This window comes from Notolepis coatsorum (assembly GCF_963971535.1).
Source record: "Notolepis coatsorum genome assembly, chromosome: 19".
Lineage (NCBI taxonomy): Eukaryota > Metazoa > Chordata > Actinopteri > Aulopiformes > Paralepididae > Notolepis > Notolepis coatsorum.
The window spans coordinates 22,232,677-22,521,034 of record NC_140183.1 but is presented as its reverse complement, the minus strand read 5'-3'; the positions used below and the strand labels follow the sequence as shown (position 1 = coordinate 22,521,034).

General features: G+C 43.8%; 4 protein-coding genes across 4 annotated transcripts; 1 reads left to right on the top strand and 3 right to left on the bottom strand.

Moving 5' to 3' along the window:
* Positions 1-25,374: 25,374 nt before the first annotated feature.
* Positions 25,375-30,693, bottom strand: prdm13 (PR domain containing 13; the record flags this gene model as incomplete). The annotated part of the gene is made up of 4 exons (XM_084336296.1): positions 25,375-26,858; positions 28,664-28,784; positions 28,891-29,022; positions 30,514-30,693. 4 exons carry the CDS (start codon positions 30,691-30,693, stop codon positions 25,375-25,377), a joined length of 1,917 nt encoding a protein of 638 aa, XP_084192422.1.
* Positions 30,694-39,455: 8,762 nt separating this feature from the next.
* Positions 39,456-46,000, bottom strand: LOC311246685 (desmin; the record flags this gene model as incomplete). Its single annotated transcript, XM_084336889.1, has 11 exons — positions 39,456-39,524; positions 41,271-41,310; positions 41,546-41,670; positions 41,885-41,995; positions 42,143-42,253; positions 42,366-42,500; positions 42,902-42,997; positions 43,401-43,520; positions 43,944-44,093; positions 44,350-44,509; positions 45,783-46,000. The coding sequence occupies 11 exons, from the start codon at positions 45,998-46,000 to the stop codon at positions 39,516-39,518; spliced, it is 1,275 nt and encodes a 424-aa protein (XP_084193015.1). The 3' UTR covers positions 39,456-39,515.
* A 39,443-nt stretch (positions 46,001-85,443) lies between these two features.
* tstd3 (thiosulfate sulfurtransferase like domain containing 3) lies at positions 85,444-106,018 on the bottom strand. The gene is made up of 4 exons (XM_084336897.1): positions 105,767-106,018; positions 97,554-97,751; positions 95,774-95,933; positions 85,444-95,229 (listed from the first exon to the last, which is right to left on the bottom strand). The coding sequence occupies exons 1-4, from the start codon at positions 105,894-105,896 to the stop codon at positions 95,172-95,174; spliced, it is 546 nt and encodes a 181-aa protein (XP_084193023.1). The 5' UTR covers positions 105,897-106,018; the 3' UTR covers positions 85,444-95,171.
* Positions 106,019-107,739: 1,721 nt separating this feature from the next.
* Positions 107,740-285,377, top strand: usp45 (ubiquitin specific peptidase 45). The gene is made up of 18 exons (XM_084336888.1): positions 107,740-108,011; positions 108,447-108,555; positions 112,074-112,243; positions 118,470-118,570; positions 135,214-135,314; positions 210,728-210,879; positions 215,215-215,310; positions 216,892-217,022; positions 249,688-249,775; positions 253,770-253,851; positions 254,806-254,897; positions 264,477-264,533; positions 265,984-266,115; positions 274,174-274,867; positions 275,337-275,434; positions 276,507-276,593; positions 279,647-279,797; positions 282,580-285,377. Exons 2-18 carry the CDS (start codon positions 108,453-108,455, stop codon positions 282,708-282,710), a joined length of 2,466 nt encoding a protein of 821 aa, XP_084193014.1. The 5' UTR covers positions 107,740-108,011; positions 108,447-108,452; the 3' UTR covers positions 282,711-285,377.
* Positions 285,378-288,358: the final 2,981 nt, after the last annotated feature.

Sequence of the window (288,358 nt, the reverse complement as noted above, 5' to 3'; positions counted from 1 at the left end):
AGTCCACATGGCTTTTTTACATACAGTTACGACTTTGTATGAGATCTCACGGTGTTCCATTACACATACCAATTGAACACCACAGATACCACACATTTTTCTATGAAAGAGATACATTGGGAGGTTTTGTATCAGGTTTTTATTATCAATTACTAACGTCCTCGTATGAAACCCTTCAACTAGACAATGTCTGGAGGAGGGATATACCAGACCTGGAAAATGACTTTGATTGGCAAGGAGCCTGGGCAAATGTCCGACTTACATCAAGGAACCCGGATCATCAACAAATCAATCTGAACTATATTCACAGGACATACTTGACTCCTATAAGGCTGTGCAAAATGGGGCTTATACAAGACTCCAAATGCTCCCAATGTACAAATGGGGACGAAGGAACATTTATGCACATGTATTGGGACTGCCCACCAGTTAAGGCATTCTGGAAAGATGTGTCCCAACAATTATCAATACTCGTATTTTGGAATATACCTGTACACCCCGCGGTATTGCTATTGAATGATGTTTTTGAGTTTGCAGTGAATCCACAACTAAAAAGATTGGTTTTATCGGGTATCACAGTAGCTAAAAAACTGATCGCATCACGTTGGTTTCAACCGGAAAAAATGTGCCGGAAAGTGTGGTTTCTTACATATCTCGATGTGATATATCAAGAAATATCTACAGCAAGAATTCTGGGGCTCAATGAATCCAAAATGTCAATGTGGTTAGAAGTGGTGGAGAGAATAAAAGCTAGCCTATAATGGTAGTGTCTGGTTAGGAGTGAGGGATAATGGAGGTACTATCCAAGAGGGGGTCCGGGAGGGGGGGGGTTGAGCTGGAGCATATGTGTGTAGGGTTTTAGAAAATAGGTATTAGGGGTATATTATATACTAACATTTATATAATTGTAACTTCGCTGGATATACACTGTATACGGTTAAAATGTTATTATTGACTATTTTTGTTTTATCCTGTTTCTGTACTTGCATATATTTTAACCACCTTTACTGAAAGTTTCATTATACATTGTGTGTTGAGTACTGACTTTTAATAAGTTTTGTTTTGCAATAAAAAAAAAAAAAAAAAAAAAATAATAATAATAATAATAATAATAATAATAATAATAATAATAATAATAATAATAATAATAATAATAATAATAATAATAATAATAATAATAATAATAATAATAATAATAATAATAATAATAATAATAATAATAATAGAGGGGTTGGGGGGGGAAACACTGTACAACTGTACAAGCAAAACTGTACATTGGGATATTGACAACCATTCTAGGTAATTTACATTGGAGGGGGTTGGGGGGGGGGGAAACACTGTACAAACAAGCAAAACTGTACATTGGAATATTGACAAAACCATACTAGGTAAATTACTGTACATTGGAGGGGGTTGGGTTAGGACATTTACAGGGGCCAGTTTCGAATTGCAGTCTCCCGTAGGTGTTCCTTGAGAGTGGTTTTGAAAGTGGGTAGTGATTCACATTCCTTTACAGCTTTGGGTAGGGCGTTCCACATTGATGTGGCATAATTGCGAAACATGTTTAGTCCCTTGTTTGAGCCGAATCTGAGTTTAACATGATTTGTGGAGCTCCCTCTGGTGTTGTGATCGTGGTATTCACTGACCTTTGGGAAGTATTTTTACATGTACATGGGTACCTTGGTCGTGTAGTGTATCTGGTAGACCAGGCCCATTGCAAGTTGCTGTACTCTGTCGTCTACTCTAAGCCTGCGGACTAGATTAGCTGCTTCTTTACACCCAGGCCAAGTCAAATCAAGTCAAGAGTCAAGAGTTTTATTTGTCACGGCATACAAGCATACAGTGAAATGTGGGTGGTCATGCCCGCAGCGATTGTGCAATAATACAAGTAATAAGAATAAGACATAACAGGTATAATGTACATAAAGTTTAAAATGCATGGTAAAAGACATGCTAAGGTCCTGCGATAGTGCAATACAGTGTTAAGCTACAGATGAGGCACTGGGTCTTATATACACTACTATACAATACTATACTATACAATATACAGTTATACTATTAATTTCCTTCAGCTTAATGCAAGTAAGACAGAAGCCCTCATTATTGCTCCCGACAACATCATCCCCATTATAAAAAATTCGATTGGACCTTTCAGTGTGTCAAACCTCATGTGAGGAACTTAGGTGTAATTTTTGATGACTCTCTGTCTTTTAACAGCCATGTCAACCAGCTCACACGGTCATGTTTTTATCAGCTCAGAAACATTGCCAAATTAAGATTTGTTGTTTCTAGAGCTGAAATGGAAATGATCATCTGTTACGGGGAGACATGCTATGAGGGTGAAAACGCAATTGCAGAGAGGGAACGGAGGCAGAGACGAGGATCGATGCTTGGAGAAGGGAAGTTTACTGAGAACCAAGAGCAATACAAATAAAATACTGAAACTACTTACAAACACTTCTAAATACAAAACAACAAAGCAGGAAGACGACAGGAGACACGACGGGCAGGGAGACACAGAGGACATGGAGGGAGCAAGGAGGGTACATGAGACAATGACGTCACAAGGAAGTCAGTAACAAGCAGGTCTTAAATACTACCACTAATTGTAATGACTAACAGCTGGCAAGGCCAGGCAATAATACAAACAGGCAACATCTGATAAACACACTAGGAATACACCAAACTAGACACAGAAGACATAATCAAACATAACAACCAGACAGGGAGACGACATCACACACAGACAGGGATGGCCCAAGATAACAAATAATTAGATATTAGTTCTATCACTTGGAACCAAAACAAGATGGCCGCCTGTACCATCAGGCTAGTCTGGCCACTAGAGGGAGGCAGGGAACCAATGTTAGGCAGAGAGCCAATGTTAGGTGGAGGGCACTGCCCAGTGTTAGGTGGAGGGCACTGCCCAATGTTACCATCCTGCCCAGTCCAGCCAGGACAGGGCCTAGGAACGTGACAATCATCCATGCTTTTATTTCATCATGCCTGGACTATTGCAATTACATTTTTACCTGTCTGGATAAATCTGTGCTAAACCGCTTGCAAATCATTCAAAATGCAGCGGCAAGGCTTTTAACTGGGACAAGTAGGCGTGCCCACATCACCCCCATTTTATCCACTCTACATTGGCTCTCCATTAATTATCGTGTCCATTTTAAAATTCTTGTTTTAACTTTTAAAGCCCTCCAAGGTAAATCCCCTGTGTACATTTTTTATTTACTGTGCCCCTACTCCCCCAGTCGTGCACTTAGGTCCTCCCACCAAAATCTCCTGGTTGTCCCACTGTTACGACCCAAGGGCCGGTCCTGCTGACCGGCAGGAGAATAACATTGGACATTGCTCTCCTCCTGACATTGGTCTCCTACCCTCTAGTGGCCAGACTAGCCTATTGGTACAGGTGGCTATTCTACTGTGGTTCCAAGTAATAGACATAGTGTCTAATTGTTTATTATCTTGGGCCACCCCTGTCTATGTGTAATGTTACTCCCCTGTTGTTGTTGTTGTTGTTGTTGTTGTGTGTCATTGCAGTAGTGTCTAGTTGTTGTTTAGTTTGTCATTGCTTTACTGTCATTGTGTATGTTGTGATTCTGTGTTGGCCAGGTGTTGTTGATTATTAATTAGTGTGGGTATTTAGGTGTCTTGTCTGTCTTCCCTTGCTTGTGGCGACATTCCTCCAGTCCCTGTGTTGTTCCCGTATCGTGCCTTTGTCCTATCATGTGAGTTTGTCCAGTCAGTGAGATCGTTCTTCTGTTTGTTTTGTGTTCAGTCCGTGTTTGTTACAGAGCCAGCCCGGCTGTGCCTCCTTTGTTTTGATTGTAGTAAATATCCCTTCTTTAAGCTTCACCCCTCGTCTCTACCTCGTTTATTCTCCCTTGTCTGCTAAACTGTGTTCTCTACTTCAATAGTACACCAAGCGTTACACCCACGGACCCGGTTAATAACAAAAGGTGACCGGTCCGCGTGTAGCCTTTTTACAACGCATCCGCGTTTCCGGCGCTCTGATTGGCCAGGTCATGTGACATGTGCGCCCAATAGCGTGTTTGCCCATTTCCGCATCGAACAGCCTGCAAACTACCTGGCGTTCTATCGCCATGCTCTAAGACAAACTCTAACCTTAACCAACTTCAAAAGAGTGCCTAAGCTTAACCGGCGAAAGAACTTGCCGTCACGCTCTAAGACAAACTCTAACCTTAACCAACTTCGAAGAGTGCCTAAGCTTAACCAGTGTAGAAATTGCCGTCCCACGATTGGCGCTCATGTCACATGACCTGGCCAATCAGAGCGCAAAACGGGAACCCGTAAACGCAGATGCGTTGTAAAAAGGCTTCAAGCGACCGGTCCTTCCAATTTATGGCCCCTACCCTTTGGGACACCCTCCCCCTCTCTATGCGTTCACTTGACTCCCTATCCACTTTTAAGGAACAGTTGAAAACGTTTTTATTCAGACAGGCTTTTAATTAATTCCTGGTTGTATACTTTGTTTATTTATTTATAATTGTTGTTTTGTTTTTAGGACTGACATTTATGTTGCACTCATATTTAGTTATTTAATTTTCTTATGTTATGCCTATGCTTACGATGTGTCAGAATTGTTTTATGTGTAGTGCGTTTATCTCTATGTAACTGTTGCTATGTTTTACCTCTGTGAAGCACTTTGTGATTTGATCTGTGAAAGGTGCTATACAAATAAAGTTTACTTACTATATCCTTATGCTATCTTGCTATATCCATCTATTTCTATACAAGAACCACTCCTGTTCTTTCTTTATTTTTTAATTTTTTTTTATAAAGTAAAGTGACCTGAACTGGAATAATGAAATACCTGTTTATGTCATTACCTGTGGACTAGATTAGCTGCTTCTTTACACCCAGGCCTGAAGTGGAATAATGTAATACCTGTCTATTTCATTACCTGTGGACTAGATTAGCTTATTTACACCCAGGCCTGAAGTGGAATAATGAAATACCTTCTACTTTGTCTAATCATTTCTTTTATTGAACCTTTTATTATTATTTTTACTTCTGTAAAAATAATTATTTTTGTAACCAGCAGCAAGTTGGCTTTTGGCCTTGCAATGAAGGTACAATAGAATGAGTTTAATCGTCTCCTTCCCTTTTCTTACCGTGTCTCAGTAGGCTGCACAGAGCAGGTACTGCCGCAGAATGAGGACAGTGATGAAGAGGGATTCTTCAGTCTATTTGCCACCACGGGGCAACAGTGACTCAGGGGGTAGAGCGGTTGTCTGGTACAGGTGGAAGGTTCCCGGTTTGATTCCGGCTCTTCCCGGCAGCATGTCGACGTGTCCTTGTGTGTGAATGGGTGAATGTGAGGCATACGTTGTAAAGCAATTTGGATAAAAGCACTATTCAATTGCAGTCCATTTACCATTGGCCATGCTATGTTTGAGAAGAGCATTCGCTCAAAACATTACAAACAGTCTGTTAGTCTCTATCATAAAATGTCGACAGACAATGCAGGCTGTGTGTATTCACTGTCATCTAAATAAAATGGAAGGAGCCTCTGTCTGTATGTCTGTCCTTGGATTTCTTTAAGAACCGTTCATCCAATCAACTTCACTCTGTGGGTGCGTTGCTGGAGACCCAAGTAAGTGTGGCGTCGAGGTTGACTGCAGGAGCTTCTTGAGAAACACTGCCAGACCCAACTGCATGTTTTGAATGGGCACTGCACTAGTAGTTATGAGAAAAGGATGGGTCACACCCCCAATGTTCTCACAGAACTTGTTTTTCAAACGTTTCTATGGCAACACTTCCTATAATTCTCGTTCGTTATCTTTCAGTTTGTTGTTGTGTCACACTCCATCCTGATTGGTCCACCACCTGCACTGAATGCAGCTGAAATATAGTCTTGCTGTTCATTTGTTTGGCAACTAGGAACAATAAGAATGGCGTTAAGAAAGGTAGGCTGCTGCGATCTGCTAAAACACACACCGTACACACCTAAAACACACACCATACACCTAAAACACACACCGTATATACCTAAAACACACACCGTATACACCTACACACACCATACACCTAAAACACACACCATACACCTAAAACACACACCATACACCTAAAACACCCACTGTATACACCTACACACATCGTATACACCTAAGACACACACCATACACCTAAAACACACACTGTATACACCTAAAACACACACCGTATACACCTAAAACACACATCGTATACACCTAAAACACACACCATACACCTGAAACACACATCGTATACACCTAAAACACACACAATACACCTAAAACACACACCATATACACATACACCTAAAACACACACCACACCTAAAACACACACTGTATACACCTAAAACACACATCGTATACACCTAAAACACACACAATACACCTAAAACACACACCATATACACACTGCATACACCTAGAACACACACCACACCTAAAACACACACTGTATACACCTAAAACACACACCGTATACACCTAAAACACACACCATACACCTAAAACACACACCGCATACAACTAAAACACACACCATACACCTAAAACACACACCGTATACACACTGTCAGGGACGTGCACAGGAATTTAGAGGGGCAGGTGCTCAAAGGCTGAAAAGGGCACTACACTTGTGTGCATATATTAAGTGAGCGCGCGTAGCGCGCGAGCGCGATTTTTAAGGGCCCTTTTCGGGCGGGGGGGCTCCCTTTTTATGCTTTTTGGGGGGTTTTGGTGATCAAATATTGAATATTGAACTATAATAATCAGTGCAGGAGCTCACTTATCCTTGAAAGACACTTTTATCACTGACTTAAAAGGCCCATACATCTCCATAAATGTTCAGGGGGGAGGGAATAAGTGCTTACCCTACAGACCCCAAGAAGTGCTGTATATTCTGTATTGTTTAATATAAATGCATTTTTTATTCCAATCCCGATTTGTATTTGAGATTCCCAAATCCCATCGGACTTGACTTCTTTGTGTCCCTCAATGAGTGTAATACCAGCATTCAACAGCGGTTTCTATCATGATCATCATCACCACCCACGCTATGCATAAAATATATAGGTCCGCGGAGAAACATGCTGAGGAGGCCGTGCAAACTGCAATGGAATATGGGGCATTTCTCTCTATTTACCTAATATTTTGATTCTATCCTGACATTTTTCAGTTGGAAGGGCAGTCTATATGCGTAACAGTAAAAAAAAAAAAAAAAAAAAATCAAAAAGGGCACTTTTTTGATGAGGCTCAAAAAGGCAGGTGCTCAGGCACCCCTTGGCCTCTATGTGTGCACGTGCCTGCACACTGTATACCCCTAAAACACACACCATACACCTAAAACACACACCGTATATACCTAAAACACACACTGTACACCTAAAACACACACCATACACCTAAAACAAACACTGTATACACCTAAAACACACACCATACACCTAAAACACACACCGCATACAACTAAAACACACACCATATACACCTAAAACACACACCGTATACACACTGTATACACCTAAAACACACACCATACACCTAAAACACACACTGTATATACCTAAAACACACACTGTACACCTAAAACACACACCATACACCTAAAACATACGCTGTATACACCTAAAACACACACCATACACCTAAAACACACACTGCATACAACTAAAACACACACCATATACACCTAAAACACACACCGTATACACACTGTATACACCTAAAACACACACCATACACCTAAAACACACACAATACACCTAAAACACACACCGTATACAACTAAAACACACCATACACCTAAAACACACACTGTATACAACTAAAACACACACCATACACCTAAAACACACACCATACACCTAAAACACACACCATATACCTAAAACACACACCATACACCTAAAACACACACCATATACCTAAAACACCATATATTTTTTTTTATTTGATTTGATATTTTTTATTTTCGTGTCTTACATACAGATGTATGCCCAGCCCATATGGGCTTACAAGACACATAACAATAAGTATATAATAATATACTTTACCAATTACTTAACACTTTGGGTGCCGGGAAACGCCTAAACACGTCATTCCCGGCCATGCTCAAGTTGCCGAAGACGCCTTACAGCGTCTTTAATATCAATATTTCAAAAATCTGGGATCGGATTCATATGTCCCCTCCGCTGGCCTGAGATCCACCAGGAGGACCCACTGAGCTCTCTGGCGGTTCAGGAGCGCCATCTGGTGGCCGATCGGCGCAATAGCTTAACAGGAAGTGCCATAGAGGTTGTGCTGGACGGCCGTATTACTTCCGGGCACTCGCTAATAGGTCCCGGGACTCGATCTCGACACACTACATAGCGATCGATTGCCAATAACTCGATAAACAACATGATTTGGACGTATATACCATTATACAAGCTGGAGATGGACCGGGTAAATCTACATCCCATAATGATAAAATTTCTACTCTACGATGATCGCCCAACGGCACGCGGAGACTGGGGTGAGTTTTAGCGTGTAAAGTTACCGTCTTCGATACTAACTGCTATTATCAACATTTGACCCACATTAGATGATTGGTATAACGCTGCCCACGGAATTATAAACGCCCCCTAGCCCATCCGGTCAACATCAGATGACGTGTAGTAACTTCTAGAAGTATGTCTAGTTGGAATTTTTTATATTGCGCTGATTGCCATAAAACTGTATTGCATCATCAATATAATGTATTTGGGGCTATAGATCACGTTCTGGAGAAAGCTGCAGAAAGAGATGAAAACATACTTATACATTAGACCATACTTTACTATGAATATGTGAATGAAAAAGTTTAACGTTGCTACACAATGAACAATACATATAGGACTTTGAATGGGCCCTAATAATGGCAATGTAGCAATAGAATTTAAAAAGTTATAGCCCTGCAAAGAAGGGGACTTTCTCTATAGACAAATAGAGCCGGCAACCTACGGTTGATAATGAATTTAACGATAGGTTATGTAGATAACCTAGTTATATTAGTATTGGCTAAGCGTCCCGCTCTGAGCCTTACGAGATACTCATATCTCCTGTGATACCTAATGTATCTCCCACGAACAAAAACACATGCACCCCACCTGTATGGGGCCCCGCCCCTTATGGTGGCCACCGCCCATATAACCATGACCCTGGTCATGAAACACCCTTCCTCGCCAAAACCCGTCCCAGGAAAAGATCCCTCAAGAGGGAACTCAGGGCGCGCAGAGCGGGACGCTTAGCCAATACTAATATAACTAGGTTATCTACATAACCTATCGTTATATTTCGTATTGCATCGCGTCCCGCTCTGAGCCTTACGAGATAATGGGGAAGAGCGGGCGCGAGACCCGACAGATGTACCCCCTGAGGACCCGTAAGCCCACATCAAGGGGTGCGGGGAGCCCTGTCACCCCATCCTTCCTAACGAAGGGGGGGCGCAGTCAACTCCACCTGAATGCGAACAAGAGGGAGCCAGAACCCCTTGAACACACCGTACAGGCGGAACCACGTGTGACTCAACACACTGCGGCCCATACCCATACACTCCTGCTACCCGACCAAAGGACGGGAAGCAGGAAAGGCCACAGACCCCAGAACCGCCTGGGAGACAGAACCCCCGGTCATGTCCATGAGGAAAAACCTTACAAAGGAGCCCGGGGAGGACCATGAAGCTGCAGCACAGATGGCCTCCACCGAGGCCCCACCCAGGAGAGCGGCAGAGGCAGCCACCCCACGAGTGGAGTGCGCCCTGACGCCCCCAGGGGGATCCTGCCCAGCCAGCGTGTAGCAGAGGGTAACACCCTCGCACAACCAATGGGACAGGCGCTGCTCCGACAGTGCCTTACCAGCACAAGCCCCACCGTAACAGACAAAAAGCTGGTCGGTAACCCTGAAATCCTGAGTACGGCTGAGGTAAATCCCCAAGCACGGACTGGACATGACAGGTGAAGGCCCGCATCTAACTCACCAGTGTGAGGAGGAGGACGAAACGCCTGAACCACAATATCCCGGGAGCGGAAGGAACTCCGGATATTCTCAGGCACGAAAGCAGGATTAGGTCGCAGAGTGACACCGCAATCGGTCCGAAAAGACAGGCACTCTGGATGTACCGAGAGAGCACAGAGCTCACCTACGCGTTTAGCGGAAGTGACAGCCAGAAGGAACGCGGTCCTGAAGGACAGCTGTCCCAACGGCGCCCGCTCGAGCGGCTCAAATGGGGCCAAGGACAACCGACCGAGGACCAATTGAAGATCCCAAGTCGGAGCCAAGGAGCGTTGCACCGGCTTTACGCGTCGAGCGCCAAGCAGGAAACGCTTCACAAGAGGGTGGCTGAACAAGACATCCCCTCAAACCCCTCATGATAGGAGGATATAGCTGCTGCATATACCCTCACCGTCGAAGCCGACAGTCTATCAAGGAGAGACTGGAGGTAACTAAGGACAGCAACCAGGGGGCAGGAGACTGAGTCCTGGCCCCCCGCCTTACACCACACTTGGAACATACGTCATCTGCCCGCGTAAGCGCGACAGTGGAGGGAGCATGCGCATTCCAGATGGTAACACCATCAGGATCAAGAACCTGCGCCCCTCAACGTACCCGTCCCAACAACTGACCTAACAGATGTATGGGGAAGAATCCCTGGCGGCACGGCATCGGTCCCAGACCTGCCTGGCCATGTCCAGACGCAATCCTCACCCGTCAGGATGAGGGCCGCCCCGCGACAGTACACCTGCACCCACATTCTCCCTGCCGGGGATGTGGGGAGCCCTTAGGCCGCGCAGATGGAGGACGCCCATAGCCAGCCGCCCGCCGCCTGGTGCAGACAGGGGGAGCGTACTCCTCCCTGTCTGTCGATACACGACACTGACGTCGTATCGTCCGTCCTGATCAACACCATTTGTGGACCAGAAGGACCGCTTTCAACACCAACACATTGAACGTAGCGCAGACCGGGCAGCATGGTTTGCCAGCTGCCCCCTACTGCGTTGGCCCGACGCATCACCAGCGAGGGAGGCGTCGGTGAAAACGCGACGTGAGACAGCGCCGTAACCGTCCTAGGACGGAACCTCCCGAGCGTGTTGACAACACGCTCCGAGATGGATGCCCATAGCCCTCCAACCGTTGACTGGGAAGAGGAATACTCTACATCCAGTCTACAGCAACCCCAGGCTGGTAGAGACCTGCCTGGTACGAGACCTGACGATCCACCTTGACCGCGAAGGACCAGAACGTCATCAGGGCAGAACACTCCGTAACCCCGGATGACGCAGAGGCCCCAGTGCGGCCTCCACGCACTTGGTGAAGATGCGGGGAGCCAGAGAAAACCGAACGGCAGCCTCTGGTACTCATACGCTAACCCTGCAAAGGAAGCGTAGGTAAGCCCTAGGATGGAAGATCGGGGATGCGCATACGCATCCTACAGGTCTATGGAGGAGAACCAGACCCCCACCTGACAGTGTTCAACAGGTAGGAGACGATCCAAAAAATGCTGAACCTTCCCATGGGACAGGTCCAGCCTGGGTCTTACACCCCTCCCTCCCGACTTCTCGGGCAGAGAACACCGGGAGGAGAACGCCACGACGATGGCTTGCTTCGTCCACAGAGATTGGATCTCGTCAACCAGAGCTGTCCCTGCTGGAGACCCCGACAACAGGGTCTGTACCAAACCTGAAAACGGGTGGGGTTGTGTAAACACAAGTCCCCGCCTCACCATTCTCTCCATCTACCTCGACATATGGTACTGCTGTAGTCATATGTGACGACACTCCCAACGCACCCGCCGTCACGTGGCGCAGGTCCGCCAGGAACTGTAGATAGTTGGCCCGGTCCCCCCCGCTGTGCGAAGACAACCCTGGAATCGTGCGAGGAGCGCGTTCCGTGTCGGAACACCTGACCCTGACACCACCCACGAGGCAATCGCACCCAAGGGGGAACCCCGACAGAAAAGGGCCTGTCTGATACGGGGGGCTTCCGATCAAAAAAGCCCCCCCACTGAACACCCCTCCAGAACATGCTGAAGGAGTTGTTCTGCAGCCGGACATGCAAGGTGCAAGGCCCCCATGGGTTCCTACACACCGTAGCCCTGCAGTGATATCACTACCACCCCAAACCATGTGAGCTGCGACCACTTGCCAATATTCCAGGAGTGGGAGCACCAACATGATACCTGGCCTGGCGAAGGCGAGGCCGGGGAAGCCCGCACTGTGTGCCTCAAAAGGTTTCGAGCCCCCCTGCTGACAACACTTAAGTTGACAGACGTAACACCAGGCTCAACCAACACAGTTCAAGGTGTGGGAGCCGCTTGACAGCACAACATTCTCACGGACAGACCCAGGCTCAGCCATCAACTGGGTGTCAGCCCCTGTCTCCATGAGAAGCGAAGAATGGGGCCGCATACGCTTCAATGAAGGTTCGCGGCCCGCAGCCAAAGGAGAACGCTCAGAGCCCCGCTTCTGGGGATACCAGAGAGAGGATTGAACGGGGAGCGGGCTGCTCGCGGCAAAATGACGACGGAGTGGTTTACCAACACCGAAATCACCCAAAATGGCCGATCCCTCGGCCGCCAAGACTGTCGGCCTCGCGATACCCTGTCGATTCTCCAACCAGGGCACCACTGGCGGGGGAAACATGGCCGCCTGTCGAGGGCCCCGTCATCGCCGCTGACGAGGCCGTGCTCTCTCTTCTTCTGGCTGCGCGGTGTGAGGCGGTGTAGGGCCTAGGACAATACCGCCCGCGCTCCAGCAGAAGACCAAAATCCCCTGCGGAGAGGGGAACCCTGAGCGGTTATAGCTTGCGGCTGGGTCAAAGCTAATAACGTCAACAACCTTGCGCGATGTGTCGACGTCGGCCGGCCCTCAAGGCCCCTCCACCAGACACCATTTCTTTAATAGAAAAAACACCAATTCGAACACAGTTCTAATCGTTGCCAATTCCATACCGTGGCGGTACAAGCCTTAACAGCCCACCAGCCACTCGCCAGGCCGACCCATGGTGTCGGCCGGGCGGGGCATTGTTTCAATATATCAAAAACAAAGGACTGACGTTAACATGGAGCACCAGTGGTGATTGCAAACAGCACCCTCCACTGTGGTGTGGACCATGAAAAGGTTAAATGAATAAAAGAGCTAAACCACAAAAACTGTAGAATGAGCAAACCCATACACACAAAGTTTAAGGGGAGACGGACCAGACCCGTCTTCATTCAAAATATTCACAACAGAACACCAGCCCTAGTTTAGCCCATTTACCAAAAAAGGTAAACAAAGCCCCCCCCCCCGCACTACTCCCCCAGTATACCGATTGACCGTCAGTATGAATGGTTTGAGAGGAGAGAAAGCTGTAGCAAGACAGACCTTCTCATAGCAGAGTGACAAAATGAAACAATAGCCCCCTACACAGGGCCGCCCAGGAGATGGGGGGCCTCGCGTCTAAAAACGCACAGGGCCTCACATTTCTCCCAAGCGGCCCTGCCCTTATACTACTGCAGCCTAACGCCAGGCAATGTGGAACCCAAGACAACAATTGCCTGTGCACAGACACGCAACATGTTTACCATGTCGGCTGGACCCATAGCCCCACTACCCGACGCCAACCCAGATGGGAACACCGTTCAACAAACCCCGCCGGAACACAAGGTAATACCTGGCTAGAACCTAGCCACGACCTACCCCGTTGTCAACCCATTTACCCGAAAAAGGTAAATAGAACTCAAAACCCCACAACAGCTACCGACTGACCTTCATTGATGAACCGGGCAAGAGGCGGGAGAGTGACAACATCTCACGGCGGAGACATTAAAACAGCATAGCAATTAGCAGTAGTGATAGCATGCGGCAGTAGCGATAGCATGTTAGCATAGCTTTAGATGTTTTAGCAGCACGCCCAAGACAGCTTGGAAACCGTTCCCTGCAGAGAACGTTCACCAAACCATCTTGCCCCTGGCGCCAACACACAACAAGGTTGTGTTAACAACACAAACCAGCATTACTAACACTAATACCCATGCCTGAAGACACAGGGCCTACCTGAGTACAAGCTGGCCCGACAGCCAGCCTTGTACAGCTGAACCTCGATGTGCAGTCATCAAACGAGGAACATCACAGGCCCGTCGTGTCGCCGAAAACATGCGTCGAAGATGCCAGGGGCCAGCAACCTCCGGTAAGCTTCCAACATTATTAATCTTCCTTAATCTTTTCATTCCGCTAGCTCGTATGGTGCACGCATCCAACACGCTGGGACGAAAATAGAGGAAGGGTGTTTCATGACCAGGGTCATGGTTATATGGGCGGTGGCCACCATAAGGGGCGGGGCCCCATACAGGTGGGGTGCATGTGTTTTTGTTCGTGGGAGATACATTAGGTATCACAGGAGATATGAGTATCTCGTAAGGCTCAGAGCGGGACGCGATGCAATACGAAATATAACCCATGGCAGCCAAAGTGTTAACAAATGACATAGACCAAGATGGCCATAAAAAAAGAAAAATACAAGAAAATACAATAAAACGTAATATAACACAAGCTGTACTCAATGTAAATAAACAGAAAAACAGAAAAACAAGGTGAATTCAAATACAATTATATAGGATACAGTGTGTTTTGTCTCAGGTGCCATGCCTTCTCCAAAAATCCTGCAAAACCGAAGATGTCCTCCACAAAAAAACAACTCAACATACAGCTCTCAGACTGCCAAAACAAATCTGGGTTTGCAATTTGAATTTTTTCAAATAAAGCCCTCCTCAAAGTGGTGTACAAAGGGCAATAAAAAACAAAATGATATTCATCCTCCACCACTCCCAGATCACACAGAACACACAACCGCTCCTCCTCGGGTTTACCCTGGAATCTACCCACTTCCACAGCCAATGGCAGGGTGCCAGACCTCAACTGGGCACACAGAGACCTCCGTCTTCTCTTTAAGTTTAACATTACATAAGGTTCAGTAAAATACTCATTTTTAATTGCAATATATTTTCTAAGTTTAGGTTTTTTCAAAATCTCCACCTTCCACTTATCCTGATGGATTGTTGATAATTTTGTTTTAATTATGTGAACCTTACACTGCAAATTGTTCATAAAAATCATACTCAAGTCAGTAGAAGAAAAAATCATATACCTAACCATATACCTAAAACACACACCATACACCTAGAACACACACCACACCTAAAACACACACCGTATACACCTAAAACACACACCATACACCTAAAACACACACTCTCTCTCCCTCTCCGTCTCTCTCTCTCCCTCTCTCTCTCTTCCCTCTCTCTCTCTCTCCCTCTCTCTCCCTATCTCTCTCTCTCCCTCTATCTCCCTCTCTCTCCCTCTCTCTCTCTCTCTTTCTCTTCTGTATGTTATCTATAGGGAGCTTGTAGTGAAACTCCTCGAGAGTTCCGCTCTGGCCTCCTATTGGACAGGAAGTAGTACACAACCCCTTGAGCACAAAGATGCACAGTTCCCATCTCACTGCCTCTCCGCAGGGACTTTATAGTATGTACTGTAGTGATAGGTGCTGCCTCTCCAGTTGCCCTAGAAATGAGACTCCTTAACCTTAAAAAACAGGCGTCGCACAGAATCACTATCAGACTGTACCGTCCATGGAATAGGATCTGAGGAAGATAGGCACACACACACACACATACTACACACACACACACACATACACATACACATACACATACACATACACACACACACACAGATGCCTTAAGACAGCGGTTCTCAACAGGGGTGCCGCGGAGAGCTGCCAGGGGTGCCTTGAGATTAAAAAATAAATAAATAAAAAAGATTTTTTTTTTTGGATTACAGAAAATTATCACTAAAGTGCTATCTGTTGCAGCTGCACTGTTTTCCATGAAAATACCATATTTGGATAAGTTTGACCATTTCTCAAAATCTGAAAATCATTATTTAATAAAACACAGAAAAGGATCACCAAGTTACTCTGGATAAAAAAATACTTTACAGACAACATTGAGACAAAGCTTCCTGACACATCTCCATCCAAACTCTTGGAAGAACTCATTGAAATCTCATCTGATACCACCTGGAGAGCTAGTTTCAGAGTGTGGCGCTGAGTACCAAGTATCTCATGATGCAGCAGTTAAGGTGTTGATACCATTCAGCACCACATATCTGTGTGAAGCTGGCTTTTCATCCATGACAGCTCTGAAAACAAAATATAGGGCCAAGTTGAGCCTTGAGGATGACATGCGTGTTGCCTTGTCAAAGATCTCCCCACGTATTGACCGTATTATTAGCCAGCAGCAGCAGACCTCGCATTGAGCTAGAAATGTCCACTGAGTGAACAAGTGCTTATTTTCTGTATTTATTTATATTTTTTGAGAAAGGCACTATATAAATTTAAGATATTATTATTATTATTAAATGGTAACTTGGTGATCCTGTGTGTGCGTGTGTGTGTGTGTGTGTGTGTGTGTGTGTGTGTGTGTGTGTGTGTGTGTGTGTGTGTGTGTGTGTGTGTGTGTGTGTGTGTGTGTGTGTGTGTGTGTGTGTGTGTGTGTGTGTGTGTGTGTGTGTGTGTGTGTGTGTGTGTGTGTGTGTGTGTGTGTGTGTGTGTGTGTGTGTGTGTGTGTGTGTGTGTGTGTGTGTGTGTGTGTGTGTGTGTGTGTGTGTGTGTGTGCAGACTGTTCTTCCCGAGAGGGCTCAGGTCTTTTTTTTTTTTTTTTACTTAAATTTTTATTTTCATTTTTTCAACAACATACATAGACAACATTCATAGACAATACACAGTACATAAATTAAAACAAATAGACAAAAAATGGGTAAAGAAAAAGTGTGACATGGGTCCTTCGGTCCCTTCTACATTTGCATTATTTATTTACATTTTTATTCATTTCCTTGTATCCTTTTCAAACCTCTGTGATGTCGTTACTTCCCCTCCTGTATTCTTCCCATTTTCCCCATTTCCATTCAAACTTTTCTTCTTGCAGCCTCAGCAGATGTGTGATTCTCTCCATTTCCTGTATCCCCTCTACCAACTCTATCCATTGATCCTTTGTCGGCACTTCTACCTTGTACCACAGTTTAGTTAAAGCTTTCTTGGCTGCCACTATCAATATCTTAATCAAATATTTGTCTTCCCCTTGGATTCCTTCCTGTGACAGATTCCCCAAATACAACACTTGGCCTCCCTGGGGTATTTCGTATCCTATTATTTCATTTATTATCCCTCCTATCTCTTCCCAGTAGTGCCTTATCTTCTGACATCCCCAGAATATGTGTGTATGGTTCGCCCCTTCCTGTCCACACTCCCTCCAACATGTTTTCTTTGCTGGTGTGTAATTGCCCTGTATTTCTGGTGTTATAAAGTATCTAATTATATTTTTCCACCCAAACTCCCTCCATATCCTTGATCCTGTGGTTGTTTGTTGTGTCTTACATGTGTCATACCATTCCTCCTCTGTTATCTCTATTTCCAACTCTCTTTCCCACTTTTCTTTCACATACAATGTTGTATTTCCCTTACTGTCCATTATTGCCTGATATAGTGCTGATATCACCCTCCCCTTCCGTCCTTCGTATGACTTTACCATTATCTTAATTACCCCATTCTGTTCTTTGTCTCTATCTTGCTTTATTTCTTTGTTATAGTAGTCCCTAATCTGTAAATATCTAAAGTGGTCCCTATTCTCTAGTCCGTATCTTTCTTTCAATTTTGGCTCAGGTCTTTTAATGTCTGCAGACTGCAAACTGCTGCAGATGTTCTATGGTTGCTGGTCCATGTTTAGCCACAGACTTATCCCCCCCCGACATACCACAAAGCGCTTCGGGCAGTCCTTTGTGCCGGTGGCAATCAGGCTCCACAATGCAGGCAGGGCCAGGACGGGCCAACTGCCGTGGACTGGAGGAGCTGGGTTGTGGACTGTAACCAATAAATTTTATTATTTAACATCATGATTGGACTTGTTTCTTTTTCTTTTCACCACTTTTAGCTCTATTTTAGCCCTATTTTAGCTCTTTTTATCCCTATGTATTTGTCCATCTTGTTTTTACACATACTAATAAGTGTATGTTATGTATTAACTGTTTCCACTAACTGTTTTTAAATTTCTGTTATGCTGTAATGGACATCTGAATCTCCCCTTGGGGATAAATAAAGGTTTTCAATTCAATTCAATAGCAGATCTTCTACCTCAGACACCACTACAGGTGGCTCAGTATCTGTGGAATCCTGTGTCGGAGCCTCACTTTGTCCCTGACATTGACTGTCCATAGCTGCTTCCTCCTCATCTGTGCTGCTTTCATGGTCCTCAACTTCTTCTTGTACTGGTACTTATCTGCCTCTTCACCTCTGCTCTCCTCGTTGGTTGCCTTGCTCGAGTATCCATAGTGTACATGATTTATAAAATGTCCTATAATAGTAATAACACAGTACAGCTCGAGCTATCTCTTAATTGTTATAATAATAATAATAATTTGTATCGATATTTTCCAATTGCTCAAATCTAGCTATAGCTACTGTAACAACCTCAATTGAATGTGCCAGTGGTCAATGGTATTGCAATTACTGGAAGAACTAGAGTAACTAAATGTGAATATTACCTAAAGTTGTATTCAATGCATGCATGGTAAGCATATTTTAAAATACTTATTCAATTGGTTTGAAATTTGACGGGAGCAGAGTTCAGCATAATTAAAACATTTTACGTCATTTCTGAAATGTAGTAATGGGTACAACACTATGTACCTAATGCCGCCAAAAGCACAATTTCCATCGTACACTACCCAGACTCCAGTGGGTTGGCTGCGTAGTTGAGAGGACAACATTACCAAATCAGAACAACAAATTGGAATCACATGGTTACCTGACTCAGATTGAAATCACATACTCATGGTTACCTGACTCAGATTGGAATCACATACTCATGGTTACCTGACTCAGATTGGAATCACATACTCATGGTTACCTGACTCAGATTGGAATCACATGGTTACCTGACTCAGATTGGAATCACATACTCATGGTTACCTGACTCAGATTGGAATCACATACTCATGGTTACCTGACTCAGATTGGAATCACATACTCATGGTTACCTGACTCAGATTGGAATCACATACTCATGGTTACCTGACTCAGATTGGAATCACATACTCATGGTTACCTGACTCAGATTGGAATCACATACTCATGGTTACCTGACTCAGTTTGGAATCACATGGTTACCTGACTCAGATTGGAATCTACAGATTGGACTCTACAGAGCGTACCTTTCTAGATACTGAAGTTGTCATTAGGAACTTCTTGCATGATTACATGGAAAACTTGCAACCCGTGTTTAGTGGAAGGACCAAGTCTTTGAAGGACTAACAATCTAGTTGTATTTAGAGGACCAAACATCGGCTATAAAAATGGGACTTTTCATGTCCACCTTGTGGAACATTCCTGAGACACAAAGGAGATTTGAAATGGCACAAATCTTTCTATGCAACATTTATTTAATTCCCTATTCATTCTGCATCATCCTTTCTGAAGGGCCATTGAGAGGCTGTATCCTTCCTCGTACAAAGATGTTTCTATTTCATGTGATATTTTAATGCTGATTGATCAACGCTTAGTTTAACAGGAGTGTTCTTCTCTTTGTGGGCTGTTTTTGTTGAAAATTTGCTCATTAGCTAATTCTGGCACATTTACATTGATGTGGAAACTGAAGATGTTGATTAATGTGCACTGTCCCTGGGTAAAAAATATATACATAACTTAACTTAACTTAACTTAACTTAACTTAACTTAACTTAACTTAACTTAACTTAACTTATGAAAGAGAGGTTCCCTTGCAGGATGAACATGTGTAATCAGTGTGTGTACTACATACTTACATGTGTAGTATGTAGTATGTAGTGTGTAGTATGTACTGTAGTAATCTAAGACTACATAAATGTTCTTTATCTGTGGTGGTTGTGGGGGTTTGAACATTTATAGTTGCACACAACTTTCTTTTTACTAATCTCTACTGCACATGAGAGCATGGTAAATGCTGAAATGCACTGCTCAAGGCAAGTGGGCCAATCACAGCGTTTCACACAACGGTCCTCTTCTTATTATTCTAGTTTAGAACATTGGGGCTGTGACGTGACCTATCCTCTTATTATTATTATTCTAGTTTAGAACATTGAGGCTGTGACCTGTTAGCTTATTATTATTCTAGTTTAAAACATTGAGGTTGTGACATGGTCGCTTATTATTATTCTAGTTTAAAACATTGAGGCTGTGACATGGTCGCTTATTATTATTCTAGTTTAAAGCATTGATGCTGTGACCTGGTCGCTTATTATTATTCTAGTTTAAAACATTGAGGCTGTGATCTGTTTGCTTATTATTATTCTAGTTTAGAATGTTGAGGCTGGGACCCAGCCTCTTCTTATTATTCTAGTTTAGAACATTGATGCTGTGATCTATCCTCTTATTATTATTATTATTATAGTTTAGAACGTTGAACGTTGATAAGACCCTCTACTTATAATTCTAGGTTATGGGTGGTTGTTTTTCTCCATTCTCCATGAAACTCTGAAATCAAGGCTGTTCACACCAGGCTTTAGGGGAGCATGGCTGGTCTTGGTCTGGTGTGGTGAGGTTGGCCTGGTGCAGCCAACCGTGGATTGTGGTTTTGGATGAGATTCTAGGCTGGAAGTCAAACTCTCTCAATCAAACTCTTTCTTTCTAACGTTCCACTAATGAACGGCACTAATTGATTGAAAACGCTGGTGGTGAGGGGGTGGGGGGTGGGTGTGTGAGCAGGCTGTTAGTGTGAGAGCTTTAGGAACAGCACAGTTTCTGGAGCTGTTCCAGACTGGTGGAGGGGCCTGCAGCAGAGAGCCCAGAGCTCTGTATTGGCACAGGAAAACATAATTTTGAATATTAATAATAGGTGCCATTTGGTGGATGCATTTATCTAAAGCACCGTACAGCACCAAGAGTGCATCGGTTTATACAATGTGGGCCCACAGGGGGAATTGAGCCCATAACCCATTCTTGTTATATTCGTGTTATATTCGTGTTATATCTAAAACTAAGGAAGCAAACACGGCAGGTTTCCCATCACATTGTCTTGGCTACGATTGGCTCCAGTGGGGTGGGATCTGACTGGTCGTCTAGTGATTGACTGGCTCCTGTGGGGTGGGATCTGATTGGTTGTCTGATTGTCTCTCATGCAGTGGGATCTGATTGGTTATCTAGTGATTGGCTTCCATGGGGTGGGATCTGATTGGTCGTCTAGTGATTGGCTCTCGTGGGGTGGGATCTGATTGCTGATTGTTCATAGTGCACTGGTTCTCAATGTGGGGTCTGAGGAGCTCCAGGGGGCCTTGGCTTGAGGGTTTAGTTTCACTTAAGAAGTTAAGCCCAATGAGACAATAATACACTGTACAGAAATTCTGAGCATTCACTTCCTCCTCATTTCATTTTTCAAACCTCTATTTCAACTCGTAAGACACTATGGTTACCCTCATTTACAGTGCTGATGAGCTTACAAAACAAGGACACAGTTATCAGTAGATTCATACATTATAGGCACAACAAATAGGAATAAACAATAAAAATCAGCTAAGACAGTTACAAGTCGACACACAGTGGTCGGAGATCATACCTTTAAATGCAGCAAGAGAAGGAAGAACCTTCAGCTTCAGAGTCAGTTATAGGGGGCATTCCATGTGTTGGAAGCATCAAAGCAGTTTCACCTAGTTTTGTTTCATCTCCTCAACTATCATGAGGGATTTTCAAATTAATGAATGAATGGATGAATGAATGAATGAATTGAACTAACAACAAAACTCTTCTGTGTTGGAGCCTTTACCCCGAGGGAGTAACTCCACCCCAACAGGAGCAGGACAGAACACACTGTGTCATGATAGGAGATTTAGATATAGAGAGATAGCCATCATAGTGACTGTCACCATGAACAGAGAACAAGGCTACTCTCCTGGCGTGTGTACAATAGCTCACGTGCACACAAACACACACACACACACACACACACACACACACACACACACACACACACACTCATACATACACACACACACACACACACACACACACACACACACACACACACACACACACACACACACACACACACACACACACATGCAGGAATAAAAAAGTAGATATTTCTAAAGACACATGCTCAATGGACACACAAGGACAGAGATGTGCAGGCTTCATGCATGTATTTTAAGACCTGGAAATGCACACACACACACATACAATGCACACACACACACATATACACACACACACACGCACACACACGGGCACACACACACACATACATACACACACACACACACACATACGCGCACACACACACACATACACACACACAAACAAACACAAACACACAAAAACCTGCACACCATGAACAGAAGAGAGGATATACAAAAGCTCCTGACAGTGAGGTTATATTAATTTGGTTGCAACATGGCTAGAGTCCGACACGGGCTGTGTGTGTCGGTTTGAAGTGTTCCTCCCGTGTCACTGTCATGACAACACGTGTCACACTGAGCATTACAACACCGAGGACTGACAGAGGGGACTGAACGTGTCGGTACAATTGTCGGCAGCGCCGGCGTCTAGAACCTCCACCAGCGGCTTCAGCGGCCGGTATCAAGGACATACCAGTCCGCCTTGCCTCTGCAGCAAAGGTGATGGAGCGGGAAACATCTCTTCTTCTGATTCAGCTTCAGCAAACTCCTGCACCTTAACTGCCATCGAATACAAAATACAAGCTAATGTTTTTATTGCATTGAACCTTTATTTAACCTGCAGGCAGATCAAATTCTTATTTTCAACGATTGTCTGGCAAGAGGACAAAGGAGCCTCTCGTAGGGTAACAGGGAAAGGGTCAAACAAATTAATAAAATAGAAAAGAGACAGGGAACAACTTAACAAGGGAAATAATTAAAACACACATCAAACAAACAGCCAAATAAAATTACATAGTATGAAATAGTCTTTTGCATCTTGCTCCAACTGCTGGGAGCAGCAAATTAAACGGAGGGTTGATCAAAGGGAGTGTTAACATGAGGAACAACTAGCGAGATATGGTGAGCAGCTCTGCCCTGGTATTATAGGGAGTATGGCAATTGACAGACCAAACAGGGTTTTGTAAATGAGTGTACACCAATTAATTTATCTTTGAGAATGTAACGATGGCCAATTTACAGATTTGTATAAGTCACTGTGATGTGTTGAAAACTGGGCATTTGTAGCAAACCTTTCTCAAACGTCTATGTGACATTTAGTTGCTTCGGACTGAAGGTTAGGCCTATATCTTGAGTCGCAGCAGCATCATCTAGACGTACATATTTTGATCGTTTTACTTTCAGTTGGCTATTGTTCTTCACCAGATACTTGATATAATTATCAGCAGAGGTTTATGTGTCTGTGAGTTTACATGAGTTAGCATTGCAACTGGGGGTACAGCTCATATATACTGTGCCCCGTGGGTTCAATGCATTCAGGTTTTCCAGAGCAGATTTCAGGGGTAAGCTGAGGGACCAGCGTTGAAGCTTTTCCTCCAATATGACAAGTGTTGGGTGAGATGAATTAACACCAAAGTATCCTTTTAATTTTCTATATTTCCTGATGGTAGCTGTATGGAGCAGATCGCAGGAAGCGTGCGGCTTCAGTAGCTGGCCATGACCGACCATGCGCCGGGTTCATATCATATGTCTCTGAGAGATGGATGGAGTTTGACCAGCCTATGACTGGAGACCCGGCTCTGCCTTAGACCCGGCTCTGCCTTGTATGACATCAGATCAGTTATTCTATGCTGCAAGACACCCAACGATTTAAGTATATAGGCGAGTCATTTGAATAGGCTACATCATTTATACTATATATAGGCATATTCGTTTCGTTTTTATGTTTTATTTTATTTAATTTTATTTTATTTTATTTTATTTTATTTTATTTTATTTTATTTTTATTTTTATTTTATTTTATTTTATTTTATTTTATTTTATTTTATTTTATTTAACAAAACTTTAAAAGTCAGACTATAGCCTTAACAAGGCTATTTCAAGGTCAAGCTGAACTATTACAGTAAACGTTTAAGTTGCAATGTAGCAGTCGTATTAATGTCAAGAAGAAGAAGAAGGTGAAGTCTGACGTTAGTTATGAATATAATGATAATAATAATAAGTAGAAGAAAGAAGAATACCGTTTCTGTAAAAGAAGTCAATTTATCCTTACAAAGCAAACCTGCACTTTCGCATCAGCCCATCGGTCGCTCATGACAGACTAGAGAGCTGCAGCAATTCTCCCTTCATGTCGCTGTGATAAACCAGATAAACCACTTAGCTTCCATGCACCTTCAAATGAAAAAAATAACTCTTCAAAATAGCGGACATTTTAGTTCAGCTCCTCTGGTTTGTTTTCTTAGATCATTGTACTTTTTTTGTTATATATACAGTGTTTACTTCTTGAGATAAACTAAATAAATAGGAGTGACTATAAGAGACTTCAGCTTGTGATTGTGTGTTATGTGACAGCTTGCGTAAACGTATTTTATACTGGACCTGAACGACTTCTTTCTAAATTATTTTATTAGACCTGCATGGTCTAATCTTTAAATGGGCGTAAACATAAGTGGACATCAAATACTTTACGCATCAACAACATCACACCACAATTTGAATGCTTTAAATTACATTTATTCAAAAAGGAACAACTCGATGAACAAGAGGAAAATTGGTCAATATACAATATTCACTTATAAACAAACGTATACAACACTTTTTCTCCACTGAACTGAAATATCGTATACTTTACAATTTACATACTATTTAAAAATGCAATCCGTAATTTGCTAGAACAAGATCCTTAAATAAATGTGGTGCTGCTTGCTGCTTCTTATAGAACAACATGCCTCGGTATTAAAAAAAAGTGCAAATTTAAGTACAGTGTCGTACAGTGGCTTTAAGGGGATTCAGATCAATCCGAACGAAGAAAGCATGGCAATGAATTCGATTACGTCATTATATAACTGAGCTATAAGTGGGTTGTTGGAATATGGCCTCGCTGTTTTTAAAGTGCAACTGACACAGTTTGGATTGTGTTGTCGATTCCTCGTTTTATAGCCAATTTCTTCACAATAAAGGAACGGAAAAAAACATAGACCACGGGCCCTCTGATGAAATCCCAAACAAAAAATTAATTAGACTATTATTTCAGTATAGTTTTATTTTTTTCTTCTTTTTTTTAAATAATAAATATCTTGTTCTGTGGAAAAACGTATATTAAATGTGTTTTACTATTTTTAACCCTTTCACCCAACCCATATCAATGAGCAGTCTGTAAACAAAAAATCTCAATCGTTATTTTTGCTAGACTCGTGGTCGCTCTGGTCGTCGGTGAAGCAGACGTCGACGTCACTGTCATTGTCACTGTTTTTTTGACCGTTGTCCTCGAACGCGTCCCCCGTTTTGTCCTCCCCTGCCTTCTTGATCGTCTGTCCCGGGTGCCTCGACTTGACGTGGCGCTCCAGGTCCCTGCGGCGCACCAGCACCTTGCCGCAGAACTCGCACCTGTACGGTGTGTTGCCCTCGGCGTGCAGCCGGATGTGCTTATTCAGGTTGCTTGGGTCGCCGAACGGCCGGAAGCACACCTTGCACTTCAGGGGCTTGTAGCCTGTGTGAGTTCTCATGTGTATCTTCAGTCCGTATTTCCTCGAGTACAGCTTGCCACAGTACAGACACAAGTGTCCCTTTTTGGGCTTTCCCGACCCCGCGCTGCAGGGGGGCACCGAGTCGAGCCTCGCCCGGTTCTTTTCCACAGCTATCTCGGACAGTTGCCGCGTGTGCATCGCTATCTCCCGGTCGATGTTGGTGATGGAGCCGAGGTCTTGGTTCAGGGTAGGCGCGCCGAAGTAGGACATAGACTCGGGGTATTTCAGCAGGTTGCTGAAGTGGAATTTCAGCGGGTAATAAGGTGAACTGTAGAGGAGCTCTCCGTTGTACACCGTGAAGGGCATGATGGGGATGTTGCAGTCACCGCTGTACGGTTTCACGCCATCAAACTGAGGAAGCGAGAAGCGTTCAAAGTGGAGTCCGGAGGGCATCTGCGGGTAGCGGGACGGAGACAGGCCGTTGTGCAGCCGACTCTCCACCTGCTTGAAGGCCGAAGTCTCCTCGAAGTGCGGCATCAGCGGGAAACCCCGGATGGCGTTCGCGCAGGGCACCACCGAAGACGCGGAGTCCATAGGATGGACGCATTTGGGAGGATGGTTCCCTCCCCCGTTCAGCGACTCGTTCGTCGCGGGTCGCGTGGTTTTCACGTTCCCAACGGGTTTACCGAATCCTATTCCGTTAGGCTTCCCGCTGGGCTGCTCTCTGGAAGGGTCTGCCGCCGGGACCTTGGAGATCCCCATAGGCTTGAAGGCGGAGCGCACGCCTGGATGGAAGCCCATGTTGCTCAGCGCCGATGACGTGGCGCCGAGGCCGAGGAGGTGTCCGTGGTTTCTGACCGAGGTGACGCTCATATCGAGGGCCCTGTCCTGTTCCTCGGCGCTGACCTTCTTTGACAGCCCCGCTTTGATGAGAAACGGCGAGGAGGACACGGCCCGTTTGCTAGAGTCTGAGATGGACGTGTTGTGGCCGCTCCTGGGCGAGGTCGAGGTGTTGGGGATGTCTCCGGTCTTGGGCGACCTGCTGAAGTTCTCCGTACCTCTGGCCTGCTCGTTGTTCACGAACCCCCGCCCATTGCTCAGCGCGCAGTGGAAATGGACGTGTGCTTTGAGCGTGTTGGGGTATTTAAATATCCTCCAGCAGTACCAGCAGATATAACGCTCCTCACCTGGAGAAAGAGCGGGAAACACGACGTTAGTGGTGTGTTCTATTCATATAATCTCGTGAATAAATGCTGGTGACATTTCCTGTGCATAAAATGCAAGGGTACAATTAAAGGTGCACAGAGTATAAATATTTTTTTCAGAGGGTAACCTCTGAAGAATCTAAATAAAGTATGATATAGTATTGAGTAAAACTGTAGAAATTAGATGTGCGTTACTCGCCCACCACCTTTACCACAACGAAGCATAATGATGGTTCACTCTGATTCAAAGCGTAATTTTTGGGGGGCTGATCAATATTGTATCAATATTATAACAATATTCAAGCAGTTGTAACTATTTTTGTAGAGTATTTCTTCTCAAAACAAACTGGTTATCTCTAAACTGGTTATCATCTGAATGAATATGGTCCATATCCTCGTGTAAAGTCCTCAGTGAGAATAAACCGTTATAGGATTGGGCTGCCTGCTCAAAAACACCAGTTGAACAATGTGAGGTTAATATACATGTAATGATTTTGTAATCCTCATACAGACTGTTTATTATCCCCCCCATCAAAAGCGCAAACGCCCCGTCCAATCTGGCGCTCTGAAACCAAGGCATTGAATATGGTACTTTCTCTCCCTGTGCTCTTTCCCGTGGAAGTGACAGCAGCTGTGGCTTGAAATCGCAAGTCGCAGAAACAATGGCGCTGGCCCATCTGTTGACTATAATAATAGGAAGCGTATGTCAAGGACCTCGCGGTGTGTTTGGCCTGAGCGCAACACAACACAGCGCTCCTCCGCAAATCAGGGCAATATACATCCCACATAAAAGTTAGCATTCATTAGGCAACAATACCTTACGCAGCCAGCTAATTTACCGTGAAGCACCTTTTTTGAATTTATTTGCTTTTGAATACATGAATATTAATGACGAGGTGACATTTGTTAACCTCTTGTCCCGCGAGTGAATCACTATCTACGTCGATGAGACACGTACATCTCTGTTTTTATAATTGCTGATTTAATCCAAGCTCCAACTGCTGTAATTAGCGTCTGTTATTATAATGGTACATGTTGAATATTATGAGGCTCTAATGTTTAACCAAGTAATTACAGAGTATCCAAAGGGTTCTGAATCTAAACCACAGCTAATATGTTGATATGAATCTCTTTAAATCGGATTATTCCTATTTAGCGGGTGGCCTGGCAAGATTATAAATTCGATAGACAATAATCCCCAAGCCCTATACCGCCAAATTGTAATTGTTAGCCCAAACAATTCGATTGTTCGAAAACATTATATAGCCACTAGCCACAGCCTGGTGACAAAAAAATGAAGACATATAATAATAGCTAAATAAAGTAGGCTAATAGGTTTTGTAATTCGCAATAAAAGCCCGACATGTCGCCCACTCCAAATAGACTAATCATATAAATAAAATGTTCAAACATCTATTCCAATCACTTTGTTAGCCTATTGCTGTAGTTCATCATGCATATCATAATGATAGTAGCCTAATTAAATAACAATCAAACGAACTTTCCTAACCAACACCATTCATTGTACTGATTTGGGGATTTAAATATTTTTTTATTGATTTCAGTCAGTCAAAGCCAACCGTGGAACATCAGATTATCGACAGCCATTTAAATGTGTGCAGTGATGCACCTCTCAACATGTCGATGGCAGGGAGACATCTGTATAGCCAAAAGGCCCATCATATATCATGTTTTGGATTTATCCCAAAATCTTTTTGTTCTAGAGTTGATCGTTGACTGAACTGAAACCCGACGCTGGATTCATTTTGTGAAGTGTGTTCGCTAACCTTTCTCGTCGTGCGTCGGCGTGGCGGTGGTCGGGATGTCGCACCACTGGGCCAGAGAGGTGGAGTACCACACACTCAGCTCCTCTCCGGCAGGGATCTCCCTCAGTACTCGGTAGAAAATCTAATGGAGAAAACCATTGTGTCATTAACGATTTATTCTTCATTGAAAATAATTTCACATATAGCTAACTAAATCTCTACATATGTTGGAAGGAGTGGAATCTCACCTGCCCACCAGGTAAATCCGACACGGCTTCCAGGTTCTGCTCCTGGCTGTTCCTGGCGGCGCGGATCAGACCGGTCCAGTCTGCCGCCGGGCAGCCCGCTTCATCCACGAACTCTCCCCTCACCACGCGAATCTGCAGGAACACGAAATGGTCATCGATATAGGAATTACAATTATTTTATTTCCGATATCTCAATGGATTAGACACCCCCCCCCCCCATTAAACCCCCATACAAACAACGAACAACCCTATTTCCAAAGATTAACATGACTGCATTTGGATTAAAAAACAATAACAATAATGTGTATGTATTGCACTCATCCAAAACACCCATCAAATGGTCATTCTTTACACGTGAATTAATGTCAGATAGCCTAAATATTGTTCAGTCGTCTGGTTTACCTGGAGCTGTGCAACACAATCACGGCCCCGTTTAGGACGTATTTATCCGCTCTGTTAGGCCGCGGTGATAATTTACCGAGGAGAATGACACATAACCCTAATTGGGTTGATATGGGAAACGAATTTGAGGAGTGTCAAAGCGTTTCTAAACTGTTCGAGCAAATTAAAGACTGAAGCGTGACATTTGACATAGAGATTGCACCTGATGATCGCACATTATAGCCGCGGGCCGTGCGTTTAGACGCAAGCATCAATCACCGCCGTCGACAGCCTGGACAATACGAGGGTGTATTTATAACGCGTTATAGTTACCTCCGATAGCTTATTATACATTAATGTAGGATTAAACTAGATTGATACAAGTGATTCAATAAGGTTGGAAAATATAGGTCACATTGTTTTATTTGCATTAGCCTGCCTAAAAATAATCCTCACATGGACGTTTATTTCGACTAAGGATGTAAACAAGACTTGTCTCAAATATGTTGCTTGATTTTCAGCATTATCACGTTATCTTCCCCCTAGCTCGGGGCTACGGTCGCCATGCACAGTGGCATCTTCCCGTGGCCGGATTACATTACATTTAAATGTCTCATTGGAATAACTAGCCCACTAGGCAGTGAAATGTGAAGCGGTTCGAGGGCATGAATCCCCACCCAGCAGCTCCCAGGTCGCCCATTAGGGCGGTTAAGTAGAGGCTCAGACTGACAAGTCGTCCCACTAATATAACTCAATTATTTCCAACTTGACAGCACAAACCAATTAATAACCACAGGCCCAATGGACTCTGACAGCTCTGCTCTGAAATATAGAAAATATCCACTCTTATTCGGTTTATTTTGTATCCTGCTACAGTAAAAGGAAACGATAAGATCAATCACGCTTATTTTACTATATATGGGGTTATTTTTTACTCGGTTTGTGCAGCTTTTAAATAGCCTACATGGTGGCTATACACAACAATATAGTCATAATGCTCACAAAATCATGTGATTATTTAGCCTAAATGTTTGCTATATCTAAATATTAGCATTCTCAGGTTATGATGAATCGGTAAAAGTGAACATGATGTATTCGGTCTTTATTCGATGCCTCCCCTGAATGGTTGACCAAAGGCCTGTCACACAACAAATTATAATAAAGAAAAGATGTTGTAGATTAAAAAAATAAATAAATAAATAAAAACAAAAAATTATAATAAAAATTAAAGTTTATTCCTACCTTCTTCTTAGCTCCAACTTCTTTGCGGTCCGACAAGTACTTCCCCAGTTTAAAGGCGCCGGGCACCGGTCCTATCCGCAGACCGGCCTGGACGCTGCAGTCCGCGAACACCGCGACGGTGGTGGACGACGCCCGTGTGGCTTGCATGGCTGTCTCTGTGTGCGGCTGGACCAGAACCATGAAGAACCCCAGAAGAAGAGGGTGATGATTGAGACGAGACTAAGTGACTGACTGACTGAGTGAGTGAGTGAGTGGAGAGTCAGGGAGATGAGGACAGGCCAACCTCCGCCCGCCAAGTGACGCGTTGGCCCTGTGTGAGCCTGCTTTTCTAATGGAGCGGATAGGTACCCCCTCGGCACGTTAACGCGCAAGGACGAGCAGAGGGAGTGTGTGTGTGTGTGTGTGTGTGTGTGTGTGTGTGTGTGTGTGTGTGTGTGTGTGTGTGTGTGTGTGTGTGTGTGTGTGTGCGTGCGCGCGCGTGTGTGTGCGTGTGTGCGTGTGTGTGTGTGAGAGAGTTTGGCTCTCTCACCAGCTGTGGGCAGAGTGAACGGGCCGCGGTATGGTCACATGGAGGCTTTCCCTCACCCTCGCACATAATGAATTGCTCCAAAACGGTCAAGAGACAATGGCCAGGCGACCTTCCCATCCCCAAAATCCAATTTGTCAAGGACGGAGAAAAGAGGCTGTAGAATCAAAGGTCTGGAGCGACCATTAATCCTCTGCGCGAGGCTTTGTCCCCGAGACAGTTCCGATATTTTAACTGACAAATCCACTGTATAATTTCTCCATAAATTCTCCCCTTTTTCATTGTTCCCATTCAGATCGTTTTTTTTTTTTTTTTTTTTTTAAATCGGTGACTACTTTAAATCTACTTGGCTTGGCCTTCTTCTGGGGTTTTATGTACTTCAAAGCACTTTTATTCGCTACTCTTTGTCTTCATACTTTGACAAAAGGAGCAGGAATGTTTAGAGGACTTGTTAACTTCTATTGACTCTCGGCGTGTGCCGGGCGGAGACGAGGCAGGTACTCGACGGGAGGAACCACCAGAGGGAGAAAAATAATAATAGCAACAGCTTGGAAATAAACGCCACCGTCTTTTACCGTTTCATGCGCACTTATGTGTTTCTTGTCTTCCCCGACATTTCTGCTATGATGTCACGAGTACATGAAAAATCACCGATTTCAAGGCTCTCTTGTCACCGTGTTTATAAAACAATAGCCTTAATATCTATATGCATAATAGTTATTTAATGTTTATTTAATTTTTGTATTAGCCTAATATAATTGTATATTCTAGGAAAAAGGAAACCACATTAAAACGAACGCGTGAGCTATAGCTGAATTAAAGTGGTGATATTTAATATTATGTTATGTTGTGTTATGTTATGTTGTGTTATGTTATGCTATGTTATGTTATGCTATGTTAAGTTATGCTATGCTATGTAATGGTATGTTGTCATGTTGTAAAAACACGTCATAACGTATAGGTAGACGGTTCCGTTAAGGACCGGTTGGATACAATTAATTCCGGAATTAATTGAGTCGAATATTAATAACTGAATGTTCATTGGTATTCATTCCATAAGCAGCTTGGACCGTGCGGGCCATAAGGGCGGGGTGTCCTATTGTCGTCGCAGGCCAAAGAGGAGTCACGTTGACAGTCGCATTGTGGCCGCAGGTTTTAAAACTGCGTTTGACCCCTTTGATGATCTGACTGGAGGCCTGAACAGACTGAGAACAACAACCTGTGGGCGATAAATTCAGGCCATGAACATGTCTGGCTAACCTCTGCCCTGACTGACTCTCTCTCTCTCTCTCTCTCTCTCTCTCTCTCTCTCTCTCTCTCTCTCTCTCTCTCTCTCTCTCTCTCTCTCTCTCTCTCCCTCTCTCTCTCTCTCTCTCTCTCCCTCTCTCTCTCCCTCTCTCTCTCGCAGTCTCTCTCCCTGCCTCTCTCTCTATCTCTGCACACCCTTTCTCTCTCACTCTCTCCAACTCTCTCCCCCACTCTCTTTCTCTCCCAGAGTCCCTCTTTCCCATCTCTTCTCACCCAATCGTCTCCCCCCTTTCTCTCTCTATCTCTCTATTTCTCTCCATCCCTCCCCTCTCTCTTTCTCTCCCTCCCTCTCACTCTCTCTCTCTACCCCTCTCTCTCTCCATCCCTCCCCTCTCTCTCTCTCTCTCTCTCTCTCTTTCTCTCCCTCCCCTCTCCCTCTCTCTCTCTCTCTAAAGAGGTATCCCACTGGTTTATTCTGCGAGGTTTCTCCGCTCTCTGTTTCACGAGTCAAAGAGCGTGAACGACACGCGAACAATTTCATCAATAGGCGCATGTTAAGGCCGGCTGTGCGGGAAGGTTATTTATTAACGTGTTGCCATTCGTGGCTGGTTCCCATCCACCCGGGAATAACCGGTTCGGCCTCCAAATCGCTCACACCAGCGGACCAGCCCCGGCCCATCCTCAATTCCCATCCTGTGGCTCAAAGTCCTGTAGTTCCCCAAGTGAAATTAATTATTCTCCGAGGGGGGAAAGGGAGACATTTCCTTTCTGTTCGCGAAGCCTCTAAAAGTACCAGGGTGAATCTCGCTCCAATGCGCGCACTGAAGCACGGAGAGCAGTCAAAAGGCTCGGTGTCAAACTGAAACCAGTGTTCGAGGCAAATGGGATGGAAAATTAAATGAAATTAAATAGCTTGACCGGCGGCATTGTCCCGGCCTTTTAAAAAGACACATTAATTACATGGTCGGATCTTTATTCGAGAACAATATTGCGGAGTCAATCACAGCATTCCACAAGTGCTATTCTCTTAAATGAACTTCGCGTCGCTTTAATGAACTTAAATAATGACCATGGAAGAATCGGAGCTTGAGCAGAGGGTGACGTTTTTATCGCGGCTTGGCCCATTTCACTCTGCCCGGTCCCTGCCAGCGCTCCGGCTTCACTGTCCAAATGGTGGGGTCCTGATTTAACTGGTTGGGGCCATTAATGAGCCATGAATATAGAGGAACAACCTGTCTTGCAAAGCGACGCGATAAATACGGGGACCAATGCCCCACCAGGGATCTATATTCATGCGCCCGAACTTGTCCGGAGTACCAGGGGTGCACTGCCGAATTGGTTTCAAAGGACTTTAAAAACCCCTCCGAGCTGCACAAGAAAACACGTTTTTATGTCGAACCATAAAAGAAAAAGAAAAGAAAAGGCAATCGTTGTCTTGCTTATTTCTTCAAAATAAATAAATACAATTAAATAAAATCCCACGTTTTATAAATTGCATTTAGCTATTTCTTTATAAGCTCCAGTCTCTTATAAAGCAGCGAAGGCCGGCAGCTGACCTTTCGGTAACATATTATTATACGCATTCAGTCTGAGCCATTCAGTCTTAAATTTCCGTCTTCAAGCAGTCTGAATTCGTGTATTTTGTTAACAAAATATAAAATAATAATCTTGACACTCTCATGAGTCATGACACCATAAACTGCAAATAGACAGAAGGTTATTTTTTTCCTCTACGCATGTGCAGTCTATCCTGATTTTATTCAATTGAAGATATATGATATTTATTGCGTCTTGTATACGTTCTCGTCTTTTTAAAACTCGGGGAAGATTCAAGCGACACAAAGGCCGGACCAGCTGCGTCGATGCAGGTGGGACATTACATTACTGGCCCGTTTGAATAGTAATTATACTTGTATGGGAGTCCCACCAGATGACATGATTGGGATTTTAACCCAGACTAATATTCAAAATCGCATTAGAGAGTGACGAAATAAGTGGCGACCGATTCAACGCTGTTCATGCATCTCATTCTAAACGCTCTCTTTAAGAAGAAAAAAGTGGGCTGCTCCACTTCAGTATTCAAAGTCTCTCCAAAGTTTGGCTTTTCAGCCGTGATTTCCCTAACTTAAACTCACTCGTTTCGCATGAGGGGACGCGTATAAAGGCGTGTGAAGTTCGCCTGAATTGAAATGTTTCGGTGTACCTTATAAATTCATACCTTTTCTCACTCGACCGCCCCAGAAAGAAACTGTCACTCGATTCGATTCTCTTTGCCCGTCGAGTGCATTTATAGCGCGACGTCTATTTGTGAAGTTCATTCCGAAGCAATGTATGCGAGGAGGGGCAGCGTGTCAGCCGACCCTAATTGGGATTTAGGCACTTAAAGCATAATTATGCAGAAAGTGACAAGAGAGTCACCGGTTTACTTTCAACCAAGTCCAAACGTTTTCTTTGCCGCCTGGAAGTGGATATGGGAATCTTAAAAAAAAAAAAAAAAAAAAAAAAAATACGATGTTCGAATTAAACCGGGTTTTTCTTTTTCCTTTTTGCGGATAGGGCTGGTGACCTAATTTGATATGCAACGTTGTTTCTGCTAAACACACCTCATAGCAGTGAACGCGTATATAAATAGATGCTTAACCTTGATTGAAAAAAATATAAAGGGATATGTTTCATGATTGAAAATAAAGCTATTCCAAATATATGTTTATGCATGCATTTGGCTTGATATATTTCTGTAGTTTTGTATGTGTCTAAGTAGATCAGATCACCGGGTTGAATCAAAAGTAGGCCCATTTATATGCAGTCTAAATTGGAGAATTCCCGTCTTGTCTGAATACCAGTGTGATGTTATAACACGACACTTCTAGAAGAATTCACCCATATAACCAGTTCGTTTTAGTTAATTGTAGTTCCATAAAAAAGAAATGCTGCATGTTCACAAGCTATGGAGTTTGTACTGAACCTTCAGATTATCGAATGTACCAATAATGTGACGTTTTTTTGACCCGCATTCGGTTATTCATTAGGCCCCAATCTCTTCCCATCTCCGCGGTGTTTCAGTGCGTCACTATATTCTGCACGCAGACGCCGGAGTGAACCTGACAGGACCACGGAGAGCTCCCCGTCACCAGAGCGCTCGGTTAGAGCCGAGGCCTTACCCGTGGCTCGCTTGCTGTTAATTATATTGATAATAAAGTCCATCCCATCATATTGATGAGAGAGATTATTATCCCCCAACCCTCGATTTTCGTGATTATGGCCCAGACCTGGCTGGATATCCTTGAGGTCGGATGCACATTAATATATCTGTGGTGAAATGTAATCTGATGATATGACTCGGGCTAAACCGAGTGGAGGGAACGTCTGGCGGATCCTCATTATCGAGCGGCGGGTTGACAGTTAGGTTCAAATCACCGCCGGTGCGTTCCGCCAGAGAGAGAGAGAGAGAGAGAGAGAGAGAGAGAGAGAGAGAGAGAGAGAGAGAGAGAGAGAGAGAGAGAGAGAGAATGAGGGAGAGTCCATGCCTAATAATTGTGCCTGCGTTTTCGGGTGGAATGAGCGTGTGGAAATGACGACCCAGAGAGATATTGATTAATTCAATATAACCTATTAGTGACTCGTCGTCATATTGTTTCGCAATAGGCGTCAAGGACAGACAGTGACCGAGACAATGCCATGCAGCCCGACCTCGCTTGAAATATGTAAATAAAGTACTTATCAACCACAAAACACTTATTGTAAGTTAGGTTATAGCCATAAGTAATATATTGCTGTATTTACGAAAATGTACAATTTATAAATATTACAAATATATATTTACTTATTTATATATTTACAAATAAGTAGGCCTACACATAATATGTGTAGGCCTACTTATTTCATTTTTATTTTTGTATATTATGTAATATTATTACATAATATACAAAAATAAAAAAGTTCAGTTCAGTATACGCGACTATAGCCATTATAACCTGTAATAACCTTTTTTATGATTTTCTCCTATTTATTTAATATATATTATTTTATAAGCATTTCAGTGTGTCATTATGTTATTACAGGTTAGAAGTTAATTTCAGCAAAATTCCTTACATGTTATTTAATACATTTTCTTTCACTTAGCTATATATTCATTGATATTATTTAATTTACATTTACCAACTGAGCTACATTTTCCATCGTTTCTGGTGATTGCTCCTCCAAAATGACCCTTAACTAAACAAACAGCCAACATGTTACTACATGATAATATGCAATAATACATTTACATCTCACACTCAAATGTCTCTTCCTTTGAATATTTATTTCTCTACTTAATTTTATTTTGCAGACATATTTTCAAAAAGGACACATGTCAATCAAAAAATGCATAGACACGCTATGAAATAATTATTCCTCAAATGCACCTATTTTCAACAAGCCAGAATATAACACATCTTCTTCACAGATAACAATATACCACAGATGTATAATAATATATCACACTATCCTGAATCGGACATGTCTCATGCAGCTGCATTTTGGCTCAGTACTGTTGCACGGCCTCCCTCCCCTCCCCCCTCCCCTCCATGTGTCTCCCATCCTCCTTCTCCTCCCTGTGTCTTCCATCCTCCTGTCTTCCATCCTCCTTCTCCTCCCTGTGTCTCCCATCCTCCTTCTCCTCCCTGTGTCTTCCATCCTCCTCCCCTCCCCTTCCCTCCTCCCCCTCCCCTCCCTGTGTCTTCCATCCTCCTTCTCCTCCCTGTGTCTCCCATCCTCCTCTCCCATCCTCCTTCTCCTCCCTGTCTTCATCCTCCTCCCCTCCCCTTCCCTCCTCCCCCTGCCCTCCCTGTGTCTTCCATCCTCCTTCTCCTCCCTGTGTCTTCCATCCTCCCCCTCCCCCTCCCCTCCTCCCCCTCCCCTCCCTGTGTCTCCCATCCTCCTCCTCTTCACTCCTCCCCCTCCCCTCCCTGTGTCTCCCATACTCCCTCTCCTCCCTATGTCTCCCATCCTCCCTCTCATCTTCCCTGTTCCCCCCTCTCTGTGTCTCCCCTCCTCCCCCTCCCATCCCTGTGTCTCCCATCCTCCTTCTCCTCCCTGTGTCTCATCCTCCTCTTCACTCCTCCCCCTCCCCTCTCTGTGTCTCCCATCCTCCCTCTCCTCCCTATGTCTCCCATCCTCCCTCTCCTCCTCCCTGTTCCCTCCTCTCTCTGTGTCTCCCATCCTTCCTCTCCTCTTCCTGTACCCCCCTCTCTGTGTCTCCCATCCTCCCTCTCCTCCCTATGTCTCCCATCCTCCCTCTCCTCCCTATGTCTCCCATCCTCCCTCTCCTCCCTGTGTCTTCCATCCTCCTTCTCCTCCCTGTGTCTCCCATCCTCCTTCTCCTCCCTGTGTCTCCCATCCTCCTCCTCTTCACTCCTCCCCCTCCCCTCTCTGTGTCTCCCATCCTCCCTCTCCTCCCTATGTCTCCCATCCTCCCTCTCCTCCTCCCTGTTCCCTCCTCTCTCTGTGTCTCCCATCCTTCCTCTCCTCCTCCCTGTTCCCCCCTCTCTGTGGCTCCCATCCTCCCTCTCCTCCCTGTCTCCCATACTCCCTCTCCTCCCTGTGTCTTCCATCCTCCCCCTCCCCTCCCTGTGTCTCCCATCCTCCTCCTCTTCACTCCTCCCCCTCCCCTCTCTGTGTCTCCCATCCTCCCTCTCCTCCCTATGTCTCCCATCCTCCCTCTCTTCCCTGTTCCCCCCTCTCTGTGTCTCCCATCCTCCCTCTCCTCCCTATGTCTCCCATCCTTCCTCTCCTCTTCCCTGTTCCCCCCTCTCTGTCTCCCATCCTCCCTCTCCTCCCTATGTCTCCCATCCTCCCTCTCCTCCCTATGTCTCCCATCCTCCCTCCCCTCCCTGTGTCTCCCATCCTCCCTCTCCTCCCTGTGTCTCCCATCCTCCCTCTCCTCCTTGTGTCTCCCATCCCCTCTCCTCCTCCCCCTCTCCTCCTTGTGTCTGTCATTCTCCCTCCCTCTCCCCCCTCTCCTCCTTGTGTCTCCCATCCTCCCTCCCTCTCCTCCTTGTGTCACCCCTCCTCCCTCCCTCCCCTCCCTGTGTCACCCCTCCTCCCCCCCTCCCCTCCCCATGCGTCACCCCCTGCCTCTTCCTACACAGTGCAAGATGCTGAGTGTGTTTAACGTGCGCTGGCGGGATCTGATCGCTCCTGATCAGTGGCGAGAGGAGAAGGTGTGGATCTGGATGGAATGAGGACAGAGAGCGGCTGTGAGCCGTCACTTCGCTGCAGGAGGGGAGGTGACTGACGGGGTCTCCTCGCCCTCAGGAGAGCGCCAGGTTGCCCGACTCCACCCTTAAGGTGACTCCCTCCCTCTCTCTCTCCTACATTCTCCTACTTCAGCTTCCTCTCTTCTTTATCATACCCAGCAGCTTGTGTGTGTGTGTGCGTGCGCGCGTGCGTGTGTGCACGTGTTGTTGTTAAGCCTGTATAGAATAATGTCTCTCCCACCACAGCGAACATACATTTCTGTCATATGTCATCACCTTATTATAGGCTTTGATGAAAGCTTGCTGTGACACATTGTAGGAATACATAGTAACAGAAGAGAGATTTAAGTTTTGTACCAAAGTATCCAGCTGATGTTAAGGATATCATTACCACCTGGACTGCTTGCCGTTGTAATTGTGTATCAGTATGGAGGAATAAACTCCTACAACAAAGCTATAATGGATCTCCTTTTGGCTTTCTGTAACTCAGCTAAGCTAATCCAAGAGTAGATAACAACGAATGTGGTTATAACAGGCATTCAAGTATTATTCTATTGTCTATCTTCATAAGGAACCTTCAAGCAGAACAAAAAACATAAAAGAGATATCAAACAGGACACAGACAAGGTCATTGAATGCTGATAGCTTTATTTGCAGCTTGTAGAAAAAGGGGGAGTGTAAGACACACACAGAAGCATAGAGACCCCGGTGTCGAGGATCCCAAGACACACGGGAGCCCTATGGACGAGGCTGGACTCAGTAGCAAGGGGTCATTATTTGTGGTCATCATGTCCAGGTCAAAGGTTAAAGGTCAGTGCACAGACATGGGGTTGGTCAGTACAAAGCTTGGGGGTGGTGTGGGGTTAATGATGGAAGGAGACCACATGGCCAATCGTGCTTAGTTTTCATCATCGCTGTCTGAATCGCCTGCGCCGGTGACGGTGATCAGCTGCTCATGATGTTCCGTCTCCTCGTTACCGTCCTCGGTTCTAACAGTTCTGAGGGAGAAGCACAGCAGGAACGCAACTTCAAACAACCAGGAGATGTTCATTATATAGCAGAACAACCAGGAGATGTTCATTATAGAGCAGAACAACCAGGAGATGTTCATTTTATAGCAGAACAACCAGGAGATGTTCATTTTATAGCAGAACAACCAGGATATGTTCAATATATAGCAGAATAAGAAGGAGTTGTTCATTATATAGCAGAATAACCAGGAGATGTTCAATATATAGCAGAATAAGAAGGAGATGTTCAATATATAGAAGAATTTGTGGTGTGGATGGATAGATAGCACTATCCAGGCACTACACAGGGGGAAGATTAAACAGTTACTCATTTATCAAACATTACCGTGGCCTCTACAGTTAAAAAAGAAACCCACACACACGTACTGAGGTAAGCGTGCAAAATCAGTGCTTCTTGTGCTGCGGGTCTGGACCTCAAATGAGCTGTCGATTGATTGTGATTCTGTTGGGTCCCCACATGACAAGAGCGTGATTTAATGCGCTTGGGTTCCAGGGAGTCCCTGCTCTAAACAAGAAGACAGATACCCGATGTTACCTTTACCTAATCAGTACCGTTCGTCTCTCCGTCAGTTCCACCGCCTGTCCAGCATAGGTGTCCATGGTGGCGTCATATCCATTGCGACCAGTGGCAATGCCCTTTGCTCCACCAGGACCCATTCCTACAACACTAGAGTCGGCACCACCCATGCCATTTGGACCCATCCTTCCTGTACTGCCGTTTCCTCCGTCACCCCCCACACCACCATCCAGTCCGGCACGGCCTGCTCCTACACCGGTTCCATATCCGCCCATTTCCCCAGTGCCTGCACCTCCAGCCACTTCCTCTCCAGCCACTTCCTCTCTGCCAGCACCACCCATGCCAGATGGGCCATCTAAGCCGCCATCACCCCTGGGACCCATTCCCGCAGCAGCACCATCAGGACCCATTCCTGCAGCAGCACCACCTGCAGCACCACCGCTACCATTTCTACCATTTGCTCCAGCACCAGATCCCCTATTGCCCCCAGCACCAGAGCCCATGGCGTCAGCCCCCATGCCTCCACCTACACCGCCAATGCCCACACCCCCGGCACTAGCTCCCAATCCTTCGTTGCCAAAGCCTCCGCCCACACCACCGGCACCAACTCCACCGGTACCAACTCCACCGGCTCCAACTCCACCGGCTCCAACTCCACCGGCTCCAACTCCACCGGCACCAACTCCACCGGCGCCAACTCCACCGGCCCTACTAATGTCTCCTGCCCCACCGATGCTTCCTACACCACCCAGACCAGCAGTGCTCTTGCCTCCATTAGCACCAGCACCACCCATCCCTCCTGTGCCCGCACCCATGCCTACTCCTCCACCCATTCCTATTCCTCCACCCATGCCATTTGCAATCATACCACCGCCCATGCCGCGAGCACCACCCATACCACCTCCCAGGCCGCCAGCACCACCCATACCACCGCCCACGCTGCCAGCACCACCCATACCACCGCCCAGGCCGCCAGCACCACCCATGCCGCCAGCACCACCCATACCACCGCCCACGCTGCCAGCACCACCCATACCACCGCCCATGCCGCCAGCACCACCCATACCACCGCCCACGCTGCCAGCACCACCCATACCACCGCCCATGCCGCCAGCACCACCCATGCCTCCTCCACCCATACTCATCCCAGAGCTAATTGCGGTCATACTGCCACTGGTAATACACATGGTGCTCACCATGCCAGACAGCCGCAAGTCTTCCCCCTCAATCAGTTTTCTGTAAAAGAAAAGAGGAAAAAATTTAAGCATTATCTCTCCGGTATATTAATGAGCACTTCCTAATACATTTCATTCAGTAGAACTACATACATTTCCTCATCATCAAATTATTTGAATCGCAAACATACATTTTTCTATGTGGAATAAAGAACATGACTTGCGGCTGGTAACATGCTGCACTGGTTTAGCAACAAGGCAGTGAGCCTGATGTCAGCTGGTCGTCCTTGTCTCACCTGTAGGTTGTGATCTCAATCTCCAGAGACATCTTGACGTTGAGGAGGTCCTGGTACTCGCGCAGGTGCAGAGCGATCCTCGCCTTGGTGGATTTCAGCTCCAGCTTCAGGGCCTCGATCCGTGCCTGTTACGTAACATAGACAGAGCCACAGGGGCAAGACTGACATGCTGTGCTGCATGTGCATTGCTTTGAGTCTTTTCAGTCTATGTGTGTGTGTGTGTGTGTGTGTGTGTGTGTGTGTGTGTGTGTGTGTGTGTGTGTGTGTGTGTGTGTGTGTGTGTGTGTGTGTGTGTGTGTGTGTGTGTTTATATTTAAATGTGTGAGCCTGTCCTCCAACCTGTAGGTCTTCTATTTCCTTCTTGTATCTCTGCTGAGTCTCTAGAACCTTGGCCTCTAGAGCATCATTCTTGGTCCTCAGGGAATCCAGCTCTGACTCTCTGCTTTGGATCTTGAGAAACAGTAAAGCATGTTGAAGCACGTTTTTTCTAAAAGCTCTGTGGATGTATTCTTAAAAAGAAAAGAAAAAAGATGACTACATGTATAACATTTTTAGTACTGCATCATTTTCAATATTTCTTTCACATTTAATACTTACATCCTTTTTGGCGCCTGCTATCTCTTCTCTGACGCTACGAACCACGTCGACATGCCTGCCCGTCTTGCTGGTCAGGTCTTGGAACTTGTTCTGATACCATGAATCCATTTCCTAGAAATATATCGAGTGGACGCTTCTTAAGTGTCTCAAAGATTTAATTTAGCTTAAAATCCAATGTTTCCTTTTTATATCTTTAGTTCATGTTAAGTTGGCGTTATTTTACCTGTAGGTTTTTAGCTGCAATGTCGTCATACTGGCTCTGGATCTGTTTGAGCGCGTTGGACAGGTCGGGCAGGACGAACGAGCTCTCGGTGGTTGCGTGAGCTGCGTAGATCTGTTTCATCAGTTCCTCGATCTCCTGAGAGTTGGGGAAATATGACATCATCAGCACAACAGGCACCAACGCATCTAAGCCTCTAAAATGAATTAATTAAAGGTGCTATACATAACATTCAGCCACTAGATGTCACACTAGAGCATCAGCATCTCATGTGCATCCAATCAGGTGCATTCCACATGGGGAAATGGGAAGTAGGGAGGGGATACATGCACAAATAATAACATTCATTTTGATAAATTCATGAATCAATATTTTTTTTGGTGGGGGGGGGAAGCAATACTGCACCTTTCTAAAAGCTCTGTGCATGTATTTCTTATTTTTCAAATTTTTAATGATACTATTTATCTCTTTATCTACTCGTTAGAAAAACTGTATCTACAGCACCTTTAATGAATGAGCCACTGTGTTCTAAAACCCACCTGTACGTGGACCCGTTTCAGGAATTCAATTTCTATTTCCAGCTGCTCCAGCTGTTTCTCCAAGGTTATACGTGAAGAGGTGGCCTTGTCGACGTCCTGAAACAGACACAACCTTTAATAGGGTACCTCTTTTCTTGCCCCTGACACATTCTGACCACATTCCGACCACATTCTGACCACATTCTGATATGTGTGTTTGTGATTATAAGAATTTCATTATGAGAAAATATAAATGGCTAATCCCTTACAAAAAAGCAGCATGGTAGTAATGTTGACCGTGGTACCATAATTTACCATGGTACTGCCATGGTAATAGTCATGCATCACCATGGTACAATCTTTGCACTTACATAATATCACGGTATAATAATCCAATTGAAATGATGATACTGATGGTAATATTATAGTTTCCATGATACATTGGTTGCTACCACCACGCAGAATGATGGAAATACCTTGATACTGTTTCTTAAGGGAACGTATTGGCGCTATAACGTACCGGACGGAAGGCTTCGATGTCCAGCTCCGCCTTCCGCCTGAGCTCCATGGCCTCCTCGTACCGGATCCTGATGGCCTCCAGCTGAAGGCCGGCGGCCCCCTTAGCAGCCAGGGAAATGTCCTGGAGAGACAGAGAGAGACCAACACACACACTCTTCCATCACATGTTTTGTTGGAGGTGTGTGCCAGGGTTTATGCATGAGCCAATACTGTGTGTGTGTGTGTGCGTGTGTGTGTGTGTGTCTGTATCTCATTTCTGTGTAGTGATAGAGCAGGTAAAACATTGGAAAAGCATGATATTACTGTTCCACAACAATAATGAGATGTCAAATTATTACTGTTGTAGCCTACTGTACTTGTGCTGTATAATGACAATGCATTTGAATCTAATCTAATCCATTTATTACATTTCCGTTGACATTTCTCATATATCAACACATAGCTTAGCAACCATTGTTTTGCACATAGCAGCCATTGTGTCATCCAACATGGAGGAAAGCCGGACATTCTAAACACCCAGTGAAAGGCCTCTACTCTGTCTCACCCTCTGGACCCTCATCTGGTCAGCGACCTTCTGCAGCTCCCTCAGCTGCTCCTCGTAGAGGAGGCGCAGGCCGCTGGGCTTCTCGAAGCGGTTCAGGTAGGCCTCGATCTCCAACTCCAGCAGCTTGTTCTGCTGCTCCAGTGAACGCACCTACGAGGAGCAGGAAAGTGGGTTTTTAAAAAGCTCAGTATGTGTCACGACGGTTCAAGTGTGACACCTCCTCCATACGCCTCCTGCCCATGTGCTCACAGGAGTGAGGATAATATGCCCCCGTTTTGCTATGAAAGAGCGGCTTTTCTTTCACACAGCGCTGATCTCTCGTGGCACATGCAGACAGATTCTATGTAATCCCAGCTGAGGAAGAGGCGTGGGGGGTTAGAGTGTCCAGGTTTGAAGGAGGTCGTACCTTCTCGATATAGATAGCCAGTCTATCATTGAGGACGACCATTTCCTGTCTTTCACCGGAGCGGGTGGTGAGGAAGGCCTGGTTCTCGGCAGCGGCCTCGTCCAGGTCCATGACGGGCTCTCCGCCAAACCCCACACAGACCATGGCCCCCGCGCCCACGCTGCAACCACAGACAGACAAAGCTTTGTGACAAACGAGGGTCGCCGGGCATCGAATCGGTATCAGCACATGATTTATCATGACGTTAAGGTTACAGTAACATGAGAGGTTGCGCTCACTCGCATGTCATAAAGCATCATGATGAGCAGTGCCCTGAGTCTCGTACCTCATCATGTCAATACACTTCAGGAGTGACATTCCATTTGCCCCCCCCTGGTTCAAAAGCGCCTATACTATTGTCATGGAGACTATGATATCTTGCAATACAATTCAATCAGTTTATAGATAGATAGATAGATAGATAGATAGATAGATAGATAGATAGATAGATAGATAGATAGATAGATAGATAGATAGATAGATAGATAGATAGATAGATAGATAGATAGATAGATAGATAGATAGATAGATAGATAGTAGGGATGTCCGATATTATCGGCCGACCGATATTATCGGCCGATATCGGCAGTAAAATGTGATATCGGAAAATATCGGTATCGGTAAAAAAAAAAAAAAAAAAAATGTTTAACCTTTATTTACCCAGACAAGCAAGTAAGAACCAATTCTTATTTTATTTATTGTCAAAAGTATGCATGTTGGTTTAATTCAACAACTTGTATGTTAATTTTAACTTTTTTAATGATCATATTTTGCACAGATAATGCTTACATTTAGAAAGCCTTTTGAATGCATCCAGTGAAATTATTAGTTACCTGAAATTATTCCGTTTTTTTTGGGGGAAACCCTGCATATATCGGTATCGGTTGATATCGGTATCGTATCGGTATCGGAAATTAAGAGTTGGACAATATCGGAATATCGGTATCGGTAAAAAAGCCAATATCGAGCATCCCTAATAGATAGATAGATAGATAGATAGATAGATAGATAGATAGATAGATAGATAGATAGATAGATAGATAGATAGATAGATAGATAGATAGATAGATAGATAGATAGATAGATAGATAGATAGATAGATAGATAGATAGATAGATAGATAGATAGATAGATAGATAGATAGATAGATAGATAGATAGATAGATAGATAGATAGATAGATAGATAGATAGATAGATAGATAGATAGATAGATGCTCCTCAAATATGGATATATTAAAGAAATATAATAGATTATAAATTGTTGCTATTTTATTTATACTTCTCTATACTTTGGCTTTTGGGAATCCACCAAGCATCCACAAAATGGAACATGTTAAATAATGTTAAACCAGTGAGCCCTTCAGGCCTCTGTGTGACTGGCTGCGTGGCTCACCTGATTCCCCCCATGCGGGGTTTGCGTGCAGCAGAGACGGTCCTTCGTCCCGTCGTCTCGACACGCATGGCCCCGGCGCCGTGGGACAAGCTGGCCGAGGCGTGGCGGACCTCTTTCCTGGTGGGGGACGGGCTGGACACCCTGACCTGGTAGGACTCGCTGCTGCTGTCCTCAAAGTGACGGCGGTACGATGAGATCCTTTCTGGGCTGTAACTCATGGTGACGGCTGTTGTGTGTCTCCTCTCTGTGTCTCTGGATGGAAGGGTTGGAAGGATACTCTGCTCAGGCCCCGACTTCTTAGATGTGCTTCACTGTTACTCCTTTTGCTGCTGCAGCTCTCGACACTCCCAGCCTGTCTCCCGTCCCAGCTTTTATACTCTCAGAGCCAGTGGCGTCAGCCGGGCCCTGGTTCAGCCCAGGACTGCTGCCCGATACATGAGCCCACGCCTCTGGAATCTCTAGCCTGGGCTTGACCTGCACGTCAGACATCTGTCAGCAGCCTGCGAGGAGCTGAGTGGGATGATGGAACAGAGGAGGTGAATATAATGCTGGAATTGAGACACTATTAGAATCATATATAATAGTTAGGGATGTCCGATATTATCGGCCTACCGATATTACCGGCCGATATCGGCATTAAAATGTGATATCGGAAAATATCGGTATCGGTTTTCAAAAAAAAAAAAAATGTATTTCAATTTTCTTTTTACATTTCTATAACCTTTATTTACCCAGGCAAGCAAGTAAGAACAAATTCTGATTTTATTTATTGTCAAAAGTATGCATAATGTTGTGTTAATTCCACAACAAGAGATATGTAATGTTAATTACCTGAAATTATTTAAAAAATTTGGGGGGGAAACCCTGCATATATCGGTATCGATTGATATCGGTTGATATCGGTATCAGAAATTAAGAGTTGGACAATATCGGTATATCGGTATCGGTAAAAAAGCCAATATCGAGCATCCCTAATAATAGTATAGTATAGTATAGTATAGTATAGTATAGTATAGTATAGTATAGTATAGTATAGTATAATGTATAGTATAGTATATATTACTGTTTACATGCCTGTATGATGGCCATGTACAATAAAACTATAATGGTAAATGGTCTGCATTTATATAGATCTTTTATCCAAAGCACTTTATAACGTATGCCTCACATTCACCCATTCATTCACTCACCAACGGCAAAGGCAACCATGCAACCTGCCGACCTGCTCATTGGGAGCAGACAGCAGAGACAAGTGTCTTGCTCAAGCACACTCTGACACACACCCGGGAAGCCTTAAGGTCCCCCTATAGGGGGACCCTGCTTTTCTTTATCATAAATCGATCAATAGAGACCGTATTAGATCCCCAATTATCATATCATGGGGTATCATTGGAAAGCCACACTCATTGGCTACAACCCTGTGCAAAGATTTTCGAGATCGCCAATTGACGGAGCTAGAGCCCCAGGAGTCGGGGGTGGTAATGTGTACTTTTGCGTACTTTGGGGCACGCCTCACATATCGGCATGTAACTCGAGAACCGCTGAACGGATTTTGTCACCTGAAAGGGCAATCGACAGGCAACAAATAGGGCTTTAATTATATCTATATATTGTATTAAAAGAAATGCACACCCGAGCCACTAGAGGTCGGCAAAGAATCGTCCACATGTGGGTTCTTGGATGTTAAGAGGTCAATGTTTTTAAATATTCTTTTTTTGTAGCCAAGAGTAAAGACCATAACCCTATCAAAAACAGTAGTCAAATGTATGTATCGGAAAATGCTAATTATCGATAAAAACCGCAAGAAATTACTAAATCCAGATTCAACCCTGCCATTGGAAAGAGGAGCATTTTCCCTATCCATAGGTGTATGATTTAGCCATAATAAGGTCAAGGTCAAGTTCAAGGTCAAATATGAATTTATAATTAAAGTCGATTATCATTAATTACTGTATCTACAAATCCTTCTGTTTAATCATCTTCCTGCGGTTCATTTGCTTAGATTTTTTGTACACATGATCTCAATAAGGTGGTGAATGAGCTCAGTGAGCATTTTCTCCTACCCGTATAAATTTTTGATCATCATCATCAAAATCATAATTAATCATAATTAATTTATTCATTACAATTGAATAATTACTAGTAACAGACACAATATTTCTGACACTGGAAATACATACCCCCAGGTCCCTAGATGTTCCTAGATACCAAGAACATGCAAATTGACCTTGCAGAAGTTGAGCAATCTTCCATTTACTTAGGCATGTACCTTTAGGTGAAAACGGTCTACAGATTTTTAATCGAACCGGGAACCGCTCTACCTCCTGAGCCAGTGTATATACCAACCATATATATATTTATCTACAACCATTGGATATACTGAATCTGCATATATCCCTGTTCAAATACCTGTATACATACCTGTCACGATGGGGTTAGGTAGAATGCAATAATACAGAAAGGGAAGGAATGGAGGAGGCAGAGGCGAGGAGTGAAGCTTGGAGAATGATGTTTACTGTAGAATCCAGTGCAATACAAGGAAAAATACAGAAACTAAATAACAAACTTCACAATACAAAACAACAAACACTAAGACTTACTAGAGGGAGAACGGTGCGACACGACGTGGAGGAACAGGGGGTAACTGGAGGAATGTCGCCACAACAAAAGGGAGACAGACAGACACCTAAATAAATACCCCGACTAATTACCAATTAAGAACACCTGGCCAACACAGAATCACAAACAACACCTAGACAATAAGCAAAGCACAACTAAACACAACTAAACACAAAAGCAACTCCTAACAACCCAAAACCGTGTATGACATCACACCAGGGAAGGGAAAGACAATGACAGTACACACCATGACATCACATTAATCAAACTATTAATTATAGTTAACACAGTAGTCAGGATGTCCAGTGTACTGGAGCGCACCGATTGTTTGTCACCACTAGAGGGTGGTAGGGCGCCAATGTCAGGCCGAGGGCCAATGTCAGATCGAGGGCATTGCCCAAAGTTAGGTGGAGGGTACTGCCCAGTGTTACCATCCTGCCCAGTCCAGCCAGGACCGGGCCTAGGATCCTGACAGTACCCCCCCCTCAACGGGTGGCTTCCAGACACCCGAAAACAACGTCCATAAGCAGGTGAGGGAGGAAGCCGGAACCCCGGAGAGGACCCAGGGAGAGGACCCGAAGACGAGGGACCAGGAGGCCGAGCGAAAACCCCAGGAGGGGCATAGCAGCCAGGGGGGTAGAAAACGGGCGCAGATGCCCGGAGAGGGGGGGTGGGGACGGGAGCAGAGGCCCGGGGAGGAGGACTGGACCTGGGAACAGAGGTCCGACGAGGGGGGGTGGGGATGGGCACCGAGACCCGGGGAGGGGGGCAGAACCTGAGAACCGAGGCCCGGCGAGGGGGAGTGGGGACGGGCACCGAGGCCCGACGAGGGGGGGTGGGTACAGGTGTAGAAGCCCGGGAAGGGGAGCTGGACCCTGGAGCAGGATCCCGGGCGAGAGACCCTCCAGCCGCCGGACTCGGGGCCGGTTCAGGAGAGCCGGACCGGACCACGGCGAAGACCCCGGCGAGGACCCCGGCGAGGACCAGGACGCTGATCACGGCGCAGAGCTGGACCAGACGGGGAGCCAGGATCCGTCGAAGAGCCGGGAGCCGGCACGGCAGCCGGACCAGGTGTAGGGGCCGGGCATGGCGTGGAGACCGGATCGGTCTCGGCGGCGAGGCGTGGTGTAGGATCCAGAGATGAGGAGCCAGGATCCGTCGAGGAGACGGGAGCCGGCACGGCAGCCGGACCAGGTGGAGAGGCCGGGCAGGGCGTGGAGACCGGATCGGTCTCGGCGGCGAGGCGTGGTGTAGGATCCGGGGATGAGGAGCCAGGACCCAGAGCAGAGGCTGGACTGGGCGTGGAAGCTGGACCAGCTGTGGAGGCCTTACTAGCCATACTAGCCTCGGGGGCTAGGCTAACTGTGGGCCCTGGACTCACTGTGGGAACTGTGCTAGCTGAGAATGCCTGGCTAGCTGCTGAGGCTAAGCTAACAGTCGGGGAGAGCCTAGCAGCTCCTGTCCTAATAGCCCTCCTAGACCTGCTAGCTGCAGAGACCTGACTAGCTTGGGACATCTGGTCCGTCTCAGCTACCAGGCTCACCCTGAACCTGGAGCCTAGGTTGGCAGTGGGCGTCTGGTTAGCTACTGTAGCGGGGCTAACAGGCGGAGCTAGGTTAGCTGGGAGTGGCTGGTTAGCTATTGACACGAAGCTAACGGGCGGAGCTAGGTTAGCTGGGAGTGGCTGGTTAGCTATTGACACGAAGCTAACGGGCGGAGCTAGGTTAGCTGGGAGTGGCTGGTTAGCTATTGACACAAAGCTAACCGGCGGAGCTATGTTAGCTGGGGATGCCTGGCTAGCTTGGGACATCTGGTCCGTCTCCGGTACTAGGCTCACCCTGAACCTGGAGCCTAGTCTGGCAGTGGAGACTGTGCTAGCTGGAGACATCTGGTCTGTCTCAGATACTAGGCTCACCCTGAACCTGGAGCCTAGTCTGGCAGTGGAGACTGTGCTAGCTTGAAACGGCCGGTTAGCTATTGAAACGAAGCTAACGGGCGGAGCTAGGTTAGCTGGGAGTGGCTGGTTAGCTCTTGACACTAAGCTAACCGGCGGAGCTATGTTAGCTGTGGACGTCTGGTTAGCTGTATGAGCGGAGCTAACGGGTAGAGCTGTACCAACTGGGGACGTCTGGCCATCTATAGTGGCGGAGCTAACAGGCGGAGCTGTGCTAACTGGAGACGACCGGTTAGCTATTGGCACGAAGCTAACCGGCGGAGCTAGGTTAGCTGGGAGTGGCTGGTTAGCTCTTGACACTAAGCTAACCGGCGGAGCTATGTTAGCTGTGGACGTCTGGTTAGCTGTATGAGCGGAGCTAACGGGTAGAGCTGTACCAACTGGGGACGTCTGGCCATCTATAGTGGCGGAGCTAACAGGCGGAGCTGTGCTAACTGGAGACGACCGGTTAGCTATTGGCACGAAGCTAACCGGCGGAGCTAGGTTAGCTGTGGACGTCCGACCGGCGATGGACATCCGAGCAATCTCAGCGGCTGTGGGAGGATCTAGGCTGACCGTAAGCCTGAGAACAGTCGGCAGACTAGCTACCCCAGCCTTCGGCTTATGCTTCTCCATGAGGACAGCAACATGTTCAGCCATCTCCCACATCGCCGTCTGCAGTGTCGGATTCTCAGTGGCGACCTGGTCGATCTTCCGGAGTAGGAACCCCCATTTGGCCAGTGAGTAACTCTTCATGTCACCGGCCATCAGGGCCAGGACAACGGTGATGGTATCGCTCGCCCTTCCTGCTGCATTCGTTAATGTTGGTGGCGACATTCTGTCACGATGGGGTTAGGTAGAATGCAATAATACAGAAAGGGAAGGAATGGAGGAGGCAGAGGCGAGGAGTGAAGCTTGGAGAATGATGTTTACTGTAGAATCCAGTGCAATACAAGGAAAAATACAGAAACTAAATAACAAACTTCACAATACAAAACAACAAACACTAAGACTTACTAGAGGGAGAACGGTGCGACACGACGTGGAGGAACAGGGGGTAACTGGAGGAATGTCGCCACAACGAAAGGGAGACAGACAGACACCTAAATACCCCGACTAATTACCAATTAAGAACACCTGGCCAACACAGAATCACAAACAACACCTAGACAATAAGCAAAGCACAACTAAACACAACTAAACACAAAAGCAACTCCTAACAACCCAAAACCGTGTATGACATCACACCAGGGAAGGGAAAGACAATGACAGTACACACCATGACATCACATTAATCAAACTATTAATTATAGTTAACACAGTAGTCAGGATGTCCAGTGTACTGGAGCGCACCGATTGTTTGTCACCACTAGAGGGTGGTAGGGCGCCAATGTCAGGCCGAGGGCCAATGTCAGATCGAGGGCATTGCCCAAAGTTAGGTGGAGGGTACTGCCCAGTGTTACCATCCTGCCCAGTCCAGCCAGGACCGGGCCTAGGATCCTGACACATACCTGTATATATCCCGGACCCATACCTACTCTTACATTTACATTTAGTCATTTCGCTGACGCTTTTATCCAAAGCGACTTACAAGTTCTGTACGACAAGTGGAAGGGCACAACTCAGCTGAGTAACATCAGTAACATCAGCTGAGTAACAATGTTACTAGTTATACCACTGGCCAGTATGGCTTACCATAGTACATTTATACCTGTATCACTGTATATAATTATACTGTACATACATCAGTTTAGAATATATTACTCAGTAGCTTGTTATATCACATTTAATAACTTGTACATTGTATGCACTTTACTGTTACATTTGCACTCTGGTTAGATGCCAACTTCTTTTCGTTGTACTGTGCTGTATAATGAAAATACAATCTAATCAAATTGAATCAAATCGAATCGAATCTAATGTCAGTGGTGGAAAGTAAAAAAGTACTGTATTTAAGTACAACTTTGAGCTACTTGTACTTTACGTGAGTATTTTCATTTTAGGGAACTTTATACTTTTACTCCACTACATTTCAAAGGAAATATTGCACTTTTTATTCCACTACATTTATCTGAACCAAGAAGACACCAAGATTATATACTTTCACATTTGAAGCTGTCAACTTCAAGAGGATGTAATCAGAGCAGCATAACTGGACCACATACCACTTTAAAGGTCCCATGCATTGCTATTCCTTGCACTATATGGGCAACTTTACACAATTCCTGTGAGTCTATGGAACACATCTGTAAAGTTTTTTTCAAAAGAATTCACTGTTTTATTTTAATCAAGTAGGGGAGAACGGGGGACGTTGTCACACTTTTTACTCTAGTGTGAATTGCTCATCATCAAAACATCTTTCAATAGTCATTCCTACATTAAATTATAGCTTAAGATGTTGGCTTGAAATGTGTATCCCTCGCATTTTCCAACGTATTGTAACAAAGAGTTAATCACCTATCAAAGACACTCTGACACATTGTGACAACCAACCCCATCATGGGGATGGTTGTCACAGACTATGGGGTTGGTTGTCACACCATGTGTTTTAATGGGAAAAATCTTAAAAAGAAGAAAAGAAGGCAGAACTAAATTTTAAAGTTTAATTGCATTGACAAGTTGACAAATACATAACTTAATGCATCTTAACATGATCATAAACAGGAAACACATCTTTAGGCTATCCTATATAACAAAATAAGAACACAATAAATCGGCATAATAATAATAGCGTGCACAGCATGTGACAACCAACCCCAAATAAAATGTGACGACCAACCCCAACTGGAATGTCTTGATAGCATCAAGACTAACAGCCATCTAACAACTAGTTAGCTAGCTAACAACAATCTAAACTATAGCTATCCCTTCACACTTTTTAAGGGTAATAATTGTTTCATTATAAACCAATTGTGTAAAAGCCTAGAAGAAAAATACTGAGGAGCGGAATATTTACAAATGGACATGAAAAACACAAAAAGTCCCCTCACCTCAAATTCAGCTGTTTCACTCCAAAGATGACAATGTAGGTGAACTCTGGACATTTAAATACCATAGTGTGGGAGACAGGACCCTCTGGTAGTAAAATATAATGAATGTGACAACCTACCCGTGTGACAACGTCCCCCGTTCTCCCCTACAAAGCAAACATTTTCAACCTCAGGATTTCATGCTGTTTGTGCTGGGCTCCGCCCATAAGCGCTTTGAGTGACAGTCACCCACACAGTCTGCGACTGGCAGACAGAGAGAGAGATAGAGAGATTGATGGGGATACTAATTAATTTTGCCGCGGAGGGGGCATAATCCCACGGGACAATGCATTGGTAACTTGTTTTAAATGACAATATATACCTCTGTGAATATTATTGCACGGATCGGAATACGGGCGTGCGCGTGGGAGCGTGCGCAAAGATAGGTCCCTCTCTCTCTCTCTCTCTCTCTCTCTCTCTCTCTCTCTCTCTCTACCAGGGAGCAGCCCCGCGCGTCAGGTTGTGTGTAAAATGCATGTGTGTTTGTGTTTCACACACTCCTGCACTGCGGTCCTCTCTCTCTCTCTCTCTCTCTCTCTCTCTCTCTCTCTCTCTCTCTCTCTCTCTCTCTCTCTCTCTACCAGGGAGAAGCCCCGCCCGCAGGTTGTGTGTAAAATAAGTGTGTATTTGTGTTTCACACACTCCTGCGCCGCGCTCCCTCTCTCTCTCTCTCTCTCTCTCTCTCTCTCTCTCTCTCTCTCTCTACCAGGGAGAAGCCCCGCGCATCAGGTTGTGTGTAAAATGCGTGTGTGTTTGTGTTTCCCCGTGCGCGCCGTCAGGTTGGGTGTAAAATGTGTGTGTGTTTGTTTCCCCCGACAGAAGCTCCTCTCTCTCTCTCTCTCTCTCTCTCTCTCTCTCTCTCTCTCTCTCTCTCTCTCTCTCTCTCTCTCTCTCTCCCTCTCTATCTCTCTCTCTCTCCCATTTTCTCTCTCTCTCTCTATCTCTCTCTCTCCCTCTCTCTCGCTCGCTTGTTCTCTGCCTCGCTTCACTTTGAGGAAGTGAAGGTATTTCCACTCGCTCTGCTGTTGAGGGGGCGGAGATATGCAAATCAGTACCTTATTCACGTCTTAATATGTATTTTCATGACACATTGCGTCCTGTGTTTTTGTCATATTTCGTCATTGCATATGTTTGTAATGTCCTTTTCCAATTACATTTGTCACATATAATTGTACTATATTCTATTGTGCTATATTTAATTTAGTTTATATCCCATTTAATTGTATTCAATATCTTTATTAAGTTGTAAAGCCCTGGCCTATATTTGATTTCATAATTATATTCTATTGTGCTTAACTTAGTTCATATTTCATTTTATATTACACCACCTCTTTATTGTGATTATAACCTAACCCTGCAGCATCCAAAGGAGTGAAGGAGAGGAGTTATTTTTCATTTAATAATAATAATAATAATAATAATAATAATAATAATAATAATAATAATAATAATAATAATAATAATAATAATAATAATAATAATAATAATAATAATAATAATAATAATAATAATAATAATAATAATAATAATAATAATAATCATGACGTTGCTTTAGTGCTGATCAGCACGCCTATCAGAAATAAATCTTTACTGTATGATAATCTCAGAACCAAGCATTTGAAATTACCTGGTTTAGTGCTTAGCTTTATTTCTAATAGTGTTCACTGCCAGACTTGGAGCAAATCACGCCACTTTGTTCCCCTGCGGTGGGGGGACATATTAGGGGGCGTGGTCAGTGACGTCGCAGGGGGGGGGTAGGGGGGGGCGCCCCCCCTTCCAATTTATTTTTTTCTAATACCAGGTGTGCAATACGCATTTTCCCAGGCGGTGGCGCCTCTTGTAAGAAGTGGTCATCGTGGAGCCAGGGCTTGTCCAGCTGCACGTTCGCTAATTTAATATAATGATACTAGTGATTTTTTTTTAACTCTGTCAAAATAAACGAGCTGCATAGGCATAATAAACTGTAAGCGACATATACATGTTTGCACTGTCTTTTTTCTATTATAAAGTGCCTCTCGAGACTCGGGTCCATAACACATAACAGATCAGTCATTTGATTGTAATGCAGGTGCTCGCATTATAAATCGAATGTATGCGAGACAAACAATGTAATCGTTTTGATGCATACATCTCTGCCCAGCCTACCCCACCTGTTGCTGTTGCGCCCCCGCACAGATAGACCCATATCCCCGCACCAGAACGCTACGACGGGGACGTCTCTAAATGTCATGCCTTTATTTTTCAATATTCACTAGTATTCGGACAACAGCCGCACACTTAAAGTGATACATCTAAAATCGCTTACCTTACCTGTCGGGGGTCCAGGATGGCTTGTTCGCCATCCGCCAGGAAAACCGCAGATATATTCCCAAAAATTATTCCAGGCCGCCATTTCTTTACCAACGGATTTCCAGTTCCGCGTTGACGCTTCCAACTGGTTCATGCGTCGGCTACACGCTGCTTTAATAATAATTCTGAAATCATGCAGGGGACATTTTCCGGGGACCCCCCCGCAAATTACGCCCTATTACCTCATTTAAATACGCGCCAATTGCACCGGATGCAATGCTGACGGAACGCCTGTGCCACCTAATTTCACCTGTTGCGTGTCCTCTGTGGATACCAAACAGAGTTTCAGAGCGATATGCACCGGCTTTCCATCGGAAAAAGCTGTGCAAACTCTTTGTGGATTCCGCCTTTAGTACATTCAATTGCAAATACTTCTGTACTTTTACTTAAGTAGAATTTCAGTGAGATTCAATCGGCTTGTACAGGCGGGAGGTCGACCCCATTGACTTTGCATTGGCGTGTGGCTAACTATCCGTAGCTAGTGTGAGGAACAGCATGGATTATGCTGAGAAAGAATTCTACCATCATCATCGGTTAGTAAGAAAATAGGGCTAGGGTTCCAAAAAACCTGAACTAGCCCTTTAATTTGTTTTGTGAATATTCAGTACCCACCTCTCAGTAGGCAGGCAGGCAGACTTGCTGCGTCTATACTTTCCGTAGCCGCATTTCTGGCAAGACGCTCTCTGATTGGCCGACGCCTGTTTCTACACTGGTTAAGCTTAGGCACTCTTTCGAAGTTGGTTAAGGTTAGAGTTTGTCTTAGAGCGTGACGGCAAGTTATTTCGACGGTTAAGCTTAGGCACTCTTTCGAAGTTGGTTAAGGTTAGAGTTTGTCTTAGAGCGTGACGGCAAGTTATTTCGACGGTTAAGCTTAGGCACTCTTTTGAAGTTGGTTAAGGTTAGAGTTTGTCTTAGAGCATGGCGATAGAACGCCAGGTAGTTTGCAGGCTGTTCAACGCGGAAATGGGCAAAGACACAGCTCGTCACGCGATTGGGCAACAGTGGCCAATCAGAGAGCGTCTGCCAGAAATGCGGCCACGGAAAGTATAGACGCAGACTTGCTGGGTCCAGTCTGTCATGGCAGCCAGCATTAGGTGCTGACGTGATCCACTCTGATGGGACGAAGGACTTTAATTGCACGCTGAGCTGAGTCTCGGGGATGACCTGATGAGGTCACGCGGCCGCAGACAGAGAAAGGACCCGATTTGACGTAAATTACTACTTATTAGTCTGGTCTGTTTTTAACATAAAAAAGGGATATGCAGGGGGGGGGTTGTGTGCAGGGGGTTAAGTGGTTCCCAGAGAGAATGGAGAGGGGGTTGGAGTCTGGAGTTCATGCTTGACAAGACAGAGATGTGAGGGAGGAAAACTGCGTTGTGGCCCGTGCAGAGAGACTGTCTGTTGACACCTAGAGGGGAAGTCAGAGAGAGACGGTCTGTTGACACCTAGAGGAGCAGTCAGAGAGACGGCCTGTTGACACCTAGAGCAGCAGTCAGAGAGACGGTCTGTTGAGACCTAGAGGAGCAGTCAGAGAGAGACTGTCTGTTGACACCTAGAGGAGCAGTCAGAGAGACGGTCTGTTGAGACCTAGAAGAGCACACACACACACACACACACACACACACACACATACACACACACACACACATACACGCATACATAATAATAATAGATTTCATTCATATAGCACACTTTAAACTCAGTGAGCTCTCAAGGTGCTTCACAGCAGAAGGAAAATAAAATAAAAAATAAAATAAAAGGTTTAAAACAAGAAAACATTCAAATGAATAAAATAAAAAGATAAGAATAAAAAGCTTTAAAACATAAACACATTTAATGAATGAATGAATAAAATTTAATAAAACAAAATAAAAAACAAAACATATGAGCAGATTAAAAAAACAGGCCCTAGTGGAAGGCAGAGTAAAATAAATGGGTTTTAAGGCTGGCCTTGAAGGCAGAAATGGAGACTGAGGCCTTGATGGACCCCGGCAGCTGATTCCACAGGCGCGGCCCCAGTGTGGAAAAAGCACGGTGCCCCATGGTTGACAGCCTAGTGCGTGGGATGGCGAGGAGGTTTTGGCTGCCAGACCTGAGTAACCTGGATGCAGGTTGGCCTTATAGACCAGCAGGAGAACCTTGAAGCTGATCCGCTGGTTAATTGGTAGCCAGTGAAGGGAATGGAGGACTGGTGTGATGTGTTGTGTTTTCCGGGTTTTGGACGTACTGTAACCTCTGGATGGTTTTGGAGGGAAGGCCTGCCAGCAGAGAGTTACAGTAGTCGATGCGGGAACTGACAAATGCACGGACCAGTTTTTCAGCGTCAGACTGGGAGAGTGAGGGTCTGAGTTTGGAGATGTTCCTCAGGTGGTAGAAGGAGGTTCGATAGACTGTTTTTATGTGTGCATCAAATGAAAGTGATGAGTCCAACTTTACACCCAGGCTGGTGACAAGTGAGGAGAGGGGGATGGAGTGATTGTTGATGGTGATATGGGTGATACCGGCCTGGTAGCGGCAACTGGTAGCCCGAGTGAGAGCCAGGTGTGAGTCAGGGGAGGTTTGGAGGTATATTTGGGTGTCATGGCATATGAGTGGAACTCGATGTTGTGGCTTCTTTTTTTAATTTGTATTATTATCTTTTTCCCTCTTCTTTTTACGTTTTTTTCTCCCATCCCAATGTTAGTCGTTATGCCAATTCCCAATCCCCTTCCTGGTCGTTGCGCACTCTACCCCCTACCGTCGGTCTGGGAGGGCGGAGACTATCACATGCTTCCTCCGACACATGTGTAGCCAGCCCACCGCTTCTTTTCACCTGGCAGCGCGGACACTCACTGGGAGAGTGTAACGTGTGGAAGGTCACACTACCTCTCCCAGATCCTTCCCTTGCTGTGCAGGCGCCCCGACCGAACTGTAGGAGTCGCTGTTTTACAACGACCAGGACCCACCCTCGCCGGGTTCCCACCCGCTAACACTGCCAATTGTGTTAGTATTAGGGATGTTCGATATTGGCTTTTTTACCGATACCGATATACCGATATTGTAACTCTTAATTTCCGATACCGATATCAACCGATACCGATATATGCAGGGTTCCCCCCCCCCCCAAAAAACTGAATAATTTCAGGTAATTAACATTACATATCTCTTGTCATGGAATTAACACAACATTATGCATACTTTTGACAATAAATTAAATCAGAATTTGTTCTTACTTGCTTGCCTGGTTAAATAAAGGTTAAATAAATGTAAAACAAAACGATCACATTTTAATGCCAATATAGGTAGGCCGATAATATCGGACATACCTAGTTTGTATGGACGGTCGGCCAAGCCGGAGGCACCACAGCCGGATTCGATCCCACTGGCTCTGTAGTGGTAGACAGACGCTTAGTCCGCTGCGCTACCCGGCCGCCCGATGTTGTGGCTTCTGAGTATGTTGCCAAGGGGGAGCATGTAGATTAAAAAGAGCAGGGGCCCCAGGACTGACACCTGGGGGATGCCGGAGGTAACGCATCTTGTGCTGGAGGTGAGATTCCCCAGCATTACGTATTCCTGCCTCTCCGAGAGGTAGGAGTGGAAGAAGTCGAGAGCCTTCCCTGTAACTCCCACCTCCCGGAGGCGCTGACACAGAGTGCGATGGTCCACCGTGTCAAAAGCAGCACTCGGGTCAAGCAGGATCAGTAAGCTGGGGGAACTGGAGTCAGCCGCCATGAGAAGGTCATTTAGGACCCTGACCAGGGCGCGTGTATCACTTCCGCAACGGATTTAGTTGGATTTCGGTTTCCGGGTTCGCCTGATTGGCCGCGACGGCCACATGACACGCCGTGGCACGCCAGAGGCGGCAGCGGCAAGGCTGTGTTTCACTGCCGCTTTCCCACTTCAACGCCAGAGCAATATTGTCGCGCCATCTTCTGAGTGCAGACACGCTGCTGTTTATGAGAGAGCGTAGATTTCAGTGTGTATCATTTAATCATTTATCATTTAACATTTGAAAGGCATACATTGTTGTCATACAGAAGTACAGAATACTTTTATCCAAAATGCTTCTTACTGTTACTGTTAGAGACTGTGCTAGACAAGATAAGTATGAAATAAAATAGTATAGAGACATATGTACAATGTTCGATGCAGAATAGAAGTAACTGAGTTACCATACAATATACAATATACTATGCAATGTAGCAATATACAATACGCTATAGTGCAACGCAGCAATGGGATGAGGTACAATTTACAGTAAGGTGTACGAGTTGCAGTGCAAATGCTTCTTACTGGCGCGCTCCAGAGACTGTTACCATACAATATACAATATACTATGCAATGTACTAATATACAATACACTATAGTGCAAAGCAGACGCGGGATGAGGTACAATTTACAGTAAGGTGTACGAGTTGCAGTGCAAATGCTTCTTACTGTTGCGCTCCAGAGACTGTTACTGTACCATACAATATACAATATACTATGCAATGTAGCAATATACAATACGCTATAGTGCAACGCAGCAATGGGATGAGGTACAATTTACAGTAAGGTGTACGAGTTGCAGTGCAAATGCTTCTTACTGGCGCGCTCCAGAGACTGTTACCATACAAGTGATTCTTGACAAAAGGGACACGCCAATATTATTAGATGACTGATGACTGCACAGCAGCGTGGCGCGATATTATTAGATGACTGATGACTGCACCGATGTGAAAGGGGAAGTGAACTCCAGCCTCGCGGTCAAGTCCACTCCGCCGCGAGCGTCAACACAGCAGCGCGCTGCCGCGGGGGCGGGCCACGGCGTGTCACGTGGCCGTTGCGGCCAATCAGGCGAACCCGGAAACCGAAATCCAACTAAATCCGTTGCGGAAGTGATACACGCGACCAGGGCAGTCTCTGTGCTGTGGGAGGGTCTGAAGCCAGACTGGAAAACCTCATAGAGGTGGTTATGCAGCTGTAGGGTGACAACCTTTTCCAGCGCCTTTGCCAGGAAGGGACACACACACAAACAAACACACACACACACACACACACACACACACACACACACACGCACGCACGCAGGCAGGCACGCACGCACGCACGCACACACACACACACACACACACACACACACACACACACACACACACACACACACACACACACACACACACACACACACACACACACACACACACACACACACACACACACACACACACACACACACAAAATATACTAAAACTAAAATCAAAAGGACAGAAATAAGGTGCAGTCACTTCTTTCCAGTGAGCTCAGAGCAGTGTGGGGCTGGAGGTGCAGAATGTTTCTGCAGTGCTGACATGGTCTATCTCCGTCCTGGCTCTGTAATCACCCTGTGACATCACTCACATCTGTGACACTTCCTCCATTACAGCAGTCACTCGCATGGTCCTAACGTACTGCTCCTAAACACACCCCAATATCAATATCTTTCTTTTACATTTCAGTTGGACGCATATTTTGTTCCTCATTAGGTCTCCGGCCAACCACGTATATATACGTGTTTGCTCGCCAACCGTTCAGCGCCATAAACGTATATATACGTTTTTTGGATCGTTATTTCTTTTATTAGATTTTGTTATTCATTTCAGGCACACGGACCTCTGGGTTACCATAGGGAATCATTCTGAGATCGCTAGAGTGCAATACCGGCCGCATCCTGCTAGGTGGCAGTATCGCCCACCCTTTGAAACCTTTTTTTCACACCCGGTGTTACATTTAATTCCCTCTGGGCACAGTATTTTGGGTCAGGCGAGTTTAGCAGTTCACCCGATCACATTGAAACGCGTCCAATGCCCCCCATGCATGTGTTGTGCCGGATTATGTTGGGGACACGATGGACACCAATACTGGAAATCGCGATCAGACAATTGGAATATTCTTTTTGGGATACCTCCTAGTAAAGGTAAGGACTATATGACATCAATCCTACTTTGATCCAACCATGATTTCACATCGATCGCAACGATGTAACATACTCCAAAACGTATGCTGTTGGTGACGATCAAAGCATAAAAAACGACCCCCCCCCCCTTTCATGCATTCATGATGAAACATAATACCTATTATATACATTTGATTTGGAAATAGTAGCGTGTCCAGGCAAGAAACGCCAACGCTTATAGCAGAATTCACGTAGCGCCCTATAACTCAGCTTTTCAGGAATTAGCCCGGATCACTCCTAAACGATACAATATTCACCACGGTATAACACACGAACGTATACATGAAAAAATGTATTCTTTTTCACATGTTGAACAATAGATAGTTGATGTCAAATGAGCCATAGTATTGTCTCCATAGCTATAATATAGAATATCATATAGCTCTACAAACACCGCCACGCATCCCTATCTCTTAGAGCGGTGCTGCAGTAGGAACAAGATGGCTAGACCCGCCGGCGCTGAAAGAGTTAATGAGCTTGTCACGTCTGACATTTTTGTTGCAGTTAACAATATTATTATTTTATTATTTATGCTGCTGTTTTAATGCATTCTGTATATTTGCACTCTAAAAATGTATCTCTTCACCTTTTATAAGCCTTTTTATTGATTGTAAATTAGATTTTTTTATTGTTGTTGTTTTATTATCCGCTTTGTTTTTACTCTTTCTTATTCTCTGCACTGCTTTTATTCTGTCTATTTTATGCTCATTTTAAGTATATTTTACTGCTTTGAAAAACCTTGGACTGCAATTCTGGTATGAAAGGTGCTATACAAATAAAGTTTATTATTATTTTATATTAACAAATTTATATTATTAATAATACTGATAATAATACTGATAATAATAATAATAATAATAATAATAATAATAATAATAATAATAATAATAATAATAATAATAATAATAATAATAATAATAATAATAATAATAATAATAATAATAATAATAATAATAATAATAATAATAATAATAATAATAATAATAATAATAATAATAATAATAATAATAATAATAATAATAATAATAATAATAATAGGGTGTGTGTGTATTCTATAACTTTAAGGAAAGTCCACCTTAAAAAACTTGAACCGGACCTGTGATGTAAAGGGGACATTCAGTACGTACATTTTCAACAATTGTAAGACTTCCTTGAATCTGTGGAACACGTTTTTTTTTTCTCGCAAATAAACTCATCTAAATCACATTTTAAGTATTTCCTTCTCTGTCTGGCTACCCCACAGTTACAAACTGGGCAGTCCATTAGGCAGTGTTCCTGGCACAAAAAAAAGCTGTCACGATCGGGGCCTGATGAGGATCAATCAGCACGGCTGCAAGGGATTACCTCACCAAGCAGGCTCTATATCATCTGGCAGAGCCTGTCATCCGGCGTCGCAGTGTTAAACTGCAAACCCAGGACCTCCGCTCCAGCGTCACCCAGGAGTACAAGGTAATGCCTTTTGGGTTGACCAATGCCCCTGCTGTCTTTCAGGCCCTTGTCAATGACGTTCTCCGTGATGTCCTTAACCGCTCTGTCTTTGTTTATCTGGACGACATTCTGATTTTCTCCCGCTCTATGGAAGAGCACATCCAGCATGTCCGCCGGGTCCTCCAACGCCTGCTGGAGAACAAGCTGTTCGTCAAGGCGGAGAAGTGTGAGTTCCACGTCTCCTCCATCGGGTTCCTCGGCTACATCATCAAGGGTGGCAAGATCCGGGCGGATCCCGAGAAGATCAAGGCGGTGACCGACTGGCCCGTCCCACCAACGTCAAGCAGCTCCAACGCTTCCTGGGGTTTGCTAACTTCTACCGGCGTTTCATCAGGGACTACAGCCGGGTCGCTGCACCCCTCACCCAGCTCACCTCGCCCTCCGTGCCCTTTGTCTGGTCAGACAGAGTGGACTCCGCCTTCGCCGAGCTGCGCCGGCGCTTCACCTCCGCGCCCATCCTCACGTCCCGACAGTTCATGGTGGAGGTGGACGCCTCATGTACCGGAGTAGGGGCGGTCCTTTCCCAATGCTCCGCTCTCGACCAGAGACTGCATCCCTGCGCCTTCTTCTCTCGCCGCCTGACCCCAGCGGAGGTCAATTACGATATCGGGAACCTGGAGCTCCTGGCAGTCAAACTGGCCCTGGAGGAATGGAGGCACTGGCTGGAGGGAGCAGAGATACCCTTCCTGGTCTGGACTGACCACAAGAACCTCGCCTACGTCCAGACGGCCAAGCGCCTGAACTCTCGCCAGGCACGCTGGGCACTGTTCTTCGCCAGGTTCAATTTCACCCTGACCTACAGGCCTGGCTCCAAGAATACCAAGCCAGGTGCCCTTTCCAGGCAGTTTGTCCCCGAAGAGGGTTCCGCGCACTCGGACACTATCCTCCCCTCCTCCTGCCTGGTGGCCGCCGCCACCTGGGAGATCCAGTCCGTCGTCCGGGAGGCCCAGCGCGTCCAGCCTGATCCAGGTAACGGCCCACCTAACCGGCTTTTTGTCCCCGACCTTGTCTGCTCCCAGGTGCTCCAGTGGGTCCACGCTTCCCGGTTCGCCTGTCATCCTGGGATCAACCGTACCCTGTCCCTGCTGAAGCGGCACTTCTGGTGGGTCACCATGAGGGAGGACACCCGCGACTTCGTCCTTGCGTGCACCGTCTGTGCTCGTGGGAAGGCTTCCCACCAACCACCTGCCGGGCTCCTCCGGCCGCTCCCTGTTCCCGGTCGGCCCTGGTCGCACGCCGCCCTGGACTTCGTCACCGGTCTGCCTCCCTCACATGGTAACACAGTCATTCTCACTATCGTGGACCGTTTCTCGAAGGCCGTGCATTTTGTTGCTCTCCCCAAACTCCCCTCTGCTTCAGAGACCGCGGACCTGATGGTGCTCCATGTGTTCCGTCTCCACGGGATCCCGGTGGACATCGTCTCCGACAGGGGTCCGCAGTTTATCTCCCAGGTATGGAAGGCCTTCTGCCGGGCCCTGGGGACCACGGTCAGCCTCTCCTCCGGGTTCCACCCGCAGACCAACGGTCAGTCGGAGCGGGCCAACCAGGACTTGGGATCCGCCCTCCGCTGCGTGACGACCCGGGACCCCTCCGACTGGAGTACGTTCCTGCCGTGGATCGAGTACGCCCACAACTCGCTGTCCTCTGCGGCCACAGGTCAGTCTCCCTTTGAGTCCTCCTTGGGCTACCAACCCGCGGTGTTCCCTGCACAGGAGGAGGAGCTCGCCGCTCCTTCGGTGCAGGACCACCTTCGCCGCTGCAGGAGGATATGGGGGGACACGAGGGCCGCGCTGCTCCACACCGCTGAGCAGAACCGCCGGTTCGCCGACCGCCACCGGACCCCGGCTCCCGACTACCAGCCAGGTCAGATGGTTTGGTTCTCGTCCCGAGACCTGCCACTCAAGTCTTTGTCCCGCAAACTCACCCCCCGTTTTGTTGGTCCCTACAAGATCTTGTCCACCATTAACCCCTCGGTCGTTAAACTCCAGCTCCCCGCCATCATGCGCATTCACCCCTCCTTCCATGTCTCTCAGCTGAAGCCGGTGGTCTCCTGTCCCCTGTCTCCTCCTGCTCCGGAGCCTCCTCCTCCGCTGGTCATCGGTGACCACCCGGCCTACATTGTCCGCCAGCTGCTGGACGTGCGTCCTCGTGGCCGTGGGCATCAGTACCTCGTAGACTGGGAGGGCTACGGTCCGGAGGAGCGCAGCTGGGTCTCCCGCGGGATGATCCTGGACCCAGAACTCGTCCGGGACTTCCATCGACGCCACCTGGACAAGCCTTGGGGGCCGCCAGGAGGCGCCCGTCGAGGGGGGGGTCCTGTCACGATCGGGGCCTGAGCCTGCCTGATGAGGATCAATCAGCACGGCTGCAAGGGATTACCTCATCAAGCAGGCTCTATATCATCTGGCAGAGCCTGTCATCCGGCGTCGCAGTGTTAAACTGCAAACCCAGGACCTCCACTCCAGCGTCACCCAGGACCTCCGTTCCAGAATTGCCCGTCTGGACCCCTGGTGCTGACCACGAGGTTCCTGTTCTCCACCCCGACACAGCCGGTGTCTACCATCCTCTCATACTGCACGAGGAGTGCACCTGCTCAAGGACCATCTCGTACTGCACAAGGAGTACACCTGTGCTACCCCCCCAAGAACATTCATCCCCGTCTGTTATCCATTCCTACATGTGATACTTGTCTGTTTGGGGGGAAACTATTAAAACACTTTAAACCGCTCCATTCTCTCCTGTGTTCGCTATTGGGCTCCACAAGAACCCCATCCTCACAAAAGCACAGCTAATTGATTAATCAAAGCTAATTCCTTGCACCCCACTAAATTCCAACCAACACATCAGACCCAACCAAAAGAAAATTAGGGCTGTCAGTTTATCGCGTTAATTAGATTAATTAATTACACAGCAAATTATCGCGTTATGAAAATTAACTCAAAATGTATTACAATTTCTTTTTTTTATAGCATTTTTTTTATCTCATTCATTCCATAAGGACGTAGAATACACATTTACAGACTTTTTTTTATATGGTCCATTTGCATGTTCTTAGTATCTGATTCTAGGGACATCTATGGATCTCAGGGAATGTATTCCCAGTGTCAGAAATACTGTGTCTGTTACTAGGCTTGAGTAAATTGTAATGTACCAAATGAGAATATCAATAAACATTTTTTTTTATCTTTGACTGTGAATAACACTATGCTCAAATTTACCAGACCTGAAAAATCTAAGCAAATTAATAGATGGAAGATGATTAAACAGAAGGTTTTGTAGATACAGTACTGAATTCTGCCATCCGGACACATGCAATTTGAAATATGATTATAGAATATAGAATATCAGGCATAAAATGGTTATGCGATTAAAATGTGATTAATTTGATTAATTAATTGCAAATCCTGTAATTAATTAGATAATTTTTTTTAATCGCCTGACAGCACTAAAAAAAATTAAACAAAGTGCAATACCAAGTGGGGCTCTTTTGCCCAGAGGTCACTGTTTGACAACATTATATATTCTTCCTTTAATAACATCACAAGTTAGTGTCTTGCCTCTTATTTCTAGTTTTTGGAAAGGTCATAGAGGTGTATAGAGTGATATCATAGAGGTGTATAGAGTGATGTCATGGAGATGTATGAGTGCGGTTATGAAAAATCCTGGTCCACATGGACCAACGCCATTTGAGTCAGATTATCTTCTTCTACAGTACACGTAAGTGTGTATACCGCCCCCTAGAGGATCTGATTTATTCTGTAATGATGTTACTGATCCCCATCACTCTTTCCACTAAATGGCAGTTATGTGCGAAATCCAGAGTTCCAACCGCGTGATTACGAAACCTAGCCGCATTTATCGGAGACACTCTCTGATTGGCCGACGCCTGTTTCTACACTGGTTAAGCTTAGGCACCCTTCGAAGTTGGTTAAGGTTAGAGTTTGTCTTAAAGCGTGACGGCAAGTTCTTTCGACGGTTAAGCTTAGGCACTCTTTCGAAGTTGGTTAAGGTTAGAGTTTGTCTTAGAGCATGGCGATAGAACGCCAGGTAGTTTGCAGGCTGTTTGACGTGGAAATGGGCAAAGACACAGCTCGTCACGGATTGGGCAAACGCGTCAGTGGCCAATCAGAGAGCGTCAGTCAGTGCCAATCAGAGAGCATCTCCGAGAAATGCGGCTAGGTTTCGTAATCACGCGTTCCAACCACCACTGAATCTCAAACAAGGAACAATCTCAAATAAGGCGGCACGGTGGTGTAGTGGTTAACACTGTCGCCTCACAGCAAGAAGGTCCAGGGTTCGATTCCCGCTTGGGGACCAGGTTTCCATAATGCCAGGTACCCAGGTGGCGTATCTCCCAGGCCTTTCTGTGTGGAGTTTGCATGTTCTCCCCGTGCTTGCAAGGGTTTCCCCCCCCCGATAAGATAAACCCAATGAAAAAACATGCACAACAACAGATCGCTAACGCTGTGGCGTCCTTGACGAAGACGGACAGGAGCACTTGGATTGGTCCCCTGGCGCGGCTCACGTTGACGCCTATCTGCTCCCGGCTGCCCTTGGGGGGGAAGGACGACGGGATGGGTTAATCGCAGAGACGAATCGCATCGGCGATCCTACAGAGACAATGCATGCGTGTGTGTGTTGAGGATAATTGCATGCCAATTAAAGACCTCTGAGCAGGTCCTGCATTATTATTATTATTATTATTAAGGAAGAAGCAGTGTTGTCTTCTCGGTAGAAAACAGGTGGAGTTCCCTGAATTTGACTCTAATGGGATGAAAGGTAGCTGTGGGAACACTTTGCCTGTACTGTGTAGACAGGAAGTACTTCCTCCAGCTTTAATCTGTTGTACTGTGTAAACAGGAAGTACTTCCTCTAGCTTTAATCTGTTGGACTGTGTAGACAGGAAGTACTTCCTCTAGCTTTAATCTGTTGGACTGTGTAGACAGGAAGTACTTCATCTAGCTTTAATCTGTTGCTGTTTGGTCGCTTTCGTGTGTGCTTAGCAAGGCCTGTGGCCGATACTAATCGAGAATTATGTATTCTCTCATTATGAAAAACGGCGTTCCTCTGTAGAGTGTTTTTGCCATTTTTTGTAGGTGATGATGGGTTGTGTGTGTCATGTGACCTACAACTGGGTTGGACTGGCCACAGAAGCACATGTGTAAGTTTGGACCGGGGCTCTTAGAGAGCCCTCTCTATTCTGTGTTTTTTCCTTAGTAAAAATCAGATAGCAGGTTAGCTCATGCGCTGTGTGAAGCTGTCAGACGCTTCATAGAGCTGACTATGACTGTGTCATACTCTCTTTTTGTCATTACATCGTATCATGGGTGTGGGGTCGTAAAGGGGTGAACTGGTAACCTTTCCTCTCCCCCTTTTTTCTGTTGGTCAGGGGTACACCCCCTGTCCTTCAAGGTTCCTGTCACGTTGCGGTCCCGCACGTTACGGGGTGAGGGGGGGGGGGGGAGGGAGTTTCATGGTCCCACGGCCTGGAATATTGGGCGTGTGCACCGCAGAAATTCCCCCGCCATAGAGTACGTCACCGTGCGCGTCTCTGTTGGTAGGACTTCTGTGTGCTGTTCAGGTCCATGTGATGGATCTGTTTCGGGGGGTGGTCAGGGCTCCTCCTCACCAAGCTCCTATTCGGGCCTTCTGTGAGTCGGGACTCCTCCTTCCATGTGAGGGAGCCTCCTTCAGAGTACAGAGCCTCCTCCTCAGATTGTCAAGGTGAGTGGACCCTCTAGAAGGAGTCCTACTCTATTGTGTATGTATTCGATTCAATTTGATTATTGAGTGTGTATGGGTTCAGTGCCTCCTCCCCGGAGAGCCCTAAATCCAATTTTTTACATGGCTCAAGGTGCAATATATTCTTTTCAATCTGTACAGCTCGCATGGGAAGTCTCTCTGGGGATTCCCGTCTCTTTCCTATGGGAGGGTGGTGGGATGTAAAAATGTGAAAAAAATTTACCCCCGGCTGTGTAGACTGGGATACATACTGTTGGTGCTTTCTTCTTTTCTACTAAAAAGAGTTGGAGTTAGGAAGTGTCACACCCCTCTTGTCGTTCCCCATGGCGCCTTGGGGATTCAATGACAGGTCTAAATAGCCTGTTCATTGATGTGGGTGTGTCCCGACGCACGTATAGTGCTAGCTCGGGGTGTTCTGTAAACAGGCGACTGACTGGCACGCCTTGGTTGCTTGAGGTTAAAACGGCGTTTTTATAAAGCAACTGGGATGGAGGTTTTTCCTCTTCCGACGACCAAATCCAACGACCTGGTTTTTTGTCATCGACGGATTCTCGTTCATGTCTGGGGGATGATGACGGAATGAATCTGAACATATGTAGAGGGGTCTCACGCCCTGGGGGTGGGCCACCGGGCGCGGTTCGCCCGAACGTCTGGGTGGCGCCTTCTTTTCATGTTTAAGATCAACACGCATATCTGCCCCTTCTCCTGGAGTAGGCATGTCGGCGTGGTTAGGGCACGGGACTGGTTCTGGTCACGCTGGTCCGGATCAGTTGAACCCGTTGTCCGCCGGGGATGCAGATCTGCTGTTCTGGTACCCTGAGGGACTTGGGCTTTTTTCAGGGGGAAAAATGCCAGGTTGGTCCGGGTGTCACAGGGTTAAGCACTATGGAGACCCTGGTTGGGTACGTTTTTTACTCAGCACTGTCGTAATGGCTTACGGCAATGCCAACCTGTACACGCTCGATCTCGTCAGATCTCGGCCGCTACACAGGTTGGTCCTGGTTAGTACTTGGTTGGGAGTAGGGATGGGAATCAAAAACCGGTTCCGGTTGGGAACCGGTTCCTAATTGGCCGATGCCTGGAACCGTGTGGCTCCCGTGACTTTCGATTCCCTTATCGCTGCCAGGTTTTTCCTAGTTGCGCAATAATGTTAGCGTTAGCATGTAGCCATGGCAGACTCTATTTGATTCATTAAGGGCTCGAAATTGCCTGGGTTTTGGTAATATGCTCCCGAAATGCTCCCGCTGTTTGGCTACATCTATGTGCAGTGAAAACTACTTGAATGCTTTAGAACCTAGTCATTGATTTAGTTTAGGGTGAGCTAAAATTAGCCGCGGAGCTATCGCTAGCTAACGTGAGCTAACGCTATTTAATCAAGCTCACAAAGAGAGATAAACAGCTGACAGCGGATAGTACAGGTACAAATACAATAAAACAGCGGGTGGGGACTGTTGTGTAAACCTTGTACTCTTTAGTTCACATATAATAAGAGACTGAGTGTTTGTTTACTTAGGCGTCGGTTACACCTTTCGTATCATTTTCGTATCGTCGTCATATGCGTTTCGCCGCGACGTCGTGCGCCTCGAGTCACACTTTCGTTTTTGTCACCCGAGCACACTGATGTAGTACACTGCCAAAGCAGTAGGTGGCAGTAGGTGGCAAACATGAAGGCAATTTCAACCAATCAGAACTTGAATGTGCCTGCAAAGCAAATGTCAACAAGGCGGCCACCATCTTTTGCCTAGTTACCCAATGCAGCAATTCTTTTTCAGCAAAGCCTAATAAAAGTGCAATAAACAAAACGGATACATTCACTGTGTGTGCTGCCTGTCATTTGTTGATGAAACAAAACTAACATCAACACAAGTGACCACCAAGAGCGGATAGTTTAGTCTAAAAAAAGATCGGCAGCATTGTTAGCTGCATGCTAACGTCAATGGAGTATGCCATTATAACAATATAGCATTGTGGCTAGAAGCTAACGTTAGCTCACGCTACTTAGCCAGCACCAAACTGATGATATCGCGAGCTATCAGTAGTTAGATAACATTAGAGACAACGCTGTGTGTATTAAACAAAGGTGAATAGATGACTGGGCCATTTTGTTTAATGCTTGTTAAGTTGAAAGAGGAGCTCTGAGCTAACAGGGTCTGAATCCTGATAGCTCACGTTAGCCAGCTGCTCATGCAATCGGTAATGCTAGCAGAATGAATGGATGTAAACTTTATTTAACATATTGCATATGGGTACAATACAATACGGCTCAATACAAACAATTGTTAAGGGAATGCAGACTGTTGTAGCTTGGACTGGGGTCCTTATAACAATAACTTGACAACACATGGTAGCTGAAGCTATTTGGGACACGGAGCTATGTCCCAAACACACACACTGTTGTCACCGGAAGGGCACGCAGATGGTATCTACTGCGCATGGGCGTTTTCGCAACAACGGCTCCGTGCAGACTACACGCTGTTGTCGGCGCGTTTTTTAGCGTATCTCCAAAACGCAAACACAATTTTGCGTTTCAGCCGTATCCACAAAAAAACGCCAAAAAACGCATTTCTGTGTAATAGGGACATGAAACGTATTCAAAAACGTATAAAAAAACGCCAGGAATACACTAGTCTAACCATGGCCTAAGTCTCTACTCTGAGTCTGTCAGACAGGAAGTACCATGGTGCAACATACAAATGTGTCCGTGTAGCAACACAAGCCAATACCTTACAGGACAGGGGCCCGGGGAGGGAGCTCTGTGTGTGTGTGTGTGTGTGTGTGTGTGTGTGTGTGTGTGTGTGTGTGAGACAGAAGTCAGAGGAATAACGACCTGTTATTCAATAGATTAAATTAGTTTAAGAATAAAAAAATAAATACATTTTAAGAGAATCTCAAATACATTATTTTATTTAAGTGTAGGCTATAGTTAATGTTTTATTTTTTACAGTTTTTGTATTTTTCTGACATGGTAAATGGCTGCTTTTTTATATAGCGCTTTTATCCAAAGCGCTTTACAATTTGTTCCTTACATTTTACCCAATCACTCACACATTCACACAACAACGGCGGAGGCAACCATGCAAGGTGCCAACCTGCTCATCGGGAGCAGTTAGGGGTTAAGTGTCTTGCTCAAGGACACATCGACACGCTGCCCGGGAGGAGCGGGAATCGAACCGGGAACCTCCGGATTGCCAGACGACTGCTCTACCTCCCGAGCCACTGTCGCCCCTGACATGGGGGCTCAACAATAAATGACAATCAGAAATGTCAAGTTGCATGTTGTTATTCTAACCAGCTTAGTTCTGTTGCATTTCCAATTTATTTATTTAAATTATAAATTGATCAGGTATCGATAAGAGAATCGATAAAGAATCGAATCGATAAGCAGAATCGATAATGGAATCGTATCGATAAAATCCGATCAATTCCCATCCCTAGTTGGGAGACCGCCTGGGAATACCAAGTACGGTGTGCTTAGGGGCTGGTTCTCCATTCTTTTTCGCTCCTCTCTCACGCATGGCGAAGAGGGGCCTGTTGGGGTGGTCTTTGACCTCCTCTGGTGACCCTGTGCTTCCCGTATCGCCGGGCCCAGTCCGAAGTAATGTTTCGTCGACCCGTAGGCCTGGGTTAACCCTTTTTTGAAAAACTGAAACACTTGTACTGCGGTATAGCCGGTGTATACCCGCAGGTGTGTTTTGGAGTTTTTTCTTGAGGGGTTATAGGAACAACCACCGCATTGGGTAACACCAAGGTGGTTGATTCCCTGGTGTGTTGGAGCAGTGTCAACTCCCGGGTTCACCGTTTGAGGGTGCCCCTGCACGTTCATGACGTCTGCCAATCGTGTCAGCCTTCTCTGCCTCAACCCCTCTGGGTGGGGGTTTTTTAAATGGAGGCTTGTTCATGCAACACCGCCAGCTTACGCTCCTTCCGCCGGGGCGGCTGTGTTCAGCTGTCCCCTCTGGCGCCTGTCTCGTCCGCAGTCTCCAGGCTCGGGTTAATAGCCTGTTGCCTGGTTTTTTCCCCGGTGCGCTGCCTGCTTCCGTTGGTTAACCTTTTTTGTGTGCTTACGGCCATGCTTACTGCCTGTTCTGCAGGGTCAGTGTGCCAGGCGGTGTACTATTGGGGGGACAGGGCCCGCTCGGCTGAGGGGCCTTTGTCCGAATACGCTGGCGATGTGGGGGGCGGGGTCACTAAGTGCCCACCTGGTGGGGTCTTGATGCTGGCATCATGGACTTCTCCGGGCCCCCGTTCCAGGGGGTCCAGTCCCTTTGGTGGGTCTGGGTCTTCCTTCGCGCTCCGCTGCTACGGCCTTGCCACGGGGTTGGGTTTGCCCTTGACCCCGTGATTCTGGGGGCAGTAACGAGGTTGTTTCCTCCGTTCGTTCCCGGGTGGCATGCGGGTTGTGCGTGTGTGTAGTCGTGGGGTCAAGCCACGGCTGCTCACCCTGTGCGTTGAGTTGCTTGAGTGCCTCTTCGCACGGTCGGGTCCGTCGCCCTCCCGTGAAGCCCCCAATAGGGGGGGTGCCCTCCATTAGGGTGGGTCGGGGGGGCTCGGCCCTCCCTGTTCTGATGGTTGTGGGGGGCTTTCAGCGGGGTGTATTTGTCGGCCGATGGCTCTCGCTCGGCCTCCCTTGTGCAGAGAGTGACGCCGAGCGAGAGCTATACGATACAGAACGTTAGGTTATGACTATAACCAAGTTCTGTTAGTATAGCGACGCTCGGCGTCCGACGCCGCTGCAGCCCTTGATCTCGCCTTGTGGTGAAAGCTTGGGAAGGAGGCGAGTGGGTGGCCCCACCCCTGCTTATATGGGTAAGCTGATAGGGGTGTGGTCAGACAAATATTGGGATTAAAGGTACATTGTGGTCTTTATTCAGTGCGTGTGCACGTGTGCGAGGACAGTGCAGAGAGTGACGCCGAGCGTCGCTATACTAACAGAACTTGGTTATAGTCATAACCTAACGTTTCGAATTGCAGTCTCCCGTAGTTGTTCTTTGAGAGTGTTTTTGAAAGTGGGTAGTGATTCACATTCCTTTACAGCTTTGGGTAGGGCGTTCCACATTGATGTGGCATAATTGCGAAACGTGTTTAGTCCCTTGTTTGAGCCGAATCTGGGTTTAACATGATTTGTGGAGCTCCCTCTGGTGTTGTGATCGTGGTATTCACTGACCTTTGGGAAGTATTTTGACAAGTACATGGGTACCTTGGTCATGTAGTGTATCTTGTAGACCAGGCACATTGCAAGTTGCTGTACTCTGTCGTCTACTCTAAGCCATCCTAGGTAGTCAAAGTGGGCAGGGGTGAGGTGGGTTCTAGGAGTCAGGTCAAGCAGTAGTCTGACCAGTTTGTTTTGAGATGTTTCTAATTTTGTTTTTAGTGCCTTTGAGGTGCTTTGGTACCATGAGGTGCAAGCATAGTCGTAGTACCCTTGAATGAGTGCTCCTGCCAGAGTCTTCAGGGTATTCTTGTTTACCAGAGAGAAGATCCGGTACAAGAATCGAGTTCGTTGGTTGACTTTTTTTTATTACATTGGATGCCATTTTGTCACAGGAAAGATTAGCCTCTAGGATGGAACCCAGGTAGGTAATTTCATCTTTCCTTGTGACAATATTGTCACCCACTGTAACTGAGAAGCCATCGGTCTTGCTGAGTTTGTTATTTGAACCGAAGAGAATGGACTCTGTTTTGCCCATGTGTAATGATAGTTTGTTAGCGGCGAGCCATATGCAGATTTTGCCTAGTTCCGAGCTGAGGGTTTTTTCAACCTGTAACTTGTTCTTGTCAGAAACCAGCAGGGCTGAGTCGTCCGCAAACAGGAACAAGTTGCAGTCACAAGCTGACGACATGTCATTTGCATAAATTAGGAACAGTAGCGGTCCTAGTATGCTTCCTTGTGGAACACCACAGCTCACTGGGAGGGGGGGGGGGGATAGGGTACCGTTTACCTCCACCATCTGTTCTCTCCCCTCCAGGTAGGATTGTATCCAGCTCACTGATAGACTATCAATAGACAAAACCAATTGCTTTTAGCTTGTCAATCAGAATGGTGTGATTGACAGTGTCGAAGGCCTTTTGTAGGTCCAGCATGACCATGCCGCAGTATTTGCCTGCGTCCACCTCTTGTTTGATGTGGTCGTTCAAATAGAGAAGGCATGTGTCAGTGGAGTGGGATGTTCTGAAGCCAGATTGGAATTCGTAGATTCGATTTTTTTCCGCGAGGTACTTTTCGACCTGTTCGTATACTATTTTTTCCATGACTTTCGAGATGGAGGTAAGGATAGAAACAGGGCGGTAGTTGCCTGGGTCTAATTTATTGCCCTTTTTGTGCAGGGGTGTTACTCTCGCAATTTTGAAGTCCATTAAAAAGAACAGTCATTTATAGAGCTATAACATACTGGAACAAGCTTACACAAAATCTCACAACATCAAGTAAATACAGATTTAAGAAGTACATCAAGGAAAATAATAAACAGATTTTATACTGATTTTAACACAGATTTTTTGTATACTGATTTGAATTCTGGGATATGTAATTTAGTATTTTATAATATGAACTTTGTAATGGTGTATTTTGCAATATGTGTAATATTGTATCTTATAATACTGTGGATGTTAAGGGTATTGAGATTTTTTTTATACAGTTTTATGTAATGCCTTTTAGATATTTGTGTGCTGGATAATGTTTTTAATGTTATATATGTCTGGACCCCAGGAAGAGTAGTCTTCACCATGGTGAAGACTAATGAGGATCCAAAAACAATAAACAATAGTAGGTAGTAATATATATAAGATTATTTAGTGGACTGTTAGTTTCATTATGCATTGTGTGTTGAGTACTGACTTTTAATAATTTCTGTTTTGCAATAATAAAAAAAAAAAAAAAAATATTATTTAGTGGAAAAGTCAATGATAGTAAACGACAGTACGAAGGTTATTTTTAATTTTTTTCTCTCCTCATTTCAGATATTGGCAAGGGCCTCTCTTTGATGAACCCCCCAGAGCTTGGATAGGAGTGGGTCTGAGGCGGCCAGAAGATGTAGAGTGGAGGGGTCTTGAGCAAGTGTAGTTAGAGACCATTGACCGAAGGTAGGTGGGAGCTGTTCCCTTCGCTGCACTATATGCCAGTATAGTATAGACTGTAGTATAGACCCCCCGCATTTCACTGTATACTTGTATGCCATGACAAATAAAACTCTTGACTTGACTTGACTTGACAGTAGTCGAGGCGAGACATGACTGTTGATTGCACAAGGAGTTGAGTGGCTTCTTTTGTCAGGAAGGGGCGGATCCTTCTGACGTTGCTCAGGAGGAATCTGCAGGTTCTGGTTGTTGCTGCGATGTGAGCGGAGAAGTTCAGCCGGTCGTCACGGACTACACCTAGGTTCTTGGCGGTCGGGGACGAAGCCACGGCTACATTTACGGTATACAGTAGCGCCTTTCAAGAAACCCAAGGACACTTTACAAAGCAGCAAAAAAGACACATAAGACATATGCAAAATAAGTAATAATAACAATGAAGGACAGAGAGACGACTAGAGGCCATAGGCCTTTGTGATCAGGTGGGTTTTCAGGGCCGTCTTAAACAGTATTCCCAAAATGCTACTGAGTGAATGATGGCATTTATATACAATGTAGAGCCGGGGTTTGCTTCACATGTGCAGCACCCAACCTGGTCTTCTTGGGCTCAATGCGTGCCATACAACACAGAATGGCTGAAAAACTCAGGAGACAAAGAACTCTCTCCCAGCTGAGATCTGCTCTGCCACATCCTTGGACTCTTTTAACCCTTTCACTGCCGCACTACCAAACGGTTAACCCTTTCACTCTAACAATACACAGAAGGTTAACCCTTTCACTGCCACACAACAGCCGGTTAACCCTTTCGGCGACCGTCGGTTGTGTGATAGTAAAGGGTTAACCTTCTGTCGTGTGGCAGTGAAAGGGTTATGGGTGGATTTGGTGTGCGATATCAACAGCATATATTCCTGTTGACATACCTGTATACATACCCACTCTGTGCACTGTACACACTGCATACACTATATCTATATCTGTATACATATAATCCATACCTACTTTTATTAGTTATACCACTGGCTTACTACCGTAGTGTATTTATACTTGTATCACTGTACATAATAACACTGTACATAGTACATCAGATTCAAATATTTATTCAGTAGCTTTGTTATATACTGTATATCACATTTAATCACTTGTTACACTGTATATCGCTATTCACTTTACTGTTACATTTGCACTCTTGCATTATTTTCTTTGTACTGTACTTGTGCTGTATAATGACAATACATTTGAATCTAATCTAAAAGGTTCCCATACCATGGGGAAGATATTGTACCATGATGAGCACACAGGGAAGGCTGTGTGTGATAATAGACCTGTCACCACGGAGGCCTGATGAACCTGCTAATGTCCTCTGGAGGCTCAGTGACACATTCATATAGTACTGAGATGCAGAGGCTATCAAATGCTTATTGAATGCAATAAATCATCCCTGGCCACGCCTTTTGTCATTTACATAAGGAAAGCACTTTGAAATTCCTTTAGAAATGACACATTAAACATACTCACTGTCTTTAGAAATGACACATTATTTTACAAAGACCAAAACAGATCGGGGCATGGGACTGCCTAACTTTCAGTATTATTATTGGGCCTGTAATGTTCGAGCGCACTCTTTCTGGGGTCAGAACCAAGTGATACACCTGCCTGGTTGCAGATTGAGCAGGCCTCATGCCACCCTACCTCTCCTGGTGCACTGTTATTCTCTTCCCTCCCTGTGCCATTGGATTTGCTAAAACTATTTTGACAAATTCACAACTATTAGATCCAATAAGATCCAATACAACTTTCCTTGTCTTGTCGTTCCTTGTCTCTCATTGTCTTTAGAAATAAACATACTCAGTCTTTAGAAATGACACATTAAATATACTCACTGTCTTTACAAATGACACATTAAACATAATCAGTCTTTAGAAATGACAGTGTGGAGGCAGTGTGGATGGACAGTGTGGAGGCAGTGAACCAGGAAGTGCAACAGACCAGTAAGGAGGAAGTGAGGGCAGCTTTGAAGAGGATGAAGAGTGGGAAGGCGGTCGGCCCAGATGACATACCAGCGGAGGCCTGGAGATGCCTAGGCGAGATGGCAGTGGTTTTTCTAACAAGATTGTTCAACAACATCTTGGAAAACGAGAAAATGCCAGAGGAGTGGAGGCAAAGTGTGCTAGTGCCGATTTTTAAGAATAAGGGAGACGCACAGAGTTGCAGCAACTACAGGGGAATAAAGCTGATCAGCCACAGCATGAAGCTATGGGAAAGGATAGTGGAGGCTAGGTTAAGAGGAGAGGTGAGGATTAGTGAGCAGCAGTATGGGTTCATGCCAGGGAAAAGCACGACAGACGCATTGTTCGCCCTTAGAATGTTAATGAGTATATGTTAAAGTATAGAGAAGGCCAGAAGGAGCTGCATTGCGTCTTTGTAGACCTAGAGAAGGCGTATGACAGGGTACCAAGAGAGGAGGTGTGGTACTGTATGAGAAAGTCAGGAGTAGCTGAAAAGTTTGTGAGGGTAGTACAGGACATGTATGAGGGAAGTGCGACTGTGGTGAGGTGTGCAGTGGGAGTGACTGAAGGGTTCAAGGTCGGGGTAGGATTGCACCAAGGGTCGGCCCTCAGTCCTTTCTTATTTGCAGTAGTAAGTAAGTAAGTAAGTAAGTAAGTAAGTAAGTAAGTAAGTAAGTAAGTAAGTAAGTAAGTAAGTAAGTAAGTAAGTAAGTAAGTAAGTAAGTAAGTAAGTAAGTAAGTAAGTAATTATTTATAAAGCACCTTTCATACATGTTATGTAGCTCAAAGTGCTGTACACAAACATAGGCATATATAACGATAAAAGCAATAAAGTCACAGTGATCAGTTATGATCAATGTTAAAAAAAAAAAAAAATAATAATAATAATAATAATAATAATAATAATAATAATAATAATAATAATAATAATAATAATAATAATAATAATAATAATAATAATAATAATAAAAAAAAAAAAAAAACATCACATTAGTAAGACAACAGTAATAAAAGTACGGCAATAGGCAAAGTACAGTAAAATAACATTTCAGTAAAAGATCAGTACATAAAAAATAAAAACATAATAAAAACATTTCAATAAGATACTCGCTTTCCCTAAGGCATGGTACACTATTTGTAAGCTAGACTGTATAGGTACGTTTTTAGTTTTCCTTTAAAAATGTGTATGGAGCTGACGTTTCTGATGTGTGTTGGTAGTGTGTTCCATAGTTTTGGGGCATAGTTGGCAAATGCCATACTTCCTATCCTCTTTTGGTTTCTGGGTGTGTCTAGTAAACCTGTAGTGCAGGGGTCAGGAACCTTTTTGACTGGGAGAGCCATAAAAGCCAAATATTTCTAAATATATTTCATTGAGAGCCATATAGTATTTTTAACGTATAATAAATTAAATATGTCTTACTTTTAATGCGACTTCTGGTGCTGCATGGTTTTGCTGATGGCCTTGTAATCTGGTTCATACGTGCTGAGGTTGAGCTTCATGCAGGCGTTGAGGCTTCCATCAGTTAAACGTGAGCGTAGGTTGGTCTTAATGTTCCTCATATGCGAGAATGACTGCCCATATGCATATGTAGAGCCAAACATGGTCAATACGGCAATACTCACGCTGCATTGTGTGGTATGTCACAGGAAGCTCGTTCCAAGTTTTAAGAATCAGCTGGTCTTCAGGTTGAAGATTTTTAATTTCTGTCCACTTGTGTTCCCTCGCCAGCTCTGCTCGCTATATCTTCAGCTACAGATACTATTAGCTGTATCTTCAAAACTAATTTCTGTTTACTTTAAAATGACACAGTATTATTAAGAAATATCACAAGTATTAAAAAAAAAAAAAAAAAAAAAAAAAAAAAAAAAATGTTACTCAAAAAATTCTGGGAGCCATATGCTGTCACCAGAAGAGCCATATATGGCTTGCGAGCCATAGGTTCCCGACCCCTGCTGTAGTGGATGACCGTAGCGTTCTTGAGGGCAGATAACTAACTAGGGAATTTGCTATGTATTTTGGGCCTTGCTCATTAAGAGCTTTATATGTCAGGAAAAGGACCTTAAAATCAATTCTATGAGTTATTGGAAGCCAGTGCAGAGTGGCTAGGACTGGAGTGATATGTTCTCTTCTCTTTGTATGAGTTAGTAATCGAGCTGCAGAGTTTTGGATAAGCTGAAGCTTCCCAATGGTTGCTTTGGGAAGACCAGTGAACAGTGCATTACAATAGTCAAGCCGGCTTGAGACAAAAGCATGAATCAGTGTCTCGGCATCCTTTTTATTTACGATTTACGATTTTCGCTATGTTTCTTAGGTGAAAGAATGACGTTTTCATGGCTTTATTAATATGAGACTTAAAGGTCAGGTCTGAGTCCAAGATGACACCTAGGCTTGTAACCTCAGTCTTTACATAGGATGACAGACTCCCCAGGTTTTCACACAGCACTTCCCTTTTCGCTTTTGGGCCGATCAATAGGATTTCGGTCTTGCTTTGGTTTAATTTTAGGAAGTTATTGTTCATCCACTTGTTTATTGCTAAAAGACAGTTTGGAATGGACTGTATGGCTGTAGTGTTATTTGGTTCTGCAGAGATATATAGTTGTGTATCATCAGCATAACTATGGAAGCATACATTGTGGTCTCGAATGATGTCCCTGAGGGGCAGCATATATAGTGAGAAGAGTAATGGACCAAGGCAGCTTCCTTGTGCAACTCCAAAGTTGCTGTCATGTTTCTCGGATACATTGTCTCCAAGCTTAACATAGAACTTTCTCCCCTTAATGTATGTTATGAGCCAATTTAGTACATGATCGGAAAAGCCAACCAGTCTTTCAAGACGACTGATCAGGATATTATGGTCAATCGTATCGAATGCTGCACTAAGGTCCAATAGGACAAGAATTGAGACTTTGCCAGCATCGGAGTTTAGCCTGAAGTCGCTAACTATTTTAGTAAGGGCAGTTTCAGTGCTGTGATTTGTTCTGAAACCTGATTGTAATTCCTCCATGATGTTATTATCTTTAAGATAATCACTATTAGTTTTGTTTGTACAGTTGTACAGTGTCCACCACCCACCCCTCCTACCCAATCTCCCCCCCCCACCCAACCACCTCCAATGTACAGTCCCCCCCACCTACCCAATCCAATGTACAGTTTCTACGTCAAATGTATATACTCTTTTTTTTCTGGACTATTTTTTGTATCTCTTTTTTGTATCACAAACAGTACTGTATTTGCAAATCTGGTATTTCATAAATGTATAGATGTAGCAGTACTGTCTATCTGTATGTCATGTATGTCATATATGTTACGATGAATTGAAAATGGGGGACCCTGATGTAAACAAGACGAAAGTCTTTCTCTGGTCTGCATCCCCTTAACAATTGTATGTATTGAGCTGTACTGTACTGTACCCATTCTGCAATCTGTTAATAAAGTTTTCAATCAATCAATCAAGAAAGGAGTTTATTTGTACTGAGACTATCTTTTCTAATATCTTGCTGATAAATGGAAGGTTAGATATTGGCCTATAGCTTTTTAGTTCGTTTACATCTAAGTTTGTTTTCTTTAGTAGTGGTTTTACTACAGCCGTTTTAAATGCATCTGGAAAAGTGCCTGTTTGAAGCGACATATTTATGATTTCAAGGACATGATTTGAGACACTATCGAACACCCGCTTGAGAAATGCTGTTGGTATAGGATCAAGGCAGGAGGTGGCGGAATTACACTCAAAGACAATCTTACAGAGGTCAGGTAATGTAATACATGTGAATTCCCCCATAGTTATCTCAGGTGGGTTTCCACTCACAGCCAGATCTATATCAGAGGCAATGCTTGCTCTAATCAAAGATATCTTTTCATTAAAGAAAACTGCGAACTCTTCACATTTTGTGGCTGATTGCTGCTGTATATGGGGGGTGGCATGTTAATCAGCCGGTCGATGGTGGAAAAAAGTACCCTGGAGTTACCCATATTTTCTGAGATCATTTTGGAAAAATATTCCTTTCTCGCAAGTTGTATTGCCTTATTGCAGTGCTTCTCAAACTTTTTCTGTCAGGCCCCCCTTTGGCGGACCAAAATATCTTGGGCCCCCCCTCCCCCTCGCCCCAACAAAATAGTCATGAAATGGGCCATGTTTAAATTTATTGAAATAACACCAATATCGTGACCTTTCAAATTGACAACACCTTCCCTCGCGAGAGCCACCTTGCCTCGCTGTACAACAGCACTGCAGAATGGTCAGCTCCCATCTCCTCACACAGCGCAGAGAACAGGCGCGCTTTCAGGGGTCGGGTTTTGATGAAATGTACCACGTTTATAACTTCTGTCAAAACCTCATTCAGCTCAGGGCTAAGCTGTCTTGAGTCTTGACGCTGGCGCCTCTCTGTGAATTTACAGTGCGTCCATTTGGCGAGACCCCCTTGATGAGCGCCTGTAGCCCCCTCCTTTTCCCTGCCATGGCCTGCGCACCGTCAGAGCAAAAGCCCACACAGTTCTCCCATTTCAGTCCATGTTCTGTCAGGTAACTGTCAATAATTTTGAAGAGCTCATCAGCTGTCGCTCTGTTTTTGACATATTTGCAAAACAGCAGATCTTCACTCAGTGACTGGGAATTTACAAAGCGAACATAGGAAATAAGCAAACAGTCTTTATTGCTGTCAGTCTTTGACAAGGCAACACGCATGTCATCCTCAAGGTGGCCCTATATTTTGTTTTCAGAGCTGTCATGGATGAAAAGCCAGCTTCACACAGATATGTGGTGCTGAATGGTATCAACACCTTAACTGCTGCATCATGAGATACTTGGTACTCAGCACCACACTCTGAAACTAGCTCTCCAGGTGGTATCAGATGAGATTTCAATGAGTTCTTCCAAGAGTTTGGATGGAGATGTGTCAGGAAGCTTTGTCTCAATGTTGTCTGTAAAGTTTTTTTTTATCGAGAGTAACTTGGTGATCCTTTTCTGTGTTTTATTAAATAATGATTTTCAGATTTTGAGAAATGGTCAAACTTATCCAAATATGGTATTTTCATGGAGAACAGTGCAGCTGCAACAGATAGCACTTTAGTTATAATTTTCTGTAATAAAAAAGAAAAAAAAGGCCCCCCGTCATGCCTCTGCGCCCCCCACTTTGAGAAACACTGCCTTATTGTATTGCATGGCGTCTTTGTATAAATTAAAGTGAGCTGTGAGTTTGAATTTCCTCCATTTTCGCTCGGCTTTCCTACATTTTCTCTTGTTATCTTTAACATTGGTTTTATTTAACCATGGAGAGATTCTATCAGTTTTTACCTTTTTAACCTTCAGAGGGGCGACAGTATCTAACACTGTTGACAAGGTGCTGTGGAAGTTTTGCACTATCTGATTTAAGGAGGAGGATTCACTGCATTGGTCATATAATTGCATCATACTAGAGCATTTTGCTTCAGCTCTAGCGTCCAGAAGCCTTCTGTGAACTAGGAATTCGCTTCTGGTCCTATGTAATATTAGGCTTGTACCATAGAACACACAATAATGGTCAGAAATTGGAATTTGTTTTACTGATACATTCTCAATGTTTAGCCCTGTTGTTATTAGTATGTCCAGAGTGTTGCCATGTTGGTGGGTGGCCTCGTGAACATGTTGCATCAGTCCAAAACTGTCCAGTAGGTTCAGAAACTCGCAACCCCTGGGGTCATCCTTTTTGTTGATATGAATGTTTAGATCTCCATTAAGAATGATTCTATCATACCTGGTAATGCAGATCGATATGAGTTCTAAAGATTCCTGTATGAAGAGTGGCGAGTACCTTGGTGGTCGATACAATGTCACACATACTACTGGCAGTTGTTTTCAATACAATAGCACGGTATTCAAATGATAAAAATGTTCCCAGGTCAATATCACTGCACACAAATTGAGTGGAGATGATGGCTGCTATTCCTCCTCCCCTCCCACTCTGTCGGTTTGATTGATAGAATTTAAAATTGGAAGGGCAGGTTTCAATCAGTGTTGCTACACCAGTGATGTTGTCTAATGTCTCTACTAAAAACATACAATGTACACCATGTTTTACTATGAGTTCATTTATCAGAAATTATTTTTGTTTCAGCGCTCTAACGTTGAACAGTGCTAGTTTTAGCTGTACGGGTTCTGTAGTGGGGCGTGAGACAGTCTGTGGTTGAACACTGATATTGATGAGGTTCGATTTAATAGTGATGGACAGGCTGACAGACGAGGTCAGGCAGGAGTCCCCGTGGACCATGATGTTCGCAGATGACATCGCAATCTGTAGTGAGAGCAGGGAGCAGGTGGAAGAGAACCTGGAGAAGTGGAGGCATGCACTGGAGAGAAGGGGGATGAGGGTGAGCAGAAGCAAGACCGAGTATATGTGTGTGAATGGGAAGGAAGACGGAGGGGTGGTGATGATGCAAGGAGTAGAGGTACCAAAAGTGGACAAGTTTAAGTACTTGGGGTCAACAGTCCAAAGTAATGGGGACTGTGGTAGGGAGGTGAAGAAGAGAGTGCAGGCCGGGTGGTGCGGGTGGAGAAGGATGACAGGGGTGATCTGCAATAGAAGGGTACCAGCAAGAGTAAAGGGAAAGGTCTACAGCACGGTAGTGAGACCAGCTATGCTGTATGGTCTAGAAACAGTGGCGCTGACCAACAAGCAGGTGGCGGAGCTGGCGGTGGCAGAGATGAAGATGTTAAGGTTCTCTCTGGGAGTAACAAGGTTGGACAAAATCGAAAATGTCTAAATCAGAGGAACGGCCCATGTTGAGCAGTTCGGGCAGAAAGTGAGAGAAGCAAGACTGAGATGGTTTGGACATGTGCGGAGGAGGGAGGTGGGGTACATCGGGAGGAGGATGCTGGAGATGGAGCTGCCAGGAAAGAGGAGGAGGGGAAGGCCCAAGAGGGGGTTTATGGACACAGTGAAGGAGGACATGCAGGCAGTGGGAGTGACGGAGGACGACGCAGATGACAGAAACAGATGGAAACGGATGATCCGCTGTGGCGACCCCTGACGGGAAAACCCGAAAGAAAAAGAAGAAGTCTTTAGAAATGACACATTAAACATACTCACTGTCATTAGAAATGCCACATTAAACATACTCACTGTCATTAGAAATGACACATTAAACATACTCACTGTTATTAGAAATGACACATTAAACGTACTCACTAATAGTGTTTATCAAATATATGTACAGTGATACAGGTATAAAGACACTATGGTAGTAAGTCGTACTGGCCAGTGGTATAATTCCTATAACACACTCCTGCGCGTGATGTAATGCTTAAAGAGTAGGTAAGGTACAGTATATGTAGATATAGATATAGTATCTAGATATGTAAAAATTATATGCAGGTACAGTATATAGTACAGACAGATGTGGATAAATATATATATACGGTAAACATAAGAAACTACCAACCACTGCCCTCAGAAAATGCCACACAATAAAAACGCACTGTTAATCAAAAAGGTTATGTTCTTTATTTAATGAAGTTGGCAACTACAATGATCTGTGCAAGAATGAATATAGCACTGAATATTTACAATACATCAACCTGAAATGTCTGTTGTATTTTTCACATCAAGACTGAATTAAACACAGTTTAAAGTAATTTGCATAGATTGTCTGGAAAGAAAAGAAACCAGGAGTAAGATACTGAGGAAGGAAATATTCTACTGTGTTAGAGCTGAACAATATAGACAAAATATCATATTGTGATTGTTTTATCAGATGTTGTGATTGGAATATGACTTGGGTATTGTGTTAAAATCTACATCTCCTCTTCATGTCTTTTAAAACTCCCCAGTAGCGTATTGTAGGAATGCATTTAGCTGCTATGTAAGAGTTACCCTATAGCATTTTTCACATCAATATAAATTTGATATATTGTTCAACCCTACATTGTCTCCGCCGTCAACTATCGGTATCACAGTACATGTTAGTAGGGGCTAAAGTCTCCATTGATTACATACCTACAATACAATACCCATGTGTAGGATCTGTAAAGGGTTTCTAAATAGCTCCTGAGACATACATTTGAAAATGAACAAGAGAAGAGACCGCTCTTAGTGGCGACGCCGGGAGCAGCAGCAGCAGCAGAGTGATGACGAGTGGTAAGAGGTATACTGTGGTGTAACAGTCCATCTGGTACCACGTATCTTTGGGATTCACTGAGTAAGAAATGGCTGCTTAGAATTGTGACTCATGGAAATCATAGGAAAAGAGTGAAACAGCATCTAATCTAGAAAGGTGCGCTAGATGGAGAGCAGATCTCCGCCTGCCTGCTATTGGAAATGCAAGTTGAGGCCACGATGAGACAGAGGCTAAGTTCAGACTGCAAATGACAGTGTGAACAACACAAATTACATGGAATCTGATCTTTTTCATTCTGAATTCAACACTGGAATATGATATTGGCCACATTTAAAAAATTATGTGAACAGCCAAACAAAATACATCATAGATCTGAGCAATAAATCTGAATTGAGCACTAAGGCTGGCAGTGTGAACGTAGCCAAAAAGGTCTCAATCAGGCGCTCCAGTGAGTTAACGCGAAGGACAATTTCCGATCAGGACATTTCTGATCAGATCGATGTTCCGTGCAGACTCTTTTGCTATGTTGGTCCATACAATGCAATAATAATAATAATAATAATGACTTGGATTTATATAGCGCTCTTCATGGCACCCAGAGCGCTTCACAGAGTCCATTATTCGTTCATACACAGTCATACCGGTGGTGGTAAGCTACAATTGCAGCCAGAGCTGCCCTGAGGCAGACTCACGGAAGCGTGGCGAATAATCAACGCCTACGCAACTCACACGAGTCCATGTGACTGGTGCAGACACTACCAATGCAAATGTGCTCTGAAATACGTTATGGAACATTAACTCATTCAGTGCCAGTCACGATGATAGTCGGGTTAACTCGCCATTGCTTGAGCGCCAATCACGAGTATAGTCGGGTTTTAATCGTTATTTCTTCTATTAGCGATATCCATTCATTTTCATCCATCCAGCCTGATGTTATCGTTGGGAATGGGTCTGAGCTCGCAAAAGGGCAAATACCGCCGCCTACGTTTATTTTCTGGGACGATCCGAGCCGTGCGGGTGGGGTTTAAATACTCAGGCAAGGTAGGCCTCAACAACGATGGCATTGAACAGTAACCCCGCCCGCCCGTCATTGTGTAACGGTCGGTAATGTGGTACGGACCTCCGCGAGCAGTATTTGGAATGGCGATCAGATAATTGGATTATTTCTTTTGCATTACATCAGATACAAGGTAAGAACACTATATATAAATTTGATTGTTGATCTGATATTTATTTCTACCCCGATCAACGCTGTCTCTGTGTGTGTATGTGTGGCTGTGTGCCGTTGGTGGCAGGAGGGGGGGGGGGGGGGGGGAGCCCCGCGGTCCAGGGCTCTTTTCCATCTTGCACGAGGAAGGATAATAATGATGATCTAGCGTTGATTTCAGGAAGATTCGATAATCAGGCGAAAAATGACGTGTTTTGTGTATTCCACTAAAGGGCTATTATCACGTCTTTTCCTGGGATTACTAGAAATCACCAAAACTATACTCGTATTCAAAATGGTATAAAACAATCCGTTTTGTACATGTTGACTGGAAGCAACTCACTGATAATCGACGGGTGTATTAGACCCATAGCTATAATTTAAGATATATTTTAAGCACTCGCAAATCTCGCAGTCCCCCCATTGATTAAAGTGGTGGCGTTCTAGCGCCATCTCGTGGATTAAGCTCCGGCGCTGAATGAGTTAACAGGAGACATGACAATGGACCACAGTGGGAGAGAGCATTAACCCTTTCCCCGCCAATAACGTCGTACAACGGGTTTCAAGTTCATGCGAATTCTGCTAATAACGGCGTACGACGTGATTCTGATCATAATTTCATATTTTCGCCATGGTATTCATATTTCACTCACGGAGCCTTGTCGGATGCTGTGTGAGCCAGCACAACTCTGCAACGCTTCAATACTGCCACCTGGTGGCTGATCGGCGAGTTGCAACCGGAAGTGGATCTCTTGTGATCCCGGTGCGTCTCCCTATTGCGTCCGGCCACTTGTTTATCGTCGCGGGACTCAATACACACACCGTGGATATGGATCTTTGCCATAACTCAATAATCTATATGATTTGGGCGTGTATTAGTAATATACAAACCGGAAATGGATCGCCTCAATCCCCACCACATAACTGGGATCTGTTTGCTCAACTCTCATCGCCCAACGGTACGAGGAGACTGACATGAGTTTCAGCGTTTTTGTGTATCATTTTCGATACAAACTGCTCTGATCAATATATCACCCATACTACATGAAGCATCTAACGACTATCACGGAATTATAAACGACCCCCCCCCCCCCCCTCCGTTCACCCGCGCATGATCAGTCATACCGTTTAGGACCATGTACAGTTGAAATTATTAATATAGCGTCGATCGGTATCAAACTGAATTTGATGATCTAATATATGCATTTGTGCCTATATCTCACGTTCTGGGAAATACTGCAGAAAACGATAAAAACATATTTATACTCTAGACGGTATTTTCGTATGAATGTGTGAATGAAAAAGTAAAACGTTCCTACATCCTGAACGATAGATAACCGATGTTGAATGGGCCATAGTAATGTCAATTTAGCAATACAATTTAAAAAGTTATAGCCCTGCAAAGAAGGTGAACATCTCCATAGACTTACAGTGCTGGCAGAGATCAAACAGCGATGGATATAAGCGTGGCAGAGAATGGGTTAAAAGTGGGAATTATTTTCCTCGTCTACATTTGAAAGCCAGGGCAGCAGTGGAAATCCTGCTCTCTATTTAAATGGACTGTTCATCAGAGTCTAGTGGGCCCGGCTGCTAATGTTATGTCACCAGTCTCACCTGGGAGTGATGATCTCTGACCAGAGTAGTCGTCTTGTTTCACCAATAGTGAACATACAAGACAGTGGGTCTCATTATCCAACGGATTTACATCAAGAAATTTGGTCTCGGGCTCATTTGAGACATATTAGGGCCAGTAGAGAGATTCCCCAAACGTCCCTAAGATTGGATTCGGCCGTGGCTGAGAGCAGGATTTACGAGTGCTGAGGGGCACACTTAACTTGACAGACTGTGTGCTCCGTGTTCTTAATGGCTTTATTTGGGAGGAATCATAATGATTCCTTCATGTCAACCCTACAGGCCTCCTTTGATGTCGGAAAAATAAATAATATGGATTCATCTGATCACAGGGCAGCTGGATGGATTAACCATATCTGAACCAGCTATTTTGGACAAATGTATAATTACTTTAATTACTCAGATATTCAAACACAATTATGCAATTATTGTGAAATGATTGAAAATAATAATTATTTAATGCCTTCTGTGGAATTTGAATTTCTTATTTGTTACATATCTGTTTTATTGATTAATTATACATTTGAAAGAATGCCGGTTATAGCCAACATGCAATATATCCCATTGATTGGTACAATGGGACAGACATTTGTTTGATATAGCTATAACCTGCATTCCTTCAAATATATCATTAATCAATAAAACAGATATTGAAATATACTATGTAGCCTACTACACCAACACTGCAAATGACAGTGGATAAATAAATAAGAACTAAAGCTAATCGCGTGGAAATACTGCATTAATATTCCATAAGTCTTGTTGTGTGCGCCACACACACGCACAGTATAGCCTACGTGTCTAATGAATGAACAGTAGGCTTATATTATTCTAATTACTTGTTTCATTAGGATTTAGTATACTATATATATGCTCTGCCCTATACATGTGTACAGTACACATATTAAGGCCGCCAGAGTCTGGCGTACCATGAGCGGACTGCATGGTGGACTACTGTACTACGGGCAGCACAGTATCTGTGATCGGTCACAAAGCGTTTCCGCATATCGGCCACCATTTTCACACGGTTGCATCATCAGTTGCATTCTAATGAGCTGGACAGCTCTCTCTTTTGAGCCACTTAAGACATCTTCCCCATTGTTGGGGAATCAGAGTGAACTTGTCGTCGATTCTGTCTCAGTCGGTTCCAAGATGATATAGAGATTCACCTATAACCACAACCCTGCTTAGTTTACAGAATGTTGTTGTAACCAAGAGATTCACCTATAATCACAACCCTGCTCAGCTACACAATGGGCCTCATTCACGAAGCAATATAAGAACAGATTTCGTTCTTAACTAGCATTTCTTCTTATTTTGTTCTTACCTGGGATTCAGCAATGTTTTCTTATTTTTGCTTTTCTCTTAGGCAAGACGAAATTCTAAGAGTGGTCAAGAGCACTCTTACCCAGATAAGAAACTCTTACCCAGATGAGGAAAAAATAAATAAAAAAGCCTACCATTGGTCAACTGCCCCCAAATATGACTTTAAACATCCAGAAATGTTCAATAATAATTATTATTATTAATTTATTATTATTATAAGTTATTGCGTGCGTTCTGCTTCTGAAGGATTATATATTGCTGTTAGAACAGTTAGATGCTCTGGCCGCCCAGGCCGTACGCATATTTAGAGATCGTCTAGATCAGTGATTCCCAATCTGGGGTCCGCCAGACCACAGATGATTTGATTTTTTTTTTTTTTTTTTTTTTTTCAGGGAAATATTTAATTAGCATATTTTTATCATCAGAAGCATGAATAGTCTCTCCACTACAATAAAAAATAAAGATAAATAAATAAACATCTAGACATGATTTTTGAACGTTAACAGTAGGCTACCGGGTAGCCGCTAAAACGCGAATCAGTTGACTGCATCACTTTCTGTAGCTAGCCTAGCACGCTAGTTAACTTTCTCGGCTCGTCTGCAGTCAGCCGCCAGAGGCAAAAATGTGTGACAAACGAAAAGGAGATGACGGCAGCTCATCTGCAAAAGAAGTTAGGACCTACAGCAATCGCGAAAATTACATCACCATGGGCTTCACTGAGGGACCAGACAAACGACCTGAGTGTGTGATTTGTGGAGAAAAGTTGGCAAACTCGAGCCTGAAGCCCAGCAAGCTGAAGAGACATCAGGCGTCTAAGCACCCAGAAACCGTTGGGAAGGATCCGGACTTTTTCCGGAGGAAAGAACAGTCTCTCAAGGCGAACAAGCCTGTTGATGTTAGAGTAGCATGGAGCAGGGGTGGCAGTGATTTACAGAAGGCTACCGAAGCCTCCTTTGAGTGTTCGCTTTTAATTGCAAAAGCAAAGAAACCGCACAATATTGGCGAGCAGCTCATCAAACCAGCCTGCATCAAAATGGTTTAGAAACTGTGCGGCCCACAGGTGGCGGATAAACTAAAATCAGTACCACTCTCGAACAATGTAGTGAAAGACCGAATTGATAAGATGTCAAGTGATTGCGAGCAGCAGCTGTCAGAAAAGCTTAGAAAGGGTCCATTTGCCATACAACTTGATGAAACTACAACTGTCGCAGACGAGGCTGTGCTCATCGTTTATGTGCAATATATCGAAAATGAGGATCTGAAGCAGGACATTCTCATGTCAGTCAACCTTACTACCACCACTCGAGGTGAGGATATTTTTACTGCAGTGGATTCTTACTTCATTCAACATAAATGCAAACCGTTCACCATTAGGGCCTGATTTGAGAGGATGAATACAGGATTTGAATATTGGCCAAAATTTTGAAATACATATGGTGCAAGATGAGATTTGTTGATTGAAGGCACAAGTCAAAGAAGCATAGTGGGTCTAATTATGGTGCATATGCCTGTGTATAAGCAGTTTGTTATTAAAATGACAAAAAAAAGTATTAAAATGACAAAAAAAGTATTTTATGGTATTTTATTAGGAGGGGGGTCCAGGAATTTCATCAGAGATGTTTGGGGGTCCCTGGGGGAAAAAAGGTTGGGAACCCCTGGTCTAGATCAGTGGTTCCCAAACTTCTTGTTTATGCAGACCACTAGATTGTTATCAAGAACATTTGCGGACCACCTCGTATGCAAACAGTAAAAATAAATAAATAAACAACTGACTTTGATCCATGTTCCATTGTCGCAGAATGGATTTGTTAGAGAGAGAGAAGCAGGGGTTAGTGAGAAATACACAAGAGAGAAATAATGAAAAAATGGAGGGGGGATAACAAAAAGAGGGGAGAGAGAGAAATGGGAGGCGCTCAATTTGCCATCACGGGTGCAGTAGAGCAGAAAGTATCCGCGATAGACTGTGTGCGTGCGCATGCATGGTCTGTGTGTGTGTTTAACAAGGGAGAAAAGACAACTCATTTGAATGTGAGATACTGTAGGGGGGGAGCGTGGTGTGCGGGAGAGGGGGGTAAAGGAGGGAATGAGAGATTGAAGGAGGGATGGAGAGGGAGGGAGGGAGAGACCGTTATGCACCATTCAGGTCCGGTAAGAGAGTATTGTTGAATGAACAATACAATACAATGTTGCTGTAACTAATGGCGCTTTTCCACTGCATGGTACCTACTCGACTCTACTCTACCTTTTCGGCTTTCCATTGGCGAAATTTGCAGATGGTACCTGGTACCGGGTACTTTTTTTTTAATACCTGCTTTGTCAAGGTTCCAAGCGGGTAGAAGAGGTACCAAAGAGTGACGTGAAACACTGCAGACCACTGATTGGTCAGAAGAGAGAATCATCACTACGCCATCATTGCGCTACACGGGGGACGTCCTGCACAAAAACACAAACCGCCATATTTAAATAGCCTCGCGACTACTAAACATTAGCATTCATTCTTTGTTTGCAGCGAGAACAAAGTGCAATAAACAAAAAAAGATACATTCAGTGTATTCTGCCTCATTTATTGATGAAACAAAACCAACAGCAACACAATTTACCACCAAGAACAAAGAGTTTAATCTCACAAAAAGATCGCAAATTTAGTTAGTTTATGTGACTGGGATTTCCCATTTTAACCGTTAGCATTGCGGCTAGCGTACATTAGCTAACAAGGAACTGGTTTCATAGCTTCATAGCTAGCTTCGATGTGTGTGTGTGTGTGTGTTGCGTTGAAGAGGATGTCACGGCGCCCTCGCTATGACGACCATCTACACTGACGGGGGGGGGTTCTACCTGCAGTGGAAAATGAAGTACCAGGTACCAAAAGCGAGTAGAGTCGAGTAGTCGAGTCGAGTAGGTACTAGGGCTGTCACAAAAAATCTAATTCTAAATTCGTTGCAGATTTGTAGTTCGAATTCGAATTTCAGTAAAAAAAAGTTTAAAACCGTGGTATGTTTGGTATCATTTTCAGCAAAGTCTACTGTTTTTTTTAAATACAATTAAAAAATGTTTAATGTTTAATATTATTATTATTATTATAATACTTTTTTTTCCGAATTTCTCCCTTCAAGTACGAATCTTGTGTTTTTATGTAAATTCGAAATTCGAAAATAATGTGACAGCCCTAGTAGGTACCATGCAGTGGAAAAGCGGCATGAGAGATACATAAGCACAACCCTGCTCAGCTACACAATGTTGTTGTAACTAAGAGATTCACCTATAACCACAAACAACCCTGCTTAGTTCACCTTAACACATTGGCGGCCATTGGGATGCGTCTAATATCACTCTAGACGACCAGCATATGTAAACAGACTTGCACAGTCCGTGGGGCTGTTTGTAGAGCTAAATCTATACTTTATAGTATTGCTATCTGTCCATTCTCATTGTCAATTGAGACCATAAACCGTCCCTTCAAAATGGCTTAAAGAAATAATTTTTTCATCAATACGTTCTCATTTTATAGCGCCGTGAATATAAGCGTTATACGGGATTCCGGCTAGGATATTTCCTGGAAGGCTAGATAAAGGGCTAATAGCTACTAACGTTATATCCAATGGCATTTCCGTTATACATAAGCTACAGTTAAAACTCAAACTGCATATGATCGGCACGATCCTCAAGCATGTATGCATGAAAGGGGGGGGGGGGGGGGCGGGGGACGTTGTTTCTTATTATTGATTACCAATAACCGTGTTCGTCTAAGTAGCCACATAGGCTGATCGGCTGGTTGAGTATCATAACAAGGCCCGATCGGGTTGTAATTTACATGAAAAAGATCTTACCATGAGCCGGTTGGATCCGTCAGACCATTTCCCAGTTATCGATCACCATCTGGTAGATCGATATGTCCATTGGCTGATGATAAATTCCTTTACTGCACACTGAAATCCGCGATCCAAAACGTATTCCAAGCTACAGGCTGCACATCCAGAATCCAGCTAACTGGAAACTCCATTGAAAGTAAAAAAAAATACTGCACCGTTCAGCCACAGGGCACACTGCATTATCGCGACAGCGCCCCTAAGAGGATCTGGCCGGTAATGCACTTTTTCGAATTCAAAGAGTAGGGTAGATCTGCAGTGCAGCTCGGCGACCTTGAATAGGTTATTAAAATGGAATAAAAGCCAAAACAACTTGCCACGGATATATCCGTCCTTCGGTCCTTTAAACATGGATTCGAAACACGGATATATCCGTTCTTGGGCGGGATTGTGTTAATGTTGTTCAGGGTGCCAGCCCTTTATTCATTATTGTTAATGTTTGCTTTTGACTCCTGTTATCTAGAGGTTAGTTAATTTGTACTTAAATTAATAAAACACAACATAAATAAATAAATAAAAGAAAACGTTTTTGGTGCATAGATCACTTCTATATTAGGTTACACGCAAGCATTTCCTGGTTGATAAAATGATGATGGTCGCCTAGGCAATAGCGAACATTAAAAACTGAACCTGCAAACCTGCTCAGCGACAATATGTTCACTATGGCATGTTGTACACAGGTGCCAGGGAGCTGGGTAGTATTGCGCTCACTTTATAGTGAATGTAATATGGACAATGATGGAAATTAATTCAAATAAAATACTTGTCGTTGCCCGATATTCAAGGATTTAGGTCCTGCTGTCAGCCTATGTGCCACGTTTTGACACCGGAGTGAGATTTTTTTTCTTTTTACAAATAGGCTTAATTGATCAGAAGAATGATCAGATCCGTGACTCTTGTGAGTTCTGTGATCTGGTACACTCCTACTATAAACCCTTAACAAGACCCTTTGTTAAGACCCTTTGTTAAGAGGTTAGAGCTCAGAGTAAAGTAAAACCACTCCCGAAAAGGACTGATCTGGCTTGATGTCATCTATATGAGATCTTTAAAAATGGCTCTTCTGTTGAGTCGTCCCTGGATCAGTTTAGCTGTTCATTTTTTGCCCAGTCTTGCCACCCACCAGCGTAATGCTGAACACTGAAATAGAGAAGGAGAGAAAGACAGAATATGAGTAGGTAATATATGATATCTGGTTAACTATGGTATCAAGACTTAATTAGTAGAGAGGTAAATATCTGAGGTTATGGCTTAGTAAATTAATTAAAGTTACATTTTGGAGCATTTAACTCAGATCAGATGAATATGAGTGTGTGGCAGTTCTACAATGAGCTTGGCATTCTGGGAAGGCATGGTTGTGTAATAAAGGGTCATTGACGCATGATTGCATAACACAATCATAACGTCAGAAACAACAAACGTTAAGTTATTTATATCAATATTCAGTCTGTATTTCTAAGCAAGACATCTTGCAGCTTCAATTTGATCTCAAAACAACAGCAATTTTGAGTATTGGAGCAGCTCTCTGGTATGTTGTTGTTAACCCAATGCCATTATTACCAGAATCAGACATGTTCCCTCTCAAAAGTGTTTCTATATAAGTCATTCTGCAACGTGTGTGTGGTCACAGCTCGTACAAAACAACACTGGTGCAATAATAGTATGTATAGTCAGTCATTCTCACTCTCTGTAACCCAGAGAGGCGGCTGTGTCCAGTGCTTTCTTGCTGCGAATCCCGGCCAGGCAGGAGAAGACAACGTTATCAGCCTGGTGAGGCATGTCCCCTCCGTACTTCTCTTTGAAGTCCTCAGGGTCTAACTGGAGGGCAACGTTCACCTGTCCCACTGCAGAGGTAATGAAACATGGCTGTTGCTGAAACTGTAACAGTAGTAGTAGTAGCAGTAGTAGCAGCAGTAGTAGTAGTAGTAGTAGTAGTAGTAGTAGTAGTAGTAGTAGTAGTAGTAGTAGTAGTAGTAGTTGTAGTAGTAGTAGCAGAAGTAGTAGTAGTAGTAGTAGTAGTAGTAGTAGTAGTAGTAGTAGTAGTAGTAGTAGTAGTAGTAGTAGTAGTAACAGTAGTAATATTAGCAGTAGTAGTAGTAGTAACATTAGTAATAATAGTAGTAGTAATAATAATTGTAGTATTTGTAGTAGTACTACTAGCAGCAATAGTAGTAGTTAGTAGTAGTATTATTAATAACAATATGAATAGTAATAGTAGTAATAGTAGAAGTAGTAGCAGCAGCAATAGTAGTAGTTAGTAGTAGTAGTAATATTAATAATAATAGCAATAGTAGTAGTAATAGTAGTAGTAGGAATAGTAGTAGTAGTAATACTAGTAGTAGTAATAGTAGTACTATAATAGTAGTAGTAGTAGTAGTAGTAGTAGTAGTAGTAGTGGTAGTAGTAGTAGTAGTAGTAGTAGTAGTAGTAGTAGTAGTAGTAGTAGTAGTAGTAGTAGGTGTAGTAATAGTAGCAATAGTAGTAGTGGTAGTAATAGTAGTAGTAGTAGTAGTAGTAGTAGTAGTAGTAGTAGTAGTAGTAGTAGTCGTAGTAGTAGTAGTAGTAGTAGTAGTAGTAGTAGTAGTAATAATAGTAGTATTAGTAGTAGTAGTTAGTAGTATAGTAGTACTAGTAGCAGCAATAGTATAGTTAGTAGTAGTAATAATAATTGTAATAGTAGTAGTAGTAATAATAATAGTAGTGGTATTGTAGTAGTAATAGTAGTAGTAGTACTAGTAGTAATAGTAGAAGTAGTAGCAGCAGAAATAGTAGTACTTAGTAGTAGTAGTAGGCATAATAATAATAGCAATAGTAGTAGTAATAATACTAGTAGTAGTAGTAATATAATAGTAGTAGTAATAGTAGTAGTTAGCAGTAGTAGTCATAGTAGGTGTAGTAATAGTAAGGGTGGCACGGTAGCATGTAACATGGAGGTCCTACTACTATTAGTAGTAGTATAATAGTAGTAGTAGTTAGTAGTAATAAGAATAGTAGTAGTTAGAAGTAGTAATAGTAGTAGTAATACTAATAATAGTAGTAGTAATAGTAGTAGTAGTAGTAGTAGTAGTAGTAGTAGTAGTAGTAGTAGTAGTAGTAGTAGTAGTAGTAGTAGTAGTAGTAGTAGTAGTAAGAGTAGTAGTCATAGTAGTAGTAGTAATACTAGTAGTAGTAATATGGGCTGGTTTGTGTTGTAAATACCAGACCCAGAGACCCTTATCTGTGGCCATGATGTTTACAACAGCTTATCAACATCATCTATTCTAGGAATGTTAGGAGTCAGTCTATTTAGTCAAAAGCCTGCATGGCCTGTGGTATCTTATAGAATGAGAATTTACTAGTATGTCCAGTCCAACATAGAAAAACAGAATAGGTTTCCCTCTCCCTCTCTCTCTCTCTCTCTCTCTCTCTCTCAAACAATGATGTTTATGACAGCTGATCTGTGAATGATCATAATAATAACTCACAGGGAACGTTGATGGACCCTGGGATGCTCCCGTACTCTCTAAGTTCCCAGGGCTCCCTGACATCTATAACCACAGCCGCCTGTCCGGCCAAGAGCTGCTTCAGCTGCTCATATGTCACATCATCTGGATTTGTTGTTGGCGATGAGCTCAAATTGCGCAACAACAAGAATTTTGACTTTGTCGTGGTGGTGAGGGCATCTGGAAGAAAAGAATACGATGCAAAAATAAGAGTCAATCTCAATGCCATGATGGACAAACTTGTATAGTATAGTCTAAGTCTACATTGTAGTGATTGTAATGGTTTAATTCACCCACGTTCCGCCCGAACATTCTGGAACATTTGTGATGATGTCATAGCCGAACATTCTGGAACATTTGTGGTGATGTCATAGCCGAACGTTCTAGAACATGAGTGATGTCACCGTATGATGTCATGACCAATGTTCTAGAACATTTGTGTATGTATATGTATTCTGCAATTCTCGCAGAGGATATGATGTTTGTATTGTGATTGTATGACAAGAGGAGCAGAGAAGAAGGAGACAGAGACGAGAGAAATGTGTTTTGAAGATGAGAAGAAGAAGAGGAGTGTAAACTTTCTCAAGTGTGGGCGAAGCAAGAATTGTGGAGGGCAGTAATACGCCACGATGCGTCTACACTGCCGGAAATTCAAATAAGAAGAAGAAGAAGAGTCAGGCAGTCGACTGCAAGCAACGTATAGCAGTGCATGTTGTATGCCCCATCACGTTTTTTGCCACCGATACCGATCACCGATCGTCTTGAGCCATATCGGCCGATACTGATCCGATATCGATCGTTTTTGATTAAAAAATTAATAAAATATTTTATATATATATATATTTTTATAAAATATATATATTATATAATTATACTTGTAGTTGTATTATCTGCGAGACATCGCCACCACGCAACAAGTCAAAATGCTCGCTATCTCCACTGTCTGTGTGTATACTCTGCTTTGATCAAATCACATTCAGCATGCCCTCAGCAGGGTATATCTGCGGCTCTGCAGATATACCCTACTCCCTCAGCTAGCCCCGTTTGTGACTGCGATGCAAGCCGGGGCTCGAATACGCATCGAGTCAATGTTATAAGACATTGATATCAGGAGCTATCTGTAGCTACTGCTAGCAGGCTAGATAACGTTAAGACAACGCTTCAGTGAACTATTTAGTTGAATGGGACATTTCGTTTTGAACAGTGAGCTAACGTGAGCTAACGTGAGCTAACGGAGGTATCATACACTAGTATTAGACTATTGCTGGAGTATTTGTTGATATCAGGAGCTATCAGTAGCTAGCCGGCTATATACCGTTAGACAATGCCTCATCATGTATTAAACTAAAAGTGAATAGTTGACTGGGTCATTTTGTAATGGTAGCTAACGTTAGCTCACGGAGGTCGCATGCAGGTTAGAGCAGACTATTGCCCAAGCTTGTTTACATGGGTGCGGGAGGGGCTGGAGGAGGAGGAGGAGCAGACGCCGCAGCTCTCAGACAGAACTCAGCGAGTGAGAACTCCGCTAAGAATTGGATCATGTTTTTCGATCGGTTTTGACGATCGGCGAAAATAAAGCATTATCATCACCGATCACAGATCGCATATTTATACTGATTATCGGCCGATAGCGATCGGTGGCCGATCGATCGGGGCATCCCTAATTTCTGTGCTTAATAAATGTTGTTCGCTCTGCCTCGAGCCACCGTCTCCGACTCTCATCTCTCGGCACTACAACATCTAATTTAATTTCAAACCTTTGTTTCAACTTGTGAGACACTGAGGTTACCCTAATTTACAGCGATGACGACTAGAGGAACCCTAAGAACCAACCAGTCATTTGAACGTGTAGAATATGTTCCAAGATTGAATTCCAACAGTAAGGGCTTTAAAAATAAACAAATACCAATACTTATATGCCTTTCAACCAGAGAAGGCCATCAAACCTTTTCATAAAAGGACACAGTGGTGGGTATCATATCTGTCACCAGTAATAAATCTGCGGGCAGAATGATAGACTGAGTCCAGAGGTTTAAGAGTTGAAACCGCAGCATGCCTAATTGCCTATAAATCGATCTCGATGCCATGATGGGCAAACTCAAACAGTCCTGTAGCCTAAGACATAAGACATATCAAATACGTCAGAACACACAACACACTATATATATCTATATATATATTTATTCTTACCGTATACATATTTATTCACATCTGTCTGTACATAACGATAGGTTATAACTATAACCAAGTTCTGTGAGTAATGGTGATGCTCAGCGTCACTACTGCACTGTACTTCACTTCGTGCACGTGCACTGAATAAAACATTCCACATGTACCTTTATATCCCAACATTCGTCTGGCCACACCCCCATCCGCTTACCTTCATAAGCAGGGGTGTGGTCACCTACTCACCTCCTTCCCAAGCTTTCACCACAAGGTGAGATCAAGTGCCGCAGCGGCGTCTGACGCTGAGCGTCACCATTACTCAAAGAACTTGGTTATAGTTATAACCTATCGTTCTGTTTCGTATGGTTCTCGCTCAGCGTCACTACTGCACAAGGGAGGCTGAGCAAGAGCCATAGCCCGACAAATGTACCCAGCTGAGGCCCCCCACAACCATCAGATCGGGGAGGACCGAGCCCCCCCGACCCTCCCTAATGGAGGATACCCCCCCTATTGGAGGGTCACGGGAGGGCGACGGACCCGACCGTGCGAAGAGGCACTCAAGCAACTCAATGCACAGGGTGAGCAGACCGTGGCTTGACCCCACGACTACACACACGCACAACCCGCATGCCACCCGGGAACGAACGGAAGGAACAATTTTGTTACTGCCCCCAGATATCACGGGGTCAAGAGCAAACCCAACCCCGTGGCAAGGCCGTAGCAGCGGAGCGCGAAGGAAGACCCAGACCCACTAAGGACTGGATCCCCTGGAAAACGGGGGCCCGGAGAGGTCAATGACGCCAGGCATCAAGACCCCACCAGGTGGTCACTTAGTGACACCGCCCCCCACATCGCCAGCGTATTCGGATAAGGCCCCTCCAAGAGCGGGCCCTTTCCCCCCAATAGCACACCGCCTGGCACACTGACCCTGCAGAACAGGCAGTCAGCATGGCCGTAAGCACACAAAAAAGGTTAACCAACGGAAGCAGGCAGCGCACCGGGGAAAACCAGGCAACAGGCTGTAACCTGAGCCTGGAGCACTGCGGACGAGACAGGCGCCAAAGGAGTCAGCTGAAAACAGCCGCCCCTGCGGAAGGGGCGTATGCTGGCGTTGTTGATCACCATGACAAAGCCTCCATTAAAAAAATCCCACCAAGAGGGGTAGAGGCAGAGAAGGCTGACATGATTGGCAGACGTCATGAACGTGCAGGGGCACACTCATGACTCTGCTCCAACACACCAGGGAACCAACCACCCTGTCGTTACCATATGCGTTGGTTGTTCCTATAACCCCTCAAGAAAAAACTCCAAAACACACCTGCGGGCATACACTGGCTATACCGCAGTACAAATGTTTCAGTTTTCAAAAAAGGGTTATCCCAGGCCTACGGTATCAACAAAACTTTACTTCGGACCGGGCCCGGCGGCACGGGAAGCACAGGGTTACCAGAGGAGGTCCAAGACCACCCCAACAGCCCCCTCTTCGCCATGCGTGAGAGAGGAGCGAAGAAAAGAGAACCAGCCCTAAGCACACCGCACTTGGTATTCCCAGGCGGTCTCCCAACCTAGTACTAACCAGGACCGAACCTGCATAGCGTCCGAGATCGAACGAGATCGGGCGTGTACAGGTTGGCATGGCCGTAAGCCATTACGATAGTGCAGAGTACAACATGTACCCAACAAAGGGTCTCCATAGCGCCTAACCCTGTGACACCCGGACCGACCTGGCATTTTCCCCCCCGAAAAAAGCACAAGTCCCTCAGGGTACCAGAACAGCAGATCTGCATCCCTGGTGGACAACGGGTTAACTGACCTGGACCAGCGTGACCAGACCAGTCCCACGTCCTAACCACGTCGACATGCCCACTCCAGGAGAGGGGGTAGGTATGCGTGTCGAACTAAAACATGAAAAGAGGGCGCCACCCAGACGGTCCCCATTTAGACCGTGCTCAGTGGCCCACCCCAAGGGCGTGAGACCCCTCTACCTATGTTCAGATCTATTCCGTTAACATCCCCCAGATATGAACGAGAATTCATCGAGAGAAACCTAGTAAACTGGAAGAGACAAAACTCTATCCCAGTTGCCCTATAAAAATGCTGTTTTAACAAGCAACCAAGGCGCACTTAGCCCCTGTGTGATTCTGTCACAGAAACACACCTGAGCCAGCACTATGTATGCGTCGAGACCCAAACACATCAATGGATAGTCTAGCAAGACACCAAACATTGTTCCTCCAAGTCGCCTGGGAGAACGACACGGAGCCGTCGTGCTTCATGTACCTTCCTCTTTTTATTCAAAAAAGAAAGAACACAGACCGACATGAATCCCTCGTGACGCCGTTGAGGGTAAAAATTGTTTATATTTTTACATCCCACCACCCTCCCATAGGGAGGAGACGGAAATCCCCAGAGAGACTTCCCACGCGAGCTGTATAGATTGAAAAGAATATATTGCAACATTGAGCCATGTAAAAATTTGGGTTAGGGCTCTCCGAGGAGGAGGCACTGACTGAACCAATACACACTCAATAATCGCATTGAATCGAATACACACACAATAGAGCAGGACCCATTTTTGAAGTTCTACTCACCTTGACAATCTGAGGAGGAGGCTCTGCACTCTGAGGAGGCTCCCTCACAGGGAAGGAGAGTCCTAACTCACAGAAGGCCCGAGTAGGAGCTTCGTGAGGAGGAGCCCTGACCACTCCCTGAAACAGATCCATCATATGGACCTGAACAGCTCACGGAAGTCTTACCAACAGAGACGCGCACAGTGACGTACTCTATGGCGGGGGAATTTCTGCGGTGCACACGCCCAATTTTCCAGGGCGTGGGACCAGGAAACTCCCCCCCCCCCTTACCCTGTAACGTGCCGAACAGCAACGTGACAGGAACCTTGAAGGACAGGAGGTTGTAACCCCTGCCCATCAAAAGGGGAGGAAAGGATTACCAGTTCACCCCTTTACGACCCCACACCCATGATATGATGTAATGACAAAAAAGAGCATGACACAGTCATAGTCAGCTACTACAAGTGTCTAACAGCTTCACACAGCTCATGTGCTAACCTGCTATCTGATTTTTACTAAGGAAAAAACACAGAATAGAGAGGGCCCCCTTAAGACCCCCGGTACCAGACTTACACATGTGCTTCTGTGGCCAACCTAACCCAGTTGTAGATCACAAGACACACACAACCCTTTATCACCACAAAAAATGGCAAATACACTCTACAGAGGAACGCCGTTTTTCATAATGAGAGAATACATAATTCTCGATTAGTATCCGCCACAGGCCTTGCTAAGCACACACGAAAAGTGACCAAACAATCTTTTCTTTAGGAAAATATAGTTTCTCAAGCGGTTTTAGCACAACCCCAGCAACCAAGCTAAGGGTTACATCGTATCCCACAACACAGTGACACAATATATTGTAAACAACATGTCTGAGAGGAGGGTGGGGAAGCCCCAGGGAACCGGGGGGAACACCCCTCCTACCTTACCCTTAATACGGCCAGTTGAACAGGTAAACCTGTTAATATGTGAACACACTGTTCATTGTCATTACAGGCTGAGAAAAGAATTCATTCTTCACTCATATGTCACTAAGCATAGCTTTATAGGTTAATTTAACCCCCTTAGTTGTGAGTACACGGTACATGAACACACATGATGTTTCTCAACACAACAAACCAGATCATTTTTACATCTGTAACAAACAACCCGATTTGCATGGAGAAGCTAATACCAGTGACAAGACAATTCACACACAACTCGCGTCGTATCCTAAATGTATTGCAGCAACACCCGTTTTGGAAAACATCGTTATTACAAAACATTAGAAGGGAAGGAAGAAGACGCGTTTTAAGGTCTGGTCAGGACCTTTCCTACCGTGAGCGCAGATCAAGCAAACTGCAGTCTGCTAACAGGGCACTGATAGTAAACACAGCATCCTGTGTTGACGACACGGGCAGCGTCGCTGCTCCACCCCGCCGCTACCGTTCGCCTTGTTGACGCAGTCCTCGCCGGCCGGGCTCCCGGTAGGTTCGACTAACATCCTCTGTCAAAGATGACGTCGTAGTCAGAGTGTTTAAAGCATGTTATAGTCTCAGAACGTTCAACAGTGTAGCATTAAGCTAACAGCCGATCGGCTGATAGCCACAAGCTAACGTATACCAGCCTGGTAAACACAGCGAGCTAACGCCGCAGCTAACAGCTGCGCGGCTAACAGCTGACTGGCAGTAGGCCATAACTAGCATGCAAGCTAACCAGCCAACACCTGAACTGTATACAATGACATAACAAGCTACACTGCCGACAGGCCGCTGTCCCAATCCCTTCCCTAACAGGGAAAAGAAAAAGAGATGTCAGAACACAGTTTCAACGGTGATCCAGACACACACGGGGCCCTTTGAGCATGGAACTTCCGATAAAGAAGATCTTATGCCCACATTTCCTCGTTAGGGTAAACTTTCATTTGTATATGAAAGATGGGGCCTACACGGGACAGAGAAGCATCCGCTCTAGAATCCTGGGATCACCAGAACCTAGCGCGGGCCACTAGATTAGTCATCATGGGCATCAGGCCAAGATCCTCCGACCACCGTTTTAAGCCGAGCAGAGGACCTTAGCCTGGGGTCGGCGTTTCGTAAATTGTTAGCTAACCCCCATAGCATCAACAACAACCAGAGCTCGCAATCAAAACAGTACCCAACCTGGAACCCACCGCTTCTCACAACAGTCGGTGTGTCCTACAGTCCAGCTGTGTTGCTGGAGGGTCTTACCCCATCCAGCCGCAGCAAGCAGGATTGTAGTTGGGAAGCATGTCAGCGGCGTGAGCTCCTAATACGAAAAAACCGGTGGAGGTGTAGAATGATCATCATCTTCCAGACACTCCAGTAACGAAGACAATATCGCCGTATTTTCTCGAAAATAGTGAGAGAGAAAATAAAGATATGATGTCAACGTATCTCTTGTTTTCCAACTTTCTTCTACTAACAACCTCGTCAAGTGGGGATCTACCGAAGGCACTTCCTTGTGGTGAAAGCGAAGAAGGAGGTGAGTAGGTGACTGACCACACCCCTGCTTATGAAGGTAAGCGGATGGGGGGGGTGGACAGACGAATGTTGGGATATAAAGGTACATGTGGAATGTTTTATTCAGTGCACGTGCACGAAGTGAAGTACAGTGCAGTAGTGACGCTGAGCGAGAACCATACGAAACAGAACTGCATATAATCCTTTTTACATATCTGTAGCTATATCTATATCTCTGTACATATTCCTTATCTATACTTTTACTAGTTACGCTGCTGGTCAGTACAACATACAACCATGTATACCTGTATCACTACATAATAATACTACAACTCTGTACATACATTTGATTAACACTATTACTCATCTATATATTTTATATCCAGTTTAATCACCTGTAGTACATTGTATATTACTACTGCACTTTACTACGTCAAATACTCTCTTTTTTAGACTCTTTTTGTATCACAAACAGTACTGTATTTGTAAATCTGGTATGTCATAAATGTATATTGATTGATTGATTGATTGATTGATTGATTGAAAAGTTTATTAACAGATTGCAGAATGGGTACAGTACAGTACAGCTCAATACATACAATTGTTAAGGGGATGCAGACCAGAGAAGGGTAGGGGGTGGATGGGGGACACTACACTGTACATTGAAATAGATGTAGCAGTACTGTCTATCTGTATGTCGTGTATGTCATTATGATGAATTGAAAATGGGGGACCCTGATGTAAACAAGACAAAAGTCTTTCCCTGGTCTGCATCCCCTTAACAATTGTGTGTATTGAGCCGTACTGTATTGTACCCATTCTGCAATCTGTTAATAAAGTTTTCAATCAATCAATCAAAACTCTTACATTTGCACTCTATTTGGTTGCCAAACTTATTTTCGTTGTACTGTACTTGTGTTGTATAATGACAATACATTTAAATCTAATAATCTTCTAATGTAATAAATCACTAGTTCTACCCTTCAAAACTTACATGCACAGCGGGAGATCGTGGTGAGGCTGGACAGTGCTTGTTTTGGGACACAGGACACAGCCTCAGGTCGGACACTGAACAGGACCCTGGGAATCCCACCCACAGACCTGCAACACCTCCTTAGAGCCATCGCATCAATTCCACTAAATATAACGACTTCTCAACCGAACAAATACAATCTATACATCCATATTTGGCGACTGGTAGAACAGCTGAGTAGCTCGCCAGTAGCACTGCTTACAAGGCACAACAACCACTGACCGATACAGCGACATGCGCATGCGTGGAAGTACGGGTCACACCAAGGACCCAACAGTGCCGCGTGATTACCAAACCAAGCCGCATTTCTCGGCGACGCTCTCTGATTGGCCGACGCCTGTTTCTACACTGGAGTGCTTTCGAAGTTGGTTAAGGTTAAGGTGCTCCCATAGTCGAGCAGACTGTACACAGAGCAGACTCCGCGGAGGTCCGCGCGGCTATTTGAGCTTTGATCTCAGCGGACAGCAGACCCACAGGTGCGAAGCTCCTATTTCCTGACGCGGGGACGCGCGGACATCCGCGCCGCTGACTTGGTGTCACACAAAACGCTGCTCGGCGTTTTGGTTGACATAGCCGCATTTCTCGGAGACGCTCTCTGATTGGCACTGACTGACGCTCTCTGATTGGCCACTGACGCGTTTGCCCAATCCGTGACGAGCTGTGTTTTTGCCCATTTTCACGTCAAACAGCCTGCAAACTACCTGGCGTTCTATCGCCATGCTCTAAGACAAACTCTAACCTTAACCAACTTCGAGTGCCTAAGCTTAACCGTCGAAAGAACTTGCCGTCACGCTCGTCTAATACAAACTCTAACTAGGTTAAGGTTAGAGTTTGTCTTAGAGCATGGCGATAGAACGCCAGGTAGTTTGCAGGCTGTTTGACGTGAAAATGGGCATTCTGCAATCTGTTAATAAAGTTTTCAATCAATCAAATCTGTTAATACAATTTTCAATCAATCAATCATTGATTGATTGATTGATTGATTGAAAAGTTTATTAACAGATTGCAGAATGGGTACAGTACAGTACAGCTCAATACATACAATTGTTAAGGGGATGCAGACCAGAGAAAGACTTTCATCTTGTTTACATCAGGGTCCCCCATTTTCAATTCATCATAACATATATGACATACATGACATACAGATAGACAGTACTGCTACATCTATGCATTTATGACATATCAGATTTGCAAATACAGTACTGTTTGTGATACAAAAAGTGTCCAGAAAAAGAGTGTATATACATTTGACGTAGAAACTGTACATTGGAGGAGGTTGGGTGGGTGGGGTGGGGTTGGTGGGTGGGGGCTGTACATTGGAGGGGGGGGGGGGGGTTGGGGTGGGGGGGGACACTGTACACTGTACATTGGAATACTGACAAAGCCATACTTGGTAATTTACTGTACAACTGGGTTAAGACATTTGTAGGGGCCAGTTTCGAATTGCAGTCTCCCGTAGGTGTTCTTTGAGAGTGTTTTTGAAAGTGGGTAGTGATTATTCCTTTACAGCTTTGGGTAGGGTGTTCCACATTGATGTGGCATAATTGCGAAACGTGTTTAGTCCCTTGTTTGAGCCGAATCTGGGTTTAACATGATTTGTGGAGCTCCCTCTGGTGTTGTGATCGTGGTATTCACTGACCTTTGGGAAGTATTTTGACATGTACATGGGTACCTCAATCATTTAGATTTGTGTTTATGAAACGTACCAAGCAGAAGCATGATATTTAACATAACATTCAATGAGTTAACATTGCTTTCAAAATAAACTATAACATATTTAAGATGTAACTTAATACAGAGTGATTAAGTTACATATAAGTGAATATATTTAACGAGCGCTTATTTTATTCGCCGTGGGCCACCGTAGTGCGTCACATGTTGACTGTTGGTTGACCACGTGACTCTTCCTGATGGTTTCTCAGATGCTATCGACATGTCCCTGGCACTTATTTTTTTAGAAAGTCAAGATTCATATCGAAAGTGTTTTCTTCCGGGTTTATTTTTTTTACCGCTGTTAAGAGTATTAAACGCCTAATGAAACTGTAACATTATCGGCGTTATTGATTTTAGCAGACACGCCTGTCTCAAAACACCCATATCTGACTTAGCTCATTTGGCTAGCTTTGATAGCTAGCTTAGAAAGTGGTGACAGCTGAACTTGGCTCACATTGTCTGACAACATTAACACAGGGACACAAGTAAAGAGGTAAGTTGACAGTTTGTGTTAGCTGAAACGTATATGGTGGAGGGTATAAATACTGTTATGGTGGTAGAATTCCATCAAGGCCTTTGCTGCTCTTTTGAATTAGGCTAGGGCTAACGTTAACTGAGGCCTCTCTTTCCTTCTATCTGACGGCTAATCTAGCTAGGTATCACTCCTTGTTGTTAACATCTCACGTGTACCTGGTTGACTATGCCCCCACACTGATCTCAGAGTAGCTTGCTTTTATACTTTTCAATTAATTGTTATTCCAAATCTGCTTACTCCAGTGTGTGAAATAAAGCTGATTGTATTTATGTATGATAAAGAGAGAATGATTATTACTTTACTATATTCATTCAAGGTCCTTGTTTATGCCTGGTCTATCTGAGGTGCAGGTTTTTTCTCTGCTGTGTTGTAACCTCTTGTCATCTTTCACAGCTACAGATGCGGCTCAAGGACCCCTTCTCTTTGAAAGCCGCCGACATGACCAAGCGGTCTAGCAAGCCGAGGAAACCTCGAGACGAGGAGTCGTCGGATGAAGTCAGCGGTAAGATGCTCACCTGCTGATACTGTTTTAAAATGAACATTCTTTGATTCTTTTTTGCTCCTGTCAACCAGGGATGCTCTGATACCGCCACTGGTTAGGGCTGGGCGATGAATCAAGTTACAATTTCAATTATGATTTTGGCTTCCCACGATCATGAAAACAAGATAATCAATATTAAATTAGTTGTGCCGCGTTGCTCTCATTTGGTGTTGTAAATGCAGCACACCCTTTCAATTTACACTTTGACTATGTTGGCTACCTCTGCTTTAGAGGGTTAACATCTTGCTATTCTCTTTAACATCTTATTACTCTTTAACATCTTGCTACTCTTTAACATCTTGCTACTCTTAATATGTGTCTACTTTAACATCTTGCTATTCTCCTTAACACCTCGCTTTAAATTGTTGCGGAATCTGGAGATTCTCAACTTTCCGCCTGACATGAAAGTGTGTTGCCCACAGCCAGAGTACCGGAGTGCGGAAGTTCGACATAGAATCTACAAAAATCTTCAAACATCTGGATTGGCCGTTTTTTGTCTTGCCAATCCAGACCAGTAAATCCTTCCCAGGTTTTTTCCCATTTCTTTTATTATGTCAAATATTGCCAGCTCACACAAAGGTAATGTATGATGGTGACGTGAATCAGAAATGAAGGGTAGGTATAACACTTGATACTGACTCAAAAAATAAGCTCAGAAATGGCTAAAATACAACACACTTCGCAGATGACACCACAGTCATCAGACTGATAAAGAACAATGATGAGATGGAGTACAGAGATGACCTAGTCCAGCTGACGCGTTGGTGCAGGACAACAGCCTTGCAAGACTTAGGAGCTCATCGTGGACTTCAGGAGACATCAGGGCATGGATGGGATACCAGTGGAGGTCGTCAACTGCTTCCGGTTCCTAGGACTCCAGATCTCTGATGACCTAAGGTGGACCTACAACACGGAGGTCATGCTCAAGAAGGCCCACCAATGCCTCTACCCCCTGCGGTGCCTCAGTAAGTGTGGCATAAGCACGCAATGACTTGTGAACTTCTACCGAGGCACCGCAGAGAGTGTACTGACGAGCTGTATCATCGTGTGGTATGGCAACACCACCACTCAGGATAAGAAAGCCATCCAGAGGGTCCTGAGGACGGCAGAAAAGATCACCGGGTGTTCACTGCCATCCATCGAGGAGATTCATGAGTCCAGGTGTCGGAACAAAGTCATCTCCATCATCCAGGACCACAACCACCTGAGACACCAGCTGTTCTCCCCCCTGTGATCCGGTCGCCGGTACCGCAGCATAGAACTGTTCGCTGTATACGTCAGACTCGGTGGAGGAAGGAACGTAATCCTGGTCAGAACAAAGGGGCAGACTACAATATATTTGTTAGCCATGCTAGCAATCTAAACAATCAATCCATGCCAAAGCTAGATGTGTAAAAGGTGAAAGACTCATGCCATGCTGATTTGGCAAAATTACATCCAGCCGTTTTTATTTGAAACAACTTTTATTCAGGGGACTGCCATGGTTTCTCCATAGAGCCCTGTTGTACATATTTTAGCACACACGCAGGTAGTGGGCAACTTAGTCACGTCACGTGACTCGGTTTGTATTGCTGATTGGCTCGAACACGTTATGTTTGTAAACGGCTAACGGGTCTATACAAACGAATGCAATACCGGTACAAGAACAGTTTCTACCCACATGCAGTATGCCTGATGAACAGTTAATCTGCTCATTACTGAATGCAAATGCTGCTACAATGCTCAGCCACTTTACTGCACACTCATGCATCAATATAATGTGCAATTATTTGAGCTTGTCTGTGTACTTTTTAAATTTCTTTTAATTTAAATTTCTTATACTTAGTTGTACTTGTTTTTATTGCACATACCGCAGACAGTTGATTGTTTATTGTACATAAATACCTGCTTTTATTCTGTAAATTGTTGCTTTTCTATTCCTTGATGCTGTGGAGCAAACGGAGAGTAAGAATTCCATTGTACTTGTTGCATATGTCAAATAAAACTATCTGAATCTGAACTATTCAAAAACAGGTTAATACCTCAATGTTCTCTGTTGCCTTTGATTTAACTGTAGTTATTTAGTAGGGGTGTAACGATGCATCGATTAATAGAAATGCATTGATTCTAATGTGACGATTCAACTGCATCGATTTGAAAATGTTAGAATAGATTATAATCAAAATTAATAAAAAAAAAATTGTGTATTGTTTTTATTGACCTATAGTCCATTCATGCTGAGTCAGTTCCCCCAGTCACATTTGTGTATTCAAAATCTTTTGGGGAATTAACTGATAGAAAATGTATAAAAAAATTAATCGAATCGAATCATGGTCAAATGAAGAGATTTCATGATGCATTGAATCGTTGCCTGAATAATTGTAATAGAAATTAATCGTTGTGAGGTTGCATCGTTACACCCCTATTATTTAGTCATTGTGCGGCCCACTGGAAATTACACACTGGCTTTTTATTCTTTTTACACTCTTGTATTTGTTTATTTGTATCTACTTTAGCCTCTATTGTATGAAATGTGCTATACTGTAAAACATGCCTTGCCTATACTATATCTATATCTGTACATATCCTACTCTTACTAGTTACGCTGCTGGCCAGTATGACTACGACCACACTGTCCTCCTTCAAAACCGCTCTCAAAGAGCACCTACGGGTGGCTGCAATTAGAAACTGGCCCGGTAAATGTCCAAACCCCACCCACCCAACCCCCTCCAATGTACAGTTTCTTCCCCTTCGAATGTATATATTTTTCTTTTAACATCTCTTGTGTATATGTCATAAATGTCTTTATGAAACAGTAATGTATATCTGTATGTCATAAATGTCTTGATGAATTGAAAATGGGGGACCCTGATGTAAACAAGACGTAAGTCTTTCTCTGGTCTGCATCCTCTTAATTGTTTGTATTGAGCCGTACTGTATTGTACCCATTCTGCAATCTGTTAATAAAGTTTTCAATCAATCAATCATGTCCAGGCAAACCTTTGTCTATGTAGGCTTGAGAGGGTTAACATCTTTCTACTTTAACATCTTGCTAATTTAACATCTTGTTACTTTAACATTTTTCTACTTTAACATCTTGCTAATTTAACATCTTGTTTAATTAGCCCCCCCCGGAGCAGGCACTACACTAGTGATTCAAATCAGAATCATAAATTCACTTGGCCTGACTTTCAACCCTCTGAAACCTACTGATTGGCCAGTGGATCATCTGACATTTAACATCTCTGTCTTTTGAAGGCCGTACTGGCTAGCATGAAGCCAGTGTTATCATATGGATGTCTTACTAGCTTACCAGGAAAGTGGCTAAATATCGCTTCCAAATTCAAACTTTCTTTATAGTCCGTGCAGGTTTTGGTGGTTAAGAGTCGGACACACTTACAGTACCTAATAGTCTAATTCCTAATATCCTGAAAAAGTCTGAACTTAGTCACTAATTCCTTACTAATAGTCGGGACCTCTTTCGGACGTGTCTTCTCCAGGGTTGACGTGCCAGCATGTGAGCAGAGCGGTGGACCTGAGCTCTGTGAAGAAGTCTGTGAGCTCCAACCTGTGGTCTGTGTGCTCAGACTGCCTGAGAGAGAGGACCATGATCGATGGAGAGCCCACAGCCTCCCACGACATCCTCGTCTGCCTCAAGTGTGGTTTCCAGGTCAGCTTTATTATTATTTATATATATACATATATATTATTTGTTCAGAAATGGTGTGGTGGTTAAGATGTCCCGGAAACCAGTATCTACTCTGCCTACTCTCTCAATGCAGAAAGAGGATTGTTGACGCAGTCTTTGTCACTGATTTTGGTGATGTTGTTTATAGAAACGCTGCCTTGTCCACTCTTTTACCCCTAGACACCGTCTATCACTCTGCTCTTAGATTCATAACTGCTGATACTCATCATTGCCTCCTGTGTGATGAGGTGGGTTGGTCTTCTCTATCAGAGAGATGAAATAGACTTATTTGTTTATCCATTGATGGAAAATTGCCACCATGTATCACAATGATGCTAGATTGGAATGATGGTTATCTGACCCGCTCACGATGGGCTCACACTTGGTTCCCTTACGGTCCTTATCTGACCTGCTCACGATGTCTCACACTTGGGTCCAACGAGTTCAGTCTGAACTTTTGTACTTCTGCCTTTTGTTTTGATGCACCAGCTTCCTGGAATGATATTCAACTCACACTAAAACCAATACCCCACCATCCTATTGGACAATTTAAGAACATGATCACAAACCTCCCTACCTTAGTCTGCAACTGTTAATATAACTTGGTTCTTGTTTTGTCCTATTTATGCAAATACATTTTCCCCTTTTTTAAATTTATTTATTTATTTATTTTTTAATCTTCTTTTTCTCTGTTTTCTCCCCGTCCCAATTTAGTCGTTGTGCCAATTCCCCCCTCCCCTACCTGGTTGTTGTGCGCATGTTCTCCTACTGGTCGGTACAAGGGAACCCTGAAGTCATCCGCATGCTTCCTCCGACACGCGTGGCGACAGCCAGTGACTCTTTTTTTCACCTGGCAGCGAGGACTCTCATTGGTGAAGTGTAACGCGTGGGAGGTCACGCTGCCTTCATCAAATCCTGCCTCCGCTGAGCAAGCGCCCAGACCTGACCTGTAGGCGTCGCTGTCCACAACACCAGATTCCCACCCATGACTTGCTCTCCCCCTAACCCAGCCAAACGGGTTAGTATAGCGATCAGCCCAAGCCCCAAGCAATGCTGACTCCGGGAGTCGAGACCGCAGCCTCTTGCATTGGTGACAAGCGCAATCTCCGCTATGCCACCTGACCGCCCCACATTTTCCCCTTTTTTATATGTACTTGAATTGTTGAACTTGTAATCTCGACAATGTTGTAAATGATGGTTCAGTGTTCATTTAAAGAATAAATAAACGTTTCAATCAATAAAAATGAGAAATGTAAAGGGGGTAAATCACAAAAAAAAAAAAAGTTTACAAAAACAAAAGAATATGAAACAAAAAGGAATGCCGGAGATGATTTCTTGGCAGAATAGTGGAGAGATTTGTTTGTTCCTTCCAGTATGGATGCCTGTAACCATGAGTTGATTTGAGTTGTGCCCTTCCTTCCTTCCTTTTTTTTTTTTTTTTCTTTTTTCTTTTTTCTTTTCTTTTTTCCCGGCCCTTTTTTGAGGGCACTCCATCCACCCCCCCCTCTTCGGGGGACAACTTTATTATTTATTATACGTTTTAATTATTTACAGTACAAAATTAAATAAGTGTAGTAAAATAAGAAAAATATTAAAAATATATATATTTCATTGCCCTCTCGGAGGGGGGGAACTCAGACTAGATATTGACAAACAAATTACAACTAAGGACAATGAAGGACAACAACGAATACACATGACAAGGGAAAGGGGGGGGGGGGCAGAGAGGGGAGTAAGTAAAGTAGAGGGGGATTGAGAGAAGGGTGGGTTATGGAGTGGATCTCCTATGATTGGGAGCTTAGATTATCCACAAGCAATTTCCAGATGTTATTAAATTGTGAGACTTCGATGTGATCCACGGTTGAGATTGTTTCCTGTGATATGTAATTTGAGAGAAGGCCTAACCATTGGAGTTGTGCCCTTCCTGATGACTTGTTGTACAGAACTTGTAAGTCGCTTTGCATAAAAGCGTCAGCTAAATGACTAACCACTTTCCAAAGATAACGCCTCATCTCTGTCTAGTGCAGGGGTCAGCAACCTTTACTATCAAAAGAGCCACTTTCCCCCCCACCACAAAATAAAATGCTCAGGGAGCCGCACAACCTATTTACCCTTAAAATGAAGATAACAGTGTATAACGTTTTATATATCCCCAAGCATACCCCACATTTATCATAAAACGCCTGACAATTGCATACCCAAAGTAATTTGCCATTTATTATACTTTATACTTATAGCACACAGTTTGTTGCATTAATGGAATTATAAAGCAACAAAAAGAAAAATGTTGACTTTTTATTGCTGTTTTTACCTGTTATAACAAAGGAAAACCTCAAACTCTTATGAAGAGGAGGAAAAAAACTGGCTGTGTAGACCTATTTTTAAATAAAACACAGAAGAGGAGACAAAACACTGGTGTCTGTAGACCGACTTTGAAATAAAACCCTGAACTATTCAGGTATATTTGAGTCCTTCCCTTATTTGTGGAACATTTATAAAATAAAAAGTAGTCAACTTTGAAAAAAAGACTACCATGTGTAGACCTACTTTGAAATAAAACACAAAAGGAGAAAAAAACACTGGCATCTGTAGACCTACTTTGAAATAAAACCCTGAACTAGGCCTATGCAACTCTATTTGAGTCCTTCCCTTATTTGTGGAAAATATAAAATAAAAAGTGAATTTTTCTTTGTTCGCAAATTTCAAACCACATATCAGGCATACAGGTAAGCCTGCATCGTTAGTCGTGAAAGCAAATTAATCTGTCCACGCTGAATTAAACCCTCTATTTTCCTCAGACTTTACTTTTTTTTTTTTTTATCCATGGTTAGCTTACTGGCGGTTCGGAAACTCAAGATTAGCCACTTGCAGACGGCAGGGAGAGGCGCGGGGTGTGACGTACTGTATATTTTAGTTGATGAAATTTTTTTGTTGACTAAATATTTTAGTTGATATTTTTTTTCATTTCAGTGTCACAGTATGACATCGATCTCCAAAATAAGAGAAAAAAAATAAATGTAAAAATAAAAGTAAAACAAATATTTTCTTTCTTTTTTTTTGGGCCAGGGAGCCGCAGCTGATTGGCTAAAGAGCCGCAGGTTGCCGACCCCTGGTCTAGTGGTAGAGTAGGTGAAACACGGATCAGAAAATCACCAGTTTAGTGGCAGAATGTCCAGAACAACGTGTTCAATGTGTGAGAGACGATCCACTATTGACCCTGGCGCAGTAAGCCTTGTGTAGCCCACTTGGTTTGTCTCCCTTTGAAATGTCTCTGATCAGACTTTTCAACCCAGTCAGTCTCTAGTCACTTGTTTGCCTCTCGACTCTGGCCACTTCCATCACTCAAGGTTGCTGGGCAAGGCATTTTGGGTAGTGTAGTAGTTCAATAGATTCCAGTTATAACCTGGAAAGATAGCTCCTTGGTTAAACAACCCCCCCCCCCATTTAGGGATGCACCGATCTGACTTTTTCAGTCCCGATACTGATACCTGGGCTTTGAGTATCGACCGATACCGAGTACCGATTTGATCCATTACTTTTAATCAACAGTATACAGACTTGGTCATTTTGGGGTCATTGGACAAAAATTATTGAGATATAATACATTTCTCTCCATTAGAGAAAGTTAACATGTCAAAAATGCAACAAGTCACTTTGCTTTGATTTCTGGCACATTATACATGTTTCTTGGTATAAGAGTTTTGTATTGGTGCATCTCTAATTTTATCGCTCCCAGAGGACATATCTGTGGATCCTCAGAGGTTGAATAGTCAATAACAAAACATGCCTTTGAGCAGTGGTTCTCAACGTGGGGTCCTGGGACATACAGGGGACCTTGAGGGTGTTCCAGCAAAAGGATAAATATTGAAATGTTACTATTCTTTAATTCGCTAGACATTATGCATACCTCATATCTTACAACAAAAACACACTCTGGTGGAGGTCCCCGGAACTTCACCCAATGTGTATCCATACGGGGGTCCTCAACGTCAAAAGGTCTGAGAACATACGTGTAATGAAACACAAATAAGTACATGCAATAGCAACTGGGGTACATAAGAACATTTTGAAAGATTGAAAATAGAGCTGATGACGGATCCATTTGAGGTATGGGGGTGGCATAGAGACTCACAGGGAGATGGGGACGCGTGAATATTAAAGGCAACCAACTTGTGTTCAGCTTTTCGTTCAACGTTTCTCTGATTGGCCACACGGCCAATCAATCAATCCACTAGCACACGCCCTTGCGGCGCGGCAGAAGCGCTGGTCGAACCAGCGGTGTTCTGTTGTGTGACTGTACTACAGCGGTGTTCTGTTGTGTGACTGTACTAAACTCTTCCACCACATGACCGACATTTGACATACAGTACACCTCCTATCTATGTTGGGATTATGTTTGGTCATGACAAAACAATAAAAATCGCTACTGTTAGTAATGCTGCCACCACCCACTTCAATGACAGAGCTCTCATATTTGCGAATGCATAAACTATATCTTAAATTATGGCGATGTGTGTAATATGGCTGTCGCGAAGTCATTGATAAGCGACAGCCATATTAGACACATAGCCATAATTTAAGATATAGTTTATGCATTCGCAAAATATGAGAGCGCGCCGCTGTCATTGAAGGGCTTCCTACAACAGAGCACCGCCGCTGCTGCTGCTGAAGCTGTATCAAGCCGGCGGCGGCGCACGAAAGCCGGGGATAAACCACCGCGTCGCCCCGCTGGCGCTTCAGGCTCAGCAGCCTCCACGGGCGAAATAACATATAACGTTACAGTTCCACACTGATGTACAGTGAGTGTCTAATATGGCTGTCGCGAAGTCATTGATAAGCGACAGCCATATTAGACACATAGCCATAATTTAAGATATAGTTTATGCATTCGCAAAATATGAGAGCGCGCCGCTGTCATTGAAGGGCTTCCTACAACAGAGCACCGCCGCTGCTGCTGCTGAAGCTGTATCAAGCCGGCGGCGGCGCACGAAAGCCGGGGATAAACCACCGCGTCGCCCCGCTGGCGCTTCAGGCTCAGCAGCCTCCACGGGCGAAATAACATATAACGTTACAGTTCCACACTGATGTACAGTGAGTGTCTAATATGGCTGTCGCGAAGTCATGCCTCTCCCTCTGACAATATCATAATGATGTGTTTTCTATATTATATCCACAATCATTCATCTAAAAAATTGTATGGGCTACAGTACACCTACTGTAAACTTACTGTACCTCTGCTTCCTACAGCACAGCAGGTAATGGCGTTAATCAATGGAACGCGAAACATAATAACGTTACGCTTTCTAGTTCAGCGCATTTCATAACTGTATGGGCTTTGTTTATACACGAGTGAATCTGGTAGTTGGTTGTGCGCTGCCGCTCGCGCGCGCTCCTTGGATTTCATTTGGGACGTGGGACGACTGCGCTTGCCTGCGCGTGGGGGCGCGGCCAATCAGAGAAAAGCCGAACACAAGTTGGTTGCCTTTAATATTCACGCGATGGGCGTAGGCGTTAGACAGTTTGCATGTTTGTGATGGGCGGACATAGCAATAGATACATGTAGTAGGCATATATGTGAATCGAATAGATACATGTAGTAAGCATATTATGTGAATAGAATAGAAGTACTTAACCCTGCAATGAGTTAGAATAGGCATGGTTTAGACGTTGTAGGTCGGACAGAAGGCGGTATGAAGCTGATCCATAACCTCAAGGGTGCACATAACCAATGTGGGGGTAGAACAGTCACTGCAATCTTGGCCATGACACCGAGACATCCACCACGTGGGTCTTCAACGTCAAAAAGTCTGAGAACCATTTTGAACTACGGACGTACGGATACTGGTATGGGATATCTGTCCAATACCTGGCTAAAATAGATGGGTATCGGAGTATTTCCCAATACTAAAATCTGATGCCAAGAAATGCGTCTAACCTGCCAGAAATGAAAGCAAAGTGACTTGATTTGCTGCATTTCTGACACTTTTTAACTCTCTGTAATGGAGAAACATGTATTATAATAAAATATTTTCTGTCCAATTACCCCAAAATGACCACGTCTATACTGTTCATAAAAAATAATGCATGATCAGATCGGTACTCTGTATCGATACTCAAAGCCCAGGTATCACATGGGGACTGAAAAGGTTGGATCGGTGTGTCCCTACTTTAAACATCGGTAGTAATCTGTGTGTCGTTTGTCCTACAGGGCTGTAACCAGTCAGAGGTCCAGCATTCTGTCAAGCACCACCAGGCTCTCCATCCAGAATCTCACTGCATCACCATCAGCCTCAGCACCTGGAAGGCCTGGTGAGCAGCCCTATAGGACCACAGCATGGGATGAACAAGGACACGCAGTGTCATAGATCTGAAGCCTTCTAGCATGGATTGAACAAAGTGCCATGCCTGCCACTTGGGACAGTGTGTGAGACGGAGACAGACATTTCTATTGTCTATTTTTGTCGATTGATTGATGATTGTTTGCTGGTTATAGGGGTGCTTTGCTTCTAGAAGTCGTTCTTCTCACTTTGTAAATTATTCCACGGTGTCTGTTAACCTCTTAACACTTTCAGTGCCGGCCTCCATTTCCTATTTACCCCCTTGAATGCCGCCACCCACTTCAATGATAGAGCTCTCATATTTGCGAACGCATAAACTATATCTTAAATTATGGCTGTGTCTAATCTGGCCGTCGCTTATCAATGACTTGTTTGCAGTCAACATTGTCGAAACGGATTGTTTTTTAATCGGTTCATTTCCATTTTATACCATTTTGAAAAACGCTAGTTTCTTGAAACTTCCAGAAGATTTCAGAAGATTCTGTGATAAACGCCCTTTACTGTAATACACAAAACACGTTGTCATTTTTCGGCCTATTTATGAATCGTTTTCAAATAAACGCTGGATTATCGATAGTATATGTGTACTTATGCACGCTATAGAAGCGGGCTGAAAAATTGATTCTCTTATTTCCTGATCGCACACACACGCATACACACATGGCACACGCATAGGTGAAAATAGCTCTGATTATCCCAATACTGGTCAAATAGATTCCTTACCTCAGATCAGATGTTCTCCAAAAGGATTATTCCAATTCCTGATCGTCATTCCAAATATCGATCGCATTTATTGATCCAACGCTGGGTACTGTAAACGCACATTCTCCGCTGTTCTGAGGCTCCACAATGAGTCCGATCTGCTCGGGTTACTTGCCTGAGAAGTAAAATGTGGATTCCGGAATTTTCTTTTCTCATCCATTTTCATTGAGTCCATTCCAATGCGTGCATTACCATCCGGGAGACGATAGGGGGCGGTATTTTCCCTATTCGAGTTCAGACAGATCCCCACTGGTAACGTGAGGCTAGATTGATGAAATATGAATGGAAATCGCTAATAAAAAAAATAACGATTAAAAAAAACGGCATATCTCGTTCCTGGCACTCAAAGTGTTAACGTGCAGTGGGTCGTATACGTCCCGTTTCGCATGTCGCGGCACTTTGCTCTCGTCTGCCGGCTCAGGGCTGCATAAAAAAAAGTATTTTAAAATTTTATTTTTTAATGTTGTGGGACTTGTGCAGCACTTTGTTCAACTTTGTCAGTGCTGTAAAGTTTAAACCTTTTTAAATCTTAGACAAACGAAACACTTTCATGAAATATTGTAAGCCATCATTTGAGGCTTTATAAAAGCAGCACAATGAACACAAATCTGTCAGTGCCGAGTCCGACCTCATCTTAAATAACAAACGGCATTGCTTGTTGTAGTTAACAAGGAGAGGCCGAGTTGATTTAGCAAAAAAAATAAAAATAATAATTTCATATTTATTTTAATTTTTTTAAGAATCTAATTTTATTTTCATATTCGAATCCCATTCCCATCGAACGAAGCTTCGAAGTATTTAAGACAGCCCTACAGGCGTGCGTCTTTTTACAGGTCACGCGTCAAATGACCACGTCTGACTGTATACGCTCTCGAACTGACCAATCACCGCTGATGGCGAAAATGATTGGTCAGCGTTGTAGCCGGCGGGCGTCCACTTCCAATCGGGGGGGGGGGGTGTGCGAGCGGGGGAAGTAGGTGAAAGTTGACGAGCGGAAATTTGTTGTGACTGAAGCTCCAGAACGCACGGAGGTCGATAGCCATTTTGGATTTTCACTAATTTCTTTTTGGTACACAGTTTACTAAAACCTCTTTTTTGAATGGATTTAAAAAAAAAATTGGCCCTGTTCCTCGTACCTGGCTAACTGAGTTAGCTGGATAATTTTCAGGATAACTTGACTTAAGCTAAACCTTTCGGTTCCCAGGGTTTAGTTCAGTTAGCTCGATAACCTGCATGGCCACGCCCTCGCAAAGAAATGCCAGCTCCCTTCCTGAAATAATTCTCAGTCTAGATCCCATTATCCATTCTGAATTATGTTTTTGTGCTTCGTTTTTCTAGAGGGGGCTTTTGAAATGTCAAATAATATACCTAAAATGCTGATAATAAATTTATTTTGTCCTAAATAATGCACGTCATATATACGGCGCTCGCGAGGTGCGATATACACACTATGTGGTTATTTTAATAATGTCGGAGCATTGCAAATGTGAATCCCGCGGGGATGTTTTTAATGAATGACGTTCATTAATGAATCGGGCGTTTGGCTCTGATTAGTTTCATATTCTCGGCTGTGGATGTATTTGCGCCTGGATTGTGTTTCATTCAAGCATAAATGTAAGCGTCTCATGCGTGGATTGTGGATATGAATTACGACGAATCTGAATATGTGGATTGTTGAATTATTTGTATCACTGTCACTCGCACGTTATTGTGATATTGTAACTGGGATTAAAATGTCTGAGATGCGCTGTTTGACGGATTTGTTGACGTGGACGTGACTTGAGAAAATGAATGAGCAATTGCGTTTTGATTAATGAACTTGAGAAAATGCATTTATCTGTTCAAGCACTGTTATCTGATGATTAACATGACTGGTGTCACTGGTATAAACCAAAGGTTAATCAATTCAATGCATGTATGGATGATGTCCGAAACAGATTAAAACCTGATTAATAGTGCAACTGTATAGCCTCCAACTCCCTCTCTGACACGTTATTTCGGGGGTCACGCCTTGAAAACTTTGGGAACCATGTATTTATATAGTACATGATACCTAAGCACATACAGTACAGATATCCTCATAATTATCTATTAATTCGTATCAATTAGATACTCTTTGGGCTTGTTTTTGTCTACTTATTCTGAAAGAGTTTAACTAATTATTTTCGCTAGCAAGATCTCATTCGATTATTCATTCCATTAAACCTACTGCCAGCAGGCACATTTAAAGAAATATAATCTGATTGTTTGGGGTAATGAGGGATTTAAAATTAGCCTATAGATTATGCATTTAACTTGTCGGCGAGGCTATTGAGCCGCACTGTATTGTACCCATTCTGCAATCTGTTAATAAAGTTTTCAATCAATCAATGCCGTTAGAAAATCAGGATTTCTGCGATCGACACCTGCTGCCTTTTTAGGTGAGGCGGCCGCGCGCAATTATCCTGAGTATCAAGTCTGGTTCGAATGAACGAGACTGAATCAGAGTTCGAGGAACAGGGAAAGCCTGGATTCAAACATCGGGTTAATTGAATCTGGACTTTTGATCAACTTGGTTGAACCATGTACGGGGGAATAGGGCTCTGTACTACATACAGCTATGGAACCGGAGTGTTTTCCAGCTCATACCTCTATGCTGGAACTTAAAAACAGGAATCTGGCAACCACTAAAGAGAAATGAGAGTACACAAGTTCAAGTTCAAACCTCTGTTACTCTATTTCATTAGCACTAAAAGTGATTATCCATTTTTGCTTTAGTAACTTCAGAATGTTACCTTTCAAAAGAGACCAGGCTAAAAAAAAGTATGCAGTCCTCAAAAACAAAAATGGCCACATTTTGGCCCACCTGTTAACACTTTGATTGCCTAAGGTTAAATTCATGATATACCATCCGTTGCCAGCTCTATTTAACATGGAGAAGTTCCCCTTCTTTGCAGGGCTATAACTTTTTTAATTCTATTGCTAGATTGCCATTATTAGGGCCCATTCAAGGTCCTATATGTATTGTTCATGGTGTAGCAACGTTAAACTTTTTCATTCACATATTCATACTAAAATATGATCTAAAGTATAAGTATGTTTTCATCTCTTTCTGCAGCTTTCTCCAGAACGTGATTTATAGCCCCAAATACATTATATTGATGTTGAAATACAGTTTGGTAGGAATCTGTGCGAGATCAAAAATTTCAATTGGACGTACTTCTAGATGTTTCTTCGTATCATCTGATATTGACCGGATGGGCGGGGGATCGTTTATAATTCCGTGGGCAACGTTTTACCATTCATCTAATGTGGGTCAAATGTTCATCATAGCAGTTAGTGTCGAACACGGTAATATTACACGCTAAAACTCACCCCAGTCTCCGCGGGCCGTTGGGCGATCAGCGTGGGGTAGACAGTTTTCCATTATGGGATGTTGAAATACCCGGTCCATTTCCAGGTTGTATAATAATATATACGTCCAAATCATGTTGTTTTTTTGAGTTATTTGCAGCGATCGATGTTCACTGTGTGAAGACTGAGTCTTTCTAACATTAGCGAGTGCCCGGACCACATATGGAGTGAGTCCTGCCGGGTTAAAGGTAACATCCGTTTTTTCGATCTGCCGATCGGCCACCAGATGGCGGTCTTGAACCGCTAGAGGATTGAGAGGAGATCACACTTGTGTCTCAGGGCCCCGGAAAGGAAATATGATTCCGATCACAGATTTTTGAAATATTGATATCAAAGACGAGTTACGGCGTCTTCGGCAACTTGAGCATGGCGGGGAAGGACGCCTAAACTCGTCCTTTGGCAACTAAAGTGTTAAGAGGTTAACTATCATCACATGTGGTGTTTCAATCAGAGCAAACAGTGTGAATTTAGGGCCCAGGCTGAATTTAGGGACTATATTATGTATGGGTATGGAAAATCACAATTGTTGTGAAGGGCCAGATTAAACCGAATATATATATTTATTATATATATATATTTAATTGTATTTGTATATTCTCTAATATTCCCTGATATCCATTGTATATTCCTTGTACAATATGCATTGAATATCCATTCTAGCCTACTGAACATCCCATAATAGTCTCCATTCTACTATTGGTCGAGACCTTGGTGCCAGGCTGCCATACCCCCCAGACCCAGTTCAAACGTACCGCTCAACATGTACGAACAAGTCCTAGTTCCGCGTAGGAATCTGGCTACCGCACCACTAACGGTACTATTTGTTCATAGTGCGTATATATACTGCGCTATTAAAGTAGGACTTCCTTTTTAGTCCAGTTTCTTACCCTCCAATAGAGTGACAGACGTAAAGCCTCCCCGCGACGCCACGTGTGGGAGTAAGGCCAAGTTCGGCCTACCATCGGTATTGAGACATCGTGTATATTAATATTTGAATAGTCATATTTGGCACTATATCGTCGAGTTGGACGTAGTCTATTAAGCTAATAATAGTCTATTCATATGTAGTGCTTCGTGCGGTGAGAATACTATCGTAGTCAGTACCCCATCGTTTCGGGCAGAGAACTGGCTGCTTATCCAGGGTGGCCGACACCATGTGAGGCTGCACCCGAGGAGCCCCAGAGCCGACGAGCGAGTGGACCTGCATACCGGATTATTCTACCGACGACAGCCCGCCTTCCCAGGCACGGATTATGCTTTGTATACAGTGATTATTCTATGGATAAAGACCAACACTGCCGTGTGTTTGAAACCCCCCCCCCGGAGAGGACGACAGGTGAGGAGACGCTCTACACGACGAGGTCGCTTCACGTCTCTCCATCGTGGACCGAAGGAAGCCGGCCCACAGAGAGTCCAACTGCTTTCATCTGTGGATCGAGGATCGCTGAGGCACCGAGCCGCACAACCGTGGGTTCTCCCAGGATACCCTCGGCCAGACGGATACAGCCAGACTCTACCCCCCCCCCCCCTTCTCCAGTTGTCTTACAAGCGACCGGAATTCCCCCCTAGTGTATCCAGTTCTATAATCATTAAAGTATCATTGCTATTATTCCTTAACTATTCCAGGTCGTATATGTACCACCTGCGCCTTCAGAGATTGGACATTCTCTATTGATATACCGACGAATACTCTTGCCATAAAAGTGCATACTAATTCCCATTCATAAATGTGATTGATTTGATTAAGTGCTTGCTCTACACACCATCGCTGTGTAGAAATAAAGACCTATTTCTAATTCGTACATTTGTGTTGGATCCGTTTCATCTACGTGACAGTGTTCATCATAATATATTTATGCCGAGTACTGGGTGGCCGAATATTAAGTACAAAGGTAGTGGTAGTAAGTATCATATCTAGTAATACAGTCAGGGAATTGTACCCCTCAGTTACAATTGGTCCTTCGAGCCGGAGGGTAATTAGTGTAATATTAATATAGTGTTATTAATATTGAAATGGCCTATGATGAACACTCCACGAAACGATCCTCCTAACCAACGCCCGCAGCGCGAACGACGGCTCCCTCAGTACTTAGAGGCTTACGCTGTCAGTCAACAACCTAGTCTTCTACTAACAGTAAACGCGGTAAAACTAGAAAGTAAAAGTATGTCTAACCCCAACGCCCAGACTACCCCGACCATAGAGGCCCCTACGGGTTCTAATGTAACTGACCAAGTTCACGGTGGGGACCAGTGGGAACCAGACATGACTTCACACCCCGCCAGTACTGAAGAAGTAGTCCCCGATGAGTCCCGGGAGGAATACAACGCTACCGAGAGAGAACTCGGCACGGAAGAAGACGGGGAGAGCACCGTGGAGATAGAGCTCCAAGGCTCCGCAAGGAGTACCCCGAGGGAAGGCTCCCCTATACAACCGCCTTCTCCCAGCGAGGCAGAGAGGACCCTACAGCAGGCCTTCCTCATCAGCCTGAACGCCGCTGCTGAACGCGACCGACTGCAGATCCAGCAGCGGAGCGAAGAAGAGCATATACGTCTAGAAATAAGACGCATTCAGAGGGAAGAGAATGTGGCCCGAGACCGAGCAGACAGCCAGCGAGCAGCTGCTGGTGCTCTACGGGACGCAGAGCGCGACAGACAGCAAGCGCAACTAATAGAACAGCTGATCAGACGGACAACACCCTCTCCCTCCGCCAGAGGCTCCAGGAACTCGTCTAGACACACCTCCAGGGCGGCATCCCCTAGCCGAGTAAACAACCCTGAACTTGACCAACAGACGAGGTCTATACCCCCCACAGATCACCTCCCCCCACCGGTCCAAGCGAGACCTAGCAACCGGGAAGGAGCAGCATATCCTGTGGAGAGGCTAAACCAGAGACTACAAGCACTGGATGACCTAACTGAAGACGAAGAGGAAGAGGAGGAGAACCACGCCCGACGACAGCACAGTACTCTACCGGACCAGGAGGTCAGGTACAGCCCAGGCTATACTCCCGCGGAGCTGCGCTACAGACGCACGACCCGCACCGAGGAACAGCACCTGGACAAGCGGGCCATGGTACACTGCCGGTACCAGCCCATACCAAGGAGCGGGAGGAGACTCGCCTAGGAGGCCTCTCCCCCAACGCTCGCCGATGTATCCACAGTCAGCGTCATACATCGGCACGCCTATGGTACCCGACTTCACCCAAGAGAACCGGGCCCAGTATACAGAACTCCGCATGTGTCTGGAGACCATGTTGGTGGATGTATTGGATGAACGCCATAAATACGCCATCCTACTGAAGCACTTAAAGGTACCCCGCGCACATAATATAGCGCTCGCCTACGCGACTTCCACCACCCCATACACAGCAGCGCTGGTAGCATTGGACCAGAGGTATGGGCGCATATGGGATTACGTGATCCAGGAGATCCGACACATCGACCGCTTACCCCCAGCAATAGACAATCGAGCACTGGACGACATGTCCATCAGAGTGCAGTCCCTGGTAGGGATGTTGGGAGCGCAGAGAGAGAAGGGGAGGCATGAACTTTACGCCAACTCAAATGTGGAAAGGATCTTGGAGAAGCTGCCGCCCGCTCGACAGGAGCGTTTTAGGCGGCAGAGAGACCACCGAGACCCGAATGGCCCCGAACCGAACCTCCTCGATCTAGCAGACTTCCTGGCGAGAGAAGTCAGCAGCCTACGGCTAGATACATTCGGACGGAGCACCCCTGGCTCCAGAGAAGGAACCAGACGACTAAATGATGGAAGAAGATCGGTGACTGTGATGCACCAATCGGAGTCAGTACCGAGCAGCAGGAGCCACAGTACCCCCTCCAGAACGGAGAAGTGGAAGATAGTGTGCCCCTACTGTGAGAAAGAACACTGGCTAGCGCAATGTGACTCCTTCCCCAAGCTGAACGCGGAGGAAGCAAGTCAATGGATAAAGTCCAACAAGCGCTGTTTTCGCTGTGCGCGCTCACACATGGCAGCCGAATGCCGCTTAAAGAAAAGGTGCACCAAGTGCGATGGAGCCCATCTGGACATACTTCACGACAGTAACAGACGGCGCCCTTCACCCGCACCATCCAGCAGCAAAGCGAGCGTCATGTACATCGATCCCGCCAGCAGCAGTGGAGCCCGAGTACTCCTAAAAGTAGTGCGTGTGACACTAAGCTACCAGAATAAAGTCCTGGACACTTACGCCGTCCTCGATGACGGGTCAGAGAAGACCCTTCTGCTCGCCTCCGCTGCGGCCCAGCTAGGGCTGCGGGGAAGCGAAACCCAAATGACAATTCGGACAATAAGACGAGATTTGAAGACGATAAAGGGCGAGAATGTCTCATTCTCTATCGCAGCAAGCGGCCAGCCTGAGCGACGGTACCAGATTACAGACGCTTTCACCAGCCAAGAAATAGGACTGTCGCGGTACACATACCCCGTCGCCAAGCTGATGGAGAAACATGCACATCTGCGCAAGTTACCGATCCCGCTCATAGACAATGCTATGCCGACCCTGTTGATAGGCTCCGACCATGCAGACCTCATTGTCCCGATAGACCGGGTTCATACCGGACCCCGAGGCTGTCCTGCAGCAGTCGAGACCCGTTTGGGATGGACTCTCCAAGGCCCGCTCGCCAAATCTCTCAACCGAAGTACAGCCACTAGATGTCTCCACTCCCGAGTCACAGAGGGAGAAACCGCACTCCTGCAACACGTAGAGCGGCTATGGACCTTGGAACAAATGCCCTTTAAGAACGGAAAGAAAGACATTCGCTCTAAAGATGACATTTACGCCATTCACCTCCTCGAGACAGGGACCAAGAGAGTCCCGGTCAACGGCGTGTTGAGATACGCCACGCCACTCCTGCGGCGAGAAGGAATGCCTACTTTCCACGCCAAGACAGACGCCACAGAACGGTACCTGCTGAACACGGAGCGGCGCTTAGCCAAGAACCCCGCCCAAGAGAGTGTATACCGCGCTGAGATTGAGAAGCTCATCACAGCGGGACACGTCACAAAGATGGACATTAAAGAGGCTGACCAGACCACTGAATCGTGGTACGTGCCTCACCACAAGGTCCATCACAACGGTAAAGACCGCATAGTATTTAACTGCAGCTACCAGATCGGATCCCAAAATCTGAATAAAGAGTTACTGCCCGGTCCCACACTCGGCCCCTCCCTACTCGGCATTCTACTCCGCTTCCGCCAGGAAAAGGTGGCCATCAGCGGGGACATTAAAGGAATGTTCCTGCAGGTGAGATTAGTAGAGGAGGACAAGCCCCTGTTACGGTTCCTATGGAGAGAGAAGCCAGGAGATGAGCACCCAGCCATCTACCAATGGGAAGTCCTCCCCTTCGGAACGACGTGCAGCCCCTGCTGTGCTACATTTGCACTACAGAAACATGTAGCAGAGGACCCAGCAGCGGACGAAGAGGTCCGACACAGCGTAAAGAACAGCTTCTACGTAGACAACTGTCTACAAAGCCTTTCAACCCAGGAAGAAGCCGAGGCTCTCCTGATTAAACTCCGCGCCTCATTGATCAAAGGCGGCTTTGATCTCAGGCAGTGGGCCAGCAGCGATCCGCAAGTACTGCGCAGCCTCTCCTCCGAGGACAAGGCAGCCAGCAGCGAGACCTGGATGGCTACAATCCCGGGAGAAGCCCAGGAGATGACCCTGGGATTGGTGTGGCGATTCAAAACAGATTCGCTTCACTACAGACACAAGCCCCTGACTACGGAGCAGGGAAGGCCGGCGGCGGCGCCGACCACCAGACGGAGTGTGTACACAACACTCGCCCGACAATATGACCCGCTAGGATGTATTCTACCGTACACCACCAGGGCAAAAATGATTGTACGAGCATTGTGGGACAAGGACCAGGGCTGGGACGACCCCATTCCCGCACACCTTGCATCCACCTGGAGAGAGTGGGAGATGGAGCTCCACTCACTCCCAGGCGTTAATATGCGCCGAAGCTACTTCCCACCCACGGTGAGGCCAGAGACATGTAAAATGGACTTACACGTCTTCAGTGACGCCTCAGAGGTCTCATACGGATCAGTAGCCTACTTGCGGGCCCAAGAAGAGGGGGGAGAGATCTACACAGCATTTGTCCTCGCCCGCTCGAGAATAGCCCCACGCAAGCAACAATCTATCCCACGCCTAGAGCTCTGCGCAGCCCTAGCCGGAGCGCACCTAGCCACGCTCATCCAACGTGAGCTCACCATACCGGTGTCTAGAACAATCCTGTGGTCAGATTCCACGACAGTACTCGCCTGGATCAAATCGGACTCATGCAAGTACAAAGTCTTCGTGGGAGTCAGAGTCACCGAGATTCAAGACTTAACCGAAGAGTTAACCGGAGAAACAGAGTGGCGCTACGTTGATACAAAACAGAACCCAGCTGACGTCATCACCCGGGGAATGCCCCTAGATGACCTCACCCGTCGCAATGTCTACAGTGACGGCCCAGCATTCCTAAAGCTCCCGGAAGGAGAGTGGCCCACGCCTATCCCGAGGGAAGCCAGTCAGGAGGAGGCTGAGAATAAGAAGCCTGTGTTCTGTGGATTGAGCACTGTTATCTCCGCAGACCCCAACATAGATGATTGCACTACCATAGAGAGTGCACAACAAAGGACATTCCTACTGCACTACCTACCGTCTCTACAGACCCGCCAGAAGTGGGTAAAGGAGAGAGACAATTTGACAGAAGGAACAGTCGTCATGATTATTGATCAATCACTGCCCAGAGCTATGTGGCCGGCCGGCCGCGTAAGCAAAGTGATCACCGGTGCCGACGGCAAGGTCCGAGCAGCTGAAGTGCTTGTCCAGGGTCGCACTTACACCCGTCCCGTGGCGAGGCTCATAGAACTGCCCCGACTCCCAGACACAATCGATGATGACCATGACCCTATAACCCTATGACTTTGTGAAGTTGACTGACCCCTACAGCAAACCCTTATGTGTAAATAGACAACGCGATTAATCTGTCTCTGCTTAACTGATTAGGTCTGGGACCAATCAGGGGGTGGCTGTTGTGAAGGGCCAGATTAAACCGAATATATATATTTATTATATATATATATTTAATTGTATTTGTATATTCTCTAATATTCCCTGATATCCCTTGTATATTCCTTGTACAATATGCATTGAATATCCATTCTAGCCTACTGAACATCCCATAATAGTCTCCATTCTACTATTGGTCGAGACCTTGGTGCCAGGCTGCCATACCCCCCAGACCCAGTTCAAACGTACCGCTCAACATGTACGAACAAGTCCTAGTTCCGCGTAGGAATCTGGCTACCGCACCACTAACGGTACTATTTGTTCATAGTGCGTATATATACAAGTTCAAGTTCAAGTTCTTTAATAGTTGTCATACAGAAGTACAGAATACTTTCATACAAAATGCTTCTTACTGTTACGCTCCAGAGACTGTGCTAGACAAGATAGTATCAAATAACATAATAACATAATATAGCATGAATTTAGAAGAAAATGAGGTCACAGTGTTCGGTATAGACATATGTACAATGTTCTGAGTTACCATATAATATACAATACACAATACTATGCAGTGTACTAATGTACAGTACTATCTAGTGCAAAGCAGAAATGGGATGAGGTACAATTTTAGGTACAATTTACAGTAAGGTGTACGAGTTGTAGTGCAATCCTTCATCCATAAATATAAAGTGTGGGGAGTGGGTGCTACAGTGTGTTTGTTTAAAGTGGGTGTGTGCTATAAAGTGTGTGGAGTGGGTGCTACAGTGTGTTTGTTTAAAGTGGGTGTGTGCGTGTGGATGTGTGTGCTATGTGCGTTTGGTGGTTGTTGTTGTGTAGTGTTCATTCATTGTTCGTTTAGCAGCCTGATGGCCTGGGGATAGAAGCTACTTCTGAGTCTTTCTGTGCTCGCCTTGAGACTCCTGTATCGCTTGCCTGACCGCAGCAGTTCGAAGAGGCAGTTGTTCGGGTGACTGGAGTCTTTAATGATTCTCTTAGCCTTGCCCTTGCAACGCTTGTAGTAAATGTTCTGGAGGGTGGGGAGCCCCCCTCCAATTGTGCGTTCGGCTGAACGTGTCACTCTTTGTAGTCTGCTTTGGTCTTTTGCAGTGCTATTCCCAAACCAGGAGGTGATGTTGCCGGTCAAGATGCTCTCTATTGTACATGAGTAGAAGTTCTTAAGGATCTTCTGGCTGACTTGGAACTTCCTTAGGCGCCTGAGGAAGTAGAGGCGTTGTCGTGCCTTCTTCACCACACTGTTAATGTGTGTGGTCCATGTCAAGTCCTCGGATATGTAGGCTCCGAGGTACTTGAAGCTGTTGACTCTCTCAACCGGTGCCCCGTCGATGCTGAGGGGGCTGTAGTCCTTGACCCCCGACCTCCTGAAGTCCACAATCATCTCCTTTGTTTTGCTGACGTTCAGGGAGAGGCTGTTTTCCTGGCACCATCCCGCCAGGACCTTGACCTCTTCCAGGTAGGCCCTCTCGTCGTTGGCAGAGATCAGGCCCACCACCACTGTGTCGTCAGCAAATTTGACGATTGTATTGCTACTCCGCTGAGCCACACAGTCGTGTGTGTACAGGGAGTAGAGGAGGGGACTCAGAACACAGCCCTGGGGGGCCCCTATGTTGAGGGTGATGGATGAGGAGGTGCAGTTGCCTGCTCTCACCACCTGGGGTCTGCCAGTCAGGAAGTCCAAGACCCACTGGCAGAGGTCATAGCCCAAGCCCAGGTCCCTGAGCTTGGCTATGAGTATGGAGGGGACTATGGTATTGAATGCCGAGCTGTAGTCGATGAATAGCATTCTCACATAGTTCCCCTGCCTCTTGTCCAGGTGTGATGCTGCTGTGTGCAGCACATGGGATATGGCGTCCTCCGTGGACCTGTTGGGGCGGTATGCAAATTGCAGGGGGTCCATGTTGATGGGGAGGGAGGAGCAGATGTAGCCCTTTACTAGCTTCTCAAAGCACTTCATGGCTATGGAGGTGAGAGCTACAGGGCGGTAGTCGTTGAGGCAAGCAGGCTTGGATTTTTTGGGTACAGGGATAATAGTGGACTTCTTCAGGCAGGTGGGGATGACAGCCTGTTCTAAGGACAGGTTAAATATGTCAGTGAATACTGGGGCCAGTTGGTCGGCACAGACTTTTAGGACGCGGCCGGGGATGCCGTCCGGACCTGCTGCCTTCCTGATATTCACTTTTTTAAAGGTCCGCCTCACCTCATGCTCTGTTACCCTGAACACTGCGCCTCCATCAGCAGCCGACCCCCCCCCCCCCATTGCCGAGGCTTGTGAGCTGGTGTTGTTATTACCAGCATCAAACCTCGCATAGAAGGTATTGAGGTCGTTTGCTAAGGAGATGTCACTGTTCAGTTTGAGGGAGGCGCCTTTGTAGTCTGTCATCGTTTTGAGCCCCTGCCACATAGCTCTAGAGTCAGCTTGTTCAAACTGGAGTTCAATTTTATCCCTGTAGCGCCGTTTGGCCTCTGACACTGTCCTCCTTACGTTGTGTCGCGCCACCTTGTGGTCATTCATGTTGCCTGCCACTAGGCCGTCATTGTATGCTTTGGTGCGCTCTCTCAGAGCTTCACGGACGGATTTGTCTACCCAGGGTTTTTGATTTGGGTAAACTTTCATTTTGGTAGTGGGGATTGTTTCTTTCACCCTAGTACAGACATAGTCCAGCACTGTCTCCGTGTAGGCATTAATGTTATCTGTGTCGCGGAACACAATCCAGTCTGTGTGGTGAAACACTGACCGGATCGTCTCTTCTGACGTCAGATCCCATTTCTGCACCTCTCGCGAGACTACGGGAGTACTTTTAATTCTCTGTCTGTACTTTGGTGAAAGGAAAATGGATGCGTGATCTGACTTGCCAAAGCCACTATCAGAATGAGCCTTGTAGCCACCTTTAAATTGCGTGTAACAGTGATCTAGGATGTTACCGCCTCTGGTGTTGCAAGTCACATGCTGATAGAAGTCGGGCAATACCTTTCTCAGATTGGCGCTATTGAAATCTCCCAGTACTAAAATGGCGGCGTTAACGTTAGCCACTTGTATTCTATTTACCTCGTCGTGTAGTCTGGAGAGCGCAACCTTGTTGCTGGCTTGCGGTGGAATATACACTCCGACCAGGACGATCGCCGTTAACTCCCTCGGGAGGAAGAAAGGACGACACTTGATGGTTATATATTCCAGTTCTGGGGAGCAGTGGTTGCGCTACTAAAGTAGGACTTCCTTTTTAGTCCAGTTTCTTACCCTCCAATAGAGTGACAGACGTAAAGCCTCCCCGCGACGCCACGTGTGGGAGTAAGGCCAAGTTCGGCCTACCATCGGTATTGAGACATCGTGTATATTAATATTTGAATAGTCATATTTGGCACTATATCGTCGAGTTGGACGTAGTCTATTAAGCTAATAATAGTCTATTCATATGTAGTGCTTCGTGCGGTGAGAATACTATCGTAGTCAGTACCCCATCGTTTCGGGCAGAGAACTGGCTGCTTATCCAGGGTGGCCGACCCCATGTGAGGCTGCACCCGATGAGCCCCAGAGCCGACGAGCGAGTGGACCTGCATACCGGATTATTCTACCGACGACAGCCCGCCTTCCCAGGCACGGATTATGCTTTGTATACAGTGAGTATTCTATGGATAAAGACCAACACTGCCGTGTGTTGGAAACCCCCCCCCCGGAGAGGACGACAGGTGAGGAGACGCTCTACACGACGAGGTCGCTTCACGTCTCTCCATCGTGGACCGAAGGAAGCCGGCCCACAGAGAGTCCAACTGCTTTCATCTGTGGATCGAGGATCGCTGAGGCACCGAGCCGCACAACCGTGGGTTCTCCCAGGATACCCTCGGCCAGACGGATACAGCCAGACTCTACCCCCCCCCCCCCCCCCTTCTCCAGTTGTCTTACAAGCGACCGGAATTCCCCCCTAGTGTATCCAGTTCTATAATCATTAAAGTATCATTGCTATTATTCCTTAACTATTCCAGGTCGTATATGTACCACCTGCGCCTTCAGAGATTGGACATTCTCTATTGATATACCGACGAATACTCTTGCCATAAAAGTGCATACTAATTCCCATTCATAAATGTGATTGATTTGATTAAGTGCTTGCTCTACACACCATCGCTGTGTAGAAATAAAGACCTATTTCTAATTCGTACATTTGTGTTGGATCCGTTTCATCTACGTGACAGTGTTCATCATAATATATTTATGCCGAGTACTGGGTGGCCGAATATTAAGTACAAAGGTAGTGGTAGTAAGTATCATATCTAGTAATACAGTCAGGGAATTGTACCCCTCAGTTACAACAATATAGGATATATATTATATATATATACTATGTATACAATGTATATATATATATGGAAAGAAAACAACAATGCAGTAAAGGATCAATATTAATATACTGCCCCTGCTCTAGTTGCAGGCAAACAACCTTACCTTGAAGTCTAAAGTGTGTTTCAACAGTGTGGTTCTCGTTAGTTCATGCCATGCGTTCAGTGCCACTGACGAGAAATCTCGTTTTTTAATCGTTATTTCTTTTATTAGCGATTTCCATACATTGGGACTGGCTCTGAGCTCGAACAGGCTCGAAAATACCGCCCCCTATCGTCTCCCGGATGATAATGCATGCATTGGATTGGACTGAATGAAAATGCATGGAGGGAAAAAAATCCGGAATCCACATTTTACATCAGGCATGTAGCCCGAGCCATTGCATTCATTGCCGACCCTCAGAACAGCATGGAATATGTGTTTCGAGTACCCAGCGTTGGATCAATAAACGTGATTGATATTTGGAATGGCGATCAGGAATTTGAATACTCTTTTTGCAGAACATCTGATATGAGGTAAGGAATCTATTTTACCAGTCTTGGGGTAATCGGAGTTTTTTTTTCACATATCTCAACGTGTCCCCTATCTGTGTGTGTGTGTGTGTGTGTGTGTGTGTGTGTGTGCTGACCAGAAAATAGATAATCAATTTTTCAGCCCGCTTCTCTAGCGTGCATAAGAACACATATACTATCGATAATCTAGCGTTTATTTGAAAACGATTCATAAATAGGCTGAAAAATGACAACGTGTTTTGTGTATTCCACTAAAGGCCGTTTATCACAGAATATTTTTTTATTTTCTGGACATTTTCAAAAACAAGCGTTTTTCCAAAATGGTATAAAACGGAAATGTACTGATGAAAAAACAATCCGTTTTGTACATGTTGACTGCAAGCAAGTCATTGATAAGCGACGGGCGTATTAGACACATAGCCATAATATAGAATATGGAAATAGCTCTGTGAAAATCATGAAATATTGGAAAATCAGTCTAAAAAGGCTGGCATTCTAGCGATAAATCATGCGCCCCCCTGCTGGCACTCAAGTGTTAATACCATGTGTTTTCCGCTCTTTCCCGTCTTCGCAACAGGTGTTTTGAATGTAATGAAGAGCTCTCCACTCACTGTAACAAGAAGGCTCTGGCTCAGTCCCTGGACTTCCTACAGAAGCACTCTGTCAAGGCGGCATCAGGTAGGTTCTGGTTGTGCGTCCTGCTTCTGTTACATCAATTATTATTATGATTTACCATATTCAGAAGGGCTTCTTTTAATTATCGCTATATATCACCATATCTGCTTGGTTATGGAAAATTAACAGGTTGGGTAATCCGATTAATGTTCTGTCATATTGGACTGCATAGTAATTGGAAGTACAATGGTTGGTATTGGTACAATAAACTCAAATGATCTGGGATCTTTGGTGAGAAAGCTGACTTATTATTTGCTTTTTAGTATATATTAGTATATATATATAGTATATATTTTAGCAACAGAATTCACAATCTGAAAACAAATCTTCAATAACAGTTATCACCATATTCAATACTTCTCAATATGTTGCCCAGCCCTAATTGCACACACACGACACACCACACCACACACACACACACACATACACACACACGTTTTGTCTTCTCACACGTGTGTTGCATCACCTCACACAAGCCCAAGTCTTCCATAGTACTGTGCCAGGTTATGCAAAACATGAACATCTTGTGGCAACATAAAACATTTCTGTAAAATAGAAGAGAATACAAAAATCTAAGTAAGGAAACACGAGGCGCGGCAGTGGCTCAGGAGGTAGAGCGGTCGTCTGGTAATCGGAAGGTGTCAAAGTGTCCTTGAGCGAGACACTTGACCCCTAATGCCTCCCGATGAGCAGGTTGGGCACCTTGCATGGTCGCCTTCACAGTCGGTGTCTGTGTGTGTGTGTGAATAGATGAATGTGAGGCATAAGTTGTAAAACGCTTTGGATAAAAGCTGCTATATAAAATGCAGTCCATTTACCAAGGAAGCATAAGGTCAAATACTGAAATTCTCTCCACCAAGGATGTTGAAATGTTGTGCGGTCAGTGTAAGGTCATCTGCCGCGGTCACAGAGGTGCAGTGGGGAGCTAAGGCTGTCCCCGAAGCCTGTTTTTGGGATTCGAACTTCGTCAGCGTTTTTCGAACAGTCGTTTTTTAATAAATAATTTTTTTTATTATCTTTTTTTTATATCCTCAACTAAATCCTCAATTTGAATACAGTGATTAATCTGATTAAATTAGTCTTTTTTTCTTTTATTAAATCAACTTTCCAGACCCAGCCCAGGGAGAAGCCCCAGCCCAACTAAATCAACTTTCTAATGAATATAACTCATCAGTTTCTTCTACTATAATATTAGTGTAGCCTAATCTTTATCTGCAATTGTGAACCCATTGGTTTGAATGGAATGAATAGAAAAAAATATATATATATATTTTTTTTTTAATTAAACATTTTAAATTCAAATGTTGATTTAGAATTCGAATGCCAACGTAACGAACGAAGGTTTGAACGTTTGCGCTCAGCCCTATGGGGAGCCTCTGTCCTAAAGGTTCAGGGTGAGCAGGGTGAGCTTCTGTCCTAAAGGTACTTCAGAGTGAGCAGGGTGATTCAGATTCAGACAACTTTATTGATCCCGCGTGGGGCAATTCATATTTGCAGCTTCATACGCAACAAGCAACAAAGACAAACAAACAACAAAACAAAACATCTCAACGACAGCACGACAAAAAAAAACACTCCATGTGATACACAATCCAGCAAAGTAAAAGTAAAAACAGACAACCAAGTGGAAAAGTCTACTTAAAATGACTACTGTCTGTGTTTAAAAGTATGATGGCAGGGTGAGCTTCTGTCCTAAAGGTACTTCAGAGTGAGCAGGGTGAGCTTCTGTCTTAAAGGGTCAGAGTGAGCAGAGTGAGCTTCTGTCTTAAAGGGTCAGAGTGAGCAGAGTGAGCTTCTGTCTTAAAGGGTCAGAGTGAGCAGAGTGAGCTTCTGTCTTAAAGGGTCAGTGAGCAGAGTGAGCTTCTGTCTTAAAGGGTCAGAGTGAGCACAGTGAGCTTCTGTCTTAAAGGGTCAGAGTGAGCACAGTGAGCTTCTGTCCTAAAGATACTCCAGAGTGAGCAGGGTGAGCTTCTGTCCTAAAGGTTCAGAGTGAGCAGGGTGAGCTTCTGTCCTAAAGGTACTTCAGAGTGAGCAGGGTGAGCTTCTGTCCTAAAGGGTCAGAGTGAGCAGGGTGAGCTTCTGTCCTAAAGGGTCAGAGTGAGCAGGGTGAGCTTCTGTCCTAAAGGTACTTCAGAGTGAGCTTTTGTCCTAAAGGTACTTCAGAGTGAGCAGGGTGAGCTTCTGTCCTAAAGGGTCAGAGTGAGCAGGGTGAGCTTCTGTCCTAAAGGGTCAGAGTGAGCAGGGTGAGCTTCTGTCCTAAAGGGTCAGAGTGAGCAGGGTGAGCTTCTGTCCTAAAGGGTCAGAGTGAGCAGGGTGAGCTTCTGTCCTAAAGGGTCAGAGTGAGCAGGGTGAGCTTCTGACGGTCAGGCAGAGGTCCACCTGGAAGACTGGGCTTGACTGCAGCTCACCGACTCCCCCTGCTGGCAAAGCACGTCTGGAGAGCCCTTCAGTTTACCTGCATAATGAACCCCAGCGTTGAGGAGGTGGTAGAACGGCCACTGCACTCAGACTATTCAGCGTGTTGTTGTCCAGTTGTAATGGTGTAGTGATATGGTCACGGAGGCACCGGAGAAATCAATGAACACTAATGACGGAGGCAACAAAGAAATGATTCACAGCCCAGAGGCTGAAGGTCTATCATGGTGGTGCTGCTGGGCAGACACTACTCACAGCCCAGAGGCTGAAGGTCTATCATGGTGGTGCTGCTGGGCAGACACTACTCACAGCCCAGAGGCTGAAGGTCTATCATGGTGGTGCTGCTGGGCAGACACTACTCACAGCCCAGAGGCTGAAGTTCTATCATGGTGGTGCTGCTGGGCAGACACTACTCACAGCCCAGAGGCTGAAGGTCTATCGTGGTGCTGCTGGGCAGACACTACTCACAGCTCAGAGGCTGAAGGTCTATCATGGTGGTGCTGCTGGGCAGACACTACTCACAGCCCAGAGGCTGAAGGTCTATCGTGGTGCTGCTGGGCAGATACTACTCACAGCCCAGAGGCTGAAGGTCTATCGTGGTGCTGCTGGGCAGATACTACTCACAGCCCAGAGGCTGAAGGTCTATCATGGTGGTGCTGCTGGGCAGATACTACTCACAGCCCAGAGGCTGAAGGTCTATCGTGGTGCTGCTGGGCAGACACAAGAGCTGTGAATCTTCACTGGCCTCACGATTCAATTAGATTACGATTCAGCTGTCCACGATTCGATTCCATTCTACGATGCATCTCAATAATATATTACATCCTCAATTTTATAATCTATTCTATATTACTGCACATGGCTACTTTTTCATCAATTAATACAAGCAGTCGGATAAATTAACTTTTATTTAGAAAGTTCTTAAATCAGAATGTCAAAATAAATGTCTTTACTAGATACCCAGCTGTTAAAAACGGTTCAATACTCTTTTTATTAGTATCAGTATTAGTATCAATACTTTTAGAATAGCCAGCTGCTGTATTTTCTATGAGTTGAGTGGATGCATGACCAGAGCGCTACATTGAAAGAGAACATAAAAGCTAGCAAGAGAGTACAAAAAAAAAGTTTATTTTAATCTATTATGTTCTGTCACTGCATCGATGCAGAATCGTCCGCATCGCGATGCATCTTAGAATCGAGAAATCTCCACACCCCTAGCAGACACTACTCACAGCCCAGTTATTTTCTATCATGGGAATAAACTCAAGTATTCAAGCAATCGAGCAATAATCCTCTTCATAGGGCGACAGCCCATCTTTCCAAGTGTGATGAGCCTAGGGCTGGGCGATATGGCCTAAATATGATATCACGATATTTTCTGACCTTTCGGCGATACACGATACACATCACGATGTTTTTCTTTTTTACCCCAAACAATTCATTATGAGGCTTACCAAGACAGTATTTGAGTTTGCAAGCTAACATTAAAGACAAAATAAAATACCCATGCATTTAGCATTTTTATATTAGATTTAGATTATTAGATTATATATTGCATATGAGATATTATATGATTTAGATATGAAATATGATGAATTGAAAATGGGGGACCCTGATGTAAACAAGACTAAAGTCTTTCTCTGGTCTGCATCCCCTTAACAATTGTATGTATTGAGCTGTACTGTACCCATTCTGCAATATGTTAAAGTTTTAAATCAATCAATCAATAAATAAATAGCATTTTAGCATTTTTATGAAACTACTGTATATATGTATGTCTCTAAATGTTTTGATGAATTGAAAATGGAGGACCCTTATGTAAAAAAGCCGAAAGTCTTTTTCTGGTCTTCATCCTCCTGTACTGTATTGTACCCATTCTGCAACCTTTTAATACAGTTTTCATTCATTCATTCTGACGGAAACATAATCATTTTGATTGACAGTCGAGTCTGCCAATGACGTCACACCGCTTGCACCCGCCCTGCTGTTCTTAGCACCAATCGGCAAGCGTTATTAGTTTTTGACTTCCTGAATGTCCCGTGTGCTGAACATCAACAAAGCTACTAACGTTAGCTCCCCGCGGCCGTCGAGTAGGAGACCAGTGCTTCACAGGATGACTAAATGAGGCATAATGATTTTACTACAACGAATGTTATAATAAAAGCCTTTCCATACATCTGTCTGATTGAAAACTTTATTAACAGACCGCGGAATGGGCATATCTCAGCACAGGCTGAGATATGAACGAGTAACGTGTGGACAGATTGACGCGACACAATCCTCTTGGGCAAAACATCACGATATCCACGATACGTTGAAAAAGTGTATCGTTAATGAACTGTACCTGATATTTATATAATATCGTCATATCGCCCAGCCCTACTCTCAACCCCAAGGCTATGTCCTCTCACCCCCAAGGCTATGTCCTCTCACCCCCAGGGCTATCTCTCTCACCCCCAGGGCTATGTCCTCTCACCCCCAGGGCTATGTCCTCTCACCCCCAGGGCTATGTCCTCTCACCCCCAGGGCTATGTCCTCTCACCCCCAGGGCTATGTCCTCTCTCACCCCCAGGGCTATGTCCTCTCACACTTATCTGTTCAGCTTTTTTCAGCCTATGCTTCCTAACATGCTTCCTATGTTTTCTATGACCTGTTGTATGCTTCCTAACATGCTTCCTATCACCTTTCCTATGCTTCCCAACGGCCTTCCTACACTTCTAAACCTGCACATTTAGCTTTGCGGCTATAGTAGTCATTACTGTTGGACATTTGACCATTTTACTCTGCTACATGGTCTCTGTAGTGTACTGTCTCTGCTACATGGTCTCTGTAGTCTATCATGTACTGTCTCTGCTACATGGTCTCTGTAGTCTATCATGTACTGTGTACTGGACTACTGTACTATTACAGGTATTGAAATGAACAATGCAACTTCCTTATAAAAAAAAAAAAAAAATGAATAATTAAATATCAATATTGCGGGAAATGAGTATTGAAACCGTTTTAAATATTCAGAATCTATATGTATCGAAAAATCGATATTTTTGACAACACTACCTCAGAGATGGCAGTGGACATGTATGACAGGACAAAGGCCATATGCAATGGCCTTGGGATTGAGGAACATACTACCAGCCAAAGGAGGAAGCAGAAAAGGATGGATGAGTATGTAGTTGAGTCATCTTGTGGCACAAGCTCAGACCTCAGCTGAGACAGAGACTGTTCTATCCAGTCCTCGACAGAATGCTGCAAGAGCTTGAGAGCAGGTTCTCATGAGTTGGAGAACAACTTATGAGAGGCATACAGGCATGTTATCCAGCCTCAGACCAGTTTCTCTCAGTGGAATTTCTGCAACCCCTCGCCACACATTATAATATCCAACTACTGCCAGAGGAGATCACAGTTGCAAAGTGTTTCCTGGCCAGGAGAGGCAGAGATGCAGTCCCTACTATCCAAAACTGTCTTTTCCCTCCTGGATGATAATAATAATAATAATGCATTTTATTTATAAGGCGCCTTTCAGGACACTAAAAAAAAGTCCACAAATCGGACAAAAATGGATGTTTAAAAGTACAAAAAACCAACAAAAAAGATCAAACACTAACAAACATTCAGCACAGACAATGGGGATGCTGTCATCTTAAAAAAAAAAGCTCCGGGGCTCTAGGGGGCCAAATGTGGAGGCGGGCCGTAGTTTGGGGACCACTGCTGTAAAGGAAGCCAAGAGTAAATTTCAGTTTCTTAGTTAGGGCTTCATGAATGAATGAAAACTTTATTTAACAGATTGCAGAATGGGTACAATACCGTACGGCTCAATACATACAATTGTTAACGGGACGCAGACCAGAGAAAGACGTTTGTCTTGTTTACATCAGGGTCCCCCATTTTCAATTCATAGTGGCATTTATGACATACACAACATACATGACATTTATGGCATAGGGACATACATGACATACAGGTACTGTGTGACATATATGAATATACAGTACTGTTACCCATATATATCGACAAACTCAACAGACACCAAGGGTGTCAATGGAGAGGCAAGAGGACACATACATATTCCTGCTCTGCATATGAAGATGCATGTAATGAATACCGTATCTGGACGAAGATCTTAACCAGGATATTAGCTAGAATATTATCCGAATATTAATGTAAATTTTAAATGCACTGATTTTGCCGAACTCAGGCCACCTGAGCCCTCTTGCCCCAATCACAACCAACCATATAAATGCCCCCTACGCCCCCACCTTGTCCCTCTCCGCCCCAGTTCTGTTTCCCTGCTGCCCTCGACCCAAGCTGCAACCCCGCCCCCCACCCCCACAACCATAATCCTTCCTGCCCCGTGGCAGCATGTGGACTCTCTGGTCCATTGCCGGCCCTCAGTGATCTTGTGTCTCTCCCTGTTCCTCGCTACCGTCCCGCCTGCCTGTGTCCAGCCCGCTGCCCAGTACCCACCCAGGCCAGGCCGGGTCTCAGTCAGGCTGGTCACCCCCTCAGTCTCTATCTGAGTCAGACTGCCCCCCCCCCCCCCCCCCGCCCCACACACACACACACACACACACACCGCATGGCTGAGCACATTAGAGGAATTAGGCGCTTGAGTGATGCTTCCCGCCCGGGTTCCCTGAAGAACCACAACAGCTGTGTGGCTCCAGCAGCTTCTGTTCTGTCGCTCGCTCGCTCTCTCTCTCTCTCTCCCTGTCTCCTTCTTCTCCTATCTCCATGTATCTCTATTTCTGTCTGTCTGTCTCTCTCTCTCTCTCTCTCTCTCTCTCTCTCTCTCTCTCTCTCTCTCTCTCTCTCTCTCTCTCTCTCTCTCTCTCTCTCTCTCTGCGCTTCACCTCCGGTGTGCCTGTGGGCTTCACTTGTGGGATCCAGGCTCCTCGGCGAGTCCAAGGCACTGGAGCCCAGCAGCTGGATGCCACAAACTCTCCCTGGACTTGAACACGCACTCGCACGCACGCTGGCAACTAGTTTTGGATTTGAATAAGGAATCTAACGGATTTCATACACAAGAAATCATTCACTGTGTAAACAAATGCTCCATGTTTACTTGCACCTGTACACATTTTCTGATAGAATTTGTCTTCTATGACCTTGGTTGATATAATAAACTTAGATTCCCTGATGACCACCTGTTTCTGTGGTGCTAGAGATGGCATTCCTTTAAAAAATAGTTTATATAAAAAGATAGAATTCAGTCAATACATCCCCTTTTGAATTGACATGGTTGTGTCCAGGGTTGTGACCTCTAAGCTACGCATGTCTTGTTTTGTGCACTTGTTTCACTTGTTTTGTGCCCACATTCAGTATTGGGTATCGACCAGTGTGCATTTTTATTGATTTAATAGACAAATCTGTAAAATTGCGTTTCTACCAGAGATGTAATGGACTAGAGGGCGTTGTCCTACGGTCAACAAAAACACATGACTAAGACCAAACCTACTGAATGGACTAGAGTGCGTTGTCCTACGGTCAACACATGACTAAGACCTAACCTACTGAATAATGGACAAGAGGGCGTTGTCCTACGGTCAACACATGACTAAGACCTAACCTACTGAATAATGGACTAGAGTGCGTTGTCCTACGGTCAACACATGACTAAGACCTAACCTACTGAATAATGGACTAGAGTGCCTTGTCCTACGGTCAACACATGACTAAGACCTAACCTACTGAATAATGGACAAGAGGGCGTTGTCCTACGGTCAACACATGACTAAGACCTAACTTACTGAATAATGGACAAGAGGGCGTTGTCCTACGGTCAACACATGACTAAGACCTAACTTACTGAATAATGGACTAGAGTGCGTTGTCCTACGGTCAACACATGACTAAGACCTAACCTACTGAATAATGGACAAGAGGGCGTTGTCCTACGGTCAACACATGACTAAGACCTAACCTACTGAATAATGGACAAGAGGGCGTTGTCCTACGGTCAACACATGACTAAGACCTAACTTACTGAATAATGGACTAGAGTGCGTTGTCCTACGGTCAACACATGACTAAGACCTAACCTACTGAATAATGGACAAGAGGGCGTTGTCCTACGGTCAACACATGACTAAGACCAAACCTACTGAATAATGGACTAGAGGGCATTGTCCTACAGTCAACAAAAACAAAACTGTGCATCCCTGGCTCTCCTCTGTCTCTTAGACAAGAATGTGGGTGACACAAATCTAGATGTTTTGAGCTGTCATTAGGTGGGGACCAAATGTTGGCAAGGGGACCGGGTGACACACATCCTTCCCCTCTGCCTCTTTAAATTACCTGTCACCTTTCCTGCCACCCGATTGTTCCACCACCGGCTGGCTAAATAGGTAAAGAAGCAGGCGGCCATTGTCACGACGGAATGGACTGGCACGGTCTGCTGGGAGCTTGTGAAATTGGGTTTGAGCTTGAAGGCCAGGTTTTTAGACGGTCTGCCGTTGTGTTCTTGCTTCCCCATAGACCCCTGGCACAAAGGAGTCCCGGCAAGGAATTTTTTCCGAATCCATAATAGTTTAGTACAACAACAGCGCCGTGAAGAAAGGGAAATCTATTAACTGTGCTCTCTCACCATCAAGGCCTTCAGCTCAAGTACCAGAGTCCTAGGAGAAAGCAACTTGACCTCAGTGAGCCGGGCTTCAGCTTGTATCACAGCTGGGGTGTCTTTGTGGAGCAAATTGAAATGTTGCTTCTGAATAGGCATCAGAGCGCACCACGCTGTCCATTCCACCTTTATTTCCTGCTATTGATTTGTATCAATCCTTGATATTTTCTATCTCTGTGTATATATTGTCGCATGCATGTTTGAACAGCTTCGTATTTCATACAGGACTGTTTATTTATGTATTACAAAGTTTTTGGTGCCTGGAGCATCGTTTTGAGCAATACCTTTAGCCTCTTTAAGTGTCACTGCATGCTGCAAAACTGCCTTTAGCTTTTTGTGTTTTTGGATAATTGGATTTCCAGCATTTTGTTATAAGGGAACATTCGTTTGTTTTCGTTACTCAAGAATCTGTACCGTAGAAATCTGTTCTCATAAGGGTGAGACCTGGTCTGACTTGTAGTGTATTTCTATAAACTACTAAACCTCTCTCTTGGATTTCCAATTTATTTTCTTATGTGTTTTGCATCAATTTACAAGCAGATTTCAAAAGGTTCAATATTTCTTTGAAGACTATAGGAGATGAATTTGACAAAAGGAGGCCTGTAGTCGTCATTCATGTATCAGTAAACGGTCAGTTTCCCTCAAGTTGAGGATGTACTGGGTGGCACAGCGTGTGAAAGTTTCACAGTTATGTATATACGTATATATATATATATTAGGGGTGTAACGGTACACACAAACCACGGTTCGGTACGTACCTCGGTTTTAAAGTCAAGGTTCGGTACGGGTTTTCGGTACAGTAGGGGAAAGTTTGGCTTTCCATGTTCCACTCAGGGGTGATGTAGTGTGCAGTAACTAATTGTACTTGTAGGGCTGTCAACGAATATTCTATATTGAAATTAATAATCGACTTGTACAAAAATAAATAATAATTATAATTATTATATTAGATTGTGAAAAAAAAACAGCCCCCGGTGGGCAGTCGTTAGTGGTTAACATACCGTTGTATTCGTTCGGTACACCGCCGTTCTGTACGGTACGGTACACACTGAAACTGTTCGGTACAGATTAGGACTGGGCGATAAAACGATAACGATAATTATCGCAATATATTTTAATAATCGATATCGATTGATAATAAAAAAATAAATAAAAAATCTAACAGTGACCTGCAACAGGGCAGTTTTAAAACCAGAGACAGTGGACAGACTTGTCTTTCTTGCCTGCAACTTAAAGTAATGGCTTTGCTTGTCCAAATGACAATACTGACCAAATTTATTTAGTTTGCTTTCTAATTTAAAATACAGTTTGAAACCGTCTGTACACAGTAGGCTATGTGTGCTAGCAGAGCTAGTCTCCAGTCGAGAGTCATGGTGCACATGTGTGGTGGTTTGTCCACCAAAAAAGCGCCAAAAGATAGAAAAGAAACTAGCAGAGCCAGATCTATTCAACTCCCCTGGAGCCACAGCCAGCAGAGAAGCTTGTTCACTTTCGCTTTCAAACCAGCTGCAGCCTGAGAACTGGAGTGTGAGGGGCTGTAACACTAAAGATGGCGGCAACGACAAAGAATTGCTGCAAAATAAACATATATCTGTTGTTTAAAAAAAACTTTTTTTTATTACTTATAACAATATCGATAATTATCGATATCGAGTGATATGATAACATTATCATATCGTTATCGTGATATCATTTTTGGCCATATCGCCCAGCCCTAGTATGGATATGTGTACCTTTACATATATATATATACATAACAGTATCTTCCAGAGAGAGAGGGAAATGGCTTATAGCAGACTTAATGATTTTTTTATATTTCCGCTAATTAACAAGTACTAGTGTAGACTACTGTAGTTGTGTATTTAATGTCTGGTTGTTGCTTTTGAACGTACTGTTTGAATAGGCCGTCTTGTGTCAGACTGACATCGTCCGTCAGCCAGTCAGGCCTATGTCCTCTCAACCCCAAGGCTATGTCCTCTCACCCCCAAGGCTATGTCCTCTCACCCCCAGGGCTATCTCTCTCACCACCAGGGCTATGTCCTCTCACCCCCAGGGCTATGTCCTCTCACCCCCAGGGCTATGTCCTCTCTCACCCCCAGGGCTATGTCCTCTCACACTTATCTGTTCAGCTTTTTTCAGCCTATGCTTCCTAACATGCTTCCTATGTTTTCTATGACCTGTTGTATGCTTCCTAACATGCTTCCTATCACCTTTCCTATGCTTCCCAACGGCCTTCCTACACTTCTAAACCTGCACATTTAGCTTTGCGGCTATAGTAGTCATTACTGTTGGACATTTGACCATTTTACTCTGCTACATGGTCTCTGTAGTGTACTGTCTCTGCTACATGGTCTCTGTAGTCTATCATGTACTGTCTCTGCTACATGGTCTCTGTAGTCTTATCATGTACTGTCTCTGTTATATGGTCTCTACTCTCTAGTCTATCATGTTCCGTCTCTGCTACATGGTCTCTGTAGTCTATCATGTACTGTCTCTGCTACATGGTCTCTGTAGTCTATCATGTACTGTCTCTGCTACATGGTCTCTGTAGTCTTATCATGTACTGTCTCTGCTACATGGTCTCTGTAGTCTTATCATGTACTGTCTCTGCTACATGGTCTCTGTAGTGTACTGTCTCTGCTACATGGTCTCTGTAGTCTATCATGTACTGTCTCTGCTACATGGTCTCTGTAGTGTACTGTCTCTGCTACATGGTCTCTGTAGTCTATCATGTACTGTCTCTGCTACATGGTCTCTGTAGTCTTATCATGTACTGTCTCTGCTACATGGTCTCTGTAGTCTTATCATGTACTGTCTCTGCTACATGGTCTGTAGTCTATCATGTACTGTCTCTGCTACATGGTCTCTGTAGTCTATCATGTACTGTCTCTGCTACATGGTCTCTGTAGTCTATCATGTACTGTCTCTGCTACATGGTCTCTGTAGTCTTATCATGTACTGTCTCTGTTACATGGTCTCTACTCTCTAGTCTATCATGTTCCGTCTCTGCTACATGGTCTCTGTAGTCTATCATGTACTGTCTCAGACTCTGTTACATGGTCTCTACTCTCTAGTTTATCATGTACTGTCTCTGTTACATGGTCTCTACTCTAGTCTATCATGTTCTGTCTCTGCTACATGGTCTCTGTAGTCTATCATGTACTGTCTGCTACATGGTCTCTGTAGTCTTATCATGTACTGTCTCTGTTACATGGTCTCTACTCTAGTCTATCATGTTCTGTCTCTGCTACATGGTCTCTACTCTAGTCTATCATGTTCTGTCTCTGCTACATGGTCTCTGTAGTCTATCATGTACTGTCTCTGCTACATGGTCTCTGTAGTCTTATCATGTACTGTCTCTGTTACATGGTCTCTACTCTAGTCTATCATGTTCTGTCTCTGCTACATGGTCTCTGTAGTCTATCATGTTCTGTCTCTGCTACATGGTCTCTGTATATCATGTACTGTCTCTGCTACATGGTCTCTGTATATCATGTTCTGTCTCTGCTACATGGTCTCTGTATATCATGTACTGTCTCTGCTACATGGTCTCTGTAGTCTATCATGTACTGTCTCTGCTACATGGTCTCTGTAGTCTATCATGTACTGTCTCTGTTACATGGTCTCTACTCTCTAGTCTATCATGTTCTGTCTCTGCTACATGGTCTCTGTAGTCTATCATGTACTGTCTCTGCTACATGGTCTCTGTAGTCTATCATGTTCTGTCTCTGCTACATGGTCTCTGTAGTCTATCATGTTCCGTCTCTGCTACATGGTCTCTGTATATCATGTTCTGTCTCTGCTACATGGTCTCTGTATATCATGTACTGTCTCTGCTACATGGTCTCTGTATATCATGTACTGTCTCTGCTACATGGTCTCTGTATATCATGTACTGTTTCTGCTACATGGTCTCTGTAGTCTATCAAGTTCTGTCTCTGCTACATGCAGGGGGCGAAATTAAAGCCTGCCGCCCGCCAGGGGCGCTCAGTTTTTACCTTTGGCGCTTGCCACTGAGAGCCCTGCCCGCCGTGTGAATGAATGAATGAATGAAAACTTTATTTAACAGATTGCAGAATGGGTACAATACAGTACGGCTCAATACATACAATTGTTAAGGGGATGCAGACCTGAGAAAGACGTTTGTCTTGTTTCCATCAGGGTCCCCCATTTGGAAACAAGACAAACGTCTTTCTCAGGTCTGCATCCCCTTAACAATTGTATGTATTGAGCCGTACTGTATTGTACCCATTCTGCAATCTGTTAAATAAAGTTTTCATTCATTCATTCATTCACACGGCGGGCAGGGCTCTCAGTGGCAAGCGCCAAAGGTAAAAACTGAGCGCCCCTGGCGGGCGGCAGGCTTTAATTTCGTGGCGTGGCGTGTGGACGTGTACTTCATAACGATACTCTTATTTTGAAAATCTGTGCGGGTCTCATTTCCGGCCCAAGCGCAGCTAGAGTCATAATATCGATGGCTCCGGCAGTTAGCAGCATTCGGTTCGTATGATATTCTTATTTTGAAAAAAAACGTGGCAACGAGTCATATCCGCCCAGCCGGGCCAGCCTTCAGCGGGATACTATTGGCTTCTGCTCGTATCAACACAGAGCGGCCCGCAGCTCTAGTGCCACTGCTAACGTTAAGCTCTCAGAATGATAGCAGCTCGCCCGCAGCTCTAGTGCTAACGTTAAGCTCTCAGAATGGTAGCAGCTCGCCCGCAGCTCTAGTGCTAACGTTAAGCTCTCAGAATGGTAGCAGCTCGCCCGCAGCATCTAGTGCTAACGTTAAGCTCTCAGAATGGTAGCAGCTCGCCCGCAGCTCTAGTGCTAACGTTAAGCTCTCAGAATGGTAGCAGTCTGCTCTAGTCTAGATCGGACCTCCATGAGCTGCATAATACCTCCGTTCCCTCGTTAGCTAGCTCGCGTTAGCTAGCTCACGTTAGATCGATCTGTCCCAGTAAACTAAATTGTCTTAACGTTATCTACCGGGCTAGCAGTAGCTACAGATAGCTCCTGATATCAATGTCTTATAACATTGATTGAATGCGTATTCTAGCTGAGGGCATGTTGAATGTGATTTGACAAAATAACCGTAACGTTATAAATAGGGTCCAGCTGCATCGCCGGAGAATCCTTGCATGCTGAATGTAGGGTCTAGCTGAATATAGGGTCTAGCTGCAGGGCCGGAGAATCCTTGCTGGAGCTGGAGGCTACTCAAGTATACACACAGACAGTGGAGCTGTTTGCAGATAGCAAGCATTTTGACTTATTGCGTGGTGGCGATGTCTCGCAGATAATACAACTACAAGTATGATTATATAATATATATTTTATTTAAATTTTTTTTTTTATATAATATATATATATATTTTTAATCAAAACAAATTTGGCAGGTAAGAAATATGCTTGGCGGGTAGACTCTTCCCATCTACCCGCCACTGGCCGGTGAGTCAAAAAGTAAATTTCGCTCCCTGGCTACATGGTCTCTGTAGTCTATCATGTACTGTCTCTGCTACATGGTCTCTGTACTGTAGTCTATCAAGTTCTGTCTCTGCTACATGGTCTCTGTATATCATGTACTGTCTCTGCTACATGGTCTCTGTATATCATGTTCTGTCTCTGCTACATGGTCTCTGTATATCATGTACTGTCTCTGCTACGGTCTCTGTATATCATGTACTGTCTCTGCTACATGGTCTCTGTATATTATGTTGACATGTTCTGTCTGCTACATGGTCTCTGTATATCATGTACTGTCTCTGCTACATGGTCTCTGTAGTCTATCATGTTCTGTCTCTGCTACATGGTCTCTGTATATCATGTACTGTCTCTGCTACATGGTCTCTGTAGTCTAACATGTTCTGTCTCTACTACATGGTCTCTGTAGTCTATCATGTTCTGTCTCTGCTACATGGTCTCTGTAGTCTAACATGTTCTGTCTCTGCTACATGGTCTCTGTATATCATGTACTGTCTCTGCTACATGGTCTCTGTAGTCTATCATGTTCTGTCTCTGCTACATGGTCTCTGTAGTCTATCATGTTCTGTCTCTGCTACATGGTCTCTGTAGTCTAACATGTTCTGTCTCTGCTACATGGTCTCTGTATATCATGTACTGTCTCTGCTACATGGTCTCTGTAGTCTATCATGTTCTGTCTCTGCTACATGGTCTCTGTAGTCTATCATGTTCTGTCTCTGCTACATGGTCTCTGTAGTCCAGTGGTTCCCAAACCTTTTGTTTATGCGGACCACTAATTGTTATAAAAAAAAAATCGCGGACCACCTCGTATGCAAACAGTAAAAATAAATAAACATCAAACGTGTATATATATAGTAAAGACTGGAGATGGGACATGCGCTCGAGCACACACGCACACACGCATGTTTACGCTTATAGCAGACGGTACCGGTACCTGTGAATCGATACCGGTACCCAACGGTACCTTTTTTCTGTACTTTAGTCTCTAAAAATGTAATAACAAATTCAAATAACCACACTTTCGACCGTTTTCGGCTTGCCATTGCCCCAACTGCTTTGTTGTTGAATCAAGTCAAATCCTAGGTAAGCGTATATTGTGTGTGTGAACGTTGATGTGAGAAAGAAAAGGTAAAAAAATAAATATATATACGTATATATATATTTTTTTTTTATAGTAGCGAAATCTGGCACAGACGGATCTCACGTGAATCAGTACTCGGTAGTACCGACGTGATTCAGTAGGTACCTTTTTAAAAGTACCTAATTCGGTACCCATCCCTAGTCATCACGCACAAGCGCCACTATTTATTTACCCATAATGATTAGCCTAATTTGAGAGAATAACAAACTATAATACCATGTTTTATATTACACAACAGTTAAAAAAAAAATATATATATACAGTATATATATCTATTTTCTTTAGCTTTTTTTCCACGGACCACCTGCAATACCTGTGCGTGTGTGTAGTGTACAGGCATGTCTTGCGTGTGTGTGTAGTAACAGGATACAGGCCTCTCTCGCTCTTGGCCTCAGATGGCAGGGAAACAGGCTTTTCATGCCCCACAGTCACAACAAATGAACAGATTATTAAGACATTTGGTGTTCCAGGTCAGTGCTGCATGATGGGAGCTGTCAGTGAGTCAACATCCAACTGGCCACATAATACTAGTGTCTGTCAGATGAACAGGTGCAGAAAACACCCGGTTTCTCTTTTCCTCCATCTCTCCTTGTCTTGTTTATGACTGCCTGCATCACATGGATGTATTTTGGTGTATTTTGCCCACAGTTGGTGTGTGTCTACTCACTGCACTCTCTAAAGACCTATGTATCTGAAAACCGCCTGTGAACGTTTACAAAGTGTCATTGTTTGTTTGTTAGGTCTTGATCTACTAAGTAAGAAATGCTAAGAGATTTCGCCATGACGATCTGTTTTCTGTTGCTCTGTTCCTAGAGGTAGTTGAGGTTTGTTTGGCCTTGGTGAATCCTTGGTGAATTCTTTTACTATTTTAATCCAAATTCATATTGTTGGTTGTATCTTGAGGTATTTTCTTTACCAAAAGAAAACGAGTCCTGTCTTTTTTTTCTTCCCTTTAATCGCCAAGGACACCGTAACACGTCATTGCTCGCCATGCTTAATCTGCCAATGACGCCGTAACACGTCATTGAGATCAATATTTCAAAAATCTGTGATGGCAATCATATTTCTCCCGTGGAGACTTGAGATCTACTGTTGATCTCTTCTCAACTCTCCAACGGTTCAAGCGCGCCATCTGGTGGCCGATCGGCGGATCGCCCAAACAGCAAACCGGAAACGGAAACTGGTGCTCATCCAAATTCGGTCCGACCACTCGCTATAGCTCCCGGGACTCCATCTTGACCAGTGATGCCGGTAACGCGTTACTAAGTAACGCGTTATTGTAATCTGATTACTTTCCCCCGAAAATAGTAATCTAACGCGTTAATCTTTAAAAGCCAGTAATCTGATTGCAGTTACTTGTCCAAGTGGCTGTGCATTACTATTTCGTTACTATCTCATCATAAATTCATAATGCAGGCGGAATGCAGTATTTTATTTCGTTTTCGACAGTCAAAAATATATTTTGAGCTGTTTTTCTTTTGGGAGTGACGTAGTGTGGCAGTGAAAGGGTTACACAAGAATGTGTCCCGCGGGCCGCGGCGTGACTGGACACTCTGTCTGTGAGTGACTCTGCTTTGGTACAATCACATTCCCCATCCACAGTCTGCGAATCAGAGGCAGAGTAGGGCGGGTCTTCACAGCACGTCATGTGACATGCGCCAATCGTGTGACAGCAGGGCTCCGTCGTCGGAGAATTCCACCCCAAAACGCTTGGCAAAATTAAAAGTTCGTTTCTGTTCAGACTTCCATCCCAAAACGCTCGTCAGTCACTACTTCACGTTCATATGCGGAGGAAACAAAATACTGTCTACCGCTAAAAACAGCACATCCAATTGCATTGAAAGCATCTGGAATCACAACACTAGCCGACGCTTCGACTAGTAGGTACAGGAGGACTCGGAGGCCAGCCAAACAGCAAAAGAGAGAGATTGTTTCTTTCCCTTTTGATTAATGTATATTTGATGGTGGCAGAGCAAAAGCTCTTATTTGCCAGATTTACAGTTAATTTACATGTTAAAGAGAGACTGATTGTATGTTTATAGAGAGACATTTATAAAAACAATTTAATAGTTACAGTTGATATAATTGAATAGTTCAGCCTGCATTTGTTAGATGTGAATGGATACACTGGTTTTGTAAAACCACTGGCTGGCTGCTCTAATGCTGTGAGCATCATAGACTGTTGCTTTACCATACTTGATGGTACAAAAGCTGAAGCACTAGTTTAACAATTTACGTTATGTGCAGAGAAACAAGTTAAAAACAATTTATGCACTTTCAATAAAGCGTTTAAAAAAAACGGTTGGGGGAACGACGACGACTTCGTAACCTAGTTACTTTCAAAGTAACTAAGTTACTCTGATAATCAAGTAATCAGTAAAGTAACTTGGATTACTTTTTAAAGGAGTAATCAATAATCAGTAATCGGATTACTTTTACAAGTAATCTGTGGCATCACTGATCTTGACACACTGGATAATCTATCACTCACCCTAACTCAATAAACAACATGACGTATATACTATTATACAACCTGGAGATGGATCGCATATTTCAACATCCCATAATAGCAATCTTTTTGCTCATCGCCCAACGGCCTGAGGAGACTGGGGTAAGTTTCAGTGTTTATTTTTACCGTGTTCGATACAAACTGCTCTGACGATCATATCACCCACACTACATGAATCATCTAACGTTGGCCACGGAATTATAAACGACCCCCCCCCCCCCCCCATCCGGTCAACATCAGATGATAAGTAGTAACTTCTAAAAGCACGTACATTTGAAATTTATCTGGCGCCGATCGCTATCAAACTGTATTTGATCATCAATATAATGCATTTAGGGCTATAAATCACGTTCTGCAGAATGCTGCAGAAAACGATAAAAACATATTTATACTTTAGACCGTATTTTAGTATGAATGAAAAAGTAGAACGTTGCTACATCCAAAACGATAGATAATTGACGTTGAATGGGCCATAGTAATGTCAATTTAGCAATACAATTTAAAAAGTTATAGCCCTGCAAAGAAGGGGAACTTCTCCATAGACAAATAGAGCTGGCAGAGGATGGTATAAGGATGTACATAAGCGTGGCAGAGAGAGGGTTAAAAAGAGTGCATTATGTGTGTGTAGGTTTGTTATGTGTGTGTGTATGTAGGTTGGTTGTGTGTGTGTGCATAATTGCGCATGTAGGTTTGTTGTGTTGTGTGTGTATATGTAGATTTGTTGTGTGTGTGTCTATGTGTACAGTATGCAGGTTTGTTGAATGTGTGTGTGTGTATGTAGGTTTGTTGTATGTGCGTGTGTGTATGTAGGTTTGTATGTGTATGTAGGTTTGTTGTGTGTGTGAGTGTGTATGTAGGTTTGTTGTGTGCGTGCGTGTGTATGTAGGATTGTTGTTTGTTGTATGTGTGCAGTGTGCTAGGGCTGGGCGATTCTTGAAAAAATGTGAATCACGATTTTTCTCTAAGAATTGAGATCACGATTCTCTCACACGATTCTTATTTTTTCAATAAAATCATTTATTGCACTCGTTCTTAAACAGACGACATAACATATATCAAAGTGCTTGACTTAAACTTAAACATAACATATATGAAAGTGCTTGACTTAAACTTAAAAGTATTGTAACATACAAAATAACTCGTCAGAATCGTCATCATTTAAAAAAAGTAAAGTAAAATAAATAAAAAATAAATTAGAAATGAGATTGCATAGGTCTATGAATCGAGATCGCGATTTCTTTTCGATTAATTGCCCAGCCCTAATGTGTGCGTGTAGGTTTGTTGTGTGTGTGTGTGCGTGTGTATGTATGTTTGTTGTGTGTGTTTGCGCGTGCTGTTTGCCCTGCCTGGGGACAGGCTCCAGAGTGTCACTGCTGGCCATACTGGGTGGCTGGCGAGGAGAGCCAGGTGGTGGTGAGAGCAGCACAGTCAAGCGTGGACACAGCGCATGCTGCCTCCCCGACTGCTGCAGGGAGAGGAAAAATCTGCTTTTCCATATGCTTGTGCTCGTTGCAAATCCCCCCACCCACCTCTCTCCTCTCTCCCTGCTCCCTCCCATCTCCTCCTCTCCCCCCAGTCCCTACCAGATGGCTCCCTGCACATTGTTTACCTTGGGTGACGTCCCAGATGCAGAGTGTGTCCATAGGCATGTCCATTCACCCAGTTAGCTCCCCCATTTCTCTGCTCCTCCTTAGCTGATGTCTAGCCCTGCTATAGTTGCGTCTCTACTTTCCGTAGCTGCATTTCTGCAGACCCCTCTCTGATTGGTTGAGCCCATTTCTGCAGACCCCTCTCTGATTGGTTGAGCGAAGCCCCTCTCTGATTGGTAGAGCACAGACCCTCGCTATAGTTTCCCAACAGGAGTAAAGTCCGTAGCAATCAGCAATCCGAAGTGACATTGACCACCAGACTCTTTCTCTTAAAGGGGAACTCCAACATTTTGGGAAATTAACTTATTTAACATCTTCCCTGGAGTTAGACAAGAAGATACATACCTTTTTTGTCTCTGTGCGTGCATTTTAGCTTTGGGAATAGACACTCCGTTAGCATAGCTTAGCTTCATCACTGGAAGTGAGGCAGGACAGTAGCCTTACAGTGCCTTACAGTGTATTGCAAGGTCTGACATTGACCAAACTTGATATGCATGACCTTGGTGGGCTCTAGGTCAACTCCTGAAAAGGGGGTCAATGTCAGACTTTGCAATCAAAAGTTAGGGGGCTAATAACCCTTGCCATAATTTCAGTGCGCCCCCTAACTTTTGATTGCAAGGTCTGACATTGACCCCCTTTTCAGGAGTTGACCTAGAGCCCACCAAGGTCATGCATATCAAATTTGGTCAATGTCAGACCTTGCAATACACTGTAAGGCACTGTAAGGCTACTGTCCTGCCTCACTTCCAGTGATGAAGCTAAGCTATGCTAACGGAGCGTCTATTCCCAAAGCTAAAATGCACGCACAGAGACAAAAAAGGTATGTATCTTCTTGTCTAACTCCAGGGAAGATGTTAAATAAGCTAATTTCCCAAAATGTTGGAGTTCCCCTTTAAGGCATTGAGGCATTAACTGGGTTAATTAATATAAATGTTATATTGTAACTGTCTAGTTACACATTTGAATCTGAGAGTGCTGGCTTCCTGCTTTCTTCTAACTGTCTAGTTAGGCATTAACTGTGTTAATCTAAATGTTACATTGTAACTGTCTAGTTAAGGCATTAACTGGGTTAATCTAAATGTTAGGTATTGTCACACCAGGATCAGTTGGTATGATGAAACACATGTTATTATATGTTTGATTGAAATGTTGTGTCTTACTAATAATAACTAATTCCTTGGTCAATAGAAGACATCTGTGAGTCTTTGGGAACATCAAATGGGCAGGGTTATAATAAGAAGAAAGACAGTGTAAACAATATAATTAACTCTGAATATAATGAGGAAAAAGAAACAGGATACACAACAAGGTGCATGAGATGAGGTTATATGTAGAACATGGTACAGTTACAGTAAGTGGGGAGTGCGTCATGGTACAGTTACAGTAAGTGGGAAACACTAAACTGATTCAAACCCCCTTAATGTACAGTTTCTGACAGCTGGGCTGTGTTGAACTTGTCACGTGAAATAACGTGTTGTCACATGAAATGTGAATAACGTTATGAATAAACCGTGAAATAACAACGTTATGTTATATACACGCGAAATGTGCATAACGTTATGAATAAACCGCGAAATAACAACGTTATGTTATATAATGTTACAATGTACAGTTTCTGACAGCTGGCTGTGTTGTGAAATGTGCATAACGTTATGAATAAACCGCAAAGTCACGCGAAATAACGTTATACGCGAATCTGGTAGTACATTTCTTTTTATCTTCTTGATATGATAACATTACGTCCGCCTTTCGCTCAACCAATCAGAGAGGGGCTTCGCTCAACCAATCAGAGAGGGGTCTGCAGAAATGCAGCTACGGAAAGTAGAGACGCGCTATAGTTAGGCTGCACCACCAGCCTCCTATAAGATTTAATCATACTATAGATACACCACCAGCCTCTTATAAGATAATCATACTGTAGATACACCACCAGCCTCCTATAGGATGTAACCATACTGATACACCACCAGCCTCCTATAGGATGTAACCATACTGATACACCACCAGCCTCCTATAGGATGTAACCATACTGATACACCACCAGCCTCCTATAGGATGTAACCATACTGATACACCACCAGCCTCCTATAGTATGTAACCAGGGGAGGAAACTAACTTTTTGGCTTACCAGCCAACTGGCGAGTATCTGATTTTTTTTACCAGACAAACTAATTTTTTACCAGCCAAAAAAAATCGCTAATTGTGATAATTACTTCTTTGTATGTCTTCGTCTAAATTGATTTTCAATCATAGTAATAATCACACCGTGTCTCTACTCTTTAAAATATTTATTAGCATAAAACATTAATAACAGTCTCTACTCTTCACAATATTAGCATAACACATATTAACATGAAAGAGGGATCTATTCTGGACTGGGTTGGGCTGAACTGGGCAGTGAAAGATGCTGGGTTGGACTGGGTTGGGCAGTGAAAGAAAAAAACCGAAGTATGTTGTGAAGTGTATAGATAGATAGATGTGAAATCTATAGATGTAGCAGTACCTCTTCACCAAGGCTTTCCCCATCAGTTAGTTTTAGATTAAATTAGGTCCATTATCCCCTACTTTCCCTCATCCCCTCTTCCCCCTCCCCCCCCTACTTTCCTTGCCCTATTTTTTGTCCTGATTGTAAAGCGACCTTGGGTTCTATGAAAGGCGCTATATAAATTTGATTTATTATTATTATTATTATTATTACTGTCTATCTGTATGTCGTGTATGTCATATGTTATGATGAATTGAAAATGGGGGACCCTGATGTAAACAAGACGAAAGTCTTTCTCTGGTCTGCATCCCCTTAACAATTGTGTGTATTGAGCCGTACTGTATTGTACCCATTCTGCAATCTGTTAATAAAGTTTTCAATCAGTCAATCAAGTTAACTTTGAACCTCTGTTGTCAAGCCACGTCAATGTTGTGTATGCATCCGAGTGTTCACTGTGACTTTAAGACGGCACGGTGGCCTTACGACAGTGCTGTCAAGTGTTGTGGTAACGTCAGTTGGGTTGGTCTGCTGTTGTGCACTGGTTGAGCTAGCCCCTTTCGTGACTGCGACGCCGATGTGCAAGCCAGGGGCTTTTGAGCATGAAATAAAATGTCTAACCTTACGTCGTAGTCCGGTGCGCAATAGACTAACATACACCTCTGTAATTTAAATGTGTCCTTGCCTTGGACTCGAGAGTTGTACTAGGGTTGGATGCAGTTCCCCGTTGCTCAGTCTGTCTGTTTTCCATCTTCTGTGTTTAACGTTATCTGTTTGCGAGTGCTTCCTTGACTGATGGCTAGTACCACGGGACTTTTATTCAACATTCTATATTTCCGCGGGTTGGCCAGTACTGCAGGAACTTTTATTAAACATTATATATGTCCGCGGGTTGGCCAGTACTGCGGGAACTTTTATTAAACATTATATATGTCCGCGGGTTGGCCAGTACTGCGGGAACTTTTATTAAACATTATATATGTCCGCGGGTTGGCCAGTACTGCGGGAACGTTTATTAAACATTATATATGTCCGCGGGTCTTGTGCAGTGCTCTCGTGGCACTGTCAACTCGCCAGACTGGCGAGTGGTCTTCATGAATCACTCGCCAAACGTAAAAAATACTCGCATTTGGCGAGTAAAGTGGCCTAATTTCCTCCCCTGTATGTAACCATACTGTATACACCACCAGCCTTCTATAGGATACACCACCAGCCCAGCCTCCTATATGTAACCATACTGTATACCACAAGCCTCCTATAAGATGTCTGTTAGATTGTTAAACTACTAGTGTTTTATTCAATGTGCATTACAATTTTTGTTATGTACTTCAGGGGGCTTTAGCTTCATATAATACTTCCAGAGAATAATTTGAGGACTGCTTTTAATCTTCCCAAGAGCTACACGTGGGTCCCACTCCCGAGCCACACTTTGAAAAACTGGGTTTTATATGGTTCTCTCTCATTTCACAAACTGAAACTTTGCTGTACAATAGAAATAGCAGTTAGATAAGAGTTCATTATATTTTAAGGTCGACTTTGCATTTAAATGCTGCAGTAGGCAACTTCTGAGAAATAAGCAATATTTTACCTGCCCAGCAGACATAGAGCAAGCTCTGCATCACTTGGTTGCGCGTGCATGAGCTTGAGAAGTGATTAGCTCTCTCTATATATATATATATATATATATATATATATATATATATATCCTCTTCTCAGTTACTCATAATTGCATAAATGTATCTCGCACCTTCCTAATCTCACACCAAAGCCAAAAATACTCTGGTATGTTTTTCCCCCCTGGACTGGGTTTGGTTAAAGGGGTCCCTTGGGTTAAAGGGGTCCCCTGTCTTGGCTTGTTATCCGTGCGCTGTATGTGTGTTGACATATGGGGCCTCCCTTATGGCTGAGGACCAGAGGTACAGACAGGCCTCCAGATGTTGTCATGTGTGGAGGGACGGATGCTTTTGGCTCCACTGACAGCCAGCCATCCCGCAAAGCTGAACCCCTCACCCCTCCACATGGCGCTGATCTCTGACGCAACCACAGGATGAGCTACAACACATCCAGGCCTTATCTCAGGAGTTAAAGGAATAATACACTCATTTTTAAAAGGCCTGAAATCAAACGGAGTAATTTCAAGTAGAAGTTGTTAGCATTTTCTAAGCAATGACACAGTGCAAGTCAAGTCATGAATGACCAACCCACTGGTACAAGGGCTTCTCAGATGGACTGAACCTTAGAAACCAACCCACTGGTACAAGGGCTTCTCAGATGGACCGAACCTTAGAAACCAAGCCACTGGTACACAGGCTTTTCAGATGGACCGAACCTTAGAAACCAAGGCACTGGTACACAGGCTTTTCAGATGGACCGAACCTTTGAAACTGGCACAAGAGCTTTTCAGATGGATGGTGTGGGATATTTGTGGATATCCTGAAGAAGAATGTTCTCAGTCAACCGAGGTTTGGATAATAACAAAGGTTTATTAACCAAACAGATAGAAATATACAAATAGTAGTTGGAGAGAATGGCTGAGGCTCTCGCCCCAGGTGATCAGCTGAAATGACCCAGGTAAAGAGACCTGGAATGTTGTTGGGAGGAGCATTATATAGTTAAAAGGGGGGGGAGGTGGTCCCATTTGATAGGTCAAATGGGGGGGGGGGGGAGATACAGGATTGGGGAGAGGGGGGGGGGGACACAGGATTGGGGAGAAAGGGGAGGGGAATGTCTTTACATGAGGGAGTTGGGGAATCATTATATTATTCCACAGTTACTCACTTTTCTCTTCATAATGTGGGTGAGATTACTGTATAATATCAGGGGAGGGGGATGTCTTTACATGAGAGAGTTGGGGAATCATTATATTATTCCACAGTTACTCACTTTTCTCTTCATTATGTGGGTGAGATTAACACTTTGGTTGCCTAAGGTTAAATTAATGATATACCATAGATTGCCAGCGCTATTTGTCTATGGAGAAAGTCCCCTTCTTTGCAGGGCTATAACTTTTTAAATTCTATTGCTACATTGCCATTATTAGGGCCCATTCAAAGTCCTATATGTATTGTTCATTGTGTAGCAACGTTAAACTTTTTCATTCACATATTCATAGTAAAGTATGGTCTAATGTATAAGTATGTTTTCATCTCTTTCTGCAGCTTTCTCCAGAACGTGATATATAGCCCCAAATGCATTATATTGATGATGAAATACAGTTTGATGGCAATCAGCGCGATATAAAAAATTCCAACTAGACGTACTTCTAGAAGTTACTACACGTCATCTGATGTTGACCGGATGGGCGAGGGGGCGTTTATAATTCCGTGGGCAGCGTTATACCAATCATCTAATGTGGGTCAAATGTTGATAATATCAGTTATTATCGAAGACGGTAACGTTACACGCTGAAACTCACCCCAGTCTCCGCGCGCCGTTGGGCGATCATCGTCGAGTAGAAATTTTATCATTATGGGATATATTATTACCCGGTCCATCTCCAGCTTGTATAATGGTATATACGTCCAAATCATGTTGTTTATCGAGTTATTGGCAATCGATCGCTATGTAGTGTGACGAGCTAGAGTGCCGGAACCTATCCCGAGTGGCCGGAAGCAATACGGACATCTAGCACAACCTCTACTGCGCTTCCTGTTAAGCGGTTGCGCGATCGGCCACCAGATGGCGCTCCTGAACCGCCAGAGAGCTCAGTGGGTCCTGCTGGTGTATCTCAGGCCAGCGGAGGGACATTATGAATCCGATCGCAGATTTTTGAAATATTGATATAAAGACGACGTACAGCGTCCCCCGGCAACTTTAGCATGGCCAGCAAAGACGTCTAAAGACGGCTCCCGGCAGTCAAAGTGTTAATGTATAATACACCAGGATTATTTGGAACAGGTAAGAGTGAATAGATATGGTAAAAGAATGGGACAGATGTAATCCATCGGTTATCAGATAATGAATAAAATAGAAAACAATTAAAATAAATGAAAATTTTGGCCAATGTGATCTGTTGGTTGGCATAACAGTTTAAAATAGAAATATTTACATACGTGATTCATGACATGATTGACTGGACTAAAGTCTGTGTTATTTTGATATCAGAGATGTGGGATGTGGGAATATCACCCTTTTCTTTTATTAATAATGGTCTGATTTAGCCACTCAAATACCTATATCAATGAGTGGTCCTCAACTCTGATATCAAACACCAAATAACATAATCATTAGAAGCTCTGGTTGTGCCTATCTTGGCTTGGCTCCAGTCGCTCACGTCGTGACTCAGACATTTAAGTGGTAACTATGTGTCTTCATGATAATATCTATGGGAGCTAAGATCATGGTTGTACATACAGACATAGTAATAACCCAATTAAATACATGTGAACACTGTCTCTGTGTGGTCAGAGTGCACAGGGTGAAAACACAAAATCGTGTGCATAATTATCAGGAATAGGATTTACAAATAGGCATTAACCTAGTGGCTAATGTATAAAAAAAAACATTTAAAAACCGTTAACCTAGTGGTTTGTATAAAAAACTGATATAAAAGGTGATTATGATAATCGTTATGCATTGTTCTAGTATTTTGCTGTGGTGCATACTATCAATGGTGAAAACAAAACTTGGTGTCTTGGAACAAACCAACTGGTTCTGCCCTGTTTAACAATATAATTTGCAATGTGACTCTGTGATCATTCCTTATTGTTATTATAAAATTGGTTAATGCAATCTTACTGATTGTATTTCATCATATTCTTAGTTAATAATTTTCCAGATACATATGAACTTTGTGAAACAGTTCTTGTTTGTGAATCTGACAGTTGTCGCTTCGCTGTTGACCAGCTGTTCTCTGCCAGGGGTGCGTCCTTCTGTGGTGGTCTTGATGTGTGTTGAATGTATCGTACATTCAGTTGATGTTTCTGTGAGTCTGTCGTGTGGCAGCGCCAGACAGTAAGACAGTAATCTAAAAAAAATAACAATGTGAACAATATGTGCTAGGCCTGTTTTACTGCAAGTGTTAGGCGTTTCTCGTGTGTTCAGGTCCCCATCCACATCCAATCTCGTCAAAGGTCACAGGGTTATTGGGAGTGGTGGGGTGGTCGTCCACGGGGACGCTGTAGATTCCCCTCCCGGAGCCTGTGTTGCTCTTCATCTGTTGCTGTGCTCACGCTTGGCCTTTATCAGGCCCAGAGACATGGCAATAGGGTGGTCTTGAACGTGCTGTGTGGTGGTTGGTCCCCCGCTCCCTGTCATCGCGGTACCAGAGGGGCGAGGGTTTGCTGGTGTAGCGGCTAGTCAGTAGGACGCTCTCTCTCACACGGATGGTGGAGATACACATGGCCTTGGTCTGTTGTAGGCTGCCGGGGTGGCGTAGCATGTCGTCCTTTTTGTGTCTGCTCCCCTTCCTTTGGGGACGTCTGTGTCGTGTGGGTTGGGTTGGATGGCGGCTCTCACGGTTGCTGTCGTTGCCCTGGTTGTGTCCACAGCTCCTTGGCGGTGTCCTTCGTGGTCCTCTGCTGTTGTGGGTCGCTCAGGTCTCTGGGTTGTGTTCCTCTCTGCCTGGTCCCATTGTCGTTCGTGGTTCAGGTCACGCGTCGTCTCACTCATCCTGTCCTCTCACCAATATATGATCTGAGGATGATAAAAACCTGCCTTAGACAACTCCTTATATACATGATTCAACACCTTTATGTTAAAGAGGAAAATCATTTAGGGTTAATTCAATTCATTGTGTAATACCATCATGCATTTGATATCGTTTGGATCCGATCTTTGCATGGAATCAGAAAAATTTCTTTTTATCTTTATAATCTGTGATGTTAAATTGAAGTTGATCTTACCTCAGGATGCGTGCGATGGGTGTACTTCAGGATACTTACCCTCTAGTGTGGCTCATGTGACATGATATTAGCATAGAGAAAAACACAACAAAAACCTCTAGGCAGCCAGGCAGTTATTTTTGCATGAAATACATCCATTCATTTTCTCGTATACTCTTAACCCTTTAATCGCCGTTGACGCTGAAACACGTCATTCCCCGCCATGCTTATTCTGCCGATGACGCTGGACAGCGTCTTTGATATCAATATTTCAAAAATCTGTGATCGAAATCATATTTCTCCCCCGGAGACATTATATGTACTGGTGAGCCCCTGTCAACTCTCTAACGGTTCAAGAGCGCCATCTGGTGGCCGATCGGCAGATCGCCCAGGGAAGAAACAGGGAAGTGGAAGCTGGTGCTCATTTCAATTTGGTCCGATCACTCTCTATAGGTCCCGGGACTCGAGCTCGACACAATGGATATCGATCCGTTGCCAATAACTCGATAAACAACATGATTTGGACGTATATACTATTATACAACCTGGAAATGGATCGGGTATTTCTATATCCCATAATAGAAAAAATTCTGTTCCACGCTCATCTCCCAACGGCGAGAGGAAGCTACGGTGAGTTTCAGCGTTATTTTGTAATGTCTTCTATACTAACTGCTCCAATGATCATATCACCCACACTAGATGAATGATATAACGTTGCCCACGGAATTATAAACGACCCCCCACCCATCCGGTCATCATCAGATCATACGTAGTAACTTCTAGAAGTACGTCCATTTGAAATTTTTTATCTTGCGCCGATTGCTATCAAGCTGTATACAATCATCAATATAATGCATTTAGGGCTATAAATCACGTTCTGGAGAAAGCTGCAGAAAACGATAAACATACTTATACTTTAGACCGTATTTTAGTATGAATATGTGAATGAAAAAGTATAACGTTGCTACACCCTGAACAATAGATATAGGACTTTGAATGGGCCATGGTAATGTCAATTTAGCAATACAATTTAAAAAGTTATAGCCCTGCAAAGAAGGGGAACTTCTCCATGTTAAATAGGGCTGGCGAGGGATGGTAAATTATGAATTTAACCCCGGCGATCAAAGGGTTAAGTAGCATTATTACATGGCGTTTTCACATTCGCCGAAATGCTTGCTTGTGATTGGTCAATAGCCCCCCGACTGCGGTCATTATTTTTCAATAATGACCGCTGTTTTTTCAATAATGACCGCTGTGCGCAGCTGTTCGCAATCAAGCCCACTGACACACTGTTTCAGTGCAATTAGACACTGCCGTGCCGGCGTTCTGCTGCCAGCGCTGACAGGGGGCGGAGCGACGAGCGGAGCCAGAACACAGCGGAGCCAGAACAGAGGCTGCCCGCGATAATAATAATCACTTTATTTGGGCTGACAGAGCCACAGAACAACTGCGATTTGTCAAATGAATTAGGTATATTGTTAGTAAGTTAGCCATGTAATAAGCGGGATAATGTATAGCTTTACTCTGTCATTGTCGCAAAATAATTGACCTTCACTGACGTTTAAAACACCTCGCCGAAGCGGCTCGGTATTTTAAACTACGTGTCGGTCAATTATTTTGCGACAATGACCTCGTAGCTATACATTATCCCTTACTTAATTCAATTACCTCTAATACATCTTGTGCATTTTGATAATCATTGTGTAACTGATTATCTGCTTCCACTGATACAAATAAATCTAACCCTACTTACTGTCATGCACTTGTCCTAATAAACTAACCTACACTGTAGTACTCAATACTTTGATGGACGTTGTTACTAAGCTGATAGAGTTGTGTCTTCCTGATGACCTGTCGCACAGAACTTGTAGGTCGCTTTGGATAAAAGTGTCAGTTAAATGACCAATGTAAATGTACACCTTGTACATGTTGATAATTGTGCTCCAATTGGTGGTTTTGATATTTGCAGTCATGGAAAGTACTTGAAATAGCAAGGGTTTAGTGCAGGGGAGGAAATTAGGCCACTTTACTCGCCAAATGCGAGTATTTTTTAGGTTTGGCGAGTGATTCATGAAGACCACTCGCCAGTCTGGCGACTAGTAAACAAAACAAAAAAAAACATTCTGCAATCACGGTCACGTCTCCTGAGTGCTCGCTTTAGTTGACAGTGCCACGAGAGCACTGCACAAGACCCGCAGACATATAGAATGTTTAACCTGTTCCCCCCCACGGGGTCGGTACCGACCCCTTTTTGACATTATTATCATATATTAATATTTTTATGAGTGATGCAATAAATTTGCGTTTTTTAAAATCAAACGTTTTCAAGTATTATTATCACTACTATGTCACAAATACATGTAGAATGTAAAACGTTAGGTTGGCAATAGTTTAGCAATAGGTTAAAAGTGAGTTTTTATCATTTTAAGTTTTTTTTTCAACTCGCGTTTCTTGACCCGGAAGCGGAAATGAAAATGTTGAACGATCAGAATTGGAATCTTTTTGCGGCCATTTTCAAGAGGACCTCGCTAGCTATCTGGCAGTGTTGAAATTTCACCAAACTACACTTCCTGTGGTCCGCTATGGTCATTCAAAGTTCGGCGTTCTGAAGCAATCATATCAATAATTCTTATGATTCGCGATAATAAGCTACAAAAGGTAACGTTTTTGACAAATATTGAAACGCAGTCAGTTTCTCCACACTATTGTAATCATGTAGGAAGAATCAGATCTGAAATTAGTTACAGAATGATTACACTGTGGGAGAAATAAAAAAGTACAGTCGATTACATTAAATAACTGTATATGTTATTACGCATGCCTGGTGATACTATATCCAAATTGAACTCGGCCATTTGAAAGATACTATATGTATATATATATAAATGTGCGAATTGGCTATAATAAGGTAATTTATAAGCATATATTCTATATTCTATAATAATATTTCAAATTGCATTGGTCCGGATGGGAGAATTCAGTACTGTATATACAAAACCTTCAATTTTATCATCTTCCCTTTATTAATTTCCTTAGATCTTTTGTACACATGATCTCAAGAGGGTACTGAATTAGCCCAGTGGCAGTTTTTTAAGTTTGGTCATTATTATCATGGTTTTATTCACTGTCAAAGATGAAAAGAAAAATCATAATTCATATTTTCCTTTGTTTCATCAGAATTTAAGCAAGCCTAGTAATAGACACAATATTTCTGACACTGAGAATACATTCATTGAGGTCCATAGATGTTCCTAGATACCAAGAATATGCAAATAGCCCTTGTAGAAGTGGAGCAATATTCCATTTACCTAGGTATACATTTTATGCAGATTTTCACCTGGGGTGGAACAGGTTAATAAAAGTTCCCGCAGTACTGGCCAACCCGCAGACATATATAATGTTTAATAAAAGTTCCCGCAGTAGGCTACTGGCCAACCCGCGGCGGACATATATAATGTTGAATAAAAGTCCCGCGGAACGTTAAACACAGCAGAAGATGGAAAACAGACAGACTGACCAACGGGGAACTGCATCCAACCCTAGTACAACCCTCGAGTCTAAGGCAAGGACACATTTAAATCACAGAGGTGTATGTTAGTCTATTGGAACTGTATACAGTAGTTAGCTTCTAGTTAGCGTTTTAGCTATATAGCTGCTTGCTAGCTAACGTTAGTGTGTGTGTGCTCAAAGCAGCCAGCCCCATGTTAGCCGTGTATCTGTTATGACTATAATGTTTCCAAAAACGCACCGGACTACGACGTAAGGTTATATGTTTTATTGCATGCTCAACCAGTGCACAACAACACACCAACCGAACTGACGATACCACAACACTGAGGGTATTTCACAGCCCTGTCGTCCAGCCCGAGATGCATCCAGCTGCAGGACCGCAGAACCCATACAAGGCTCCTATTGTCCAGCCCACCGTGCTGTCTTAAAGGCACAGTGAACACAGTTGTGATGCCTACCCACCCAGATGCATACACAACATTGACGCGGCTTGACAACCGAGGTTCAAAGTTAACTTGATTGATTGATTGATTGAAAACTTTATTAACAGATTGCAGAATGTGTACAATACAGTACGGCTCAATACACATAATTGTTAAGGGGATGCAGACCAGAGAAAGACTTTCGTCTTGTTTACATCAGGGTCCCCCATTTTCAATTCATCATAACATATGACATACACGACATACAGATGGACAGTACTGCTACATCTATACATTTCACATCTATCTATACACTTCACAACATACTTCGGTTTTTTTCTTTCACTGCCCAACCCAGTCCAACCCAGCATCTTTCACTGCCCAGTTCACCCCAACCCAGTCCAGAATAGATCCCTCTTTCATGTTAATATGTTTTATGCTAATATTGTGAAGAGTAGAGACACTGTTATTAATGTTTTATGCTAATAAATATTTTAAAGAGTAGAGACACAGTGTGATTATTACTATGATTGAAAATCAATTGAGACGAAGACATACAAAGAAGTAATTATCACAATTAGCAATTTTTTTTTGGCTGGTAAAAAATCTGTTTGGCTGGTAAAAAAAATCAGCTACTCGCCAGTTGGCTGGTAAGCCAAAAAGTTAGTTTCCTCCCCTGGTTTAGTGGTTATAAGCAGAGGACAGGAGGAGATAGTATGCAAGTTATGTTATTTTCATCATTAATCTTTCATTTTGGGCATTTCTACTTTGTCTGATTTTATTCAGAAATCATATCTCTAATTCGTGTGCCTTCTTGAAAAGAGAGAGATGAAAACAACTGGTTAGTTATTCTGTTAGTATGGAAAATATGGTAGCCTTTCATGACTGCAAATTCATCACCTGTGTCTAATTCATGTTAATTAAATGAAGGGGGCATGTTCGTTTTAAAAGCATTGCATTCAATGCATTTTGTGGTTCCTTGTTGTTATCCATTGTCAGGTGAGTCTCGGTGGTAACAACGAGAACATCTGCATCTAAAGCGATACTTCCTACTATACTAAGTATAGTGGAGATACTAAGTTGAGTCCCTAGGTGTGGTCAGGGTCCTCTCTAGTAGGGGTGGACGGTATGGTCTAAAATTTATATCACGGTATAATTTGAAGCATAGACGTAACGGTATATATCACGTATCAGTGTTTCCGTTAGAATACATTTTTTTGCCTGATAGGCAGGCTATATAAAGAATGACATCCTCAAGGCATGTAGATTTATAATATTTTAACTTAAAACTAGGCTACTTTTGCGTATAAAGTCGTTATATTCCAAATAAAATAAGTCCCGAGTCGAGACTCCGTGCTGCTCCCATTGCAAACAGCGGGGCTGGATGCTGGATTTTGCTAGAAGCATATGTAGCTGCAGAGCCAGGGGCGCTTTCAGGTCTGGTCACGGGCCCGCTCAACAGCGCCCCCCCACCCAATGGCTGAATTGCCAATGGCTGAATTGGAGTATTGCACTGTGCAATACTCCAATTCAGCCATTGGCAATTCAGCCGTTGGGTGGGGGGGGCGCTGTTGAGCGGGCCTGTGACCAGACCTGAAAGCGCCCCTGGCTCTGCGGCTCTGCAGCTGCATGCTATTCGCAAATCCACTGCTGCAGCCATCCTCCCGCTGCAGCCTTCGTTATCATAACACTACACACATATCATAATGTTTACAGCAAATTGTAGTTGATCACCAGGTATGTTTTATTAACGTAGAATAATTCATATAAGAAAAACGATGGGGAAATCTCTTGCCTTTCTCCACTGGTTAAAAATGCCAGGAACTGAAATTGAAACTTGCTGTGCGCCGCGGTGATATGTGTTTATTATGAAATGACAATTGCGTGTTGACACGCCCACTACGCGAAGCCTCCTAAATAACTTTTTCCAGTTTGCACATATCTATTATCTATGACTAATTCTATCTATTTTTAGGGGCAAATGCGATTGAAATAGTCGCGCTGTGGTTACATGACGTCATTGCTATTTTAGAGCTGCTCTACCGGTTACACGGTATAGTCAAAATCCATACCGTAGAGCAAATTCATACCGTTTATACCGTATACCGTTTATACCGTCCACCTCTACTCTCTAGCTATTTGCATTGTCTTTCAGCTCCACATCGTCCTCAGCTGATTTTCGTGTTCAAATGTAGATTATTTTGGGGTCTCAATTTACATGATTGTAGCTGGTCTCACTTTGTGTCTTGTCTGTTCAGATGCAAATCATTTGAGTTTCCGTATTTTGTGATACAATTTGGGTGTCTGCATTACTCTGCTTCTCGCCTCAGGGCCAGATCTGTCTGTCTCTTGGGGGGCTGGTTTACTCTATAGTTTGTGTCAAAGTAATCTAAGGTTATAACGTCTAATCCAGGGGTTCCCAAACTTTTCAGGCCGGGGCCCAGAAAATAAGGCGTCAGAGAGCCGCGGCCCAATGCACATCGTCTGGCCTTTTTTTTTATTTTTTTTGCCAGGCGACCGATTTTTTAAGCCAAATATCACTTCAATCCTATTAAGTTAGTTCAAGTTAGTTATTCATTTATATGTGCTATTTATGAGAGGGCTAACTTGTTGCAAAATAATAATGATAATAATAATAGCCTCATTAAAATACTATTGTTGCTTCGGTTGTTTTCAGCGTTTTATGTGCATAATCTGTTATTTAGTTTGAAATGTTCGTTGAAATAAGTAGATTTTTCGTTTTTGTTTATTTATTAAGTTAATATAAAACCATATAGTCACATTTTAGAATAGAATAGAATTTTAGAATACAACTAGAAACACTGTCCTGGCCTGCTTCTAAGTTCAGTGACCTGACAAAAAATATTAAAAAATAAATAAAAATAAAAATAAAAAATAAAAAAAATGTTTTTTTTTTTTTTTTTTTTTTTTTTTAATCATCTCGCGGCCCATCTTTGGGTCGCGACCCCGACTTTGGGAACCACTGGTCTAATCTACTGTTGCAGAATACGTTATATTTGATGCATGCTTCTCTATGGTACCTCGTATCAAAAATATGTGGGAGTTAAACCATACACTGTTTTAAACTAGAATTGATTTGTTTGATAGTTGTAATTCACAGTAACTGATATTAGATGTGTCATGCATCATCAAGGTTTGTTTCATACTCACCGGACAGCTGTTGTGCTGACGTCGTCCTCATAGTTGTGTTCAGTTATTGAATAACCATATTAACTTACCCCCTTTTATGAATTAAACGCGATTTTGTGTTTATGTGTATCTTCAATCGAATAGTGGTCCTTGAGGCTGTAACACGCTACATGTCGTCAATGCAATGCTCGGCTTGTTTCTCCGGTGGTCTGGGATAATGCAACTTTGGAAAAACTCTTTTGCATCTCGCTACAGTAACACAACGTTCTAATAGCAGCGCGTATATACACATACAAATAAAACAGATGCTACACGTGGATTTCATATACCCTCGGCCTCGGGCATATTAAACTTTACGTTCGCCCATGGATAGTTTCATATCAAAATCATAACTTCATGGCGCACATCGTATGACGTCATCACTCCAAGCGACGTTCACGCGTTCTCATTCACCTCGGAAATAACGCTTTGAAATCCATGCAGTACTTTTCCGCGGGCTCTCAATAGCCTGGAATTCACCTAAAACCAGCGTTTTGTAACCGAATGAACGAGCCTGTGCATATGTGAAACGTAAACAAACAGAAACGATAAAACTACAATTCCCAACCGGAAGTCACTTTCCTAGCATGTCGCGAGAGTTGCACCCCAATGTTATTCCCTGTATAACGTTAACTCGTTTCCCAATGCTCGGCGCGATATCAGCCGGTTCTTAACTCAATAAAGCACCGCGGCGGGTTCTAATACTGTGCACATACAAACGAAACGTAGACAGACAAACAAACAATAATACATATAAGATAACGTGTGTGTATACCTGGTCTGTATCGGATCGCTGTTCGTTTTTATCGACCAGCTTCTGCTGCGATAAGGCTTGATTACCCTCAGTTTAACTATACATCGTTATTAAGGCATAACGACCGACCCTGAACTTCTAAATTTAACAGCGCTATATTAGATTTGAATATACTGTTTAATCACACTCACGGCCCCTTCAACCCGTGACTAATGTCCCGTTTAATGTACATTCACATTAGGGGTGGACGGTATGGTCTAAAATTTATATCGCGGTATAATTTGAAGCATAGACGGTAACGGTATATATCACGGTATCATCGTTTTTGATAAAAAAAATTTTTTTATTTTATATATATATATATATATATTTTTATAAAATATATATATTATATAATTAGACTTGTACTTGTATTATCTGCGAGACATCGCCACCACGCAACAAGCTCCACTGTCTGTGTGTACTCTAGTAGCCTCCAGCTACTCGAGTAGCCTCGAGCAGAGCTACGGCCAGGATTCTCCGGCGCTGCACCTGGACCCTATTGGCATAACGTTACTTAACTGTGCTCATCAAGCCCTCAGCTCGAATACGCATCGAATCAGTGTTATAAGACATTGATATCAGGAGCTATCTGTAGCTACTGCTAGCCGGATATATAACGTTAATACAACGCCTCAGTGAATTATTTAGTTCAATGGGACATTTCGTTTTGAACGGTGAACTTACTTGCGTTAACGTGAGCTAACGGCTAACGGAGCTATCATACACGTCTACTCTACTAGACTTGATGGAGCGTTTGTTGATGTCAGGAGCTATCGGTAGCTGGCCGACTAGATACCGTTCGGTTAGACAATGCCTCATCATGTATTAAACTAAAAGTGAATAGTTGACTGGGTCATTTTGTAACGGTAGCTAAGCTAACGTTAGCTCAGGGAGACGTCCCGTCCCACTAGACTACTAGTAGACCCGTGTTTACATGCGTGCGGGAGGGGCTGGCACGCCCACTGCGCGAAGCCTCCTAAATAACTTTTTCCAGTTCGCACATATCTATTATCTATGACTAATTCTATCTATTTTTAGGGGCAAATGCGAGTGAAATAGTCGCGCAGTGGTTACATGACGTCATTGCTATTTTAGAGCTGCACTACCGGTTACACGGTATAGGCAAAATCCATACCGTAGAGCAAATTCATACCGTTTATACCGTATACCGTTTATACCGTCCACCCCTAATTCACATACTACCGGGACGTCCCGTTGTCAGCTTCCCGCTATCTGTAGTGATCAATTGGTTCACCTAATCCGAATACATCGTTTTCAGGAATGGAAGAGGTCGTGGGCTTAGTTTGAGGTTGAAACTATGAATATTATGACGTTACTCTGGTAAATCTAATTATGATTATATCAGCTCTCGGTCCTACTTCCCGCCTTTTTGCAGAAGAATCACAGAACGTTTCTAACAGAGTAGCGTTTTCCAAGGATATCACGTCTAATAAGCCCACGTATCTTACTTTGTTGCCTATATTTCAGTCTGCATCAGCTAGACTAGGGATAGCAATCCAACAACCTTATGGTGTGCCCTAACTTTCGGTTGGCAACAGCTCAATCCGGGAATAGCACTACAACCCATCCTCTCAGAACCGCCTGATAAGGACCCGGGTACACGCGTTTCCCCGGTAACGATTCTCAATACAGATCAGATATATTAATACACGCTATTCTTACTCAGCCATGATCTCAATATTTGACAACATTCCGTAACATTCACCTGGCACAGAGAAAAGCGGGAAGGTTTTAATTCCTTGCCATACATTTTGGTCGACCATTCTATTATACTCACTTTTCTCTTCATAATGTGGGTGAGATTACTGTATAATATCAGGGGATGGGGATGTCTTTACATGAGAGAGTTGGGGAATCATATTATTCCACAATGGAAATGCACTATATATCAGTTAGTAACTGATCAGTAGGGATTATCAGCAACCATATTGGTATCAGTTGATTTGCATTGTTCCCATGAGCAGAGCTGGGCAGGTGAACAATTGATGACCATTCTGTCCAGCTGTGCAGGTCTTTGTGATTTTAGCTGCGACCATGTATAAATATTTTTTTTGAGAATAGCCGACCAAACTCGGATAGAGTTTTCCACCTGGCAGCTGTGTGTATTTGCCATGTATCGCCCCTACATCAATGAAGGCCGACACACAGTATTCCAATACACATCTCACTACATCCTGTGCATGTAATCGTGGAGGCCACGTCTGGTCTTTTGTGAGTCAATGGGCCTCATTCAACAATACTCTCTTATTATTTTTCTTATATTCTTGCTTACCTGTCTGTTAAGAGAACAATAAGAAAAGCCACCGCCACATTCATCAAGCCATTCTTAATGTCGAAATCTGTGCTTACCCAGGAGATTTGCATGATAATTCCCACTCATTCTTAAACTCAAAAGCGCGTTCGCGCTAAATTAATTTGCATACAGACACGCCCACCATCTCCTTATAAAGCGAATGAGGTGTGTGTAAAACAGCCGTGGTTCGGCATCTGATCCCTGTCTGATATCAACAGGAAGCGATTTGCGAGTTGTGACTGATCTCAAAATGACACACACACACACGTCTCACGACTTGCGACTCGGTGCGTGTGTGTGTTCCTGTGGGTCCCTCATCGCATGTGTGTGTGTGTTAATCTGATGACAAATAAGGACTTATACTTGTACTATACGTACTGTATAGTGCGAAATAAATCATTCCAGCAAAGTAGGCTTTGTCAATACTGAACCCCCCCCCCCCCTTGATGGAACATTCAAAATTCATTTGTGCGTCATCTCGCGCCGGTCAGACTCCGTTGGCAATCTGTGCATGCGTATAGGGAATAGGTGCTAAAAAAGGGACTTTAGCTCGGCCGATTTAGTTCTGATCGATTTGGAATTGGTCGCGCCGTGTTCAGGAGACTCGGGCGCATAAAAGTCTATTCGATCATGTCTCTAGCACCCCCACAGCCGTAGCTGCAACCACTTACATCAAGGCTCTCATCCACATTCATTAATTTGCTCTCCTCCCTGATTTCAATGTAACGCGGAAGTGCAGTGGTCTATTGTAACCTGGACACTCGCAATGGATACGTTTGTTGAAGTGGTGCCGGTTGGCCGTGTGTTCCAAATTACAACGGCACTTGGAAACTAGACATGCTGAATTTAAAACGGAACCGCTAGCTTTCTTTCAGAAAGAAATAACTATTTTGGAGCAGAGAAAACTGCTGGAAAACGGTCAATGAAAAAGGACTACATGCTTTGTTTATTATTATTATTATTATTATTATTATTATTATTATTATTATTATTATTATTATTATCTAGCCGACGTCTTTGACCGACTCAATGCGTTGAATCTGGGACTACAAGGTCGTGACACAGACCTGTTTGGAGTTTTGGACTGACAGCTCAAATTGAGAGCTGGATTAAGAACATCAGCGGAGATTTGGGGGTATTACTCTGCTTGATGGCTTTTTGGAGGAACCGAATGTTGCAAATTTTTTTTTGAAGCCCATCATCTGTAGTCACATAGAAGGGCTCATTCAGCAATTTTGGAACTATTTTCCTGAACAATTTGGACAACTTGATCCAAGATCCGTTCATTACGCATGACGCAAGATGCTGTCAGACATACACTGTCTGAGCAAAAGGTGCTCATTGATCTTTCGTGTGACGAGCTACTGAAAGTCAAGTTCACTGGACAGGCCCTCGCAAAGTTCTGGTTATCAGTCTGGAACGAGTAAGCTACCCAGTGTTGTGTAATGCTGCGCTGAGAAAGCTTGCCACGTATCATGGAACTGTTCAAATGTACAAGCACACCCTTCCCATTAAGTCTTGTTTTTTTTATATTCTTGAAAAGCGCATGTGAACACATTTTCTTTTCTTTTTTATGTTCTGGCAACATATTTTGGCTAAATATGCCTCACTTTATAAATGTGTATACAGAAGCAATTCCGTTGCTTTTGTTGTTAATATTCATTCATTTAATTGATAACATAGTGCTGTAATTTCATTTTCTAATAATTATGCATGATGAAGTTCAACAACGTGTGGTTTTATTTTGATATTCCTTATTTCCACGTTGAAATTACACAATACATTATCTGTGGGGTCGCCAAAAAATTCCTAAATAAAATGGGGTCATGGTATAAAAATGTTTGAGAACCCCTGTTTTAAACGATGGTCTGGAGCTCGGTCCTGATGGGAAGTAAGAGGTTGGCTTTTGCAGACCTGAGGTGAGGTGTGGTGTGGAGGTGTGGTGATGGACTAGGTCAGAGAGGTAGAGGTGGTGGAGGAGGTCAGAGAGGTAGAGGTGTTGGGATGGAGGAGGTCAGAGAGGTAGAGGTGGTGGAGGAGGTCAGAGAGGTAGAGGTGGTGGAGGAGGAGGTCAGAGAGGTAGAGGTGATGGACGAGGTCAGAGAGGTAGAGGTGGTGGAGGAGGTCCGATAGGTAGAGGTGGTGGAGGAGGTCAGAGAGGTAGAGGTGTGGGGATGGAGGAGGTCAGAGGTAGAGGTAGTGGAGGAGGTCGTAGAGGTGGTGGAGGAGGTCAGAGGTAGAGGCTGATTTGTTAGCCTAGCTTAGCATCATTCACTGGAAGTAGGTGTGCCAGTGTAGCCTAGTTCCCAACAGTCACAAAATACACTCCAAATACAACTCCAAAACTTTCCTGTAAACATGTTGTGACCTGTGTATTTACCACATGGAGAAAAAAATAATATTTGATATTTTTGTTTTCTAAGCAGATATTATATACTCAGAAATGTTTGCCGAACCACTGCTGCCTGGGCGCAGTGATTTCATCACCTCAAAAGCCCAGTTTTTCAAAGAGCAACATGACTTTTGAGGTGATGAAATCACTGCGCCCAGGCAGCAGTGGTTCGGCAAAAAAGGTTTTGGAGTGTATTCCATGACTGTTGGGAACTAGGCGCCACTGGCACACCTACTTCCAGTGAATGACGCTAAGCTAGGCTAACAGTGCGGCTGTTCCCTAAGCCTAATGCATGCACAGAGAAGAAAAGGGTACCGTCACGGTGACCAATCGCGGCCACTCTTATTGTCTGGGACCAAATACGGCCACGCCCCACTCCCAGCAAAAAGTGGGAATCTCTAGAATGGGTTTCGGGCGTCGCTGTATACGGAAGTAGCTCTCAAGGTGACGATTAGACAACACTTTTTTGTTGTTAGTAGATGGCAGCATTGGTTTAAAATTAAAGGCTGAAAATGTTGAGAACTACAACACTGCATTTCCCAAGAGCGTTAGCACAGGTCGCAGGTCACTGGGATGTGTCTATATTCTCCGACGTGATCTGAACAGCGTTAAACGATACTGCGACCTCGGTATAGCGACCGATAATGGCCAACTAATTATCTTAACAAAAGTGCGCTGGTAGCGTTACATATGTTGTCTAAAGGGGGACATATGGTACAATTTAAGATTCTAATGATAATCGGCATATAAAGGACAACACAAAGCATCATTAATTTGTAAGAAACCTCAATGAAAACGGCGCAGGGTGCTATTGTTATGAAAATGTGATAGAATCCTATACAAATGTGGACGCATTTGGCCTACGTTCCGTTATGTATCTGCTTGTCTAACTCCAGGGTAGATGGCAAATAAGCGAATTTCCCAAAAAGTGGCCGTGTTCCTTTAACACATTGACGACCGGCCCTAGCCATCTAATATGTGGCTGGAGGACCACGCTTTGTAAACAAACCGATGTACTTTTGGATAGCTATATATATACTTTATATTATTGCTATCTGTCCATTCTCATTGTCACTTGAGTGCATACACCGTGCCTTCATAATGGCTTAAAGAAAATAAAAATCCATCAGTTGGTTGTCATTTTATAGCGTCATGAATATAAGCTTTATCGCAGTTTTCGTCTCGTATTTTTTCTGGAAAGCTATTTATAGGGCTAAAGGCTAGTCACGTTATATCGAACAGCATTTCTGTTGTATATATACGAATGAAATAAAACAAACTGCTTAGCATCCGGACTATTACAGAGCATCTATGGATGAAATGGGGGCGGCGGGGAACGCCGATTAGTATTATTGATTAGCAATACAGTGTGCATTCAAGTAGCCACATTCACTGATCGATCGCTTGCGTTTTACAACAATGTCTGATCCGGCTGTAATTTGGGTTAATAATGTCTTACCGTCAGCCCATGTGATAGCCGGCAGCATTTCCCCATTATTCATCGGCATCTGGTAGATCGATATGTCCATTGGATGATCATAAATCCCATTATTCCAGGCTGAAATCTGCGCTTCGAAACGTGATCAACGGTGGAGGATGTTCGCTTGGGATCCAGGTTCATATGAAACGCCCATAGACGGTAAAAAAAAAATTATCCACTCGCCCACAATGATACTGCAGTGGAGCGATAGCGCCCCTAAGAGGATCTGGCCGGTATTGCATGTTGCCGATTTCAAGGAGGCAGGTAAATCTGCAGAGTCGATCGGGGATCTTGATCCGTTTATTAATATGGAATAAAACAATAACAACTTGCGACGAGTTAACTCGTGGCTCTGGTCCTCAGCGCATGGCACCGAAACCCGAGTTAACTCGTGGTTGGGCGGCAAAGTGTTAAGGGGTAACAGTTTGCCAATTTCTTTAAATTTTTTTCTCATGTTATTGTAACAGGATATCCGCAGGGTATTAAGTCTTCAAATGTTTTATTTCTCCCAGATTCTGGAGACGAGACGCCTACATAACTAAATCTGGCCTTGTTGATCAAAAACAAGATTTCAAGCAGTCAATCAGGCCCAGAACCACTCCTTTGTCATCATGTCCGTCGAAAGCAACAACAAAACAACGAAGAGCAAATGGACCACGTCTGTTTCTGGGTGGGTGACCGCATTCTATCCCGCTACTTGGGGTCTCAATTCATGGGCCATGTGGTGGATCTGCTCCGAGAAGTCAAAGTAAGAGATGTTACGTTATCATAACATTTATTGACTGATAACGTCGCATAATATGTAGCAGTGTCCCTAAAACTGTAACGTTACAGGCAGAAAGATGAAGCTCTCTATCGCTCATCTTCCACAAGAGTGACGTTAATGTTATCTATCGGTAGTTTGAGTCAACCGTCGGAGATAAGAGATGGAATTCTAGCTAACGTTAACTAACGTTATGTGCAGGCAAAACGAGTGATCTTTAAGTATAATGCAGTTGGTTGATTGAGATGACACAGATATTTGAGACCACAAATATAGCAAAAATGAAATGTCTCAGGTTGTATCATTTAAAAAGATTTAAGTACCCGGATGGCCCTGTATATCTATTATCTCACAAGTCAAGTCAAGTCGAGAGTTTTATTTGTCACGGCATACAAGTATACAATGAAATGCGGGTGGTCTTGCCCGCAACGAATGTGCAATACTGTAGTAACAACATATAATATAATCCAATAAAACAACATTGTGCAATAAACAAGTAACATAGTAGGGCATATCGGTATTTGTACATAAGTTATTTACAGAGCATGGAGGACATGCTGGGTCCTTTGGTAGTGCAATACACTGTTAGCTACGGATGAGGCACTGGGTCTTTCTGTACATGCTATTTTATACAATCTCAGGTTATACTATACTATTTTTAAAGTGACCTTTCCTTAGTGGCCATAAGTGTGGGCGTGTGCAGCATGAGTGTGTGCTTGCTCATGTTAAAGTGGCTGCTAGTGTGTGAGCGTGTACAGTGTGTGTGTGCTCATGTGTGCTTGTGTATGGAGAGTTCAGTGTTCAAGGCTCTGATGGCCTGGGGGAAGAAGCTGGTCACCAACCTTTTTGACCTTTTTGTACAGTACAGCTCAATACATACAATTGTTAAGGGGATGTAGACCAGAGAAAGACTTTCGTCTTGTTTACATCAGGGTCCCCCATTTTCAATTCATCATAACATATATGACACACATGACATACAGATAGACAGTACTGCTACATCTATACATTTATGCCATACCAGATTTGCAAATACAGTACTGTTTGTGATACAAAAAGTGTCCAGAAAAAGAGTGTATATACATTTGACGTAGAAACTGTACATTGGAGGAGGTTGGGTAGGTGGGGTGGGGGGGGGGGGGGGGGGGTGCTGTACATTGGAGGTGGGGGGGGGGGGTTGGTAGGGGGGGGGACACTACACTGTACATTGGAATACTGACAAAGCCATACTTGGTCATTTACTGTACAACTGGGTTAGGACATTTGTAGGGGCCAGTTTCAAAATGCAGTCTCCCGTAGGTGTTCTTTGAGTGTTTTTGAAAGTGGGTAGTGATTCACATTCCTTTACAGCTTTGGGTAGGGCGTTCCACATTGATGTGGCATAATTGCGAAACGTGTTTAGTCCTTTGTTTGAGCCGAATCTGGGTTTAACATGATTTGTGGAGCTCCCTCTGGTGTTGTGATCGTGGTATTCACTGACCTTTGGGAAGTATTTTGACATGTACATGGGTACCTTGGTCGTGTAGTGTATCTTGTAGACCAGGCCCATTGCAAGTTGCTGTACTCTGTGGTTTACTCTAAGCCATCCTAGGTTGTCAAAGTGGGCAGGGGTGAGGTGGGTTCTAGGAGTCAGGTCAAGCAGTAGTCTGACTAGTTTGTTTTGAGATGTTTGTAATTTGGTTTTTAGTGCCTTTGAGGTGCTTTGGTACCATGAGGTGCAAGCATAGTCGTAGTACCCTTGAATGAGTGCTCCTGCCAGAGTCTTCAGGGTATTCTTGTTTACCAGAGAGGAGATCCGGTACAAGAATCGAGTTTGTTGGTTAACTTTTTTAATTACATTGGATGCCATTTTGTCACAGGAAAGATTAGCCTCTAGGATGGAACCCAGGTAGGTAATTTCATCTTTCCTTGTGACAATATTGTCACCCACTGTAACTGAGAAGCCGTCGGTCTTGCTGAGTTTGTTATTTGAACCGAAGAGAATGGACTCTGTTTTGCCCATGTGTAATGATAGTTTGTTGTCGGCGAGCCATATGCAGATTTTGCCTAGTTCCGAGCTGAGGGTTTTTTCAACCTGTAACTTGTTCTTGTCAGAGACCAGCAGGGCTGAGTCGTCCGCAAACAGGAACAAGTTGCAGTCACAAGCTGACGACATGTCATTTGCATAAATTAGGAACAGTAGCGGTCCTAGTATGCTTCCTTGTGGAACACCACAGCTCACTGTGAGGGGGGGGATAGGGTACCGTTTACCTCCACCATCTGTTCTCTCCCCTCCAGGTAGGATTGTATCCAGCTCACTGATAGACTATCAAAACCAATTGCTTTTAGCTTGTCAATCAGAATGGTGTGATTGACAGTGTCGAAGGCCTTTTGTAGGTCCAGCATGACCATGCCGCAGTATTTGCCCGCGTCCACCTCTTGCTTGATGTGGTCGTTCAAATAGAGAAGGCATGTGTCAGTGGAGTGGGATGTTCTGAAGCCAGATTGGAATTCGTAGATTAGATTTTTTTCCGCAAGGTACTTTTCGACCTGTTCGTATACAATTTTTTTCCATGACTTTCGAGATGGATGTAAGGATAGAAACACGGCGGTAGTTACCTGGTTATAATTTGCTGCCCTTTTTGTGCAGGGGTGTTACTCTCGCAATTTTGAAGTCCTTGGGGACGTGTCCCTGTTTTATGGAGAGGTTTATTATGTGTGTGATGACTGGGGTGATGGCGGCTGCTGAGTCTCTGAGGAATTTGGAGGGGATGTTGTCATGGCCAGTGGCCTTGTTCGGTTGGAGGGCGCTCAGTTTTTTGAGTACCTCATCTGTAGTTACCATTACCAGTTTGAAGTAGTCTTTGTGGAAGCCTAGGTTCTTGTAGTATGCTACTATGTGTTCTACCCCATACTGCCCTGAGTGGGAGGGTAGTTTGTTTACCGGTGTTGTGGCTATGTTTGTGAAGAAAGTGTTTAAGTAATTTGCTACATCCAGCTTGTCTGTGATGAGCGTGTTGTCCGTCTTTATGTTTATGTTTGAGAATTTGGTTTTAAGTTTTTTACTGCAGCCTAGTTGATTTAGTAATTTCCAAAGTTCACGTGGTTTATTTTTGTTTTCCTCAGTATTGTCATTGATGAAATTTTTTTAGCCGTTTTTATCATGGAGTTTATGTCATTTTTTAGTCTGTTTCTTTCTAGTTTGAGTTCAGTCACGTGGGCTTGGAGTTCACTGCTCGTGCTTTTGATTAAGCTTTGACTGACTTTTTACGAAACTCAGAGAATTTTTTGTCTCTGGCATTCATAGCGGTCAGTATTTCAGTGTGCATCCACGGCTCAGCGCGATTTTTTATCCTGGTGGTTCTTAGGGGGGCCATGTTGTTTAGTATTGTTGAGAATTTGGTTTTGAAGCCAAGCCAGGTTTCTTCAACCAGTGTACCATTGAGCTCATCTGACCAGTCCAGGCTCTCCAGTTCAAGGTTAAAGGCCTCGCTAGAGTAGGTTTTGAGGTCTCTAGATGTGACTGTTTTGTGACAGCCAGCCTTTTGCTTTAGCTTTTTGCGGGTACAGAATATCATATAATGATCACTTAACCCGCATGCTATAACCCCTTTATTGGAGATCTTGGACTTGTCAGAGGTCAGGATGAGGTCAATGGTAGTCTGAGTTGATTCACATACCCTTGTGGGTTGGGTGATTAGCTGGCTGAGGCCGTGCAGATCACAAAACCTACTGAAGGCCTTGAAGACGGGTGCTGCTTTACGTAGCATGTCCGTGTTCCAGTTAGTGCACTGCAACCTTGCCCAGGCCCGACGGTCGTGCCCTTCTAGACATGCAGTTTAGAATAGTTTTAGAAACGTTTTTATCCATCTGGCTGATGGGGGAACTACTCTTTCAACTCTCGAGCGGACAACAGCTGACCGGAGCGTCCTTTGTTTACACGAGAGATCAGCTGTTGTCGCTATGCAACCAGCCGGCGCGCTGAAACCAGCTAACCAACCCGGAGTTAACAAACATATTCCCGGAGGAGATACTAAGGACTAACGGTGGCTTTCGGGGATGTCGAGGAAGAGGGCGACGTGCGAGACAGAAGAGGGCTGAAGCGAGGAGAGAGAGAAGGAGATTTAAACCATATCTCCCCTCCGTCGTCATGGGTAACGTGAGGTCTCTGGCAAACAAGATGGATGAGCTGGCCGTGCTTACCGGCAGTCAGAAGGAATACCGTGAGTGTAGCATTATGTGTTTCTCTGAGACATGGTTGCACACAGATATTCCCGATAGCAATGTCTCTATAGACAGGGTTTCAGATTGTGCGCTCTGATCGCAACCGCGGGAGCGGCAAGCGGAAAGGAGGGGGGCTTGCTTTATTTATTAATAAGAGATGGTGTAACCCCAGCCATATTACGATCAAAGAGCGACACTGTGACCCGGATATAGAGATGTTAGCTGTAGGACTCAGACCATATTATTTGCCAAGAGAAATCCCTCACGTTATCATGATGGCCGTTTACATCCCCCCCTCGGCAAACCCGACGGCCCCGTGTGACGTCATTCACGGCGCAATTGCACGTCTTCAGACGAAACACCCGAAGGCTTTAATCCTCATCTCAGGGGATTTTAACCATGTAAAACTGGACAAATCACTACCAAACTTTAAACAATATGTCAGCTGCCACACCAGGGAGAACAGGACCCTGGACTTGTTTTATGCCAACATCAAGGAGGCATACAGCTCCTCACCACTACCACAGCTGGGCCGGTCGGACCACAACCTGGTTCACCTCAACCCCTGTTATGTGCCTCTGGTCAGAAGACAGCCTGCAACCAAAATAACAGTGAGAAGGTGGTCGAAGGAGGCCCAAGAGTCACTACAGGGCTGCTTTGAGGTCACAGACTGGCAGGCACTCTGTGAGCCCCACGGAGAGGACATCGATGGGCTCACAGAGTGCATCACAGACTACATCAACTTTTGTGTGGACTCCAATATCCCATCTAGGACTGTTACCTGCTACCCTAACAATAAACCATGGGTCACTAAGGACATCAAAGCCCTTCTGAACGAGAAGAAGAGGGCTTTCAACGCAGGAAACAGGGAGGAGGTCAAACGAGTTCAGGGGCGTCTGAGAATTAAACTCAGTGAGGGCAAAGATAATTACAGGAGGAAGTTGGAAGGGCAGCTGGAAAACAACAACATCAGACAAGTGTGGACTGGTATGCAGACAATAACCGGCATCAAACCGGCGGGGGGAAGGGGAGTGGATGGAGATGTGGCCCGGGCTAATCCTGTTTTACAACAGGTTTGACACAGCGGCCCCGGTGAGTTTGCCCCCCCCCCCCCCCCCCCCCCCGACACTTCAGTTGCCCTGCACACCCCCACACCTCTCAGCCCTTCAACACGAGCAACCCCCCCCCCCCCTCCATCCCCCCAACTGCCCACGCCCCCCCACCTCTGGTGCAGCCTGTCTGCCCCCTGCGGCTTGAAGACCCGCCCCCCCCCAACACCCGAAACCCCCACAGTATGGCTCTCTGCAGACCAGGTGAGTACACAGCTGAGCAAGTTACACGCAGGCAAGGCTGCGTGTCCAGATGGGGTGAGCCCAAAGGTACTCAAAACCTGTGCCTCTCAGCTGTGTGATGTGCTCCAGTTCATATTCAATATGAGCCTGAGGCTGCAGAGAGTCCCGACACTGTGGAAAACCTCCTGTGTGGTCCCTGTACCCAAGTGCCCGCGTCCCAGCACGTCCAAGGACTACAGGCCGGTGGCTCTAACCTCTCATACAATGAAGACCATGGAGAGGTTAGTCCTGGAGCAACTCCGCCCGGTGACCAAACCCCACCTAGACCCACTCCAGTTCGCCTACCAGCCCCGACTGGGGGTAGAGGATGCTGTCATCTACCTGCTGAACCGAGCCTACACTCACCTAGACAAGCCGGGGAGCACTGTGAGAATCATGTTCTTTGACTTCTCCAGTGCTTTCGATAACATAAGGCCTGGGCTACTGGGTGAGAAGTTGGAGGCGATGCAAGTAGAGGCCCCCCTGGTGTCCTGGGTTGTGGACTATCTGACGGGAAGACCACAGTACGTGCGCCTACGGAGCTGTGTGTCAGACAGACTGGTCAGCAACACCGGGGCCCCGCAGGGGACAGTCCTCTCTCCCTTCCTCTTCACTGTCTACACCAACGACTTCCACTATCGGTCAGAGTCCTGCCACCTTCAGAAGTTTTCTGATGACTCTGCGATAGTGGGATGTATAAAGGACGGTGACGAGAGAGAATACCGGGAACTGGTAGTGGACTTTGTCACATGGTGCGACAAAAACCACCTGCAGCTAAATGTGGCGAAGACCAAGGAACTGGTGGTGGAGCTAGGGAGGAGGAGGAGTGCACCCATGACCCCCGTTTCCATCAGGGGAGTTGATGTGGACATGGTTGAGGTGTACAAATACCTCGGTGTGCACATCGACAACAAACTGAACGGGTCAAAACATGCAGAAGCACTATACAAGATGGGCCAGAGCCGACTCTACTTCCTCAGAAGGCTGAGATCCTTCAATGTCTGTACAAGGATGTTGAGGATGTTTTATGAGTCGGTGGTGGCGGGCGCCTTCTTGTACGCTGTGACCTGCTGGGGCAGCGGACTGAGAGCAGTGGACACAACCAGGCTGGATAAGCTGGTCAGGAAGGCCAGCAGCGTGGTTGGGGTTGAGCTGGACTCTCTAGCGAGGGTGGCGGAGAGGAGGAGCCTCGCTAAGCTCCAGGCCATCAGGGAAAACCCCACCCATCCACTATACACAGACTTGGCTGACAGGAGGAGCATGTTCAGTGCTAGGCTCACACTACCCAAATGCAGCACTGAACGGCACAGGAAGTCCTTCATTCCAACAGCCATCAGACTATATAATGCATCACTGTGCCTCACTGCATCACTGAGCACAGAGCGGCAGCTCAATAGTGGCAGGAGGACGCGACTAGCGGCCTCCAGGCTCCACAACAGGGGGCAGCGACGGCTGCCAGATATTGATCTAAGTCTTATTGGAACCCAAGGAGGACAATACACTACCTAAAGCATACTGCACCTAGTTACACTGAATACTGGAATATATAGTTCATATTTCATTTAGTTAGATTTAGATTTAAATTATAATAATAATTATATTGACCAAATTGTTTACCCCATGCTCAGTATGCTCAGTATATTCTTACTGTATTTATTTCTGTATATATTATTTCATTTCATTTTATCCTATTTTATTTTTCTCTACTCTTATCCTAGGCAACTTGATTTGATTTGTGTTATTATTCTAATTTGTGACCTGTCCTGTCTAAATGTTTAAATGTTGAGCGATTTGCAGTGTCTAATTTCCCACGGGATAATAAAAGTATTTCTATTCTATTCTATTCTATAGGATAACCTTCGTTTTCCTTAAGATTAATTTTCTCTTTTGCGCCAGAGAAACATTTGGATGTAATTACCGCAGGGAGAACTCAGGGGACAAGTTCAACTCGATTGGTTGTGTTGGAATATAGCCAGTTGGCGAACGTTTTAATTTGTTCTTGGGATGTATGTAGCCGGTTGGTGAAGTTTTGTTAACGGTGTTCAACGCGTTGCTGACGTCGTGGTGAGTGATGTTTATTATTTGCTGGGTCGCACTCGCTACCTGTTTTGTTGTGCTTTTCATTATGTTGCGCTCTGCTCGAAATCTGATTTCCGTTTTCTGTTTGTAGGCTATTGTGTGTCGTGTGTGTGTGTGTCAAAGAAGATTCTATAGCCTTCAATACGTTTTACGAGGCTGATGTGTGAGTCAGTCTATAAGCGAGCACTGGGAGAGACGGCATTCTAATAAGAGAGAAACAGGCTATGTAAATGCTTCTTAGTTTTGTTTATTTATTACGTTCATATAAAACCGTGTTTCGAATATTTAAAACAAATACAAAAAAAAATTATATTTTAATAATAATAATAATACTTTTTTTCAGGTTTTCACGCGGGCTAGGGCTTAAAATATTATTTACAGTCGGGCTTATTTTCGGGCAGGGCCTGAAGTTCACGGGCTCGGCAGGGCTCAGGCTTTATTTCAAGGCCCTTGCAGACCACTAGTTCCAGTCCCCAATAAGTATTTTTTCTACTCCGTCCACCCCAGCTAAACACCCATCAAGTGAGTCATAGAAGCCACTGTGTTCTGGCGGTCTATATCTAACTAATGGCAAGCTGTAACATAACATTGGCAACTCATTAGATATAATATTGCACAATAGACCTATCTCAAACCCTGCCCTCTTTTCTTGATCCTCCAATCACAACGGTCTCTTGCTTCGGACAAGCTTTGTTTGTCCGAGGCAAGCGACAGTTGTGAATGGAGGAACAAGAAAAGAGGGCAGGGTTTGAGATAGGTCTATTGAGCCTGCAGAGTTGAAGGATGTAGCTGTGGACACTCACTCACTCACTCACTCACTCACTCACTCACACACCAGCCTAAAACATCCTAGGAGTGTAATAAGTGTATGCATGTCGCTGTGTTTTTTCTTTTGCTAGTATGGTTGTGAAATTCTTATTACATTTTAAGTGGTATTAAATAGGTATTTTATTTAACGTGTTGAAACCTGCAGATACCCTGTGTAAGTATTGATTGTTGTAATTGACAGACCATCTATATCTATTTATTTATTTATTTATTTAATGTTTTGAATAAAGGCGAGATAAGATTTTCTTCTCCCTACTCCTCTTCTCATGGAATGTGCAAATTGAGATGTGATTATTGAGATGTGATTATTGATTTGATTTGATTATTAAATACGTTTTTATGATGTATTTTATGGAACTGTGCATTACCACGAATGGAACAAATGAAAATTAATTTAATTAAATATAATAACGCAGGAACCTTGAATGAAGTGTGTGGTTGTGGTATGCGTTTGGTTGTGTACACGAATGTGTGGATTTTTCTTCTGAATCCATTCAATATAATTTTTCTTTTCTGAGGCTCCTGTGGGCAAATGGAACTATACAGCCTGCATGCTCGATGTAAAGTGCTGGGCCACGGTTCAGGACGTGGCTGCTGCGCTGGTCGGGGCCCTCGTGTCAAGGTCCTCAGCGTGTCGGAAGAAAAGCTCTGTGGCTCAGGGGCCAGTAGGGGCCGCCTGCTGCAGCAGCATGAATAGCTGTTTCAGGAGAGATGTTGCACAAGGAGTGGTGAATGAATCAAAGAGGACACAGAGGGGCAAGGCTGCGTGTGTGTCGGGGGGAGCGGTGGTGAGAGCAGAAGGGGCTGGTTGTCATAAGGATGATCAGGGTGGTTGTTGGGCTGACTTCCCCTCACTGGGCGATGAAGAGGTTCAAGCCGGAGCCTGCTCTCTTGACTTGGTTAATTTCGATGAAGTGTTTTGGGCCAAAACCTTTTACACCCTTGCACGCCGGAGACAGCCGTGAAGAGTTGGAGCTAATTGTCAGGATGCTACATCGGTACCGGTGACGCCCGACTCCTGGCTACGGACAGGGCTGGTGTAGGAGAAACAACAGCCACACTGCCGGCCAGCTATCAGGAAATGTTGTGAAAAATGGTACCACATGTTTATTGTTTTCAACATGACTTTATTGACAAATCGAGATGAATCTTTTTATATTTTTTTTTATTTCTTTTTTTTTTACATATAAAGATATCTGCACAGGCAGTAGTACTTATTAAAAAATATAATTGGCCTTTAAATTCAAAAGAGGCTATACAATTGTTATTAAAATAAAGTGATCATATAAAGCCTGAGAATGATATCCCTCTCAAAAAATGTCCAGTTCCTGGAAAATTCAATTGAGCAATACGGATGCTTAAGGGCTGACCCCTATTAGTCGAATAATCGATCAAAAGGAGCCGTAGTCGACTGCCAACCTCTTAGTCGAATGCCAAAAAATATTATCTTTTTTTTTATATATATATATTTTTTTATCATTCTTTCCAAAAGAAAAGAGGCCTAGAAGCATGGCTAACGCTAATGGCACGCATACCAGAGGCTAAATGCCTAAGAAAACAGGCACAGAGGCACTGAAAGAGGATTTCACCCATCTAATGAACACTAGACTAGACAAATATCAAGATGTATCCATCAGTGGACCAATTGCATGCTTTTGCAGAGGACAAGAAGCCTTCCGTTGACTCCTTCAGACATTAAGCACCCTCACAGCCCAAATGGAATGATAAAAAAAATATATTATACTTTTGTTTTTTTCAACAACAAAAAAATCATAGTCGACTAATAGTCTACTATCGGCTAATTTCGGCCAATCAAAGTCGACTATCCAAATCCTTAGTCAGGGACAGTCATGCTATAAATACAAAATACAACAACAAAATAACTATGACGTGTGTAGGAAAATTTAAAACTGATAAAAAAATTACCAAAAAAAAAACATGAATGTTTTGGTACACAGAGCACCCTTGGCATCTCGTTATCGATATGAAGGGATTTTCTCAGTGCAGTCTTGTCTTCTGTCCTCACCCATCTGATCCATCTTATACTAAATATTACGCTAAGATCACAGTCTGTTTATATTGGACGCCTCCATTAAATAAAGGCAACAAAACCAATAATACTTATACAATTTCTAGCTATTAGTTATACTTGTGACATTTTAATAATCATATATTTCAAGGCATCTACCTGTGTAGCCAATACATAGCCGGCATCAAGTTCTGATGCAGGAGGTGTGCATGTGTGTGTATGTGCACGCACGCATGTGCTGCTGTTAAGCAGCTTGCAGTCTCTTGGAGCGTGAAAGAGGGTTTAAATAGTGTAAATTGTGTTAAACATGAGTTATGTGTTGGAGGGGTGGGGGGCAGGGGTGCCTTCTCTTGCCACTCTTCTTCTCCACAGCCCTTGGTCCTCTCACTTGCTTTGCTCATTAAAGCCTAATGTGACGGAACACCACTCCTCTCTCCCTTCACTACACACGCTGATGACGATTTAATGTGAACTGATGAGCCAGGGGAACTGCTAATTGTTGATTTGCTTGTCCCAGTCGAGACCCCTGCTAGCGTGTGAAGCTCCAGTGTGTAAGCTAACTATGAGAACTGCACAGTGTGCTTGTGGTTTGCTAGTTATGTATAAGACCACATTTATTTTAGATGGTTATGAATCGCCTAGTTGTAGGCTACTATACTTCATAGAGTACTAGTGATCAAGTATGAGGACGAGTGCCTGTCATAAAAGAGGACTAGCAGTGTCCTTCGCTGGCCACCATCGGTTCAATGACTCTTATCGAGTATGATTTGTTGAATAGAGGCCTTTCAATGGAGTGAGAATACCCATTTGTCCTCCACGTTAGAAGAAACAATGGTTGCTACACTGCAGTATGTGCAAAACTGGTTGCTATGTGTTGAAATGAGAAATTTATTATCAATACAAATGTAACTAGAATGGGTGCTCGCGTTGCTATAGTTGGTAATAAATATGTCCCCCCCCCCCCCCCCCCCCCCCCCAATGATTTCGGTATCATTCAGTATCTCTGTGTTTCTGACCATCTCTAGCTAAATGTCTTGTTTTTGGTAGTTTTCTATGGCGGTTAGGAGTAACAGCTGGGTCTGGAGAGATCTCCCTCCCTCTCACACTAACCAGTGGAAACTTCTCCAGCCGTGTCTGCTCTCACAGACGACCCAGCTCTCCTTCTAGCTGCCGCCCAAGCTCCCAGGCCCAAGCACCCAGCTCCAAGACCCAAGCCAGGTTTCCAAGCCCCAACTACCAGGCTCAAGCCCAGTCCCAAGCACCCAGCTCCCAGGCCCAAGCACCCAGCTCCCAGACCCAAGCACCAAGCTTCCAAGCCCCCAAGCCCCAGCTCCCAGGCCCAAGCACCCAGCTCCCAGACCCAAGCCAAGCTTCCAAGCGCCCCAGCTCCCAGACCCAAGCCAAGCTTCCAAGCGCCCCAGCTCCCAGGCCCAAGAACCCAGCTCACAGGCCCAAGAACCCAGCTCCCAAGCCAAGCTTCCAAGCCCCAGCTCCCAGGCTCAAGCCCAGCTCCCAGGCCTAAGCCCAGTCACTGGCCAGCCCCTATCTCAGCTGAAGCTCCAGGCCCAAGTCACCATTAGAGATGCACTAACACAGTCCTTATCTCAGATATTGGGTTGATAACAGGTTGATAACAGGCTAAACCAGGGTATCGGTATCAGATAATTTATTAAAAAATAAAATCTGACACCAAGAGCCACGTGTCAGAAATCAAAACAAAGTGCCAGGATTTCTGCCACATGGAAGCATTCAGATTAGATGTTCTACATCTCAGTCATTTATGTCCAACTAGCCCAGAGTCTGTATTGTTCAGTAGGAGTAATGGAACGGATCACTACTAGGTATTGGGTACTAGGTAATGGGTAATGTTATTGGGTGATGGTTAAAGCTTGCATAACAGACTGTATCGGCAGTGAAAAATTTACAAATGGCAAGTTCCGCCCTCTCATATAGCTTGACCTTGGAAAGCAACGTATATGAATGGAGGGTCAAGAAAAGAGGGCTACGGTTGGGATTGGTCAATAGAAGCCTTTCACGGAATGTCTAGAATGTAATTTGTTCTCCACATTGAAAGAAACAAAGGTTTCTATGTGCAAAGCAATGGTTGCTATGGGCCAATACATGAGAAATACATCAACAGTAATGTAATAAATGTATGCTTTATTACTCTATCTTGTAAACAAGTCACAGTAATTTCATGTTTTTCTAATGCTTTACCTACTCTACCACTGCACATACATGTGGCCTTTATGCTGGAAGAAAGACCTTCTGTGAAAGGTTTCTGTTGGTATGGCTGCATCCTAATCACCACCTGCCCCTCATCTCTGCCATAGTTTCAGCCCGAGTCTCAGCTGACTCTTATTCCAACTTCTATTCCTGGAAGTCCCATCCTGAGCTGCAACATTAAGAGTCTTGCATGGGCTGGCAACAGTAAACTACCATCCTATATCTCATATATAATGTGCTGGAATACTGGTGCATGTGTAACACGTGTGACGCACCTTGTGCTCGGACTGAGCATGGAAAGACTGCTTTGTGTGGTGATGCAGTGGCATCATGGAGTCGCTTGCAACTTGGACCTAAGATTCAGTTCCCTTGTCTCTCTTGGATGTTTTTTATAATTTTTTATTATCAATGGCCGTCCACTGTCGACTTGTAGTTGCTTTGCTTGATTCTGTTACTATTGCACAATGCTGCTAGTACGGTATTTATATTTTCTTCGGCTGCATAACTTAAAGGCCAACTTGCAGGTTAAACCCTACTCTTCAATTATGGGTAGTTTACATCATTGGTATCTAATTTCATTATTTATTTGTTTCCATTTGACGCCGGAAATGCCACTCAGAAAGGGTTAAAAAGGTCCACGCACGAATAACATGCATGGAGCAAATGAAAAAGCTTATCAGACGCTAGCAGGGCCGTGACGTCACTCCAGGCAACTTATGCCCGTCCGGGTCATAGACAGTACTACTGGCTATATGGCTCTGGCTAACGTTACTCCGCTAACGTTAGCATTATGGCTACTGTCGTGAACCATTTTAAATCGGGCATGTAAAAGAGTTTTGGAAACGAGTAAAATGTGCAGGTCCTCTTCTCAGACCTGTGGGGCAAAGCACTGCACGCATCATGCCGGCTAGCAAGCTACACGTCACGGCATGTTGATACGATAGCAGCCCCTCAGATAGCACTCGGTGCATCAGTCACGAAACTGGCTACCACGATAGCTATTAGCTAACTAACGTTAACGTTACAAGCTCAAACACCTTATAACTACTACTATTGTCGTGTCCATAAGCTCCCTGGCAGAACACTTGTGAGGACAAAGGTATACAAAGAGAATGCTGGCTACCAAGCTAGCTAACTTAGCTACTAACGTTATATACACACAATTAGGGCTGTCTTAAATACTTCGAAGCTTCGAAGCTTCGTTCGATGGCACAAGCTTCGAACATTAAAAAAAAATCGAAGTTTAAAAAAAAATATATATATATATATATTTTTTTTCAAAAAAATATTTTAAATTTTTATTTATTTTTTATTATTTTTACTTCGGTGTGTGTGTGTGTGTGCATGGGGCCATTGGGTGGGGCCGGGGGACAAATACACTGGAGGAAAGTAACTCAGCTCAGCACTGCCCAAATTATATCATCACTATTGCCTGTTTGAAGGATATCATCCTCAAACACATATACACCACCTACACGCCTATTCTCAGTCCTTGCCCCACAATGGTGGAATGAACTACCCACCCCAGTTAGGACAGCCGAATCCCGTCCAATCTTTCGCCGTCGACTAAAGACGCACTTCTTCAACCATTATCTGAAATAAAATTTAAAAAATAAAATTTAAAAAATCTAACCCTAACTAACCTTACTGTCATGCACTTGTCCTAATAAACTAACCTACACTGTAACACGCAACACTTTGATGAATATTGTTACTCAGCTGATGGAGTTGTATCCTTCCTGATGACCTGTCGTACAGAACTTGTAAGTCGCTTTGGATAAAAGCGTCAGCTAAATGACTAAATGTAAATGTGAATGTAAATGCCTTGTAGAATTCCACACATAAGAAAGAAAGATACTGGGATGAATAAACAAAATAGGAAATAAAATGTAGAAATGCATGCAATACATAAATAAATATGAATCTCCGTATATGAAATAGAACATTTAGATAAGGTGCTACTGAGATGTTTTGGTGAGTTCTTTGTTTTTTTGTGGAAGTAGCCCTTCTTAAAAATGCATGAACATTCACTGATAATTGGTCTGTAGTGGAGTCTACAAGGTCTACATTGCCGGACCTTGTAGACTGACATAATTCTGTGCATAGTTTAGTCTACACAGGCCATATTTCAAATAATCAAAATCTTACTTCATTCATCTTAAACATTCTTGATTTGGGGGATTGGTAGTTCCCATGAAATCTGAAGTTGTTCAAACGACAACAGCGATCCACCTTGAATTAAATCACACAGCCGTGTTGGCTGCGTCAGTCACGAAAGGGGCTACTTAATTCATTAATCCAATCCACTTTATTTATAGAGCACATTTAAAAACAACAAAGTTTACCAAAGTGCTGTACAAGTCCCACAACATAAGATAAATATATATATATATATATATATATATATATATATATATATATATATATATATATATATATAAAAAAATCGAAGCTTCGAATTAAAATCGAAGCTCGGCCCAGAAGCTTCGATTGCCAAAAAAAATTCAAAGGTCAGCCCTACACACAATATGTACAACGACGACACAATTATTACAAATATGGTAACGTGGTTGTGGCTTGGTTAGCTTTAGAGATGAATGGCTATGATCACGGAGAAATAAGTGTTGGGTGAAACATTTTCATTCATTCACTCCTCGGCTAGTAGTAGCAAGGCTCTCTGCTTCCTGCCACTAGCTGCCTGTGACTATCAGAGCCCCTGCTGCCCTGTACCTGACGTGACGTCAGCATTAAGATGACACACGCACGTTATGAACCATGGATTAAAATATGCATGTGCGTGGAGGTTGTGGTTTGGTCGACAAAATGTTTGATAAAAACGCTAAAACTGGGTCAATTTCGATAATTTTTTCAAACTTGACAGTCTTCCCTCCTGTTTTATACCCACTTTGACCCTTTGAACCTCCCACCCAGGGCAAACTCCCTCTCAGGGTGCAGTTCCCCCTCTCAGGGTGCAGTTCTAGGCCTGGGTCCTACACAGTTTTAAAGCCTGACAGTCTCTTGTTTGATACCCACACAGTTTAATACCTGACAGTTTTGAACTTGTAATAAAAAGCAATAGACAGAGTAAAATAATACAGTGCAATAATATAATAGTAGAATAGATAGTAAAATTATGCAATAGAATGGACAGTAAAATAGTGCTACAGTACAATCAACAGTGGGGTGTATGTGTGTAGAAGGCTATGGTGAAGAGGTACGTTTTTAGCTTATTTTGAAAATATTAAGAGATCTAGCTTCCCTAATGTCCATAGGTAGTGTGTTCCATAACTTTGGTGCATAGTTTGCAAAGGCTGCATCCCCGATTTTTCTTAGACTGTGGCTTGGAACCTTCAATAGACCAGTAGTACTTACTTACTTTACTTACGCCTTTTACCCAAGCATCTCGATCCCAAGCCAACCTCTCAAGCTGGCCCCAGGTGTGTCCCATCTTCTTGGCATCATCTTCAAGTCTCGGCGCCAGGTGTTTCGTGGTCGGCCTCTCTTTCTTTTCCCTTGGGAGTTCCACCTGAGAGATTGTCTTGTGATGCTCAGGGATGGTTTAGGGAGTGTTTGGCCAATCCATCTCCAACGCCGTTGGAGAATCTCTTTCTCTGCTTGTGTTTGTTGCCACAGGTCTTTTTTGCTGATGGTGTTAGGCCAGCGAATCTGGAGGATACGGCGCAGACAGGTGTTTAGGAAAACTTGTAGTTTATTGGTTGTGGTGACAGTGGTCCTCCAGGTCTCAGCGCCATAGAGTAGGACTGACTTCACGTTGGTGTTAAAGATCCTGATCTTGGTTGTGATGGAAATGTCTCTTGAGCTCCAGATGTTTTTTAGTTGGAGAAAGGCTCCTCTGGCTTTGCCAATCCTGGCTCTCACATCAGCATCTGTTCCACCTTGCTTGTTAACCATGCTGCCCAGGTAGGTGAAATTGTCTACCTCTTCCAACGCCTCCCCTTCCAGAATGATGGGTGATGTGTTGTCGGCATTGATTCTCATGACCTTGCTCTTCCCTCTGTGGATTGTTAAAGGGGCTATGCACTGCTATTCCTAGCACTATTTGGGCAACTTTACACAATTCCTGTTAGTCTATTGAAGACATTTGTAATTAAAAAAAAAATATATTCATTGTTTTATATTTCTAATCAAGTACTCGAAACCATCATTTTTCAGCCTCAAGAAATCAGGCTGTTATGGCCTGGCTCCGCCCATAAGCACTTTGAGTGACAGTCAGACCACAGTCTGCACTGGTAGAGGGAGGGAGGGAGGGGGGGGAGAGAGAGAGAGTTCAGTTCAGTTCAGAGTTTTTATTTGCCACATGGAATAATACAATCATAGGTCGGCGTATAACCTTATTTACACAAATAATCATTTAGAGAGAGAGAGAGAGAGAGAGAGAGAGAGAGAGAGAGAGAGAGAGAGAGAGAGAGAGAGAGAGAGAGAGAGAGAGAGAGGAGAGAGAGAGAGAGAGAGAGAGAGAGAGAGAGAGAGAGAGAGAGAGAGAGAGAGAGAGAGATTTTTCTTTCTATCACTCTCCCGTTCGTAGGTGTGTGTCGCGCGGACCTCCGTGCGGCAGGTCCCCCCCCCCAAGTGCCCCCTCTCTCTCCCTCCCCTCTCTTCTCTTCCTTTCTCTCGCTGATGAGACGGGGCAACTTTTTTTCTTTTCTTTCTTTCAATCTCCCGTGTGGCGCGCGGCCGGCAGGTACCCCCCCCCCCCCCCAAGTGCCCCCCTCTCTCTCCCTCCTTCCTTCTCTCCCTTTATCTCCTTTCTCTCCCACTCGGCTCTCGCTGATGAGACGGGGCAACTTTTTCTTTTCTTTCTTTCAATCTCCCGTGTGGCGCGCGGCCGGCAGGTACCCCCCCCCAAGTTCCCCCTCTCTCTCCCTCCCTCCCTCTCTCTTCCTTTCTCTCCTTTCTCTCCCTCTCGGCTCCTCTCTCTCCCTCCAAAGCGCACGGCCCGCAGCTTCACTCGCTGTCTAGTCTAGGTAGAATGGGGGCGGGCATTAGCTCCAACCACAGAGCCAATCGCATCACTGTGCACTATCCACAGCGCCCAGTGACGTGACTCGGGACTTCAAATCAAAATGACCCGATTTACTAGAGGCACAGAGGGGCTGGGCTGAAACGGAGCAATTCGCCAATATGGTATTTAGACCCTAAAACACATTGATACGAACTCCTATTACTATAATACAATGCTAGAGACTGAAAAATGACATTTATAATGCATGGGACCTTTAAGCCCAAGCCGAGTAGAGTTGTCAGTAGGGATGCCCCGATCACGTTTTTTGCCACCGATACCGATCGTCGTGAGCCATATCGGCCGATACCGATCCGATACCGATTGTTTTTGATTAAAAAGAAATTAAAGATTATTTTATATAAAAGTTTTTTTTTTTTTTTTTTTTTATAAAATATATATATTATATAATTAGACTTGTACTTGTATTATCTGCGAGACATCGCCACCACGCAACAAGTCAAAATGCTCGCTATCTGCAAACAGCTCCACTGTCTGTGTACTCTAGTAGCCTCCAGCTCCAAAAAGGATTCTCCGGCGCTGCAGCTGGACCCTATTGGTAACGTTACGGTTATTTGGTCATTTCACATTCAGCAAGCCCTCAGCTCCAATACGCATTGAATCAATGTTATAAGACATTGATATCAAGAGCTATCTATAGCTACTGCTAGCCGGCTAGATGACGTTAAGACAGAACTTTAGTTCAATGGGACATTTCGTTTTGAACAGAGAACTAACATCAGCTAACGCAAGCTAACGTAAGCTAACGGAGATATCAACATGGACTACTAGACTTCCTGGGGCATTTGTTGATATCCGGAGCTATCAGTAGCTAGCCGGCTAAATACCGTTAGACAATGCCTACTAAAAGTGAATAGTTGACTGGGTCATTTTGTTTAAACAGTAACGATAGCTAGGTAGCTAACGTTAGCTCAGGTCGAATGCAGACAAACAAACAAACCCTCAAATCAAACGGATGCGGGCGGGGCTAGGGAGCAGCGGCAGTTTGCAGGTCCTGTGCGTCTGAGACAGACAGCGAATGAGAAGTCCACTTGATCAGTTTCCGCGATCGGCGAATATGAGTCATTATCGGAATTCCCCGATCGCATATTTATACTGATTATCGGCTGATACCGATCGCTGGCCGATCGATCGGGGCATCCCTAGTTGTCAGCGATGGTACATCTGCAAAGTCGAGGGCTTCTAACTGCGTCCATAATGTCCATTGTATGCCATTTAGTTTATCTGCCGTGGATTGCTTCATGACCCAGTCTATTGCCAGCAGGAACAGAAATGGTGACAACAAACAGCCCTGTCTCACTCCAGTTTTTACCTGGAAGGCGTTGGTCGGTGGGTTGACCGCCATGAATCACCCTGCAGGTCATCCCCTCATAGGAGTTCCTGATGATATTTCTGTACTTCTCTGGCACTCCGTAGTGTCTGAGTAGCTTCCAGAGGGTCTCTCTATTCACGCTGTCGAAAGCCTTTTCGTAGTCAATGAAATGAATGAATAGGGGTGAATTCCACTCTAATGACTGCTCCAGTATTATCCGCAGTGTTGCAATCTGGTCAGTGTAGGATCTGTTTTTGCGGAAGCCCGCCTGGTGGTCTCGTAGCTGTGGGTCGACGGCATCCTTCATCCTGTCCAGTAGGGGCGTAACAGTACACAAAAACCACGGTACGGTACGTACCTCGGTTTTGAAGTCAAGGTTCGGTACGGGTTTTCGGTACAGTGGGGGAAAGTTTGGCTTTCCATGTTCCACTCAGGGGCGATGTAGTGTGCAGTAACTAATTGTACTTGTAGGGCTGTCAATGAATATTCTATATTAAAATTAATAATAGACTTGAAAAAAAGAATAATAATTATATTAGATTGTGAAAAAAACTGCTGCCGGTGGGCGGCCGTTAGTGGTTAACATACCGTTGTATTAGTTCGGTACACAGCTGTTCGGTACGGTACATTACACACTGAAACGGTTCGGTACGGATACGTGTACCTTTACACCCCTACTGTCCAGTATAATCCTGTTGAATACTTTTCCTGGGATGGAGAGTAGCGTGATCCCTCTATAGTTTGCACATTTGCTCATATCTCCTTTCTTTGGTATTTTGACGAGGTAGCCCTCCTTCCATTCTGATGGGATGTGTTCTTCTTCCCATATCTTCTTAAAGAGAGGATGGAGCATCTCTTCCATCATCTCTATATCGGCCTTCAGTGTTTCTGCCGGAATACCGTTGGGTCTTGCCGTTCCTCAGCTTCTTGATGGCTTTGCGGATCTCTTCCTTTGTTGGCACGCTGCAGTCTATCAGCAGATCCATGTCAGCTTGCTGGATGTCTCGTGGGTCCTGTGGTGCTGGTCTGTTTAGCAGTTCCTCAAAATGTTATACCCATCTTTCCTCTCCGATGATTGGCTGTCCATCTTTGTCCTTAACTGGTCTGTCTGGTTTACTAAACTTTCCTGACAGCTTCTTGGTGGTGTTATAAGTCTTTCAAATGTCCATGTCTAGCTGCTTCTTCAGCCTCTGCCGCAATACTCTCTATATCAGACCTGGGCATTGTACGGCCCGCGGGATGATTCTGACCGGCCCGCGAAAGATTATATGATAAAAAAAATTATTTTATTTTTTATATACATTTTTTATTTTTTTACTTTTTTTTTTCATGTCAACGTTCACACGCACAATATACGCTTACCTAGGATTTGACTTGATTCAACAACAAAGCAGTCGGGGCAAGCCGAAAACGGTCGAAAGTAGGGATGCTCGATATTGGCTTTTTTACCGATACCGATATTCCGATATTGTCCAAGTCTTAATTTCCGATACCGATATCAACCGATATCAACCGATACCGATATATGCAGGGTTTCCCACCCCAAAAAACGGAATAATTTCAGGTAACTAATAATTTCACTGGATATATATATAACAAATATTGTTATTGTTTTTTTTTTTTTTTTTAACTGATACCGATATTTTCCGATATCACATTTTACTGCCGATATCGGCCGATAATATCGGACATCCCTAGTCGAAAGTGTGGTTATTTGAAGTTTGGATTTCTTTTTTCACAACTGAGGTAGGTAGATTAAATTTTGAGACTAAAGTACAGAAAAAAGGTACCGTTGGGTACCGGTATCGATTCACAGGTACCCGTACCGTATCGGTTCAAATGTGAACGGTACCCATCCCTACTGAACACACAACTGCAGGGCAAGGGCATTTTTGCTTATGAAATGCATAGCCATGTGAAAGCCTTCATGACAAAGTTGCAATTAATTTCAAGGCAACTAGGCAGCAACAATCTCAAACACATGAAAACCCTGAAAGAAGTCAAACCATCAGCTGATCACCGGCACAGGTACTCATCCATGTTGGGAGCACTGCATGATGAATTTTCAAGGCGTTTGAAGATTTCAAAAAGGTTGAGGATGAAATGCAGCTGGTTTCCTCTCCCTTTACCTGCAGTGTTGATAGTGCACCCACTGATGTTCAGCTTGAACTCATTGATCTGCAGTCTGATTCACTACTGAAAGAGCACTTTAAGTCAGCATCACTGCTAGAGTTCTACTCTGCTCTCAAGGAGGAGAACTTTCCAAACATGAGGAGACATGCTCAGAAGATGTTGGTTCTCTTTGGATCCACCTATATGTGAACAGACATTCTCAGTCATGACGTTTACCAAGTCCAGGTACAGATCCTCTCTCACTGATGAACATCTGGCAGTTGTGCTTCGCATCTCCACCTCAGACATGCAACCTGACTTTGATGGACTTGTTAAAGCTCAACAGAGACTGGATTTATCACACTGAATGAAAAAAAAGAGAGCTGAAGAACACTAAAATGTGGAAATATAACAAGTGAAATGGGACATTTGATATTTTTTTTTCTTTTTTTTCACAGTTCTGAAAAAATGCTACTGGGACACTTTTCTTTACACAGTTCAGTGACATGTCTTGTTTATTTTGGCTATAAGATGATGTGATGTCTTTAGAAAGCTAAGAAAATCCTTGTTTCAATAGTATATGAAACTCAAAATAATAACTTTATTTGTATAGCACTTTTTCATACATGCCCTTTGTTATTAATGTTTCACATTTTGTTTATCATTTTGGAAATAAATTCTATTTGAATAAATTATATTTTTGAAAGCTAACCTCACCTTTTAATTGCCAAATAATAACATACACTCTTACCAGGGGTCAAAACAATGCCATTTACTGCTTTTTATATAGAAATAAAATGTATATTATGCATAATTGAGTTTGGAATTTTGGCCCGGTCCTCCAACATATTTTCAGTTGCTCATTTGGCCCCCGGGAAAAATAATTGCCCACCCCTGCTCTATATCGTCCTTCTTGTCTGCATTGATGCTTTTCTTAACCCTTTTTGTGGCTTCTGTGTACTGGTTTTGTGCTTTGACCTTTTCGGCTCTTGTGCGACTGTTGTTGATTAGTGCCTTTTTCACTTTCCTCTCTATCTTCCTCAATGACTGTGCTGATATCCACTCCTCATGGTTGTGTTTTTTCGGGCCCAGTACTTCTTTGCACGTTGTACTTACTGCTTCCTTCACAGACTTCCACTTCTTGTCAATGTTTTCCTCCTCTTCCATCAACTCTTGCAGGGCTTGAAACTTGTTCCTAAGTCTGAGTTTGTATTCTTCTAACTTGGTTGGGTCTCTCAGAAGTGCTGTGTTGAATGTTTGTCTCCGATTCTTCTCCCCTGTCCAGTTTTTCTTTAATTTCAGCTTCAGCCGGGCAACCAGGAGGTGGTGGTCTGAGGCAACATCAGCTCCTCTCCTAACACATACATCTTGAAGGGACCTCTTGAACTTCTTCGTGATGCACACATGGTCTATCTGGTTTTCGGTGTTGAGGTCCGGTGAGATCCAAGTAGCTTTGTGTATCCTTTTGTGAGGGAAAATGCTTCCGCCGATGACCAGGTTGTTAGTGGCGCATAGGTTTGCGAATCTCTCCCCGTTGTCGTTCATCTCTCCTATACCTTGCTTTCCCATTGTCTCCTCGTAGCCTCTGTTGTCAGTTCCTACCTTGGCATTGAAGTCTCCCATTATGATGTTGATGTCTCTGTCTGGGTATTTCTGAATGATGTCCTGTAGTCTGCTGTAGTATTCTTCTTTTCTCTCTTCATTGCTGTCATTTGTAGGGGCATAGCACTGGATAATCATGTTTATTTTTGCCTTCATAGTTCTAAAGGAAGCTGCAATGATCCTAGGACCATGTGCCTCCCATCCAATAAGTGCTTTCTGGGCAGCCTTGGACAGCATCAAGGCCATTCCCTGGGTATGGTGTGCATCGTCCTCTTCATGGCCTGAGTACAGTGTCATCTCGCCTGTGGCGAGCCTCTTCTGGCCGGATCCGATCCACCTTGATTCACTGATTCCGAGTATGGCAAGATTGTTATTCCTCATCTCGGCAGCCACCTGCGCAGTCTTTCCGGCTTCATACATGGTCCTTACATTCCATGTTCCGATGGTGGTAATGGCCCTGCTTGAGAGAATGGTGGTCGGCAGGGTAGCTTCCGGATGTTTCCGGCTTTCACCACACTGCGTCATACTTCCTACCTGAGGTCCATCCTCTCTCAGGGCCGGAGATTCTTGGTTTTTCTTTGTTGACGTTTTTGTAGCAATGGGGTTTTTACAGGATGGGGTCGCTAGCCCCAAGCCCAACCTTCCACCATTTCTGGCTTCTGGTGTTTTGGAGTTTGTTTCTTAGTCCCCTCCCCTGACCTATTGTCTTCCAGGTAATGGATTGCAGCCTCATACCACGTGAGGCCAGACAGGTTTCGGGTTGTGTACAAGCTGTCTCGGCACGTCAAGCCCAACCAACTCCCGCTACTGTGTAACGAAAGCTGCAACCAAACAAGCATTTTCGTCCCAGCAGCACAAGACAGAAGTAGACCAGTAGTAGATGATCGCAATGTTCTAGGAGGCACATAGTTGACTAGAGAATTTGCAATGTAGCTTGGTCCGGTTCCATTTAGTGCTTTGTATATAAGGAGGACCACCTTGAAATAAATTCTAAATGTTACCGGAAGCCAGTGTAGGTTAGCTAATACAGGACTGATGTGGTCTCTCCTCTTGGTTCTAGTTAGTAGCCTAGCTGCCGAGTTTTGAAAGAGTTGGAGTCGTTCTGTGTTTTTTTTGGGAGGCCAGTGAGGAATGCATTACAGTAGTCAAGTCGGCTTGAGATAAAGGATCAGTTTGTCAGCGTCTTTTTTATTTATAAACGGCCATACCTTAGTCAAGTCAAGTCAAGAGTTTTATTTGTCACGGCATACAAGTATACAATGAAATGCGGGGGGTCTTGCCCGCAACGATGTGCAATACAGTGGTACAACATGTAATAGAATCTAATAAAAAACAACATTGTGCAATAAACAGGTAACAGGTAACGGGTAGCATGGTGGGACATCTCGGTATCTGTACATAGTTATTTACAGGGCATATAGGACATGCTACTGTTATTATACTAATTTAAAGTGACCTTTCCTTTTTGGCCATAAGTGTGGGCGTGTGCGGCATGAGTGTGTGTCTGCTCATGTTAAAGTGTTAAAGTGGCTGCTAGTGTGTGAGCGTGCACACCGTGCGTGTCGTGTGTGTGCTTGTGTGTGGATAGATCAGTGTTCTGTGGCACTCAGTGTTCATTGTTCAAGGCTCTGATGGCCTGGGGGAAGAAGCTGAGCCTAAGCCTCTCTGTCCTAGTAGCTGGGGTTCGCAGGCGTCTGCCTGACCTCAGCAGCTGGAACAGGCTGTTATTGGGGTGATGGGGGTCTTTCATTATTCTGCAGGCTCTGGATTTGCACCTCTTGTTGTATAGAACCTGCAGGGGAGGTAGTGCAATACCCGTGGTACGCTCGGCTGAGCGCACCACTCTCTGTAGGGCCTTCTTGTCCTGTGCCGTGCTGTTTCCATACCAGGCAGTGATGTTTCCAGTCAAGATGCTCTCTACAGCTCCTGAGTAGAAGGACTGGAGTATCTTCCCCGATACTCTGAACTTCCTTAACTGTCTCAGGTGGTAGAGGCGCTGCTTCGCCTTTTTTACGACTGTCTATGTGTGTTGACCATGTCAGATCCTCTGAGATGTGGACCCCCAGGTACTTAAAGCTGCTCACCCTGTCCACGGTAGCCCCGTTTATCATCAGTGGTGTGTGTGTCTCCTGCTGTCCTCTCCTATAATCCACGATCAGCTCCTTGGTTTTACCAATGTTCAGGAGCAGGCTGTTGTCCTGGCACCAGCGTTCCAGTACCTCAACCTCCTCCCGGTAGGCCTTCTCGTGGTTGTCCGAGATCAGCCCCACCACCACTGTGTCGTCTGCGAACTTCACTATGGAGTTGGAGCTGAACTTGGCCACACAATCGTGTGTGTAGAGTGAGTACAGCAGGGGGCTCAGAACACAGCCCTGGGGGGACCCGATGCTCAGGGTGATGGTGTTGGAGGTCTGACCCCCCACCCTGACCGCCTGGGGTCTTTCACTCAGAAAGTCCAGTACCCAGGCTCTCAGACCCAGCTCGATCAGCTTGTCCACCAGTCTGGTGGGGACTATGGTGTTGAACGCTGAGCTGTAGTCAATGAACAGTCTCACATAGCCCCCCTTCTGACGGTCAAGGTGAGAGAGGGTGCTGTGCAGTACCTGGGAGACCGCGTCGTCAGTGGACCTGTTTGTCCTGTATGCAAATTGCATAGGGTCCATATCACTGGGGAGGGAGGCACAAATGTGGTCCTTGACCAGCCTCTCGAAACATTTCATGACCACAGAGGTGAGTGCTATACCATCTGGGCCTGCCGCTTTCCTGGTGTTCACCTGCATAAATGCTCTTCTCACACTGTGTTCCGACAACGAGAGAGCGTCCCCGCCTCCATGTTCCTTAGCTATGTTTCTAAGGTGGAAAAATGATGTTTTTGTCACCTTGTTGTGATTTAAAGCTTAGGTCTGAGTCTATTATAACACCAAGACTTGTAACTTGACAAGCACAGAGACTCAGAAGAAGCTTCTATCCTCAGGCCATCAGAATGCTAAATGACAATAACACTATGTAACAACCATCAAATGCACGCACAGCACACACATCCACACGCACGCACACACTCACTTAAACAAACAACTCACTGCAGCACCCACTTTACCCACTTTAGAACACCTAAACACACTTTATATTTATTGGTAAAGAATTTGCACTACAAGTCTACAACCCATACCTCATTACACCTTACTGTAAATTGTATCTAAATTGTACCTCATCCCATTTCTGCTTTGCACTGTATAGTATATTGTATTATACTCAGTTACTTCTACTCTGTATTGTACATTGTATATATGTATATACTGAACACTTTTGTCCACGTACTTGACTTCCATTTTATACTTGCTATACTTATTTTATACTTATCTATTTTTGTCTAGCACAGGGGCGACAATGGCTCGGGAGGTAGAGCAGTCGTCTGGCAATCCGGAGGTTCCCGGTTCGATTCCCACTCCTCCCGGGCAGCGTGTCGATGTGTCCTTGAGCAAGACACTTAACCCCTAATTGCTCCCGATGAGCAGGTTGGCACCTTGTATGGTTGCCTCCGCCGTTGGTATGTGTGAGTGAATGTGTGAGTGAATGGGTAAAGTGTGTGGATAAAAGCGCTATATAAAAAAGCAGCCATTTACCATTTACAGTCTCTGGAGCGTAACAGAAAGAAGCATAAAAGTATTCTGTACTTCTGTATGACAACCAATAAAGAAACTTGAACTTGAAACTTGAACTTCGGGTTTGATCCAAGGAGCATAGCTGTCAACATTGGGATTTGAAAAAAACTGGATATTTCGCCCCGCCCCCTTCCCCCCAGCTATAAAGGGCACATTGTGGTGTATCATAATTAATTTGCTGAATACAATAGGATTTTTATAACGTTGACACAAATTAAAGAATATTTACACTAAGTTCTCTTTGACCTCTTATTTAATTCATTCATTCATTTAATTGTAGGCACTGTTTATATTGTACATAGTCCTGTGTGTTGTATATTGTGTCCTATGCTACTTTTGTGTTTATTGTCTCTTTCTATATACACCTTGGGAAGGGGGGCACGTAATTGAATTTTTCTGTATGTCTTGCACAAATTGGAAAATGACAAAGTTGACTTTGACTTTTAACATGTGTCTATAGTGTCAGACACTAATTGTAATGTTAAAAACGGATACTGCTGTAATATAAAGTGAAATTCTACCATGCCTCAATGTATCAACTTTAAACATACACTAAATGTTAATGTTAGAAATGTTCATTTCCATTATTTCCACCATGTGCAACATTTCCTAGGAACAGCAATGTCCATTCTATCAACTCCAAATCTGTGCTATGAGCTCAATTCTCCCGGTGCATGCAGAAGTAGAATTGCTGTTTTGTTTTGGATGAATGAGTAGAAATGAAAAACAGAAATCTTCTTTTATTAAAGTAGTTTTGACATGTGATATAGATACAAATATTGTTTCATTGTGTATTGATTAACTTATTTGCTCTTCATTACTGCACTTCATCAAAAGTTATGCAATGGATTATGGGTAAATGCAACGTTAAAGCAGTGCCAATGTAAGACTGACTTTACATTAAACAAATGACAATAATATAGTATAAAGTAGGGTATTATTTGGACTAAAGAAGTTGTTGAGGGAGAGCACCATACATTATACACTGAGAAACCACGGCCGAGAGTGAGCTCTCCGGGAACAACCCCACTTTGCTGGTATCTCTGTGTGATCATTTGGTTCAGCGGAGATGTACAATTCTGTGTCATCTGCGTAACTATGGAAACATACATTGTGCTTTCTAATGATGTCTCCGAGTGGCAGCATGTATAGTGAGAATAATAATGGACCAAGGCAGCTCCCCTGTGGAACTCCGAAGTAGGTGTCATGTTTCTCAGAAGAATGATCTCCAAGCCTGACGTAATATTTTCTCCCTTTGATATATGTTCTGAACCAGTTTAATACATAGTCAGAAAGACCAACTAACTTTTCTAGACGATTTATTAGGATATCATGGTTGATCGTGTCAAACGCTGCGCTTAGATCTAATAGGATGAGAATTGAGACTTTTTTTGCATCAGAGTTTATTCTGAGGTCACTAATTCTTTTTGTAAGCAGTTTCAGTACTATGGTGCATTCTGAAGCCTGATTGAAATTCCTCCATGATTGTTGTTTTCTTTGAGAAAGGAGTTTATTTGTATTGAGACAATTTTTTCAAGTATCTTTCTGATGAATGGGAGGTTGGATATTGGCCTATAGTTGGTTAGTACATTACTGTCTAGTTTGGGTTTCTTTAGTAAGGGTCTTATGACAGCTGTTTTGAATGCGTCTGACCTTTCCATCACAGTCGAGAATGCAGCTGTGACCGCGTCCCCGACCGCCAAGAACCTTGGTGTTGTCCTCGACGACCAGTTGAACTTCTCTGCAGCGACAACCAGAACCTGCAGATTCCTCCTGAGCAACGTCAGAAGGATCCGCCCCTTCCTGACAAAAGCCACCAAACTCCTTGTCCAATCAACAGTCATCTCCCGCCTCGACTACTGCAACGCACTGCTTGCTGGCCTCCCGGCCACTGCCACCAAGCCTCTTCAACTCATTCAGAACGCAGCGGCCCGCCTGATCTCAAACCTACCGAAGTCGGCCCATGTCACCCCACTTCTTAGGGACCTGCACTGGCTCCCCATTGCTGCACGAATCCGTTTCAAGGCCCTCGACCTGGCATACCTGGCATACAAAGGGAACCGCTCCCGCCTACCTCCGGTCAATGGTCTCTGACTACACACCCTCAAGACCACTATGCTCTGCATCTTCTGGCCGCCTCAGACCTACTCCTATCCAAGCTCCGGGAGGGTCATCGAAGAGAAGTCGCCTATTCTCAGTCCTTGCCCCACAATGGTGGAATGAACTACCCACCCCAGTTAGGACAGCCGAAATCCGTCCAATCTTTCGCCGTCGACTAAAGACGCACTTCAACCATTATCTGAAATAATAAAAAATCAAAATAATAAAAAATCTAACTAACCTTACTGTCATGCACTTGTCCTAATAAACTAACCTACACTGTAGCATGCAACACTTTGATGAACATTGTTACTCAGCTGATAGAGTTGTGCCCTTCCTGATGACTTGTCGTACAGAACTTGTAAGTTGCTTTGGATAAAAGCGTCAGCTAAATGACCAAATGTAAATGTAAGAGGGAGGGGCGAGGAGGAGAGTGACACAAGGGAGGAAAGATGGGGGGGCTGGGGGGGAGGGGCGCCCTGCGTCCCAGTGTCGTGATGGGGAGGGGGATCCCCGATCAAGAGGGAGGGGGGAGGAGGAGAGTGACACGGGGGGGGGAGGGGCGACGGTGAACGCCGATATACTGCCTTGACGTCGATACGGGGGAGCTGGGGGGGAGCCCTGTTAGTTCTGCTGTAATCCTGTGGATGTCCTCCGCGATCCGATCCAGTCGTTCCGACCCCTCAGCAATCAGCTTGCTCTGTATGTCCTCCGATAGTGATTCTATCGTCTTGACGTCATCAGAGTTAGGTTGTGTTATTGTACTGTCCGTCTTAGAGCTTGTTGCAAGGCTGTTGTCGATGGAGTAGAAAATGTGGGAAGTGAACATTTTTCCTCCATATCTGTTCAGAGAAAATCCATTCCTTTGGAACAACTGTTCACGTCTCCAGAACATGTCAATGTTTGCAATGTAATTGACATTGTGTAGCACACAAGCAGTTGAGAGCCATTTGTTTAGCTGCTGAATCTTTCAGTCAATTTAGAGACTGTTGGCAAGGGGCCACTGATCTGCGATTCAATGTTTGTGGAATCCAGCATTTTCAGCAATTCAATAAAATCACATTTCAGATTTTCAGACTGTCGATTTGAGATGTCATTTGCTCCTACGTGGATGATTAATTTCCTGGCTGTTGTGTTTTCCGATAGAATCTTTGGAATGTGCTTTGTTATTTCACAAACAGTTCCATCAGGGTAGCAGTATATCTTTGTATTTCTCTTTTTGTTGATATAGCCTACAGCATAATCACCTATTATCAGCGTTGTTGGTACAATGTTTTGTACCAGGGCGTTTCCTACCGTTAGCTTGTTGTTCATTAGCTTCGGTGTCTTAATCATTAGCCAGTAGCTGTGGTGGCTTGTCCACTGTTCCACGGCGCCTCGTTCTTCCCGAGCGGTGTGGGGTTGATGGCCGGGGGGTCAGGTCCTCAGATGATAATCCTGGTTCATGCAGTAGTGGTAGGTCACTTTGACCCTTCGAACCTCCCTCTCTCAGGGCAAACCTCCCTCTCTCAGGGCTAGGTTCCAAACCTTCCTCTCTCAGGGCAAACCTCCCTCTCAGGGCTAGGTTCCAAACCTCCCTCTATCAGGGAGAGGTTCCCTCTCTTAGGGCACAGTTCAAGGCCTGGGTCCCTTTCCACTATTTTTGCATTAGCATTAGCTACATTAGCCATTTTAGCTGGTTGGCTTGTTGATAAAGAGGGCCAGCCAGTTGCTGAGTTTATTTCTGGGCGCTTGATATTTGCCGTTTCAGGCATCGTAATTCTGCCAGGGATAGATTAATTTTTCGGCTTTGCCCCATGCCTATTCCAGAGGGCATTTTCATTACCGACAGTGTCACTTAGCTGGTGGGGTTTGTTGTCCTTCGCTGGTAGCTTCACAACCGGAGTCCATTAGATTGTCGAGTCAGAACTCTGGAAGCGTATACTCATTTCTAGCAGTGCAATCTTCTTTAGGTGCCCACAGCAGTCTCGGCATGGAGAAATACTGTGTGTGTTCGGCTCGGCTAGGCTAGGCTAGGCTAAACACTTAGCTGGTGATGGTGGGCCTTGTTGTCCTTCGCTTCACAACCGGGGTCTAGGGTACTGTCTCTTTATGAAATATCCTCGCCTTCAGCAGTGCAATCCTCTCTCCAGGTGCAGACACAATCTTTTGTGTTTAGACAAGACAGAGACTCCCTTCACCTCCCTTCGCCCACGGAGAGATCCTGTTACGCTAGTCTTTTCGACGATGCACTATGGTCATAAATCGGAGTAATATAGATTAAAAGTTCAGAGAAGTACCATCATAGGAACTGGAAGTTAACATACTGAGTATTTAGAGTTGAAGGGTTATAATTAGGGATGTCCGATATTATCGGCCTACCGATATTGGCATTAAAATGTGATATCGGAAATTATCAGTATCTGTTAAAAAAATATCTTTTTAACCTTTATTTACGCAGGCAAGCAAGTAAGCACACATTCTGATTTTTTTATTGTCAAAAGTATGCATAATGTTGTGTTAATTCTACGACAAGAGATATGTAATGTTAATTACCTGAAATTATTCAGTTTTTTGGGGGGGGGGGGGAACCCTGCATATATCGGTATCGGTTGATATCGGTATCGGAAATGAAGAGTTGGACAATATCGGTATATCGGTATCGGTAAAAAAGCCAATATCGAGCATCCCTAGTTATAATCAATCATTAATTATAACATTAAGGTAGCGATAGGGCAGAGCGACAGAAAAAAGCGTCCGACAGCAGGAAAGCAGGAAGCAGTACTACTGAGTAATAGTGCTAATCAAATGTATGCACTGTGATACAGGTATAAAGACACTATGGTAGTAAGTCCTACTGGCCAGCGGTATAACTAGTTAGAGTAGGTAAGGGATATGTACAGATATATATATATATATATATATTAAATATTAGTATCTACAGATATGTCAAAAGGATTATATGCAGTTGTATACAGACGGCTGTGGATAAATATATATATGTAAATATAAAAATATATATACAGTAGTAATGAACATGCTATCATAGATCAAGGGATCTTATTAATACAATTTATGATAGAATATATTCGACAACCATTTTTTACGTGCACTTCTATACTGCAACTTGAGTGAAGGTATATAACTAGGAACATTAGATTGTATGAATATTTCAATGACAATAAAACACAAAACTGGCTATCTAATTTCTGACTGCAAGTAGACATTTTAGTCCAAAGAAAGAAGACTAAAAATAAAGAAACACAATAAATGGTAAATGAACTGCATTTAAATAACATCTTTTTATCCAAAACACTTTACAATTGATGCTTCACATTCACCCATTCACTCACACATTCACACACCGACGGTGGAGGCAACCATGCAAGATGCCAACCTGCTCATCGGGAGCAGTTAGGAGTTAAGTGTCTTGCTCAAGGACACTTTGACGTGCTGCCGGGAGGTGCCGGAATCGAACCGGGGACCTTGAGATTACCAGACAACTGCTCTACCTCCTGAGCCATTACAATACCTCAACCGCATTTACACTCATTACCACAATGTGCACATTTACATTTACATTTAGTCATTTAGCTGACGCTTTTATCCAAAGCGACTTACAAGTTCTGTGCGACAAGACAGCAAGAAGGGTATAACTCTATCAGCTGAGTAACAATGTTCATCAAAGTGTTGCGTGTTACAGTGTAGGTTAGTTTATTAGGACAAGTGCATGACATTAAGGTTAGTCGGGGTTAGTTTTTTTTTTTTTTTTTTTTTTGTAGATGTGTAGAATTCCATACCACAACAACCCTGGTCTCATATTACCCATGTATGTTATATAAAATTCTATTCTAAGGTGAAGTTCACAGGTAAAGTGCAGACTACTAATGCAACCCCTGGGCACATCTGACCTCATGACCCTTTTCTATTCCAGGAACGTCATCCAAGATCATCAAGTTGCGAGAGGAACCGTCGGACTACGTGGACCCGTCCAGAGGGAAGAGTCCGGTCAACAACAGCACACTGGTCCCCGTCAAGGGCATCAACAACCTGGGCAACACCTGTTTCTTCAACGCTGTCATGCAGGTTGGTGTCGTGTCAATGAAATTATCTATTCATCTAATAATCGCAATAATCAATACTCAATACTCAAGTCCAGTTCAACTACCCTCCCCACCCAAGATATCCCATCCCCCAATCCCAGGGTACTCACCTCACACCTTCAAAACATGAAGATAAATTATATCTAGCACAAAATAATTATAAATCAATAAATATGACTGCATTGAGCATTAGAGGGGCACTCTAAACAGTTTAGTACACATTAATTTAGTTTGAGAGTAAATTAGTTTGAATATGATCACCAGTGATGTCATCAGGGACATTGAATCCTTGTGTTGTGTTAACTACAGCACCATGCAGTTATGTAGATGAAAAGATGGCAATACCTTGTCTTATAGGGACTGCTATCTTATCATTTCATTGAGCTGTAAATAAAACAACACATGGTCCCCGATGACCTCACTGGTGGCCATATTCAAACTCACCAGTACAGCTGGTATGGTTATATACAAGGCAGATACCAGTACAGCTGGTATGGTTACAGGGCAGATACCAGTACACCTGGTATGGTTATATACAAGGCAGATACCAGTACAGCTGTTATGGTTATATACAGGGCAGATACCAGTACAGCTGGTATGGTTATATACAAGGCAGATACCATTACAGCTGTTATGGTTATATACAGGGCAGATACCAGTACACCTGGTATGGTTATATACAAGGCAGATACCAGTACAGCTGTTATGGTTATATACAGGGCAGATACCATTACAGCTGGTATGGTTATATACAGGGCAGATACCAGTACAGCTGGTATGGTTATATACAAGGTAGATACCTGTACAGCTGGCAAATGTGGGTTCAGGAGGTAGAGCAGTCATCTGGTGATCGGAAGGTTCCGGGTTCGATTCCCGTGTCGAAGTGTCCTTGAGCAAGACACTTAACCCCTAACTGCTCCCGATGAGCAGGTTGGCACCTTGCATGGTTGCCTTCGCCGTCGGTGTGTGAATGTGAGTGAAAGGGTGAATGTGGGGAACAAAATTGTAAAGCACTTTGGATAAAAGCACTATAAATGCACAACTTACTATTTACCAAATGTTATGCTTACGACCAATCCTCATGTACTGTATTCCATTATCCAAAGTACATACATTGTAGTGGAGGTATAATCATCAATCAATTAATCTGTTTTGAGATGCAGAGCACATCTATATGACCAGTGATGTTTATTTTCTTTTATTTTTTTAAACTTTTTCTGTATTTTTGTTCCCATCCCAATTTAGTCGTTATGCCAATTCCCTTCCTGGTTTTTGCGCGCATTGCCCTACTGTCGGCCTAGGGAGGGTGTAGAACTACCACATGCCTCCTCCGATACATGTGGAGTCAGCCCGCCGCTTCTTTTCACCTGACAGCGAGGACTCTCACTGGGGGAATGTAACGCGTGCAGAGGTTCACGCTATTTCCCCCCGATCCCCTCCCTGCTGAACAGGTGCCCCGACCGACCAGTAGGAACCGCAGTTTACAATGACCAGGACACATACCCCGCCGGCTTCCCACCCGCTAACACTACCAATTATGTTAGTAGGGACGACTGACCAAGCCGGAGGTACCGCTGACAGCTGGATTCGATCCCAGAGTCTCTGCGGTGGTAGGCAAGTGCATTCTCCACTGCGCTACCCAGCCGCTCCTTGGTGATGTTTCTAGTGACCAGTGATGTTTCTAACTCACCAATTCAGTAAGTCAATAGTTCACTCGCTCGCGGTTAATTGCTCTGCCCCTAATGGCCCCTAGTGCGATTCCTCATCTATGGATACTTTATGTCCTTGTTATCGTGTTCCTTGAAAGGATTATACAACGTAAACTAGGATCAAGTAAGAGAAGATGTTTTCATAAACGAGGCCCCAGAGCCATTGATGGCAACCCGCGGCCTCTTCCTGAAGGTGAAACACTGTCAGCATCTCTGGAATACGTCACACTCTAGTCTGCTATTGTTGTGAAGCCGTTGGTAATGAAAAGCCATACTGGTGAGGTCTTTGCAGGAGCACAAGTTCAATATGAGGCAAGGTCAGTGAAGTGGGTCTCTTCCTTCAAAACACCCTGCATCTTCCACCGCCCTCGTCGGACAATGGAGTCTTGCCGTGGCGATGGCGAGCCCGTCTGTAGGCCTGCGAAGGACGAGACCTTTGCTTCAAGTGGTGCTTAAATGTCCACAACTCGCCGGATAAGAGCGGAAGGATGAAAGCAGAACGTAAAACGGCTCAGCTGTAACACATTTAGATCTAGGTAATTTTGAAGCATACTCCATGTATCGCTGAGCGTGTGGATTCTAGGCTCTGTCTCGGTACACCTGCCCGCTTGGTTGGTACATAGCATGTCCTCCACACTGCAAGGCTTCAGAAATTAGAGCAACACAGCATGCGGCACAATAATCGTTTTATCTTGCTTTCATGATTGTTGGGAGGCCAAAATCATAAAACTCTGAACAATCGCCCAGTCCTACCATGTTGTTATTCACCCTCGGGGCCTCCTTGTTGATTGAAATGTGACTGAGCGTGTTTTACATGCCCCCCACACCACCCACGCTGTTTTTCTGTCCATTTGTATCGTCTCCTTGAAAATGCCAGTGTTGCTGGTGAAAACACAGACTTGTTAAGAGGATGAGCTGTGCGTTTTCCCCACAATGCCGGCTCCATTGTGTTCTTTCCATAGAAACTGTCTTCATTGCCAGGATGTGACTAAACAAATCTTTTGTTTTTTTCTTCCAATGTTCCGGTACATTAAAGAGTAATGTCTAGTATCTTCACTATGTCTGAACACCTTGTCGTTTCATGAGATACAGGATCTAATCACTGCTCCCTGTTTAGCAAAACAAATCATCTTACGTCTCAAGGAAACGGCATTAAGAACATGTTCGTCTTCCGTGATCTGACCTGTCGCCAAGTGAAACGGCGGGGAAACGATCTGGGTGGGACTTAATGATGCGCAGAGCTTGATTATAATATTAACCAATGACTACGGAAAAGCAGCATCTGCAAGGAAGAGGGATTGTGGGGGAAGTGGGGTTGTTTTTAAATTGCTCACGTTTTATTGAAGGGAATTTTTAATTTTTTTTTACAGTATGTACGCCCCCCGAATGCAGGAGGGGTCAGTGACATCATTTATCATCTCTGGAGGATCTCTGATGTCAATTTGAAATTGCTAAAACTTCAAAATGTTGGAAAAGGATGGAGAAGAGGAAGGGATGGGAGAAAAAGATTGAGAAGAGAAAAGGATGGAGAAGAGAAAAGGATGGAGAAGAGAGGGATGGGAGAAAAGGATGGAGAAGAGAAAAGGATGGAGAAGAGAGAGGGATGGGAGAAAAGGATGGAGAAGAGCATTATGGAGAAGAGAAAGGGATGTTTCATTATGGGAAATGCACTTGCCGTCTTCTCCAGTGTCGGACAAGAAGGAAGATACCAGTTTCCTCTCTGTTCAGTAGAAAGCTATCCGGCTGAAAGCTAGCCTAGCCTAGCACAAATCAATGGAAGCGCATACGGACCACTAGCCTAGATTCAAACTCGGAGAGAGGTGCTTTTGGCCGACGGCTAGGCTAGCTGGTCCTTATCCGCTTCCTTTTATTTGTGCTAAGCTAGGCTAGCATGCAGCCGGATCTATCTATCTTCTTGTCTCTGGAGAAGACGATAAGTCCATTGTTGGCGTGTTCCTTTAACCTAAACATCTGTCAACACACAGTGGGGTGATCCTCTACATGTGGCTTTAATAATAATAATGGATTGGATTTATATAGCGCTCTTCTCTGACTGACTGTTGCTCTGACTCAGAGCGCTTCACAGAGTCCATTATTCGTTCATACACAGTCATAAGTAAGCTACAATTGCAGCCAGAGCTGCCCTGAGGCAGACTCACGGAAGCGTGGCGAATAATCAACGCCTACGGCCCCTCCGACCACCACCAACATTCATTCACATGCATACACATTCATACGAGGCAAGTAGGTTAAGTGTCTTGCCCAAGGACACAACGGCAATGGGATGGACATGGGCTTGAGCAGGATTCGAACCACCAACCCTTCGATCATTGGACGCCCCGCTCTACCCCTGAGCCACGCCGCCCCACAGCGTTTAGTCCTCAAGCCCGATTGCCACTTCACACAAACAAAGAATAATGGAATTTGGATGTAAAAAATAAATATATATATATATATATATATATATATATACAGTATATATATATACAGTATATGCAATTTGTTTTTTGGCATGTGGTCACAAGATGAAACAGTAATTTTACACTTGCACTTAAAATGGTTATTATGATAATATGAATGATGATGATTTTATTCTGTCGACAATATAGAACCTGTCCCAGACACACATGCTAAACGATCTCATCCAAGAAGTGAAGGAGAAGGGACATAAACTGAGGATCTGCCCCCCTTTGGAGTCCAACCTGGTATGTCTACTGTCTATATACCCCCCCCCAAACACACGCGCGCGCACACACACACACACACACACACACACACACACACACATGGAATAGTCCATTCCATTTTTCTGTGAAATAACCTCTTTCTCATACTTTGGTCCCCTATTAATTTACAAATTACTTTATTTTTTGAAGGAATTTCTTAAATACTCAGTCTGAACTGGAACTTGGAAGAGTTCACTCTGTGTGGCTCCTTTTTATGAACGGTGGCCCAGACAAGGACTCGCTACGAACACTTGACAAAGAATAATACAAAAAAGAATAGTCCTTATTTTGGTGCATTTCTGCTCAGTTCTCATAGTTCAGTTCATAGTTCAAACCCAATGTTCTGGAAAGAAGAAAATAAATTGGTAGAATCTCGCACCTTAGAATTGTCACTATATGGGCGTCTAGGTGGCGCAGTGGGCAAGGCGCTCGCCACCAACGCAGGAGATGCTGGGTTCGAGCCCAGCTCTCGGCGTTGCTACCAGCTTGGCTGGTCGTTCATACTAATACAATTGGCAGTATTAGGGGGTGGGAAGCTGGTGGGTGGGAATCGGACGTTGTGGACAGCGACTCCTACAGGTCGGTTGGTGCGCCTGCGCAGTAGAATCAGGAAGCAACGGGGGCGGCGTGTCCCTCCCATGCAGACCCTCGCCGCTGAGAGATCGCACTGTGCAGGTGAAAAGATGCGACGGCTGCCTCCTCGTGTACCGTGTGGGAGGCATGGCCTAACAACGTTCGAGACAGGGGAGGGTAGAATTGGACAATACGAAATTGGGGAAGGGAGAAAACTAGAAAATGGGGAGAAAAAGTAGATAAAAAAAGAAAAAAAAGAAAATGCACTATTATAATAATAATAATAAACGTTATTTTATATAGCACCTTTCATATAAGAAATGCAGCCCATAGTGCTACACAGCAGTAAAATAAACATAAAATGAGCATAAAATAACTCATTTACAGTACAATAATCAGTGTCATTCCCGCATTTCACTGTATACCTGTATGCCGTGACAAATAAAACTCTTGTACAGTATCTTGTATCTTGTGTGTATGTAATAAGTGGCAGAATGTATTAAAATGCTTAGGTGAAGAGATACATTTTAGCATTAAGATTTCGTTTTTTCTTTTTTTTTAATACATGAAAGAAAATATGATTTGAGAGACATTTGTAAATGTACTATTCAAAAAGGGGATTCAAATTAGATGTATTTATTTATATGATTGTGGTTAACTTGTGGAACAATTGTGATATACATTTAAGAATGAGTAATTCCCTAATATTTTTTTTGAAGATTACAAATGTGAATAGTTATTTTTATAATTTTTTTATATCCTTTTTTTTACTACTGTTTTGGAGTCTTAATTTTGTTCAGAATATAGGACAGGCATGGATAAGAATTATGCTTCAGCCTGTACATTTTCAGTTTTGATTAAAAATCAAAGGTTGTTGAATGATTGTGCATATTGTATTGTGTGTGATGACTGAATAAAACTACTACTACTACTAACTTACGTTTCTATCTTGGTTGTGATGCTTGACTGTTTCTCTTTGTCTTCCAGGGTCCGCTGACTGTGGCGTTGCCCAGCCCCGAGCCTCTGACCTCAGCCATGTTCCTCTTCCTCCACAGCATGAAGGAGCCGGGGAAGAGCCCCGTCAACCCCAAGATCCTCTTCAACCAGCTCTGCCAGAAGTAACTATCTTCCTCATCATACCATGTCCCATTTCTCAAACTAGTGGGATTAGAAAATGGAGCCAGAGTCCGATATTACATTTTATGGGGGTTAAATAATACAGATGTTGAGAGAAGGGGGGGAACACCCGAACAACTGCCTCTTTGAACTGCTGCGGTCAGGCAAGCGATACCGGAGTCTCAAGGCGAGCACAGAAAGACTCAGAAGAAGCTTCTATCCCCAGGCCATCAGGCTGCTAAACGAACAATGAATGAACACTACACAACAACAAGCACACACATCCACACGCACACACTCACTTTAAACAAACACACTGTAGCACCCACTCCACACACTTTATAGCACACACCCACTTTAAACAAACACACTGTAGCACCCACTCCCTACACTTTATATTTATTGATGAAGGATTGCACTACAACTCGTACACCTTACTGTAAATTGTACCTAAATTGTACCTCATCCCATTTCTGCTTTGCACTATATAGTACTGTACATTAGTACACTGCATAGTATTGTATATTATATGGTAACTCAGAACATTGTACATATGTCTATACCGAACACTGTGACCTCATTTTCTTCTTCTAAAATTACATGCTATACTATGTTATTTGATACTATCTTGTCTAGCACAGTCTCTGGAGCGTAACAGTAAGAAGCATTTTGTATGAAAGTATTCTGTACTTCTGTATGACAACTATTAAAGAAACTTGAAAATTATATACGGATATATTGGCCAATATTTACACAATATTTTCTTTTAGCAAGGATCCCTCAAATCAAAAAGACAAATTGTGTGACAAATATTGTCTGGAGCCGGGATATTTTATTTGAACCAACTTTTTGATAGTGTGTGTGTGTATATACATATATTATGGGTGGGGAAAAATGTATACAGCAATATATCACAATATTTTGCGTGCCAAATTATATTGATACAGTGACACCAAGTATCGATATAAAAAGCATTTGTATATATACTGTATATATATATCATTTTTTTTTAATTATATCATGATAATATTGTGTCGTGGGACCTCTGGGTGATTCCCACCCCTATATATATATATATATATATATATATATATATATATATATATATATATATATATATATATATATTAGGGCTGACCCATATTAGTCGACTAATCGGTCGAAAGGAGCCGTAGTCGACTGCCAACCTCTTAGTCTAATACAAAAAAATATATATAATATTTATATATATATGTATATATATATATATTTTTTTTTATCATTCTTTCCAAAAGAAAAGAGGCATAGAAGTGTGGCTAATGCTAATGGCACGCATACCAGAGGCTAACTGCCTACGAAAACAGGCACAGAGGCACTGAAAGAGGATTTCACCCATCTAATGAACACACTAGACTAGACAAATATCAAGATGTATCCATCAGTGGACCAATTGCATGCTTTTGCAGAGGACAAGAAGCCTTCAGTCGACTCCTTCAGACATTAAGCACCCCCCACAGCACAAATGGAATGATAAAAAAAATAAAAAAATATTATACTTTTTTATATATATTTTAGTCGACCAACGGAACATTTTGGCCAATCATAGTCGACCATCCAAATCCTTAGTCGGGGACAGCCCTAATATACCGGTATATATATTAGAGCTGGGCCGTTAACGGCATTAACGTGCTGCGTTAACGCGATACTAGTATCGCGCGATAATATAATTGACGCAGTTAATCTAAAAAAAATATATATATACCGTAATTCCTCTAATAGTAACCCCGGCTTGTATTTGTTTCAACTGTAGCGGGTACCAGGCTTGTATTAGGAGGAGGCCTGTATAAGAGGGAGGCCTATATTTCAAATGTTCAAACGGATCATAATGAATAAATCAACATTTTGTGTCAGTTTGAACCCAGTAAAATGTACTGGGTTCATTTATTGAAACCAAGTACTGTATGAAATAGTAAACAGTGCAATTACAGGTGGTCACTGGTCATTTCAACGTTTTCAAAGTGAAATCAAGTAACTAGCTCAGTATGCAGCTCAGTATATTAGTAACCCGGCTTGTATTAGGAGGCCGGCTTATAATTGCTTAGCTCAAGAGCGCACCCGGCCATTAATAGAGACCCGGCTTGTATTTGAGACCCGGTTACTATTAGAGGAATTACGGTATATATATATTTTTTTTTTATATATATATATATATATATATATATATATATAATATATATATATATTTTTTTACCTTTATTTACCCAGGGTAGGTTCGCTGAGCACAGCTCTTTTTTGTGGTTGTACTGGGCAGCTCCCAGGTGTGAATGGAACTGTGTGAATGTGAAGCAGGGCGTTCCTGAAAAAGAGCATCTGTGCTCAGCGAACCTACCCTGGGTAAATAAAGGTAAAAAAAAAGATATATATATATATAATTTTTTTTTTTTTTTTTTTAGATTAACTGCGTCAATTATATTATCGCGCGATACTAGTATCGCGTTAACGCGATACTAGTATCGCGCGATAATATAATTGACGCAGTTAATCTAAAAAAATATATATATATATATTTTTTTTATATGTATATATATATTTTTTTGTACCTTTATTTACCCAGGGTAGGTTCGCTGAGCACAGATGCTCTTTTTCAGGAACGCCCTGCTTCACATTCACACAATTCCATTCACACCTGGGAGCTGCCCAGTACAACCACAGTTGACACCATTGGCCACTGAGCAACTCCACTGGAGCAGTTGATTTGCATTGGCAGGGTTTGGCCCTGTCTGGCACCCAACGGGACAAATATTATAGGCACTATAAGTAGACACCGCTACATAAAACAAGCTGGTCTGCCTGAGTGGTGGAAGAAGGAGAAATAGAGATTGGACTGATTGAGTCAAGCCATGTCACATAGTTCAAGTTTGAAATGCTTCTTTCTGTTTAGCTCCTGAGAGTGTGCTAGATACTGTACTGGTAATATTATTTATTTGTGTTAACTTCTGAATAAAACAACTTATTAAACACAAGTACATCTTATTGAACATTATTTTGATATTTCATTACCAATTATCATAGCAAAACAGCTTTTTCAAACGGTCTGTAATGCATTTTGGAAACGGGAGATGGGCTCATGGTGTAATGGGCCACCTGGCCTGAGAAACATAAGGACGTAAAAATGAAAACAGTCATTTGCGGACCAGTTTGGGAGAACAGGTCCGCACAAACATGTCCGTTCAGTAGCAACCGGAATTAGGAAATGCACTAAACCAATGCACTTGTACAGTAGGTAGCAATGTTAACTCTCATAACGTTAGTATAGTTACGTTTTTATTAGTGGTCGCGTATTGTATGTACCCGTTTCCTCATCTAAAGAGTTGGGTCCATAAGGCTTTTCCAAGCCATAGCGTCTTTGTATTATGTCTCATAACGTTAGCCAGTTAACGTTAGTATAGTTACGTTTTTATTAGTGGTCGCGTATTATATGTACCCGTTCCCTCATCTAAAGAGTTGGGTCCATAAGGCTTTTCCAAACCATAGCGTCTTTGTGTTATGTCTCATAACGTTAGCCAGTTAGGAAGTAGTAAATGCACTAAACCAATGCACTTGTACTTGTTTAGCAGCAACTGGAAGTAGGAAGTGCACTAAACCAATATCTAGTAGGTAGCAACGTTAGCTCTCATAACGTTAGCCAGTTAGGAAGTAGGAAATGCACTAAACCAATATCTAGTAGGTAGCAACGTTAGCTCTCATAACGTTAGCCAGTTAGGAAGTAGGAAATGCACTAAACCAATGCACTTGTACTTGTTTAGCAGCAACTGGAAGTAGGAAGTGCACTAGACCAATAACTAGTAGGTAGCAACGTTAGCTCTCATAACGTGCACTAAACCAATGCTAACCAATATCTAGTAAATAAATGTTTTATTTTTATGACGTCATATACTATAATACTATAATATTAGTGTAGCCTAATCTGTATCTGCAACTGTGAAGAAAAACCCCATTGGTTTAAACAGAATGAATAGACACATACAAATATATATATAAAAAATAAAAATACATTTATTAAAAATTAAAAATTAAAATGTTGATTTAGAATTCGAACGCCAACGTAACCTACGAAGGTTCGAACGTTTGGGCTCAGCCCTATTTGAGTCATCAGGGTTCGTTGGTATCACCAGTTTAAGTCATCAGGGTTCGTTGGTATCACCAGTTTGAGTCATCAGGGTTTGTTGGTATCACCAGTTTGAGTCATCAGGGTTTGTTGGTATCACCAGTTTGAGTCATCAGGGTTTGTTGGTATCACCAGTTTGAGTCATCAGGGTTCGTTGGTATCACCAGTTTGAGTCATCAGGGTTCGTTGGTATCACCAGTTTGAGTCATCAGGGTTTGTTGGTATCACCAGTTTGAGTCATCAGGGTTTGTTGGTATCACCAGTTTGAGTCATCAGGGTTTGTTGGTATCACCAGTTTGAGTCATCAGGGTTCGTTGGTATCACCAGTTTGAGTCATCAGGGTTCGTTGGTATCACCAGTTTGAGTTGAGAATGTTTTGTGTCTGTGGGCTGGAAGGAGGAATATTTTCACCTTGGTCAATATGATCAACACAGAACCTGTGAATATTCCTCCTCACTAAGGACTATAAGCCACTCATTGCTTTATAGTTCTAGTACTGCCTGAACATGCTCTGTAACCCCTGGCATCATGTGTGGGCAAGCTGCTTAGGCCCGCAGGGTCAACGAGGTCATCAACACACGCCACAACTGTTGGCTGGGCGACGTGCCATACGCCAAGGCAGCAGTTTACCAAGCAGGGGCCACAGCTTTCACCTGCTTCAGTCCGCTTGCTGCCAGGGAGACCACCTCAGCGAGAGCTTTGATCCAACCAGCCGGACCCAGCTAGCACCTGGTCTAGCTAGCTCCACCTGGTCCTTGCTCAACCCACTTTAAACACTCAACTAAACACACGCGCCCACCCGACCAACCGGCCGGCCGACCGACCGACCGCAGTGTACCATACCAAACGAGCGAGAGCAGCCAGCTATATTTTCTCTGCTTCCTTTCAGCCACTGTTGCACCACCTGCGTCGTGACTGATCCTGAGCAGGGTCTAACTGGCTGTGTGAGGCGGCGCCACGTGGTGACTCCTCTTTGAACGTGCTGAACGCTCAGTTAGCTCTCTGTGAACAAACAGGCCGGATGGTTGGTTGGCTCTCTGTATGAACAAACGGGCTGGAAGGTTGGTTGGTTGGGTTCTTGTTGTTGGAACATGGTACAGTGCTGGTAGGACTGTGCGTCTGTGTGTTAGGGCTGTCACACTTTCCCCAAATCACATTTGAACAAATCCAAAGTGAAAGAGAATACACAACCTTCATCAGACAGGCCTGTGTGTGTGTGTGTGTGTGTGTGTGTGTGCGTGTGTGTGTGTGTGTGCGTGTGAGCGAGCGTGTGCATGCAGCCACCTCACCTGGTACCACCTCAGCCTACAGCATATGCAGTCAGTGGTGCATTCAAACAGACAAGCATCTCACACACACACACAGCTTTGCACATTCAGACAGACCTAATTTCATGTTCTCCCATTCCGCTGACTTGCATTTGAATAGAAACTTTATTGAAGCCTAAGCACTCGTTGTAAATATGCCACACACACATTTTTCCTGTGCATTCATAGAGTTTATTCAAGTATGAACGCCTTAATGTCCATGTTAATTGCATACAGTTACTGCAAAGGCTTGGAAACAGGACGATGCTAAAAGGAATGAAGATTAAAAATGGAAATGAATGGAATCTTATTATATGAAAGATAGTGGTGGGACTAAATTTTTTTTTTATCAAATTCATTTGAGACTTTATAGTTAATTAATCGAAATTAATAGAATTTTAAATGCATATCCATATTTGATGCGAAAAGCGAAATTGTTCAATTCAAATGGATTTTGGTATACGAGTGAATCAATGAATATACATTATACATACGTCAAGCAGCAAAATCTTGTTTATTATTATTACCATCCTGACTATTGATGAAACACTGCTCTACATGTAACCATCCTGACTATGTAGGAGCAGTGGGCAGCCACAGTCCTGTCCTGTGCCTGGGGACCAGCTCCAGGTCTAATACCAGGTCCTTGGTCAGTGGCAGGAGTCTGTACCCGGCATACATGGCTTTTATGGTGTGGGAGGAAACCGGAGTAACCAGTGGAAACCCAACACGGGGAGAAGATGCAAACCCCACACAGAAAGGCCCCCTCCCCCACCGCGGTTTGAACCCATGACCTTCTGTGAGGCAGCAGTGCTAAGCACTCTTTTTTTGTTTGATCCACTTTTTCTCTTTTTATTTTTTCTCTCCCATCCCAATTTTCGCTGTGCCAATTCTCCCCTCCCCTGTCTTAAACGTTGCTTGCATATGCCCCCCACTTGCCGGTTGTAGGGAGGATAGAAGCCTTGCATCACGTGTCCCCTCCGATACACGAGGAGGCAGCCTGTCACATCTTTTCACCTGCCAGCGCGGACTCTCATTGGTGAGGTGTAACGTGTGGAAGGCTCACACTACCCCCGCCATTTCCTGTCTCTGCTGTGCAGGCGTCCCCCAACCGACCTGTAGGAGTCGCTGTCCACCACGTCCAGATTACCACCCATCGACTTCCACCCGCTAAGGGCCCGCGTCCACCTAGCGCATATTTCTCCGTGAAACATGCTGGGAGTGCGCCGGCAGCGCTGGCATGAAGCGCATCTTGTAGATGACAGAAATAAATCTACAGCCATGCCGCGGTTTTGCACATATTATAGCATATTTGAATAATTTTATTGTATATTAATTATATATATAGTTATTGCCTGACACCACAGTTCGCCCTTTGCTTTTTATTAGCTTTTTAGTAGTGTATTCGTGTAGTTATTATTATTAGTTTTGTCGCGAATCTCAATGGTCTGTGGGAGACAGCCAGACAGGCAGGCAGCTCCGGTGTCAGGTTACAAACAGAGTGTAGATATGAATGGCTGTGATTGGTTGTCTGAAAATGAGCTCCAGCGCATCGCTCTGAAAGTTGAGAAAGTTTCAACTTTCGGCCGCACAAAAAAGCTGAGAAAAGAAGCCGACGGCAGCGCACTTCCTAGATGCGGCCGCATGCGCTCCCTCCCCATTGTAATACATTGAAAACAGACGCGTGCAGTCCTAAATATGCGCTAGGTGGACGCGAGCCCTAACTCTGCCAATTGAGTTAGTATGACGGCCGGCCCAAGCCGGAGGCAACGCCGACAGCCGGATACGAGTGCTAAGCACTCTTAAAAATTGGGCTTGTGGGCTAATCAAAGTTTGGACTTAATTTAGTGTGACTTGTAGGCCAATCACAGTTTGGACTTCATGTAGTGTGACTTGTAGGCTAATCAAAGTTTGAGGCATGACTGTGACTATACAGATGGTTATTCATCGTTAACTCCTCTTGGAGGCATGACTGTGACTATACAGATGGTTATTCATGGTTAACTCCTCTTGGAGGCATGACTGACTATACAGATGGTTATTCATGTTAACTCCTCTTGGAGGCATGACTGACTATACAGGTTGTTATTTATCGTTAACTCCTCTTGGAGGCATGACTGTGACTATACAGATGGTTATTCATGGTTAACTCCTCTTGGAGGCATGACTGACTATACAGATGGTTATTCATGGTTAACTTCTCTTGGAGGCATGACTGTAACTATACAGATGGTTATTCATGGTTAACTCCTCTTTGAGGCATGACTGTGACTATACAGATGGTTATTCATGGTTACTCCTCTTTGAGGCATGACTGACTATACAGATGGTTATTCATGGTTAACTTTGAGGCATGACTGTGACTATACAGATGGTTATTCATGGTTAACTCCTCTTCTAAACGCAGTGAAGGTCAATTATTTTGCGACAATGACAGAGTATAGCTATACATTATCCCGCTTATTACATGGCTAACTTACTAACAAAAAAAATTAACAGCGTGGTCTCATTTCTGGTAATTTATTTGGACATTTCCATTTATGGTGAAATTGGACCAGTTGAGGGGGGCGTTGAGTCGGGACATTCATGTTAAAATCCTCAACACTGTAACTGTAGGCCATTGTGGATGTAACTTATGCAGTCGTTTTGAAAAGTAGGCTATACAAACAACAGGCCTCTGTGGTTAATTGCCTCATGGGTCGGCAGGTGTGTCAGTGGGCTTGATTGCTCCGGCTGCGAGCAGCGGTCATTATTGCAGCAGCGGTGAATTATCGAGAAATAATTGGCCGCTGCTATGGGCAACCGAGCGCTATTGACCAATCACAATCAAGCATTTTGGCGAATGTTAAAACGCCATGTAATAATCATGGTTAACTCCTCTTGGAGGCATGACTGACTATACAGATGGTTATTCATGTTACTCCTCTTGGAGGCATGACTGTGACTATACAGATGGTTATTCATGTTACTCCTCTTGGAGGCATGACTGTGACTATACAGATGGTTATTCATGTTACTCCTCTTGGAGGCATGACTGTGACTATACAGATGGTTATTCATGTTACTCCTCTTGGAGGCATGACTGTGACTATACAGATGGTTATTCATGTTACTCCTCTTGGAGGCATGACTGACTATACAGATGGTTATTCATGGTTACTCCTCTTGGAGGCATGACTGTGACTATACAGATGGTTATTCATGGTTAACTCCTCTAGGAGGCATGACTGTGACTATACAGATGGTTATTCATAGTTATTACATGGCGTTTTAACATTCGCGAAAATGCTTGATTGTGATTGGTCAATAGTGCTCGGTTGCCCATAGCAGCGGTCAGTTATTTTTCGATAACTGACCGCTGTCAGGGGCAACCGAGCAATAATGACCGCTGTTCGCAGCCGGAGCAATCAAGCATTTAGATCGCAGTCATGAAAGCTGCTCAGCATATGCACAGCTGCACTGCGCGGCGATGACAGCGCGGAGCCACAGAACAGAACAGAACTGCGTCTGCATTTGATCTCGTCTTGTCGATGGTGTAAAATGAATTAGGTATATTGTTAGTAAGTTAGCCATGTAATAAGCGGGATAATGTATAGCTATACTCGGTCATTGTCGCAAAATAATTGACCTTCACTGCGTTTAGAACACCTCGGCGAGGCGCCTTGGTATTCTAAACTCTGTCGGTCAATTATTTTGCGACAATGACCTCGTAGCTATACATTATCCCTTACTTAACTCCTCTTGGAGGCATGCTTTTGACTATAAAAGATAAGATAAGATAATCCTTTATTGATCCCCTTGGGGAAATTCGGGTGTCAAAGCAGCAGGGGAGGGTACAGGGTGGGGGATGCATAGCTTCACAGTAAAAATACAATATAGTAATATAAAAAGTAATATGTATGTATGTTTACATACATTTCTTACAGCTTGTGTTATATTACGTTTTATTGTATTTTATTTTTCTTGTGGCCATCTTGGTCTATGTCATTTGTCAAGTAATTTGTCAAGTATACTATTATATACTTATTGTTTGTGTCTTGTAAGCCCATATGGGCTGGGCATACACCTGTATGTAAGACAAGAAAATAAAAAACATAAAAAAAAAATATATATATATAATAGTAATATAAAAGTACAAACACAAAATAGTCCAGTGGTGAGACTCCATTGTGGTATGAGTCTCTAGTGCAAAGAATCAAGACAGTCGGTGATGTGAGTCTCCAGTTCTCAAGTCCTGCGTTGTGACAGCGACAGCTCTGGCAGCAGATTCATGGTTAACTCCTCTTGGAGGCATGACTTTAATATACAGATTGTTATTTATGGTTAACTCCTCTTGGAGGCATGACTTTGACTATACAGATAGTTATTTATGCAGAACTTGTCACCAGAGCACCTTTTTCACATTCTTCCCCTGGAGAGGGAGAACTTCTCTGTACTTCCCTGACATCTGAGTTGCATGTGTGACGTCACTAATAGGTTGGTGTCCAATATGTGGTAACCTGATACCTTTTTAACTTCAGCTACACAGAAAGCGGAGTAGGTATCGACATATCTTGAAAGAATATAAGCTGTCTACTTGGAATTCCCGGTAAATATCAATGAGCCAGTTTGCATATTGCATAGGTCCTCGCATTCGCAATGAGGGTAAAGGTGTAGAGATGCTGCCATTTTCAGTCGTTGTTAAACAATTTGGCGAGAGGGAAAAACATTCATACAAAAAGAGAAATTCAAATACACCTGGAGGGGGTCTCTAAACTCGATGGACATAAAAACCTAAAAGAAAATAATGTCAACAGCAGAAACACACAAAGAAGCATTGTCCTTGACACGTGTTTGATTGAGGGCATCAGCAGCTCAGGCTCGTGCCATTGACTCCTTGTTAACGGTGTCACCTCTGGATAAAGAAACGTATCTGGAGTGAATTGGGAGAGCGGAGGCATTACCGCCACACGTGTGTTGAGGACAAAAGCCCTTGGTATTATTAATTTAGCTTTAAACCCCCTCTCTATAGCCCGTTGCCTTTTGACTCCCATGCAGATAATTGCCGTTGCATTCCGCCACAGTGTAAGCGACCTCCGTCGCTTCCCGACCAGACCCCTGGCATACAGCAGCTCCTCTTCATTCAGACGAGGTGTGTAGGGTTCAGCTGGGGGAGCACGGTCAAGAGGCGTTCCTGCTTACAAGGGAGGGTGACCTTCAGTTTGGCTAAAGCACGTTCTCTGGATGTTCCCCTATCCAGTACCTGTGACTGCAGGCTCTTGTAGGTCCTGAAAGGCTTGGAGCTGCCCTTGCCGCAGCCTCCCACTCTATTGTGCCCTTTTCCTTTTCTGCTCAATCTTCCGCTCTCGTTCCTGGTATGTTTGTGTTAATGGGAAGGTCAATAGAGGCTCAGACCAGGCTCAGTGTGAGTGTTTACTTGCCGTGTTGGAGGCCTATTCAAACGTGCTTGTGTGCAAACATGTGTGTGTGTGTGTTCACTCGTGTGTATGTGTGTGTGGGGGGGGGGGGGGTATGGACGCTTGTGTGTATGTGCTGCACACTTGCACCCAGATGGTCATGGGTGAAAGCCTGCCTGCCACCGTGTGTCCATGCCAGGTCAGGCCAGGCCTTCCCCTCCTTGCCAGCTGGACGGGCCTGATGGAGGCTCAGACCAGTGCCAAGCCCAGCGCTTTGGACGGTCGGCACCACACACATGCAATCTGGTGCAGGGAGAGGGTCCCCTCTTGTGCCCTGACCAGTCTTACAAGGGCAGTAAGTGCTAGCTGTGGATGCGCCAATTAGTGACGCCTGTCGTTTGACATTCTTTGATATCGGTGCCAATACCGATTATCTGGGATTTGATACCTATTCTAGGGTTGCCGCGGTAATGTGAAAATTCCTATGATTAATAAATTCACGACAACACCGGTATTACCGGTGACAAGCGGACATGTTACAAAATGCTCCTTCTGTAGAGCACTTACTTTGATCGTTAACGTTATGCAGCTACATTGATCTGCTGTGTCTGTCCGTCTGTCTGTTTTTAATACATTTTCAATAATCTTTAATATATTTTTCATGATCAGTGTTTCCCGCAGGATTTTGTGAGACTGTGGGGGGTGAACCTCGGGCCCTCTAGGGAGGTCCGGGGGCATGCCCCCTCGGATTTTATTTTTTTATATTTTAAAGTTAAATGCATCAATCTGGTGCACTTTGAGAGCAAAATAAAGAGGCTAGATCTATGATGAACTTTGTGCTCAAAACACAAAATCGACTAGACTAGCGGTTCCCAATCCTCTCCTCGAAGCACCCCAGCCGTTCAATGTATTTGTTAAATTCCACCACAATTTAACAAATACATGGAACGGCTGGGGTGTCTCGAGGAGAGGATTGGGAACCACTGGACTAGTCACTAGAGCATACATGTGTTGAACTGGTTTATTTTTTAGAAAATAAAAAAATATACTGGATTACTATTACGACTACTACCACTGCCAATACTACTGATACATCCCTATTGGCAAACTTTATATATTAAAAAAATAGTAAAAATATATATATATATATATATATATATATATATATATATATATATGTCTTTTTTTGTAATAAATCTTTTTGGTTCATTATACAACTGTGGCGGGACTAATTAGACTGTGGCGGCCCGCCACTGTATAGGTAATTAATGGGAAACACTGCATGATTATATTATCTCTACATAATGGCCCATCAGGTATATCATGATTATATTATCTCTACATAATGGTCAGTCAGGTATATCATTATTATAATTATATCATTCAATTCAACCACAGCTAAATTCTTAAACATTCTATAAATCGAATTTATTTTTGTATTTATTTATTTGTATTAGTTAGTTTTCTAAATCCAATTACTAGTTATTGTTGTTATTTCCATCATTAGCCTATTGGAATGTGTCCTTGGCAGTAAACGATTTACTGATGTCCTGCATAAGGAGAGACTACCAGGTTTAAATCTTCACTTCAATCAGTGTGGACTCTTTAACAGTAAGTACCGTACTTTCTTTTCTCTTCCTTTCATTCATTCATCACACACACAAACACGCCTTTCGTGGGTATTTGCCAGATTCCTATCGAGAGATGGCAATGTACAACAATGCACACAAAGCGCCACAGACTACTCTGCACAGCGAGAGATAATCGTCTTCTCCGCCCCTACAGAAGGCACATATGTCGGGTGAAGGTCTCTCGGCTGGTTTCAGCACATGCAGTAAGGGAACGTACACGCGTCTCCGTCTGCGTGGTACAGCTGCTGCTCTGTGTATACCAGTACAGGCCATTCATTCATTCATTCATTCAGGGCTGTACTCACTCTACACACACGATTGTGTGGCCAAGTTCAGCTCCAACTCCATAGTGAAGTTCGCAGACGACACGGTGGTGGTGGGGCTGATCTCGGACAACGACGAGAAGGCCTACCGGGAGGAGGTTGAGGTACTGGAACGTTGGTGCCAGGACAACAGCCTGCTCCTGAACATTGGTAAAACCAAGGAGCTGATCGTGGATTATAGGAGAGGACAGCAGGAGACACACACACCACTGATGATTAACGGGGCTACCGTGGACAGGGTGAGCAGCTTCAAGTACCTGGGGGTCCACATCTCAGAGGATCTGACATGGTCAACACACATAGACACAGTAGTAAAGAAAGCGAAGCAGCGCCTCTACCACCTGAGACAGTTAAGGAAGTTCAGAGTATCGGGGAAGATACTCCAGTCCTTCTACTCAGGAGCTGTAGAGAGCATCTTGACCGGAAACATCACTGCCTGGTATGGGAACAGCACGGCACAGGACAAGAAGGCCCTACAGAGAGTGGTGCGCTCAGCCGAGCGTACCACGGGTATTGCGCTACCTCCCCTGCAGGCTCTATACAACAAGAGGTGCAAATCCAGAGCCTGCAGGATAATGAAAGACCCCCACCACCCCAATAACAGCCTGTTCCAGCTGCTGAGGTCAGGCAGACGCCTGCGAACCCCAGCTACTAGGACGGAGAGGCTTAGGCTAAGCTTCTTCCCCCAGGCCATCAGAGCCTTGAACAATGAACATTGAGAGACACAGAAACTGAACTATCCACACACAAGCACACACAAGCACACACACGACACGCACGCTGAGCACGCTCACACACTAGCAGCCACTTTAACACTCATGCCGCACACACGCACACTTATGGCCAGAGGAAAGGCCACTTTAAATTAGTAAAACAACAGGAACAGTGTATTGCACTACTAAAGCTACCTAGCATGTCCTATATGCTCTGTAAATACTATGTACAGATACCGAGATGGCACACCATGTTACCTGTTTATTGCACTGTTGTTTTTATTGGATTCTATTATATGTTGTACCACTATTTTTATTGGATTCTATTATATGTTGTACCACTGTATTGCACATCGTCGCGGGCAAGACCAGCCGCATTTCATTGTATACCTGTATGCCGTGACAATTAAAACTCTTGACTTGACTTGACTTGACTTGACTTATACATTTCCTCCTTGCATTTTTTCTCTTCCCTGTGGCGACAAGTGTTTATACCTGAATGTGAAGAACCTACCTACACACACAAACTGTAGGAAAGTGAGCCGTATGTATGCCTGAGTATTGTCTGTACCTGAAGAGTGAATGGACGACGTTGATGGTTGACCATGAGCTTCTGTTGACCCTTTGACAGTTATTGTGAGTAACTGCTTGTGGCACTCTGGTGGTTAGCCCTTTCAGTCCGAGGATTTACTTCACTCTGGTGGTGTCTCAGCTAGGCTTGGGCGGTATAATTTTTTCCTTACCGTCATACCTTTCTGACATCACACCCCGGTATACGGTATATGACGGTATGACTTTCATCGGAGGGTGGGGGGGGGTTGCTAAGTTAACAATATACTCGTTATCACCATACATAAAGATTTTCCGGGAGTAAATACTTGATATCTTAATCATAACCATAGTTGCAATTAGGGCTGGGCGATATGGCCAAAAACGTTATCGTGATAAAATAATACAATTATTTTCATATAACTCGATATCGATAATTATCGTCGATATACATTTCTGTCAAGTTTAATTACCTTCTTATGGCCGGCGCCGACGGGCTATTCATAGACTCACTTGTTTTGCTGCGATAGAACCAACGAAGAGTCGAAGACGTCATTACGAGACGAGTTGGAGCTGTCGCGTGTCGAGCCAACCCTTTGAGAAGCGTTGTGGTCCCGGCTTGAATTCTCCATGAATGTGTCCAAGTCCATAATCGATATAAATCCATTTTGTTATATCCAACACAGTCTGAATGAATGTTTCTTGTTATTATGCCGCGTGATTTCAAACCACCAAAACAACTGAATGTCTCGAGTTGATGTCGTCATCAGTCCGCGCACATTCTTCTACGCAGTAATCACGGCCCAGTGCATAGATTATTATATTCCACCAGGGGGCAACCTACCGCCACTGGATCATATTTATGCATGTTGTTTGGTCCAAGCTTGGAAAATCGATATATCGAAACTTTGCGACCACGTTTCATGTTTATTTCGAGGAAATAATTTATCGCGATGATTATCGTTATAGTTTTATCGCCCAGCCCTAGTTGCAATACGTTATAATGAAAAGGTCTCGTTATCTTATGCATTGTTTATACATAAGCAAGCACTCATTAATTTACATCCACAACATAACTGTGGTATCATCGCCTCAAACCTATTGTTTCCCTTATACACGAGTAATCGCGATGGCGATGGGATCACTGGGGATTATTCTTTTTGGAGTACCTTCTGGCTAAGGTAAGGTCCATTCTATGTCTATTTTACCGAACCTGAAACAGGTTTTTGTACCGATCAGTGTCGTATTTTACCGGACCTAAAACGTGCTTTTGGTAACGATCGCAGTTTTGATTAAGAATGATGCAATATGCTTATATTGAAACTAGGGATGCTCGATATTGGCTTTTTTACCGATACCGATATACCAATATTGTCCAACTCTTAATTTACGATACCGATATCAACCGATACCGATATATGCAGGGTTTCCCCCCCCCAAAAAATGGAATAATTTCAGCTAATTAACATTACATATTTCTTGTTGTGGAATTAACACAACATTATGCATACTTTTGACAATAAATAAAATCAGAATTTGTTCTTACTTGCTTACCTGGGTAAATAAAGGTTATAGAAATGTAAAAAAATTAAACCGATACCGATATTTTCCGATATCACATTTTAATGCCGATATCGGCCGATAATATCGGTAGGCCGATAATATCGGACATCCCTAATTGAAACGCTTTGACATTAGGGATCAACCTAAACGTGCACTTTCTTCAACCTCAAACCTAAATTCCTTAGCGACCCGTGTTACCAACATAAACAAACTGCACAGTGCGCACATACGAGACACAAAGATATGAAACGATATACAGAACAAATGACGTATAACGGAGGCTGAAATGAGACCAATGCACAAACTCACGACAGTACACATACAGACGCACAAAATTTTATCTGCATTGATTAACTGATAATCAAAACCCAGCTGAAGCCGTTAAACCCCTGTAGCGAATCACCGAAGCCAATACGCACACACAATCAGTCGAACTGGAAGGGTTTACCAACCATACACTCCTGGCATTCATAACTCAGACGATTATCCATACCAACGTCCCGTGTTCTAAGAAAAGATATCTGGACCCTCGTACGTTCATCTTCCATACGCTTAACCATAACATAACTTACTTACCCAAACAACATGTTCCCGAGTCCATATTCACGCACAAATCCGTACTCTCAAAACGTTAGAAAAACGCTCCGATACCCGAATCCACAATCATCCGATGTCTGGAAGTGGACCCGTGGTCCATTCGACCTTAACACTTTCTTTGCCACGCTTATGTACATCCTTATACCATCCTCTGCCAGCTCTATTTGTCTATGGAGAAGTTCCCCTTCTTTGCAGGGCTATAACTTTTTAAATTGTATTGCTAAATTGACATTACTATGGCCCATTCAACATCAATTATCTATCGTTCAGGATGTAGGAACGTTATACTTTTTCATTCACATATTCATACTAAAATACGGTCTAAAGTATAAATATGTTTTTATCGTTTTCTGCAGCATTCTGCAGAACGTGATTTATAGCCCTAAATGCATTATATTGATGATCAAATACAGTTTGATAGCGATCGGTGCCAGATAAAAAAATTCAAATGGACGTGCTTTTAGAAGTTACTACTTATCATCTGATGTTGACCGGATGGGGGGGGGGGGTCGTTTATAATTCTGTGGCCAACGTTAGATGATTCATGTAATGTGGGTGATATGATCATTAGAGCAGTTTGTATCGAACACGGTAAAAATAAACGCTGAAACTTACCCCAGTCTCCTCGGGCCGTTGGGCGATGAGCGTGGAGCAAAAATATTCCTATTATGGGATGTTGAAATATGCGATCCATCTCCAGGTTGTATAATAGTATATACGTCCAAATCATGTTGTTTATCGAGTTATTGGTAACGGATCGCTATCCATTGTGTCAAGCTCGAGTCCCGGGACCTATAGCGAGTGCCCGGAAGTAATATGGGTGATCACCACTTCATCCACATGACTTCCTGTTTGGCGCTTCTGCCGATCGGCCACCAGATGGCGCTCTTGAACCGCTAGAGGATTGAGAGGAGCTCAGAACTGTGTGTGAAGGCTGCAGAGGGACGATTTAATTTTTAGAAAAGCGGATAAGGGTGCAGGAATAGTTCTCCAAAATAAGAGTACGTATGTGACTGAGATTATGAGACAATTGAATGACATGGAGGTGTATACCCAGTTAAATTCAGATCCAGTCTTCCGATTTTCTACGGAAATTAAAACAGTCCTAAAAAGCCTCAGATTAGCTGAGGTAATCACTGAAAATGAATTTAAATTTATGTTTGTAGAGCACCCAATTACGCCTATCATTTACACCTTACCCAAGATCCATAAAGATCTAGTTAACCCTCCAGGTAGACCTATAGTCTCTGGCATAGGCTCTGCCACAGAGAAAATATCGCAATATATAGACGCACATATTAAGGATTTGGCCTCTTCACAACGCGGGTATTTAAAAGACACTACTTCCTTCCTGAGTGGGCTTCTAGTCTGTAATATTAGTCCCACAGACTTTCTAGTTACAATGGATGTAGTCAGCCTGTACCCTAGCATTCCACATGCTGACGCGTTAGACGCATTGAGTTTTTATTTAAACTCGAGAGCAGAATTACTCCCCTCCACAGACGCGCTAGTTAGACTAGCCGATCTTGTGCTTACGAGGAACTACTTTAGATTTCAAGATATATATTATTTGCAGAACAGAGGACTCAGCATGGGCTCGCCAGCTGCAGTGAACCTTGCTAATCTTTTTATGTCGAAATTTGAATTAGAACATGTTTTTAATAATAACCCGTTTGAGAAACATGTCAAATCCTACATGCGCTATATAGATGACCTATTCTTTATTTGGTCAGGTACATCGTCTGAGCTCCATGACTTCCTTGAATATCTCAACTCTTGCAGAGTAACGATAAAATTTACTTTGAAGTTTGACTTACAAACGCTACCCTTTTTGGACGTTTTAATCAACAAAGCCCCAGGTGGGACTTCATTACATACAGAGGTCTTCAAAAAAGAGACAGACAGAAATTCGTTCCTACATTTTTCTAGCTACCATACCCCGGCTTTAAAAAATAGTCTTCCTTTCAGCCAAATACTCAGGTATAAGAGAATCTGTGACACGGAGGTCAGATTCAAGGCCCAAGCCGAAACCCTACGGGAGAACTTTCATGACAGAGGATACAGTGCTATATTAACAGCTAAGGCCCTGCACAAAACTCAGCAGATTGACAGATCCTTGTTACTAGCCCCTAAGAAGAAAAAGGTACACTCTGACAAAGTGGCCTTTGTGTCTACTTACAGCCCGATTACTAGAGACATACGTACCATTGTCAATAAATACTGGCATATTTTACAGTCAGATCCTATAGTTGGAGCGGCGTTTCAGCATTCGCCCAATTACTATTACAAAAGACAAGCGAATCTCTCAAATCTGCTGGTGAAAACGGATTTTCCCAAGGTACAATCTACTCACTTTATGTCTTAACATCCCAGATGGGAACTTTCCCTGTCAATCTTGTGTACATTGCCAAGGGATGATCAAAGACAAAAGTTATACACACCCAAAAACGGGCAAACGGTTATCGGTCAAAGGGCGTATTACCTGCAACTCCTCCAACATAGTGTACCTGCTGAAATGCCCTTGTGATTTTTCATATGTGGGCAAAACAACGAGACCATTCAAATTAAGAATCAGTGAACATAAGTGTTCAATCAGAAATGCAGACGTCAAATCGGCGGTAGCTAGACACTTTAATTCTTGCAAGCATGCTGTCAAAGATCTCCGTTACATGGGTCTAGAATTGGTACATAGGCCCGCCAGGGGAGGTGACAGACATAAGCTACTTTTGCAAAGGGAATGTTATTTTATTCACCTCTTTAATTGTATAGAACCAAGAGGTATGAATGAAGAGAACTTGTTGACCTGCTTCCTTTAAAGGGTTTCAAGTTTACTTTTGATTGTTTATGGTTTATTTATAAAAAAAATGAATAAGGTATTAGAGTGTATCTAGCTAGCCATACATAATGGCGGACGTATTTACCCAAGGGTTTTTATGGTTTATTGTTTATTTATATAAAATGAATTAGCCATTAGAGTGTATCTAGCCATACACAATGGCGGACTTATTTACCCAAGGGTCTCTGGTTTACTTTTTATTGTTTATTGTTTATTTATAAATGAATAAGGCATTAGAGTGTATCTATCTAGCCATATATAAATACAGACTTATTTACCCAATGGGTTTCCTGTTTAGTTTTTGTTTTTGTTGTTTATGGCTTATATAAAATGAATAAGGCATTGTAGTGTATCTATCTAGCTAGACATACTAGATATTTTTGCTACTTTGATTTAAGTTTTTTGTTTCCTGCACAATAATTTTAATTTTAATTTTAATCTTATACCTACATTTACCATCTGTATATTGTGGTAATTTTGACTTTAGTTTTTTCATCTGGTTTCCTCTTTATTACGAGGCTCAAAAAAAGAGTTTGACTGTAAGCCAAAGGGCGGACTTATTTACCCTAGGGTTCTGGTCTATGGTTTATATTGAAAATGAATAAGGCATTAGAATGTACCTATATCTAGCCATACATATTAGATGTCAATTTTGGTTTTGTTTCTAGTATAACAATGTTATGTTTTTGTATCTATTATCTACATTTTGTATTTGTATATTTAGGTAATTTTGACTTAAGAATGGACTCTTGACTTCAAAGTACTTCCTGGGTCAAACTAGACCTTATAGTAATTCAACACACCTGTGGATGATGTCACTTCCTGCTGTTCTTGATATAAAAACAATATTGTCTGTGAGAACATTTGCTAGCCATCAACACTGAAGAAGGAACATTACAGTTCCGAAACATGTTTGTTTCAGGCTGCGATTAAATCTACCAAAATCTGAGAGTGCTGGTCCAAGCGTATTGCTTTCTTTCTATTATACTCGACGGGATTTCAGCACCCAGTGTTATAATTTGTGAGCGCAGTCTATCTTGACTTAAGGCTGCAGAGGGGAAATATGATTCCGATCACAGATTTTTGAAATATTGATATTAAAGACGAGTTAGGGCGTCCTCGGCAACTTTAGCATGGCTAGGAAAGACGCCTAAACACGTTTTCGGCACTTAAAGTGTTAAGATAGCGATACATAAACATATATGCACATACACACACACCTACAACTGAATGATAGCAGAATGATAACAAATGGGCAGCACATCCTGCAAACTGGGGAGGGTGCAACATTGACTATTGGTCTGTTATTTCTTAAAGTTCGCTCTTAAAACTCAGAGCAGAGGGTACCTGCCAATGTACAGTTTCCTCCCCCTCAAATGTATGTATTCTCCTGTATGTCATAAATGTATGGTTGCCACAGCACTATATATCTGCATGTAACAAATGTTATGAATTAAGATTGAAAATGAAAAGAAAAAAGGGGGGGGCCCTGATGTAAACAAGACCACAGTCTCTCTCTGGTCTGCATCCCCTCAACAACCATTGAGCCATACTGCATTGTACCCACTCTGCAATCCGCCAGCAAAACGTCCAACCAACCAATGAAACCTTTGCCTGCAGCTTGGGGGTAGTGCAATTAGTCTGCCGCACCGGGTGGGGGCGATGTGCATGAGTTCGTCCGCCATCCCAGCGAGTTCAGAGTTCAACATGTAGATGAGCAGATAGTGACGCGTCTGGTTGCCGACGCAGCCAGGTGCTGGGCGTGACGTTTAACTATAGTGAAAGAGCATGGCCAATGAAATTACAAGACCCCCATTCATGAAATAAGTAAGCAGAAGCAACTCGGCTGCGGTCATAAACATAGATATATATATTCCTCCATGATAAACAAGACGATAAATCCGCGTCACGCACAGGAGCAATACAAAATAGAAATCATATCGATAAGCATAGCTTAGAGTAAACAAAATGCACGATTTGCTTGGAGACGGCGACCATAGCGTCAGCACCCCGATAAACAGTGGAAACTATCTAAATAACAAAAAAAAGTAAATAAGGGGCGATATTCCAGAGCGACACACAATGTCCCAACATCACCCATCTAAGCACGGAGATAGACAGACAGTCGTGATGTTTAGTGTGTTACTCAAAGTAGACATGGATATAGGATAAACAGTGTGTGTTTTTAGATCGTTTTTGAATTTTTTTCCATTTTAATATCCTATACAATCTCACAGACCTCGTGTTACCATTGGAACTCATTCTGAGACCCCGAGAGTGCAATACAGGCCAAATCCTGCTAGGTGGCAGTATCGCCTACTCTTTGAAACCTTATTTCACACTGTGTGTTACATCTTATGATCCGGGCGGATAATTGGGCTTCGGGCATGTGAAACGGTTCATTCAAGCAACTTGGAACGCTTGGAACACACTTGATTCATATTTTGTGCCAATGCATGTCAGGGACCCGATGGACATCAATACTGGAAATCGCGATCAGACAATTGGAATATTCTTTTTGGAATAACCCCCCATCAAAGGTAAGGACTATCTGACGTCAATTCCACCTTGATCCTACAATGATTTCACATGGATCCAGCCGATCAACGTATGTAGTATTCAAAACGAATGCCAATGCTGGCGATCAGAGCATAAAAAAACGGGCACCGTGAATCCATCCATCCAATACTTGCCTGCTGGTATAGCTATGTCTGTCTGTAGTGTATGCGTTTACAGGAGAATAAGAATACAAGTGCATTGTGTGGCCAGAGTGTGTACGTATGAGTGTTCTACATCTGGGTTTATTCTGTCGCTGGTGTGTATACATGGTTTGTGTGTGTGTATGTGTCTGTCTGTGTGTCTTTACATGTATGTGGTTGTGATATTTGTCAGCCTTGGTCATGTCCATAGACTTGCAGTTAGTGATCTTCCTGCAGGCCTGTTCGGGAGCAGGCCCAGGCCCCCGTCGCTAGGGATGGCCTCCTGATCCCAGTCATTCAGCGTCGAGTTGCAATCCCATATTTTCCAAGATAATACAGCTGCACACTGCAAGTACATTACAGTTAGTATTTAGCTAGATAATACAGCTGCACTGTGCAAGTACATTACAGTTAGTATTTAGCTAGATAATACAGCTGCACAGTACATTACAGTTAGTATTTAGCTAGATAATACAGCTGCACACTTCATGTGTCAAGCGCAGAGACTCAATCGCATCGGCGACCCAAAAAATAATGCATGTGTGTGCCGCCCATCGCAAGTGTGTCGTTGCATGCCGAATAAAGACTTCTAAAAGTCCTGCATTATTATTATTATTATTATTATTATATTCAAGTACTATACATTACAGTTAGTATTTAGCTAGATAATACAGCTGCACACTTCAAGTACATTACTGTCTAATGTCATGTACAGACAGCATGTCTAATAGCCTACATCACAGCATTCTCTTAATGGGTTTAATTTTTCTTAACAAAAAAGGATCGGAATTTGATCAGGCTTAATATAGCCGATAACTGCTGGGATATCCCTGGCAGGATTTAGGTGACTCTCTGCTGCAGTAGGTAGCCAGGCAGAGAGAGACCCGTGTTTTCTATACCCGTCATCATCAATTCTACATGCTTTCGAGGAACGTCTTATAAGATTTCCTTGACAGCATATTGAACCTCTTGTTAATATTTGAATCACACTGTATGCGAGTTATACCGCATGATCTGTAGATTCTAAATCAAGTCTTTAAAATGTGTGCGTGTGTCTGCCTGTCGTGGTGCTGTGTGCCGGGGTTTGCCTTGTGTCTGGTACTAACTCATCCGGTTATTAATTGTGTTAGCACCGCAGCTGTTTGCGTTGGCTGGCGCCAGATTGGGAGCAGTGCTGCAGGGCCCTTCTGCCTCCCCCTCCCACCTCTGCCCCCCCCTCCTGTCTCCCTCTGCCTCCTCTGCCCTCCCTCTGTCTCCCTCTGCCTCCTCTGCCCTCCCTCTGTCTCCCTCTGCCTCCCTCTGCCTCCTCTGCCACCCCTGTCCCCCCTCTGTCACCCCCGCCTCTCTCTGTCACACTCTGCCTCATCAGCCTCCCTCTGCCACCCCTGCCCCCCCCCCCTCTGCCTCCTCAGCCTCCCCCACCTCCCTCTGCCTCCTCAGCCTCCCCCACCTCCCTCTGCCACCCCTGCCCCCCCCCTCTGCCTCCTCAGCCTCCCCCACCTCCCTCTGCCGCCACCCCTGCCCCCCCCCCTCTGCCTCCTCAGCCTCCCCCACCTCCCTCTGCCACACCTGCCCCCCCGCCCCCTCTGCCTCCTCAGCCTCCCCCACCTCCCTCTGCCTCCTCAGCCTCCCCCACCTCCCTCTGCCTCCTCAGCCTCCCCCACCTCCCTCTGCCATCCCTGCCCCCCCCCCTCTGCCTCCTCAGCTTCCCCCACCTCCCTCTGCCACCTCAGCCCCCCCCCACCTCCCTCTGCCACCCCTGCCCCCCCCCTCTGCCTCCTCAGCCTCCCCCACCTCCCTCTGCCTCCTCAGCCTCCCCCACCTCCCTCTGCCTCCTCAGCCTCCCCCACCTCCCTCTGCCACCCCTGCCCCCCCCCTCTGCCTCCTCAGCCTCCCCCACCTCCCTCTGCCACCCCTGCCCCCCCCCTCTGCCTCCTCAGCCTCCCCCACCTCCCTCTGCCTCCTCAGCCTCCCCCACCTCCCTCTGCCACCCCTGCCCCCCCCCCTCTGCCTCCTCAGCCTCCCCCCACCTCCCTCTGCCTCCTCTGCCTTATCTGCCTCCTTAGCCTCCCTTTGCTTACCTCCCCCTGCCCCCCCCCTCTGCCTCCCCTCTGCTTCCTCTGTCCCCCCCTCTGCCTCCCTTGCCCCCCCCCCACTCTGCCTCCCCTGCCCCCCCCCCCCCACTCTGCCTCCCCTGCCCCCCCCCCCCCCACTCTGCCTCACCTGCCCCCCCTTTGCCTCCTCTGCCCCCCCTTTGCCTCCTCTGCCTCCCCTGTCCCCCCCCCTCTGCCTCCCCCCCCCCACTTCCCCCTGCCTCCCCCTGGCCTCCTCTGCCTGATGGGGATGATGTGCTAAACCATAAAATTATAGATATTTGCAAGCATGAGATTGAATATGTCCTTCACAGGCCTGCCTCTATAATAAAGGCTACCAAATAAATCACACATGTGCCCCCCCTGCTCCCCACTCCTCTCTGTGTGTCAAAACACAGAGCGCAGAGACCGGACAGGGAGGTGTGTCCGTTGTGTTTGGAGGCAGATGGTTCCACCAAGCCACAGTTAGCCAGTCCAGGACTAAAATGTCAATGTATTACCAGCACATGACAGAGATGATCCAGTCCAGGACTAAATGTCAGAATATAGCAGCACACAGCAGAGATGATCCAGTCTAGGACTAAATGTCAGAATATAGCAGCACACAGCAGAGATGATCCAGTCTAGGACTAAATGTCAGAATATAGCAGTAGACAGTAGAGATGATCTAGTCCAGGACTAAATGTCAGAATATAGTAGTAGACAGTAGAGATGATCTAGTCCAGGACTAAATGTCAGAATATAGCAGTAGACAGTAGAGATGACCTTCGAGCAACATTGTACTATTGTACTTATTTTATGCCTATTCTTAAGTCTGCACGTTTACATTGCACTACTTTTATTGTCTTTTATCCCTATTCTTATGATTGCAATTTATGCATTGTTTTTTTTATTCTGTCAATTTGATCCCTATATTCATTTTATACTAATTGCCGTGGTGCACTCTGGACTGCGGCCCATGTGTGAAAAGTACTATATAGATAGTTATTAATATTTATTATTGTTATATTGTAGTGTGCATTGAAATGTCTAAAGTCTCGACGACATTGAAAAGGAGGGTGACCTCAATTGTCTTTTCGAGAATAAATAAAGGTTTGAATGAATAGTCCAGGACTCAATGTCAGAATATAGCAGTAGACACTGACAGTAGAGATGATCTAATGCAGTGTTTCTCAAACTCTTTGCTCTCAAGAGACCCATGATTTTTTTTGTCTTTGGGGACAAACAAGCACTTGTTTGTTGTTTATTGAAGCAGCTGAAAACACTAGTCTGCTAACATTAGTCTTCTCGAGGTCCACATATAACACGTCAACGATTAAGGCTTTAATACTATGAAACAGTATATTTCTACACCATACAGTTAGACCAAGAACCACCTAGCAACAACCCCAGGACCGGCACTGGTCCCCAGATCTGGGTCTGAGAAACACTGAGTTAGTATGCGCCCATTATCACATTCATCCATCCACAGAGTAGGAATATATGTGAGGACACTAAGGATTCCCAGAACATCCCATTCATCCGTCCACGGAATAGGAATATGTGAGTGCAATACTGCCCTACGAAGGCAAATGACAGTAACTGTATTTAGTGACAAAGAGAAAGAAATTACTATATATTATAAAATGTATCTTCTGTCCCACCAAAACTATTGTTGGCACAAAGGTAGTTGTTACCATGTACTATGTGTTAATTTGATAAATGTTGTAAATACAGGAATCTGAGTGATCTAACCTCATTGGACCCAATGGCCCCACTTCATCACCCATTGGACGTGGTACATAACGCGGTACATGCCGCGGTACATGACACGGTACATGACGCGGTACATGAACAATTGATCAGAATTTTATCAACATCGTAATATGACTCAATAGTGCAATATACAAAATCGCAAAGACTATACTATTTCAATATTTGTTAAAGGTGAAATCCATTCTGAATTGAGTATTGTGGTGCTGGGATCAGACTGCACGAATACAGCCAGATTGTTACAGGATACCGTCGGGGGCGACATGTTTCCAGTGCAGCCATCAGGAATGATGATATTTACCTCTTGTACCATCTGGTACCAAAAGTCTACCATTGTCTAGTCTGATGACAATTCCTGCGACGTGTTCCTTGGGAGTTCATTTTATGCTCATTTCAAATTCCTTTATCATTTATGAACATAAATGTGTTATACCTGCCAAGAGACCTATGCATCCCAGACAACACATGTCTTTCACCCATATTTACTCACTCCCCATGCTTCTCAGAATGTACTGTTGCCTCAATGAAAATAAGGATGGTCACCGGCCAAATAACTGCATTAAAAATTATTTGGTCATTTGGACACTGCTGCCATGACAGCATGTAGTCCAATAATTTCCCCTTCCATGCAAAACATCCCATGGTTTTCATGTTTATTCATAATTCTTATGTATGAGGAGGATAATAGACTTTAGATACTAAATCTGGAATATGGGCTAATTTTAATTTGTATGAGAAACGTGAGCATTTGTTTAAGATTAGCCTAGTTTTCAGGGGCCATGCGAGGACACACACCATGTAATCAAACCATGCGTTCAATCCACAAGACCTTTGTTGCATCTTGCGCATGTCATCCCCTTCTCTCTACCCCTGATCCTGTCACTAACTGTGCTATCCAATAATGCAGAAATGCCATAAGGAATGGGGGGAAAGAAACTAGTATGAATAAACAATAGAATAAACTAAATAACGTGAACAATTATTACCAGTGATGTCACAAAAATACATTTAGTTTGGGGTAGCCGCACAGATGGAAGCCGCAACGGGTTGATGTCCAAACCATTCATTAAAATTAAGTCTTTATTGCCATATTGATTGTAATGTATAATATAAGCGATGGGGCATACAGACCCTCACCTGCACCTTTGTTTTTATATTCAAAGTTATGACACTATTATACAAGGGCACCGTCGCTGCATCCCGAGTTTGGCGTGATTGTGGTTGGTTTAAAGCAGCAGTTCTCAAACTATGGGTCGCGGGTAGGTGACAGCGCATTGGCAAGATATTTTATTTAAATTTTCTAATTTAAATTTTCTTTATTTTTTGGCAACATATTTAGGCTAATATGCCTTGTTTTATAAATGTGTATTCAGATTCAGATTTCTTTATTCACCATATTGTACAGGTACAAATGGAACGTGATTTGACATTTCAGTGCATGATTGATTTGTTCACAAATAGGAACAACATAATAATAATAATGATAAATAAATAAGTGCAAAACAGGACAGAACAGTGAGACAACAATAAGACAGTAAAGTGCAGTGGTAGGTGATAACATAGTACTGTAATAAAATGTTCGAATAAATGTGCATGATCAAGTTCAACAACGTGTGCTTTTCATTTGATATTCCTTAATTCCACGTTGAAATTCCGCAATACATTAAGTGTGGGGTCGTGGTTTGAGAACCCCTGTTTTAAAGAAATACAATTAAGCCAGAGTGTTTTTTTCCCCCTATAGTGGAATGATAATCAGCCAGACCTCTTTCCGGCACTGGCGCACAGCGCTAACCTAGTGTGGAGAGAGGTCTGGCTACACGAGACTATGACACAGCAGGATATGATGCTGTGATAACCTAATCTGACATGGTGACCATCGTGAAAGACGATGTGTAGTCTGAACCAAGTGTTAGGAAAACATGTACAGGGGGTGCAGATCCCCACAAAAATCATACATGATCATTTTAACATGTTTTCCAATGAAGATTTTAGTGATCGACACAAAAATGATCATTCCCTCTAATATTGTGAATCATATCACAATTGCAATATCAGTCAAATGAATTGCAATTGGATATTTTTTCCCAGTGAACAGTCCTCTCAGTATACTGTATTCAGCGGCTGTGTGGCGCTGTGCAACAGGTTGCAGGAGCTCTGACCCTGGCCATCCATCTGCCTCCAACATCTGTCTCCTACATCTGCCTTGGCCAGAGACAGCCAGGGACAGACTCAAGGAGAGCCTCTGCCCTCTGATCAGTCAGCCGTTAAGGGCCAGGATGTAACCACTGGCACCGTCTCTCACCCTGACGCGTTTTACACCTCGTTGGCTTGTTCATTAGTGGGGGCCGCTGATGTGCCCAGTGATGTGGTGGTTAAAGAGTAACTAAACACATGGCCATTATGCTGCCCCCTGGTGGCTCTGCCCCACCCGTCTGTGATGTGCCTCTTTTCTTTCCTAGACGGACTTTGAGAGTATCTCTAAAGAGGTGCTCTGACATCACAGATCGGTGTGTGTGCAGCATGGTGAAAATATCAACCACAAGGGCAGCAGAATGACAGTAAATCTACCATGTGTTTAGTTACTCTACTATACCAGTCTTTTTTTGACATGTGGATTCTTCCAAACCCTTCCTTTTTTATAATTCTTTATGGTTACTGATTTTTTTTTGTTTGTTGATTCACGACTGCCATATGCTTTGATTGTGTCTGAAACACCACACACTGTAAACCCATGAAATACCCATAGAATTAACATCTGACTAAATGCCATGCTTAACATCTGACTAAATGTCATGCTTAACATCTGATTAAAATACCTAACATCTGACTAAATGCCATGCTTAACATCTGACTAAATGCCATGCTTAACATCTGACTAAATGCCATGCTTAACATCTGACTAAAATGCTTAACATTGACTAAAATGCTTAACATCTGACTAAAATGCCATGCTTAACATCTGACTAAAATGCTTAACATCTGACTAAAATGCTTAACATCTGACTAAATGCCATGCTTAACATCTGACTAAAATGCTTAACATCTGACTAATGCCATGCTTAACATCTGACTAAAATGCCATGCTTAACACTTTGAATGCCCATCACGAGATATCTCTGGTTATCAGCCCGCCCCCTGAATGCCCATCACGAGAATTCTCGTGAATTTCTTTTTATTAGCGATCTGAATTCATATTTTATCAACGAGTCTACCGTTGGTAAACCAGCCTCATCAGGCGCTCAGATGTGGAAAAAAGCGCCCCCTATCGTCTCCCAGATGGTAATGCACCCTTTTGGATTGGACTCAATGAAAATGGATGAGAAAAAAAAACTCCGGAATCCACAATTTACTTCTCACGCATGTAACCGGAGCCGATCAGATTCATTGTGGACCCTCAGTACAGCGTGTAATATGCGTTTTACAATATACACGTTGGATCAATAAAATTATTGATTTTTGGAATGGCGATCAGGAATTGGAATAATCCATTTGGATACCATCTGATCTCAGGTAAGGAATCTATTTGACCAGTCTTAGGATAATCAGACCTGTTTTCACGGAGATATAAGCTTTTCCCCTATGTGATATGGCTGTTTGACTGTGCGAGCGATCAGGAACTAAGAATTGATTTTCAGGTCGCGGCACCAGCGTGCATACGTACACATATACTATCGATAATCTAGCGTTTATTTGAAAACGATTCATAAATAGGCCGAAAAATGACAACGTTCTAGAATATTACATTACAGGGTGTTTTTTCCCTTGAAAACGAGGGCTTTTCAAAATGCTATAAAACGGAAATGAACAGATAAAAAAACAATCCGCTTCGACAATGTTGACTGGAAAATGAGTCATTGATAAGCGACGGGCAGATTAGACGCATAGCCATAATTTAAAACATAGATTAGGCGATATTAATGCTAACATTGAAGTGGATGGTGGGCATTCAAGCACTAAATGTGCGCCCCGTGCTGGGCACTGAAAGTGTTAAAGGCCCACTTGCAGGTTAAACCCTACTCTTCAATTATGGGTAGTTTACATCATTGGTATCTAATTTCATTATTTATTTTTTTCCATTTGACGCCGGAAATTCCACTTAGAAAGGGTTAAAAATGTCCACGCATGAATAACATGTATGGAGCCAATCAAAAAGCTTATCAGACGCTATCAGTGCCGTGACGTCACTGAAGGTAACTTTCCCCTACTTCTCATCCACTACAATGGAGTTTGACGAGTGCAGAAAGCCATTTCCTTGATCCAAATGGACGCCTTACAAGACGCAAATGCGTTTAATCGTCAGAGAGACTTTGATGGACCAGCTACAACTGCATTTTTGGTTGAAACAAGGTAGTTATAAGGGTTTTAATGTCGTAAAAAAATAACTACATGTACCACTAGGCAGCCTGTTGTTCAGTATAGCAGCGCTATTGGTCTGTTAGGCTGTCGCCTTATGCCCGTCACGGGTCATAGTACCAAGCTGGCTATATGGCTCTGGCTAACGTTACCCCGCTAACGTTAGCATTATGTCTACTGTCGTGAACCATTTTAAATCGGGGCATGTAAAAGGGTTTCGGGAACGAGTAAAATGTGCAGGTCCTCTTCTCAGACCTGTGGGGCAAAGCGCTGCACGCATCATGCTGGCTAGCAAGCTACACGTCACGGCATGTTGATAGCACGATAGTAGCCCCTTTCATGATTGATGCACTCGGTCACGAAACGCGCTACCACGATAGCTAACTAACGTTAATGTTACGAGCTCAAACACCTTATAACTACTACTACTGTCGTGTCCATAAGTTCCCTGGCAGAATACTTTGTTTGTGAGGACAAAGGTATACAAAGAGGAGAGAACCATTTTAAATCGGGGCATGTTAGGATTTTCGAGAATGCTGGCTAGCAAGCTAGCTAACTTAGCTACTAACGTTATATACACAATATGTACAACGACACAATGATTTACATTAGTATATTTACAAATATGGTAACGTGGTTGTGGCTTTTACAAATAGTGGTTAGCTTTAGAGATAAATGGCTATGATCACGGAGCAATAGTGTTAGGTGAAACAGATACTAGCTCCTCGGCTAGCCTAGTAGTAACAAGAAGGCTCTCTGCTTCCTGCCACTACCTGCCTGTGATTCTCAGCGCCCCCTGCTGCCCTGTACCTTGTGTGATGTCATCATTAAGATGACACGCGCACGTTATGAACCATGGATTAAAATATCCATGTGCGTGGTGATTGTGGTTGGGCGGACACATTTTTTGATAAAAACGCTAAAACTGGGTCAATTTCGAAAAAAAAATTCCCCTCTTCATGAAAGTCACCGTTGGCCTAGTCACATTGTTTATTGAACAAAAATACAACATGCAAGTGGGCCTTTAACATCTGACTAAAATGCTTAACATCTGACTAAAATGCCATGCTTAACATCTGACTATAAGGCCTAACATCTGACTAAATGCCATGCTTAACATCTGACTAAAAGGCCTAACATCTGACTAAATTCCATGCTTAACTCATTGACCGCCATGCATTAGCCTCATCCTGTAGGAGCTACCGCCAGCGCTGTAAACGGTGGGAGTCACCTTGTTTGCAGGGCTATAACTATTTAAATATTATAGCTATATATGCAATACTATGGCCCATTTGACATAGAGTATCTATCCCGAAGGCGATTCAATGCGATCAGGTGAATATCTTGATCTACATTACAAGTAAACTCCGCCCGGATGACTTTCAATGACGCACACCACATACACAGAGTCAGAAAGCAAGTGCGACATCGGCCGCATACCACCAGGCGGCGGTATCAGACTGTTGCGATTTCAGACACATTGCCACACAGTACCACAGCATACCTCGATGATTTATGAATGGAAATAGCGAATAAAAGAAATAACGATCCAACATTGTGGACAGCAACGCCTACAGGTCAGGTCTGGGCGCTTGCTCAGCGGAGGCAGGACTTGAGGAAGGCAGCGTGACCTCCCACGCGCTACACTTTACCAATGAGAGCCCTCGCTGCCAGGTGAGAAGAGAGCCACTGGCTGTCGCCGCACGTGTCGGAGGAAGCGTGCGGTTACTTCAGGGTTCCCTTGTACCGACCAGTAGGAGAACATGCGCACAACAACCAGGTAGGGGAGGGGGGGGAATTGGCACAACGACTCAAATTGGGACGGGGAGAAAAACAGAAAAAATCTGAGAAAGAGAGATATAAAAATTTAAAATAATCCTGGCTCACAGTTGTCAATAATATTTTGCACTGCTCTTGTGTCGTTCAGTCCTTGCATTCTTCAACTTTCAACCCTTATGGTACTTGTTGACAAGACTATAGTGAGTGACTATAAAATAGAATAGAAATCCTTTAATAATCCAGAGGGAAATTTGGCACTACAGATCGCTCACATTGAACGACAATAAACATTTAGGTAGTCAATAGGACTAAAATAAGAATAAGAATATAATAATATTAAAAATAAGAATAAAATACTGGGACCTAGACGTTTGGCTTCCCACGCGGGAGACCAGCCACACGGGTAAACACCAGAGACGGAGGCACCACATTCACCCACGGAAAGTCCTTGGAATGGGATAATGGCCCATTGATTTCTCCTGTCCACGTTTGATTCCTTTGTGTGTGCTGCTGATTGGTTCCTCTGAGCTGGTCTGTTTACCAGGGCGGGTGTATACCAACAGATGTTTCTAATAATTCATTTCAAACCTTTATTTATTCTCGACAGAGACATTGTGGTTTTCTTAATGTTCAATGCTGCCAAGGCTTCTTAGGAACTGGTCAAAACACAAATGAAAAATAAAGGAAAGGAGAATCAGTTTAGAGATACTTAGACACTGAATAAATAAAGAGAGATCAAATTACATACTGAAGCAGGGAGATTTGTGATCATTTGACAATAGTCATCAAGTGATGAACAACATCATTTCTGTACCAGCATCAGTTGTTTCTGACCTCTCTCTGTCTCTCTCTCTCTCTCTCTCTCTCTCTCTTCTCTGTCTCTGTCTCTGTCTCTGTCTATGCCTCTGTCTATGCCTCTCTTTCTCTAGGGCTCCTAGGTTTAAAGGTTATCAGCAACAGGACAGCCAGGAGCTTCTCCATTACTTGCTAGACTCCATACGAGTGGAGGAGACCAAGGTAAGCCTGCACGCATACACTCACACATACCTATGCATACATACATACCACACACACATAGACAAGACAGACAAACAACATCATGGAAAGGCCTGTACCTCATTGGCCACCGTGGTTGTCAGTCACACTCATATGAGGGGCTACAGCAGAGAAACGTGGTGGAGGAAAACAATGCAGAAGGCCATCAATAAGGCATGAAAACAACTTGCATATAGCCAATACCGACCAATTAAAATAAGCTGTGATCAGCTCCAGTTCCTATATCTGATTGGGACATCCCTAGTTCTAAATGCAAACTGATGCCTCACCCAGTTTGACTGAATACATGTGTTTTGTATTAGGACCTGGTTTTCCATCCTCACCAGGTAGAAAAAACACTCATCAAATAAAGAAAGCAGGAGGACCGGCAGAATGTTGAAGTTATGACAAGTTCTGATGTCTTGAGGGTCATGGTGCTGGTAGTTCTGATGTCTTGAGGGGCATGGTGCTGGTAGTTCTGATGTCTTGAGGGTCATGGTGCTGGTAGTTCTGATGTCTTGAGGGGCATGGTGCTCACCTCAAGTCACTCAGGACCGCTGTGAAAGACATCATGTGAGATATTTGTGTGTGTGTGTACACCGGTTAGTGTGTACGCGTGCGTAGGCCAGGGTCTGCTCTTTGCTCGGCTGGCCAGTTTTGTCTTTTTTTTTTTTTTTTTTTTTTATATATTTTTGCACAAATCTTACAAATATTCAAAGATATCTTTCAACAGCATAATATGCAAATTCCAATTTTTTTTTTTTTTCTATAGACGTATAAAACATACAAAAGACTTATACAGACATACCAAAAACAGACATGGAAATTATAAAAAATACTTACAAAAAAAAACATTACTATATGTGCATATATAACCAAGATGCATATACGTTAATGCATATACATACATAATACAATATAAAGTATAGGTACCATCAGGTCAGATCCCATTTTTCACCTTCATCATTGATAATACTGAAACCCCACCTTAATCATTCATCCCCAGACCGTTCAGTCAGGTGTAGAAAACTGTCCCATACCTCAGCGAAGATATCCTCTCTTCCTGCGACTCTATATGTCACCCTTTCATATGATGCTGTCCGGAACATTAGTTCCATCCATTCTTTAAAAGTAATATCAACAGGTGATTTCCAATGTCGTAATGCAATTCTACATCCTGATATCATGGCCATTCTATACCACATTCCCCGGTATTTAGGCAGTTTAATCCCTTTCGGTACTATACCCAAAACACATGCCATTGGGGCGTTATTTATCTTCACATTCAGAACCTTACTTAGGAATATCACAATTTGATCCCACATTTTCCGGACCTTCTCACATTCGTATAGCATGTGTAGTAAAGTGCCTGTCTCCTTCTCACATCTCCAGCAGATGTCACTGTCCCTTAATTTCAGTCTGGCCAGTTTACTAGGCGTCCAATAGCTTCTGTTCAACACTTTGTAAAAAATAAGTTGTGATTGCGCCTCCCGAGAGAATTTACCCCATTTGGACACCAGCTTCTCCCACATTTCCTCAGTAATATCCTCACGTACATCGTTCTCCCAGCTCAGCCTCAGACCCGCCAACTTGGGTGCATTGTATTCTCTTATAACATCATAGAATCTTGACGCACCGCCTTTCCTACGCCATCCTTTATAAAATATTTCTTGAATTGCAGTAATCGAGCCACACTTTGGCCCTCCCATTGATGACGATATACAATGTCTAATCTGTAGGAATTTATAGAAGTTTTTATTATCTATACCAAAATCCTCTTTAATATCCTCAAAAGGTAAAACCCCATCTTCCCCGGCTATATCACCTAGTACATGTATCCCCCTTTTGCCAGTTTTGTCTTTTAACCTTATGGTGCCATGTTTGGCAAGTGCAGTGTCATCGTCGTCCCCTTGTGTGGCAATTAGGAGGCCCTGCAGCGCCCCGTTCCATGCTGAACCGGCCCCCGTGGCCCCACCAGTGGCCCAGTCAACCCAGGACGAACGGGAAGCGGGTGTGAGGAGTGGTCAGCCCCGGGCCTCACCCCCCCCCCCCCCCCCCCCTCCTGGTCCCATTCAGACTTGTGAACACTGACAGTTGTGTCACTTAGAGGACTTGCAAGTGGCACGGCGGCGTCATTGTGTGATCTTGGGAAACACACAGCTGCTGAATGAGCTACCGGGACGGCCCATTGTGCTTGGGGGGTGGGGGGGTCACACACGCACACACATACACGCACATACACGCACACTCATCAGTCCCCCTCCCAGATCCAATCAAGGAGCTACAGAAGGGGGGGGGGGGGGGGGAGCCTGGCCTATTCATTCACCCAGACACACAGACAGTCACATTGAGCTTGTGAAATTCATGAGTGTTTTTTGTTTGTTTGTTTTCTAAGAACAGAAGCTCACGTAGACATTCTGCTGGTGGAAACGGTTCCTTTAGTCGCGCAAATATATTACAGATATAAAAAATCATGTGCAAATATATTACAGATATTAAAAATCACGTTCAAATATATTACAGATATTAAAAATCTATGTATTTTGAAAATGACACACGAGCACAGTGAACATGTTATTTACTCTAGGCCAACAGCACTTCATCCATACAGAGATATTGAACTTGCAAAACACTTGGCCAATTGATTTCAACTAAATACATGGGTATTTAAAGAGGCACGCACACCCTCTTGTGTGTGTGTCTTTGTGCGACTGGTCACCGCGCGGAGGGTGTCGCCAACCTTAGAGCCCCTAAGTGTTTGTGTTGATTGGCCATTAGGATCGTAGTGTAAAATATGCTAATTCGGGCAACTCAATTATCACCAATTAGCAGAGACGGTAGGTATTTCTCTCTCAGGGCATGGCCTGTCCTTCTTCACTCCATCTTCTCTTTAGTTTCCACCCCTACACCCTTTCATCTCCACCCCTCCTCTTCCCATCCATCCTCCGGTCCCCTCTCCATCCAGCGTGGGACAGTACACCCTGTTCCTTCAGGGAGGGGTGTGTGTTGGGGGGCTGGTTATTAATTAGTAGGAAGATCCTCCGCGTGGTCTGACGGCTGAGAGGGGGGAGCGGGCGGGACAGGCCCGGCTGGGATTAACGAGGCTTTCTGACCTAAATAGCCAGTCCTGTGTTGGCGTGGGTCCCGGGACGATGGGGGGGGTCGACCGCCCGGGTCCACAGACATGGAGACCAGGGGCCAATTATCTATTGATTGCTGCTTTACTGTGTGGCCAGACCTCTTCACAGCTCCCTCACACACACTCACTGACCACGTCGCCTTCGATAAGAGCAGTCCTCGGAGACACACACACACACACGGTGAAATCTGAACGTTAATGTCATTAGACATGGACAATAATTATTTCTCCTAATGGCGGCACATGTAATGGGAATAGCTCTCAACTTGACACTAATCAAATTGTGATATTTAACGGATACATTTAATCCAGATATTTAATTAATCCTGAACCCACAGTTTTAAATTATTCTGTATCTGATATTCAACTATTTAACATTTGTTTTCTCCCATCCCAATGTTAGTCGTATGCCAATTCCCAATCCCCTTCCTGGTCGCTGCGCACTTACCCCCCACAGTCAGATCATCTGGGAGAGTGGAGGCTATCACGTGCTTCCTCCGACACACGTCCAGCCAATCAACCGCTTCTTTTCACCTGGCAGCGCGGATTCTCATTGAGAGGGCGTAGCGTGTGGAAGGATCACACTATCCCACTCAAGTCCTATCCGCGCTTAGCAGGCGCTCCGACCGAACTGTAGGAGTCGCTGTTTACAACGACCCGGACCCACCCCGCCAGCTTCTCCCACCCTCTAATACTGCCAATTGTATTAGTGTGGACGGCCAGCCAAGCTGGTGACAACCCCGGAGCTGTGAGCTGGATTCACAGCTCCGGGGTTGGTGACGAACGCAATCTCCGCTACGCCACCTAACCGCCCTAATTGTGTGTGTGTTTTGACAGAGGGTGAAAGCCAGTATCCTGAAGGCCTTCAACAACCCCACGGAGAAGACTGCAGACGAGGACACCAAGCGCCAAGTCAAAGGTTTGTCATGAACACTGCACCCACTGCAGGCTGCACCTAGATCAATAGCGCCATCTACTGGCAGGTGCTGGGAATACAGCTGTAGCTGGTTATTGGCAGGGGGTGTATAGGGAGGTGTAGTGGTTACGTCTTTGTTGTTTCCGGCCCCGGCCGGTCCACCTCGCTTGAAATTGCAATGTATTTCCAATGGACACATTTCTAAATCGTCTCGTTTAAAACAAATAAAGCATGAACATTGGCATGGTGTAGCTTTCTGTGTGTATTCATCCACAATCTATAACTTAACATGAAACAATTAGCAATTAATCGTAAAAAATAATTACGTATAATTTTATTTCAACAAAAAATGCTTAAACAATAATGTTAGTCATAGAAGGGAACTCATTTTGTGCAAAAATGGAAAGCTTGCCAATGTTCATGAGGCAGAATTATTACAATTGCCGATAATACATTTTCCCAATGATAAAACCCTATACGGATGGACCGTGCGGGAAACTAAAGTGACGTCAGACTACACCTCCCTATTGAGGGATGAGGAAGAGGGATGGTGTGCTCCTTCTGTTAGATGATAGATTTAAAGGGCCGACACGTGGAACATGTTGCAATGTACCTTCAAACTCAATACCTTAGTATCCTTTGGAAGGTTTTAAATCTTTTAACGACCAACCATTTCATCCAAGTCTGTAGTTGTTTTTAATCATTTTATTGATTGACATTCCTTTTTTTTTATTGTTATTGTGTGTTCTATTCCTCAACATCATCTAAAATTAGAGTTGCTCTCAATGATTTTTTAGACTAAATAAAGGTTGAATTAATTAATATATAATGTGTATAGTTGTCTTTTTTAGAACTTACATTCTGCATAATTCAATCATTGTATTGCAAGTCAGAAGGATTAGAGGATTAAAGGTTATTCATTATGATCAGCAGTGTGTTTGATCTCTCTCTTCTCAGCGTACGGGAAGGAAGGTGTCAAGATGAACTTTGTCGACCGCATCTTCGTGGGGGAACTGACTAACACTATTATGTGTGAGGAGTGTGAACATGTAGGTACTCATTCTGTGTCTCTGTCTGTCTGTGTCTGTCTGTGTCTCTGTGTGTGTGTGTGTGTGTGTGTGTGTGTCTCTGTGTGAGTGTGTGTGTGTGTGTGTGTGGTAAATGGACTGCATTTATATAGAGCTTTTATCCAAAGCGCTTTACAACTTATGCCTCACATTCAACCATTCACTCACACATTCACACACCGACGGCGGAGGCAAACATGCAAGGTGCCAACCTGCTCATCGGGAGCAGTTAGGGGTTAAGTGTCTTGCTCAAGGACATTTCAACATGCTGTCGGGAGGAGCACGGATCGAACCTGGAACCTTCAGATTACCAGACGACCATTCTACCTCCTGAGCCACAGTCGTGTGCAGACTCTATATATACCAGGATCGTAGGTTTAAATTCTGTTTCTCATCTGGTCTTGTTGGCCTGTCAGTGTACATAAATGCCTAGTGATCACCATTTCAGTCAGTTTCAAGAGTTTCATCGTTTTAATAGGCAGTATTGTTTACATTACAACCCTCATTAATAGCAATACAGTTAACCTCTTAAGCCCTAGCCATATTTTCAGAAAATTCACCTAAAAGTACATACCCAAGTAAATGGAAGATTGCTCCACTTCTACAAGGCCATTTGCATGTTCTTGGTATCTAGGGACATCTATGGAATGTATTGAAGGATGTAGGATGTGGAGGTGGCTCTCAAACCTCTGTGTCGCCAAGGAATAAGGATTTAATATGACATTCTGGTCAGTCAGAGGAGACAGCAGTGCCTCACACCAAACTTCTGATATAGCATCTATCGCTGTTGGGGTTCACCATCAGCTGGAAAAAGAGCACTCTTTTTCCCAGCCAGAAGATTGCATTGTTGTCATCTCTCAGAATATTTTTTTTTTCTTTTTGTAATAAATTTTTTTTATATATATTTTTTTTGGTCTACTTTTTGTTCTCATTTTTCTCCCATCCCAATTTCGTATTGCCAATTCTCCCCTCCCCTGTCTTGAACTTTGCTAGACTATGCCTCCCACTGGTCGGTTGTAGTGAGGATAGAAGCCTTGCATCACGTGTCCCCTCCGGTACACGAGGAGGCAGCCGTCGCATCTTTTCACCTGTACAGCGCGATCTCTGTGGCGAGGAGTAACGCGTGGGAGGCTCATGCTGCCCCCGATACTTCCTGATTCTGCTGTACAGGCACACCAACCGACCTGTAGGAGTCGCTGTCCACAACGTCCGATCCCCACCCACCGGCTTTCCCACCCCCTAATACTGCCAATTGTATTAGTATGAACGACCAGCCAAGCCGGAAGCAACGCAGAGAGCTGGGCTCGAACCCAGCATCTCCTGCTTTAGTTGCGAGCGCCTTGCCCACTGCGCCACTTAGCCGCCCTAATTACTGACTATTCTGACAGAGAACATTGTCAAATTGGTCATTAGTTCCATGGTGTTGGTGTAATAATAGTGTCAAAGAATGTTCGCTAATGTTAGCTAGCTGATGCTATTTGCTAGTTATAGCTATCAAGCTAATGTCAGTTCAGTTAATGTTAGCTAGCTAGCCCAGCTAATCTGCTTGCTACAAAGGCTTATTGCTGCCACGCAAAATGAAGAAAATATGTCGTGGCCTCAAAATAGTATTTTGTTACCTCAAAATGTATTTAGTTTTTTTATCTACTTTTTCTCATCCTTTTTTCTGTGATTTTTCCCCCCGTCCCAATTTACCTCTCGTGCCAATTCTCCCTCCCCTGTCCTGATCGTTGCTCGCATATGCCCCCGACTGGCTGGTTGTAGGGGGGATAGAAGCCTTGCATCACATGTCCCCTCCGATACATGTGGAGGCAGCCTGTCGCATCTTTTCACCTGCCAGCGCGGACTCTCATTTGGCAAGGAGTAACGTGTAGGAGGCTCACACTGCCCCCGCCATTTTCCTGACTTTGTTCACAACGACCAGACTACCACCCTTCGACTTCCCACCCGCTAACTCTGCCAATTGAGTTAGTATGACGGCCGGCCCAAGCCGGAGGCAACGCCGACAGCCGGATTAGAACCCGGAGTCTCTTGCGTTGGTGACGAGCGCAATGTCCGCTGCGCCACCCAGCCGCGCCAAAATGTATTTAGTTACCTCAAATTAATCTATTTGGGGCCTCAAAATAATATTTTGTGGCTTCAAAATTGAAAAATATTTTGTGGCCTCAAAATTGTTACCTCAAGTATTTTGTTCCCTCAAATTAATCAACTGGAGTCCTCAAAATAATATTTTGTGGCCTCAAAATAGTATTTTGTTCCCTCATGATTTGAACAAACCTTCACTCACTGGAAATGTCTTTTTACCATAGATGGATATATGAAAATGTGAATCTCTCTTTCTCTCCCTCTATCTCTCTCTCTCTCTCTCTCTCTCTCTCTCTCTCTCGAACGCAGTGAGCGCTCCGTAATATGATCATGATCATTATGATCGACTGGAATAAAAAAATAAATAAAAATAGGTTTATTACTTACATACTGTAGTTGTCTCCTTAACACTTTGATCGCCGGGGTTAAATTCATAATTTACCATCCCTCGCCAGCCCTATTTAACATGGAGAAGTTCCCCTTCTTTGCAGGGCTATAACTTTTTAAATTATTGATAAATTGACATTACTATGGCCCATTCAACGTCTTATATCTATTGTTCAGGGTGTAGCAACGTTATACTTTTTCATTCACATATTCATACTAAAATACGGTCTAAAGTATAAGTATGTTTTTATCGTTTTCTGCAGCTTTCTCCAGAACTTGATTTATAGCCCTAAATGCATTATATTGATGATCAAATACAGTTTGGTAGGAATCTGTGCGAGATAAAAAAAAAATCAAATGGACGTACTTCTAGAAGTTACTACGTATGATCTGATGATGACCGGATGGGGGCGGGGTCGTTTATAATTCCGTGGGCAACGTTATATCATTCATCTAGTGTGGGTGATATGATCATTAGAGCAGTTAGTATAGAAGACATTACAAAATAACGCTGAAACTCACCGTAGCTTCCTCTCGCTGTTGGGAGATGAGCGTGGAACAGAATTTTTTCTATTATGGGATGTTGAAATATCCGATCCATTTCCAGGTTGTATAATAGTATATACGTCCAAATCATGTTGTTTATCGAGTTATTGGTAACGGATCACTATCCGTCGTGATCAGCTCGAGTCCTGGGATTACCGAGTGATCGGACCAAATTGAAATGAGCACCAGCTTCCACTTCCTGTTTCTTCCCTGGGCGATCCGCCGATCGGCCACCAGATGGCGCTCTTGAACCGTTAGAGAGTTGATAGGGGCTCACCAGTACATCTCATGTCTCCGGGGGAGAAATATGATTTTGATCACAGATTTTTGAAATATTGATATCAAAGACGCTGTCCAGCGTCATCGGCAGAATGAGCATGGCGGGGAATGACGTGTTCCAGCGTCAACGGCGATTAAAGTGTTAATATTGTAGTTGTTCATTAATGTTACCTAATTCATAAGTGAATTGTATAGAAACAACTCACCAAAATTGACTATTGCACAACTGATTTGACAAATAAAATCCACCAAGGGGGGGGAACCCCCCCTTCAGCCCCCCCGCACCCTCCCTTGCCATACCTTGGCATTTAGTGAAATTATGCTACTGCTCTAGGGGCTGAGCCCCCCTAAAGGTCTGATGCTAGAAACGCCCCTACCGGTCACTGCTCTGTCAGCGCTGTGCCTGCTGGGCAGGACGGCTGCAGCCCCCTGAGTGCTCCACCTGGGTCTACTGCACATGCGCAGACTACAGATGTGCTTTTCTCAGCAAGAAACCGACCATGAGCGCCAGAAAGGGAAACTTAAAAAGGTTCCCCCATCAGTGTTCCCAATGGGCAGCATACCACCTCACATGATGGTTTTCATGGTTGTCTTCCTGTCAGGCTGGGGAGGGACATGTCTGATCACAGGCAGTAGGGGGCATGTGGACAGACCCCTCTACCCCTCACATCAATGTGTTGGAGCTCAGAGCAGTGCTGCTAGCTTTTCATGACCTAGTGAGAGATCGCCATGTCTTGGTCAGAACAAACAGTCTGACCTTGGCAGTCTACATAAATAGACGTGGTGGAGTTCGCTCCCCCCTTCTTCACCAAGCGGCAGAGGATCTGGGTGACACTAGACTGCCAGACTCTCATCTGATAGTGCCGGACAGGTAGTCAGCACGCTGGTTCTCCGACCTGATGCAGGCAGCTCCACCATGGTCTCAGGAAGCCCTGTCCCAGGCGCACAGCAGTGTGTGCCCATCCGCCTGTCCTTGGATGATGCCTGTCCTCTGATGGTCTGGTTTGTGAAAGACTGAACTACGAGAATAGAGACATCAATCCTGCTATCATCAGAACTGTTCAAATCGTGCATGCTTTGTGGTAGAAAATAGTGTATATGTATGAATGATATATATATTTCATTTAAAGGACATTTCACAACCAGCTGACACACAGCTCCAAAGAGTGTCTGTGTCCTCTTGCCACATGAAAACACATTGAACAAAAGTAAACACAGCCGCTTACATACGGTATTTCACAACACTTAGAAATCATATACATAGAGGTAATCTTGGTGTAAGGCCAAGTCTCTGGATCTGATTTCCTGTCCTCTGGTATCAGTCCTCTTTCCTCCAGTCTCTGTTACTGTTTGACACTTTGTCTTTCTCGGCTGTGAAGGTCTACTATCTACTATATACCTGTCACTCACCAGGGTTTTGATAATGACACTTTTCAGCCATCCTTTGGTTAAGCACTTTTTGCAAGGAGCTAGGCGTCTTAAACCAGTGAAACGCAATCTAATGGGATCCCCCTTTGTGCCTTTGGAACAGGCCTCTTTGAGTCTTTCAAGACGGCGCTTCTGGACCATCACCTCGACAAAGCGCATTGGTGAGCTGTGTGCTTTGCCAGTCCTTCCGGAATGCCTGACTGTCAATGGAGATGCAGTGCTATTCTGAGACCTAACCCTGCTTTAGCCCCTAAGAACATTAGGAGCTATTTTCATTTCAGCAACATTGTCCTGAAGGTGTTCTACCCTCCTCCCCATTCTAATGATGAGGAAAAGAACATGCGTCTGCTATGTCTATTGTCTATATATGTGGAACACACATCAGTTTGGCTGTGTGAGGGCCTTGCTCCCCACTACACCCACGCAGGACTATCTCCACCGGTCTAGGTCAGGTCCCACTCCACACTTAAAATGGCTGCCTCTATCCTGCTCAAAGGGGTCTCAGTGGAAGACATCTGCACGGCAGCATCTTTGTCTTCCCCTTGTCCTTTCATCAGATTATATCTGTTTGACATGTCTGAGAGAGCCCCTACTTCATCTTCTAGTTCAAACTAGTGTTGGGATTTTTCTGGGCTCCTTGCCTTTGGTAGGGGCTTTCTATGCATAATTACTCACTGAAATGCTTGTCGCCCACGCTCGGGTTACAATTCATAACTGCTTCACTGAGCCTCCAGACACTTGTCAATTTCCCTGTGAAATACTTATCCTATTTCATTCAGGGTCAATGCTCATATCCGCATACGTAAAGCAGGTCCCCTTTTGCAACCGTTACAATTCGTAACTGGGTCCTATAGGCCAGCGGTTCTCAACAGAGGTTCCGCGGCACACAGGGGTGCCGCGGAGAGCTGCCAGGGGAATGGGAATGTTTCTTTAAAAATATAGAATGACAACAGTCTTATTTTGAAAATCCTGTGGCGAGTCTCATTTCTGCCCAAGCGCAGCTCCAGCTATAATAACTAGGCTCCGACAGCTAGCAACGTTCAGTTCATTATGATACTCTTATTTTGAAAATCCGTGGTGTCGTGACTCATATCCGCTCTACAGCACACAGCCAGTAGGATGCATCTCCACACAGCAGTAGCGTCTCAGCAGCAGTAGCGTCTGGAACACGCACATTGCAACAGAGCAAGGATAGTGTTTTCGCGACCCAAAACAAATCCTTGCTGTTTTATTCCGCAACGGGTCAAATGCATATAACATGCTTTGCAATCCTTGCCATTTCTTTATGACCACGTCGTGTTTAAGACCGGAATTAACGTCCCGTTAGCATAAGCTAACTACAAGCTAAAACCCTGTTCAGAGCGACAGAGAACAGCAGAGTGGGGACTGGGAAGGAGGACTGGGGAGGAGGGGGGGGGGGCATTCTCCCTCTGTGTGTGTGCGTTTGAAAAGATATGATGAAGTCAGACAAGTATATTATATTGATAGTAAATGTACTGAGGGTGGACAGACAGATGATGTTGATATTTAAACATAAAAAATACAATACATAATAAATGTATGCATGATCATCATGCAACATAAAACAATTGCAGGAACGGTTTGGGAGAGGAAGGGGTTGCGTGTTCCAAAAAATTTACTTAAAGTTTAAAGCTCAATATATCAAAACGTGGCACTTTATAGTGAACAGGAGGTCTATTTGTATTAAAAACAATAAATAGTTTTTCATTTAAATGTCTGGAAGAGCTAAAAAAATTTTTAATGTTTGTAATGTAATTCCTTACACGTAACGTGTCTGGCTGTGTGACGTCAACTTGTCAGCATGAAAATGACAGCCAAACATGGCACTGCAACTAAATAACACAAATACAATAGGCACATTTGTGACTGTTACAAATATAACACGTTTTATACTTGTGCTACAAGATTTTGGCCTGTGCTACAAAACTATCAACATCTGTAGCACCAGTGCTATGTGCAAAAAAAGTTAACGTACAGCCCTGCAAGTATTTAACTAAACAAATAGTCTATCTAGTGCTTCATTTGTATACAATAATTGCCTAATCTAATAACATGAACTAAAAAAGAAATCGATCACACGTTTCGTAAAGTTATTATAGAAACTTCACCAACTTAAGGTCCGCGGCAGGCGTCATTACTTTTACCAACAGATTTTCCAACGCATTTCCAGAGCAGTCCTATGTCCGTTATCAAGGAAATGCAAAGCGGCTATCGCAATCGTCGTTGTGATAATAATCACTAAATGCATTCAGTGCTGGATCTAATCAAATGGATTTATCGAGACACGTTATGGAAAGTTCAAGACCGGACCACACAGCTTCTGAAAAGTGCTAATTACACGCTTCCGACAGCGATGGTCTACTCGCAGAACAAGTGAGTATCAGCCGCTGTGTTATGATTATTATGATACAAAATGTAAATGAATGAATGAATGAAAACTGTATTTAACAGATAAACGGTAAAAGGCACTCTGCACTCATAATCAATCGTCACCTCACTAGAATAATATTTCCATCGTGAACCGCAAAGCTGAATTTTCACACAAAATGGACAAGTTTTTAATTCGTCCATCGAAACAGGTTACAGTTACCAATACCAATTCAGTACCTTCCAGTACCAATTCGACCGCTGAGATTGCCCCAGTCAAACAGTGCAGCTGCAATGTTGTGTTCTCATGCTAAACCAGACTTATCATGTTGTGTTCTCATGCTAAACCAGACTGTTATCATGTTGTGTTCCCATGCTAAACCAGCACTGTTATCATGTTGTGTTCCCATGCTAAACCAGCACTGTTATCATGTTGTGTTCTCATGCTAAACCAGACTGTTATCATGTTGTGTTCTCATGCTAAACCAGACTGTTATCATGTTGTGTTCTCATGCTAAACCAGACTGTTATCATGTTGTGTTCTCATGCTAAACCAGACTGTTATCATGTTCTGTTCTCATGCTAAACCAGACTGTTATCATGTTGTGTTCTCATGCTAAACCAGACTGTTATCATGTTGTGTGATCCTTTTCTGTATTTAAAAAAAAAAAACATGATTTTCTGTTTGAGAAATGGTCACACTATTGCTATATTTATTTATACATTTAGACCTGAAACGCCTGCTAATAATGCATTATATAGCCTGCATATACACACAAATGTGTTTCCCGGTTTCAATGGGTTAAATAAACATTATTTTGAAAGCAAGCACTTTTGTCATCATTGTAGCAAAAAAGACAGGACCGGAAAAGTCTTTATCGCATGTAGGGGTGCCCTGGAATATTTTATTGGACACGGGTGCCTTGGCAGCAGAAAGGTTGAGAACCCCTGCGTATAGGCCACCCTATACCCTTTTAGGCTAGAACAAGGCTTTTCTTTGTCATTTTGCCCTTTGAGTTGTCAGATGTTTGGCTGGTGTTATTTTACACACAATGAACACCTCCGTCTCCTTGTTAATCCTTTTAGGGTTTAACAGGAACCTTTAGGCCCTCCCATAGTCGAGCAGACTGTACAAAGAGCAACTCCGCGGAGGTCCGCACGGACTCAAAGGGAGTCAAAGCAGACCCACAGCAGAGTGCAAAGTGCGAAGCTCCTATTTTCTGACGCGCGGACGTCCGCTGAGATCAAAAGCTCAAAGAGTCCGCGCGGACCTCCGCGGAGTCTGCTCTGTGTACAGTCTGCTCGACTATGGGAGGCCCTTTAGTGTTCCTCCCTCTGATTTGGTTGTTTGGGCCAACAGGTTGTGTACTGATCAGGGCTACACGCTAGCTTCGCCCTGTTATCCAATAGGCTAGTATTAGATATAACAAAGGTCACAGCGTCTTGCTTTCACTTCCTGTTGTCTCTAGTTTTCTTATTCCGTTAAAGAAGCTACAGAAGGGAGATTCGTGGCAACCACAACAGCAGGACAATATAAGTATTTGCGTTGTATCTGAACGTACTGTTTGAGAGGTACCCCACATGTGTCTGATCTCTCCTGCTTCGAGCATCTCTACTTGACAGGCCATGGACATGGCATGGAAGGACACAATGAACTGAAGTCAGGGTAAAGAAGAAAAACACTTGAAGCACCAACTGTGCTCAGAAGGCATTGACTGGAAAACCTGGAAAGTGAGGCTGCGAACAAAACGGAGTACAGCCTTGAAGACAGAGCTGCAGAGACAGGAGAGCTGCAGATCACCTGTCCAGATCACTGCTCAAGGACAGTAGGGACGGGTGCTCCAGCGCACAAGCTGCAAAAAGAAGATAAAGTTATAGTGTAGGTGTGTGTGTGTGTGTGTGTATGTGTGTGTGTGTGTGTGTGTGTGTGTTAGCCTGCGTTAGCCTGCCTAGGTCATGTACACAAGCTGGTTGTGACTTGTGAGGGGCCTCCAGATGGCTGGTCTTGCTAAGAGAAGGGCAAGGTGTTGTTCAGTATCTGCTGGTATTGGTAGCTGTTCAGTTAGCAAGGTGTTGTTCAGTATCTGCTGGTATTGGTACTGTAGCTGTTCAGTTAGCAAGGTGTTGTTTACGGTAGTATCTGCTGGTATTGGTAGCTGTTCAGTTAGCAAGGTGTTGTTCAGTATCTGTTGGTATTGGTAGCTGTTCAGTTAGAAAGGTGTTGTTCAGTAACTTTTTTTGTCTGTTACCTTTCCACCTACTACTGTTATTATCCTGTTTGTGGCTAATCAGAGACAAGAGAGTCGTCAATGTTAAGTTGATGAACATAATTTCTGTACCAACATCAGTTTTTTAACTTGTTTCTTTATGTATGTGACTTCTTTCTTTCTTTCTTTCTTTCTTTCTTTCTTTCTTTCTTTCTTTCTTTCTGTCTCTCTCTCCTTTCAGATCTCTACAGTGAAGGAGGCTTTCATCGACATTTCTCTACCAATCATAGAGGAGAGGGTGAGCTTCTAACCAAACATGCATTTGAATGTGACAGTTCTATTCTGATTTGGGCCTCTTCCATATGTGCTCCTAAATCAGATACAGATCTTTGCAGTGCGACCTCAGTCATATCAGAATTCATGCAACTTTTACGTCACTCTAGTTGACATTTGTCACAATTCTGCGCTGGCGGGAGTCACTCAGTGAATACAAACATGGAAGACAGCTGTGATGGAGGTGGTCACTGGAGGGATAGTGAGGAGTTTATAAGTATTTGGGGCGATACTTCTGTACAAGCAAACTTGAGGGGACATATCATATCATCAGATCGGTATGTGTGATTGGTGAACTTAGATATTTTATTATATAATATTTGTATGTGTTATTGAGATGTATTGTATTGTGTTATTGTATTGTATTAATTGTATTGTATTGATTTTATTGTATTGTATTGATTTGTGTGGACCCCAGTAATGGTAGCCTGTGCCTGTGGCAATGGCTAATGGGGATCCGAATAAACTAAACTAAACTAAACTTCCATGCGATCGACTCAGTCTTGCCTAGGTGAAGGGACTTGCACAATGGAAGCTTCGAATATATATATATTTTTTTATATCCTCAAACTAAATCCTCAATTTGAATAAAGTGATTAATCTGATTAAATTAGTTTTTTTTTATTTGATTAAATCAACTTTCTTTAATGAATATAACTAATAATTTTCGTCAACATAAATAATCCAATAAGGGCACAGTTGGTACAAAAGTGATGGTGACGTCTTGATTAGATGGAACGCTGAGTGCCAAGCGGATGCAGATAGGCTACATCATTTATGATAAATGTTTTATTTAAATTTGTATGACTAGTCATATTTATTTTTATTTTGAATGAATAGACACATAAAAAATATATATATATAAAAAAAATAATAAGATTTTTATTAAAAATAAAAAATTCGAATGATGAAGCTTCGAAGCATTCGGTACAGCCCTATTTACTTGTAAGGATGCACCCATGACACCTTTCCAGTTTCCACTACCGATATCGAGTCCTAAAAGTTCTGTATCAGCCAATACAAGTACAGATCAGATCCATCGCTTTTACTGAACAGTAGAGATGGTTTCAAAGTGACACCGATAACATTCTCAAGGACCCAATGTTTATTTCCTGTTTAAATGTTTGCTGATGCAATACAGGAAATACAACACCCTAGTCCAAACTGTTACCTAGCAACAGAATTCCAGTGAAACTGTCTATAGATTTAAACGGATATTATTGAGATATAATCACATTTTCTCCGTTGGAGAGATCTAACAAGTTTATTTGCTTGATCTAATATCAGTCTTGATATCCGTATTGGAATCAGTCTTGGTATCAGTCTTTATCAGTATTGGTGTTGGTCTTGATATCAGTCTTGGTATCGGTGCTTTGCTATTGTCCTGATGTTGTTTTGAACTGTGTTGTGTGCAGATATCCAAACCGTCCAACCCAGGAAGGCTCGGAAAGAACCCCAGAGAGCAGGAGGTCCACGGTTCTCACAGCGAGGAGCTGCTCTCTGCAGCTCACTGCCACAATAAGAACACCAGGAAGCTGGGTGGACAGGTGTGTGCAGGCATTAAAGCGTTCCGTCTTGAGACGGATTTCCGTCAATTTGATTATATTTATATAATATTTTGATTTATATTTTTTAAATATAAAGTTTGCCAATAGGGATGTATCAGTAGTATTGGCAGTAGTGGTAGTCATATTAGTAATCCAGTCTATTATTTTATTTTCTAAAAAATAAACTAGTTCAACACAGGTAACCACTTTTGCTTAATTTCTTTGATGGCTCAAATGTATGCTCTAATCTAGTGTCTAGTCCAGGGGTGAGCAACCTTTACTATCAAAAGAGCCACTTTTCCCCCGTCCCACAAAATAAAATACTCAGCACAACCTATTTACCCTTAAAATGAAGATAACACAGTGTATAATGTTTTATATATCCCCAAGCATACCCCACATTTAGCATAAAACGCCTGACAATTGCATACCCAAAGTAATTTGCGATTTATTATACTTTATACTTATAGCACACAGTTTGTTGCATTAATGGGATTATAAAGCAACAAAAAGAAAATGTTTTGACTTTTTATTGATGTTTTTACCTGTTATAACAAAGGAAAACCTCAAACTCTTATGAAGAGGAAAAAATTCTGGCTGTGTAGACCTATTTTTAAATAAAACACAGAAGAGGAGACAAAACACTGGTGTCTGTAGACCGACTTTGAAATAAAACCCTGAACTATTCAGGTATATTTGAGTCCTTCCCTTATTTGTGGAACATTTATAAAATAAAAAGTAGTCCACTTTGAAAAAAGACTACCATGTGTAGACCTACTTTGAAATAAAACACAGAAAATGAGAAGAAACACTGGCATGTGTAGACCTACTTTGAAATAAAACCCTGAACTATGCAGCTCTATTAGAGTCATTCCCTTATTTGTGGAAAATCTATAAAATAAAAAGTAAATTTTTCGTTGTTTGCAAATTTCGCACCACATATCAGGCATACAGGTAAGCCTTTTGTTGACTAAATATCTTAGTTGATGAAATATTTTTTCATTTCAGTGTCACAGTATGACATCGATCTCCAAAATAAAAATAAAAAAAGTTTATTTATTTATTTATTTTGGGCCAGGGAGCCGCAGCTGATTGGCTAAAGAGCCGCATGCGGCCTCGAGGCCGCAGGTTGCCGACCCCTGGTCTAGTCGATTTTGTGTTTTGAGCACAAAGTTCATCATAGATCTAGCCTCTTAAAGGGGCCGAGGTTAACCCACCACCACAGTCTCACTAAATCCTGTGGGAAACACTGAGGATTCAAAAAAATTTTACGGCTGTGCGAAACGTGTTTAGTCCCTTGTTTGTATGATAACAAGCTTTTTAGTTCATGGTTCAAAGTAATTGGAAAAGGGTGCTAGCTCGCCATCAATCAGAAGCTAGCCACAAGACTTGCATTCACGCTCTCCAGCACACAGCCTCCCTGCCTGGCAGAACAACCACAACAGTAGGGTCTATAGTCACAGTCAGGACAGTAGGCTCTACAAGTAGGCTCCCTTAACACTTTGTATGCCACGCCATGTTTTCCTTGTTACCCCCTTGATGCCCAAACCCACTCCAATGTTAACCCTTTATCTGCCAGGGATTATTCTGATCTTAATCCCCTCTCTGCCACCACTGTAAGTCTATGGAGATGTTCCCCTTCTTTGCAGGGCTATAACTTTTTAAATTGTATTGCTAAATTGACATTACTATGGCCCATTCAACGTCAAGTAACTATCGTTTAGGATGTAGCAACGTTCTACTTTTTCATTCACATATTCATACTAAAATACGGTCTAAAGTATAAATATGTTTTTATCGTTTTCTGTAGCATTCTGCAGAACGCGAGTTATAGCTATAAATACATAATATTACATCATCAAATGTAGTTTGATACCGATTGACGTCATATTAAAACTTTCAATTGTACAAGGTCCTAAACGTCCTGCCTCATCATCTGCTGGTGACCGGAGGGGGGGGGGGGGGGGTTTATAAGTCCGTGGCCGACGTTAAATCATTTATTTAGTATGGGCGATACATAGATCACAGCAGTTTATATGGATCATAATATTCAAACACGCTGAAACTTACCGCATCTTCCTCTGACCGTTGGGTGGTCAGCGTGGAGCAGAAAGTTCTCGATTATGGGATGTTGATATATGCGATCCATTTCCAGGTTGTATACCGTAATTCCTCTAATAGTAACCCCGGCTTGTATTTGTTTCAACTGTAGCGGATACCAGGCTTGTATTAGGAGGAGGCATGTATAAGAGAGAGGCCTATATTTCTAATTTTCAAACGGATCATAATGAATAAATCAACATTTTGTGTCAGTTTGATCCCAGTAAAATGTACTGGGTTCATTTATTGAAACCAAGTACTGTATGAAATACGGTAGTAAACAGTGCAATTACAGGTGGTCAAAAAAAGTAAAATAAAGTAAAATAGTGCAATCACAATACTGGTATAATAATAATAATAACTTCGTTTTATACAATTCTGAGGTAGGCTTACTCTCTTGGTAAACATTAACACATACCATTATATGGTATTTACTGCACAGCCAGGCCAGCATATAACAACAATAACAAAATATACCCGGCTTGTATTAGGAGGCCGGCTTATAATTGCTTAGCTCAATAGCGCACCCGGTCATTAACACTTTGGCTGCCATGGGTTAAATTCATTATCAACCGTAGGTTGCCGGCTCTATTTAACATGGAGAAAGTCCCCTTCTTTGCAGCGCTATAACTTTTTAAATTCTATTGCTACATTGCCATTATTAGGGCCCATTCAAAGTCCTATATGTATTGTTCATTGTGTAGCAACGTTAAACTTTTTCATTCACATATTCATAGTAAAGTATGGTCTAATCATGTATACCGTACTTTTCGCACTATAAGCCGCACCTGACTATAAGCCGCAGCAGCTAAATTGAATGATGTGTACATATATAAGCCGCACTGGACTATAAGCCGCATGTGTTTTAATGTTTAATTACCATATGTAAGGAGTGGAGCCTGCGGCTTAATTTGACTCAACACGGGAAACCTCACCCGGCCCGGACACGGAAAGGATTGACAGATTGATTGCTCTTTCTCGATTCTGTGAGTGGTGGTGCATGGCCGTTCTTATATTGAGCTTTAAGTTCCCACCTCTACAGAGTGACTCCCATTGGGACACAATACTGTCGGACAAATAACATTAACTCATTTACAAGTTGTATTAAGTTTAGCAAATAAGGGACCAGATAAATAACATTTCAATGCAGTAAAAAAAGCAATATTTAAATTTTCGGGTTTTGTCCACATATAAGCCGCACCGTTATATAAGCTGCAGGGTCGAAAAATGGGGGAAAAAGCCGCGGCTTATAGTCCGAAAAGTACGGTAAGTATGTTTTCATCTCTTTCTGCAGCTTTCTCCAGAACGTGATATATAGCCCCAAATGCATTATATTGATGATGAAATACAGTTTGATGGCAATCAGCGCGATATAAAAAATTCCAACTAGACGTACTTCTAGAAGTTACTACACGTCATCTGATGTTGACCGGATGGGCGAGGGGGCGTTTATAATTCCGTGGGCAGCGTTATACCAATCATCTAATGTGGGTCAAATGTTGATAATAGCAGCTAGTATCGAAGACGGTAATTTTACACGCTAAAACTCACCCCAGTCTCCGCGCGCCGTTGGGCGATCATCGTAGAGTAGAAATTTTATCATTATGGGATGGCGATTTACCCGGTCCATCTCCAGCTTGTATAATGGTATATACGTCCAAATCATGTTGTTTATCGAGTTATTGGCAATCGATCGCTATGTAGTGTGACGAGCTAGAGTGCCGGAACCTATACCGAGTGCCCGGAAGTAATACGGCCGACCAGCAAAACCTCTACTGCGCTTCCTGTTAAGCGATTGCGCCGATCGGCCACCAGATGGCGCTCCTGAACCGCCAGAGAGCTCAGTGGGTCCTCCTGGTGGATCTCAGGCCAGCGGAGGGGAAATATGAATCCGATTCCAGATTTTTGAAATATTGATATTAAAGACGCTGTAAAGCGTCCTCGGCAACTTGAGCATGGCCGGGAATGACGCTTTAACACGGCTCCTGGCAGCCAAAGTGTTAAGGCGAGACACTGCAGGTGAATAGTCAAATATACTTTTTTTGTTGATTTTGAGATTTTGTTATATTTTGCTTCCTAAACATGTCTTCTATGAAACTAGTGACAATAAAACGTCAATAACACACATTTAGTTGTTTATTTTACATCATTTGCCTCATTTGCATATATAAACATACATTTCAGAAAACTTGCAATATATTTTTTCTTAGTTTATATGTACATAACAAATTGGGAAAGTTTCATAGTGATATCTATTCAAATATGTTTTGCCTATTAGGGGGTACTACACTGTACTACACTGTTTGTAGCCTGTGTGTAGTTATGTTCAGTTCAATAACATTATTATTATTCAGTTATCAGGCATGTGTTTAGGTTGTCTATTACTAATGGTTTGATTAGGTATTGTGTTTGTAAATATCTGTTTAAAAAAAAAAGTATGGCATTTTACAATACAGAACTTTGAAGGCGTTTTCCCAAAAATTAGTTTTAAGAGTTTTTCCTCATACTCTGAGCCAGAAATCTCCACTTCAGTAGCACTCACATACACCAAACCTTCCAGTTCTATTCATATCTATGTTCTGAATGTATTTACAGAAGGGTTTGTTGATATCGCATTCATACCCTGATTTATATCACATTTTATTCCTAAAAACATGGCGAAATATGGAATTTTACCATAAAAATTGACTGAATGGAGTATTTTCTGATTTATGGAGTGATAAAAAGAGATATCCAAAATCCCCTCTGTAATAACCTTTGGCTCTAATATGTCAACAAAATGAAACTATAAGTTTGAAAATGGCTTTATCCAATGTTCAGATTTCTGTCCTGGAATTATATGCAAATTAGTGCATATTTAAGTAGATCATGCCTCATTTGCATATTTAAACATACAATTTCAGAAAACATGTAATACAAAAAAGTCTTGTCTTAATATAAGTAATCAACTGGGGAAGTTTCATTGTGATATCTATTAGTTAATTTTTTTACCCTATTCACCTGCAGTGTCTCCCCTTAATAGAGACCCGGTTTTTAATTGAATACCGGTTACTATTAGAGGAATTACGGTAATAGTATATACGTCCAAATCAGTTGTTTATCGAGTTATTGGCAACTGATCGCTGTCCAGTGTGTCGAGCTAGAGTCCCGCTAACGATAGCGAGTGCCCGGACCGAATATGGATGAGCACCACTTCCGGCGCGTCACTTCCTGTTTGGGCGATCGGCCACCAGATGGCGCTCTTGAACCGTTGGAGAGTTGAGAGGAGATCAACAGGAGATCTCAAGTCTCCGTGGGTAAAATATGATTGCTATCACTGATTTTTTGATATTTAGAAATATTGATCTCAAAGACGCCTTACGGCGTCATTGGCAGATTACGCATGGCGGAGAATGACGTGGGAACACGTCATTGGCGAATAAAGGGTTAACTTAATATCGCCTAATCTATGTTTTAAATTATGGCTATGTGTCTAATCTGCCCGTCGCTTATCAAAGACTCATTTTCCAGTCAACATTGTCAAGGCAGATTGTTTTTTTATCGCTTCATTTCCGTTTGATAGCATTTTGAAAATCACTCGTTTTCGCGGAAAAAACCCCTATGATGATAATTGTCTTTTACTGGAATATTCCAGAACGTTGTCATTTGTCTGCCTATTTATGAATCGTTTTCAAATAAACGCTAGATGATCAATAGTATATGTGTGCGCACGCATGCTCGTGCCGCTCGCTGATAATCGCTGCTCTTATTTCCTGATGGCTTTTACAGTGAAACAGCAATATCACATATAGTGGAAACGCTTATATCGCCGTGAAAACGAGTCTGATTATCCTAAGACTGATAACATAGATTCCTTACCTGACATCAGATGGTATCCAAATGGTATATTCCAATTCCTGATCACCATTCGAAAAACCGATAATTGTATTGATCCAGCGTGTGTACAGTATAACACATATTCGCCGTGGCACCAAGGTTCCAGAATGAACTCTGGTAGACCCCGGTTACATCAGTGAGAAGTCAAATGTGGAGTCAGAAATCCGTTCTCCCATTCACTTTCATTGAGTCCAATCCAAAAAGGTGATTTACCATCTGGGAGACGATAGGGGGTGCTTTTTTCACATCTGAGCGCCGGCGCTGCCTGGATATCCAACGGTAGGCTTGCTTGATGCAATATGATTTCAGATCGCTAATAAGAAAAAAAAGAAAAAAAAAAGATCTCGTGATGGAACGGTCGGGGCGTAAACCCGAGATATCTCGGGCGTGGCATCCAAAGTGTTAAAATGCTGACGCTATTAAAAAAAAAAACAGTGGAGGTTAAAATAAGAATAATTATGACTTGGCCTGAAAAAAAGTTCAGTCAGGAGATAATTTTTTGCTTTAATCCCTGTGTGTGTGTATGTGTGTGGGGGTGGGGGTGTGGTGTGTGTGTTAGGGTTGTTGTGCCGATGGACGCTGACTTTGTGGAACAACAAAGTTCAGAGCTATCACCAACTGCACAATGTTGAGACGTTTTTGGGGTAGTTTAAGCCCAACCAACGGCCTTTGTCTTAACGTCTTAACTCATTCTGCGCCACGGGTCGGGGCGCCAGAGGGCGCTATTACGCCAGCGCTGTAAGTCAATGGGGCGCTTTGTTCACTTGCGAGTGCTTAAAATATATCTTATATTATAGCTATGGGTCTAATACACCCGTCGATTGTCAGTGAGTTGCTTCCAGTCAACATGCACAAAACAGATTGTTTTTTTCATCTGTACATTTCCATTTTATACCGTTTTGAATATGAGTATAGTTTTGGTGATTCTTAGTAATCCCAGGAAAAGACGCGATAATAGCCCTTTAGTGGAATACACTAAACACGTTGTAATTCTTCGCCTGATTATCGAATCTTCCTGAAATCAACGCTAGATTATCATTATTATCCTTCCTCATGCATACATGAAATGGCCCTCGTAGCGCGGCGCTCCCCCCGCCACCTCCTCCCACTCAACGGTAAACAGCCACACACACACACACAGACAGCTTCGATCGGGGTAGAAAGAAATATCAGATCAACGCAAGATTTTATATATAATAGAGTCCTTACCTGGTATGTGAAGTAATACAAAAGAAATAATCCAATTATCTGATCGCCATTCCAAATACTGCTCATGGAGGTCCGTCCCACATTGCCCGGCATTGCATATGAAGGGGGGGGGGGAGCAGCATCGCAGATGTAACGTTGTAAACGCTAGTCCTGCCGGAGTATTTAAACCCCGCCCGCATGGCTCAGATCGTCCCAGAAAAGAAACGGCGGTATTTGCCCTATTGCGAGCTCAGACCCATTCCCAATGATGACATCAGGCTGGATGGATGAAAATGAATGGATATACCGTAATTCCTCTAATAGTAACCCCGGCTTGTATTTGTTTCAACTGTAGCGGGTACCAGGCTTGTATTAGGAGGAGGCCTGTATAAGAGGGAGGCCTATATTTCAAATTTTCAAACGGATCATAATGAATAAATCAACATTTTGTGTCAGTTTGAACCCAGTAAAATGTACTGGGTTCATTTATTGAAACCAAGTACTGTATGAAATAGTAAACAGTGCAATTACAGGTGGTCACTGGTCATTTCAACGTTTTCAAAGTGAAATCAAGTAACTAGCTCAGTATGCAGCTCAGTATATTAGTAACCCGGCTTGTATTAGGAGGCCGGCTTATAATTGCTTAGCTCAAGAGCGCACCCGGCCATTAATAGAGACCCGGCTTGTATTTGAGACCCGGTTACTATTAGAGGAATTACGGTAGCTAATAAAAGAAATAACAATTAAAACCCGACTGAATGAGTTAACAGGCACCCAGAAAAGTGGCCATTTCTGGATGATATTTTGGCCAAAAAAAACTGCGCCTTTCCTTTCCTTTGTGTACCATGTTGTTATTATTGATATGAAGTAATGTCGTCAACTCTCCCCCATCAGAAGCCACAGGGCAGGAGGTCTCCGGGCTGCTTGGAGGAGAAGGGAGCGGGCTGCGTTGTGGAGCGGCCAGAGGAGGAGGCGGTGGCCAGCGGCGCGGCTCGTGGCATCTCCGTGTGCAGGATGGCGGCGGCCGGGAGCCTCTCTGACGGCAGCGAGAAAGACTCTGGCCCTCAGGACAGCAGCAACGACGCAGACAGCGAGGCCTCAGAGAGCGAGTGGACCCCGAGGCCCTCCTCCGGCCACCACGCCCGAGGTTCCACCTCGACCTCCCCCGCCCCCTGCCCCTCGCTGGCCCCCTCCCCCAGGCAGGGCGGGGTGGTGGAGCAGCTCGTCAGCGCCGTCTCTAAGATGAACCTCGCCCCCTCCCCCGGGGACTGCTCCCCGTCCACGCACTCCCCCCCGGAGCAGCAGGGAGACGCTCAGCAGCAGAACCCCCGCGACAATCAGCACCACCATCACCACCACCACCACCACCAGGGGGCGTTCCAGGCACTGTCCCACAGCTACACACCCTGCTCCAAGGAGTGTTCCATCCAGTCCTGCCTCCACCAGTTCACCTCCGTAGAGCTGCTGATGGGGAACAACAAGCTGCTGTGTGAGAGCTGCACGGAGCGCAGGCAGAAGCAGCTCCGCAAGAGCGGCTCCTCCAGTAAGAGCAGCTCGCTCCCTGTCTGTGGTGGAGCCTCATGTCCAGGTGACACCATCGCTACACAAATATTCACCTATTTTAACATTGCATGATATACATTGATACATTATTTAATACTATCAAACTCCAAAGACCCAAGAGATGGGCCAATAATATACATATTTGTGGAAAACGCTCCCTTTTATGGTAGTTGTGCAGAGCACCCTTATTTAGCCTCAAATGGTACAGTCCCCCACTACATGATATACTGCGCCATGATATACCGCGCCATGATATACCGCGCCATGATATACCGCGCCATGATATACTGCGCACACCAGCCACACTGACGCACTAACACTGTCAAAAACTGTCCCTGCTTCCCGTTCCACACACCCGATTCTCGTCACCTGGAACCTAGCTATGGAACCTACATCCACTTCCTACATTAATCCTTCACCCTGTGTTCAATGTTAGAGCTGCATGCGTATAGTCACATAGTGTTAATTAACCTTTTTCACTTACCACGCACCAGATAAGAAAGCAGAGAAGGTCTACACCAGCGCCAGGAAACAGATGCTGATCTCCTCCCTGCCTCCTGTCATCACACTCCACCTCAAGCGCTTCCACCAGGTGAGCATCGCACAGCGCTAATTCTGCATTCTGTTGGTGCTCTGGTTATGCCACATGTTTTCCAGGACTGTCCTGATGGTGTAACTGGTCTCAGCATAAAGGCCAAGCAGCCCACCTGCTCATCTCCCAACATGTAACCTCTGGGATTGGCTCACTCGCCTCGAGCCGCACATTTACCTCGCTCTCATGTGGAGGAAGGAGGGATTAGCAGAAGGGTCACGGAACTATAAATGCTGGTACCCCTGCAACCAGCGCAGCTAACAAACCTACGAATTCCGCTAGTAAGGCCAAACCAACCGATGAATGGGCTCTGAGGGGGCGGTCCTAGCTGTGAGGGTGCGGTGGTCCTAGCTGTGAGGGGGCGGTCCTAGTTGTCAGGAGACGGTCCTAGCTGTGAGGGTCCGGTCCTAGCTGTGAGGGGGCGGTCCTAGCTGTGAGGGGGCGGTCCTAGCTGTGATGGGGGCGGTCCTAGCTGTGAGGGGGGTGGTCCTAGCTGTGAGGGGGTGGGCCTAGCTGTGAGTGGGCGGGCCTAGCTGTGAGGGGGCGGGCCTAGCTGTGAGGGGGCGGTCCTAGTTGTGAGGCGGGCGGTCCTAGCTGTGAGGGGGCGATCCTAGCTGTGAGGGGGGCGGTCCTAGCTGTGAGGGGGGCGGTCCTAGCTTGAATGTATCCTTACTAGTGATGCTCGATATTTGCTTTTTTACCGATAACGATATACCGATATTGTCCAACTCTTAATTTCCGATACCGATATCAACCGATACTGATATATGCAGGGCCCCCCCCAAAATGGAATAATTTCAGGTAATTAACATTACATATCTCTTGTTGTGGAATTAACACAACATTATGAATATTTTTGACAATAAATAAAATCTGAATTTGTTCTTGCTTGCCTGGGTAAATAAAGGTTATAGAAATGTAAAAAAAAAAAAAATTATTTGAAAACCGATACCGATATTTTCTGACATCACATTTTAATGCCAATATCGGCCGATAATATCGGACATCCCTAATCCTTATGTGTGCCACATGCAGACATGTGTGTTGATGTGTGTTGTGTTTGTGTTTCTAGGCAGGGATGAACCTACGGAAGGTGAACCGTCATGTTGACTTCCCCCTGGTGCTGGATCTGGCTCCCTTCTGTTCTGCCACATGCAAGGTAACCCACCACTAAGATAAGATGAAATAAGAACTTTCATTAAAACCTGTTAAAACCCTGTGTTTACCTGCAAGGTAACTCATCACTAAGGGTGCATTCACACCTGCCTTGTATAGTCTGGTTGAATCAAACCCTGGAACCTTTGTTTGAGGTGGTCTCTATCCTCCTCCAAGTGAACCCTGGAGCGGTTTATTTGAGGTGGTCTTGGTCCTCCTCCAAGTGAACCCTGGAGCGGTTTGTTTGAGGTGGTCTCGGTCCTCCAAGTGAACCCTGGAGCAGTTTGTTTGAGGTGGTCTCGGTCCTCCAAGTGAACGCTGGAGCAGTTTGTTTGAGGTGATCTTAGTCCTCCTCCAAGTGAACCCTGGAGCGGTTTGTTTGAGGTGGTCTTGGTCCTCCAAGTGAACGCTGGAGCGGTTTGTTTGAGGTGGTCTTGGTCCTCTTCCAAGTGAACGCTGGAGCGGTTTGTTTGAGGTGGTCTTGGTCCTCCAAGTGAACCCTGGAGCGGTTTGTTTGAGGTGGTCTTGGGCCTCCTCCAAGTGAACGCTGGAGCGGTTTGTTTGAGGTGGTCTCGGTCCTCCTCCAGGTGAACCCTGGAGCGGTTTGTTTGAGGTGTGAAAGTAAACCGAACCAAAAGCAAGAAACATTTGACCACATTTAATCACATTTAACACAATATCTGCCCGGCAATATCAGCATCTTATAGCTCTACCGCCAACACTGTAAACGGTGGGAGTCGCTCACCTTGTTTGCAGGGCTATAACTATTCAAATATTATAGCTATATCTACAATACTATGGCCCATTCGACATCGGGTATCTATCGTTCAAGATGTGGGAAAGTAATCTTTTTTCCATTCATACATTGTCGTTTTATACCGTGGTGAATATAAGTATAGTTTTAGAGTGGTTTGGGGTAATTCCTAGAACGCTAGTTATAGGCCGCGATGCATATTATACTTAATCGATTGGCATTTCGTCCCTATACACGCTACAATTAAAAATTCAAATGCATATGATCGGTATATATTATGTTCCATCATGCATGCAGGAAATGGGGCGGGGCGGTATCGGGCCGTTGCGATCTCAGACAGAGTGCCAGAGTTTGTGTGGGGCGGCGTGGCTCAGGGGTAGAGCGGGTCGTCCAATGATCGAATGGTTGGTGGTTCGAATCCCGCTCAAGCCCATGTCCATCCCACTGCCGTTGTGTCCTTGGGCAAGACACTTAACCTACTTGCCTCGTATGAATGTGTATGCATGTGAATGAATGTTGGTGGTGGTCGGAGGGGCCGTAGGCGTTGATTATTCGCCACGCTTCCGTGAGTCTGCCTCAGGGCAGCTCTGGCTGCAATTGTAGCTTACCACCACCGGTATGACTGTGTATGAACGAATAATGGACTCTGTAAGCGCTCTGGGGTCTCTGGGGTGTCACGAAGAGCGCTATATAAATCCAATCCATTATTATTATTATTATTAGTTTCCCAGAGCCTTGCTGGATGAATTATGAATGGAAATAGCTAATAAAAGAAATAACGATCACAACAACGAGTACTCGTTGTTGGCACTCAACGATTGGACAGCAATAACAAGTTAACTCGTTTTTGGCGCAGAAACGGTTAATGAAGCTGATTGGTCAGTTTTTGTTGACATTTCCAGTATATTTCCAAATGTGTGATCATAACATTATTATTTTCGTTATTGCATTTGGTATTTAGTATTGTTCAAAATAGCAGATAATATTGTGATACTAAACAAATCCCTCACCTTCAATCATAATTCAGGTGACAGTAGCCCAGACAGTGGTGCATAATTACTTTTTTTTTTATCCACTTTTTCTCCCATTTTCTATATTTTCTCCCATCCCAATTTCGTATCATCCAATTCAACCCTCCCCTGTCACGAACGCTGTTTCTTGCCTCCCACAAGCCGGCTGCAATGTGGACTAAGTCATACATAGCACAAGTCCCCTCCGGTACTTGAGGTAACAGCAGTCACATCTTTTCACCTGCGCAGCTCGATCTCTCAGTGGCGATGAGTAACGCGTGGGAGGCTCACGCTGCCCCCGACACTTCCTGATTCTACTGCGCAGGCGCACCAACCGACCTGTAGGAGTCGCTGTCCACAACGCCCGATCCCCACCCATCAGTTTCCCACCCCCTAATACGGCCAATGTGTATTAGTACGGACGACCAGCTAAACTGAAAGCAAATGTGGAGCGCTGGGCTCGAACAGGCAAGCCCAGCGTCTCCAGATTTCGTGGCGAGCGCCTTGCCCACTACACCACATAGCCGCCCTGGTGCATAATTACTTACTGATTCAATTGGAAAACATATCGTATTTCATAACATCTGTTCAACAAGCCAAGGTGGAGATCACATGATTTTTTTTTGTCCACATATTTAATCTCCTTTTTTTTCTTTTTTTTTTTTTTTTATATAATAATTGGGTTGTGTACGTGAATGAAATGGGGCTTTGTGTGGGGCATATGTGTTGTAAAGAGTAGGTAAATATACTTACTCTTATTAGTTATACTGCTGGCCTATGACTTACTACCATAGTGTCTCTATACCTGTATCACTGTACATAATAATACTGTACATACATCCAGTGTTTCCCCTATATGCATTCAGCAGCGGCACTGCGACGCTGCTGAATTAGGACCGCCGCTGCTATGAACTAGACTATTAAAAAATATATTTTATTTTTATATTTTGAATTTTTTTAATTTTTTATCATTTCATTTGGGCTGTGGGGGGTGCTTAATGTAAAAGACTGACCTGAGGAAAAGGCTGCAGGGAGAAAGCACTGCAGTCTAGTAGATTTTGTGTTTTGAGCACAAAGTTCATCATAGATCTAGCCTCTTTATTTTGCTCTCAAAGTGCACCAGATTGATGCATTTAACTTTAAAATGAAAAAAAAAATGAAAAAATCCGGGGGGGCATGCCCCCGGACCCCCCTAGAGGCACAGCACAGCTGCTGTATTTTTTTTCAGGGGAAACACTGTACATCAGATTAGCATTATTACTCAGTAGTACTGATTTATAAATGTATTTATAGTATACCAACCTGGCAGCTGGTGAGCGCGTCCTCTACAGCCTGTATGGGATCGTGGAGCACAGCGGCTCCATGCGCGGGGGCCATTACACAGCCTACGTGAAGGTGCGCTCTCCCCAGAGAAAGGCTGAACACCAACGCAGGAACCTGTCGGGTAAGGGTCAGTCTGGCTTACACTCACAACTTTCTTGACTCATTCTCAATACCTTTCTGGCTTGTTTTTCTTCTGTGCCTTTACCTTGAATTATATATGTGCTTGTTTTGTAAAGGCCTTCCGCCTGTGTTTGTCGCAGAACAGGCCGCATTCTGTGTGACCTTGAAGACAGCGTTTATAAAGGAAAGACCAATAGAGGTTTTTGTTGGCTAGAGATTAATGTTATTTTCTCTTTTCCTTCTCAAGGAGAGAATCCTGCTTTTCAAAATGGTGTGGAAATGTAATTGGAAAAGTCTATGAAGGAGCTCTTGGATTTGGTTGTCCTTGCTGGTAATTAGCTGGCATAGTTGTTGTTGTTGGGACATTGTCTTGAACCATGAGCTGGAGATGATAGAGGTCAGGTGATAGACACAACCATAATCACTGTATATAGATTAATAATATATAATGTTTATAGATTAATGGAGCATATATAATGTATATAAATTAAGGGAGAATATATAATGTATGTGTACATGATGAACAAATGAGACAAAATAGCTGAACTTTAGTTCACTAATGTTAACTATATTATATTATATATTGGCTTGCACTTGCTAACATTAGCCTAAATAAACATGGAGTTAGCTTAATAAAATGTTTCCCTTCAAAATACTTTGGAGCCCTATTTAGCCTCTTTCCAGGTACGCTACCATGACATTTTCGCTCCAGCATTAACCCATTCTCTGCCACCACTTTGATCATCCTAAACCATTCTCTGCCAGCGCTATTTGTCTATGGAGATGTTCACCTTCTTTGCAGGGCTATAACTTTTTAAATTGTATTGCTAAATTGACATTACTATGGCCCATTCAACATCAATTATCTATCGTTCAGGATGTAGGAATGTTTTACTTTTTCATTCACACATTTATACGAAAATACCGTCTAGAGTATAAATATGTTTTTATCGTTTTCTGCAGTATTTCATAGAACGTGAGATATAGGCATAAATGCATATATTAGATTATCAAATGCAGTTTGATACCGATCCATGCTATATTAAAAATGTAAACTGTACATGGTCCTAAACGTTATGACTGATCATCTGCGGGTGAACGGAGGGGGGGGGGGTCGTTTATAATTCCGTGACCGACGTTAAATGATTTATGTAGTATGGGTGATATATTGATCAGAGCAGTTTGTATCGAAAATGATAAAGAAAAACGCTGAAACTCACGTCCGTCTCCTCGTACCGTTGGGCGATGAGAGTGGAACAAACAGATCCCAGTTATGTGGTGGGGATCGAGGCGATCCAGTTCCGGTTTGTACATGTCCACGGTGTGTGGATTGAGTCCCGGGACGATAAACAAGTGGCCGGACGGAATTAGGGGACGGACCGAGCTGAAACGGGCATTTCCGGTTTGGCAACTCGCAGTTTTGAAGCGTTGCAGAGTTGTGATGGCTCCCGCAGCATATGACAAGGCTCCGTGGGTGAAATATGAAATATGAACTTGAAACACGCTGTACAGCGATATTGGCAGACAACGCATGGCGGGCAATAACGCTGAACAGCGTTTTTGGCAGGTAATGGGTTAACACTTTCCGTGCCGGAGCTCGGTGCCCCGGAACCTCCTTGAATGCCGCCACCCACTTCAATGTTAGCGTTAAAAACGCCTAATCTATGTTTTAAATTATGGCAATGTGTCTAATCTGCCCGTCGCTTATCAATGACTTGTTTGCAGTCAACATTGTCGAAATGGATTGTTTTTTTATCGGTTCATTTTCGTTTTATAGCATTTTGAAAAGCCCTCGTTTTCAAGGAAAATATAAAGATTCCGTGATAAGACATTTACTGGAATATTCTAGAATACACTAAGACTAAGCGCTCGTCACCAACGCGAGAGACACTGGTATCGGATCCGGCTGTCAGCGTTGCCTCCGGCTTGGCCGGCCGTCATACTGGCTCAATTGGCAGTCAGCGGGAGGGAAGCCGGTGGGGTGGTATTCTGGTCGTTGTAAACAGTGACTCCTACAGGTCGGTCAGGGCGCCTGCACAGCGAGGGACGGAGATGGCGAGGGTAGTGTGACCTCCCACACGTTACACCTGGCCAATGAGAGTCCGCGCTGGCAGGTGAAAAGATGCTGCTGGCTGTCTCCTATGTCTCGGAGGAAGCATCTGATACACTTCAGGGCTCCCTAGACCGACCAGTGGGGGGCACATGCGAGCAACGACCAGGAAGGGGAGGGGGGAATTGACATAACGACTAAATTGCGATGGGAGAAAAACACAGAAAAACAGGAGAAAAAGTGGATCAAACTAAAAAACGTAAACGAATACGTATATAAATAACCCCATATTTGTGTTCCTACTCTAAGAATGTTGATGAATGTATGTCTTATCCATCAAATATATGTAAATAAACTACTAATCGACCACAGGAAAGTAATAGTGTAATACATAAGTATATTATATAAGTAATATATTTAGGTATTATATAAAAAATTTAACATGGGTACATATTACAAATAAGTACATACCGGTATATTACATATTCAAAATATATAAACCTTTTACGTTTTCAGAAAACTTTTAAGTTCTCCTTGCTGGGGATCGAACCCTAACCTTAACCCTAATGTCTAAACCATAACCGTTAAGCCAATGTTAAAAGTAACCTCCAACTATAATCATACTTAGATAGTGGTGAGAGTACTCACCCACGACTGCAATGATTGTTGGTTCAACTCCTGGTTTGCTGCGATTGTTAACGTACATTGTGTCCCTTTTTTGTGTGTGTTTCAGGAGCGAAGGAGGCCGGCAGCAGCTCTCAGAGCCAGTGGGTTTACGTCAGTGACACCACGGTGCAGCCCGTCCCAGAGTCCCGCGTCCTCAACTCTCAGGCATACCTGCTGTTCTACGAGGAGACCCTGTAAAGCAATATAGGAACGGGAAGCGTATTCCCCAGCTTTTTTATTTTAACCTGCTCTTGATGGAGCCTGTACTACCTGATTATTATCTGCAGTATCTACATATGAGCTGGTTGTGTGAAGGGAAGGACTTGACACAATCCATCATCATCATCATCATCATCATCGTCGCTCCTGGGCTTTCTGGCTTTTCATGCAGCTGCTGTTTCTTGAGAAGGGGGAGGGGGGACGCAGACCGCCGTGTGTGATGTAAGAATATGGAATATATCGATTCTCAATTCTCTTTGATGTCACTTAATGAATTTGGATTATAATATTTCTTAATTCTCTCTGCAATGTCGCCAAAGGAATTTAGAAAATAATTAATTCTGTGACCAAAGAATGTGGAATATAATGGGTCTTAATTCTATTTGTGATGTCACTAATGAATTGGGGAATAGTTTTCAATTCTCTGTGCGATGTCACAAAATGATTTAGAAGTGAATGGTTGGAATATATGGAATATGGCGCTGAGAATGTTACTACAGTATGTATCTCCGTGGGCGTCACCTAACCGTGCTTTTCATTTGAAACTAGTAACTTATATCTAAATATCTCCCAGATAGAAGAGAAGATAATTGTCTGAGAATACAAATTATACTTTTTTTTGCCCCATGTAGCTAGGGGTACAATTTTAATATTAGAATATTTAAAAATCAGCTCAGCTCTCTTTTTATAAAGGAGGGGCTTAGACCGTGTTCAACACTCGTGCCCTGTAGACGAAAGGGAGGGAAACGAGTGAGAGGAAGTGACCACCATCACTTCCATGAGACTGAGACACTGCATGAAGGGAATGAGCATTGACTTTCTGCATGCTGGACGGTGCTCAGCACTGAACGGCTGACGGCTGTTTGTTTGTTTGTTGTTTTTATGTGTGTGTGTGTGTGTGTGTGTGTGAGATAGCGTTTCTTTTTTTCTTCTTTTTTAAGAATTAGCACAAAGTAGGAAAAAGCTAAGTTATTTAATTTGCAGCCTGCTGTGGTGGAATGACTTGTACTTTGTGTGTCTGAATGTGAATGTAGACGATCAGTGAATAGTGTGCCAAAGAGTTTGGCATCAGAAGGTAAAAACGGAAACGATACAGATACTGTATTACAAAAACCAAACGCTTGATTTCACATTGGGTTTATTTTGTTTTCAGGCATCGTTGAGGCAACAAGGTTCTTTGGCGTTTTATCAGACAAACAAATGCTGCTTCCAAATTCTACACACTACATACTAAGTCATATACAATTTTCAGTATATGACCTGTTGGTATGCAGAAACTGTATGCGACCAAAAGCACCACCGCCAAGTATGGAACGGACGGTTGCTACACGATTGTTTCAATTCCACATCGTTCGTGCCAGGTAATTTCACGTGTTGTTTTCCGGCTCCAGGTGAGGGAAGATTCCAGCATACTGGCCACAGAAACATACTTTCTGTGTTTTCTCTTTAGCTAAACTGACAGTAGATCCTCCTGATTGCAAGTGGAAACAACTGTCACTCAATCTCTTTCTTCTTCTGGTGTTACGAACGGCCACTTCCACCTGGGTGTGTAGGTCCTCAGAGTATGTAGTATGTCGCACATACTGCCTTCCATGTACTGAGCAGTAAGCTCCAACAGTATGTAGTATGATGTACATACTGTATGTATGTAGAACATACGGTGAGTTCTGAAGCAGCCGAAGCCACTCGTCAGCCTATAGGTCGTATCTCAAGTCCTCTGTACTGTGTAGGAATACGTTATGTACAAACCCAATGACACAGCGTCGCATTACTCGCTCGGTTTGTTGGCAGCAGACGATAAATTCGTTTTTGTTTTTGTTTTTCCATCCCAAAAATAGTATTGGTCAGAAAAAGCCCTTAAAGGAACACGCCAACATTTTGGGAAATTAGCTTATCGTCTTCTCCAGAGAGAGACAAGAAGATAGATACCAGCCGATTAGCCTAGGCATTGTCCAACTAACACCTCTCCTGAAGGCTAACCGGCCATGTCTGCTTCCATTCATTGTGCTAAGCAGAGAGGAAACTGGTATCTATCTTCTTGTCTCTCTCTGGAGAAGATGATAAGCTAATTTACCAAAATGTTGGTGTGTTCTTTTAAGACTTATAGCCTCACATGAAACCATCTGTCCTGTAAATTGCATGGTATAGCGAATGTATTGCCTACTATTGAATTCTAACGTGTCTTATGATTTCATTTTTTTTTTTTCTATACCTACACATTTTGGATGAGATTATTTTAATGTTTTGTTGGTTAATGAACCATTGCCAAAATACTCGGGTATGAGATGAAACATTTACAATATACATTAGGATATATATACTGTATATGGGTTCATTGATTTCTTTCAGAAACGAGCAAAGACATTCAGTGCCTCTTATTCAGGGTGAATAAACCTCTGTCTGGTGTGAAACAAACCATGTAAACACAGGTTCATAGGGGAATGTGTGGCATATATGTATGTACTGTACATTCTACTGTATGCAAACAAGGACAACAGAGTTGAATGTAAATAAAAGACATGAGAGCAGTCATGTGTACGGTGCCTCTGGTTTGCAGGGTTTTCATTTTCTTCCAGGCTTATATACTTTTGGCTTGTTTTGTTTTATTTCAGCAATGAACTGTAAGGCGGTTGGGATGTGTGTATCAACAACACTATCAGAAACGGAATAAATCTAATTTATGAACTGTATATTCTAAACGGCTGGGGTCTTGTTATTTGTGCTTTATGTTTTCACTGTTTTCGTTGCAGGAGAGAGCGAGGGAGAGCCTTTTTGCTTTAGAGTTGATGTAATTTCCCTTGTCGTTCTGTGTGAGATGTTCCCGGCCATTAGGCCTCTCTTGTCGGCTCCGGCGGTGCCATGTTCACTCAGTCACCGGAGGCGACGCGTGCTGACGGGTGCAAAGCAGCATCGTTTCAAGACATGTCGCGAGCTGGTGAAGAGGAGGTGGGTGTAGTGGATGGAAAAGGGCAACGTCTAAAACCATTCCATTACCCGTCCCGTTCCCACACGCTGTGACGTCCAAATCAAGCTGCCGAGCCGCTGCCGCCAAAACAACGTCTTTCTGAAACAGATTTGTCTATTTTTAAAAGCAGGGGGCCTGTGCTCTGGGACATGACTGCTGAAGGATTAAATGTGATCTAATCTCAGTTAATGAAAGGCATGTTCCCTGTGAGGGTGGCCACAGAGCACGAAGAGCGGCCTGTCGTTGGGGGGGGGGGGGGGGGGGGAGAGAAGAGAGAGAGAGAGAGAGAGAGACAGTCGTACAAACTGAGTTCCTATGTGAAAATATGAAAAATCTTTTTCCAGAAATGGAAAAGTCACTAAAAATTATACTTGTCCAAAATGCATATTTCGCCATATGGAAATTGGTACAGATCTTTTATTTGTAATAATTTTTTTGTTCACACACAAACATTTAATGTCAAGTTTGACAGCTGGTAGATATAGTTTTCTTAGAAATAATAATAACTATATAACATTTCCTGGTTACTTTGGTCACTATTGAGCCAAAATAAAAGCGCTTTCAAATCGGCTGTTCAACATATATGTTCCATTATAATGAATTAGGCACAAATATTTATCATGGAGTGCTACTCCAACCAAGTGCACTATTAGTCATTAAATCATAGGAAAGTGCACTATTAGTCATTAAATCATCATTATCATATTATTTGTATTGCTGAAGAACTGTGATTTGCCTAACCTTGCTACCTCTATCTCCTTGTATTTACATTTTAAATTTTTTATGCTCGCTTATGCCTGTATTTTTTACTGTTAAGCACTTTGAACTGCAACCTCTGTATGAAAAGTGCAATACAAATAAAGTTATTATTATTATTATCATGGAACGTGCACTATTAGTCATTAAATCATGGGAAATGCACTATTAATCATTAAATCATGGAACGTGCACTATTAATCATTAAATCATGGAATGTGCACTATTAATCATTAAATCATGGAACGTGCACTATTAATCATTAAATCATGGAACGTGCACTATTAAATCATGGAAGTTAGTCATTAAATCGTCATGGAAAAGTCAGCAGAAATAGGAGTAGAATTAGAGGTTCGATATGGCTGTACTCTAAGCACAGAGTATAACTTGACCAGACAGTAATCCTACACCTGAAACTCACTTAGACATCACACTACACGCAACACATCTCCATCCACCAGACTACATCTGCCACCCTTACCACTTAAAGAACCTCCAGATACATTTCTCGCCTCTGCACAGCACTAACCTAAAACTATTTTAAACACAATTGTAGTAGTTTAACCTCCAATATGTCTGTATTTGATGTCATTGAAAATATCAGATGGACATTTTGGAAAGTATCTCGACTCCTGTCACTTTTGCATGTCCTCATCTAACCATAACATTCTGTTCTTTCTGGGTTGACAGTGACTCCATTAACACATTCATGGCCATTGGCGCCTGTCTAATCCCACTCTATGAGGCCAGCTTTTCATTACAAGGTTTCACTGTGCGTGAGGTTGTTTGTAGAGCTAAATCTATATTTTAAATTATTGCTATGTCCATTGTCAATTGACAGTATAAACCTTCCCTTCAATATGCCATAAACAAATAATTTTTTCATGTTCCTGTCGTGACAATTATGCAAATTCATTTTACACAATTATGTAAATCAGTTAAACCCATACGGTGAGAATAATTACACCGCAATAATATAAAAACAGTCTTACTTTAAGGTGAATTTGAAGACGTTTTATTAAAGTATATTATGGAAGAAGTTTATTAAAGATACCGACTTATTCACACGGTAACTGAGTCTCTGCTAATCAGAGATATCGCATCATTACCTCTGCCCAATGCAGCTACGTCCAACAGAGATAACGTTAGGTTATGACTATAACCAAGTTCTGTTAGTATAGCGACGCTCGGCGTCACTCTCTGCACTGTCCTCGCACACGTGCACACGCACTGAATAAAGACCACAATGTACCTTTAATCCCAATATTTGTCTGACCACACCCCTATCAGCTTACCCATATAAGCAGGGGTGGGGCCACCCACTCGCCTCCTTCCCAAGCTTTCACCACAAGGCGAGATCAAGGGCTGCAGCGGCGTCGGACGCCGAGCGTCGCTATACTAACAGAACTTGGTTATAGTCATAACCTAACGTTCTGTATCGTATAGCTCTCGCTCGGCGTCACTCTCTGCACAAGGGAGGCCGAGCGAGAGCCATCGGCCGACAAATACACCCACCCCGCTGAAAGCCCCCCACAACCATCAGAACAGGGAGGGCCGAGCCCCCCCGACCCACCCTAATGGAGGGCACCCCCCCTATTGGGGGCTTCACGGGAGGGCGACGGACCCGACCGTGCGAAGAGGCACTCAAGCAACTCAACGCACAGGGTGAGCAGCCGTGGCTTGACCCCACGACTACACACGCACAACCCGCATGCCACCCGGGAACGAACGGAGGAAACAACCTCGTTACTGCCCCCAGAATCACGGGGTCAAGGGCAAACCCAACCCCGTGGCAAGGCCGTAGCAGCGGAGAGCGAAGGAAGACCCAGACCCACCAAAGGGACTGGACCCCCTGGAACGGGGGCCCGGAGAAGTCCATGATGCCAGCATCAAGACCCCACCAGGT

What these genes read in the sequence shown, in the direction of transcription:
- tstd3 (XM_084336897.1), bottom strand. Translation starts at nt 105,896, where the DNA reads ATGGCTCTAAGGAGGTGTTGCAGGTCTGTGGGTGGGATTCCCAGGGTC. An exon ending in AGGGTCCATCAACGTTCCCT is followed by an intron (nt 95,934 to 97,553) that starts GTGAGTTATTAT and finishes TTACCTCTGCAG; the next exon opens with TGGGACAGGTGAACGTTGCC. An exon ending in GCCTCTCTGGGTTACAGAGA is followed by an intron (nt 95,230 to 95,773) that starts GTGAGAATGACT and finishes TCTCTATTTCAG; the next exon opens with TGTTCAGCATTACGCTGGTG.
- usp45 (XM_084336888.1), top strand. Translation starts at nt 108,453, where the DNA reads ATGCGGCTCAAGGACCCCTTCTCTTTGAAAGCCGCCGACATGACCAAG. An exon ending in CTCTGTCAAGGCGGCATCAG is followed by an intron (nt 135,315 to 210,727) that starts GTAGGTTCTGGT and finishes TTTCTATTCCAG; the next exon opens with GAACGTCATCCAAGATCATC. An exon ending in CACCAAGCGCCAAGTCAAAG is followed by an intron (nt 253,852 to 254,805) that starts GTTTGTCATGAA and finishes CTCTCTTCTCAG; the next exon opens with CGTACGGGAAGGAAGGTGTC.